The following is a 242653-nucleotide window of genomic DNA, read 5'->3' as shown; positions in this document are numbered from 1 at the left end:
AAATATTGATCTGACTTATAAAAGTCAGCACTATAAAGTACCACTTTCTTTTGGCTCACAATACTTCATTTTTAAAATAAAGGAGATGAACCTTTTTTTTCAGTCTTCACTTTATTTTCTTTGTATGGATTTAAGTCTGTGCCAGCATCAAGTCAAGTCATCATCTAGATTTTCATCCACATGTTATTAGATATTCAAATAAAATGAGCTTTCCTTTGTTTAAATATAGAATTAATACATACAAAGAATTTTAAAATATTCAAACAGTGTGGAAGAACAAAAATATAAAGTAAAATCATCCTCCACTTTATCACCAGCTCCTCTCCAGAGACAGTCACTGTCAGTATTCCCTCTTTTTAGTTTTACTAGTAATTATTATTATAACTTTATCTAACATACTTAGGGACCTACTTTTTGATGTCGTAACTCTAGACAGAGCTATTATTTCCTAGATATGATGTCTGAAGAGTTTATTCACTGACATTACTCTCTACTTTTCTTCCCTGTCCACTTTCTAATTTCTGTTAGCTTGATTATTACTTTTGGGTTTTCTATATATGTTGTCTTCATGAATAACTTAACCCTATTTTGTCACTTTAGACAGCTATACTCCACTACAAAGAAAATCACAATTTATCTCTCCTCTATAATTATTTTTATACTATCTAAAGTTATTACATTTACATTCTCTTCCATAATTAAAAAGATACCTTGTGATTATAAAATAGATGGATTATAAAAAATAAAATGAATGAACAGAATGTACAATATTATGATTACATAAATACTATTCAATATAAGACCAGAGAGTGAGGGATTTAATACAGAACCAGGGATTAAGTCACATAGAAGTAAATCTATGCCATGAATATATTTCAGGTTAAAGGAGAATCCTCCAAAGGCAGCCTCCCTTACTTGATTCTAGTCTGCTTTGCCATTCATTCTCTGCTGCCACTAATTCTGTCCTTTATCATATTTCTGTTCTATTTTGAGTTTTGTTTTGTTTTTCAATCATAGTATGAAGGCAGTGAAATTCTTGAGTTTTTGCACATCCTGACGTGCCTTAATGTCTTTCCTTTTACATTTGCTTGAAAGTATGGGTATAGAGGTCTGTGTTGAAATCCTTTTTTACCTGAAATTTGAAGAGTTTTCATCGTCTCCTAATGCCCAAGAGGTGCTTATAGGAAATCTGCTATTACTAAGTCTTATTTCTTTGTAAGTGACCACTGCCCCATTGTTCTAACATCCAGATTTTCCTTTTGTTATTGGGATTACCAACTTTGCCATGATGTCCTTATCATAGCGATATCTTTTTCCACTAGCTCTCTGCATTCAGCACCTCTGTGGGAGTCAAGTCACTGATAGTAAGAGGTAGGTATTCCAGTGAACTGAACAGGGGATTGGAGTCAATTGCCCTGCATTCAAGTCTTGATTTTGCCTCTTCTAACCATTTTTAACTGTCTACAAAATCTTGCAAAATACTGTATCTTCACTCAAGTTCAATTTTTTTCTACCAAGACAAATCGATCCTAGTTTCAGCTCTGCTCTTTCCTGCCATGTCCCATTATATTGCAGAATTATTGTTACTGTGAAATACTGGAAGTAAAATTGTTTTGCAAATTGCAGAACTGTAAATTAAGGTATACATTGTTATAATAGATGCAAACATGATGAAAAGTATATGGTGTTATAGAAATGTTGGGTTCTTGTTCTTTTCCCTGCACTTATCATGTATCATTTGGCCTGGATGTATTGATATTACTGTGGGGTCTTCATCACTCAAGGCAACTTGCAAAGCAAGCTTGTGAATTAGGAGAGTTGGTCCCCGATATCTACCATTAACCTGTGTAGGACATCCTTCTTTCTCAGCAAATGTCAACTGATAAACAACCTGTCCCTTTATCCTTCTTAGAATAACTCCTCCCTGGGAAGTAGAAATGATGTACATCCTGACATACAGTGTAGCTCCAAAGTTCTTCCAGTCTTAAAATGAAGTAAGAAGAAATCGTTTAAATTACTGTTTGGGGGCATTAACTTGAATGCTTCCAGCAACTCTATTCTCTCTGATTCAACACATTTCTAAAGTTAAAACAAAATTTCGCTTTGTGAAGTATACTTCCAGGAAGTATTAAACAATGATGTAAAATGGAAAGGGAAAGAGTAAATTAGAATATAAGATTTAAGATATCAATATCACACACCTAACATAGCTACACACACACACACACACACACACACACACTTCCAGTCATAACCAAGGTCTTCATTTACAATTAAGGAAACTGAGACCCTGGCTAAAGCAGGAACTTGTCCAAGATCACATGAGCTGAATGGAAATAGATTACAAGACTCTTAACTCCATCCCACAGTTATTTTACTCAAAGAGTAAGATCTCCTAATAGTCTTTAAGTTTCTAACAGATTTCTTTAAAAATGGAAAGCAGAAAGAGTTCTTGCAACATGGATAATCTTGAGGCTATTGAATAGATGTGGTTTGGGGGCAGCACCTCAGAAGACTTTCTGTTACAGACCTTGTGTGGGGTGTGTTATAATACTGACACTCCCCCACCCCAAGTGTCTCATTATTTTCATGGGAGGTAGGAAATTTGGCTCCATCTCAAAGATGCGAGGAACTAAAATTTAGGGAGGTAAACAAGTTCACACAACTTACAACATTTGCTTTTAATGAAGGGCAGAGACTGAACTTGAGCTTGAATCATAGGATTGCTTCTCAAAGTAGAGTTGAAAAGAGAATCTAGGAACCCTGGTTTCCTCAAGACTCCAGTCTGCCCCACAGTATCTCAACATGTACCATGATAAACAAAAGCAAAAGCCCCACTGTTAAAACAATCAGTTCTTAGAATGATTCAAAGAAGTTTTAATGAGCTTAAATTTACTGTATCCTGGATTTCTGATTTTTCAAAAAAAAGTTTTGCCTGGCATATGGATTCCTTTCTCATGGTCTTTTTGGAATATTTACAGAGCTTGAGAGATTTAAAATTCCTTGAAAAAGAGACGAGCTTTGCCTTGGTGAAAATGTTTCTGCAACTGTACATTCAGCCCTCTGGTAGCAGAGAAGAGTGTCCAGGATGGACAGGGTCCTGAGACCAAAGTATGAGAAAAACCGTGGAAGGAAATAAATATGCTCTGCTCAGAGCCTCAGCCAGGAAAAAACTCATGAGGGTACTTATTTTTTTATTTTTTATTTTTAAATTTATTTATGATAGTCACACAGGGAGAGAGAGAGAGAGAGAGAGGCAGAGACACAGGCAGAGGGAGAAGCAGGCTCCATGCACCAGGAGCCCGATGTGGGACTCGATCCCGGGTCACCAGGATCGCGCCCTGGGCCAAAGGCAGGTGCCAAACCGCTGCACCACTAGGGATCCCCTCATGAGGGTACTTGATAGCTGTGTTCAAATTCCCAAAGGACCATGAAGTAGAGGTCAGATCAGACTTGTATCATGTGCCTTCAAAGGGCTGCTCAGATGAAAATGAGAAGCCAACAGATGAAAATCAAAACAGTTTCCTAACAGCTGAGCTTTCTGAAGATGACATAGGAAATCTTTGGATGAAGTGAGCTCTGTTCTGGAAGGTCATCTGACCACTCCTTAGCAGGGGATTCTGGAGAAGTTCTGATGGGTGTTGGAGTGGAACCATCAGGAAGTCCATTCTAGCACAGCTACTATATTCCTTGGTTTAAGTCTCTTAAATCTCTACAGTTCAATATCACACACCCAACATAGCTACACACACACACACACACACACACACACACACACACTTTCTTTATCTTCCTAATACCAATAATCACTTAAATTTATTGAGCATTTACTACATGCTAAACTATATACTCAGATCTTTATAAGCATATTTTCATTTAATCCTCCTCAGTGTTCTATTGAAAAAGTACCATAAGTATGTAATCCATAGATAATGCATAAATATTATAGGGTAAGTAATATGCTCAAAATCCCATAGTTAGTTAATGGGGGAGCTAGGATTTCAATCTAGTTGTGCCTGACACTGAGATCCTAAGTATTCTGCTATTCTGCTTCCTTCTCATGAAGACTAATACATTTGAAGAGCCAAAAATAATTTGCTTTGCACCCAAAATAACTGAGTAAAAGTTAGAGGGGTGCTGAAGATAAACTAGAATAATATTATGATTTCTCTGTCATGGATAACTGACAGCTGTGCTACATTTTGCCCAAGGAAGTAAAATTCTTTTATTAATGAAAGAGAAGAAGAGATTCACAGCCGCACAGGAGAAAAGCCTCCCAGTTTTTGTGGTTCTCTGTCAGTTTTAGGTGGAGGAAACTTCTTGATGTCAACCCGATTTATGGAGGTGCCCTTGACATTCCTGTACAGGTGCTGAGGTTAGAGAAGAGAGTGGGTAAGAAAGGGCAAAGTCAGTTTTCCCCGGGAAGAACTTGCTTAACTTCAGAGTCTTTGGAAGTTTAAATAATCAGAAGTGTGTATGAGGGCATGAGCATGTCTGCTCACATGGAGGATTTTCTGGTCATCTGAGGCTCTTCAGCACCTCCTTGAGGAGGAGCCAGATGGTAGTGCTTCAAGTCTGATTAGATGATTAAAAGATGAAACCAGAAAATGGAGAAACACTCCTACAACTCCTCCAGACAGAAAAATAACACATGGAACAATTCTCTGGGTGAGGTGGGAAGTTCAAGAGGCCCTTCTATCAGCTTGATGTTTACAGCTACCTTAAGATGATTCTTCACACTTTGAATTTTTCAAACAATTGGAGTCTACATTCCAAAAGAAGTTTCTAATTGCTTCTACTTCTCTAGTGAGGCAACTTTTCTGTGTAGGATTCTTGAGGCTTCTAGTGGTTTGTGATTCCACAAAGACTTGGGAGCATTGTGGAGATAGCCTCTACTAAGAAAAGCAGACATTTCTAAAACTTTCAAAAACAAAGTCCTGAAAGGCAATTAGAGTTTCAAGTGTCATCTCAAAAAATAATCTGGACTTCGTTTGAAAATAATAGATTGGTCACAGACATGCCTTATTTTGAGGACATGGAGCATGGAGGAGAAATCCATAGAAAAGAAGAGATATTAGTTTGTTTGGGGAGGTCTGAAAGCAGCATAAGGACAATTACAACTTCTGGGCGTGTAGAATGGGTTGCTGTAGGAAGCCCGCCAAGCTGGGACCCCCTTCAAGAGTCTCAGCCCTGGGTGAGAAGCAGGAATAGATTGCTGGGGGTGAAAGCAAGATTAGTTGGAAGTCAGCTGGACCTCCAGTTCCCTTCTTTACTCCAGACCACAAGAAAATTATCTGTGCCCCATGCTAGAGACTTGAGATTTGTTCCTTGAAAGCCAAAATCATTTAATTCCTGAGTTGGAGACACCAGGCACAGTGCAGGGCTACTATGAGAAGTGTGGCCCCAAAAAGGGATAAGGGGGAAATCCGAAAATTGAACCCAAGGATTCCCATCCAGCTATATAACTCCTGATCCCAGAGCTTCATGCTGGGGCCCAGCCTCAAGGCAGAATGTCTTCTTTTAGGGGGAAAATGAAGGGATTTAGAGGAAAGACTTATAGTCTTCCTCTAATGGTACTTGGGAACTCTCCAGGAAAGACAGGGTTGATACCTCACTCATCTACACCTGGCAGAAAATTATGAATGCATAGCTCAGGACACCAGACATCTGAAAAGGCTTCAAACATGAGTAAGAGAGAGATTACAGCAAACAAATAATAATAATAAACTAATTCAGAGAGCACAGAGGCAATAAAAGAGTAGAAGATCAACAGTGGAACAGAATAGAGAATCCAGAAGTGGACCCTGAACTTTATGGGCAACTAATATTCGATAAAGGAGGAAAGACTATCCATTGGAAGAAAGACAGTCTCTTCAATAAATGGTGCTGGGAAAATTGGACATCCACATGCAGAAGAATGAAACTAGACCACTCTCTTGCACCATACACAAAGATAAACTCAAAATGGATGAAAGATCTAAATGTGAGACAAGATTCCATCAAAATCCTAGAGAAGAACACAGGCAACACCCTTTTTGAACTCGGCCATAGTAACTTCTTGCAAGATACATCCACGAAGGCAAAAGAAACAAAAGCAAAAATGAACTATTGGGACTTCATCAAGATAAGAAGCTTTTGCACAGCAAAGGATACAGTCAACAAAACTCAAAGACAACCTACAGAATGGGAGAAGATATTTGCAAATGACATATCAGATAAAGGGCTAGTTTCCAAGATCTATAAAGAACTTATTAAACTCAACACCAAAGAAACAAACAATCCAATCATGAAATGGGCAAAAGACATGAACAGAAATCTCACAGAGGAAGACATAGACATGGCCAACATGCATATGAGAAAATGCTCTGCATCACTTGCCATCAGGGAAATACAAATGAAAACTACAATGAGATACCACCTCACACCAGTGAGAATGGGGAAAATTAACAAGGCAGGAAACAACAAATGTTGGAGAGGATGCGGAGAAAAGGGAACCCTCTTACACTGTTGGTGGGAACGTGAACTGGTGCAGCCACTCTGGAAAACTGTGTGGAGGTTCCTCAAAGAGTTAAAAATAGACCTGCCCTACGACCCAGCAATTGCACTGTTGGGGATTTACCCCAAAGATACAAATGCAATGAAACGCCGGGACACCTGCACCCCGATGTTTCTAGCAGCAATGGCCACGATAGCCAAACTGTGGAAGGAGCCTCGGTGTCCAACGAAAGATGAATGGATAAAGAAGATGTGGTTTATGTATACAATGGAATATTATTCAGCTATTAGAAATGACAAATACCCACCATTTGCTTCAACGTGGATGGAACTGGAGGGTATTATGCTGAGTGAAGTAAGTCAGTCGGAGAAGGACAAACATTATATGTTCTCATTCATTTGGGGAATATAAATAATAGTGAAAGGGAATATAAGGGAAGGGAGAAGAAATGTGTGGGAAATATCCGAAAGGGAGACAGAACGTAAAGACTGCTAACTCTGGGAAACGAACTAGGGGTGGTAGAAGGGGAGGAGGGCGGGGGGTGGGAGTGAATGGGTGACGGGCACTGGGTGTTATTCTGTATGTTAGTAAATTGAACACCAATAAAAAATAAATTAAAAAAAAAAAAAAAAGAGTAGAAGATCAAAATAGAATAGCTTATAATTAACATCTCTAGAGTTCTGAAACAAGAAGAGGAAGCATAAAAAGGAATACTCTTCAGACCAGAAAGAACTTTTGGAAATGAAAAAAAAAAAAAGTCATATCTTAAATAAAACCTCAATAAAAGAATCAGAAGATGAAATCAAAAGAATTTATCAAAAATTAATAGCAACCACAAAGCCCCTAGAGATATAAAAAATAGGAAATAATAGATAAGGAAATTAGAAAAATGTATAGTCTCATATGACTATTGGGAGTTCTAGAAAATGAACAGGAAAAAAGAAGGGGAGGAAATGATGAAGGATAGAATTCACAACTGAAAGCTAGTACTTTTCAGATTGAAAGGTATCACCAAAGGCTCAGTTCAGTGAATTAAAGATCCCTGCCAATACACATCATCTGGAATTTTAAAATGCCAAGGAAAAATAAAAACTGCTAAAGAAACTGAACTACACAGGCCTGGGAGTCAGCATGGGAGTGGCCTTCCCAAATAGGACACCAGAAGTGTAAAGGCAATAAAGTTAATGCTTTAAAAATTCTGAAGCATTGGGGACACCTGGGTGACTCAGTGGTTGAGCATTTGCCTTGGGCCCAGGGTATGATCCTGGAGTGCTGGGATCAAGTCCCCCATTGGACTCCCTGCATAGAGCCTGCTTCTCCCTCTGCCTCAACCTCTCTCTCTGTCTCTCTCTCTCTCTCTCTGTCTCTCTGTCTCATGAATAAATAAATCTTTAAAAAAAATTCTGAAGGAAAATTATTTTCAACTATGACTTCTATCCTCAACCAGGAGATAAGCAAATTGCTGCTTTTGCTGCTGCAAAGCTGCTCCACCTTCCTTCCAATCCCTCCAAACAAAGTGGCTGAGATAAGAGAAGAATCTATTTCTGTGTCCAGTAACAGGGCAGGTGTAGGTGGGTGATCCAGCAAGACAGTTCAGCTCCACATGGACACTCAGTGTGTGCAGGGGGGAGCAGTTCCCTTTACCTGTTACTCTGCCTTCTCCAAAAGGCTGACTTAGTCCACACATTCAAAGGTATCATCACCACCTTGTCCAAGCTCTGCCCAAGAAGAAGAGAAAGGGAGCTTCCATTCTAGAGAAAGGATAGGATGTAGATGTTGCGTACACTAACCCTGTTTACAGGCCCTGGACATGATCCAGTCCATGGTCACACCAAGCTGTAAGGCAGGCTAGGAAATACAGACTCTAGTTAGGTAGATGCATATCCAGCTAAAACTATGGAGAATCTATTTCTAATGGGAGGAATGGATAAAGGGAAAATTTAGCAGTCTCTATCATACCACTTGATCCACCCAATCAAAAGTGAGGTAGATAAAGATACTTCCAGACATGTTTAAGATTTTGAAAAAGATATATAGTTAGATGTGTAGAGATTGCTAGAGCATTTCGTGAAAATTAATGGGACATACATTGAAAATAGGCAAAAGGAAAATAGGGCAATTATTAATTTTGGAAAAATTGAAATGACGATGCATGATTGTAGCATGTGATTGGCTCACTATCTCAAACATGCTCAGTAACAAGCAATATTTGCATTGTTACAGTAATGTAAACATTGGCTATTAATTTAACTAAGATTTTTGCTATGACTATTTTAGGGGATTGGAAAGAGAGGAAAAATAAGCCTTGTGTGAGAACAGTAACTCTTCATCTTTTACACTGGAAATCAACAGAAAATGTCTAAAATTGACAAATCAAGAAACACATGCATACTATTAAAAATAGGGTTGTAGGGATCCCTGGGTAGCTCAGCGGTTTGGTGCCTGTCTTTGGCCCAGGGCGCGATCCTGGGACCCCAGGATCGAGTCCCATGTCGGGTTCCTGGCATGGAGCCCGTCTCTCCCTCTGCCTGTGTATTTGCCTCTCTCTCTCTCTATGTCTATCACAAATAAATAAAATATTAAAAAAAATAGGGTTGTAAATGCTAAGTAACCACATATAAGAGGTAAGGATGTGGACATGGCACGTTGGAATAAGTGGAGTAAGACACTTCTATCTTCATGGCTCTTTGGTAATATTTGACTTAATCAGAAGCATGTGTTAATTTTAAAATTAAAAAAAATGAAAAAGTAATTCCAGTTAAAGAGAATTAAAGGATTTTTGAGTAAAATGAAACTTAGAAGTCATATTGTCCAACATTTGATCAAACTGAGGAATTTTTTCCTCAATACCTCTCTTTAAATTCTCTGATATTGAGCCAGAATTTCCTCTCTTCAGTGTCTGCTTTGGCTTCCCTCTGCCACAGGTCCTCTGAGAGGTTCTTCAGGTCTGCATGAGCACCCTATGGACAGGGAGCTCATTTCCTCCCAAGAGCAGCTATTCTTCCTCTGGAGTGAAGTCAGTCTCTATATGGCTTCCATCCACACGCCCTTGATCTCTCTATTCACTGGCCACCAGACGGAGTGCAATGCCTTTTTCTCAGAACATCCCAAAAATATCCTTGATGAGAGCCATGAGTTGTGCTGGTTGAATCTCCTCACCACTCTGTGAGGCAGGTCAATGTGTCTCTCAAAGTGCTGTGACATACCTTAAAAATATCTCTGCACTTCATTGGAGGAAGATGGAAGGTTGTACCCCACACGTTCTTGACGGTCCATGCAGTCAATGGGGCCACATTGGTCTTGGCTGGAGCCACCTCTTGCTGCTATTGTGGGGGATAGAGGAAATTAACTTATGAGAATGACGTGGTCTTTGTGCCTGCTGCTGCACAGAATTTGCATATTAGGGGAGTCTCACAATAAAGAAGAACCAAGGCTGCTCTATTATCTCCAAAGAGAGGTCATTCAGATGGAAATTGAGAATGAGCTTTGGCTAGCAGGGGGTAGCAGAAAAACAACCCTCACACACTGGCAGGAGGGCCTGAATGATACTGGCTGACTCTTCTCCTTCAGGCAGAATTAATATCATTCATATGGCCAAAGATCTATTTTTCTTTCTCAGAGAACACCAAGGGATGAGCTTTTCTCACTCTCAATCCTAGCTCAAGACACTACCCCAAAGACCTCTCAGTGTGCTCTTGGAGATTTGTTTTTTCTAGGATAGTAAGGCCCAAGGCACTGAATCATCAGTAATTAATCCATTTTGCTCAGTGTTGTATCAGAACAGGAAACAATGCTCTACCTAACAGTAGCTATCATGATCCTACCTCCTTCTAGAAAAAAAGGTGTTTAGACCCAGTGAGGTAAAGTAAGTAGCTCAAGGGAAGTGATGGAGAAATCAAGCGAGAAGCTAGACTTTCTGATTGCCAGGTGAGCACCCTTTTGAGAGAACAGGTGAAAGAAGAAGCCATGTGCATTGGCTGGAGAGTGAGAAACAAGAAGGAAACCACAGATAATATTTTCTTCTTTTGTAACTTAGCTATGAGCTCACACTAACCATGTTCTTTCTATACATTTTTTTTTTCTCCTGGAAATGGAAGTCTTTTTATTGTCTTTGTGCAGGGGTGTGCCCAGTTGGAAACCATTTGTTATTATGTGACTCTGAACCTTCACCTTCTCATCCGAAGCATGTATCCTCATGTTCTGTAATCCTTTCTTCTTTTCTAACCTCCTAAATTTAGTGTAAAAATACCCACTTTAACTCTCCCAAGAGCCAAACAGAAGGATTTTAATGGGCCAAACCTGCTCTTATGATATTTTTGATTTACCCAAAACCTAGAGAATATTACTTACAAGGCCAACTGTAGTAATATGTAGACCCTACAATGGGCAATGGCTCAAAAGCAATAGAAATTTATTTCTTACCCAGGAAGCATAGGTAAAAACTTGAGCATGATGGCTTTCTTTACATGGCCATTTTCAGACTCAAGAAGGTCTGCTGTCTTTCACACAATGCTTCCTGTCCTAAGCATCACCTCCATTTCTGCCAGTCAGATATGGACAAGAGTGTGGAGGGGGAACTGCATGGTAGGGCTTTATGGGCCAGGCCTGGAACAGACACACATCACTTCACAGGCTAGAACTAATCAAAATAATCATATTGAATTATAAGCTTGAGAGGGGTGAGTGGGAAGGGATTGGAAAACTAGTTCCTGGTTTGGTAATTTCCAGAATTAATTCTACACTAAGGAAGGGGAGCATATCATAAAGTTGGGTGGACAGCCAACTTTCATTGTCAAATGGGTATTTTGTCAATATCTTTGGACATGAATCAAAGTAAAATAAAATGTTCTCAACTGTTGCATCATTTTACTTAAATAATTTTAATTCATTTTATTCTTATAAACAAATAGTTACCATACTATATATTCAGCCAACTTTTATGTGGCCTCTGCCTTGAAAACAATTGCATCCACCATTTTTTTCACAGTCATTAACTTATTTTAAAAAACAACTTACTTATGACTCACATGTTAAACATTAAACCAGATGTTGAAGATATATCCATGGGTAAGACAGATAAATTTCCTGCTTACATGAACCTAAGATTCTAATGCAAGACAGGAGGAAATCAATAATAAATAGACTAAAAATATATTGGGTAACCACTAATATTAAAAGTATAATAAGTAGCAAGAAAAAGAATGCCTGTTAGCAAGTTGGACAAGGGGTTTGACCTGTATTCTTAGAGGAGGGAGGTGGTATTTAAACCCAGACCTAAAGACAGGAGGGAGGGCGGCATTTTGAGATCTTAGTTAAGAACTTTCAGACTCCATAATGACCAGTGCAAATGCCTTGAAGTGGCAATGGGCATGACTGTGAGACAGAAACAAGGCAAGTATGGTTGGGAAATTGTGGGTAAGTGGAGGACATGATAGAGTTGAGGTCAGGCAGACTTGTTGGCACAGAACGAGATCATACAGCATCTTGGAGGCTGTGCAAAGGAGTTTTAATTTTATTCCAAGTGCAGTGGGAAACAATTAGAACGGTTGATGAATCCTTTTGTTTTTTAAAGTACCCTCTGGCTTTTATGAGCAAAATGGATGGAAGAAAGCAGGAGAGGCTAGGGTGGTGCTTAGGAGGTCTTTGTCATGGTCCAAGATAGGATGATAGTAAGCTTGGAATATGGAGGAAGAAGTAAAAATGAATGAAGCCTGGAACTGGTGAGTATTTTGGAAGTTGTATGGTCTAGACTTGCTAAAGGATTTGTTCCAGAGGGAATGAGAAAGTGAGGAGTTACAACTGCTTCTTACATGTGATACATTCACTTACTTTCATCCTCTTACTCAATCCTAGGTATCCCTAGAAGAAAGCTTCTTAGGGTCTACGACACAAGGGGCCAGGAGTACTGGCTCCTGTTTTCTTGTTTGCTGTTTCATTTGCACAGACAAACTCCTTCTTGCTCTTTAATTTTTATGAGGAAATGAAAATAGCCTCTATCTCTTACCTAAGAAACCTGGTGAAGAGTGATAAATTGATAATATTCTCTGCAACAAAATTCTAACAGAAACACAAGATGCTCTTCTGGCTGAGTGATATGTCCTGAGCATTTGAATGTAATCAGACTGTAGCATATTTCTTTGCCCTTTTAAAATGATGATGACTAACTGGCTCCCATGTGAGTGAGTTACATCTTAGACAAAGGAGAAAACATAAAATAATTCTTGGCTTAGGACAGTTAATATCATTTAATGGAGTCATAGCTGCATAGTCCACAATCGAATGCGTAGAGAACTCTAAGGAGAATTTTTTACCTCTAAAGGATGCTTCTGTCCCTTTGTTTTCTTGCTCCTTTGTTTAAAAAGGGTCTTCTGTTGTGTTCCCATGTGACTCACGCTGCAGACAAGAAGCTTAAAAGTGCATGGGAGGCTGTCATCTGCTTTTTCCATGAGTGAGAAGGTACTTTTAGGCCCCAGAGATAATGGAATTAAAACTTCAGGTACACTAGAAAGCAAAATAGAATTACAAGCAGTACGCCCTTTTGTTTCTAAGAGTTTTGAGTCTGCAAAATCATTTACTTGAGATTGCAGATAAATTTTAGTAACTTTTGTGCAAACTCTATTAAATAACTCAGTTGCAATATTTTTTTTTATTTTTTATTTTTTTAGAAAGTCTATTCCTGTTTGGGGGGAGAGGGAAGCAGAGAAAACAAAAGTTTTGTATATTGTTGAAAAACTTTATCTTCTATGAGCATTTTTTCCCCAAATTTATGTATGATAGTGGTGCTCTCATCCTTTTTATTAAGTTGCTCTCTATTTTGCTGCCAAGTATTTTGCTAACAGTATTTCTAAAGCTGGTATTTGAAACCTTATGTGATAATGACCACTCATATTAGAGTAAGATGCATGGCTGTTTATACCTCCGAGCAAGAAAATTCTTCTGATTATCTCTGTTAAAAGAAGATTATTTCTGTCTCTTTGGTCTCACAGCTCTTTCTATAAACAGACAAAATGTATAGTGCAACCACTATTTCTAATTATTTCTCCATGCTTTTAATTCCTTCTTTGATATCGCTAATTATTTAAAATAACTTTTATAACTATAGTAGATAATCCTATTAACTTAAGTTTGGGGGATCGATTTTAATCTGCTGTTTCTTACCTATTCTCTGTCTCTATTTCTCTATCTCTCCCTCTATCTCAGTGCTAATTTCCTTTGTTTTTGTAACTTTATATATTGAGATCAACATCTGGAAGGCTTTATCTATGGAAATATTTGGACTTACATTTCTTCTGGGAGGTACCATGAGCCTGAATAACTTTCGTTTTAAGTAGATTTTTAATTTTAGTATAGTTTTAGATTTACAGAAAAGTTGCTATGATTGTACAGAGGGTTCCCATATACAGGGTTCCCAGTTTCTCTTATTATGTAAGAAATGAACCAATACATTGTTATTGACTAAAATCTATACATTACTCAGATTGCCTTAGGTTTTAACTAATTTCTTCTTTCTGTTTCAGGATCCTATCTAGAATAACACATTTCATTCAGTCATCAGTTCTTCTTTGCTTTTCTAGACTGTGAGTTTCCCAGACTTCTAATTTTTAATGATCTTGACCCTGTACCTCCCATGAACCTAAAAGTATGTTCTCAATATATATTGATTTTTCTATACATAGAAAAATCTGATTACAAAAAGAACCTGGCAAAGCCACAATTATGGTGGAAGATTTTCATCTTCCTCTTTCAGATTTAAAGATCAAATAGGCAAAAGCTTGATAAGGTATAAGACATCTGAATATCAGATGTCTTGATCTAGTGCAAATACATAACTAGAGCCCTGCATCTCCAAATGAGAGAAAACCCACTTTTTCAAGCATACATAAAATATTTACAAGGATTGACCACACACTCCTCCACGAACCAGATTTCAACAAATATAAAAACCAGATCCTGTTCCCTGGCCACAGTTCATAAATTAGAAATTAAATTATGAGATAATTAAAAACCCACATACATTTAAAAATGAAAGAACACACATAAATAATTCATGTATCAAATAAAGCAGTAAAGTTGTACTTAGAAAATATTTAGAATGGACTGAACAAAAACGTGTCAAAACCTTTGAGATGCAGGTAAAACAGAACTTAGAAGGGAAATTTTTGCCTTAAAACTTAAAAGGCAAGTGGGTTTTTTTATAAATTTTTAAATAACTTACAAATAATTTTTTTAATCAAAAAGAAGAAAGTCTTAAATTCAATGCACTAAGCTTATTTTTTAAGAAATTAGAAAGGCAAAAAAGAAAACCAAAGAAGTGGGAGAGGACAACAGGTCAGCATGGTGCATGAAAGGAAGGACAAGGCCACAGGCACCTGAGCTCCCTGAGGCACAGACATGGGAATGCAGTACGTGCAGCATTAGATATAATGCAGAAGACAAGGTTAGGGCATTCCTTCCATGCCAAAAAAGTCAAAAGAATAATGTAATGTCACTTACATACCCTTCACTGAGATAAAACAATTTTAATGTTATGTATTATCTCTTTTTCTTTTCTCTTTCTGTATATATGTCTTTTTAAAAAGATTTTATTTATTTATTTGGGAGACAGAGTGAGTATGGGAGTTAGGGGAGGGGCAGAGGGAGAGAGAATCTAGAGCCGACTCCACACTAGTGAGGAGCCCGATCCGGGGCTAGATCTCATAACTCTGAGATCATGACCCAAGCAGAAACCAAGAGTCTGATGCCTAATCGACTGAACCACCCAGATGCCCCTGTATATATGTTTTTTTCTGTACCATTTCTGGATAGGTTTTGCCATGAAGCCACTTTATCTTAAATACCTCAGCATTCATCTCCTAAGAATAAAAATCATCTTTCCCTTAACCACAATGCCATTATCACTTCCCCCCAAATTAATAATAATCATTCCACAATATCATTCAATATGGAGTTGATATTCAAATGTTCCTAACTGCCTCAAGGATGTCTTTTATAGCTATTTTGATCTGAGGTTAGGCTCATATGTCAGATTTAGCTGTCGTATTAGTTAGGGTCCTCTAGAGAAACAAAACCAATAGGATATATACATAAATTTGTTATAAGGAATGGGCTTATATGATTATAAAGACTGACAATTCCCAAGATCTGCAGTTGACAAGCTAGAAACTTCCCAGGAGAGCCCATGTTCAGTATAGTTTCAACTCAAGCCTGGCAGTCTTCTGATCCAGGAAGAGCTAATGTTTCAGTTCAGATCTGAAGACAAGAAAAAAACAAATGTCTCAGCTTGAAAGTAGTCCAGTAGAAGGAAGTTCCTCTTACTTAGCCTTTTTTTTTTTTTTTTTTTTTTTTTAAATCTAGTCCTTCAACTGACTGGATGAGGCCCACCTACATTACGGAGAGCAATATGCTGCACTCAGTCTGCTAATTCAAATGTGAAACTCCTCCAGAAACACCCAGAATCATGTTTGTCCAAATATCTGGACACCCCAGGGCCTAGTCAAGTGCACATACAATTAACCATCACAGTTGTTATGTCCTTCAGTTTAGACTTTGAAGCAGTTCTCCTGTATTGTTTTTTAAACAGGACTGAGTCTTTGAAGAGTTTGAATGGTTGGCTTATGCAACACCCTACATTCGGGATTTTTCTGATTACTTTGTCATGTTATCATTTAACTGTTCTCCTGTCCCTCATATTCTCTACAAACTGGAATTTAGGTCTGGAGGGACTTAACCGCATTCAAATAAAACCCTTTGGGTCAAAAATACATCATAAGTGTTGTTTGAATTCTGCACTGTGATACATAGAGAGGTTCCTAATGATAAGTTATCCCACTATCAGTGAGGCTGAGATGCTCACCTGGTACACATGTTGACCATCAGAGCTTTTTAATGCAATGATATATTTTCTCATTTTAATCAGTAATTTGCATGGTGATATTTTGGCACTGTGTGAATATCCTGTTCCTCTATAACTTTTCACCTGTTTTAGCTTCCTTTGATAATCCTTGCCTAAATCAATTATTATATGGGAGCTTTAAAAAGGGTGATTTTCTATTTCCACCATCTCTTATACATTTATTAGTTTGGGGATGTTGGATATGATTCAAGGAGTTTGAGGTTTTTTTTGTTTGTTTGTTTGTTTTTTGTATACAAAGTAGAGGCAATGAGATTTTACATGCAAAAAAATCTAGAGAAGAGGGAAAGGCTATAGGCTTTTGATGTAATTTCTACCAAGATTCCAGAGTTCCAATATTATTTGCTCACCTCTGAAGCTCCCTGTGGAGACAGCTACTTGAATCTGCATACTCATCCAATCAGATGAGATTCTGTGAAAGAAATGAGGTTCCTAGCACCCTGGCTAGAAGTCTTTCCCAAGAATATGGACTTGGGAACACTTGGGTGGCTCAGTCAATTAAGTGTCGTACTCTTGATCTCAGCTGGGGTCTTGATCTCAGGGTCATGAGTTCAAGTTCCTCATTTTAACTTTACAAGCAATCATCAAGGTTTTGCTTCTGCCTTAACATGTCTTAAACATCCCTAAAAATACTTTTTCTGACCCATGAATTCCACTCCTAGGCATTTCTCCTGAGAAAAATGTACAAGAACAAATCTACAACATCTCATTGTGGTTTATTTAAATAAATAGTATAAACAGTCTTCATGCCAAGCAAAAATATTGGCTAAATAAATTTTTGTGCAGCTATATAATAGATACTATGAAGCTATTAAAAATTACACAGCAGAAGTATATTTAATGACAATAAAAATTTTTCAGTATGCAAATTAAGCACGAGGACAAAGACCAATTCCCTTCCAGAAACCTCCAGGCTCTAATGCAGACGTACAGTTTTAAAGCTTGGGGTTGCCAGGCTCCAATTACTATCAAGATTAGAGCTTTGGTTCAGCTGGGATATAAACGAAATTATTGTAAAGGGAACTGTGTCATCCTCTACCCAACAGAATCCGTGTCCCGTTCCTTTCAGTCCAAATGTCTGATATGCTTGGTGCTTGCTCCTGGCCCCCTGTTCTTTTTTTTTTTTTTTTTTTAAGCTCCTTCCAAATTAACTTCACTCATCTGGCATAATAAGCAATGCGGAATACTGTCAAATTCACAGAGGGAGGCAGGGAGAAGGCTGACATTTTGCAGTGCATAGACATACACCTTTAAACTCCCTATGGGCATTGCCTCTTCTTCCATACCTGTTTCCATCCATTCTTTGGCTTTGCACTGCCTCCACCCAGCAGTCACTCCCAGGGCCTCTTCTTTGGCAGAGCAATTCTCTGCTTGTGTATCCTTTCCCACTTTGTAATATCATAATATCATCTTTAAATATATATATGGCTAGTATGCTGAGGATGAAGGTTTTTTTCCTACCCTGAGCAAGCAAAAAATCCTCTAGCTACCTGGATCCACAGTTCTTTTTTATTTTTTTTTTAAGATTTTATTTATTTGAGAGGGAGAGAGAGAGAGAGAGAGGGAGAGAACAAAGGGAGAATAATAGGGAGAAGCAGACTCCATACTGAGCAGGGAGCCCAAAGTGGGACTCCATCCCAGGATGCTGGGATCATAACCTGAGCCAAAGCCAGACGCTTAATCAACTGAATCACCCGGATGCCCTTGGATCCACACGTATGTAAAAAAAGGTTACAAATAACAAATATTTCTCTCCAGTCAGCCATATATTAAATCAATGTTCTACTATTAATATGTTTTTCTTATGTAATAAATGGAAAATGAAAAGAGAATGACCTTTTTGATGCTTAGTCCACAGCAGGCATTGGTGAATGCCCAGTCTCCCGACTTGGCAAGTACCAGGTGGAAGCAGCCAGAACAAGGTAGATCTCAGCAGCAGAAGGACCAGGACACTCACTGGGTGATGATGCCAGAGACATTGGGGGGGAGATCAAGGCAGGGAACTCTGTTACTGGGATTGGATTAGGAAGTGGGAGTTTCAAGTTGTGGTTAGGATTCTTTTGGTTGTAAGCAACAGGAACAAAATTCTAATTTAAGCAAAAAATAGAATGTACTGGCTCATCTAATAGATGCAGCAAAGTGACTTGATCCAAGGCTCACTAATGTTATGACAATTGGCTGCTGCTTTTCCATTTCTGTTTTCCTTTCTTGTTTCAACTCCATTGCAAACCCATTCTCCCTGTAAAGTATCAATAAGGTCATCGAGTACTCATTAAGTGGAAGTTATCTCCCCTACCCCAACCCACCATTACTAGCAAAATTTCCAAGATTCACTCCCTTTATGGTGGCTTGGGGTGCATGCCTATGTGCAGGGGATGCACCTATGATTGGCACATGCCTGGGACTGGAGGTATTCAAGGGCTGGGTTCCTAAGAAAGAGTAGCCTGTTGCCAGGAGACTTGGATGTGGCCTGAGAGTCATAACAAATATTCCCTACTGGAGTCTGAGGAGCCACAGTGGCCCGAGTCATTGTAGGTATCTGGGAAACAACAGGATTGCTAACTGGACATCCTGTCTGCACAGAGCTCCTGCCTGGGGGCAGGGCTGGTGCTGTTTCTGGGTTTCTTTCTCTCACCTGAATTTTCTAGTGAGTCTCAAGTGGCCCTGATCTCTGGGGAAAGGAACACATACAGACTGTTTCTAAAAATTATGAAAAAGAAACTGGCCTCAAAACGAGAAGTAGTATGACTTGCCCTCTCCCTGCATGAGAAGGGCAAGGGAGAGCATTAACAAATTAATAATAAATTTTATTACCAGAACTCTTTTATATAAAGGTTTTGATTCCTAAACTGCCCCCTAAGAATTATGCTTAGAGGTATAAATCTTTCAAGCTCCAGTAATATTCAGAGCCCTCATAAACAGTGGCTTTGGAAAAACCATTACTCTTGCTACCAACCCCACCCCTGTCTTAAATCTTTTATTTGGATAAAAATTTTGGTAGAGTCCAGTGAGCAAGTGAGGACAGATATTTTACAGATGCATTTTAATTCAAGCTTAGTTTTATAAGGTGTTTGCTTAGCTTAGAATTTTTCTAGAAACTTTTGTGCTATTTCCATTTTGTTAGCAAACCTTGTTCAAGGGATATGATCATTTTATAAGGAAATGAGGCATGATGAGGGAATCCGTGCCTCACAGTCAGATAGCCTGAGTCCAAACTTCAGCTCTGCCTTGTACTAATTTTGTGTCTTCGAGAAGGGTGACATCTCTGAGGTTCAGCCTCCTCTTCTGCGAAATGGAGACAAAATACCATGTAGGGGAGCTATGAGGACTAAGTGAGAAAACTTAAGGAAAATGATCACAACAGTCTCTGGCACATAGAAGATGCCCAGTAAATATTTTGTCTCATTTTCCTTTCCTAACTTCTACCAAAACAGAAATCATTTTCCCTCGTCATAAACAAACCTCTCAGCCCTATATTCCAGTGCAAGGAGGGCATCCAATGAAAATATTGAAAATATTTTTCTTAAATCTGATTTTGTTTCTGCTTTTAAAGACTACCTAGAGAATTCAAACCCAGCACTGGAGTTAGTTTATAAGTGATTTGAATCTGTGTTCCAAGTAGGAAAACAACTATTGGCTAAAAGACATTGAGGAGAACTAGGGGAGGTTAAAGTGCCACCTCCTCTGAGAAGCTTCCCTTGGTTTTCCAAACCTGGTGGACATGGCTGTGCCTTCCTACATGCTCCCCACCATGGTACTTCTAGAATAGAGGCTGGCAAACCACAGCCCGTGAGCTAAATCCAGGCCACCACCTGTTGTGTACAGCCTGCAAGCTAAGAATGATTCTTTGACATTTTTAAATGATTAGAACAAATCAAATGAAAAATAAGATTTTCTGACATGTGAAAATCATATGTAAGTCAATTTCTGTATCCATAAATCATGTATTTTGGGGTTTTTGTTTTTTTTAGTTTGTTTTTAGAGAGAAAGAGCACATGGAGAGTGGGGGAGTGGGCAGAGAGAGAGGAGAGAGAGAGAATCTGAAGAAGGCTCCACAATGAGCACAGAGCTCGACACCGGGCTCCATCTCACGACCCTGAGACCGTGACCCAAACAGAAATTACAAGTCAGACGCTTAACTGACTGAGCCACCCAGGCGCCCCCATAAATCATGTTTTATTTGAACACAGCCATGCTTATTCATTTGTGAACTGTCACTGCTTCTGCATAACGATGGCAGAACTGAGAAACTGTGACAAAGACCGCATGGCTGGTAAAGTTGAAAATACTTGTTATCTGGCCCTTTCCAGAAAAAGTTTGCAGATTCCTTCCCTAGAACATTCATGATCATGTCACATTGCATTTACTTCCTCCCACCAGGCAACATAATCTTTGAGGAGTGAGATGCACTCTCTTTGTATTTGTGCCTTTAATAAGCACCTAACATGTTACTTGGCAAATATTAGGTATCTATAACTCAGTGTTTTCCCCATTTCCAGGTACTTCAAGAAAAGTGTATCCCTATTGTAATCCATATTAGGTCTATCCAAGGGTCTCTAGCCTTTGGCCACTCACTCTCTGCAGCCCTGGGCACTTAAGGTCTGATAACTATAGTTATGGTCAAAGACTGATGAATATTTCAGGTGTCTGAAAATTAAAGAGAAGGGACCCCTGGAAAGTCACCTGTTGCTCGAGGTTATGTGGTGTAAGGGAAGGAGCACTGGATTTTAAGAATTGACCTAATTGATTTGAGTCCTGGACTAATGACTCCTAAGCTGTGTGACCTTGGAAATAAACCACCTTTCTTCCTTCATGCACAGTACAGAGATCATTCTCGTCCCAGAAACCTCATTGGGTCATTATCACCTTGGAAAATACCTATACTGATGAGGACTGGGGCCATGCATGTCCATCTTGTTCCCATTGCAGGTCCCAGCTTTAGCACAAAGCTTGGCAGACAAGGAAGCATAGGTTCTTGGCCGTGGTTGGAAACTGGTATCATGCGGGGGGTTTTCACTATCCACTTGCAGAGAGCATGGTCCGGACAAGTGAAAGGAGAGTTTCCAGAAATCAGGACCTGGACAGCCGGGGTTTTTTCAGTGTTCTGTAGGCTCCCTTGGTGATTCTGATTTTGAGCTAGGATTGAGAGCCACTGTTGCAGAGAGCTCAGTAAATATTTGCTGACTGACTAGGTGACGTGAAGCTGATCCCACAGGCATTTTTCTCCTCTGTGCTTTTAGGTACTGACTGAAGGAATCAGGATTTTCTGCGTAAAGGGCAAAATATGTTGTTCGTCACCCTGGATCAAATTGTTCTCTCCAGTTCATGGAGGTCTGATTGCTTGCCTTCTTCACCCTTCACTGCCTTGCAGGCTCTTGTTTATCTGACCCTTTGGGGCCCCTGCATTCTTTATGCTCTGCTTTTTTCTCCTGTTGGTTCCACATCAGTTTTCCCCTCTTCCTCTGCAATCTTCTGGCCTTTCTTCTTATTGTTTCGAAGTTCATCTTGCTAAGTTCACTGGTAGCACTTGCTTACCACCAGCAGCATACACCAAAGTGTATGCACTTTCAACTATTCCCTTTTTTTTTTTTTTTTTTTTTATTTACTGCTAAATTGGTTTTGCCTTGTACTTCACATTGGAAAATCAATCCCTGGATGCTCCTCTGCCATCTAAATTACTAAATTACTGTCTCTGGAAATAAGTATTCTCAGAAGCTTTGAGCTGGCTGACAAATTAGGAAATGCACCTTCCCTGCACCATGATTTACAGACAAGGAAACTGAGGCCCAGCAACAGGGAACAGCTACTCAGGGTCACAGAGCAAGTTCACAGCGGGCTGGGACTGGATCACAGATTTCCTTCTGTCCTCCATATTTCCTTCAGGGCAACGCATGCCCCTGATAGCTAGGCCTGGAGCTTTTCCTGGGCAACTCACTGTTTCTCTTTCACAGAGAGTTGGCATCTTTCCAAAGCTGGGCCTTGCCAGACTCTATTAATTTTATCAGTCAGAGGAGAAGGGAGCCTTGCTGACGGCAGACACATGTAGGTGTGAGGAGGGCCTGGCTTAGTGACACTTACAGGACACAGGCCTGCATGTCTCAGCCACCTGGTGTATACTTCAGGGGAACCAAGTGATGACAGATGTCCTGGAGGGGCAGCAGAGCAGTGGGAGAGCTCTTTTCTGTAACCACTTCCAGCTACTTCCCAAAAATGAAATGGTCATAAAGAGCCATCCAGTTTGCCTATAGATCTGTATTGTCCAATGCAGTAGCCACTAGTGACAATTGAACTTAAAACAAGATTAAATTAAAATTTTATTTCCTTAGTTGCAGTAGCCACTTCCCAAGTGCTCAATAGCTACTTATAGCTAGTGGCTGCTGTACTGGACCGTACCTATATAGAACATTTCTAGGGGCACCTATGTGGCTCAGTTGATTGAGCACCTGACTCTTGGTTTCAGCTCAGGTCATGATCTCAGGGTCCTGGGATCCAACCCTACATCGGGCTGCACGTTCAGTACTGAGTCTGCTTTTTTTTTTGTTTCAAATAAAATTTTTTTAATAATAAATTTATTTTTTATTTGTGTTCAATTTGCCAACATACAGAATAACACCCAGTGCTCATCCCATCAAGTGCCCCCCTCAGTGCCCGTCACCCACTCACCCCCACCCCCCGCCCTCCTCCCCTTCCACCACCCCTAGTTCATTTCCCAGAGTTAGGAGTCTTCATGTTCTGTCTCCCTTTCTGATATTTCCTACCCATTTCTTCTCCCTTCCCTTCTATTCCCTTTCACTATTATTTATATTCCCCAAATGAATGAGACCATATAATGTTTGTCCTTCTCCGATTGAGTTATTTCACTCAGCATAACACCCTCCAGCTCCATCCACATCGAAGCAAATGGTGGGTATTTGTCATTTCTAATGGCTGAGGAATATTCCACTGTATACATAGACCACATCTTCTTTATCCATTCATCTCTCAATGGACGCCGAGGCTCCTTCCACAGTTTGGTTACTGTGGAGTACTGAGTCTGTTTGTCCGTCTCCCTCCTCCTCTGCTCCTCTCCTTGCTCACTCTCTCTCTCTCTCTTTTTCAAATAAATAAATAAAATCTTCAAAGAAGAAGAAGAAGAAGAAGAAAAAGAAGAAGAAAAAGAAGAATTCTAACATTGCTGAAGATTCTTTTGAACGGTGCAACTCCAGATACTTGGGTAAGATACCTTTGTCTACAGAAGAAACACTCCCCTGAGGCAGATCAAAAAGAGGTCAGCTCATGCCAATGCCCCTCAGGTTCTGGATGAGACTGGCTGGTGCAGGCATTTAGGACTCTCCTGCTTCCAGCCATCCCCAGGTGTGTCTTATCTTCTCTGCTGGACTGTGGGCTCCTTGGAAACAGTGTCTGTATCTGACTAATGTTATGTTCCCACAGAATCAACCTGACACATGATAGGCCTCAGTGGATGGAGAACTAAAAAAAATTATGTTCTTTATCCATTTAGTATTATTTTTAAAAAATAGCTATTTTCAATACTGTGATAACGATTTGGTTTGTTGTTTTTTGATAAAGAGGAACAAAAGTGAAAACTGGCTGCTGGTTAAGTGAGAATCCATATTAAGTTCCCCTCCTCCTCAGGGAAGAGGCTCTGGGGTGGGTCATGGACAACAGGGTAGGGTGAGTAGGGGGCTGAGCCCAATGCCGCAGCACTCAGGTTCACGGATATGGGCACTGACTTGACTTGGGGATTATATCTTCCTTTGGCACAAAGCTCTGGGATGGAGTTTGGACTGCTAATTCCAGGCCAGAAGGCAACGTGGTATGATGGACCAGGAGGCATAAAGCCCTGGTCCTGGTTCCAATACTCATTAGCTGCTTTGTGACTCAGTGTATCCGTGACAGTCTAGGCTCGTAATAATAGCCCGTTTCCTCCCCAGTGCACAGACAAGACTAAAGCGAAGTTCAAAGGCAAAAAGCCCTACCAGAATCTTTGTAGCCTAAACAATGCATGTCAGTGTGGGGACGGCAGTCCAGATGGTTACCATGAGCATCTTTTGTCAGATCACCAGGACCTACCTGCTAGAAACCCTTTCTGGAAGTGCTACTGTTTGCACTTGCCAACTGATGTTCCTGCTTGCCAACCAGGGCCTTGGTCCAACCCCACATCTACTGAAATTATGCAACGGCCACAAAATTCTCAGCAAGTCAACAACAACAAAAGTGTTTCAGGAAGAGGGTTTTATTTGTTTTACTTAAACAAAGTGTTCCTCCTTTAAGATGTCTCCAAGAGCTAATCATTTCTATTTTCCTCCATTATCATTGCAAAAACCAGGTGGATCATGAGGAGCGAGAAAGAGGAAAAGCAACTGAACTCACATTGAGAGCACTTACGTGACAGGGAATGTGTGTGCATGATCTTGCTTCATCCCAGCAACTTTTGAGTTAGCTATTTTTATACCCATTTTACAAGGGAAGAAACCAAGGCTCAAAGAGCTTAAATTTCTGCCCAGGGTGACATAGTTAGTGAGTAACACACACAACACATATCCAATGTCTGATCTAAAAAGCCCCATGGGTCCCACTGCCAAGTCTTGCCTCCCGCCTAAGCAGAGAGCAAGACAGGGTGAGGATCCGTGCTTTCCACCTGCAACCACAGCCTTCTCTACTGTGCTGTGGGTGGCCGAGCGCTGCTTTATGCTCTGTAACTCATCTGAAAGGCCTACTTCAAGTCATGACTCAAACCAGTTCTCTACCAGCCAGGCCATAGTTTGCATGTTTATGATGAGGCTGAAGTTTCTCTGTTCCTTTAGAAAAGTCTAGGTAATTTTGGAAGGCTTTCTGGTCTGAGATAATCTCATTCAAGTATCGTAATCCTATTTTGGATTACAAAAACTTTGCTGATAATTCTGTGTAGTTATGGCAACAAAGGAATGTTAATGTGCCCAAAGAGCACAGCTAACCTTTCCATTATCTAGTTAACCTTGGACGACCTCTACTTGGTACCATTTCCTCGGTATTTGGAGACTGACAACACACAGACCTGGCAATATTTTTCTTCCCTTTTCAGGTTTAAAATCCCTTCTAATGGTGCTTCACAGTCTGAGAATTTCATTAATTCAATTATTTCCCTTCAGCCAGCAGTTTCTCAGGAAGCACGTGGTCTATTGCTCTCTCTCACTGTGCCTACATCTTGGACAACAGTGGGGTTCCATGTGCCCTCATGCAGCTTGAAGACTCCGCTTGTAACCCTCAGTGGTGGGGCAGTGCGAGGTCAGGCATACGTTTGTTACTCAGTCGTCTTGGGCAGCTCACCTTACCCTGATGATTCTAACACTCTTCCATGAAATGAGAAGAATAACCTCAGCTTTACCCATTTCTCAAGTTGGTAAAACGATGGATTGAAGGGACACTAATGATTGAATTGTGTCACTCGCCAAATTCATTTGCTGAAGTCCTAGCTCTCCCGTACCTCAGCATGAGACCTTTCTTGGAAACAGGGTTGTTGCAGATATAATTAATTAAGATGGGATCATACTGGAGTAGGGTGAGCCCCTAATCCAACGTAACTGGTATTTTTGTGAAAAGGGGAAATTTGGACATAGAGATGTCCAAAGGGAGAACGTCATGGAAACAGGAAGACAAGATCAGAGCCATGTGCCAAAGAACGCCCAAGATGACCAGCAAGCACGAGAAGTTCAAGGAGAGGCCTGGGGTGGACTCTTCCTCCCGACCTCCAGAAGGAAGTAACCCTGCCAACACTTGACCTTAGGCTCCTAGTCTGCAGGGCCGTGAGATCATACGTTTCTGTTGTTGAAGCTGTCCAGTGTGTGGCGCTTTGTTGTGGCAGTGCTGGGAAAGGAGCTACTAGGCTGATGATGTTTGGTTTGGGGGCCTGAGCAGCAAGAACAGGGTGAAATACAGGAGATCTAATGCCCTCAGCAAATACTGGCCTCAGGACCTGAGGCAAGTCATTTAACTTCTCTGGGCCTCAGTTTCTTTTGTGAAATGGGAATTTCATAGTGTTTATATTGCGTTTTTTTTTTTTTTTTTTTTCCCCAGGGACTGCGTAGGATAATTTATTTGAAAGTACTTTGCAAATCATAAAATGTTATACAACTATTATTTTGCAGGGGGAAGTGTTCGTGTGTGATTTGGTGATGGTGAGAGGGAAGGAATGCCTGGACATGGGATTAAGATATGTATTCTGCATTTTTAGAAAACCAAATAAATACTTGAGTGATTCTATGAAGTAAACAAGATGTCTTCATCAGCCAGAGAAGTGAGCCTTGATTCATTCCCCCTCATGTGATTTGGTGCCTGGAGCCCAAGGGTAGAAGCCAGGGGAGGCCTGCAGGATTAGTCAGCCCGCTGGGGTGGGGGTGGGGGTAGGGAGGTAAGGGGTGAGGGGAGCAGTCTGCTTCTGCCTCAGGCTCCTTCCCACCCACTTGCCACCCCTACATCCTCTCTCACGCCAAAGGAAAAAATCAAGACACTCTTATTTGGCTCCTGACTCAGCGCCCCCCTCCAGCAGAGACATGGGGCTCAGACTCTTTTAGAGTAAGCTGACACTGAGTTTACTTAGCTTGTCTCCATCTCTGAAAAAACTTGCTGCCATTTTCTGAACTGTCTTCTCAATCTCATGCTTCTTTGTTACGGATGACAGTCCTGCTTCTTCCAGAGGTTGTCGGTCATTTCGGGGAAGCCTTTTCAACTTTGTGAACACCTGTACAGACACGTGCACGCATGCGTGTGCATGTGTGTGTCCTTCATGTCAGTGTGTCCATGTGCCCAGCAGAGGGTTAGCCTCGTGATGTCAGGACCCCATGTCTGTCCTGTTCAAGCCAACGCCTGGCTCATGGTGGGGACTGAATTCGTGTTTATGGAAGAATGAGTGAGTGTTGTGTGAGAAAAGCAATATGAGCTCATAATAAAAACCGAAGACTCTGGGGGATCCCTGGATGGCTCAGCACTTTAGTCCCTGCCTTTGGCCCAGGGCATGATCCTGGAGACCAGAGATTGAGTCCCCACATCGGGCTCCCTGCATGGAGCCTGCTTCTCCCTCTGCCTGTGTCTCTGCCTCTCTCTGTGTGTGTCTCTCATGAATAAATAAAATCTTTTAAAAAAAATTGAAGACCTGGGGGCCCAGTGGTTGAGCATCTGCCTTTGGCTCAGGTCATGATCCTGGGGTCCTGGGATCGAATCCTGCATCCAGTACCTGGTGAGGAACCCGCTTCTTCTACCTATGTCTCTGCCTCTCTCTCTCTGTGTCTCATGAATAAATAAATAAAATCTTAAAAAAAAAAAAAAACTTGAAGACTGATGGGGTGCCTGGGTGGCTCAGTCACTTAAGCATTTGACTCTTGATTTCAGCTCAGGTCATGATCTTAGGGTCATGAGGTCAAGCTCTGCACTGGGTGTGGAGCCTACTGTTCTCTCTCTCCCTTCCTCTGCCCCCTTCCTGCTTCTCTCTCTCTCTCTCTCTCTGTCACACACACACACACGTACACACACACACACACACACACAAAAGAATACTGATTACCAGAAAGCTGCATTTTAATTTTAATATCCAGCAATGACATTTCCTGGCTGTGTGAAAGGCACAGAGTACAACTTAGAGAAGCCTCAGTTGCTGAATCCATAGAAGTGACACTAACTTCCCTGCTTAGCTGGGAGAAGTACTGAATGGTCCAAATAGGTAAAGGTGTTGTGGTTAGTTTTGTGTGCCAACCGGGGAAGTCTGTCACACTCAGTTATTCATCAAATACTGACCTCGATGTTGCTGTGAAGATAATTTGTACAAGGGGCTAACATCTACAATAGGTTGGTATTCAGTTGAGATTACTCTTAATAATGTGGGTGGACCTCATCAAATCAATTGAAAGTCTTTAGAACCAAAAACAAAAGTTTCCTGCATAAAAAGAAATTCTGTCTCAAGATTGCAGCTTGAATTTCCAGCCTGCTGATCTACCCTATAAACTTTAGACTTGCTGGCCACTCATGACCACATTAGCCAATTCCTTGAAATAAATCATATATATGATCATAAATACATATATATCAATTAGTATTTTCTAAAGAATATATATATATATATATACACGGACATATATATATATTCTTTAGAAAATACTAATTGATATATATATATATATATATATATATATATATATATATATTTTTTTTTTTCCCCCTCTTTGGACAACACTAAATAATATAGATGGGATAGTGATCAGTTTGGAAGGTTATAAGATGAAGGACAGAGAAGGAAGGGAAGAAGGCTGAGGGGCCAGGAGTGGGAAGGCCCAGTACCCCATCTCTCCTTCTGCCTCAGTGATGAGAGTAGCTGCAGTACTTTCTGCAAGGAGAGAGGTGTCCCAGGAGGTTTAATGGTGCCACCTCCCCAGGTCCTGGCCCTGGGCGGGGTTGGCACACACATTCTCAGGGGGGCCGACTGTGTAGGCAGCAGATTTGAACAAACAGGGCCCCAGGTGTGGAGGAGAGGGCATGGAGAGGGACAGGAACAACTTGCAGCTCCCGGCACCCCGCCTTGGAGAGAAGACTGGGAGCTGTCTGTGTGGGTGTTCTCTTGACTGACACCATCCTAATTAGTACAGTCCCCTCTGGCACTGGGGCTTCTTTTATTAATGCCTTCATTAAAAGGTCTCCCCTAATCAGTCAGCTGTGGGATGTGCTTTCAGAAAGAAAGTTCTTTGGACCCTCAGACAGGCTCATGTGTGAGAAAAAGGGAAGCCTCGGGCAACGTGTGCAGGGTCAGTGGGTCTTCTTGAAATCTTCTTGCAGATCCTACTTATCCTTTACTGGTCCCTCCCACTCTCCCTGCACCCCTCTGCCAACCCCAGAGGCATCTTATGTGACAAAAATGAAACCTTACATGGCATTTTGGACTCACATTGTATTCTCAAACAGAAACAAATTTTGCAAAAGTTTTCAGCCAACTCAGTAATGAGCTCATTTGGGACATGGTTATGCTGGTGCTCCTTCACCACAATATAAGAGCAACATTAATTACCTATCGTGTTTGTACTCCAGCTTATGATTTAAAGTGGGAATTCACATCCATTACTTGCCCGACACCTACTATGTGCTAGTGACTGAGTTTGGCACCAGGAATCTAACCATGGCTAAAATAAGATTCAAATTTCTTTTTTAAAAATATTTTATTTATTTATTCATGAGAGACACACACACACAGAGGCAGAAGCAGAGGCAGAGGGAGAAGCAGGCTCCCTACAGGGAGCCTGATGTGGGACTCGATCCCAAGATCCCAGGATCATGCCCTGAGATGTTTAACCATTGAGCCACCCAGGCGCCCCTGATTTAATTTTCAAATAAATTTCAAAAATAAATTGGTCCACCCCTCATTTCATGCCTAGGAATGACTAGGCACCCCAGCCCCCACTGGACCTCACTTATGGCAATAGTCCCTTTTTCCTGCTTTCCTGGGATTTCTACAGTGAGAAGGGTATGATGGGTGCCCAGAGACAGGAAGCCCAGCCTTCTGACTTGGACTGCACTGATAGTACTGAAGGAGTAGGAATTTGCTGCTAGGATTTTTCTTTGGAGTGGCATGTTTTCTCTGGGGGGCTTGTAGCTGTCCCTCCTATGTACATAAATAAAGTATTTTCAACAGTAAAAAAAAAAAAAAAAAAAAAGAACAGAAGAACAGTGGATACTTAAAACATTATGCAGGAAGGAGCAAGCTCTAGAAGGGACTACCCAACAGCCTGACTATTTAAGTAAGGTTCTTCAGAGGAAGTGTGAACAGGCTAGGTGCTGTGGGAGAGAAAATCATATCTTTTTTGTGATGGAGCCCAGACACATGGAAAGCTGTCGTAGAGGCAGCCCGGGACTAGAGACGGGAGGCCTGGCTTGTAGATGTTGCTCAAATGAAATCTCAGCACTTGACTTTGGCAAGTCATTTCCCCTCTGAACCTCAGGTTCCTTATTTGTAAAGTTAGTTCAGTTTTCTTTTGTTGACATTGAAACCTTCTTTTCTGATGTAGGCGGACACCTATCAACTATGTGAAATTGGTAGAAGCAGAGCTATTCTTATCGAAGCAGGGACATGGGCCAAGGTTACAGCGGCTCTCCCCCCAACTTTTCCCCATAAAGGTACCCCAGAAGCATCTCTTTCTCTCTTTCACTCTAGTGCTCCAACTACTACAGCCTGAAACTGTAGTACCGAGTGGTCTTGGAATTCTCCACTCTGAGAATCAGTGTTTCTGTGAAGTTTTCTAAGCAATCTGATTTTTTTTTTAAATGGTAACTGCTAATCACTATTTATTGAATGCCGTTTAACAGGCTTTGTGCCAGGGGCTTTGTACAACAACCCCATGAGGTAGGTACTGTTGTCATTACTTTCTGACAGATGAAGAAAGTGAAATATAAAATGGTGGTAACTCACCCACGGTCATGCAATGATGAAGTGGCACAGGCAAAGATTCAAGCCCAGACAGCACGGCTCCACAGCCCACAATAATAACCATTATGCCATCCTGCTTTTTAGCAGCCCCACAAATGTGTTCCTTGACATTTGCTTGAATAGCTCAGGCTGCAGCTTAAGCTCATTTAGTCTTAAGCACATAACCAAAACATCCAATTGAGGAATTAAATGTCATCCTGTAACCTAATTATTGTCTTATAGAATAAAGTTATCATAGTTTTCCTGGATCTACCTGGGCAATATTTTTCTGCTTTACTGCATTCCATTTCTTCATGGTCCCTGCATATAACAAAGGCCATAGGAAGAACCACTGACCCTCATCTTTATAATACTCTCCATTTGGCCACCATTGACACATTTTTCAGCTTCTCCAGGTCTAAGAAAAAGCAGCAGTAAAGTTTGCAGAGTCTTGGGATACCACAGGGCTGGGCAAGGATGCTGCTCTTGGAGAGTAAGAGACATCTGCGAAAGGGACATGGGTAAGCCCACTGCGAAGTCCCATCGTCCAGCCTCAGCTGAGACCTCACCATGCATCACTGTCTTGTACTCCTGTTCCTTCGTGCCCCGTTGCTTCCCTACAACAGCTATGCACATTCTCCCTCAACCCTCAAGTCCCAGAGTCTGCTCTGTTTCCTTCAACCTCCCCAGGACGATGCTTATCTCTCAACCTGAGGAGTGGACCCTATCTGCTCCGAGACTCCTCACCTTCTTGTGCCTTCCCAGGAGCATCTCCCAGAGCTCCTCCCCATTCTCTTTTCTTGTTCTTTTCCTATCCTTTATCCTTGTGATGGAGAAGTGTCCATCTCTCTTCTCATGCAGCCCTGACCCACCCTGGCCTACTTGGCTTCACCTACTCTTGCTTGCCTCCTCAAAATGCCAAATCTCTTCTCACTCTGCCCCCTCAACCAACAAACATGGCAAGTCTCACTCATTTCAGACAGACCTTCCTTTTGGCCCAGACACACTCAACTGAAGCACTGTGGCGCCATATTTTCCTCTACCAAAATCAGTTCTCTCTCACCATTCTTCCTTGAAGACCCCAACCATCAACAGGGCCTCAACTGTTCTTCTCCTTGAAAGCCACTCCCAAGGCCTGGGACATCATCTATAGCCACCAGCATGAGACAACAATCTTCTGCCTGCCCACAGCTTCTGCTCTGGTCTGCTACCAACCCACACTGCCAGCCTGCTCTTTCTGGAGCCCAGTCTCTTCATTTTTTAAAAATTTTTTAAAGATTTTATTCATTTATTCATGAGAGACAGAGAGAGAGAGAGGCAGAGACACAGTCAGAGGGAGATGCAGGCTCCATGTAGGGAGCCTGATGTGGGACTTGATCCCGGGACTTCAGGACCATGTCCTGGGCACTAAACCACTGAGCCACCCAGGGATCCCCAGCCCATTCTCTTCAAATACGTTTTCAAAGTTAAAACTTTGTTTCAAACACATGTGTTTTCAGAATCCTAATATGTGCAACAAATACAAGACAGGGTGGTCAGACTTGTGAATTTATGTGTGAGCTTGTCTATGAGCATTTGTGTGTGTGTGTGTGTGTGTGTGTGTGTGTGTGTGTGATCAAGGGCTAGTGAGTACCTCCACCTGATTAAAATGGGAAGTTCAGCACCTTTTCCCTGGAAACTTCTTCCTCACTTCAGGATTGGATTTTCAGCAGGTATATTTTGTGAAGTGACTCTGAACCTATGGACACAGTTGATTGGTACAGAGATAGGCACTTAACCTCAGAAGAGCTCATTAGAACCCTCCCCTGAGCCTTAGATTCCAGTTGGGATAGGCAGCTACCAAGATGGGCCTTTATGATACTGCCTCTATTATTCATGCCTTTCTGAACCCTCTAACCTTCAGTGTGAGCTGGACTTAGGGAGGCACTTTTAATAGTAGAATGTGGCTGAAGTTATGGGATGTAGTTTTCTAGGTTAAGTTGCAAAAAGAATGTAGTTTCCACTATAAGAGCTCACTCTGGATCCCATTCTCTCTCCTTCTGTCTCTGATCACTCATACAGAAGGAACAAGTTACCACGTTGTGAGCAGCCCCATAAAGAAGTCTGCATGGATTAGCAAGGAACTGAGGCTGCCAGTCCAACAGCTCGTGAGGAACTAAAGCCCGCCGACACTCACGTGAGTGAGTCTGGAACTGGATTTTCCAAAGCCTTCCAACAGCCATGTGAGTGAACTTGAAACGGATTCTGCACTCCTTCCCCAACTAGTTGTGTCTTCAGATGAAGCCCGTACTTAGCCAACAACTTAGGTGTAGTCTCATTAGGGACCTTGAGCCAGAGATGCCCAGCTAAACTATGGCAGGATTCCGGGTACATAGAAGCTATAAACTAGTCATCATCACCATCATCATTTTCATCACTTACTGTTTAAAGTCACAGTGTTGAGGTAATCTGCTATGTCACAGTAAATAACTAACACAACCTTTGATCAGAAACATGTAAGCCAAGGAGCTCTAGGTGACTGTTTTGCTGCAGGGTCTGGGAGGTAGACACAGCCAGCCTGCAGTGAGAGAGAAGGTGGAGTCAATGTTAGAAGCTTCCTTGTGGTCTTCAGTGCCTTGGTTCTGGCTTATTTGTGTGACCTAGTTTATTCTTGCCTTTGAAAATTCTGTTGCTCATTATAAAAGTCACCCTTTGCCTGCTGTTTGCATTTGTGATCAAATAGGAGGGCTCTGATGGACAAATCTTATCTCCTCTGCCTCCAATGTTCATTTCCGTTTGCCACCCCAGGTGCTCTCCATCCTATGGAGCCTTCTTGACCAGACTTCCCTCTTCTCTCCAGATAGTCAGGCACACTTCTCTGTATGCTTCCTTAGCCCTCTGAGCATGTTTGAAATGTTTATCACAATTCTGAGACTATGTGTGTACCTGTCTGGCTCCAATCTTATAATTGGAGCAAGACAGAGTGAGACTGTCTCATTCATCTCTGTGTTCTCTAACACCTTATAAATGAGTTTCTAAGCCAATAAAATAGAGCAGTATTCATGCCAAGACAGCTTTACTTCTATAAAGCGGATTTTCTGGTGATGAGTTCCCAAGGCTAGTCAGAGATTTACAGAGGAATTCAAGCAGATACAGAAAAGCTAGTACATGTTATAACTTGATATATTTTGAAAATCTGGTATTGAAGAAATGCATATGTTCATGTGAAATACAATAGAGAGAAGAAATAAATTCTGGGAAGATTTTATGAAAATATCATTTAAGCTAGGCCTTGGCTCATAAAAAAGATTTTGACAGATAAAATCTTATTTAGGGGACCGGTAAGGTCCTCCAGCAGACGGAAGAGCTTAAGCAAAAGCATTGAGACATAAAAGTGCCTGGCGTAGTAGAGGAATAGCAGATAGTACACAGACTGAAGGGTTTGGGATACATATAATACAACATAAGGCTAGAAAGCTAGACTGAGACTAGGTAATGGAAAGTCTTAAACACCTTCCTCTGTGTTTACTCTATGTTCTGGTGTTAAGTGGAGCTTTTTGGAGTGCAGGGACTAAGGGATGGCATCAGGAGAGTTGGGTTTTAGAAAAAGAACTCTGTAGGATAGATTAGACAGAGGGCTGAAACAGATGAAGGTAGAGAGGCCAATTCAATAACAGCTCTGGTTGTCAGGTTAGTAGGAATGTAGGTAAGAGGAAGACTGAAGTGATTTGGGAAGCAAATATCCTGTGGGATTGGAAAATGATTAGGAAGCTATGTTCTGGTCTTCCCCCAAGTTTGGAATGCTTAGAGTCTAGGGTGATGATTCTTCCCAAGAGGACTGCTGTAAGAGAATAATTCCTGAGCTGGTATGGAAGATAGGCTAAAGAGGATATTATCCTTGTTCCCAGAAGTCCATTCATGGTAAGCAGTTAAATAAGTAATGAAGCCTGCATCCAATAGACTGTTCTATAGGCAGTACAGTGTGTGAAAGTGCAGGCTAGAGAAGAATGAAGTGAGAGATTTATGAGAGAGAAATCAGAAGTCAATGATAAATCTGAAAGATTGAAGCAGGTAAGAAGTTGGAGAAACAAGGGAGAAGGTGACGTGGATTAAAGATGAACCTACATGGGTAGATGTGTCACGAATCTGCTGGAGACAGCACTTGTAACCATTGGGCAGCGCATGAGGGCAGGTGCTCTGGCTATCTTCTAGTGCAAGGCACACATGCTAAAGGCTGAGGAAGGATTCCAATGGGAAAAATGTTCAAGGTGTGTGTCTCATTTGATAAAAGGGTGATCAGGGAGATAAAGGATTCAGAGATGAGTGTTTCCCATTCAGCCCTGTCCAGAGATCTGCCCACCTTGAACTTCACACTCCAGTCATAACAAACTATTTATATTTTTCCAGGAACACCAGATATCATGCTTCTATGCCTTTGCATATGTGGATGCTGCTCTTTGGACTGATTTTCCCTGTGTTAATCTGGAAAACTCCAATTTATGCTTCAAAACCCAATTGTAGGAAGGAAAGAAGGAAGGAGGGAGGGATGGAGAGAGGGAGAGAAAGTACCAGAGAAAACCATCTCCTGCAATTCTAGTATAAAATCTGGTAGCTCTCCTGGAAAGATCATCTTTATTTTCCCATTAAAAAAATCCTTGTAATGCACAGAAAAGGCAAACACAAAACTAAAAAGTGAGGATCCTTTGAGCTGTATACTCAGTTACCTGGCTTACATCCTCATGAGGGAGATTCTTCCTAAAAAAATGGTGGGAAGAAGGTGTTATATGTAAGTGATAAATCACTAAATTCTTCTCCTGAAACCAATATTGCACAATATGTTCACTAACTAAAATTTAAATAAATAATTGAAACAAAAAAGAAAGGAATAAAAAGTGGGAAGACATAATGTGCCATCACCATTGGATTTTGATAAGACAACCTTGTTCGTATCATTTAATGTATTTCTGAACTGGACAGAGCCTTCTTGAAAGAACAATGGAGCTGGGAGTGATTTTTAAGCACATAGAGTAGGCAAGTGGGAAATGGGAACAAGACAGCAGAGGTGGATTTGGGGGATTGGTAGTGGTTGATGAAATCTTTGGAAGTGTATATCTTACAGAGATAGAGTGGTAAGTAGAAAGGAAAAATTAAGCTAGTCAAAAAAGTGTACACTAGGGAATTGTTGGGTTGGTTGTTTTGGCTTTTATTCACACTATTGATTCAGAATATGAGCTCATAAGTCAGTAAGAAAATCAATCAATAAAAGGCAAATTTCATGAAACAATCCATAAGAAGATAAGTTTGAATTGCTGAAAAACACTTGAAAAATATTTAATACTATACATAATTTTTAAATTCCAAATGAAACCATAGCATGCCAATTTTAGTTTTTATATTGATAAAGATTTTGAAAACTGATAATACAGTCTCATACAGTGCTGGTGATAATTTAATAAAATCCTTTTTGGAGGGTAATTTGACAACACCTAAAAAGAGCTTAAATGTTAACTGTAGCCTTTGATCCAATGGCTATATTACCAGGGATTTGTAATGCAAATAGAAATAGAGGGATATATAATAATTTATGTACAATGATATCTATTATAGCACTATTTATGGACAAAATATGGAAACAACCCAAGTGCTCATCAATGGGAAAATGATTAAATACATAAAGTATTAAAAACACATGTTTTTATTAGAAATTATAGTATTTAAATAGTATTGAATGATTGGAAAATTGTTCATACAATGATGTGAAAAAAGTGGGTTCATAGCAAATTTCTCCAGGATCTAAAAAATGTTATTTCACTGCATTCTTGCCCTCTATTGTTTCTGATGAGAAATTTGTTGTCATTTAGATTATTAGTCCTCTATTTGTAGTGTGTTGTCTTTTCTTCTGGCTGCTTTTGCAAATTTATTATGATGTATCTGGACATGTAATTTCTTTGACTTTATCTAGTTGGACTTTAGTAGGTTTCTTGGTTTTCATTGAATATTTTTTGTCAATATTGTAAAATTTTCTATCACTATTTAAAAATTTAGTCTGCATCACTCTTCTCTCATTTTGGGACCCTGATGATATGATTATTAAATCTTTTGGTATTGCCCCAGGGGTCCCAGAAGCTCTGTTTATTATTTTTCCATCTTTTTTCCTCTGTTATTCAGATTGGACAGTTTCTATTGATCTGCCTTAAAGTTCAATGACCTTTTTCCTCTGTGACTTCTATTCTGCTGTTGACTACATCCAGTATATTTTTATATTTTGGTTGTTGTATTTTTTAGTTCTAAAATTTCTATTAGATTCATTTTAATATCTTTTATTTCTCTGCTTAATTTTTTTTCTTTCCATTTATTTCAAGAGTGATGGCCCTCACTACTTGGGGTATGGTTAAAATAACTTCTTTAAAGTCTGATAATTCTGGGGCACCTGGATGGCTCAGTGGTTGAGTGTCTGCCTTTAGCTCAGGTCACAATCTGTGGGGTCCTGGGGTCGAGTTCCTCTTCGGGCTCCCTATAGGGAGCCTGCTTCTCCCTCTGCCTATGTTTCTGCCTCTCTCTGTGTCTCTCATGAATAAATAAATAAAACATTAAAAAAATAAAATCTGATCATTCCAACACTCAATTAGCATCTGTTGAATGTCTTTTTCCTTAAAAGTCATTTAAATTTTCTTGGTCCTTCATACGTTAAGTAATTTTGGATTGTGTCCTGGGTATATTGAGTATCATGTCGTGAGACTCTTGGTCTTAAATCCTATGGAAACTATTAAATGCTCTTTTTTTTTTTTTTTAAACAAGCGATTGATTGAGTTGGGTTCATGCCAAAAGTTACAGCTGGTATTCTGGGATATATGGTTCAAATATCATTTCAATTGTTAAAGCCATTGCAGTGCAATTTATGTTGTCCTGTGTGCTAACCGGTTCCCAGAAAGGGGTCTGAGCAGTGCTTTAGTCTGTATGGATGTGAAAAGTAAGGGTAAACCTATTTATACTGATCTTTATAGGATTATGTTCCCCCAACTTCCCCTAGCTAGCTCTGAGAATCGCCATTCCTTGTCTTCTGGCTAGCAAGCTGTGAATTACCTATTGTGCTGTGTACTTTTTGCTGTGTACTCCCAGTTCAAGTGGTGAGAGGATTGAGAGGGGAAAGAAAAGCAATGAGAATTCCTCCCACGCTCTTGGCTCAGAGTTTTAGGCATCTGCTCTATTGGCACTGCCATCATTCCTGTTATTGGCACACTATTACTGCCACTGTGGCCACCATGAGTTTGCTTTAGGGCTGGGGAAAGAGAAAAAGAAAAGCAACAAAACAAACAACACCACCATCACCACTAAAGGGAATCTACACACTCCCTCCGTCCTTTAAGGGCCCAATTTCCTGCTCCTTGGGCCAGAAAGAGAAGGCTTCACTAAGAGCTCTTTCTCTTTGCACCCGACCCGCACTTCTGGGTTTCAAGCCATAGAGGCACTGTCAGATCAGTAGTAATTCCAGTTTTCCAAACTACCTGATAGTATTAACTTTTCAGAGTCCACAGGTAAATGCTGCATGCATACTGTCTAGTATTATTAGTTATGTTCAGTGGGAAAGAAAGGGAGATGTGTGCTTCGTCTTATGCAAAACTGGAACTAATTTCTTCAAGATTACCTTTATTTATATATCAGCTGTTATTTACATATACATAGAAGGTGCTAAACTATAAATTTATGTGGCTGAGTATTTACCTGTTTATCTCGACACCCTAGCACCAAGTTTGGAACATAATATGTGCTTTTAAAAGTTCAGATTGAATTTCTTTCTAACTTTCCCGTCCTTGTCCTTAATGGACATATGTTTGCAGTTATTCTTAATACCAAATGTTTAGGAAATTGTTCTATCACACTGTTCTGGCTAAAGCAAACTGTGACCCAAATGCCCAAATGTACCCTCTCAGGCACCCCACTTTCTGCCCAGTAAAAATTTAAGCAGAGGATACAACATGTCCTCTCAGTGTCCTCTAGACTTGTAGGATGCCAAAAGTACTATAAATTTACCATATTACTGGTCTTCTCAATGCAGAGCTTTCTCTTATGAGTAATAAAATATGGCCTTCAATGCAAAGTAGCCTAAATGCTTACATAGATGGAATTTTTTAAAAAGCATTCCTGCATCCCCGAACATCAAAATAAATAACTATAAATGTGAGTCATCTGTTAACTCATCCATTAGTAGAAGTTAGAATGAAGCCAAACTAATAAAATCAAAATAATACAGTCATTAAAAGAAGCAGTGAAAAGTAGCATCTTAAGCAAGAGTTTTGCAAGGAAGAGGCTGGTGGAGAGACACTTACTCCCAGAGATTTTTCCTCTCCTTGTACAGAACATTAAGGAGAACCCAGTGGAAGAAAAATTGCAAAGTTAGTCTCTCCGTTTTTCTTTTCCCTGGTACCCCCTCCTCCAAGCAAAGAAAGTAAACAGATAAATGATACCCAACTAATGACCAACCTGTAGGCTGTTTGCATTGAGTTTGGGGATATGTTGTAAAATAAACATTAAGACCTTCGTAGTTGTTTACAAGTCTGGTGGCCAATCTTCAGGAAACTAATTATTTAAATGCTTGTGTAGCAGGATGTGGAGTTTTAGGGATTTTTCCCCCCTTTTGTGCTTCTGGCTATGATTTGTGATGTGGAAACAAGAAGGCTTTTTATTTTATTAAGAGTTTTTTTCTTTCTTTTTTTTTCCACTCTGCCTTCCCAGCAAGACACTGAATGAACCTAATGCAAGAACCTAAGGATGCCTCATTACCAGGAGTATTAAAGAGCCCTGCAGAATTGTTACAATAGCTAATGGAGATCACATTGGAAGACGGGTAATTATTTCTCCCTGAAAACAAAACAAAACATAAAGCCATAGGATTTTTCCTTGGCATTTTTGAGTCAGAAGGGTCCATAGAGATATATCTAGGCTAGTTTTCTACATGTTTTTGGACCCTTAGAAGACTGTAAAGGCAAAAATAGGATTCTCCGGATTTTGTCTTCTTTGATTATTATTGGCTTTAATAATTCTTTCAATTACAAAAACAATATAAAATAATGACATTAATGAGACAATGCAAAATATATGAAGAAAAAGCTTAAAATGTTTTTCCACCCATTCTCATCATAAACTTAAACTATTTTCTATATTTTTAAAATAACCTCAGAGAAACTGTGCATTTGCCTATAATGAGGAGGCAAAAGATGTCAGAAATACCAAATTACTTTGCTTTTGACTGGAATTATATCAAATTAATATAGTTGTATCATCTAGGCATATGGGGATTCCAAGTTCTGCATGGTATTGATGAACATAAATGGGAAAACCTAATTTTTATTTAATCAAGTTTGGTAACAAAATACTAGCCCCTGTGAGAACAATAAAAGATATCTTTGAAGGTAAAAAGATCCAGAATTTACCATCATTCACTGTCTGGCTCAGTTACTCTAGGAATATCTAAATCATTTACTTCCAGCCTACTTACATAGGTTCTGACTCACACTCAGGAGGCAACGTATCTGCTTCTCCTTCAGAAGGTGGCCCAGTCTGAGGATACAGCTGACAGAGGTAATAGGTTATTGATTTTCATACTGCCATTGAGGAATGATCATGTTCGCCTGCATCCTCATTCGTGTGGCAACTATGAAAAAGTAAATTTCAGATTTAATGGGTTCAAATAGTTATTATCACGATGACATTTATGCTTCTGGGGACTGTCAGTTCTCAAATTATGAAATTAAGAATCATTGACCATTAAGCTGGGAGTAGTCTTCACAGTATCTATTTGGATTCTCCCATCACTGGGCTCCCAGCTCAAGGCTAACTGAGTCAAGAAATGGGAAGATCCTGCATCATCCTCTTAGTAACTGCATGTAGTTCTCCGTAGGTAAAAAGAATATTAACCTCTTTCTTGAAGGAGGTTGGATCATTATCAAATGAAAAAATGGCATATGAATTTGGTAAATACCTTTTTTCCCCTGGAGATAAGAATCCCTCACTATGCCTGCAGCTTTCCCGTACATCTTCGGCCTGATAGGATTTGAAATTAGCAAAGAAGAAAATACTGCAGTTGCCTCTCTTCAGAAGGAAACACCTTTACCCAAGTGAAAGCAGATTAGAATTTTTCCATGATATATTCACAGGTGTATCACACAATAAAAAGTTTTGTGAGCAAAACTTTTGGGAAATGCTGAGATAAGCCAAGTGCCATGATTCTCTTTATTTTAGGAATTCTAAGAGTCTTTTTACAAATGGCTTTGTATCAGCAGTACAGCTAATATTGAGTGAAGTACTTTCCATCAAACTTCTTTGACTCCAGAAATATTTTTATATACAGAATACCTTGTTGGACTGGAAACATAAAGAAAAGCCTTTGGAAAGGATGATCACATGAAATTCATTTAGCTTGACCTTTGCTTACTCACGTTGAAGGCCTTGGCTTCATCTGCACTGATAATATTACATAGAACATTACATGAATCCTATGTGCTGCATGAATCTGTGTAGAACTTTCCCACAGGTGACCCTCTGGCCTCTGCTTGAATACCTCCAGTAATGAGGCTCGCTGCCTTTCAAGGTAGCATTTTCCATTTTGCATATCTCTGAGGGTTAGAAAGGCCTTCTTTATCTTCAAGGGTCATCTCTCTGCTTGTGACTTTTGTCTATTCACCATAGTTCTGCTTTATGAGGCCATTTAGGACATAACTAAGATACAGTGTATTGTAAGCTTCTAAAGCTTCATACTCCCCTCCCCTTTTCTTTTCTGCTGCCTCAGAATCCTTGCAAATAGGCTATGAGCACCCTACCTAGGTGACCAGGTATATCAGTGTGATAAGATTGGCCCCTTTCACAAATTCCCCTTTGGGCCCTCCCCAGCTGTGACCTAGTAACATTCAAATGCACCATTGAAATCCCTTTGCACCTTTTCTTGAGTACTCCACCTTGACACCAATAAAGGCACTTGTCCATGGGACCTCACTCTCTCTTGGCTTATTACCTGCTTGGTTGAGCTGGCTCCCTTAGCAATTCTCTTGTGTGGCCCCTTATGGTTTATGATGACCTTGTCTCTTTAGGAACTGTGAGAATATCAGACTTTGTTTTTCTGTGTCTCTCTTGTGTCTTCTGTGGCTGCATCTGACTGACCATCATAGAACACAAAACTGTTAAGTTTTTAGTTTTTTATTACAGAATATAGCTAAGCTTACTGTCCCCTGCAAGGACTGACACTTTTCTTTCTACTTCTACTCCATTTACTCTGGGTCCCAAGCTGTAAATGTTTAAGATGCTTGAGCCATCTCTCTAAGGAGTAGATTCAATTGCTTGCTTTCTTATTTAAAGAATTGCTTGTGTGAGGCATATTTCCTAGTGCTAAAAAGAAAGAAAGCCATCAGACATGGTCTTGCCCTCACAAAAGCTGACAGTCTAGGGAGTAGACAGGTCTGCAAAGAGATAATAATAATGCAATAAGATATGGCACAAAAATACTTGAGGTGCTACGGGAGCACAGAGGAGGGAGCCACTATATCCACTTGGGAATATCAGAGAAGACTTTGTAAAGGGGAATATATTTTTTTCTGCTGCTTGAAAGATAATAAAGAGTTTCCCAGGTTGGGAAGGTGGGTAATGGGCATTTTAGAAAAATATGAAATCATATAAAAGTATATGAACTGTATTTGGGGAGCCAAGCATGTTTGTTTGTCTAGAATGTAGGCTGCAGGGGGGTACCACGATAAAAGAGGTAGGACAAAAGGTACATAAGACAGTCTTTGACCTCCAGACCTCCTGAAAGAAATGAAAGAACAATAATTATTGGAAGGAGGGATCAAGGACATGAGCAGAGGATTAATTTTGGACATAAGGGATGATGTTTTGAAGAGAGTAGAAAAAGTGTAGATAAAAAGCTTTGAAGAGCAAAGAAGCCAATCTGAAAAGACTACATACTGTATTATTCCAACTATATGATATTTTAGAAAAGACAAAACTATGGAGACAGTAAAGAGATGAGTGGTTACCAGGGGTTGGGGGAGATGAATGAACCAGCAGAGCACAGATGATTTTTAGGGTAGCAAAAATACATTATATGATATTGTAATGAAGGATACATGTTCATCATGCATTTGTGCAAACCCATAGTATGTACAGCACCAAGAGTAAACCGTAAAAACTATGGATTTGGAATGGTTCTGATGTGTCAATGTAGGTTCATCAGTTGTAGCAAATGTACCACTCTGGTAGGGAATGTGGGTAATAGGGGAGGCTGTGCACATGTGGTGGCAGGAGGGATAACAAAAAATCTCTGTTCTCCTCTCAATTTTGTCATGAACTGCTCAAAAATAAGCAAGTCTTAATAAACTTTTTTAAAGCTATGAAGATTTAAACAAAAAGTATGAGATGAGGGTAGCCCGGGTGGCTCAGCGATTTAGTGCCGCCTTCAGCCCAGAGCATGACCCTGGAGACCCGGGTTCGAGTCCCGAGTCAGGCTCCCTGCATGGAGCCTGCTTCTCCCTCTGCCTGTGTCTCTGTCTCTGTCTCTCTCTCTCTCTATCATGAATAAATAAATAAAATCTCAAAAAATAAGTATGAGATGATGAAAAGATTTTCTCAGTAGGAGTGAGGAAAAGGCATTAATTTGTACAGAGGCCAATGACTAGATTTCTATGACTTTCCCTAGTGGTATCAGCTTAGGTTCTGGAGAAGAGAGAGTAGGCAGGAAGTGTTTTGAGCTAAGACCAAATCCACAGAAGGCCAAAATCCAGGTTAAGACAAGAGTGCAAAAATAGGTCATCTGCAAGGAATTTCATGCTCCTAAGGAGCACAGAGAACTGCTACTGCTACTACTACTACAGCTATAACTTATAAAGTAAAATACCAGAAGAAGATTCTAGAGTAAGACAATTATATCATTAAATGGTTGACCAAGGGATCCAGGCTCAATGGGAGGAAAGTGAGGCCAGAACCAGACTGGGTAGCCTGGGAGGAGTGGACAAGTGGAAATTACAATGAGAAAGAAGGCATCACAGAGTGGAACAAGACCTGGTATTAGTCAGGTGTGGAAGGCTGTAATAACACCCCAAACCCCAGAGTCTTAACACAATTAAAGTTTTATTTCTCTCTCAGAGAAATCTGGTGCTGATGTTCAGTGTGGTAGATTTCTTCCAGGTGACAACTCAGAGACCCAGGATTCTTCTATTCAACAGCTTTTTGGAGTCCTCAACTTCCATCTGGTAATTGGCAAAAGGAAAAAAAAATAGAGATTATGGATTATATGTGAGGGATCAGTTGGAAGTGGTATATGTCACTTTTGCCTGCATTGCATTGGCCATAGTTTGCTTCAAGACCACATCTAGACGTATTGCAATTGGGAAATATGGTCCTTCTGTGTGCCCAGAGGTAAATAAAATGGTTTCCTGCAAACATAACATTGCCTTTGTAACACACAGTCCCTGCCCTCACAATCCAACCTAAAGGAAGAACCAGCCATCATTCTTTCAATGATACAGTCATATAGTATGAACTGGGTTCTCTGCAGTCACATAGGAAGGTGTGATTAATTGTGGCTGGGTGAAAATAACAAAGTTTACTGAAAGACTGACTTTTAACCTGAGCCCTGAAGAATGCTTGGGAGGCCACCTTACAGAGAAGACAGGAAAGAAAATTCCAAGTGAAAAGAGAACTCATTAATCAATACCCAGAACTCTGGAAGAACATAGCATATCTAGATACATGGAGGTGGCTGTGGGGAGGATTGGAGGATGAAACTTCTGGAAGATAAAAGGCCGGCTCAAAAAATATGTGATGAATGTGAGAATACAGCAGGTGATTGACATGATCAGACTAAATTTTAAAAGATTACCTCAAGAAGGAACATGGAAGTTTGGAGGAAATAGCATGTAAAAAGTTTATGGTGGGCCCGCTGCAACAATGAAAGGCCAACGGCAGGAGCCATAGGCAGGAGGTGATCAATCACTGGCTCTTTTGTTGGATGAATGGACATAATGGACTTTCCACTTCCATCCCCCAACCACGAGCCTGAGGCTGCTGACCTTCACTGAGAGAACTCCATCTTTCTTTGACTGACTTCTAAAATTCATAAGCCATTCTTATACCACCTCTAGCCTGGTGTCTTCTAAGGAACAATGCACTTCATTTCATTTTTTAAAAATGCCAAGTTGTTGGTTAGTTAAAGATTATATTTTCTGGTAAGAAAGACTATAAAGATTGGCCATAATTGAAGGATTTCAAGCACCAGAAAAGCTGAAAAGTATATTAATATTTAATTATTTATTTGAGAGAGAGTGCACATGTGTGAGTGCACACACACACACACACACACACACACAGGGGTGGTGTGGGGTAGAGGGACGTGGAGCCTGATGTGGGGCTCAATCTCCTGACCTCAAGATCATGACCTGAGCCAAAACCGAGAGTTGGCTGCTTAACCAATTGAGCCACTAGGCGCCCTGAATAGTACATTAATTTTGAACAGAATACTCATGTTTCCATGAATAAGGCCACTGATATGAGATGTCTCCTTGATTTCTAGTACTATCAACAAACTGGATGGAGCAGTGAATTCAATTAAGCAGATGGGTTTGCTTAGAACAATCAAAGGTATAGCAATTCCCTCTTTTGACCACCACCATTTCTGTGTCCAGTCTTGCCTCATAAGCAGTGATGGCTTCTTTTATGGACTACATCATTGCTGGTTATCAACTAAGAACTGTTGTCTTTTTTGAACCATGTCAATTTGGATCACAGTGTTGTATCTTTCTCTCCCTGAACGTGTCTCATAAAAGTTTGAGCCATTTATATTGTTAATAATGAAGCTGGGAAATTACTGGCAACACCGGAGAAAAAGGGAGCAAATAACAAGATTGATAAGACTTAGCTGAGCCACCAATATAGTGCTTTTCATCAGTTGTCAATTAAACTGCCAGACTTAATTGTTGCTGTGTTTAAAAATACATATTTCTGAGAAGTAATGGCACAAATACATACACTAATAAGTGCAAAGCTAGGAGTTTCCTCTTGTGGCTTCATTTTTGCTCTCTAGTTCTCAGCCCCTTAACCTCTCTGTCCCTTGCAGATAAATATTGCCAACTATTGTCTAAGGAGAATGTCATACAGCCTCCAAACAGAATTGCTAGTCAGACTTTCCTGTGGGAAGGGATTTCAGACCCCAGATCATAGTCTTGGGGTCCTTGTGTGGACGGCTTGACTTGACTCATGTCCTTAAGGCATGATCGCAGTACATGAGAACCTGGAGGGTTTTCACTTTCTTTCTTCTACATAGCACACCAAGGAGAGAGAGAAGATAAAGTTCTGTAGAGCCTATTCAGCAAACATTTGTTGAATGTCTGTTATGTGCATCCGAGATAAGGTAGGATGAGAAGTGAAGATAAACAGAACCTGTCTCTACACGAGGAGTTTACAGTCCAGCAGGGAGATAAACACAAAAACTCCTGACAAAGATTTAGGGTAGAGTGGAAGGATGGGGCAGAGGGGCAGAGTTAGGAGACATTTGAAAAGATAGACTGAACTGGATTATGATCTATGGTTTTAGGCTAAAAAGGTATTAAACATCGGCCATGGGTAGGCGGGATACTAAGTCGTTTGCATGCAAAATCTCATTTTATCTTCAGAACAAGTCTATGATATGGGTATTATTATCCTCACTTACATATGGTAAAACTAAAGTTTAGAAAGGATAGGCAGCTTTGCCAAGCTGGAAAAAAGCAAAGAATTCATGTTGAAATCCAGTTATGGCTAATTCTACAGCCTGTCTTCTTCAACGTTAATGTGCTGCCTCCTGGGATATTGGGATGAGAAGAAGGAGGATAAAGATGAGGCTGACATTTCACATAAAAGCAATAGAAAAACGATGCTGGTATATTTCTCGAGACATGAAGCACAGGTGGAGCAGGCCCCACACTCAATTTTTGTTGCATTGTGTTAATTTGGGGCCAAGCTCGGTGTTCTAAGCTCAGTAAATGAAAAATGGATCAGTTGCCTGAAAAACTAGTGATTCTATTAGTTGTAATCTAGTTGATTTGGATAACTAGAAAGATTTTAGGAAAGTCTTTAAGTGTGGAGAGAAGTTTCTTACTTATTCATTCATTCATAACAAAACTATATGCCAGGCCCTATTCCAATGCTTTTTAAAAATATATATCTATTTTTTTATTGAAGTTCAATTTGCCAACATATAGTATAATTCCAATCCTTTTTTTTAAATTTTTTTTTGATTTTTATTTATTTATGATAGTCAGAGAGAGAGAGAGAGAGAGAGGCAGAGACATAGGCAGAGGGAGAAGCAGGCCCCATGCACCGGGAGCCCGACGTGGGATTCGATCCCGGGTCTCCAGGATCGCGCCCTGGGCCAAAGGCAGGCGCTAAACCGCTGCGCCACCCAGGGATCCCTCCAATCCTTTTATAAATAAGGATTCGTTTAATCCACACAACATGACATTGATACTGTTTTCCCCCACTTTACATATGAGAAAACTGGGGCAAAGAGAGAGTAAATTACTTTTCCAAGGTCTCCCACCTCCTAAGGAGATTACCTGGTATGGTAGTCTGTGATCATAACCATTAAGAACACTGACTCTCCTTGGAATGACTCACAACTACTGAACCCTTATTTGGAAGCTAATCCCTTCTTCATTTTCTAGAACCAGCCTTGTTCCTTTTTGAGTTATATAAGGAAGAATGAGGTGAGCAACCCAAGCTTGTCCTGTTCTGTGCATGGGTGGCTTTTTTGGCCCACATGACACTTGCTCCTATAACTGAGCTCTTTTATTGATTTCCTCTTGGGGAACTTTTTCTTCTCATGTTCTCTTCCCCTGTGCCAGTAAGAGGCTCAACCTAGATTATTTCTCCAGGAACTAGGTCTGCAACACTCAGAGTTCTGCTTGTTTTTTGTCAATCCCACCATGTAAGACAAACCTTAGACAAATGGCTGAGGCTCTGCTATGCCTCCTTACAAGTACTCCCTGAGTCTACTTCCCTTCCAGATCTCTAATTATTGCCTGCTCCCAGGTTGGTCTCCTGTCATCATGCCCCAGCCAACTTTTGGGGTAACCCACCATCTCATGTTATATGTCTTTGATGGTAATTTTTGCTCAGATGCCCGCTTGTCATTTGTCACTGGGTTTTTTGTGCCACACCTTTTGAATGGAACTCCATTATCTAGAGCTGATTCTCTCCTCCCTACTTTCCTGGTGTCTGTCCCACCCAGTGCATAGATCTAGGTTCAGGTTTCAGACCAAGGCAGGCAACTCTTTGATGTACCACATTTTTAAAATGAGTTACATGGGAGGGAGAAGGTGTAGAAGGAGGAAAGGAAAAGAGGAGACAGTGAGGAAAGAAGAGAGAAATAAAGAAGGGAATGAATGAGAGGAGAGAAGTAGGAAGGGAAGGAATTTGGAGTGATGGAATAAGAATGAGAGAAAGTGAAGGAGAAGAGGTGGGAAACCGGGAGAGAAGAGAGAGAGAAAGAGAGAATGCAGCCATGTCTTTTTTTAAAGTAAAATTAAAGATGTAAAATCAGAGGTGCCTGGGTGGCTCAGTCAGTTAAGTGTGGGACTTTTGCTTTCAGTTCAGGTCACGATCTCAGGGGCATGAGATTGAGCCCCGAGTCAGGTTCATGCTCAGTAGGGATTCTGCTTGTCCCTCTCCCTCTCTCTGTGCCCCTCTCTCTGCACACACACACTCTCTCTGTCTCTCCCAAATAAATAAATAAATCTTTTAAAAAATGTATAAAACCATGCCAATCATTCCTAGTTAGCAGATAGAGTCCCACCAGATACCCAACAGAAGCAAAACTGTCAGCCAGGATCTCAAAAGCCCCATAATTAGACTTGAAAAATTATAGAATTGTTTGCCATTCAGTTTTCAAGAACAGCTTCACTTTGGGGCACCCGAATAGCTCAGTAGCTTTAGCGGCCTGCTCTTGGTTTTGGTTCAGGTCATGACGTTGGGGACCTGAGATCAGCCCCATATCCTGCTCTGTAATCAGCAGGGAGTCTGCTTGAGGATTCTTTCTCTCTCTCCCCCTGCCCTTCCCCTACTTGTGCTCTCTCTCTAAGAATAAATACGTCTTAAAAAAAAAAAAAAAGAAGAAGAACGGCTTCATTTTGCATGTTGTTGTCATATATTTGACTTCCTAGATACTCTCCTGAAAGAACTTTTTTGCTTTTGCTTGGATTTTAATGGCCTATTGGGGAAAACTATCTTATTTCCACCCTATTCACAAACTTGACTATAGCAAATATTTTGGGAAATAAAGGAAATAAAAGCAACCTGGGGGATGCCTATCCAATATCAAAATCAACACCCATTTTGATGAAAACTTTTAGTTAGTCAAATCTATCTATTGATTTTTCAGTTCATTTATTTGCAGAGCACCTGCTAGGTGCAAGACAACATACAGAAATAGTGACACATTTCACCTGGACTCAGATATGACACATGCTTTCAGAGAAGTTTTGAGGCATTTCAGGATAGGAAATACAAAAATAATTATGACACAGAACAAGAAGTGATAAAATGAGAAAGTAATAAGAGTTTTAGAAAATGGAAATTGTTTGGGGCTACATCAGATGGCACTTGATGAGCCTTTAGGTTCATGGAATTTGGACAGAAGGCCATAACCGGACCAGACAAAGTAGCACATGTTATAAAAATAAAGTAGTGGGTAAGAAAATAATGTGTGTGGGGCCTAGTGGATAGATCAAACTTGGAAGACTCGCATGTTATACCACTTTATTGATGGGAAATGACAATTTCACTTTCCAGATAAGTTTATTGGAAAAGAACTCAGAAGAGTCTTATTCTTTTTCAAAAAATATTAAAATTTGTATTTGTTTATTTATTTTTATTTAAATTCAATTTGTCAACATATAGTATAACACCCAGTGCTCATTCCATCAAATGCCCTCCTCATTGCCCGTCACCCAGTTACCCCATCCCCATGCCCACCTCCCCTTCTGTAGCCCTTTGTTTCCCAGAGTTAGGGGTCTCTCATGGTTTGTCTCTCTCCTTAATTTTTCCCACTCAGTTCCCCTCCTTTCCCTTATAATCTCTTTCACTATTTCTTATTCTTAAAGATTGTTCTCAGCTTAAGTGAAAACTCAGGAATTTTTCTGTGTGGTTGGTTATAGTTCTACATTGTTCTATCTGTTCATATCTACTCTCCAGTTTCCTATTCGCGGATGTATGATAAATTTCCTGGGGTCCACTTATCTGAGATAAAAGAATCCTATTGTTTGGGATTGCCTATCCAATATCAAAATCAACAGGAACCTGCTCAGGGCCTTTCAGAGGAGGTCCTTTGGGATAGGAGGGAGAGACACAGGCAGAGGGAGAAGGCAGGCTTTGGAACTTTGGGATATGAGATTGGCACCCACTCCTTTGCTGGGAACCAAGGTAATCCTGTAGTGACAGTCTTTCAGGGACCTAAAAGGATCAAATGAATTTCTAATCTTGAGAAATCTGACTTATTCACACAAATGAGGAAGAAACTCAGAGAAAGAGTTGATTCTATAAATGTTTATATAACCGTAAGGTTCTGACCTAGGGATACAGAGATGAGTAATCCCTGTGAAGGGCTTATGGTTGGGGTGAGGAGTCAAGTATTATAAACAAACCCACACAACCCAAGAAAACATACTATTGTCAAGATGCAGTAAGTGGAATGTTTACTTTCACCTGGGGGCTGTAGTGTAGTCAGGAAGTCTTCACAGAAGAAGTGACAATTGGCTCTTGAAGAAGGTGCTAGGGCATGGCCTGGAGTGCATGGCCCAGAGTGCATGATGCCCAGGTGGTTCAAGAGAGGGTTCTATGTGCTGCCTCGCCTGAGGGACCTCCTCTGAAAGGCCCTGAGCAGAGATGTCACTGAGATATTACATCTCTGCATTAGCATCTTTTGGTGTTGTCAACACAGATTGCTTTAACCAAACTCTTTATTCAGTTGGCTTATCTTTTAAAACTTTTCGTTGTGGAGGGATCCCTGGTTGGCTCAGCGGTTTGGTGCCTGCCTTTGGCCCAGGGTGTGATCCTGGAGACCCGGGATCGAGTCCCATGTCAGGCCTCCCTGCATGGAGCCTGCTTCTCCCTCTGCCTGTGTCTCTGCCTCCCTCTCTCTGTGTCTCTCATGAATAAATAAATAAAATCTTTAGAAAAAGAAAAAAAAAAACCTTTTGTTGTGGAGAATGTTAAGCATATACGAAAGAAGCATATACAGAAGAATATAATGAACCTTCATGTACCTGTCATCCAGCTTTGATAACTATCACCTTATGGCCAATTTTGTTTGTTACCACTGTTCCACTTTCTCCTGTTTCATGTGATTTTAAATGAATTCTAGACATCAGAATATTTTACCCATTAATATTTCAGCATATATCTTTAAGAGATAAGGATTCTTTTCTTAAATCAGTATTTTTTTGTAGTTTAATTTGTATGAAAGGAATTAAAAGTGTTTTTATTTCTAGTTTGAATTTATAAGAAACACATTCTCACTGTAGATAAACCAGAATAATTAAATAAACAAAAAGATTAAGAATCTAACAATCACCCATATCCCTACCACCAAGAGACAATTATTGTTTTCATTTTGTTCTATAAATTTTCAGGTGTTTTTTTCTTGTATATAAATTAAAATGAATTTATATTTTTCACTGTTGATTATATGCTGTTTTTTTCTTTTAACAATATAATTATATACACACACATATAAATACATAGAACGCATTCTCTACCATTGGGCATTTTGTTTCCTAAATTTCTCAAACTTAACTTTTCTCTGTCATGCATCTTGACATTCCATGTTCCTTCCAGGCTCTGAAATTAAATTATTTCACTGCTGTACTCATTCAGTGCTTATTTATTTGGAAAGCGTTCCTCATTCATACTATAGACAGTTATTTCCATTATTTTTAGTTCTTAATACTTTACAAGAAGTATTTACTACTTAAGTGAAGTAGTTCATGTTATATTTTAACTTTTTTCAAAGTTCCTGTTAATAATTAGATTATATTCATACAGAGAAAAAGAGTTGCAAAATAATTTTTCATAAATTAAATTTGTGGTGAACTGACCACAATGATGTATGCTGGAGGGCTTCATTATTTAGCATTTTCAGTACACTACTAGTCTGGAAAGAACTGGACTAAAATGGGAATGTTTTTTAATGGAAATTATATAAATTTATATGGAGTCAACAAAATTTGTTCTTTCCTCATAATTATGTTCAGAAGAGAACTGTTTTATTGCTCTCAATTTATGTGTACTTTGAAAAATAACTTTACTTAAGTATAATTAATATACAAGAAAGTAAATCCATTTAAAGTATAAGCACTATGAGTCTTGACAGCTATACACTCTACTGAAACCATCACTACACTCAAGATACAGGACATTTCCATTACCCCAAACTTTACTCTTTCCCCTCTGTTCTGTGTACTTTTTAAAAGATTTTCTTTTTTAGAGCAATTTTAGGTTCACAGAAACACTGAAAGAAAGTACAAAGATTTTTCATATACTCCCTACCCTGACTTGAGCATTGTCTCTCATCATCAACAGTCCCCACAAGAAAGATGTATTTGTTACAACTGATGAACCTACAGTGACACATTGTTTTTCACCCAAAGTCTATAGTTTACTTCAGGGTTCACCCTTGCTATTGTACCTTCTATGGGTTTGTACCCGTATGCAATGGCATATATCCATTATTATGATATCTCACAGAGTATTTTCACTGCATTAAAAATCTTTTGTGTTTGGCCTATTCATTTCCCCATTTTCACCCCAAACCCTAAAAACACCGACCCTTTAATTGTCTCTGTAGTTTTGCCTTTTCTAGAATGTCATATAGATGGAATCATACAGTATGCATAGCATTTTCAGATTAGTTTCCTTCACTTAATGATATACATCTAAGTTTTCTGTGTCTTTTCATAATTTGACAGTTCATTTCTTTTTAGTGCTGAATAATATTCCATCTTCTGGGATATTATTTGTCCATTTATTTCTATAGGACATCTTGGTTGCTTCTAAGTTTTGGGAATTATGAAAAAAGCTGCTGTAAACATCCCTGTGCAGTTCTTTTTGTGGACTAAATTTTCAGCTTCTTTGAGTAAATATAAAGGGCCAATCCCACCAACAATGAATGAGAGTTCCTGTTGTTCCACATCCTTACCAGCATTTGGTATTATTAAAGTTCCAGATGTTGGCCATTCTAATAGGTATATTCTAGAATTTCTCTATAATTTGCATCTGATAACTTATGATGTGGAGTATCTTTACAAATATGCTTATTTTCCATCTGTATATCATCCTTAGTGAGGTATCTGTTAATGTTTTTGTATATTCTGGATAAGAGTCCTTTATCAAATATGTCTTTTGCAAATATTTGCCCCAGTCTGTGACTTGTCTTCTTATTCTCTTGACAGTGATTTTCACAAAACAGAAGTTTTAATTTTAATAAAGTCTCCAGTTTATTATTTCTTTTATGGAACATGACTTTGGTGTTGTATCTAAAAAGTCATCATGCCTGAGATCATTTTAGGTTTTCTGCTGTATTATCTTCCAGGAGTTTCTTAGTTTTGTATTTTATATTTAATTAAGTCTATGATCCATTTTGAGTTAATTTGTGAGGGGTGTAAGTTCTGGGTCTAAATTCAGTTTTTTGCATCTGAATGACAAGATGTTCCAACACCATCTCCAGTAGACTTTTATTGCTCCATTGTATTGCCTTTGCTCCTTTGTTGAAGATAATTGACTATCTTTATATATATTTCTGGGCTTTCTATTTTGTTTTATTGATCCATTTGTCTATTCTTTTACCAATACCACACTATCTTGATCACTGTATCATAATAAGTCTTGAAGCTGGGTAGTGTCAGTCTTCCAGCTTTGTTCTCTTTTGAAGTTGTGTTGGCTATCTTGGGCTTTTCACCTCTCCACATAAACTTTAGAATCAGTCTGTTTATATTCATAGAAAAACTTGCTGGGATTTTGATTTGGATTGTATTGAATATATAGATTAAGTTGGAAAAATGCTATTTTTAGTTTAAAAATAGCTAAATTCAAAGAAATTTGGGGCCTACATATAAGTTGTAAGAATTTTTATAATGAAATTTCATATCAACTTCAACCAGATTTAACCATTCACCTATTGCTAGAATTTTGTCACATTTGCTCACCCTCTCTCCTTCCATCCATCTACGACCAGATATATCAGCATATTTTTTTTCAAAGAAAAAAATTCTAATCATCAATATGTATCTAATATGCAGTCATATTAAATTTCATTGACTCTCTCAACATTGTACTTTATAGCAAAGTTTTTCCCCTAAACCAGGATTCAATGTAGACTTTGGTCAATTTGTAATGATGGTATCTGCCAGATTTCCCCACTGTAAAGACTTACCTGCTTCCTTTGTAATTACCAAGTAGTGTCTAAGTAAATACTTTGAAATGACATACATATTCTTATCCTGAATAAAATTTTACCTATTGGTGAAATGGGTAAAAGGATGATTTCTGCCTGAGCCAACTATTAGTATCTTGAATACAAAACTGATTTTACAATTCTTCTGTTCCTTCTATATTTATTGACATTCTATTTTGAAAAAGTTTTCCTTCTCCCCCCTTTTATTTGTTACTTTCTTTGCTTATTGATTTGTGTATTTCTATGGACTTCTTTTCACTGAAAATGTTGTAATTTGTTCTTGTCACTATTCATTTTGATGATATATTGTACTAGGTTTGGGCAGCAGAAATTGCATCAAACTGGGTTCCTGTGTCATACTGATGTATGTGTCTTTCTCATTCCTGGGGACTTCATTATTCTCTGGAATAAGATGTTCCAGGATCATCTTGTACTTTTCTTGCTCTAATCCTAATTTCAAATAATTCTCCAACAATCCCTGGTTCCTTGTAGTATTGGTAAATAGTATTTAGAAATCAAGACTTGAGTACTAAGTGAATTTTTTGTCTTAATACCATCACAGTATTATTATCATATCTAACATATTAACAATAATTCCTAATGTCATCATATACCCAGAGTTCAATTATCCAATTGTCTCATAAAGTTCATAAATGTTTTCTCAGCCTACACAGTATGCAGATTTATAGATCTTTTAGGTCTTTTTTACTTTGTAGATTTATTCTTTATTTTTCTTTTTGTGTCTTTGCCATTTATTTGTTGAAAAAATCAAGTTGCTTCTACTGTAAAGTTTGCATTGTCTGGATTTTGCTGATCATATTCCTTTGGTATAGTTAACCATGTTCCTCTGGTCTCTATATTTTCCTGTAAATTAGTGGCTGACTCTAGATCCTTTACTAGATTTCAAGTCTCCGCCTTCTTCCTTTTCTTTCTTCTCACCTTTTCTCCTTCTCTTTCTTCTTCTTCTTCTCTTCCTCCTTCCCTTCACTTCATAGGTGGAATTGTGCTCTACCTGGAGACATATAATGATGATTTCCCTTCCATGATGTTAGCAATGCTGATAATCAGTTAACTTGTTATCAGTTACAAAATGATATTACTCTATCATTCCTTCTTTATTTATTGTCTGTAATGCTGCTATAAAAAGAAACTACTCTTTGGTTACTTTGTGGAAAAGTTCATTTAGGAAAGCAAGACAAATGCTTGCATTTTTCCCATTACTAGTTTTCAAAATAATGAATTTGTTCCCTAGCATCCTCCAATGGTAAAAAAAAAAACAACAACAACAACAACAAAAAAAAACAAACAAAAACTAAACAAAACTAATTTTCCTTTCTGGTAGTGTTATGAATGTATGAATTTAAGCATATTTGTTATGTTTAAACCCATTTCAATTATTATTCTCATTGATGCCCAAATTGTTCCATTTTTGATCAAAAGAAGCGTGATTATGTACATTGGTATATAAGTCCTTTGAAATAAACTTTGTAGGTTGATATCTTTTCTGCTATTTGGTATGGCATGCTGATCCAGACTCATCTTTATATTTCTTGTCTCAGACATGGAAATAGCACCCTGGGACTCAAAGATGTTTGTTGTTACTGGTTTGGTCATTGTTTGTAGGCCTTTTAAGTGGACAGAGATGTGTTTTTTCAAAAAAGCTAGAATACCTCATAAATTCAGGATAATAGTACTAATTCAACTTCCACACTACAGGATATTTTCTTAATTTCTTCAAGTTTATATCTTTATCTTCTTTACTCCACAGAGAAAATTTTACCACTCAAGGATACTAAAGATAATAGTATTAAAATATCAAATAAGGACTCATTTTGCTCTATCCCACATTACACACAAAGCACTATTAGAATCACAATACCAGTAGTGCTACCAATAATGTGATTATTGAAAGAAGTTTGAAGCATTTTATAGTTACTTTTATCCTTAGATTATATCCTCATTGGGGATGTACAGGCAAATATATGTTTTGCAGTAACTTGAAATAATTTCTGTCTCTACAGTTATGTCATCAATAGATACAGAATAGGTTCATTTATTGTTTTCAATTTATTACCATGCTTTTGACTTCAAATCCAAGTTTTAAAATTTTATTTGAAATCTTCAAAACACCATATTAAACTCTTTTAAAAAGGTTTAAAAAAAAGAAAAAGAAAGAAAGAAAGAAAAAGTTTGTTTAAATATTCTTTTTAGCATCTTTTTCAAATAGAGATGGAGTGACACAGGTGAAGGAGCCCATAACAATCTCTTAATGTCTTGTCATCAGATTTTTATTGCGTAAGAACATAAATGGCAGGATTTAGGCTAAGAAGATAAAGAAATGTCTTCCCAATAAAAAATTTTCTACTTTAGGGTTAATAACTTCTCCTGGGGTTGAAATAGAACTTTATTTTATGGCTTATGATGGAAATGAAAGTACTAAAATCTTTAAAATTCAACACTCTATTTGCATTTTTATTCTACTGAGCTGGAGAAATGAAAGGTCTGTGGAGCAGTCGTAGCTGGCTTTGATCTTACGGTTAACAGTATCTGTAATATCAATTTTGAGTTAGACACCTGTTATTCACAGAAAAGTTTTTCTGATCTTTCATGCTTCTTATCTTTTTAGTACAGGAGTGAGAGTCCTAGTATAGTGTTTGTTGTAAAGATCAAATGATATATAAAATATAAAGGCAATATGTAAAATAAATTGCTATATAAGAATAAGTACTTTTATTATTTAGATCAGTGTTCTTAAGGGCCAGATATATAGCTTCTGAGAAGCAAAAGGTCCTTATGGTTTGGTGGAAAAGTGGCTATTTGATTAAAAGATTATCTTTCTGGGATCCCTGAGTGGTTCAGCAGTTTAGCTCCTGTCTTTGGCCCAGGGTGTGATCCTGGAGTCCCAGGATTGAATCCCATATCAGGGTCCCTGCATGGAGCCTGCTTCTCCCTCTGCCTGTGTCTCTGCCTCTCTCTCTCTCTCATGAATAAATAAATAAAATCTTTATAAACAAAATAAAAGATGATCTTTTTTTCCCTTTATTCCCACTAGGGGAAGTTGATTTCATTTAGAGCAATAATACCTACCTGAAATCCTTTAAAATCTTTCTATTTCCTATGGATTAAGTATAAACTTCTCATTTTGCCAAATCAAGACTTTTATAATACTGCCCCAAACTCTTTTTCAGGACTTACTTTTCCCTATTTTCATTATTATTTTTATTAATATGTAAGGAAAACTCATTTCAAGTTTGAGAAAGAGCTTCCATAAAGTATAAAGGCTCACATATAGCTGGGATTTTTTGGCTTTCCCACCAACCATTGGAGATACTTTGAAATATATTGAGTTTTGCTAGGACCTTCACAAAAAGTCATGCCTTTGTGGCAGGGCTAAATTAGCCCCACAGTAAAGGCTGTTCTGGATTCACTATAACAAAGCTTAAAAGTAAGGCTCAAAATAATCAGATCAATCTGCAAATAACTTAACTGTATCCCATAACACTTTTTAAAGGAATACAACTAAATATAACAACCAATCAATACATGAGATCTGGTATCCAATGAAAATTTTCCAGGTGTGCAAATAAATATGAAAATAAGATCCTTAATAGGGAAAAAATAAATTACTAGAAACACACTCAGAAATGACAGCTATGATGGAGATAGCTGATAAGGAACTTGAAATGACTATTGTAAGTATTCACAAAGATATAGAGTAAAACAAATATGGTAAGGAAAAATGGAAGATATTAACAAATATCTAAATGGAACTTGGAGAGATGAAAAATATATCAAAAATGAAAAATATACTAAATGAAATTGACAATAGATTAGACAGTGCAGAAGAAAAAAATAGTGAACTTGAAAACACAGCAAAAGTTGCTATCCAAAATGAATAGCACATAGAAAAAAAAGACAGAAACAAGTGAACAGAGCTTCAGTGAATGTGGGACAATATCAAGTAATCTAACATACATAAATTGGAGTTTCAGAGAGAGGATAGAAAGATGAAGGCAGATAAAAATATTTGAAGAAAGAAAAGCAAAAGAATTTTTCCAAATTTGATGAAAACTGTAAACCCACAGATCCAAGAGTTTTGATAAACTCCAAGCAGAATAAATATTGAACACACACACACACACACACACACACACAATGGCAAACCATTATCAAGTTGGTAAACACTAGAGAAAAAGAAAAAAATCCCAGCCATCAGAGAATAAAGACACTTTATAGTGAAAGGAATGAAGATAAGGATGTAGATTCTCTTTGGAAATGATGCACGCCAGGAGACAATGGCGTGCAGAGACGTGGTCAACCTAGACTTCTACACCCAGAAATGAAAACAAACTAAAAACATTTCAGACTAATGGAAGCTGAGAGAATGTGTCACCAGCCGACTCACACCACAAGAAATGTTAAAGGAAATCCTTAAGGTAAAAATGACTCCTTCAATCTGGATCCCTTCTCTTTGTATGATTTTATAGTTTCCTCAACTGGATCCACTGATCTATGTCTTATTTTAATGGTTCCATATTATTTCTGCCATGAGATATAGGGTATATTGCAGACCTAGCCACTTAACCTGAGGTCAGGTTATAAGTATAGGTTACAAGTATAATATTATTAAATAAAATAAAGCTTAATGACCTGCATCTGGGTGGTTTTGCCTTCAGAGTCCTGCAGATACATATGTACCTCCAGAGGCCATCCTGAGTGTCAACTTGTTTAGCTCTTTCTCATAGACAGGTTGCTGATCTGTCCTCATATGCTTTCCTTTTCTATATCCATTCAATCCGTTTTTCACACTGAAGCTAGTGACAATCGAAGGCTCAAATCTGATAATGCCACTCCCCGGTTAATGTCTTTTCATTCTTTTGAATTCTAAGTAAGCCTCCTAAGCTTCTTATGATCTTTAATAATCCAGATTTGCCTATTGCTGTAGCATCATCTTTCATCATTTGCTGCTTCAACTTTTATTTCACCCATTACACAACTGACAGTCCTTGAATGTTCCATGTTCTCTTTTGCTTTCAGGACTCTGTTGAAATTATTCTGTTTTCCTCAAATGCTGTCCCTCTTCTTCCATGTCATCTGTTACCTACTCCTTAATGAAGCCCTTCCAACATCTCAGGCCTGGATTAGGTACCCCTCCCTTGTTCCTAAGCCTTTGGTAGTACTAGTCACACTAAGTTATAATTCCTTCCTTACTTCTGCCTCTTCAAATGAGACTGTGAGCAACTTGAGGGCAGGGACTGTCCGTTGCCTACCATAGTACCTGATATGTTGTTGGGTGCTCCAAGAGATTTGTTGGCTGAATGGTAGCTATTAGTTAGTGACCGAACGTCATTATTAATTCTTCTAACCTCACTACACCTATCATAGTGCCTGACACATATTAGTCACTCAGCACATTTCACTACATTAAACATTTATACTTACTATGTATCTGACATATTGCAATGCCTTTTAGGAAATGTGATTTAATTTAATCCTATCAACCGTCCCACCAGGAAGTATGTTTCATTATCCTCAACAAAAAGATTTGAAAAGTAAGACTCAGTAAATTTAAATAGCTTTCGCAGGGCCAAATTAATGTCCATAATGGTTTCCCAGTTCAGCTTCCATTTCCACTGAAGAAAATATGTCTAAGAACAGGGGAAGAATAACAAGCAACTTCCTTACTCTCTGTCCACTCCTCCCTTTATCAGATTTATTTAAAGAAAAATAACTTAATGTCATTGCTACACATTTTCCCGGTTAAAAGTAAGAGAAAAGGAGCAAAGGAGCCTGACATTATGGAAACAAAATAACATTTATTCCCAGTGAATATCTGTGAAGTTTATCAAATTGAAATGAATTCTGCAAAGAGGCAAATTATGGTCCTTGTATGATCAAATGTTTATCTGCAGGCATTTGATGGGCTTGAGAGTTGACAAGGACAATGGATATAATATCACAGGATCTATAATCAGTGCACAAACTGGAAAAAAGGATGAAATTGATGATGATCGTGACTTTGTCTTCTGATTGAGATATAGAATGCTTATGTTTTTACAGTCAAGTTAGATTAGTTTGGATGGATGGATAGATGGATTAAGTGGCTGTCGATCTCATATTGTTGGAAAGGGGCAGTGAAGGCATCTCTGACTAAATACTTCTCATAAATACCTAAAACATCGTTTGAAATTCACTATGAGGAAATCCAGTCAAACATTCTTTTGGGCAGAGAGTTTACATGGGAAATCCTGGTGTAACAGCCCCAGAAGGCTATGTGGAAAAGCATTCTGGCTTTTGAGGACTGCTTTCTCCCTCTGCTGATAACTTATTCCGTAACTCTTGCAACACAACCAGCAGGGCTGCATTTTCCTCTGTACAACGAAGAGTGGGAACACTTGACCTGCGTGTTTCATCAGCATTACCATTGCTGTGGATCTAGGGGGCTACAGTCATCCTACCATTGCATGAGGCTAATCTGCCTCTGGTTCCTTCCCTCCTAAATTCCCAACTTTCTCCCACTATCACCACTGCAGTGTAGACCACTGAAATGATCAAGAGGTGATAGATTTGTGGAAATCATATAAATCAGGAAAATCCTAATTATTCTATTTCTCTCCACTCCTTTGGTATGGTCATGGATATCAAGGATATGCTGCTAACTGGAAAACATTCTTCGTCTTCAGTGAGCCACAGTTTCACCGTCTTTAAAATGAGATTCATAATGGGTACTTCTCAGTCTTCACTGCAGTCTTCTTTTGTCTCATCCTAAATTATAGGTGAGGTTTGAATGGGCAGTGATTCGCGATAGTGTTGAACAGGATGCCTGGTGTGAGATAAGGAGTGTAGGAAGTTACTCTCCAACTTTACTTTTGCTTTTCCAGAAGAGTAGTAGATCAAATAAAACCAACATACCCATCTTATACCAAATTTGTCCTATACAAATGTGTAGCACCTGACTTTTGATGGTTCCTTATGCCTAGAGAGATAAACAAATTATATGTTCCTGAGTCAACCTCCTCTCAGTAAGCATGGTTTCTTCTGCAGAGCCTGATTTCTCTTACATGTGTGGAAGTGAAGCAGCATCTAATTAGAGATGGGTTGCCTTAGTGAGAAGTTGCTTCTCATTAAAACTCTCATCCTTGAATTGCCTGCCTTGATTTTAAGAAACCTACTCTGCCAGAGCTCCCATTGGTGCCTCCTGCCACCAAGAAATTTTAAATGGCTAGGGTTAGAGGGTCTGACAATGGTGTCAGTTTCTGTGTCCGATTTCATGTGACAATTAATTATAATATTTGTTCAGAAAAAAAAGAAGCCTGTTGTCATAGTGATAGCTGACTTCCCAAGTAAGATGCATACCCCCAGTTGAAGTATCTGCCTGCACAGATCCAAATATCAATTTGTTGTGTACACTGTAGAAATAATTGAGAGTATACTTCAGGGAGAAAAAAATTTGATATGGACAGAGTTTCCTATACTTATGCTATTTGCATCTTCTCTGTACAACCATGATTTTTCCTCTGATTTCCATTTCTTTTTCCAAGAATGATACTTTTCAGGGACTTGGCTATATTCCAGAGACTAGTGGTGATGTCGCCTCCTTATATCCAGGAGGCCTTTAAAGCACTGAGGCCACTAAAGGGAATGTTTTATATTTGCTGGCTCTGTGACCTGAGGCAAGCCATGTTCCCTGTCTAAGCTACAATTTCTCCCTCTTATAAATGAAGAAGGTAGGACTAGGTCAGTGACTCTCATGGAGAAGTGGATAAAATATATCATATATAAGAATTATAAAAGAGAATTTGAGGAAGATGATACAGTTTTATATTCTTGTTAATCCCTCTTATAATAGAGATCAAGCCTGGAGGCCAATAGGGCATTATCACTTGTACAGTTAAGATCTTTCTAGATCTTAACTAGAAAGAGGCTAGAGCTCCTGACCCAAATGTTTGAATTGAAAACTGGGGAAAAGGGGATACTGAGTTTCCTCACCCTTCTGATTGTCCTGATATCTCGTTTGCTAACCTCAAAATTCCAGTAGATATGCCATGAGGTAAGCTCAAACTTTTTGTCCCATCTTTATTACGGAGTATAGCAGCTTTGCAGACACTGTCTTGAGTTCACACTGGAGGAGCTGGGGAAATCAAAAGGAAGAGGAAATATTGGTCATCAGACAATATGTACAAGTCAAGTACTAACTGAGGCACTTTCATATCCATCTTTCTCACCAAAAACAAGAAGGAATCAGTCATTTTTCCAACAGTTATGTGGCCAGTAAGGGGAAAAGACCAGAATATTCCCCCAAACTTTTAAAACCATCCTTTTTCCATAATCCTTAAATGCAGAATCCTTAAATCCTTAAATGAGTTAGTCATCTCTCTGTCTGCCTCTCCCTTATCTCCACTAGCAACCTTAGACTTACAAACAAATATATTCCACAAATGAGATGCAGTGCCAAGCCAGAGAGAGAATCGAAAGGGCACAGTTATCAGAACAGACAACTAATTATTGGGCCATATTCAGAGATAGGCGGTCTGAGGATTTTGCCCAGAAAAACTTCTAATTGTAGGGCATAAGAGAAAAATATTGGACCGAAAGGCTGTTAATATGAGTTTTGGCTTTGGCTTTTTATATTTGCTGGCTCTGTGACCTGAGGCAAGCCATGTTCCCTGTCTAAGCTACAATTTCTCCCTCTTATAAATGAAGAAGGTAGGACTAGGTCAGTGACTCTCATGGAGAAGTGGATAAAATATATCATATATAAGTATCATAAAAGATAATTTGAGGAAGATGATACAGTTTTATATTCTTGCTAAACCTCCTTATAATAGAGATCAAGCAAATGACTAATATAACAAAACCGAGGACCCTCAGATAGCTAATAACCACTCACTGAAAACTTCACTGGTTGTTTGAGAACAGAGGTTGAAACTGAAAGATGTTTTGTGGGCACAGATTTATGAATGAAAACAGGGAGCTCTCAGGAAGCTTAAATATACCAGAGTAGTGTGGGACCTATAAGCTATCAAAACTACCCAGCCAGATACTCCTTCTAGGATAAAGCCCAGAATGGAGGTGAAATTGCTGAGGGTAGAATCCACATCCAGCAGGACAGGGACATTGGGGACAATGAAATGAGAAAGCTTAGATAGAATGGAAGAGGGGGAAAGTCAGCAGATCTTAAAAAATATGAAGAAATTTTCTACTCAAATTTCCCGTTTCCTAAAAACAAAAGAAAACGGTGTTATGGAGCTAGGAAGCCCCTCCTGACCTCTTTCTAAGAGTATGGTACTATGATTTCCAATTCAGTGGCCATTAGCCACATCAGGCTATTTTGATTTTAATTAACTAAAATTAAATAAAAGTAAAATTTAACTCTCTGTCATACTGGCCATATTCCAAGTTCTTACTAGTCACTTGTGGTGACAACATTATACAACACAAGACATTTCCATCACTCCAAAAAGTTATATTGCACAGTGCTGGAGGCCATCTAAGATGTAGCATAAGTCAACAGAATGAATGTAGTCAAATTCCATCCAAAGTTATTATAAGAATGAAGGGAATAAGCAAAATAATGTACCTATAGGAAAAAAAAAGGATTGGCATACTTATTGCCTAAAGATAGTCACCTAAAATACATAATAAATATCTTATATACATCATAAAAATTTTGGTTTTATGTGCCATTTAATCTGTGATACAAGTATTCAGTTCTGCCAGTAGAGAGCAAAATCAGCCACAGACATTAAGCCAACAGAGGGGTGTGGTTATGTTTTAATAAAACTGTTTACAAAAGCAGGTGGGAGCTGGATTTGGCCCACTGGCCATTCTTTACCAACCCTGGCTTTCGGCAATGAAATTATGTCAAGAGGACACATCCACAAAACAAAGAGAAACAGTAACCTAATAACCAAAATCAGCTACAAGAAAAGAAAAAAATGTGTCGAGTCTGTAGTCTGTAAATATAATAAATATAGGACATGGAGGAAAATCAGGAACATTGACTCTATCTTAGGTTACAAATAAATCCTCAGTAAATTTCAAAGGAAAGAAAAAATACATAAAATTTTCTAATCACAATACATTAAAAATTAAAAAATAAGACTCTTTAGATGCAGAGAAAGCATTTGACAAAATACAGCATCCATTCCTGATCAAAACTCTTCAGAGTGTAGGGATAGAGGGAACATTCCTCAACATCTTAAAAGCCATCTACGAAAAGCCCACAGCAAATATCATTCTCAATGGGGAAGCACTGGGAGCCTTTCCTCTAAGATCAGGAACAAGACAGGGATGTCCACTCTCACCACTGCTGTTCAACATGGTACTGGAAGTCCTAGCCTCAGCAATCAGACAACAAAAAGACATTAAAGGCATTCAAATTGGCAAAGAAGAAGTCAAACTCTTCCTCTTCGCCGATGACATGATACTCTACATGGAAAACCCAAAAGCCTCCACCCCAAGATTGCTAGAACTCATACAGCAATTTGGTAGCATGGCAGGATACAGAATCAATGCCCAGAAATCAATGACATTTCTATACACTAACAATGAGACTGAAGAAAGAGAAATTAAGGAGTCAATCCCATTTACAATTGCACCGAAAAGCATAAGATACCTAGGAATAAACCTAACCAAAGAGGTAAAGGATTTATACCCTAAAAACTATACAACACTTCTGAAAGAAATTGAGGAAGACACAAAGAGATGGAAAAATATTCCATGCTCATGGATTGGCAGAATTAATATTGTGAAAATGTCAATGCTACCCAGGGCAATATACACGTTTAATGCAATCCCTACCAAAATACCATGGACTTTCTTCAGAGAGTTAGAACAAATTATTTTAAGATTTGTGTGGAACCAGAAAAGACCCTGAATAGCCAGGGGAATTTTAAAAAAGAAAACCATATCTGGGGACATCACAATGCCAGATTTCAGGTTGTACTACAAAGCTGTGGTCATCAAGACAGTGTGGTACTGGCACAGAAACAGAAACATAGATCAATGGAACAGAATAGAGAACCCAGAAATGGACCCTGAACTTTATGGTCAACTATTTTCGATAAAGGAGGAAAGACTATCCATTGGAAGAAAGACAGTCTCTTCAACAAATGGTGCTGGGGAAATTGGACATCCACATGCAGAAGAATGAAACTAGACCACTCTCTTTCACCATTCACAAAGATAAACTCAAAATGGATGAAAGATCTAAATGTGAGACAAGATTCCATCAAAATCCTAGAGGAGAACACAGGCAACACCCTTTCTGAACTCGGCCACAGTAACTTCTTGCAAGATACATCCACGAAGGCAAAAGAAACAAAAGCAAAAATGAACTATTGGGACTTCATTAAGATAAGAAGCTTTTGCACAGCAAAGGATACAGTCAACAAAACTAAAAGACAACCTACAGAATGGGAGAAGATAGTTGCAAATAACGTATCAGATAAAGGGCTAGTTTCCAAGATCTATAAAGAACTTCTTAAACTCAACACCAAAGAAACAAACAATCCAATCATGAAATGGGCAAAAGACATGAACAGAAATCTCACAGAGGAAGACATAGACATGGCCAACATGCACATGAGAAAATGCTCTGCATCACTTGCCATCAGGGAAATACAAATCAAAACCACAATGAGATACCACCTCACACCAGTGACAATGGGGAAAATTAACAAGGCAGGAAACCACAAAAGTTGGAGAGGATGTGGAGAAAGGGGAACCCTCTTGCACTGTTGGTGGGAATGTGAACTGGTGCAGCCACTCTGGAAAACTGTGTGGAGGTTCCTCAAAGAGTTAAAAATAGACCTGCCCTATGACCCAGCAATTGCACTGTTGGGGATTTACCCCAAAGATTCAGATGCAATGAAACGCTGGGACAACTGAACCCCGATGTTTCTAGCAGCAATGGCCACAATAGCCAAACTGTGGAAGGAGCCTCGGTGTCCATCGAAAGATGAATGGATAAAGAAGATGTGGTTTATGTATACAATGGAATATTACTCAGCCATTAGAAATGACAAATACCCACCATTTGCTTCAACGTGGATGGAACTGGAGGGTATTCTGCTGAGTGAAGTAAGTCAATCGGAGAAGGACAGTGTATGGTCTCATTCATTTGGGGAATATAAACAATAGTGAAAGGGAATATAAGGGAAGGGAGAAGAAATGTGTGGAAATACAGAAAGGGAGACAGAACATAAAGACTCCTAACTCTGGGAAACGAACTAGGGGTGGTGGAAGGGGAGGAGGGCGAGGGGTGGGGGAGAATGGGTGATGGGCACTGAGGGGGGCACTTGACGGGATGAGCACTGGGTGTTATTCTGTATGTTGGTAAATTGAACACCAATAAAAAATTAATTTATTTAAAAAAAATAAGACTCTTCTACCTAGATTTTTTTTTAAAAAATGCTATCAAATAAATCTTGGTTCAAAGAAATGATGCAAAACAAAATCGCAGAATTCCTTGAAAAAGAACTGAAGTGACCATATCACAAATCAGAATCCATGAAAAACAGCTGAAGCACCTACCAAAGGAAATTGTATAGTGTTAAATGACCATTTAAATAAAAACTAATGAAACACATGAATTAAATAATCAAGAGTTTAGAAAAAGAATAAGTAACCCAAAAGAAAAAGTAATATGGGTCAAAGCAGAAATCAATGACAGAAAATGGAAAACCAGTAAAAATAATAAATAAAGGTAAAAACTGGCTCTGTGGGAAAAAAATAAACAAAGTGTTTAAACCATTGGCTAAGCCAATGTTACATAAAAGAGTAAATTATAAATATATAATGTTAGAAATGATTAAAAATAATTTTAAAAAGCAGGATATTTTTAAACTATGAGATTAATTTGTAAATCTATGCAAAAACATTTCAAAACTGTGATGAAATAATTTTCTAGAAATTATGACTTATCAAATTTTACTCCAGTAGAGATAGAACCATCTTGAAAAGCCAATTACCATTAAAAAAACAAAAAAGAGCTAATATATTTAAAGAATAGAAAAGCACCAAGACCAGGTTGTTTCTATTTCTGTAAACAGACTAGGTTCTCCTTAAAGATATCTTCCTTCCTTTGTCCGTCCCTTAAAATTCTAGTAAGCTTTCTTAAACATAATTAGCATTAGCATTTTGAAATTTATGTACTTATACACTTATTAAAGGCATTCTGTGAAATTGATGTTGTGTAGGGAATGCAGCAATTGTGGTGGGGCTGGGGAGGTCATGTGGTAGCAGGAGGCTGTGTCAGCCAAGACAGCAGAAGCCTGCAACCAGCAGAAGCAGCATAATCCAGCAGCTGTACACTGGACAGACCTGTGCTTGAATTCTGATTCCTTCAAATTATGGCTTTATGACTTTGGGCAAGTTATTTAATTTCTCCAAACATTATTTTCCTCACCTTTAAAACGCAAATAATAAAACTTACCTTACTTATGTGGTTGGTATGAGGATTAAATGGGATAACATATATAAAGTGCTTGGCTTGTCAGTAGCATGGAGTAACTATTCAGCGAATGGTAGCTATTGTCATTGAGCAGGGCACCATTGATAATAATGTGATGTCCCTGATATTTCTGCAAGGTTTACAAACTGGGAAAGCAAATTGAAATATGGATTTGATCTCAAAATTCAATCTCTGTGTATGAGGAAATATTGTGATCTGAATCTTTCTGTTCTTGCCCTCGATCTTCCTAATTCAAGATTTTGTCCTGAAAGGACATTGGATAAAAACGATGGGTTGGAAACCTTTATGTTGTTTTGCTCTACTCTCAAAACCCATTTAAACAACAGTAAAGTGATATATTTTAAAAGGCAAACATCCACAAGAGTGGAAAAAATGAAAAAAGACAAAGCTGCAAGCAAAAAAATTTTAGAAAGTGAAATGAAAATGAATGTGTGCTGACCAATTTAGTAGCCCAGAAAAAGCTAAACCTTAAACCAACACTGGTAAAAGATGAAAAATAACCTGTTTATATGCAGAAACTCTCAACAATGTATGAATTCACATCAAGTTCCCCAGGACTTGAGGATGAACAAGCTTACTTAAAAGTCTGTTTATGACTTAGTTAGATCTCTAGATCCCCTCCCTACCCCTTATAGCCAGACAAATACCCATCTCCACTTTGGTAGAAATCTGGAGATGTATTTTCTGCATAGGATACAATAGGTGCACCCTGGACTAGAGAATACTAGACACAGTTGAGAGTAGGGTATCATTCTGAAAACAGGAATAGTAAGAAAATGTATGTATCCTAAATGGTGTCATCTGCAGCCAGCTCTGCCAACAGAGCTCTAAGAATGCCAGCTCCAGGGAAACACAGTGTCCTTCAGTGTAATGCTGGAGGATTCTTCCCCTGAAATATGATCAACCTAAGGGGAAAAATGTATAGATACTGTTATAAAATGGCTTAAACTTACCATTAAAGCCTGCAAGCAAAAAGTCACACCCATGAGCCCGGAGTTTCCAATGAACTTTTCTTGTAACCTAGACTTGCTTGTTTGTATGGTGCCCAAAGGATGACCATCCATCTCTAACCTGAAATACCGATAATAAAACACACACAATAGGTACCTTAGAGAAGACAGATAGCATTTAGGGACAAGACACCCTGAAGGGGAAAAAATACAGACACACACACACACACACACACAGATGTATATAATACATTTACACATACATACTTCAGAGCATCGAGACACTATATTGCATTCATGAGAAAAGAAGAGGGTACTTTTAAAAAGCATATTACGTAGGGCACTTAGGTGGCTCAGTCAATTAAGCATCTACCTTCTGCTCAGGTCATGATTTCAGGGTCCTGGGATGGAGCCCCATGTCTGGCTCCCTGCTCAGTAGAGGAGTCTACTTCTCCCTTGCATTCTGCCCCTCCCCTGCTCATGCTCTTTCTTTGTCTCTCAAAAATAAGTAAATAAAATCCTTAAAAAGAAAAGTATACTAAGAGATGAAGGAAAACCTAGAAATTGAAAGTATAACAGCAGATAAATAAAAATTCAATAGAGGAAATAGAAATTAAGGATGAAGATGTATACTCTAAGATAGAACAAAAAGACATACAGAAAAATAGGAAAGAAAGATGAGAAAATAAAAGGATCGGTCCTTGAGGTCCAAAGGTCCAATGTTTAAATAGTAGGGTTTCTTTTTTTTTTTTTTTATAGTAGGGTTTCCAAAAGGAAGAGAAGCAAGGAAATGGGAGGGAAAAAAATACCAACCAAATAGGTCAGGAAAAATTCCCAGAAGTGAATGACATCAGCTTCCAGATTGTGAGGACCTGCCAAATACCCAGGGCAATGAAGAAAAATATTTTAATGGAGGGAGAAGGAAAGAAGGAAGGAGGTAGGGAGGCAGAGAGGAAGAAGAGGAAGAAAAAAATAGAGGAGAAGGGGAGCGGAGGAGAGGGAAGAAAAATTACAATAACACACAAAGAGCCACAAATTGGAAAATTTTCAGGGTCTTGTCAATAGTCACATTAGAAGCTAGAAGACCATGTAAGGAAGCCCTCAAAATTCTCAATGGAGTGATTCCTAAGTTAGAATATCATACTTAACCAAACTATCAGTCAGGTAGGAGAATAAAATAAACACATCTTCAGAGATGTAAGTTCTCAAAATTCTACCTCCCGGATACTCTTTTTCAGAGAGCTCTGCTCTGCCAAAGAATGCACTTCCTTTTAATAAGGTAGAAAACAAAAAACAAAAAGAAGATAGGACTACAGAAATAGAAGATCCAACATACAAAAGGCAGGAGAGAAGTCTTAGTGATGACTGAAAAGGCAGATCCTACAGTGCTATTAAAATCAGCAGGTTCTGCACTCCGATGTTTTTAGCAGCAATGTCCACAATAGCCAAACTGTGGAAGGAGCCTCGGTGTCATCGACAGATGAATGGGTAAAGAAGATGTGGTCTATGTATACAGTGGAATATTAGCCATTAGAAACGATGAATACCCACCATTTGCTTCAACGTGGGTGGAACTGGAGGGTATTATGCTGAGTGAAATAAGTCAATCAGAGAAGGACAAACATTATATGGTCTCATTCATTTGGGGAATATAAAAAGTAGTGAAAGGGAATAAAGGGGAAAGGAGAAAAATGAGTGGGAAATATCAGAAAGGGAGACAGAACATGAGAGACTCCTAACTCTGGGAAATGAATAAGGGGTAGTGGAAGGGGAGGTGGGCAGGGGGTGAGGGTGACTGGGTGATGGGCACTGAGGGCGGCACTTGATGGGATGAGCACTGGGTGTTATTCTATATGTTGGCAAATTGAACACCAATAAAAAATAAAAATAAATAAAATAAAATCAGCAGGTTGGAGCACAACTAGGAAGGAATTCTTCAAAAATATATAATTGATGGAATAACTGATGTTTTTGAACATTTTAGGATGAGAGTATAATACTTGGCAGAAGTTTGGATAAATTGGTGTTATCTACATAGAGGAATAAGCAAATTAAAAAAAAATACAAGACCATTATTAGCCCTAAAGAAAATAAAAAGTTAGGGTGCCGGGGTTGCTCAGTCGGTTGAGTGTCCGACTCTTGGTTTTGGTTCAGGTCATGATCTCAGGGTCATGAGATTGAGCCTCATGTTGGGCTCCCTGCTCAGTGTGAAGTCTACTTGAGAATCTTTCTCCCTCTGCCCCTTCTCTCTCTCTCTCTCTCTCTCTCTTACTGAAATCAATAAATAAATCTTAAAAAGGAAAAGAGAAAAAGAGAAAGCAAAAAGTTCTTTAGAAAGGAAAAGTGATCGGTGAATACTACAGGATTTAGCTGGGAAGAATGTTTATATAGTTTTAATAATAAGCTCAGAACACTGGCCTGGCCCAAATCAGATGTATCTGTCATGAGAAGACTTGGGTGGGCTGGACTGATACATATATGTAATCATGGAAGAGGAGGTACTGAAAAATCAAGAAGTAGCAATATCTGGAACAAAACAAACAAAACAAAACAAAAACAAATGTAGCTGAAATAGTTGATAGTGGTTGCGTCTGGGGAGGGGCCTCTAGAGGGCAGGCAACAGGGGACCACTCCTTTCTGAAACAAATTTGTGAAGTCATCAACTCTAAATGTAAATGTGTAATTTTGATGAAAACAAGGACACAAGCATACTAAAAAGCAGAAGCAAAATTTCTCAAATAAGCCATGAGCTCTCTGCCTGTGGATTTCTCCACAATTTTAAAAGCTTTCTGGGCATGCTAAGACACAGTGTATTTTCCTCGCCCACCACAATGTGGGACAATGTGAGAGACAACGTGTTTGGGAATGAAATTGCCCCACCAACCCTGTTGTAGTGACCAATGTTCACAAATAATCACAGTTTTTACAAATACAAACCCCACACAATTTTTTTGAGTATTTTTTCTTTACAGTTTATGCTGGGATTCCTAGATAGCTGCATCTTTGGTGAATGAGTGGGAACAAAAGATTACCAATAGACAGAGAGCAGTCAGGAGAAGCAACCAGACTTGCGACCAGATGGCAGTTAGCGAGGCTGGGACAGCCAGTAGTCAGCAGAATGCAAATAACAGTAATGCTAATCATTCACATGAATGTAAAACTCCTAGCTTATGAAAAACCCACAGCCTTAGAAAAATATGTCTGCTATAATTGAGAAGAACATCATTGTTTTTATTTAACAAGATAGCTACAGTGTAGGCTTTTGGGGTCAACAGCCCCCTCCAGGCTCCTAGCCAATAGCCAAGATCAACTGCGAGCCATGTGAGTGAACCACCTGGGATGCCGCCCATTCAAGCCAGGTAATGCCAAACCCAACTTCTATCTGTAACCCCGTGAGAGTCCCATAAGTGAGAATCACCCAGCGGAGCCTCGTCAATCCAAAGAATAACGAAATGTTATAATAAATTTGTGGTTTAAGCCACTAAGATTTGGGGAGATTGGTTATGTAGCAATGAATAAGCAGAACAAGGAAACTCTACTCCAGCCCTCTCATGTCCCAGTAGGAAAATAAAATCCTAGGACAGGGGGTAATTTGGCCAAAGTCTCACAACAGAGAAGACTCAGCCCTTCAAGCCTTTGGGCCATGATTCCTCATCAAGGCCATCGAATCTATACTAAATGCTGCCAGTGTCTTCCTCGCCTTCCTCCTTCCCTTTCTCCTCCTCCTTTTTCTCTTCTTGTAACCTTTTATCTTGATATTTTCAACTTACAGGAAAGTTTCAAGAATAGCACAAGAAACTCCCTATACTGTTCACTCTGATTAACTAACTGTTTGCATTTTACCTCATTTGCCAATGTTTTTCTCAAGAGAACATTCTCCTGCAGGGAGGCTGCCCACATACCTGATTCCTGCTGAGTGGTTAGCCACCGGTCAGCACATCCCAGCAGGCAGAAGAGGAATGGGCACCTGAGGATGAGAAGGGTAGAAAGGAAATGCGTGGGAGAAAAGAAAAGTGTTAATCAAGAAGGGATGTCAAAAGGGAGAGTGGAATCACTCAATATCAATTTGTCCTCATCAAGATATTCCCCAGAAGCAGTTCCCTAAGCTGTGCGTATTGAACTTGAACTCTGAAGGCACAAGTTAGAATCTTACCACTGGCTGTATGACCCGTGGTGAGTTCCCTTCTGTTGTTGAGCTTCGGTTTCTACCTTTGGGTATAAACCACGTTCAGTAAGCCAACACATTGGAAGGGCTTTGCAAATGATGCAGATGAAAGGAATTTTAACCACCTGTGTCTGTGGAATCACTTGGAGAGCTTATTAAAAATCCTAATGCTACTGCCCCATCTGCAGAAATCCCTATTTCAATGGTCTGGGGTCCAGGCACTGTAGTTTTTAAGAGATCTTGTATAATTGTTAAGGGCTGTCAAGGTTGAGAATCACTGTGATAGATAACATTGCCATCGCTCAGGGGTTGTTTGAACTCCTGGAACCCTCTGGGCCAGATGTCCTCTGTCTTGGCCCCTTTCCCACTTCTGCTACATCTCTCTCGGCACCAAAGTAAACCTCAGAGTTTGGAGGATCCTCCATTCTAAGCCTGGGATGCTTCACCTTTATTTAATTTCTGCATTATCCCTTTCTTTATCCCTGATGATCGACACCAGAAAGTTGCTTCCAGAAAGAGCTTCCTAGGTTCCCAACCCCTCCACTACTAACCAGAGGTTTTCTGTTTCCACTGCTGTTCAGCAGCTGCCATTCTTCCCTTCTAGCTCTATAAGCACCTAATTGCTGGCATGCAGATCTATGTAGTTTGGGATTGTTAGGAATTATGACTCATATGTAAATACCTTTGAAAAGAAGTGTAGGAGGGATTTTATATTCCTTGGTGGTCTTAGCAGGACAAAAGAAGAATTTCCCAGATAGAGCATAACTTTTATTTTATTACAAAAAATATCTTTTGTGGTGCATTTAGCTTCTTCTTTTTTTTTTTTTTTGGTACAAATATTCAGAAATGAACTACTCACTTTATTTTGAAGTTTAAATTCTTCTATCCCTCCTTGCATCTCTTCTACTTCTGCTCCTTCCTTCCCCTCTTTTGTCCTTCTTCTCTCCTTCCTCCTTCCTTCCTCTGTTAAAGAAAAAATTATCAGGACACTTGTTAAAGACAGTAAGGCAAACTATATTCAAGGGAGGAGATTATCACAATATTAGTACGGATCACTGCAATGGGGCTCAACTCTAAATACAAGGAAAAGTGGGAATTTATAGCTAAGAAGCAGAGTGGAGGTTGGTAATGGAAAACTATTAAGAGAAAGCATCAGAGAATAAGGGGGTCTCTGGTGGCAGGTCAGGGGATCACCCAGGGGGATGGGGAAGGAGGAAGTAGCTAATTAAATAGGAAAGGCCGTCAGACGTGGGGAGTGGGGGATTCTTGCTAAAATTGGACCAGGTAAAGATGGGCACAGAAGCCTAGTTGAGAGGAGAATTCAGAGGAGTCTAATCAGAGTTTGGTCAAGGAAAGAATGTTTGTCACCTCCTAACCCTCCCCCTTCCCTAATTCCCCAGTAATAGGGAGACAACAAAACACAATTTGAAATATGTTATAATAGAATTATATAAACTTTTGTGGAAGCATTCACCTTTGTTTGGGATAGGTACAGGAGAGAGGATATTTTATTTGAATTTGGAAAGATGGGCTTGAGATTTCTTCAGGCAGAGATGGGAAGAAAGATACTCTGGGTAAAAGAACAGCAGGTGTGAGAGCCCAGGGCAGGAACTAACAGGATGTGTCAGGAGAATTGCCTTGGAAGCTGAGAGAACAAGAGTGTTCTCGCAGGGGAAGAAAAGATGATGAATGAGGGATTGTTGTCCAGGACTGGCTGGTGCAAGAAATTCTTAGGGGAAACATCTTTGGTCAGAGGTCTGGTTGGTTCCCCGTTTCTCAGATTCGCACACTCTATTTTCTTAGCATCTGTAGAGGCCATCAGATTGGAACTTGTCCTACCCCCTTTTACTGCTTACTCCTGTATTCACTGTTTCCACCCAGCAAAACTTTCTCTACAACTATTATGTATATCGATCTGGTTTGTTTGCTTGTTCATACCTTTGTTGTCCATCTTCCTCTTCTAGGATATAAACTCCATGAGGGCATGGCCTTTCTTAGTTTCCCACTGAATTCCCAGAGCTCAGCCAGTATAGGGCACTTGGTAAGTGTTCCACAAATTTGCTGAATAAAGCACATGTTTTTGACCGGAGCCATCCCTTCCCAGGGACCAGAATACTAATGTCCTCCACCTCATTCTCAGTGTCAAGGTCTCTCAGAAGATCAGAATTCTTATTGATGAGCATGGAAAGAAAATAAAAAGAAACGGGAGTCCTAAGGAAAACCCTAGCTGGGTGAGGCCTGATGAGATGCCCCTGCTCCACAACAGAGAGCACTTATCTGCTCCCAGATCCTGGGCTTCTCTCCCTGGCCCCTCACCCCTGCCCAGCCGCCAACGACTGCTACCCAGGAAGCTCATCAGCCTTTCTGCCCATAGTTTTCAGAATGCCACATCCCATCTCCCTGGGGACTTTCTCCTTGGTGCTGTCAATTCTACAGTCACAGCTGGGACTGGGACTGGGGGGAGGGGAGAGCGCTCTGTCTTCAAACTCTCAGGAGGGGAGCAAAGGAAGAACCAGCACTTTTGTGCCTTGTGGGTAGGAGAGTGACATAGGGTTAGAGAAGTCAAAGGCTCATCATTAGTTGTTTTTTTCTGACAAACCTGGAGGGCTTTAGGAGTGTCTTTTTGTTGTTTTTGTTTACTTCAAAGTCAAGCAAATTCTACTAATGAAAGCTTCTTCCAAACCCCTTTTCTTTGGTTAAAAAGATCAACTCAAAAAAGCATATTTAAAAAAGAAAAAAAAAAAGCAAATAATCTGAGGAGTGTTTTTATTTTATCTCTCTTCTAAGGAAGGAAAAAAGACTTTGCATCAGCTAAAGACAGAGTCATCTGTTTCTGGGCCTTGAGTGCTCATGAGTGAATCCTGTAGCTAAAGGCAAATTTCCATTTCAGCCGCCTAGACTGCCCTAATTACCTGGCGGAAATCACGGAAGGTGATGCCAAGTGGCATTTGAGCCTGTCATTTTCTTTTACTGTTTGGGGGATTCAGATATTTTCCACTCTAATGTGGCAAAATATTCAATCAGCTTAAATTATGCATGCACTCCAGATCAAGCCAGCTAGATGTCAGGAGCAATTCAATATTTTTTTTTGAATTTGGGAGACTGAAAGTCAGCAAGATAAAAGTTTAGAAGAGCTATATACAAATTAACTTTGTAGTATGTGGTAAACAAGTATAGAAGTGAGAAAACTTTTTGTCCCTGGCTGTGCCAATTTCTGGGATCATTAGACAATTTGCATTAGCAATATTCTGGCAATACTGAACAGACAGTTTTAATTTCCACTGCCCCATCTTGAGTTTCTAAGTATTCTTCATTTCTAAAAATAGATGCCAAATAACATGTTCTATTTGTCACACTCTTTGTGAGTGTGACCGTATTGGCCCTCTTCTGTGTCATTGCATTCATTTTTTGAGGGGAGGAAACCATCAGGGTCAAGTTGACTTTATAGAGGTGAGTTTGGCATTTCTGGTTACCTTACGTGATATCATTGATTAATTTCAGGAATTCAGGAAACATTTATAAAACATCAACTATGTGACAGAAACTGAGCCAGGGTCAGCGTGATTGAAACCTTGGTGCTGTACACAAGCCTGACTCCTACACTCCTGCCATATAGCTCAGTAACTGATGCAAGGTAGAATGAGATAAGTGTCCTGGAGGCCAAGTAAACTCAGGACTCATGGTGGAAACATGGGGAAAGGTGATTCCTTACGAGTCAAGGATCCAAGGAGAAGTAGAAATTGTTAAGGATGTGTTAGACTTCCACATATATGTGTATTTGCAGAATGTGCTCTAGACAGAAGAAACTACTTGAGCAAAGATACGGATCTGTACAAAATCAAGTGTGCTGTGGCAATAGTGAGTATTGTGGCTGGAGACCAGGATGTCAATGGTGCCCAGGGGGAGGTGTTGAATGAGTGGAACACAATAAACCTCAAAAAGACTATGGAGAACTTTGGTTGACAGATTGAGGGATCTGATCAAAATTTAGTGGGCAAGAGAGAGCCACCTAAGGCTTCTGAGCAAAGGCAGAACAGAGACAGAGCAGTTTGGGAAGATACTTTGAGGCACAGTGTCACAGGGCCTGGGGCTGGCCGTGGCCACCAGAGTGGCATGGAGGAATGACATACTTTACTGCCGATCCATCTTCATTTGGCAAGCTCCACAATAAGGGACGCTGGGAACACGCTGATGCATGACCAAGTTGCCTCACTGCAAGAAGTTCACAGTAGACTAATGCCATATCCAGCCAACCTTGCCTCCGGGGACTCCTGCTCATGTAACTGAGGACTTTCTGATCATGTCTCTATCTCTAATGGCTAATTCTCAGAAAAAAAAAGTGAAAAGTTCTGACAATCATCCAGACATGAAATTTGCCAAAGCCAGAGACCTGGATATTTTGAAAAGTGCGAAAAGGAGATTATGTTTCTTATTCAAATATTCGCTAAAAACGAACAAACACCAAAACCCAATCTTTAGAACATGGCATCGCCTTTATTTCCAATAATTTGGATCCAGGAAATCTGGATTCCAATCTTGAGATTTACCTGCATCTCGATTTTGTTTTCCTTATCTGCAAAGCAGTCATAATTCTCAGTCTTTCTGCTTCAGATGAGATTGTGAATATTAAACTATTGTGTCAACTGTGAATATTAAAGAATTATCATCAGTGATCAAATTCTGGGTAAAATAAAAATTTCATTGTAAGATACCTATAGCAGGTGATGAATTGAGTTCCCCCACTCCCTTACCACACTGTTCAAAACCTCAGAATTTGATTCTCATGACCACCCTATATATTTCCAACAAATTGTATGTCCCTAGACGGTAAGTTTCACCTGGTTAAGGAATCATGCTGGTCATTCATCAACGTATCTCGTAACACCTAGAGCTTTTCCTGGTACAGAGTAGGCACTCCATAGATACTGGCTGAAAGAAATAAAATAATGACTATAAGCGCTTTTCCCTTCATATTGGATATGATCCTTTTTTTTTTTTTTTTAAAGATTTTATTTGTTCATGAGAGACATGAACTCCCTGTAGGGAGTCCGATATGATATTTGATCCCGGAACCCTGGGATCACGCCCTGAGCTGAAGGCAAACGCTCAACCGCTAAGCCACCCAGGTGCCCCTAGATATGGTTCTTTTATTTCTGGCCTTTAGCTACTTACCACCCTACATTTACATTATCTTTTTTTTCCCACCCCCCCAAAAATTGTGAATATCTACTATGTACTGGATCTGATATTAAGCGCTGAAGATAAAATGGTGAGGAAAAAATGACTCAGCTCTTGCTTTTATGGAATTTATAATTGAATACATTTTTATTATAATCAGCTTCACAGATCCTATCTTTGTCAAACTAATTCTATATATTGTTATTTGTATTAACATCCTTTAAAATTAGAAATTGGGGATCCCTGGGTGGCTCAACAGTTTGGTTCCTGCTTTTGGCTCAGGGAGTGATCCTGAAGTCCAAGGATCGAATTCCCACATGGGGCTCCCTGCGTGGAGCCTGCTCCTTCCTCTGCCCGTGTCTCTGCCTCTCTCTCTCTCTCTCTCTGTGTCTCTCATGAATAAATAAATAAAATCTTAAAAAAATTAAATTAAATTAAATTAAATTAACTATAGTTAACTGAACCATTTGAAACCTCTTGGAGTATCTCAAGCCCGAATGAAAAAGAACTTTCATAAAGATTGACAACTGAATTTTTAAAAATGTATTTAATATTTATACCACTGATGGTTAAAACATAATTATACCAAAGAAGTTTTTTTTTTTTAACTTATTTATTTCACAGAGAGAGAAAGAGAACACAAGCAGGGGGAGCGGCAGAGGGAGAGGGAGAAGTAGGCACCCTGCTGAGCAGGGAGCCCAGATGTTGATGCAGGGGCTCTATCCAAGGACTCTGGGATCATGACCCCGGCCAAAGGCAGACACTTAACCAACTGAGACACCCAGGTGCCCCTGAAGAGGTTTTTGTTTTGTTTTGTTTTGTTTTTTTAATAAATTTCGATTACTGATAGAGCATTGAATGACTGGCCTAACACGGAAAACTGGATTTTTTTGAAATTCAACACGTTTTTAAAATTAAATTAGGTCAACCAACCAAAGAGTGAGCATGTACATTTAAGTATACATGTGTATGCTACATGGCCAGAGAACCAATTTACAAACTGGTCACACTTCAACCAAATATTTTATATATTAAAGAAAAAATAAAATAGTGGGTTCCAGAAAATACAAGGATTTACCAAAATTGTCAATCAGCAAAGCCTAAGAGAAAGATTTGAGATAAAATTGTCATTGAAAGTATTCCTGCTTCCAGTAACCTATTTTCATCTTTTTTAAAAAATTGATTTCTAACTTATTGATGCCATGACCAGAGAATGTAGTATCAAGTTCCTTAAATTTTACTGGGACTTCTCTGGTCTAACACGAAGCTATATTTCTGCAAAAATTCCATGTGGGCTCAAAAATGATGCACACTCTCCTATTGCTGGATATTGTATATATGTTTTTAGGTGATTGCAAGTTTAGAATTAGCTTCATAGATAATTAAAGTTTTTATTAATATTTAATAAACCTCTTTATTGCTAATAATATTTTTAACATAAAGTTAAAATGTTTGACTTTTCCCTAGAATTTCTTTCTCCATCTGTTTTTTTTTTTTTTTTAAGGTTTTATGTATTTACTTGTGAGAGACACAGAGAAAGAAGGAGAGACATAAGCAGAGGGAGAAGCATGCTCTCTGCAAGGAGCCCAATGTGAGAATCAGTCCCAGGACCCCAGGATCACGACCTGAGCCAAAGGCAGACACCCAAACTCTGAGTCACCCAGTCGTCCTTTCTATCTGTTTATTTAAACATCTCTACATCTTTATGGTTTTGTTGTTTCTTTTGTATGTACCACATAACTGAGTTTGTTTTAAATCCCACCTAAAACCCGTCTTCCAACTAGAGTTCAGTTCTCACACATTGGCTGAGATAAATAGCATGTTTGAATTCTTTCTTTCATCTTATTTCATACTTTCCATTTTTCTGCCTTTTAAGTGTTTCTTTTAAATTCCATTTTCATTCCATTCTTTGGATTGACTCTGCCCTCTACTCCCACCCCATTCAACTTCTTTTCCTCCACCAGTCTAGAAGTTTTACATTCCACTTTTCTGGCTACCCTTAAAATATTAACATGACCATTTAACTCAAAGTTCAAAATTAATCTAAAGTCCAAAGTATTTCTCTTCCTCCTGAATAACAGAAGGAAATTCGAATGACTTGAGGTAATCAGTTTCCTCATCCCACTTGCCAATATTGCCCAGCATATGAATTTTATCTTGATTTTGCAACACCACAAGTTGAACTATATTTTAATTTCTTTTACAGTCACTATCAATTTGGTTTTATCCGCAAGTCAACATTGTTCTTTGTTTGGTATTCCTTTCATTTCTTGTTTTTTTTTTTTTTTTCTGGAATCTTTTCCTTTTCTGAAGAACATCACCCTGACATCTTGTTTTTAGGGAGTGTTTTTGGAAGTAAACTCAGTTTTGGTTGGTCTGAAAATGTCCCCATTTCTCTATTGCTCTTGATAGATGATCTCACTGCATATACAATGCTACTTTGACAATTATTTTCTTTTAGCACTTTAAGAATGTCTTCTAGCTTCGAGTGTTGCAGTTGAGAAGTAAATTATCAGTTGCATAGGTAATCTTTTCTCTCAACTATTCCTAGGCTTTCTTTTGATGTTCACTGCTATAGTGTCTCTACAATGTTTCTCAGTGTGTTTCTTTCCATTTATTCTTCTTGGAGTTCACCAACCATTCCGAATCTGAGAGCTTCTATTTTCTACAAATTCTAGAAAATCTCAACCATTACCTCCTCAAGTATTTTCTCTTTCCTTCCTTCCTTCTGAAATTCTGATGAGTACATTAGAGTTATGTTCTATTGTCTCTGTATCTAAACTTTTAATGTATTCATTTTTTGTTTCTCTATTCTATTCTCTATATAATTTCTTCAAATTTATCTTAGAGGCCAATCACTCTTCTGCTGTGCCTAACATACTATTTAAGTCACCCAACAATCTTTTAATGCCAACTTATGTATTTTTAATATATAAAAATTCTATAGTGGGTTTTTTTTTAAGATTTTATCTATTCATGAGAGAGAGAGAGAGAGAGAGAGAGAGAGAGAGAGGCAGAGACACAGGCAGAGGGAGAAGCAGGTTCCCTGCAAGGAGCTCGATCTGGGACTATCCCGGACCCCAGGACACACCCTAAGCTGAAGGCAGAGGCCCAACCGCTGAGCTACCTAGGCATCCCTATAGTGGGGTTTTCTTTGAACTCTAAACCTGGTCAAATTTTAAAATCTTCATTTGTCTTATTTCAATGTCCACTTTTATTACTTCAGGTATTTTAATTATATTTATTTTATATTTCTAGCAATCTGTATCAGCTATACTCATGGGTGAGATTCAGTAGTTAATTGTTTTTGCTGACTCTCATACACAGGTTAATTCTGGTGAGTGGAGGTTTTGGTATGTGAGTTCCTATTCCTTGAATGTTCTGTGCAGAAATCCTTTGAGGCCTGAGTTTTAAAGTTTGTTTCCCCAGAGAAGACTTGTATTTGCTCCTTCCAGTTATCAAGACACACTGCACCCCAGGATCTCTCAGAACTTAATTTTTAGCTTGGATTTTTGAATGACATAGACGTACGATAAATTTTGGATTCAGATTCATAAACACTATATGGGCTAGGAATTCTCAGAGGAAACTCCTCTTCCTCTTTCTTTCTTTCTTTCTTTCTTTCTTTCTTTCTTTCTTTCTTTCTTCTTTCTTTCTTCTCTCTCTCTTTATTTTTTCTTTCTTTCTTTCTTTCTTTCTTTCTTTCTTTCTTTCTTTCTTTCTTTCTTTTCTTTCTTCTTTCTTTCTTTCTTCTTTTTCTTTTATTTCTTTCCCTTCCTTCTTTCTTCCCCTCAATCTCTCTTCTACTTTCATTCCTCCTTTACTTTACTTTCCTCTTTCTCCTCCAGCTAGAGTCAAAGTAAAATCAGGTATTTGTCCATTTTCTTCCTCTGTGAGTTGTGGGACTTTCTCCTTAAGGAATCCAGCTCTGTGTGGCAGTCTGTAATCCACTCCTACTCCACCCAAGCTCAGGCTTTGTCTTCAGTTAGAAGCCAGACCCTAGGCAACCCGGATCAGAGCTCATGCTAGGACAAGCTATTTTTTCTTTTACGCCTGGCTTCTTCACTTTCCCCACAGCTCATCCATGCCTTGACAAAATATGTGTTTTTTATATTTTAGATGGGTTATATAATGAGAAGTTTCCCTGAGCATCTCTTCTATCTTCTTTCTGCTCAACCTTTTCCTTCTTCTCCTTTTGTTCCTCTACCTGCAAACAAAGCCATTGTACAGGAAAAACAAAATATTAAATAAATTGTGCTAATTTTAACTCTATTAATTTGTTTGCCATCAGTTGGACAGTAATTATCTACTTTAGAGATGTTTTTAAGTTGATGATGCATCCTAGGCTAACACTATTTTTTGAGTGTCCACTGACATGTGTTTACCCTGCAAACTATTTTCTTTGCTTAACCTCAGTAAGTGAGTTCATAGGGTAATGCCACGTACTTAAAAGGATTTGCTATTATCAGGAAGGGGAAATTTTCCACTTATCCCTCTTGGTTCTTTTGGCTAGTCCAGTAGTTAAATTAACACAAGACAGATTAACAAGAGAAAAACACCACAAACTTAATTTCATATGTATAGAGGTGTCATAGATAAGGGACTAAGAATGGGCCAAAGCAGGCTGTTTATGTACCTTTTAGACAAAGAAACAATAAATTTATGAAGAACTGACTTAGACTTAGGTACTAATCAGTGAAGTAACTAATCAGAGTTTGTTTATATAGCCTTCTTGGCCCTAAATTCTCTATCTCTGGAAGTAAGAATGTCTCTCTACATCCTGGTATAGGGAGAATACCTTTCGCATGGGACATTTATTTCCTGCTTTCAAGGAGATAGGAGTGAGTATCAGAGTGTCCTCCTTGCATCTGCTGTTTCTTAAGTAACTTTAATTCAGAATAATTTATATGCCACTTTGGCCTGTTTGAGGGTGGCCCTTTCCTGAGTCCCATCACTGTTAAAGACAAACAATAGCATTTTATGGTAATTGTGAAGCCTAGAGATATACACAGCCATTCTTAAAACTCAGTTCTAAATTCTATGTCCTTAAAACTTCAAGATGCCTTTGCTACTATCATTTTTCTATTTGCAAGAAAGATTCTAAGTGTTGATTAGATGCTGGAGAATGAGATGGGGGCCTATAGAGAGTACCAACAAGCATTTATGGAAAGTCTACTGTTAGCAAGGAATCATGCTTTGTGTTTCAAGGACCAGGAATGAGTAATAAATGGTCTCTATTCTTAATTTATAAGACAAGATCTAGAAAACATAGTTGCTAAATCCTGTTAGATCCATTTTGCTCATTTCTCAGTTCCTATAGGAGGGAAAATATTAGGGATGGATATTGAGTAGGAGGTCAATAATGTTTACTACCAGGATTGCAACTAACCTAACTGGTAAGTCAGAGGAGCCTCTGGCAAAAGCCAGATTGCAATGAGGACAATAGGATCATGGGTACAGAGAAATCACTGCTAAATAGAGGCTAGTATGGATGTTCACTTTCAGTAGCAAGACTGAAAGGGAAGGAATTAGAGATCTCAAAACAAACAAACAAACAAACAAAAAACAGAAAACAAAAACCAAATTCTGGATGCTGCTACTTTATGCCCTTGATGATCAAAATATAGCCGCACCCCAGACCCACTGTACAAGGGTCTTCATGCTCACAAAATCCCCAGGGAATTTGCATGTTCATTAGAGTCTTAGATGTTGTCTTAGGGTAACCAACTGTCCTCATTTAATCTGGACTGAGTTGGGGGAATTTCAGTGTTAAAATCAGACTATCTTGGGAATTAGGGACTCCGGTTGTCCTCAAGGCACTACGTTAAACTGTCCCAACTAGTTCTTTCAGAGCACCTATGCACTAGGTAAGAGAAGATTACATGTGAAAATATAAAGAATTCTATCACTGGGGATCCAAGTGGGACACAGGAAGGAGAAAGTGTACCCCTATTTGTAGAAGAGAGTTTTGGATATAGAAGGTAAGCAGGGAAAGTAAGAAGGTAAGCAGGTGGTGGTGGTGAAGGGAGCAGCTTCCTCAAACATCATTTGTCACTAAGGGGTGACCTGTGACAATATTGTGGGAAGCCTGAGCAGCATTAGGATGTGATGAATGTAGAACCACAACATGTGACCAACAGGGTTTCAGCTCTCCAGCCCCAGGTCTTCAAGAGTCCAGCAAGAACACTCTGTGAAACAGAGAGGTCAGAGTTGCAGAGGTTGTCAGCAAGGAGGCTGGCTTCCTAGACAGATAATGGCTGAGATCATGTAGAGGGTAGCATTCAGAGCAGAAATATCCAGAAGGACAGAAGATATGAACTAGTAGTTGACTAATATGTGAGAGTTGATATCTTCCTTTTAGTTACTAGGAGGTCATAAGATCAAAAAGGTCTGAGACCTGCCATTGGAAAAGTAGGAATTCGGGGATTCTCTTGGTCTCCAAAGCCAACCATAAAGGGAGTACAATTATCCAGATTTTCTATCACCAGAAAATTCACCAATCATACCTTCCATCAGTTCTCTCAAATATAACTTTTCTGCTTAAAAAGCTATGGGCTGTTGTAAGGGCAAATACAAATTTAAAATAAGAGGCTTAGTTTTCCTGTTGAAAATAAAGGAAAGGCTTTCCTTCTTTTCCTTCTGCTTAGAGCATTTACCTTCAGAAACTTATAATTTGGTCACTATTCTTAAGTAATTTAAGAATAGAGGCTCAGTGGTTGAGCATCTGCCTTTGGCTCAGGGCATGATACTGGGGTCCTGGGATCGAGTTCTGCATCAAGCTCCCCACAGGAAGCCTGCTTCTCCCTCTGCCTATGTCTCTGTCTCTCTCTGTGTCTCTCTCATGAATAAATAAGTAAAATCTTTAAAAAAAATAAAACTTGTAGTTTTAAGCACTTTATTTCTTTGACAGGCACCCCTTTGAAGACTAGATAGATCTATTGTCAGTTTTTTACTACTCTTGGGTCATATGACCCAAGAGTGTCTTCCTCAGGAATCTGGGAATTATCTTTTTGAAGTGCAAACATCAAGGGAGATAGCTCTTTATTTCCCAGTTCCCATAGGAGGTCAGAGGCTAATTTCAGTGAGTACCTTGCTCCTATTTGCGAAGCTACTTCTTATCATAAAGATATGAAAAGTTTATTTCTCTTCCAGATAAAGCCAATTGGCTAAGTGTCTTTTTCTCTCCCTCCTTTGTAGAGAGGTTTTCTGGGTTGGGTAGAGATTTTGTTTTCAATTATATTTTCCCAACACTTTTAAGCAGAATGATACCCAACTAAACTTCTTAAACATCTTTGGACCTGTTGGTTTCCTCCACTGAGCTCCATGACCTGGCACAAGCCTCCTTAACAGTAATGCCTGGGGCTAGTTAGCAACACCCTCCAGGAGCATGGAGATGCCTGAGATAGATGCCTGCTACGGGCTAAGGCACAGATGGAGTTTAAGCTGATGCCCAGATTGTATCCCATCACTCACACACACACACAGGTTTTATTCAATGAAAACTTATTTCTCCATGTACCTGACAGCATGCTAAAATTCAAACATGGTCCAGGCTACAGGTGTTACTTCTTAACCCTAACATATTTCTTTCTTTTTGCTATTTAACAAAGACCATATCTCTATTTATGTTAGGTCTATATAAGCAAATACAAGTTAAACAGATTAACCATCAACCATATTATTTCTTTACATTTACACAGTGATTTTTTTCCTATTATCAAATGTATTTGTCAATTAAAATTCCTGGAATGCAAAGATTTGGTCAGAGGCAAGGAAAAGTTTTATTGCCATACAGTTTGCAAATCACAGAGACATAGCTTCCCAACAAATCAAAAGTATGCTCTTAAGGGGAAGGATTAAGCTCAGGGCTAAATAGGCAAAAACAAAACAAAACAAAACAAAACAAAACCCCACAAGTTCTGTGTCCTTTACAGAAACTTGCCAGACACAAGTCCCAAACTGCAAGTTTCAGGAGCAGAGTGGCAAGCAGGATACAGCTCACTATTTCTGGTAGCAGTTTCAGGATGTAACAACCGCTGGAGAACATAACAGGATGTATTGCAGGGGTCTTTTTGCGAATTTTGCTGAATTTTGTGCAAGCTTGTTATCTCAGGCTTTGCTGACTGATTTTGTTCCTCTTGGTCTTTGGCCTGCTTAAAAATCTCAGTTTCTCTCTCTTGACATCGAGAGCCCAACTCGTCTGTCAGGGGTTACTGTCTAATTATTGGAGTCTTTTGCTCTCATATTCATATACATTACGTCATTTGAGTGTTACCGACATCCAGTAGGCAGATGGGTACTATTTCCCTGTACTTCAGGTAAATACACAGTTTCAAAGAGAATAGTTTTCTCAAGGATAAACAGGGAATTATAAGTCCACCATGCTTGCCCAGAGCTCATTCCACATATCCAGGCTTTCAAGTTTTGAAGCATGTCTCAGGAGCAACTCTTTAAAAGTTAGGCTCAGCTCACTGACAAATGTCTGTGTGTCTTGATAATGACAGATGTGAAGAATGGAAAATCCCAGGGCAGCCAAGCAGTTGACAAGATGAAGCCCAATCGCTGCTGGCAAGCATGATAGGTTTCTCAGGTGGTTCAGTAGTGGTAAGATAGGATCCAAGGTGACACTTTTATGTTTCTTTTATCTTGGTTGAGACCTTGGGAAGAGGTTAAAAAGCTGGAGAAAGATTTGTTATTCGAAGAGGAGACTTTACTTGAGAATCTGGCATCCAACTTGTTTTGCTAGGCTTTCAGGAAATTAATAGTCAGACTGCATTCCAGCCTCAGGACCCGGGCTGGTAGCAGCTGTTGGATATTTGGTTGGTCGATTAAAAATGCTACTGTTAGAAACCTTTTGCAAATTAAGACAAACACCAGGTTTGTTCCTGCTCTGTTGGGGAAAATATTCTTGCATTTTCAGCCAGAGCTAATTATCCACACCTGAGAAAATTGCCATACAAGAGTATGATCTGCCTGAGGTCTTATGAACTGCCTTCTAGAACTTTTTGTTCTTAGCTGTCTTTATTTCCTGGAAAAAAAAAAAAAAAAAAAAAAAAGAACAAAGAATATCTATACTGCATGGAAGACTAAGCTGTGAGAGAACAACTTTCCTCTCTTTGTGTCTTACACCAGGATTACTGTACTATCGTGTGCTGATGACCTGTCCCAGAGCTTTTATAAAAGTAGATAGATAGAGTTGGCTGAGTCGATCACCCAAATCAAGAAGGTTATTTTTGGTCTTTTAAAACTATTCTAGAACTGAAACTTAAAATGAGAATTGACAGAGTAAGAGTGTTCAAGGAGGTCGTAAAAATCTGAACAAGAAAAAAAATATGTGTTTCAGAAGATTTAAGGCTGTTTTGGCTCACTGAGTGTTTCTGGCCTGCAGGATCTGGGTCCTATTTATCTCTATATGCCTGGGCCTGTTCCTGGCACACAATAGGCCTCAACATATGTTGTTGAATGTTTACTAAGTGGTAAACATGTCCATGGAAGCTGGTTTTGGATACACGTAGCAGAGAAAGAGAACCCTTTGGCAAGGCTAGAAGCACTGTAAGGCTCTCAGAAAAATGCATTGGAACTCCATCCATGTTTTTGGCATGACTTTACAGAGTGAGTGGTGGATGGCCAGAAGTCAGACCTGGTGGTAACTGGAGAATAGAATGAGAGAACAAAGAATGAAGTGGGTTTTAGGGATTGGATGGGAATTACTATTATTGATGTTCTCCCCAACCTGCAACAACTCCTGAAACCTTTGGTCAGACACTGGGGGAAAGGATCTGTTTTAAAAATGATGGGCATTCATATCCTCATGTGAAGTTTGGAGATCTGCTTTTTTACTCTCTTAGCCAGTTTGACCAGAGAACTGCATTAACGATGCAGGACTCACATGCTTGCACAATACACCTTGATTTCCTGGCAAAGATGCCTAGCCCTCTCTAGCAACCCTGCTAGTCTGTGATGTTGGGTCTCAAAGAGACATTTTATGGAAATGTACAAGGGAAGCCATCACCACTTTGAAAACAATGACCTATTTAGGACCAAGGGACTGAGAGGCCCCGTAGGGGGCAGGTGCTAGAGGAGAATGAGGATCAGAGAGATGAGCAAGGAACTTTTAACCTAGTAGGGGGTCCAAGATATGCACCGAATAAACACAAGACAAGATAGAAAGCAATGGATATTATGAGAAATATACAAAAAAAAATTACTGTGGAATGGTAGCAGAGGGAGAGGATACCTCTGAGGATTCTTAGGGGATGTCATGTTTCAGATAGGCTTTAAATGATGGCTGGAATTTGGACAAGCAGCTTTGGGAGTGAGAGGCAAGGAGGTTCCAGACAGAGGAGAGAGAATGAGTGAGGTTAGTGAAGCAAGAAAGCACCGACTGTGCTTGGGGATAAGCGAGTGGCTCCATTTGGCTGGAACATACGTAGGAGGAGAAAGGTACTGAAAGACAAGATTAAAGAATCATAAACACCAGAAGAAGGCAGCCAGGCCTTATTTGTAGCCAAAATGAAAAGCACGTATGGGAATAATGGCAGGTCAGCATTTTCATCCATAGATAGAAGATTATCAGAGCTTCCAAGAAGTTCACAGCACTTTACCAACAAGATTTTCACCAGCCTCCCTGCTTCTTTGCAAAGGAAAGCAGAGACTATGATATGATTACATTGTTCTTGTTTTAGATGGAAAAGGTAACATTGGAATGTGGAACATTAGATGCCAGTGAATTATCAGACTTCATAGCCCCATTCCAAATCATATCTTTTTCTCAGGGATGTGTAGACTTCCTTTTCAGATATTCAGACTGTGTACTCTATTCCCAGAGTAACGCTGCCATTGGAATTCAGATCCAATGGTGGACCATTTCAGGGTAGTTCCTGGGCAATAGCAGCCTGACTGAAGGCAGGGGCAGTAAAGTTGGGGAACTTGGGGATTTAGTTGATGGGAATGAGTGACAGGGTGCATGTTATTTCAGGCCCTCCAGGAAGCAGATGTCAAAATAGAGTCATAAGTGTGAGATATATATTGAGGTAATGTCTGTGAAAAATAAAGAGAAGAGGGAGAAAAAGTGGGTAGGGAAAGTCTCTGACTACACTGCAGATCTGAAATCTGTGAAAGGAGAGGAGGAGGGAAGGATGGATGATTACATAGGAAGAACCTCAGATTTTGGGGAAGCTTTGAGAACATTTTCACCAACCCATCAGACAGCTCTAATCCCAGGATTGTCCTATGGGGAATCCAACTTGGGCAGACATGGTGATGCTCATTCATTGACTATGGATTGCCAGAAAAGGGGCTCAGCTCAAATGCTATGATAGATCTTTAAAAACTGCAGATGGATGCTGTCAGGAACTGTACTCTTTATAGTAGGCTGTCTCCCAGGGGAGATTCAGAAGGATTTCTTCCATGGCTACTCCAAGAGATGAAGGGAGAGGGGAGTCAATGAATCCAAGCCTCCTTGATGGATGGTGGCTAGACATTCCCTAATATTAGGAACACAGTGCAGAGAAATGGATGGGGCATAGCTTTCTTCTCCACCTGTCTCTGACATAAACTCTGCTTGGAGGTAGAGTGTGTGATAAAGTGACACTTTTAAGCCTATGATTTCATATCCTTTCTTATACTCTGCTCAAGTATCATGCATTATATTGCAGCCTACACTCTAAAACCACTGCTTCAGCTTCTTCTCAGATTATCTCTTCCATCAAACCAACATGAATCAAACTAAGACAGGAAACATGGTTGATAGAATGCTGTGGATTCAAAGCTCTTTGCCAAATATATCGTGACTTTTTCTTGAATTATCTTCAAGATAATTTCTCAATGTTTTTCCCCCTTACATGCTTTTCTCATTGAGGATTCTGTCAAGGTCATGGTTACAAAATTTTAAGTCTTCCTTCCTTGCCTCACTTCTTTAAAAAGTTGTTTGCCACTTTATTGAGATATAGTAGATGTACAAAAAACTGCACACATTTAATGTGTAAAATTGGACAGGTTTGACATCTGGATACATCCTATAACCACACAACAATTAAGATTACAAAGATTTCCGTCATTCCAAAAATTTTCCTCACGCCATATTCTTCTCTTTATTCTTGTTTGCAAGAAGCTACTGATATTTTTTCTGTAGATTAGTTTGCATTTTTTAAAAGTTTTGTACAAATGGTAGCACCCGGGTGGCTCAATCAGTTAAGTGGTCAATTCTTGATTTCGGCTCAGGTCATGATCAAGCCCCGTGTTGGGCTCTGTGCTAGGTGTGGAGCATGCTTAAGATTCTCTCTCTCTCTTACCCTCTACCCCTCCCTGCTCTCCCTCCCTTAAAAAATTTTTTTATACAAATAGATCATGCACTATGCACTCTTTTTTGACATGGCTTCTTATACTCAGTATAATTATTTTGAAATTTATCCATGTTGTGGCATGTATCAATAGTCTGTTCTTTTTATTGCTGAAAACTACTGTCCCATCAGATTGATTTGCCACAAATTGTTTACATTACCTTGATGATTGACATTCAGGTGGAGTCTGTGTATGACCATATATGTACATGTGGGTCTAATTCTATATTCAGTTCTGTTGCATTAATAGATTTCTCTAACTTTATGTCAAATCTGTACTGTCTTGATTATTATAGATTTTTAATTGTGAAATCAGGTAGTATAAAAACTGCAACTTTGTTCTTGTTTTTCAAAATTGTTTTAGCCATATTAGGTCGAATTTTTGGCTGATACAAATAGCACATCCCACATAGAGTTTCCTGCATAGAGCCTGCTTCTGTCTCTGCCTATGTCTCTGCCTCTATGTGTGTGTGTGTGTGTGTGTGTGTGTGTGTGTGTGTCGTGAATAAATAAAAATAAAATCTTTAAAAAAAATTAGGTTGCTGAATTGTAACAGTGCCTTCTATTTCCTGGATAAAAGCCCTTTGTCAGCTATATATCATGCAAATGTTATTTCCTAATCTGTGATTTCACTTTAAATTTCCTAACAGTACCCTTTGAGGAGAAATTTTTTAAAAGATTTATGTATTTATTCATGAGAGACACATAGAGAGAAAGACAGAGACATAGGCAGAGGGAGAAGCAGGCTCTATGCAGGGAGCCCGATGTGGGACTTGATCCTGAGACCCCGGGATCACGCCCTGAGGGTGAGGCAGATGCTTAACCACTGAGCCACCCAGGCATCCTTTGAAGAGCAGTTTGATGGAATTCAACATACCTATGTTTTTCTTTCATATTTTATGCTTTCAATGTCTTACTTAAGAAGTCTTTGCCTGACACAAGGTCATTAAGACTTTTCCCTTCCAAATGTTTTATAGTTTTATCTCATAATTAAATCTGTTTCATGTGAGTTACTTTTTTCTAATATTGTGGTAGGAGTTGAGGTTGATTCATTTTGCAAATGACTATCAAATTTTACCAGTGTGTTGAAAATGTATCCTTTCCCTTATTTAATTCCCTTTGTGTTTTTGTTGAAAATCAATTGACCATATATGTACATGTGGGTCTAATTCTATATTCAATTCTGTTGTATTAATAGATTTCTCTAACTTTATGTCAAATTTGTGCTGCCTTGATTATTATAGATTTTTAATTGTGAAATCAGGTATAAAAACTGCAACTTTGTTCTTGTTTTTCAAAGTTGTTTTAGCCATAGTAAGTCCTTTGAATTGTCATATAGATCTTGAAGTCATCTTGAAAATTAAATTTGTATTTAAAAAATGCCTGCTGGCAACACCCTTTTTGAACTCAGCCACAGTAACTTCTTGCAAGATACACCCAGGAAGGCAAAAGAAACAAAAGCAAAAATGAACTATTGGAACTTCATCAAGATAAGAAGCTTTTGCACAGCAAAGGATACAGTCAACAAAACTAAAAGACAACCTACAGAATGGGAGAAGATAGTTGCAAAGGGCTAGTTTCCAAGATCTGTAAAGAACTTATTAAACTCAACACCAAAGAAACAAACAATCCAATCATGAAATGGGCAAAAGACATGAAGAGAAATCTCACAGAGGAAGACATAGACATGGCCATCACGCACATGAGAAAATGCTCTGCATCACTTGCCATCAGGAAAATACAAATCAAAACCACAATGAGATACCACCTCACACCAGTGACAATGGGGAAAATTAACAAGGCAGGAAACCACAAATGTTGGAGAGGATGCGGAGAAAAGGGAACCCTCTTACACTGTTGGTGGGAATGTGAACTGGTGCAGCCACTCTGGAAAACTGTGTGGAGGTTCCTCAAAGAGTTAAAAATAGACCTGCCCTACGACCCAGCAATTGCACTGTTGGGGATTTACCCCAAAGATACAGATGCAATGAAACGCTGGGACACCTGCACCCCGATGTTTCTAGCAACAATGTCCACAATAACCAAACTGTGGAAGGAGCCTCGGTGTCCATCGAAAGAGGAATGGATAAAGAAGATGTGGTTTATGTATACAATGGAATATTACTCAGCCATTAGAAATGACAAATACCCACCATTTGCTTCGACGTGGATGGAACTGGAGGGTATTATGCTGAGTGAAATAAGTCAATCGGAGAAGAACAAACATTATATGGTCTCATTCATTTGGGGAATATAAATAATAGTGAAAGGGAATATAAGAGAAGGGAGAAGAAATGTGTGGGAAATATCAGAAAGGGAGACAGAACATAAAGACTCCTAACTCTGGGAAACGAACTAGGGGTGGTGGAAGGGGAGGAGGGCGGGGGGTGGGGGTGAATGGGTGATGGGCACTCAGGGGGGCACTTGACGGGATGAGCACTGGGTGTTATTCTGTATGTTGGCAAATTGAACACCAATAAAAAATAAATTTATTATTTAAAAAAACAGTGTTATTGCCATTTGCTATTATTACTACCTAGAAAATAAATAGATCTTAATGATAAAAAAATGCCTGCTGGATTTTTAATTGGAATTTCATCAAATCTACAGATCAGTTTAGAGAGAATTAACTTCTTAAAAACATTGAGCCTACCAATCTGTGTGTGTGATATATCCTATTTCTTTAGGTGTTCTTTCACATGTCTCATTAATGTTTTGTAGTTTTCAGTGTATAAACTCTGCACATTTTTTGTCAAATTTATCACTAATTACTTCATATTTTTAAAGATTTTATTTATTTATTTGAGAGAGAGTACAAGTGGAGAAGCAGACTCCCCACTGAACAGGGAGCCCAGACATGGGGCTCCATCCTGGGACTCTGGGATCATGACCCAAGCTGAAGGCAGACACTTAACTGACTGAGCTACCCAGATGCCCTTAATCACTTCATATTTTGATGATATTGTAAGTTATTGATTTTTAATTCTATTTTATGATTGCTTATAAATTATATATGCAATTAATAAATGCTTATTATATACAATTAATTTTTATTGCTTCTAAACAATCTTCATGTATTATGCAAACTTGATAAACTTACCAATTCTTATAGCTGTTTTGGAGATTCCTTAAGATCTACAAATACATTATACCATCTTCTAATAATGATAATTTTATTCTTCCTTTCCAATTTGTGTGGAAATTTTTCTTGCTTTATTGCAATGGCTGGGACTTCCAGAATAATACAGAAGAAAAGCACTGAGAACAGGTGTTCCTACCTTTTTCTTTTTTTTTTTTAAGATTTTATTTTTTTATTTATTTAATTTATTTATTTATTATTTATTTATTTATTCAATCAGGAAGGACAGAGAGAGAGAGAGAGAGAGAGAGAGAGGCCGAGACACAGGCAGAGGGAGAAGCAGGCTCCCTGTGGGGACCCCAATGTGGGACTCAATCTTGGGTCTCCAGGATGATATCCTGGGCCAAAGGAAGGTGCTAAACCGCTGAGCCACCCCAGGATCCCCCTGCCTTTTTCTCCCAATATTAAGATTCAATATCCACTGTTAAATATGATATTAGTCAAAAGCTTTTTATAAATGCTCTTTATCAGTTTGAACAAGTTTCTTCTATTTCTAGGTTGATAGGAGTTTTTAGTCATGAAAAGACATTGAATTCTGTCAAATACTTTTTGTATCTATTGGGATTATCATGTGGGTTTTCTTTTTCAGTCTCTTAATATGGTAAATTACACAGACTGATTTTCAAATCTTAAGGAAAACATATTTCTGTGACAAACCTCAATCATGATGTGTGAACTCTTTCTATATTGCTAAATTAAAGTTGTTAAAATTGTATTTATTTATTTTTTTAAAAAGATTATTTATTTGTTTATTCTGAGAGACACACACACACACACACACACAGAGAGAGAGAGAGAGAGAGAGAGGCAGAGACACAGGCAGAGGAAGAAGCAGGCTCCATGCAGGGAGCCCAACTTGGGACTTGATCCCAGGACCCCAAGATCACACCCTGGGCCAAAGGCAGGTGCTAAACCACTGAGCCACCCAGGGATCCCCAAATTTGCTAAAATTTTATTAAGAATTTCTGTGTCAGGAAGGATGTTGGGTTGTCAGTTTTTGTGTTTTGTTTTTTTTTAATATAATATCTTTGTCTACTTTTGTATCAAGAACAATGCTGACTTCATGGAATGAGTCAGGAAGTGTTCTCTCTTCTTTTCTGGAAGATATTATGGAGAATTATTATCATTTTTTCTTTTAGTGCTTGGTTGAATCTACCAGTGAAACCATCTGGGCATGGTCATTTTTTTTTGATGGTTATTAATTATTTATTCAAAGTCTTTAAAAACATGGGTGTATTTGTGTTATTTATTTATTTTTTTTAGTAAACTTTGGTAGTTTGTGTTTTTCAAGGCTTTTGTCCACTTCAAATAATGTGTAGAATTTACTGGCATAAAGTTGTTTATAATATTTACTTTTTAGTCTTTTAATATCAATAAAATCTATACCAATGATCTTTTTTCCTTCCTTCCTTCCTTCCTTCCTTCCTTCCTTCCTTCCTTCCTTCCTTCCTTCCTTCCTTCTTTTTGCTGATCAATATGGCTAGAGGTTTACCAATTTTAGCACTTTCTCAGATAATTGATTATCTCTATTATTATTATGTTGTCTATTTCATAGACTTTAACTTTGATCTTTATTATTGCTTTCCCTTGGCTCATTTTACCCTCTAAAAAATGTTGTTTAAGATGAGAGGATGGGGGATCCCTGGGTGGCTCAGTAGTTTGGTGCTGCCTTCAGCCCAGGGTATGGTCCCGGGGTCCCGGAGTCAGGTCCTGCATCAGGCTCCCTGCATGGAGCCTGCTTCTCCCTCTGCCTGTGTCTCTGCCTCTCTCTCTCTCTCTCTCTGTCTCTCTCTCTGTCTCTCATGAATGGATAGATAAAATCTTTCGAAAAGAAAAAAATGAGAGGATGATTCCGTACTGACTTTATCATGGCTCCAAACAAAGATTCTTTGTTCATATTTTCAATGAACTTATCATCTCTGCTCCCATCCTTTTTACAAACACTAGGAATTTAATCAGCATTATTCTATTCAATATTCTAAGTTGAAAGTATAAGATATGTTGGGTGTGGGCAGAGGCATCCTGCTGAGGTAATAAGGGAATTGAAAGTAGGTCCAAACAAAGAACCAGAGAAGTGATTAGAAATCAAAATTTACAAAAATAGAAGATATTCAGAATAAGGGTCATAAACATAATTCTCCCTCATCTAAAGAACTGTTTTTATAGAATAAATGTTAGACTTCTTGGTGGATCAACAGGGTATAAATTACAGAGATATAGTTTTTGTCACAGTCAGAATGTCCCAAGTATGGGTTATTTCTGTGGAGATGGGTGTGAGTTCTCAGTCTCTGAAGAACTGAACTGAACTAATATTTGAATATTCATTGAACTTGTAATTTCTATCCCTGAGGTCAGACAGGCTCCATGAAAGAAGCCTGATGTGGGACTCGATCCCAGGACTCCAGGATCACACCCTGGGCCGAAGGCAGGCGCCAAACCACTGAACCACCCAGGGATCCCTCAGACAGGTAGATGTTTAAATGCTACTGTCACTACACATCAATTGTGTGACTCTAAGCCAGTTACTTAACCTGAGTCCCAGCTTTCTCATATGTAAATGGCAAAATAAACATGCCTATTTTATAAGGTTATAAAGATTAAATGAGATACTGTGTGAAAAAAATATTTAGCACAGTGTCTGGTATAAAGTATATACTCTGTATATTTTTATTTGCTTGTTTATTTATTATTAGCCTGTGCTGAAGTCCAGCATGGGCTGGAATGGGAGGAGCTTACAGGTCATTCAGGTCAATCCCATTACACAATGGATGGGGAAGGTGAAGCAAGGAGCAGTGGCTTGTCCTAAATCATATAGTTTGTCGTTTGATAAAATCTGAAGCCCAGGTATTTAGACTCTCTGGTCCACTGACCTTCCCCCACTTTACCCCCCCCCCATTCCACATCACACACATACAATAGGAACTGGGGACAGGAAGCTCAGTTATAGATTCTGGTTTCCACTGTGTGCTATATGATTTCAGGCCAGTCCTTTATGCTCTACAGATCTCAGTTTCTTCATCCATAAAATAGAAACATGGCCATATTTCTAAAGGCTTTCTAGGGTTCAGAGTTTTGTGTTTTAAAACAGGTAATTTAAGCTGATGTGTAATTGTTTTCCTCAAACAGGCACTTCCATTGCTTTACCCATGGTGACAAAAAAAAAAAAATTGCTTTTGTTTCATGTTCTATTTTAAAAAGAAATCTATCATTCATTTCTAATCTTGTTTGTTTGCAACTGTGTTGAGTTAAATAGCACAGTAGGCTTAAGTCAAGCCGGCCGGCTTTCTGGGAAAGCAGTATGGGGGTGGCTACTTTGTTTTCCTTATCTTCCTTGGGGTACAGATAACACAGCCTGCTGCCTGCCCTGTCCCTGTCATCGGCTTAGGGATTTGCAGAGACCACACTGTTCCTCCAGCACCAGGGACCCCTGCCACCACCTTAGAGATAATTCATCATTCAGGCTGTTCCCAAGTTGGTGGGGAGTTGACTACATGCCTACCTCACAAATGCCTACATTCATCCACAAAAGAGAAGCAATAAACTGAAAAGATATGTCAATTAATGCTCCTGCCTTCCAACTTCCTTTTGCTGCAATGAAAGAGGAAAGATTTGCCTTTTCTCTTGTGTTGATTTTGCAAGGTTTTCTTTCTTGTCACCTTAAATGGATATATAGCCTGTTGGAAATATGCATCTTCCTTCCATAAGGTACTTACTAAGCACCCATTCTGTGTGCAGTGCCCAGTTGAGACTCTATGCCTGCCTCAAGGAATGCATAAGCTGGGGATGGTGGGAAAATGAGCAACTCTTGAGTTTAAGTTTGTATTTTAATTCATACACATCTAGTGCTAAGAGAATATGGTGTAGGGAGATATGAACTCTGCTTGGGACTCAGGAAAAACTTCCTGGAAGTGGTAGGATTTATGACTGAAAGATAGGTAGACTACAGGTGAGCAGAAGGGACAGTTTGGGCAATTAATTTCTTTAACAAATTTCATAACCAATATTAATTGAAGGTGGCATGTTCTATGCTAATTAGATGTTGGAGGATTGACTTGAGAGAGAGAAAAGATTAATCTAGTGGTCCAAGACAACATCCTCCCTGGATGATGACTGTTGTTTAATTCAGGTAGAGCAATGGGGGCAGTCTTATGTAAGGTTTCCCGTGGCTCAGAGGAAGAGTGGAGAATGTAGGAGGCATATCCTGCCTTTGCAATTACTACTAAGGGTTCTCAACTCAGCTCTACTGACATTTTTGGCCACCTAATTCTTTGTTGTGGGAAACTGTCCTGTGAATTATAGAATGTTTAGCAGCATCCCTGACTTGTACTCACTAGATGCCAGTAGCAATCTCTCTACAGTTAGGACAACTGAAAATCTCTCTAGACATCATCAAATATATCTTGATAGGCAAAACCACCCTGGCTGAGAACCATGTTGAGATGCAGTTTAATATGTTGGAAAGATCATAAAAATCAAGATCAGAAGAATAAGTCTCTTCTTTGAGGTTTTGGACAAGTTGCTTTCAATTTGGGATTTCAGTTTCCTCATTTTAAAAAGAGGAATTGTACTACATTCATCCACTTGTTTATTTGTTCCTTCATTCAATCAGTAAATCTTTTGTAAGCTCCTGCTACAGGCCAGGCATTCTTCTAGGTATGATGGATACAGCAGTGACCGAGAAAAACAAGGTCCCTGCCCTCATGTTGCTTACATTCAAGTCAAGGGAGGCAGGCAATAAACAAATGGGCATAAAAAATATAATAAAATCCTAACCAATGACTAGTTCTTTTTTTTTTAATTTATTTATTTATGATAGTCACAGAGAGCGAGAGAGAGAGGCAGAGACACAGGCAGAGGGAGAAGCAGGCTCCATGCACTGGGAGCCCGACGTGAGACTCGATCCCGGGTCTCCAGGATCGCGCCCTGGGTCAAAGGCAGGCACCAAACCGCTGCACCACCCAGGGATCCCCTGACTAGTTCTTTGATGAAAATAAAACAGAGCAATCTTATAGGCTGTTCTTCAAGGAATTATTCTCACATGGCATTTCAGCTGAAACTGATGGAGTCATCCATGTGAAGCTCAGAGGAGAGAATGCTTTGCCTGGAGAATGCTCCAGGCAAAGAGGACAAGAAGTGCAAAAGCTGTGAGTTAGGCCTGTCTAGAGGGTGGTGAAGAGTGGAGAGAATGCTAGGAGAGGCCTGAGGGGTAGATAAGGGTCAGTTCCTACAGGGCAATGTAGACCAGGTAAAGAAGTCTTAATTTTATTCTACTTGCTATAGAATGCTATTGGGGGATTTGAAACAGGAGAGTGATACAATCTGATTTATTTTCATAAAAATCATTCTGGCTACTTTGGGGATAATGGATTTTAAGGGGGTAAGAATGGAAGCAAGAAACCAAGCAATGAAGTGGTTTTACTAGATCAGGACAGAGTGGGTGATGGCTTGGTCTAGAGATATGATAATGCAGATACAGAGAACAGAATAGAATTTTGGGATATCTTTTGGAGGTAGCCAACTGGATTTGCCGGTGGTTGAATGTGAGGGCTAAAAGAGAAAGGGTAACCAAGGATAATGGCCGGGCTTTTGGCCAGAAGAACTGAGGGGATCATTTTCCCATTTACTTATGAGAGAAAAACAGATTTTGGGGTGAAACACAATAGTTCAAGATGAGTTTAAAATAATTCTCAACTAGAAAATTCAATTCTACAGTGGGATTTAGTGCTGCCTTTCTTTTATTTTCTCCAGAGACCTCAATCCACCTCTCCCACCTCCATACCACACATCTATCACAGATACACACATACAAAACTCTAACAAAAACAAATGTGTGTGACAACGGCATAGCAGAAAATCAGGGTGGTTTCCAAACTACCTCATGCATGCACAGATAATCTCTTGCCTGACAAGCAACAAGGGTCTTTGGAAAATCATGTTAGAGATCTTGTCAATGGGAGGCTTTGCTATCAAGAAATCTAATGAGGCTTTAAGAGAACTGATAATTCATTAGCATTCTTGAACATGCCTCCACTGTGTTGCGTGGTAATTATTGAGTAGCTACAGACCAGCTCAGAAATACAGTGACAAGATAGAATGCTCCATCCATCAAATCTCAAAGCTATAATCATCTAATGAATGCTACAAGAATCAAACAGTGGAAATAATAATAATATATTTGCTTCCCCCTGAGCCTTTCAGCAAGGTTTCCAGAGCCTATGGTGAATAGATTTACTGGAAAGTTTGGCTTCCTCTAGGATGTAGGCCACAGTTGTCTTACAGCTACTGGACAAATGGTTCTTCTGACACACAAGGCAGAAAGGCAGGTAGATACAGCCTTTTAGCATAAAAGAGAGCAATCCTTCATCTTGGACCCTCACAGGAGAGTATGCTGTTGAGAGCAAGCATGGATCTTACATGAGGCTTGCAGTTTTCAGGAGTCTAAACTAAGATTGGGCTTCTCTTTAGCGTTGGCATAAGGAAGACATCCCCAGAAGCCTTAAATCCACTCCATCCAACACTGAATGAAGAGACCACAGGGAATGCTGACAAGTGAAAACTGCAAAACTCTCAGCACACATGACTTTATCCACATCCCCCCTTCCATCCCACCTCCAAGTTAAGAGACTTGAACAAACTCTAGCCTGGCTTCTATTAGCTCAAGTCCATATCCCTGGATGACAACTCCAACCCCTTTAAATGACCACCTGAGAAAGCTCAATGTTGCCAAAAGAATTTACTGTTTGTTCCAGCCAAAACCAGACTATATGCCCCTGACCTCACTTTTTTTAGAACATTTACTTTAGAAAACCTGCAATTGTAAGTCCCTTTTCTGTCCCTTTTGAGATGTATCTTCTGCAACCCAGAAATGTCTGTCCCAAGGACCTGGGTGCCATCCCTTTGAATATGATCAATAAGAGATAGAGCCAGAGTCTCTGTGGGAGGGTGGGAACCTAACTTTAATAAATGCCAGAGAGGCCTAAGCACATTGGCCACTCAGTCCTGGTGTCCTTCAGTACTTCCCTTTCAGCACATTCCAGCATTTTAAAAGCCCACTACTTCTTATTCAGTGGAGTTGAACTCAATTTACCCACTGAAGTCTCTCCCTTACTATAGTTAGCTCCAATAAAATATGCCTTGCCTTTTTTAACAAGTGTCTGGTGTGAAGTTTTTCTTTTCCACGAGCCTGGGTTCTGGGACTTGGAAGACACAGGAGCAAGTCTGGACTCAAACTCTTCTATTGTCATAACTGTAGGCAAAAGACTCTGTTGCCTATAGCTTTAACTTCATAAGTGCAAAATGAGGATTCCAAAATATACTCCATATATCCAAGCAATTGCGATCATAAAACTGCATAATGCTTTATAATAAGAATGCTTATACTCGAGTGTTAAAAAATCCGAGGGGGTTTTATAACGGATATCTTTTAGAACAGGGCAATCTTTACGAAGGATGTACTGCTGACTCACAACTAGCCCATGACACAGAACATCCTTGTGCCCGTCCCCTCAATTTATTTTTCTCTCTTCTTCTTTATAATTCAAGCATCAAAGCCCAAGATTTAACCATCTTTGAAAATATACTGATCTTGGGTTTAGGGACTACATTTTTGTGACTATTTTTAAATATCTTTATTAAGTACAAATACTCTAGTTAGTAGGGGCAACACATGGGCTTGATTGCAGCCATTTCTGCCCTGGCAGAGGTGAGTTTGTGAGTACCTGACAGATCACCCAATAGAAGGTGATTTAAAAAAAAAAAGGCCCAGAATGATATCAAGTCATGAGAATGGCATTTGTGTTCTTTCTCCTCCAGAGATTAATTGTTTGCTCTTCTATGTTGCTATCGCTGTCAGATAAGTGAGCAGTGACCTTCAAAGCATGAGTTCCAGTCCCTGCCTTTTTGCCCCTGTACGTGGTGGACATTGAGGCCCCTATGTCTCTTCCTTGAGTCAAACTTGGAGACCAGGAGTACACTAAACGTATCTACCAGGAAAAGCCAAGGATAGTTTCTGTTCTGTGGACTTGAGGCACTGTACCCAGGTAGGCGCTGGCCTAGCATGCTACCTCACCTAAGTTGCAGTTCTCGCCTGCTTCCTGCTATCCTTGTTCAGTCAATATGAATAGACTTTTGTGCCCCAATTTCCATCTGAACCTGCAGGTTTATAGCCATTTTGACTAGGCCTAGACACTCTGTCTGTGTCTTGCCTTTCCCCACTTCTTGGGACACTGGATCTTATCTCTCTTCCCTGCACTCATTAGTCCTGGTGTCCTGCTCAAACAAGCAGCTCATCCGGACCATAGTGCCACGCTGATAAACTTACCTGAGATCACCTCACCATTGCCTGCATGCTCCTGCTTCACACCCTACCTGTCAGACTGGATTTCTGTTCTGGATCCACCAGCTCACCTGAGCTGTTTCAACATTCCTGCAGACAATGCAGTTTGAGCTGTCAGCCACCCTGGTCGGAGTCCGTTTACAAGTCAGATAAATTCCCATAGTTCTGGTCCTGTAGTGTATCCTCCACCACTAGCTTCTCACAGGGGCCCTGAGGTAAGATCTCAAAAGATCTTACACAAAATCTGGCTTTGGAATAATTCTAATTCTTTGTGAAACTTTTTCTGGAGTTTACTCTGACTTAGTTTGATGCACAAATACTTCATCCTCGTTGCTTTATTTTTTTTATTTTTTATTTATTCATGATAGACAGAGAGAGAGAGAGAGAGGGCGGGGGGTCAGAGATACAGGCAGAGGGAGAAGCAGGCTCCATGCCGGGAGCCCGACGCGGGACTCGATCCCGGGACTCCAGGATCGTGCCCTGGGCCAAAGGTAGGTGCCAAACCGCTGAGCCACCCAGGGATCCCCCATCCTCATTGCTTTAAATATCCACCTCTTCTATGAATGAGATGAAGTGCCTTGGTATTGTCAACTCACAACTCTGTTTTGCACTTCACTTCTAAGCATGGGAGAATTTGAATTGGCAAAAAAAACAATGAAGGGCAATTCAATACATTATCAATTCTGATAAATTATTATTGACAACCCTGTTGTCAGGGTTCAACAAGATTTCATTATATTTAGAGCAGTTAATGTAATGCTACCTTGATCTTAGCCAATCCTTCTATTGGATGTAGCTGACCAACTTCAGTGAGTTTGACACTTAAATATATCCTTCAAAGTACTGATAACAAAGGCCTATGCTGTGATTGCAAAGAACCACAGAGCCATCTGAACCAATGCCTTTGGGTTGAAGGATTTTCCTGCAGAGGTTCAACTGGAAGATGTATCCCGTGGGTGTTTAATCTTCATAGAGAGAAGGTGGTGTTAGAATTCAGATTTTAGTCCTTCCTCCTTTTGTGTGAAATGCAGTCCTTCAGGTAAACCCATCAATGATTCAGCTTAGTGCCATTAAGTTTTTCTAACTATAACAAGGGAAGATAATAACAGCTCAGGGTTTCATGAGTCATCATGCAACTCTTTACCCTCTCCTAGCCTCAGCTGGCTCATATGTAAAATGGAGGTATTGAGTATTGAGTAATATCTCTTAAGTCATTCCCATTCTTAAGATTTTTTTTTTCCATTCTTAAGATTTTTGGGGTAGTCTATTGGCTTCCTTAATGAGCATCTTCTAAGCTTCAATTTAACTCCAATTTCTCTCTGAGTTGGACAAAGACATGTCTTCAGATTACTCTTAGCTATAAATTTTCAAACTCCAAACTCTTCATTCGGCCATAAAAATTATTAGACTCCTAATATGTATAAGACTAAATTTATTGAGGTTGTTACAAAGTTACTGTGGAATTACCTTCTGATATCTGTTGCTTTGGGCCCCCTGAGATTGAGCTAGATCCCTGCTTCACAGAACAAGCCTTCAGACCTGGAGACAATGCTGTTGCTCCTTCAGGGAGATTCACAAGAAGCAGAAGATAAGTGAGACAAGTTCCATCTTAAACTTTAATCTGCACTGACAGGTTTATATTCTTTTTGATATGAAAGAGACTTTTGAAGTCCTATGATCCATTCCACCCACCGGCTTATTTCACAGTAAAGAAACCAAGACTCAGAAAGGAGAAGTGAAGTAGTTAGAACATTGATGATTAGAACTGAGGCACACACACCTGGGTTTGAGAACTGGCTCTGCCACTGGTTAGTTGTGCAACTCCATATTGAATTTTTACGCCTCGATTTCCTCATTTATAAAGTGGTTATAATTAATATCAACTTCATAGAGCTTTGTAAGGATGGCTGATTAAACGGAAATAAGCATGTAGTGGAGTGCCTAGCCTATCTTAAATACTCAATGAATATCAAACATATTGATCACAGTGCTTTGGGACCAAACCCCCATCTCCTGCTCTCTTTGATTATACAATTGGAGCTTTTGTTTTATGGATCTAGAGAAAAGCTAAATGAAAAATGCCTGCGTCTTAAGTGTCAAGAATGGTTGTTTTCTTGAGACAAAACATATAAAAACAAAAAATAAGGTGAGACCAGTGGCTAGACTTTGATATAAATACAGTCTGAGCGTGTAGATTGCTGACAAATTATTCATAATTGCAGAGGCTGCTGGAGGAGACATCAGGATAATCTTATAGAAATAGTTACAGAGGACAGAAGAGGACTGTGATAAATGAAGCATAGGATATGCAGGGTATGGAGACCGATGGTAGTCATGGAATGTGATTGGGGAAGGGGAGTGGTGAGGGAGGTATCTGGCACAGGCAGGCAATGGTGATGACATTGGCCAGCAGTCTCTGGACCTTGGATGCAGAAGTGGAAAAGTTACTAGAGCAGGAAGGCAGAGTTTCAGTCCTAAAGGTGTTCAAGACTTCAAGACTTGTTTTAGAATTTCCGGTGTGTGTGTGGGGCGGGGGGGAGAATCCCAGGGTGGCTCAGTGGTTTGGTGCCTGCCTTTGGCCCAGGGTGCGATCCTGGATTCCCATTGGGCTCCCAGCATGGAGCCTGCTACTCCCTCCTCCTGTGTCTCTGCCTCTCTCTCTATGTCTATCAATCAATCAATCAATCAATCAATCTGAAAAAAAAGAAAAAAGAAGAAGTTCCAGGGGGGAAATGCTGGATGACTCTTGACTGAGAAGTAGCCCTCTTCCATGGAGAAGGTCATCCTTCATGTGCAAAAATTGGAGAAATATCCTTGAAGTGGTGAGAAGGAAAGGGACCACCTACTTGAGTAGCTAGAAGAGCCCATTGAATCTTGGTCTTAGATAAAGGCTTAAATGTTATAGCCAGATTCCAATCTTGTTCATCTGAAACAGAGAGATATCAGTGCGCTTTCCTGAGAGGCCAAGTGGGGCCAAGACAGGGGCAGAATTTACAGACTGATGATATTGCATGGGGCTTGGTCAGAGTACGGCAGAAAGACACCATTTAGGGAGCATACACATAAGCAGGCAGTCTTGATGCCAAGTGCTCTGTACTCCTGGCATAGGAAGTCTTAAATCACCATGCCTCTACAATGATAGATTGGCTTTTAGGGTCAAATATGAGACTAGGTCAGTAGAGGGCTAATAAGAATAGGGTGTAAGAATAGGGTGTAAAGAGCAGTTGCTATCCTTGAAGTGGGGAACAGTGCAACTTGTTGAAACTCTTTCTTCCATGCACCTTGCACATATCTCTGTTACAACCACCACTATAATCTACCAGGACTATATGTCTTCTCTAGGTGACAAAATATTGAAGGCAGAAATTTTGAAAGACAGCAGTTAAGAACATTTACTCTGGAGCACTACAGCATGGATTCCATTCCAGCCCTACAATCACTAACTGTGTGACATCAGGCAAGTTTCTTACCCTTTCTATGTCTGTGTCCTCATCTATCCCTGTCACTGGTGCAGTGACAATTATATTAGTTAATAAAGCGATTACATAGTGCCTCGCATATAGAGAATGTAATGTAAGTATGTGTTAAAAAAATAAAGTTTACCTCTGTCCCCAGCTCCTGGTATGGTGCTCATTTTCAGTGTTTGGAAAATGATGGTTGAAGTGAAAAATTAAGTCTAGGCATTTTGCCAAGTGATGGTTGGAACCCTAAATTCCTGGCCTATGATCTGTGACCTCACCATGACCCAAGACACCAGCACCATGTAGTACTTATTGGTTGAGATGATCCCAGCATCCGGGCATGGATGCAGCAGAGCAGTCACCATGAATTAAGAAGACACATGCAAGTTTAATCCTGTGAATTAATAATAATAATAACCCTGTAAATTATTCCATCCCATCAGGCTGCCACAGGAGACAATGGCTGCTGCTCTCCCAGCTCCTACCCCACCTACCTTATTTCCTTATCAGCCTCCAGGTGCAGGTACAGATAGAATGACAGGGGCCCTAGGAGGAGAATATCTGCAGGCACAGCCTCTTGAACACGGAAAGGATTCACAATGAAAGAGTATAAATCTGGAAAGTGAGGAGGTTAGACGCCAGTAAAAGCTGAGGCAGTAAGCAAAAGAAAACTAATCCTGGGGCTACTGAAAGCAAGCCTTCACCTTGCTTCCAGGACTTTGTCCTCTAAGGCACCCTTGAGTTTTCCCTCCACCAACTCCCCATCCCTTACTCTTCCACTTCCTGCTTCCCTCCCAACATACACCACCTACCAACACCAACAGCATGGCTTCTTGTCAAATATGACTTAGTTCCAGGAGACAGAGCCTCAGCCTCCCCTCTATTTCAAATGGAGATTGTAACTCCCATTTCATGGGGCTCTAGTGAGGATAAAAAGACAGTGTGTGGGAGAAGGTATTTTGGAAGAGTGTTTAATGTACGAGTCCAGAACAAATTATTTTAAAACGCACCATTTATAAACAGCCAATCATTGTTTTTATCTTATTTTATTTTATTTTTGTAATTAACACCCCTGCCTGAGGGCTTGTATAAGACTGACAAAGTTCAGTTGCTTTTTGAATTAGCGCATACATATAGATAGTAACTGAGTCAACACAAAGCACTTCTGAAGGTTTCTTACACTGGTAAGCATTATGTAAATAAAGGATGATATGTATGTGGAAATGACAGCGTAGGGGAGAAATCTGGACCACACTGAACATTCTGTAGAATGTTCTGTGGCTCCTACACAGGACTCTAAATCCGGCTCTATATTTCTGTTTCCTCATTATTTAAATGCTGATATACTTATTCTGCGTACTTCATACATGGGGTAGTGTTGAGAATCACAGCAGAGATGTTGGTTGGTGAATGTGCTCTATAAGCTGTAGTATACTTGACACATTTTAGAGATTATTCATGGTGTGTGTGTCAATGTTGATACGCTGCTACACCTGTTCACTTCTTTTCAAATACTTCTATCCCTTTCTCTCTATCTCTCTCCCTCCCCTCTCTCTCTCTTCCTTTTGCAGTTGGAACACAAAATATTGATCAGAGTGATTAATCAATGTCTAGACAACCTTATAATATTTGCTTTAAAGTGCAACTTATAATTACCAGGGCTTGAAAATAGTAAAATGCACACACATACACATTCTCACATACACACATTTTGAAGCTCTGATACTTACCATCCAAAAGGAATTAAACATTTAGCCTGGGTGCTGAAATATTTGACCTGGAGTGTTTATTCTGATCTGCGATGTAATTGGACTTGATCAGCTGTGTTGGGAATAGGAGTTAGCCCTTAATAGGATTAGAAAGATTATCTAAGACTTTGCTTCACAGCCTACACGTTGAAATCTATATTGGTTTGTCAACACTGAACCTACTGTGACCTTCTGCCCCTAGCAGAATGGCTTGCTCAAGGTTTTCTATTCAGAGTGGAGTTGGACTGTACTTAAACCAGCAATTTGCTCCTATCCAGGTTGCTTTTTCTAGGAGAAATAAATGTGATTCAAGGTTGAATGAGAAAAGTCTGACTGCCATCACAGGCTCTTGACACTAGTCAAGCTTCAATGCACAGCATGACATGAAACTGGACAATGGAATACTGGTCCTGACCCCAGTGCTACCACTGCATAGCTGTGTGAATTTGGAGATGTCACATGGATTCTCCGGACCTCAGTTTCTTCATTCATGAAATGGAAAGAATAGCATCAGCCCCGCCTATTTCAGGTTTGCTCTGCATCTCATATATGATCCTGTCCTTTGTTAATCAGGCCTTGTAGACAAACCCAAAGGTCTACAAAAACACTTTGACCTCTTGATAAAGAAAGTGATGGCTTTATCACTTGGTGGGGGGGGTGGAATATTCATAATGTAAAATTCATTTTTCAGAGAAATTGAGGGCAATTATTGATCAGTTTTGTCTTTGATGTCAGGTAGAATTATTGCCCAGAGAAGCATGTTTTCAACTTTTCTCAAACTTTGCCTGAGGATCAAAAACATAGTTCCCTTTGAGATTTTTCATGCATTTCATGCATTGAGGGTAGCTACAAGGTCACAGATTTCTGGGGACACAGTTATGAGCAACAAAGAAAGTTTCCTGTTGAAAGTAGCTTAAAGATATAGGTACCCCTTGTTCCCAGACTTTTGACAGAGCTGTGGTGGTCCTGCAAAAGCACTTTCCTGACTCTGCCCAGGGTAGCAAAGGGATCATGCTATGGATGAGGCAGATTGGAGTTGGCAAAACTATCAAGTATACTGGAATTCTGGGTGGTTTTTGCCCCTTGTTTGAGTCGGATGCCCAGGTCATTCTCTCTGGAAGACCCAGTAAGAAAGTGGCTTTCCTATAGGATCCATAAAGCTCCCTTTCCTGGCTTCCAGCAGAATAGCACTGCTCTCAAGACACTTCCTAGGGCCAACTTTCTAGGGAAGCCTGGGTGGCTCAATCAGTTAAGCATCTGATTTTTCATTTCAGCTCAGGTCATGAGCTCAGGGTCATGGGATCAAGTTCTGCAAAGAGCTTCACACTCAGAGACGAGTCTGCTTGAGATTCTTTCTCCCTCTATCTCCCTCCCCCTCTGCTCCTCCCCTACCACTCCCCTTCGCTAGCTCATATTCTCTCTCTAAAATAAATAAATAAAATCTTGAGAAAAAGGAGAGCTTTCCTCTCTAGCGCTGCATTTGCTTCTCGCTCCTCTGGGTTCTGGGTGCCACACTGAGTATACTTGCTAGGCATGCACCTGCCAGGGGCTCATGTCTCCTGGGAAGAACACATTCATAGCCAAGTATGACCTGCTGGCTGCAGTGACAAATATCTCTACAGGCACAACTGGGATTACAAGAAGGACTGATAGTGAGTGAGTTTATGTTGAATCATAAACCACAGTCATTCTTCTTCCCCTTCAGCTTGTGTTGGATTTCTTTCTCAATCACCTCTCTCTACCTCTCCTGCCTAAGCCCCAAGATAATTCCCAAGAAGAAAATCTAACAAACCAGATGGTACTAATTTTTGGAATCAAAAGGACTGCGTTTGAATCCTGGATCTATACCTCACTAGCTCTGTAAGCACAAGAGCTCCCAAGACCTCCCAAGTTCTCCAGGTCTCAGATTCTGTACCCACAAAATGTCAATTGTAAAGATTAAATATGAAAACAGTAAAAACTCCTGGCCCATGATAGGAACTCAATAAAGCCTAAAACAGCAATAATAAAGTGATCCTCCAGAATCCCATCATTAGAGTCTAACAACCCCTTTCACATGCAGAAATAATAGGAGCGGCTCACCCATCGTCCATAAGAGATGAATTGATGCTTGCGTCAGCCCTTTGCAAACAGACTGATCGATGGAGCCAGTGATCAGGAAAATTGAATTCCACTGAATACACATCGCTGTCTGCCTGGCATCATCATATTTCAATGAAGCAAAACTGTAAATAGTGGGAGGCATTTCTGATGAGCTATGTGTTTGGGAATAGGGGATTTTGAAATGTCATTTTGAGCTTAAATTAATCAAATTTTGAGCAACCGAATTTGGAGAAACAAGTTCAATAGCATCTAAGTGGTGAACGAAAATGAATTCAGTCTGAGGAACAAAACAGCCACAGACAGGACGAATTCCTTGGTGCTCCCTTTGACTTTAAGAAAAGCCTACGTTAATGTGCTTTCTGTATTGTTCATTCTCTAGACACTTATTTAAAGTATTACATATGCCAAGTATTGTGCCAGGAATTAGGGAAACTCAGCTGCAGACCTAGAGACAGGCCCTGCCATCAGAAGACTCCAGTTCAGTGGGCAGAGAGGATGCTCAGATGGAATACAGATCACAGGTGAGGCTACTATGCCCCTTGTAGGTCTGGTGAAACCTGGCCTTGACCCATAGTCTATGACCTGTGATAATCTAAAACCTTTCCTAAAATGTCCATTAGAATCTTCTACCTATTTCTTGTCTTTATGTCCATGCAATGTGGCCTGTCTTTCCCTCAATACCCTGGATGTAGGCCTTTTAGCAGTGCCCTGAAAATTTGCTTCTATGACGTATCTCATAATGATTTATAGATTTTACTCAAAATTTTATGGAAATCATGGTGTGGGTCACATCACAGAGTGGATGACCTCCTTTTTTCTCTCTGGGGTATTCAACAATTGCTCTTACATTTGAGCAAGGTAGTTCAGACCTGTTTTATATCCCTCTCAGTATAAACTTCTACCCCATGCAGTCATAATTTTTCCAAATAAGTGGCTTCCTTCCCAGAAGTTCTGATGACTCTTGTCACCATAACATCTTCCCCCCTCCTTATATAGGTAGAATGTTATAATATGTGATATCAACGGTATTAGAGAAGTCAGGAATAGGGAGTCTTTCTTCTTTGACCTGGGAGAGTCAGAGGTGGCCTTCCAGAGAAGGAGGTCTTTGCATGAGCTCTGGCATAATAAACAGGTAGGGGTTGGGAAAACATCTAGAGAAAATGGAAAAGAGGTTTGAAAGACAGTGGTATGATCCTATCTGTCCTCCCTGCCCCAGCCTCAAGACAAAGTAGTACTATCTGAGGGCTTCAGTGTTGTGTCCTGCAAGTTTGGACAGAATGGTGGGTTGGACATCAACACCAAATAGAGCCAGGTAAGAGGCATCAGTGGATCAAGAAGAATGACAAGAAAACCAGGAAATCTGCTGAGTGGATCCAGCCAAAATTGTTGAAAGAAGGGAACTATCCAGATAGAAGGCATGGGATGGAAACTAAGTGAAGAAAATTTGATGGGAAATTGGGACAGAGGATCTAGAGCAGTGGTTCTCAACTTAGCTATACACTGAAATCCCCTAGCAAGCTTCCAAAAACCCCATGCTGAATATCGCTCAGACATCTGATTTAGTTTGTCTGGGGTGTGGCCTGGACACCAGGTTGGTTGAAGGCTTCCCACATAATTGGAATAAGCTGCCAAAGTTGAGACCCTCTGCTGTAAGGAATATTCCCCAAAGGTGGTGGTAACAACAATAGCAGCTTATTGCTTCCTCCACTGTGCTTGGAGGTGAGGGTGAGGAAGAAGACGAGGAAATCTTCAGAATGCAAGCCTAACCAGGACTTTTCTGAGAGCCATGAACCAGGAGAAGTCATATTTTAAACTTAAAATACAATCCAATACAATATTTTCCAAAGTGTGACATTGAACCACATCACCAGAGTCGCCGGGAGTACTTGATAAAATTCCTATTTCAGAGCCCCATGTCAGAATCTCTTAAAGGGGGTGGGACTGAGAATCCACATTTTTAAAATAAACTATATAGGTGATTCTTACCCACATGAGGGTTTAGAAATCATTGTAGCAGGTAACTAGTATATCTTATATTGCTTCAGTTAATGAATGACACCAAGAGTAAAGGTACTTTTCACTGAGCACATACTGCGGCAAATGCTATTCATATAGATTATTCCATCTTGTCCTTAGATAGATACTTTATTTTTTTAAAGATTTTATATATTTATTCATAAGAGACACAGAGAGAGAGGCAGAGACATAGGCAGAGAGAGAAGCAGGCTCCATGCAGGGAGCCTGATGCAGGACTCAATCCCAGGATCATGACCCAAACCAAAGGCAGATGCTCAACTACTGAGCCACCCAGGTGCCCCAAAGAGGGACACTTTAAAGGAGGTATTGCTATCTTATAAGGAAATTGAAGATCAGGGAAGTTAAATGACTTGCCCAGAATCATGGGACTAGTGAGGAGACAAACCCAGTCTTCAAGCCATCATTTTACTCCAAAACTTTGCTGTGCTTTTTCATTTTTCCTTTGCCCTGCCCTCTCCCCAAGGACAGGGATATCATCTTTCACGGTCAGGCCATTTTCATGGTCAGGCCGTTCCCAGGTCAGCAGTCCTACTGCTATCAATTACTTTGATGGGTGCCTATTACCTTGCAGTGGTGGTGAAATGAGAGGAAACCCAGACCTGGAATCAGAAGACTATTTGTGCCTTGGTGCTACCCAACATGGTCTTGGGTAAGCCACTTTGCTTTTTTTTTTTTTTTTTTTTTTTTTTTGCCACTTTGCTCCTAAGAGCATTTATTCAGATATAAAAATGTAACTCACTATGTTCTCCAGATACAGCTCTTTGCCCCACTTCTCTAAACTTGCTCATATAGCCTGAAATGGGGTTGAGCACACTTCTCCTCCTGAAACTGTCCACTTCATTAGCAATGTCTCTTATCCAAGGTCCTGTTGGAGGAGGCAATATTCTTTTTCCTCCTCTAACTTTATTGAGGCCACATCAGATCAGTAACTCCTGCACTGATGGAGTGCTACTTCCTCTTAGGAGTGAGAAAAACTCCCTCTCTAGTCTTCCAAAGATAGGAGACTTGACGGATTGTCCAGAGCTAGAACATTTAATGAGTCCAGTTTAACTGTGGCTTGGCTTACTGTACCTTAAACAAGCAGCACCTTGTGCTGCGTTCTTTCTTGTTTTCTGTTTTTTGTTTTTTTGTTTTTTTGCCTGAAATGCAGGTAAAGCCTTGGCCCCAGGCCAGATTGACCAGTTTTGTTGGTCTTTGGCTTCCACTTATGGCTGATTGAGTAAACAGATTTAAGGTCCCTCTTGGGCCTGATTCTCTTTCTTTCTCTTAACAAAGATATTCTTGAACGTATGAGACCCAGGATAGATATTTGGTGCTTAGAAAGGCAGTTAATAAGCCTAACACATGTTCTCCAAATCAGCATTTAACAGAAAACTCCTAATCAGGGATTATCAGGCCATGGCCTTAGTGGTAAGCAAGGTGGCAGTTTTGTGACCATGCTGCTACAGTTTACTGTGTGCTCAACAACATCCAAGAACCCTGTACTGAAGAGTCAGACACTCCTGGGTTTGGGGCCAAAATACCAGCATAATAGAGCCAAGGTTTCCTTCTTTACTTCTAACCATGCCTCCATGCTCTCGTTCACCAAGTCCCCAAGTATCATTTTGACTACAGACTAGATGTTATTCTTTTTTTTTTATTTCCCCCTTCTCCACATACTCAGAAAGTGCTGTATACAACAAGTGTTCAATGCTACACTTAAATGATGTCCAAACCCACTGACAATTTTGGTGAACAAAACACACACACACACAACACACACCACCAAAGGACAAAAAAAAAAAAAAAATGATGCTAAGGGAATTTGGTCCTCATGCTGTCATTTCTTAAATGGCTGATTTGGGATGATTAAAATCATGAGGAGTCCAAAAGTGGAAGAATTCGTCATGTTTGACGTTGGCACATTTTAACCAATTTTAAAAATTGCTTCCGCATCAGTAATGTGGCCAATTTACATGTACTTAGGTAATGAGGAAGAAAATATGCAGACACTGAACGTGAGAAGGAGAATAACCATGAGGGAGGGCAGGGAAGGAGCCAGCCCAAAAGAAGGAGGAGAAAGACATGAGGAAAAGAGAGAAAGCAAATAATTTAAGATGAAAGAATGAATAATGAAAGTAAAAACAATAGAGTACATAAATATCCTCCTTATTCAAATTTAGGCTGTCAGAGTAGCAAGCGAAGTTTAGATTCCGACGTATGCAAGAAGAAACTCAAGCTCAAGGGGAAACAAACCACCCAAGGCCACATTCAGTGTGAGGGCTGGAGCGCAGGTCTCCCTCAATCAGGCTGGTTCTGTGGAATGTCGTCACTTCCGATTCACTGTGATCAATCCCACACATATAGTAGGCACGTAAGCATTGCTTGTGGAATGGAAACATGTTGTGCAACATTCTGACCTGGTCAGAAATCATTTGTTTTGTTGTTGGGTCATTGGTTTTTATTTTTCAAGGTGAAGAATTTTAAAATGTGTATGTTTTTCTGTCCCTCAACCAAGCCTTCCTGTGTTTTGTCTTACCAGGTACCCTCACCCTACTCCATATCACAAGTCTTCCTAACCTCTCAAAGATCTTATTTGTTTCTGCTTTTATAACTTCTGGTGGTCATACTTACCTTGCAGTGCTCTCTCCTCTTTGTCTCATCTCTAAGCACTTTGAGATCAGGGATCTCATCTTAGCTGTGATAGAGTGTCAATGGCATTGAATTAGCAGGTGGGTTTGGGACCCAACTTTGTTGGACTTTATTAAACCTGAGGGTTAGTTCCCCCATCTGTAAAATACTGGTAGGTAGTTCCTGGACACTTCACCTCAGAGGATGCCTGTGAAATCCTCCTGCAATACTGTGAACTGTTAACAACAGTGCAGCTCTAGAAATGGGAGGATTGTGGCTGCTGTCTCCCTCACAGCACTTAGCATCTAGCTTCACATAGGTACCACCCTACAGACACATGTTTGTTGAATGAATAACGTAGCAACCACGTTAGCATCTTCTATTTTAAACCAGCCCTTTCTCCTTCTAAAATTAACAGAATCTTCTGTTTTCTAGAACTTTGAAGATGATAAAACTTCATTTTGAGTTTTCTTTTTGAGTCCTCAAAAGTTCTTAAGAATCTCTTTGAGTCATTCAATTCTCTTTACATAGTTCTTGGACAATAATCCTGGGTCTATACCAAAGGATAAAGCATATATATACCCAGACATTTCATGTGCCCTATCTAATTGGGAGCCTCACTATGATAATGTAAGAGAAGCACTATTATTAGTTTCATTTGCAGATGAGAAATTGAAGTATAGAACTTAAAATTTTGCCCAAGATGCCTTTTCTATCCAAATGGCAAATTATAAGACACATGGAATACAAAATACCAACGTCTGTCTATTGAACTACTCCTGACAACTATGTTATATCATTTGGAGGCATAGATTTGGCTAGTAAAAAGGGCTCAAAATCAAGAACCATGTCTTTTTAATCCCCCTCTGAAGGCTGATTTGTAGTCATAGGAGTTGTGGAATCTTGTCATGCCATGTCTTTCCAGCCTTTTCTTCACCATCTGCCTTCATGGAAAATCCAGTCAAGTTTTCTTGGAAAAATCTTTGAAGTACTGCTCTCAGTCAAAGAGGAATAGAAAAACTCTGCTAACCAGCTATGTTTCCCATTATTGCTCTAATATATTACCACAACTTAGTGGCTTTAAAATAACACACATTTATTCTCTTGCACTTCTGGAGTCAGTTTCAATTCAAGGTGTTGGCAAGACTGCTTGGGAGGCTCTAAGGAATGATCTATCTCCCTGCCTTTTCCAGCTTCTAGTTCTGCATCTCTTGCTTTCCTCTGTCTGTGGCCTCTTCCTTTATTTTCAAAGCACTTTACTCCAATGTCGACTTCCATTGCTATATCGGCTTCTCCTCTCTGTAGTCAAATCTCCCTCTGCCTCCTCTTGTAATGACACTTGTGATCTCAATGACACTCAAGATCCAGTTGAATAATTCAGGATAATATCCCCATTTCAAGATCCTTGATTTAAACATATCCAGAGTCGTCTTTTATTTATTTATTTATTTATTTATTTATTTATTTATTTATTTATTTTTTGCCATAAGGTAACATTCATAATTTGTAGGGATTAGGGCCTGGATATCTTTGGCAGTCATTATTCAGCCTACTGCACCAGCCTAGGAAGATTTAGAGTAAATGAATATATCACCTATATGTTACAGGATTCCTTAAGCCTCAAGATTTACATTAAAGTATTTCTGGGGGGAAGCCTGGGTGGCTCAGCAGTTGAGAGTCTGCCTTTGGCTCAGGGCGTGATCCCAGAGTCCCGGGATTGAGTCCTACATCGAGCTTCCTACATGGAGCCTGCTTCTCTCTCTGCCTATGTCTCTGCCTCTCTCTCTGTGTGTGTCTCTCATGAATAAATAAATAAAATCTTTTTTAAAAATAAAATAAAATAAAGCAAAATAAAATATTTCTGGGATCATGATACCTCTGGGGCACTCAGCAAAAGCAAATGCAAAGCTTTCTCCAGAGTGATATTTCCACAACCCACGTTGCATTGAATTCCTAGTCACTCCCATATTGTCATTGAAAATGTGCTCGCACTCAAAAATCATAAAATTCACGAAGAAAAAAAAAGTAGAGTACACATACACAACACATTAAGACTCCATGTAAAAAAAAGAAGAGGCAGATTTGAGAAAGAAACAACTGTTACTCCTAGAAACAAAAATTGTTGAATTTGAAAGCTTGATGATTCTGAGAACAGAGTAGATGCAGTAGCAGATACAACTAATGCCTGGAAGACAGATTTAGGGCTTTAACTAGAATGCAGTCTACCATCTTTTAGGGGGTTCAAAGAGAAGGGAGAGGGTCAATATTCAGTGAGAAAATGGCTGACAATTTTCCATAGTTGAAAAAAAACATAAACCCTCAGATTGGAGATTTACAGGGCACCTGGAACAAGAAGAAAAAGAATGACCCACACCTATGGGCTTTGAAATAAAAGTGCAGAACTAAAGGATTAATGCATTGGGATAGATACTCTCTTAGTCACAACTTCACATTTCCGTAACTCTCCAGTTATCTCTACAGTTTGATTCACTCCCTGAACCACAGAGCTGAAGGGAAGCCGGGATCATCTCACCTAAAACTTTTATTTTATTGAGGGAAAACTGAGGCCCAGATAGGGGGCATGGCTTTCTCAGGATCACTCAAGAATCTCAAGTCAAAGGAAACCTGGTATCCCAAACCCTAACTAAGGCTGTTTCCAGAAGCTCTGAGGCTTTATCTGCTTCTCCACAGTGGTCTAAGGACAAAGGAAAGTATACCCACAGTGGGGAAGTCACCAAAATAGACAAGGACAATTTATTAGCATTAAACATTGGCTAAATGAGACCCAATATTATCCTTTATTAAGTTAAGCTGAGAAGTTGAATGCAGGGGGTGTTTTATATGTCAGCACCATAGCCATTGTGAATAGACTGATTAATAAGTAAACAAACAAATACTAGGAAATCAGGCCTGTTTTAATGCTTCAAATTCACAATAACACCCTGTTAACATGAACTTCAAGTATTAACACTAATAATCACACTAATCACAGGGATGAAAACTCCAAATTAATTCAAATGCTGCTCAATAGACCATCACTGTGTCCTCACTGTCTGTTCCTTTCATATCTGTTCAGATCTCTATGCAGTAATTAAATCCATTAAAATGTAAAACTAGCTTTTGTTCTCAAGGGGAAAAACGAAAAGGGGAGCTGAATAACATCCCTGGAGATGGAGCTGTGACTTCTCAGAACTTTCATTATATCCAAATTCTTGGCCTTTTTTCTGAAACAGCAGCTTTCCCGTGCGAGGATCCAGTTGCCAGGCTGGGTCCACAGTATTTCTTATCAAGAAAGAAGATGTGGCCTAATGAAGAGGATGAGAATAGAATCAAGAGAAGACTTACACTGACATCCTGGCTCTGCCTCAAACAGCTGTATGATCTTGGTTTTTAAAAACATGTTTTTTCTCTGGACTTCATTCTTCCTATTTGTGAAATAGGAATGATATCTGCTCTCCCAGGCAGACTGTAGCAATCAAAGGAGATGATAAAAGTGAAGATGCTTTGTAAACCCTAAAGTATTTTTGCAAGGTGAGTTATTACTCCCCAGAATGCTCTGAAGCTCACAGGAACTTCGATTTATTCTTTAAATAAGGTGTGGGAACACGATGCAGTGTGAGAAAACAAGGTGTATGCATGGTTTGCACTTATTAAAGGATACATTTTAAAAGATGATGTAATCATAACTCTCATACAGATAGAAAATTGGATATGTCAGAGATTTTATTTAACTCATTAATTAATGAGGAAACCAGTAGATGTTGCAGTGACTCCAAAAACAAACTCAAAGGGTCACATATTTTTAGTCAAGTATGGAAAGCTGAAATGAATTTATAAAAATATGAAAAAGTGCTCATAAAAATCAATTGCATCCCATTAGGCTCAATTTGCATTTCTGTGGGCAGGAATTATTTGAATTACTGTCCATTTTCTACAACTTAATTTCTATCTGCACAGAGTTGTAAAATAGCCCAAAGACGAGGAGAGTCAGAGATAACCTAGGTGGATGAGCTAACTATCAAATATTAAAGGCTTTCACAAATTTTCCTTATAGACCCTTGATTGAAAGAATCCAAACCTACTTAAAGTAACTGCTCAAATTTTGGCTTCATTCCATGTCAACTCTACAAACCTTAGGTAAGTAGTGGGAAAACCCTGGACCGGGCTCCAGTATGCCTACTCAGCTGTCTGGATCACCAGCAGATGTACATATGAGATAACCTTGGCCAAACTTCCTCTTGTATCCAAACTTCAGTTTCCCTCTCTGAAAAGTGAGGGCATTAGACCAGTTGACTACTGGCCCACACCAATAAGAATGTGGACTGAAAAATGTTTTCTGCAGCAAAGACAGTTTTACCCTCCACCCCCCTCTCAAGAGGGTGTATTACTTTTATTCAACCACTCTGAAGAGAGAAATAACATCACATGGCTCTCCGACTGCTTTACCTCCTAAAATACATTTGTTTAAAAAGAGAAACAAAATAGGAGTTGTCTGAGAAAGACAATAGAAAGAGTAAAGTATGCACACATGCATGCTATCTGTGATAGTTAATTTTATGTCAACTTGACAGGTGTTTTGGGATGAGTTTAACATTTAATCAGTGAACTTTGAGTGAGCAGATTGTTCTTCGTTATGGGTGGGTCTCACCCAATCAGTTGAAAATCTATATAGCACAAAAAGATCAGTATCCTGTAGCAAGAGGGAAATATCTATCAAACTACCTTCAGAGTTCATCTGTACCATCAGCTCTCCCAGGTCTTGAACCTGCTGGTCCACACTCTAGAATTTGGACTAACTGGCCTTCATAACTGTGCGAGCCAATTCCTTATAATAAATAGGTTTTACTCACTCTATATGTACATATATACAGTCTTATTCTGTGGTGGGTTTTTTGTTTTGTTTTGTTTGTTTGTTTTGTTTTGTTTTGTTTTGTTTTGTTTTGTTTGAGAATTCTAACACACTACCATTACCCAAATGGAAGTCTCCACAGAGGTAGTGAATAGTTTTGACTCCACTCATAGCCACTCCATAAAGCCATGAGTTGGAACTTCCCAATGAGAACCTGGGAATCCTGGTTTGTGGGAGGCAGCAAGATCTGGTCAGTGGCCCCTGTGGCCAAGGAGGGCATCCTATGGAACCTGGCATTCCCAATGAGAGATTTCAGCTCTGGTTCAGAACCACTACCCCTCTCAAGGGCAGGAGTCATATCAATAGACATTCCTGGCTTTCCTGACAAGTGAGCTATGAGAAAATTTGGGGGAGCTTGAGAACTGGAGAGCAAGGATAGAGGGAGGGTTATACCCATGTTAGAAAGCTGCTGGGAGAAGAAACAGACTCCTAAGAAAAGGCTTGTGCCTGCATTTGCTGCAACTCCAAATGAAGACATCACTACTGTGCTAGCACTTACTGAGTCTGGCCATTATACTGGGCACCATGCTGAGTGCACTTTATAGAAATTATCACGTGTGGTCATATCAATGATGCTGAAAGTAAAGGCATTATCCCCATTCAACAGATGAGTTCAGTGAGGGCAAGTAATTCACCCTAAATCACCCAGATCCTGGGAAGTATAAAATAGATCCCTAAGGAAAGAGTATGGCCCGAACCTAAGGACCAGTGAGGGAGATACTAGAGACAGCCAGTGAGCACCCACCATAGGAGTTCTGGAGAAGAGAGAAGACAGCAGGAGATTTGGGGAGAGGGTTGGGCAGGCAGTCAGCTGCCTGAGAATGGCTTGGATGGGGGCCAGGATCTCCAACTGTTCCCCCAAAGCTGATGCTCATTTGTACATTTGGCTGGCAATTGGGAATCACCAGCAACATGTCACCTCCCCCTAATTAAAGCTTACCAGAGTCAGCCAAGGAAGAAGTTACTGTTGGCAGGATACAGCTCACCCAGTTCCAGCACCATCCAAGAACAGAGGCCATTTACTGGTTATCCATGAGTTTCATTTGCTAACAATTACACCTCATTTCAGGGAATCTGGGGAGTCCCTGATGCAGGCTTACATTTCCACACACCCAGATTTCCTGAGGGAGCTCCTCAGAGATGTCAAGTGAGATGAGACATATGATAGAGAATGGATTGCAAGCAAAGGAGTTACCTCCATGATGTCTGGCTTGAAGAGCAGTGTACATGTAGGTGTGGTCAGGATAGTGGGTTGGACACTACCAGCTCTGCCATTTTGAAGATATACAGGCTTGGACACATGTCTTTACTTTTCTGAGCTTCTGAAAATGGAAATGTTACCATAGGCCTACTATGAGAACCAAATGAATGTACAAATGTAAAGGGTTTTTTACACTTTAAAGCAAGGGTCAGCAACCTTTTTCTGTAAAGGGGCAGATAATAAATAATTCAAACTTTGTGGGTCATGCAATTTCTTGCAGCTACTCAAGCCCACCATTGTACTGTGAAGGCAATTGTAGACAATACATAAAAAAATAGGTATGGCTATGTTCTGATAGAACTTTGTTTATAGATGATGGAATTTATTTTTTATTTTTTTATTTTTTTTTAAATTTATGATAGTCACACAGAGAGAGAGAGAGAGAGAGAGAGAGAGAGGCAGAGACATAGGCAGAGGGAGAAGCAGGCTCCAGGCACTGGGAGCCCGACGTGGGATTCGATCCCGGGTCTCCAGGATTGCGCCCTGGGCCAAAGGCAGGTGCCAAACTGCTGAGCCACCCAGGGATCCCTGATGATGGAATTTAAACTTCATATAATTTTCATGTGTCATGAAATATTATTCTTATTTTGATTTTTTCAACCATTTAATATGCAAAAAAATTTCTTAGCTCTAGGCCAGACAAAAAGAGAAAACAGGGGCCATTGATTGTCAACCTCTGCCCTACAGTGCTGCATAAATGTAGAAGGCATAGCAGCAAAAAAGTTTTGCAAAAAGATAAAGAAGATTGCATTTTTTCCTATGTTAATATGAGGCTTTTAAAAAGCAATTATTTACTAGGCTTTGTGGTGCAACCATGAAGAGATTAGCAATCTGGGAGAAAAGGCTGGTGTAGGCTGGAGCAACCAGCAGAGGGATTCATAGAAGGTGGCCATTTGGTTTGAGCCTGGAGGAGGAGAGGAATTGCAATAGGTAGAGTCAAGGTAAGAGGCAGGTATTTAAGGAAGAGAGAGAAAAGTAAGGGCACAGTCCTTTTTTGGACAATTGAAAGACAACCAGAGAGGGCAACCTGGGTGGCTCAGCGGTTTAGCGCTGCTTTCAGCCTGGGGTGTGATCCTGGAGACCTAGGATCCAGTCCCACGTCAGGCTCTCTGCATGGAGCCTGTTTCTCCCTGCGTCTGTGCCTCTCTTTCTCTCTCTCTCTCTCTCTCTGTGTGTGTGTGTCTCTCATGAATTAATGAATAAATAAAATCTTAAACAAAAAAAGACAACCAGAGAGAGGAATGTGGTATAATTGGCAACGTCAGGACTCCAGTCTGATGCTCCCCGCTCTTTCTATATTCTAGACTCCTGGTAAATTGTGTGGACAAATAGAAAATCAGGAAGTGTCCAGCTCTAGGAACACATTGTCAGATTGAGAGATAGCAAGACATTCCAGAGGAAGTTATTAAAAATAACAATTGACAAGACAGAAACAGTAATGAAATAATATCCTTTAATTGAGCACATACTCTAGTGAACATTAGGTATTCTCCAAATGCTAACTCATTGCGGAATCATAATTACACTTTGGAGATCTTGTTATCCCCATTGTCCCCATTTAAAGATGGGGAGGCTGAGAAAAGGTTAAGAAAATGTTCCATTGGGCTCACTGATCATCCTTAATAACAACAAACAAAGACCTGCATGTTGTTTTCCAAAGACTCTTGGCAGGGACTGAGGGAAATAAGAGGAGTAATAACCTAAGAACTGTGTCAGTGGCCTGAGGGAGGACAGAAGCAGCTCACAGGTGGGACAGCCAGGGCTTCAGGGGGAGGAGCACAGAGGCAGTGCCGGTAGATGAGTCAATACCAGCCTGACTGGAGTGGCTGCAGACTTCTTACATCCATTGGTAAGCCTGGAGCGGTTCATAAGAATGTTTACATGTCTTACTGGGGAAGGCATGCTCTGGAAGGAGTCATAGTAGCAGCAGCATGGGGGTTGGAATAATTAAATAATATTTTCAGATCTCCCAAGAGCCATTAGATGAAAACAAAGAAGCAGGTGAGAAGAGGAAGTTGAGAGTTATTTGCGCTGTGTTAATGGGCCGTTAATCAACAGACCCCCACCCACCACCAGCAGCAGCCGTTCCCTGCAATCTGGGGAGACTGTGTGCTCACAAAGCGCCCATTCAAATGCCATGAAAGCTGGCACAATGAAGCAATCAGACAAGCCCTAGCTTCTCCATGGTGCTATACCTGCACCTGTTTTCACAGCAGGAACTCCTTTATCAGCTTTAGAAACTTACAGAATGGAAGAGGTTGTCTATAATCACTTCTCTTCCATCCAGCCTTTGGAGGTAGAGATATTAAAGCCAATATCCAAAAGCTAATTGCCCTCTCTCCCTGGAGAACCAGTGAGCCCATGTGGGTCTGGGCAGCTACAGGTCTATCATGTGGCATCGACATGACTGAGCCCCTTGATCTGTGAACCAACTCCAGCTGTGAGGGTAGGAGTAGGGGTGGTAGTGATGGCTATAGCTGGAGCCAGGGGGATGGGAGCTACATTAGCATCCTCCCCACCACTGTTGGGGAAAATGCATGAGCTGGCTCGTCAGGTGCGGAAGGAGGATGAATGCTTTTTTGATTGCTATAATTGCGGTAAATTGGACGCTTGAGAGTGCCTCTTTAACGAGAAGAATCTCGTGGATGAGACTTAGGGAAGAGGCCCCTCTTCGGATCCCTCTCCTTTGTCCCATGTGTATGAGATAATTCCCCAGCCATTATGGATTATGAATGGGCTGCTAATTTTAGTTGTGCAAGCCAAACAAAGACCCTGGTTGGTAGATCCGGAAGGTGATTCATCTAAAATGATGTTTGTATAGTGAAAGCTGAAGGTCTTGAGAGGCACCCCTGATTATTTAAAACTTTCCTTCCAAAGAGCTGGAGAATTTAAGTGACCATCTCAGCACTGACAACCAAACATGAACTCCGGTACCTTCTTTTCTGCTCAAGGTCTTTCTATCTTGGCGGTGCTGGGTGCTTTGGGTGTGAGTGTCCTCTCATAGTTCTTAATTGGGAAGAATCAGGAAGGCAACAGTGAAAGACCCAGAGTAAAAGCCACAGAGACCCAACATAAACCAAGTCCAACGGTCTTTGGTACCTGTGGGGAGAACAAACAAGAGGTAAGAGAATTTGGGAAGCCAAGTGGAAGAGAAGTTCAGGAACATTTGAGGAAGGTTAAAGGTCGACTGGAGAGCCCTGGTGCCTTCTTTGATTCGTTTGTTTATTGTTTGTGAGTGGTTCTTGGGCTTCTTAGGCTGAGAGCTGCAGGGTTGGTGCCTTTTTTTTTTTTTAAGTCCACCATAATAGCCAAGAGAATATTATACTATACTTAGCTGGCTTTGCTTACTTGCTTGCTGTTTCCCTTCAGCAAGTCACTCTATTTGGTTAGGCCTTGAGGTGACCAACTTACCTCAGTTTTCCAGATACTTTACAGTTTTAGCCCTGGAAGTCCTGCATCTGGGAAAGCCCCTCAGTTCCAGAAAAACCATATATCCTGCTTCAATGGGGCAGAGTACCTAGGGATAAGAGTGGAGAGGTAAGGGTTAGATGTGATGAATTCTGGCTACTAGGCAAAATGCCCCAAAGTTATCTTGATAACCCATTTTTCATCGGCTCTATCTGTTGTTTCTGGAAACCTGTTCTCTCTAGCCTTTATTGTACTTACTGACACACTTGTCTTTTCTGTGAGCAATTTGAGGGTAAGGGCTCTTCTCCAAGGGACAAAGTACCTGATACCTATCAGGCCCTTTGTTAATGTATTATTGAATTAGATCCATCACCCCTTGGGCCTTCTGTCTATAGGTCCAGAAACCATTCAAATGAACAGCCTCTTAAGATCATTGTGATAACTAAGAGGCTTAAATGCATAAATAGAAAAGAATAGATCCAAGCCCTTGTAAATCTTCTCCTACAAATTTGCTGTGTGACTTTGAATAAATTACTTTCCATCTCTGTAGCAGTTTTCTGATGAGTAGTAAGAAAAACTAATAATGTGGTGGTCTTGTAATATATCAGCTTAGCTAAACTGGAACTATGGATCCTAGAATTCTCTTTTCTGTATGGTTTCAAGTTAGAGTTGGCCACAAGCCAGTGTTCCAAGTTAGGGTCATGTGAGCTTTGGAAGAGGGACATGAAGGAGAGCCATTTAATAATTTTGCACTCTGAAAGTCAGTGAGGGCTGGCACTGTTGTCACCAGTCTAAAAGCTTACTTGATTGCTATGGGGTACAGTTGGTCCTTCAGCTCATCCAGCTCCTACAAGATCCCCTCCTTCAACTTCTCTGAGTCATGGGCCATGTGCAGGTGCTACACTGGGGTCTGGGGGAGCCAGTTCATCCTGATGCCTTTATTGTAAGTCAGCAGCATCATTGAGATTGAAAGGGGTGAGGGACGGATACTGTTCCAGCTAATTATTGTAGGTTCTAGTCTGTTCTTCGTATCTCTACTTTGTGTCTATTTCCCTCTATATTTCTAGTCCTGCTGACTTTAGGCCCAACACTAAATACAGAAATTATAGACTCAAGTGGCCAACATTATTAGCCTCCACAATTGTGTACAGTCCAATCCTTGTAATATATTTCTCATTCTATACCACATGAAGCAATTCTGCTTCTTGGAATCCTGAATGATGCAAGTGATATTTATCAAATGCTTACTATGTGCTAGTAGGCACTTTCTTGATGGTTTCCCTATATTAATTTATTTAAAACACCCAGAGCTTTTTGTGTTGTAGATATCATCCTATTTTGTATTATCTCCATTTCATAGATGGAAAAACTGTAGCATAGAGAGTTTAAGTAACTTGCCCGAAATCAGACAGCTTGTAAAAGGCAGAGCCAGGATTTGAACTCTAACAGTTTGCTAGAATCTGTGCCTTTACGGACAATATGACGCTCTTTCATTTGTAGATTGAAAAGTTGTTCTTGAAGTCTCTTCTGGTCTGAACACTCTATGAAATAGTTTCTGTATTGAATTTCTAACCCCCAGAATAGGGTATCTTGAAGTGTGATGCAAGAATCATCTACATAAAATCACCTGGGAAATTGGTTAAAACACAGATCCCCTGAACCCCTTGAGTCTATGAGATGTGGTGGTAGTGATGGTGGAGGGAGTGGTTTCTGCACATTTACAGGTTTTTCAGGTAATTTTGATAACATTGAGGTTTGGGAATTACTTAGTGTCCTAGAAGAATAATAGGTAGAAAAATAAATAAATAAATGTGTATGTGGTTTGGGGTTTTTTGTTTTGTTCTTTTGAGAAAGGAAAAGCTGTAATGAATCAATTTAGAAGTGGCTTCTGCCTCAGGGCTCCAGTCAAGAAGGTGCACTCAATCGAGTTGGTGGTATCAGAAAGCTCTGGCAGATTTGCCTCTGCTCCTCCCAGAAGCGCCCCTAAAAACAGCTTCAGAATGGTCTTTGATGAGATAGATCGTCATCATCTTTCCCCAAGACAGTGCCCGGAAGCGATTAGAGTGGTAGGAGCTAAAGGGGCAGCAATGCCATTTGCATCCTTCCTTTCTGACCAGCCCTCTGTCATCAGCTCTGAGTTGTTAATGAAACATGTCTCCCTCCCCTCTCCATAGGCTTAACAATCATTTGTCTTCTCTTGGGAAGTCAGAGTCCCCCTGGCTAGAGATGAGCAGAGGTTCACTGGAGTGATCTTGTCTATTACCAGCCTCTGGGACTCAGGGTCCTGGAAACAGAGCTGCCACAGGTTACACAAATTGGTGTTAGAAGAAGGCACAACAATGGAAAACCCCTTCACCACCATTTCACTTGTGGTCATCAGCAGCAGGCATGTAGGGTTGGTAATGAAGGCCTCTTCCATGCAGTGATGCTGGCCTCAGGACACCAGCACCCTTGCTGCAAAGCCAGTGAGCAGACCCTCTCAGGCCTAAGGTGGTCCCTCCTATGTGGCAGGGAGGAGGGTGGGGTGCTACTTATGAGTTTGCAAAAGCTTTCCTATGCGCTGTCTCGTTTGAGCTTCTTCCCACCAATTTTGGAATAAATACGTTATAGAACTTAGAATCTGATTGGAGAAAATGTTAATAACAAATAATTTCCTCTCCTTGTCAAGCTTCTCTCACACAAAATGTGTAATTTTTAAAAAAGTATTTCAATTCTCCTAAATGTGATGGTATGAGACAAGTATTGGGTTCTAGTGAGGTGTTAGGTACTGTGTTTGGCAAATCACTTAAGTGGTATCATATAGTCCTTATGGTGCCCCCCAAACAGTATCATCAGTATCATGAAACAGATGGGGAAACTGAGGCTTAGAGAGTTTACATAAATAATCTCATGAGATTTCGAGGAGGGATTGGTGCACCTGCAAGCTGTCAGTACAAGCATAAGCCAAGAAGTAAAGCTGAATTTCTTGAATGGATCTTTGTAACAACCTGCCAATGATGAGCTTCTTAAGACTAAGAACTGATCTAAATTTTCTCCCTGCCGGAGTCAGTTCAAGTGCCAAGACTGGGGTGAAAGGAAACCAATCTCATGCTTTCTTGACTTTGAAATCAGGCTAAACCTGGAGAATGATTCTCCCTTTTGTGTGGAAGAATTCTGATAGTTCTTTACATTCCTCAGCTCTCCTGGAAGGACTTGGCCTATTGTTGTTCCATCCTACATTGGTTTTCCTCCAGAGAAAGGAAGAAAAATACCTCCCTGCTTCCATTTTTTACTCCTATTGAGTCTAATCCCAGCAAGAGGCCGAATCCCAAGCTCAGATGCTCATACTTATAAACAGATTTTTATATTCCCATGTTTGGAAGGTACTTTTCTAATTGTAACAATTTGATCCACTCACTTTACCTTCCCAATTCTAATGTCCTTGTCTAGAAAATGAGGATAATTTCTACCTCACAAAGTTGTATAGTTTTTACCCAAAAGAACTTTACCAAGGGTTTTCTAGATGTCTGATATATAGTGACTGATACAGAATCGGTTACTACTAAATATTACTGAGGATTAATAAATATTTACTAAATGGTTTGGTAGGGACTTGTCTAGTTAGGGAAAATCATTATTAAACATAGGACCTGTTTCCATAATCTTTACTCCTTGTCCCTTTTGACTTATGTACTAGACACAAAAGAAAAGAAATAGAAGCAGAGTAATGACTTAACATTTTATGTTAATGATCCCATATGTTATCCATATTCTATGTCCAACCATTTGGAATTCTGTTGGGTGCACAACTGAAATATCTAGAATAAAAATAATAGGTGTGAGTGTGAATGTTTTTCCTATCTTTTTTGCCAAGTGACATTTGTCAGGTAACTTTTTTTTTTTTTTTTAAGATTTATGTATCTATTTCAGAGAGAGTGCACAAGCAAAAGGGGCAGAGGGAGAAGGAGAGAGAATCTCAAGCAGACTCTGGGCTGAGCACAAAGCCTGACTGGGGGCTTCATCTCACAACGTAGAGATCATGACCTGAGCAGAAACCAACAGTCAAAAGCTTAACCAACTGACATACTCAGGCGCCCCCAAGCAACATTTTATTAAGCCAGCCTGAATGTTTATCTAAGAGAATAGGTTCGTGAAAGACATGGTAATTATCTTGAAATACATGAAATCCTTTCATAAAAGATGAATTAGATTTTTTCTGTGTGTCCTCAGGGAAGAATCACCACTGACAAGTGGATATCCCTTCAGAAGATATGGGTGTGTTCGCTTGGTTGGGGGTGAGAGTGGAAACCACTGAATTGACATGATTCTGGCAGAGATCAATACTGAGCAGAAGAGAAATAAAATACTTCTCATTTTATAATGGGGTTCCACTGACTCCATTTTTAAATGAGTAGTTGATTCTATTTTTAATTGAGTAAAGCCCATTTTATCTGAACCGTCCCCAGGACCCTCACAAACACACTCACACATACCTGCATAGACACACACATGCACACACACACACAATTTATGTTTGCCTTGGGAGCTTTTCCCATCTTACTAGGTGCCTGTTAAGAGGAACTTTCAGCCTCAGCATTTACAAGAGAATAGAGAAAGGGAACCCTCAAAAAGCAACTCCATGTTCAGCTTCCTTTGGGGATCCAGCACCTATCCTGTGCCCACCTGTCTATGAAATTTGATTCATGACCAACATTATGAGGGCTGAGAGTACATAATTAAAACTTAAGTCATTTTTTTTTCTTTTAAAACTTAAGTCATTTTATATCAGGAAAGAGCAAAGGCTCTAGGAAGAAAAAATTCTTCCTTCATGAAAAGATAACTTTTCATAGAAGGAAGTGGGGTTGAGGTAGAAATTTGGATAGAGACCCTTGAACAATGAGACACCTGATATGAGAGAGGAGGAAATGGCCAAATCTGAAGATGGAGGATCTAGGCTGAAAGCTCAAAAGTGGCCACAGAGGATCTTGACATAATGAGTCCCTTCATTTTTTTTTTTTTAGATTTAAGGCAATATTCACATTTGCTTCGATTATACTTTCTTCCTTTGTATAATTCTCTTCCAAAATCATCAGAAGTCTTTAGAAAAGGAGGTTATATGTTACCATACACCTAGAGATACTGGTCTTGAGAAAATGAAACAATGCCAAGAAAGGGGGGATGCCCTCGTGCCCATCTGTACCTTCTATTGTCTCTATGGACCTTCTCTACAATCAAGTAGACAGGCTGTTGCTAGACAGAAGAACCAGCCACACCCCATCAAGAGATAGAGTCTATTTCCCTAACCTGAGTCTGATGGGCTTTGTGATTTGCTGTGTCCAATAGGAATGTGGCAGAAACAATGCACTGTTTTCAAAATTAGACCTTAAGAGACCCTGCAGCTTCCTTTCCACCCCCTTGGAAAACTGCCTGGTGGCCACCATGAGGAATGCCAGTTTAGTCCAATAAAGAAAGGATGGGCATGTGAAGGAAAGCAACGGAATCCCAGGCAACCATCAGCACTTACTGCTGGACATGAGAGTGGGGTCATCTTGCCCCTTTCCATGCATCCCAGCTTCCCACCTAAATGCACACTGGGGACCAAGAGAAATCAGGAGAGCAATTTCCTGACCAATGCTCAGAGTCATAACAAATAATGATTTGTTTTTGTTTTAAGCCACTAGGTTTTGAGGAAACTTACTAAGCATCAGCCCATTTAATGAAGCAAGAGCCCCAGGTGATGCCAACCATAGAAAAGCCAGAGGCAATAAGAAAGGCCCCCAGTGCTAGGGAGCACTCCAGAGAGGGCAGAGCCATGAACAAAGAAAGGAAGAATCTGTATGGATTAGAGAATACTGCTCTATAAAAGGAGAAAGAAAGTGACTAAGCAGACACCTAAGGCACTAATGAAAGAAGGAACTTTCTGGCAGAGTTGTTTAAGAATGGAATGGACTGCTTTATGAGGTGCTGAATTCTTTAACATCAGGAGTGTTTAGGAACAGGCGAGAAGGATGCTTGAAGGGCAAATTGGAGCACTATATCGTTGGCTCTGTGAGGTCACTTCCAACATCAGGCACCTGTTAGGTTCTCTGAATCCTGTTTGAGAAGATAGCAGTATTCACAGAATTATGTCAATACATCTCTCATGTTCTCTTGCAAAGAAGCTCTGGTTTATCAAGAGTGGTGATGAAGTGCATGTGAACGAGACAATTCCTCTGTGTTTATGATGACTCCTCTGTGTGCATAGCTTATGGACATTCGTGTGGCCAGGCTGGTCAGAGCACACAGACACGTAGCCACAACAGGCACCAGAGGACTGGGAGATTGAGTTATTGGAAAAACATCCAGCTCCAAAATGAGGCCTCTGGGCAGGGATTACATCTTTTTTGGGGCTCTTCTTGGGGCCCGGCTCTGTTGTTACCATTAAATGAATCTGAAAGATGATCATAATAATGACAACAATAATAATGATACTGTAATGGGCAATACTCCAAGTCCCCACTGGCCTCTTACTGCCTGCAACAGATCTGCTGCTGAGATGAGCCATATCTCTCTTCCCTTTAGAAAAGGTTCACAGAATGCCAAGAGGTGTGTTTGGCCCTATAGCAAAATGCCACTTCCTTTAAGAAGCAGGTGGACCCTCTTGAAATTTCCTTGTGAGAAAGGCTGCAGGCTTGATGTATACTCATTACACTACCTTTCACTGACATTCTAAGGGGGAATTAAACCTTGTGACATGCTCATCAAAAGTTGTGCTGATTCTCCTTTTTAAAGGAATGCAGTGAGGCTCCCAAGACTGGGTTTTCTCATTTCCACATCTCCACCCTCACTAGATGAGAGCTCAGAAGTAGAAAACACTTGGAAAAGAACATTTAGAAATTCCATCAACTAACTCTTTCAGGTTTAACTGCATATAGGAGAACCATACTTCAAAGCAAAGATAAAGGAGCCCAGCAAAAATATTTCCAAGGGAAAACCAAGGGTTGCTCGTAAGCAGCATGCACTTAAACGTCCTCAAAAGAATGAAACTTCAGGAATACACAGATGTAGGGTCTTCCCTTGAGAAATAGAGCCTTTTCAAGCAGAGAGCAGGTCATTCTCTCCTCTTTCAATCTAAACCTTACCTGAGAGACAGTCTCCCAACAGAATCATTGCTTCTTTACTCTGAAACTTAATGGGGAAAGAAGAGACACTATAGGAGCAACGGAAAGAATTTTTGCCCTAGATTGCTAGATGATCTTCAGCAAGCCATTTGCCCTCCCAGAACCTGCGATCACTTCCATATCTTTCTGGATTTATAAATTGGTGAAATCTGGGCATCACAGCCTCTCAACTTCACTCCGTTTTGCAAAGCATTCAAAGGAACACACCCTGAATTAATTCCTTTTGAGATTAGAGATGGGCCATTGAGAGGATGGGGCCGACAAAGGAGGCTGCCCCTTTCCTACAGAAAATGTGTGGAATTGAACTGTGATCTGTTGTTTGTACCTTGGCTGTCACACTTAAAGGAATTCTTCTATTCTGTGCTGGGTAGAGGAGCTATGGAGAAGCCAATGAAAGGATGGCCAAGCCTTAAGGGCCAGGGGAAGAGCATTATGTTACGATGGCCCAGTGAGAGGGCACCAAGTTTAGGAGCAAATATAACTTATTGTGGCCCAGAATCAGATGAACCACCCGAGAAGGCAGCTGGACTATGATTAAGAAATCTCCTCTCTTCCTCTGTGTGTGTCTCTCATGAATAAATAAAATCTCAAAAAAAAAAAAAAAAAGATTTGTGAAGAAAAGGGAAGGTGAATTGGTGAATTTCTTTTTTCTATTTTTTTTTTTTTTAGATTTTATTTATTCATGAGAGACACACAAAGAGAGAGAGAGAGAGGCAGAGACACAGGCAGAGGGAGAAGCAGGCTCTACGCAGGGAACCCTACACGCGGGACTCGATGCCAGACCTCCAGGACTACTCCCCGGGCCCAAGGTGGTGCTAAACCGCCGAGCCACGCAGGCTGCCCAGGAAGGTGAATTTCTTCCTAGCATCACTTCTCTAATGACATTTCTTTTTTTTTTATGATTGATTGATTGATTGATTGATTTGACACAGAGGCAGAGATATAGGCAGAGGAAGAAGTAAGCTCCCTGTGGGGAACCCGATGCGAGACTCAATCCCAGGACCCTGGGATCAGGACCTGAGTCAAAGGCAGAGATGCTCGATCACTGAGCCACTCAGGTGCCCTCCTCTAATGACATGTCAAACATCCATAACACCGTCTGCAAAAGAAATTTCAAATATTCCAAGTCCCTCCCTCCTTAATATACATACACCACAGTGACCCCCATTGTACAAAAGTAGAATGTTCACTATAAAGATAAAAGACTCTTGGGATCCCTGGGTGGCACAGCGGTTTAGCGCCTGCCTTTGGTCCAGGGCGCGATCCTGGAGACCTGGGATCGAGTCCCACGTCAGGCTCCTGGTGCATGGAGCCTGCTTCTCCCTCTGCCTGTGTCTCTGCCTCTCTCTCTCTCTCTCTCTCTGTGACTATCATAAATAAATAAAAATTAAAAAAAAAGATAAAAGACTCTTGATGGAATCACTTTACCAACAATAAGCTAAAACCCTGTACAATTAACTCATGGTGCCTTTGGGCTGATGGTGTTGAAGGCGCAGGCGGTGACTTACTGCCCTCAGCAAGGCACAGACTAGGTGAAGCGCTGACAAGCCTGACAGAGACACATTTGCTCTGGCTTTCAATCCTCTAATCTTTTCGTAAAGAAGGTGAGAAAGGAACTGGTTTGCTGAGAAACTCCAAGCTAAAGGGCAGATCTGGGCCATAGCTTTCTAGATCTTCAGCAGACTCATCCTGAGACACAAAAGAAAAACTTCTTTTCTTTAATAAAAGTTCCTCAAACTGCTGAAATCACCACCAGCCTCTGAGTGGGTGCCCTGTTCATTCTCCCGGGGTGAGAAGCTTTCGTAGGGAGAAAGGAGCAGAATTATTTTTCAGCTTAATCAAAGTGTAATTGACAAGTACAATTGTGAGATATTTAAAGTGTACAAGGTAATGACTCAATATACATATATACTGGGAAAGACTTTCCTTACCATCAAGTTCATTAGTCCCTGGCTGGCTTATTTCACTTAGCATAATGCCCTCCTCCACTTCATCCACATTATCCCAAATGGCAGGATTTCCTCCTTTTTTTAAGGCTGAATAACATTCCCTTGTGTGAATATCCCATGTTCTTTACCCATTTCCCTGTTGACAGACACTGAGTAGTTCATACCTTCACTATTACAAATAATCCTGCAATGAACACAGGGTGCAAATATCTCTTCAAGATAACAGTTTTGTTCCCTTTGGAAATATACTCAGAAGTGGGATTGATATGATAGCTCTACTTCTAATTTCTTGGGGAAGCTCCACACTGGTTTCATAATGGCTGTATCAGTTTATGTTCCCAGCAAAAGTGCAAAAGGAACTCCCTTTTCTCCACATCTTCACCAGCATTTGTTACTGTCTTATCTTTTTGAAAGGAGCAGAATTCAAGGAAGGCTTGTGGAGAAGACAGATAGGGCCTTGGTCTTGCCAGCCAGCCAAGAACCCACTTGAAAAATACCAGCTCTGGGGATCCTTGGGTGGCTCAGCGGTTTAACACCTGCCTTCAGCCCAGGGCATGATTCTGGAGTCCCGGGATCGAGTCCCACATCGGGCTCCCTGCATGGAGCCTGCTTCTCCCTCTGCCTGTGTCTCTGCCTCTCTCTCTCTCTCTCTCTCTCATGAATGAATAAATAAAATCTTTAAAAAAAAATACCAATTCTCTTTAAAGGTGAGTTGACTGAGTGCTGAAATCTAAAGGGCAGCCTGAGAAGCAAGACTTTTTTTGTAATGAGGTATAATTTACGTACACAGATCACAGGCATACAGACACATTTTATCTAGTATCATTTTCCGCTGGCCTGGAGAACTTTCCTTAACAGTTCTCCTAGTGCAAGAGAGCTAGTGGCAAATCCTCTCAACTCTCATTGGTTTTTATTTTGCCTTCCTTTAAAAAATATTTTCTTTGGATATGGGTTTCTAGATTGATATTCTTTTCCCAGTGTATTAAGGATGTTTCAATTTTCTCTGCTTTGAATTGAGAAACCAGTGGTCATTTTTATAGTTATTCTTTTGTCTTTCTGTAATATATCTTGCTCCCACATCCCACCCACACTGCAGCTGCTTTTAAGATTCTTTTTAATCATTTGTTTAACACATCTTGGTGTACAATAATGCCATCAGAATACAGTGTGAGGTGGGATGTGTGTGTATGTGATTATCCTGCTTGAAGTATTCTGAGCTTCTTACATCTGTGAGCTTATCTTTTTCGTGTCATTAAAATTTTTTCAATCATTACTTCTGTAAATATTGTCTCTCTGTTGTCTCTTCATGGTACTCAAATTATGCCTACCCAGGATTCCTTGGTATTATACCACAAGACAATTTTTCTTTGAAATTCTGTCCATTTTCTTCCAGCATATTCTCTCTCTGTGCTTCCATTTATATAATCTCTGTTGTTCTGCCTTTGAGTTCATCGACCTTTCTTACGCATTATTTAATCTGATGCTAAATCCCATGATTTCTTCACTTCAAATATTGTATTTTTTAGTTCTAGAATTTTCATTTCTTTCTATCTTAAGTTTTCCTTTCTTTCTTAAAGCTCCCTATTCCTTATGTTAACATTTTCCTTTAAATTATTTATTAGAATTATATCTGTTTTTAAGTTCTTGTTTGCAAATTTCATAATCTTTCTCATTTCTTGTTTCCGTGTTTCTGATTTTTTTCTTTTGATTACAGATCATGTATTTATGCTAATTTACATATCTAGCAAATTTGATTGTATGGTTGGCATTATGTGTACTACAGTTTTAAGGATTTTGTCTTCTTTCAAAAGAGAGTTTAGTGTTTTATTCCAGCAGACATTTAAATTACTCATGGGTCAAGAGAGATCTTTCAAGGTCTGCTTACAAACTTATATTTTTTATAGATTTTATTTACTTATTTGAGAGAGAGAGAGAGCAAGTATGAGTGGGGTTCAGAGGGAGAGAGAGAAAGAAGCAGGTTCCCTGCTCAAGGCTTGATGGACCTGAGCTGAAGGCAAATGCTTAACCAGCTGAACCACTGAGGTGCCCCATGTTTGGAAGCTTTTAAAGAGCCAATCTAGAATGTCTGTTACCATAAGGTTAGACTAATTCTATTCCTCAGGTGCTGACTTTCTGTGGGTTTTATTTAGTTTCTGGAATGTTCATGCAAAAGCTCTCTATTCTGCGGGTTAAAATGTCATCCCCTAGCCCTGTACAAACTTTGGTATTTGTTTAGTTCCCAGCTCCCCATAGTTGTCTTCCTCTGGTAGATGTTTTCAGCCAGCTTCATTCCATTTTTCTCTGAACATATACAGGTTAGTATTCAGCTAAAATCTCAAGGGGGTCCATAAGCAGACTTTTTGAGCTTCTTTTGGACTCAGCTATCTTCTTTCACTTACCCTGTCCCAGAAATTCTAGCTGACTTAGTCACCCTGAATTCTGATCTCTGGCTTTTCAGCTCTGTGAGGCAGCTGTGGTATGGGTGGCTCCTCTTTTCTGCACTGCTGTCTGAAACATGCCTCCAAAAGAGAGCAATGCTAATCATGGGGCTGACTCGTTTGTTTCTCATCTCCCAGAGATCACAATCCCATATGGCTTTTGACTCACATCAGAAAACAGTGATTTTTTATATAATTTGTCTAGGTTTATAGTTACTTACTACAAAGAAACTATTGTGGTATCTGTTAATCCATCATGGCAGGAAACGGACATTCCACCAAACAGAATATATGATGACTTGGTACCAAGTGCTGTGCTAGTCTTTGAGGCTTTACAAATGACTAGCATGTCCCTGGCCTCATTATCTGGTGGAACCACAATCACGCAAATAAGCTCAATGGTGTTAGAGGAGCTTTTGTAGAGGAATGTACTGAGTGTCATAGAAATCAAGAGGAGAGACTATTTAACTATCTGAGGAAGTCAGGAAAGGCTTCCTAGAGGAGATGACATTTAGGCAGAGAATTTCTATTTTGCTAGTTGGAGAGCAGAAAGACATGTTAAGCAAACGAACAAAGAATAAAGCATATGTGTGTATAGTAAGAAACATTAAATGACTGCTATATGGGTTCTATGAGGGTGAAGGAAAACTGCTACAATGTGAAACTAGAAAAACAGGGTCTAGCTAATGAGCATCACGTTAAATAGATTGGTTTATCCTGTACAGGAACCCATAGCATCATAATGATTAAAAGCAAGGTTTCCGGGATCCCTGGGTGGCGCAGCGGTTTGGCGCCTGCCTTTGACCCAGGGCGCGATCCTGGAGACCCGGGATCGAATCCCACATCGGGCTCCCGGTGCATGGAGCCTGCTTCTCCCTCTGCCTGTGTCTCTGCCTCTCTCTCTCTCACTGTGTGCCTATCATAAATAAATTAAAAAAATAAATAAATAAATAAAAGCAAGGTTTCCATGAGACCCTGTCCATAACTTATTCACTAGCCAGGATTTTGGATAAACTTATTATAATCCTCAGGGGAGTGTTGTTCTTTAGTTTTTAAAATAGGACAATGTCATAAACTGCCCTTATTATCCCAGTGATGGTTAATGAAGTTAATGCCTGTAAACCACTCAGCTTGGTGTTTGACATTTATTGCTCAAACATGATAACTGCTTATGTTATTGTTATTTCTACAGGCATATGGAGTTCGTTTGTGAGATGGTTTGTTTTATGAACAGGCATGTATTTTAAGAAGAAAAAAATGTGCTGTTGGCTAAATGTGGGATAAAGTACATGTAGAAGAAAGGCTGGAGAAGACCAGACTACAGAGAGGTCTGGAAGGTTCACTCAATTGACGGCAAGGAGGTCCATCTTCTGTGGGGAGAAGCATGGCACCATCAGGGCCTCAAGCCATAACCAATTGCTGCTTTGCCCCTATTGGAACGGGTTTTACCTGCATTTGTTCTAGAGCAGAGATGCTCATTGATCTTTAGTAATCCCTAAACAAGGAAGTATCATTACCAGGGGTGATGGGCTTATCCATACATTCATTTAAAAGCATTACCTAATGTGAGCATTTTTGCTATTTGTGGAAGATCAGATTTTTCAAAGTGGCCACAACAATAACTCTGATCCCACACATTCTTCTTACTATGCAACATTGATGCTGTACCCATTAATTCAGAGTGCACTTGTCACTGAGCAGAAATGGAACTATATAACTTCTTAGCCACAGTCATAAAAGGCAATACAGGTGATATCTGGTCCTCTTGGAACTCAATTGGCATGCCGTGAGAAAACAAAGAGCCCATGTAGAGATGCCATGTATAGGTTTTGTGGGTGATAGCTGCAGCTGAGGTTCGACAGTGGGTACCAACCTCTCCACATGTGCATGCCTGAGATCATTAATGATTCTGGCCCCAGTCTTCAATCCACCTCTGCTCCATCGTGTGAAGCAGGGATGAGCTGCTCTTGCCAACCCCTGCCCAAATGCTGATTTATGAGCTGGAAAACCAAGGGTGTTGTTTTAAAACATCAGATTTGAAGATTTAAATTGGCTGATTGCTTGGTAGGCAGCAATAGGTAACTAGAAACTATTTTATATTTCCTCTTGTTCATGGTTACTAAATGTACAGCTATTAGCATTTTAAGGTCCTCGATCTTTCAAAAATATTACAAGGGGCCTCATATTCACAAAAAAAAAATATGAAGATCTACTGAACTAGGAATTTTAATGGGTAAAGTATAGCAGAGGCCATTGTACCAATGATATTGGTTAGTTTTTTCTAATAAAAGACTATTCTCTACCTGTAAGAAATGCAAAAGAGTTTCCTGAAGCTGGATGCTATCTCCCATAGCAATTATCTTGACAACATATTTTTCTTTTACTCATGATAACGGACTTATTTTCTACTCAGGCATAATTTGTTTTTTAAAAACAAGAAAATTATGCCTCTCTTGATGCTGACAAAATCAGGTGAGCTTAAATTGGGAACATAGGAATCTTTTGAAATCATTTCTGCCAATTTGTCCCCTTTCATTCCCACTCCCTATACTTCCTCCACACAGCTCCTTGCATACATTCTCAAATGTGGTCACAACAGTTGGCAATAACAACCAAAGATTAGGCTTCACAGAGAAAGACTAATAAAACTAAAACTAGAGCTGGAAACATCCCCAGTTTTATTCCCTTCTTCTTGAAGTTGACTTGTGAAGAGAGCTCTGCTGCATGTGGTTTGAGAGAACAGGCCTCCCAACATCCTGGAGAATTGTTGAAGTCTTATAAAACAGAAAGGATTGTGTAAACTGTTGAGATATCACAGGCAAATACAGTGAACATCTTCTCCAAATAAACACCAGGACACATTGATCCAATTAATGGTCTGACAGTGGGGTAAAGCATTTGGATACAAGACCCGTGGTCTGTCTGTTGTTCTGAGAGAGAAAGGTAAAGGAAAAATATTCAATGATAGCCCAGTTGTTCTAATCCATTTAGGAAATATCCTATCCCATTCTAACATACAGCGTGCATCAAACTGGCCAGCATTAAAGATAAACAAAACAAAACAAAACACCTTTATTTTTGCCCAAATAAAATAAAGTTCCCTGTGAAACCCAGAATTTTTTTTAATCCATTAGTTTTTTTCTTATGTCAACTGAATTCTTACATTTGCTGTTCACACATTTTGCATTCATGTCTCAGAAATTCTCAGTGAATTCCCCCAATTGACCACTGCACAAAGAGTTAGAGTGTTCTCCCCAAAGGGAGATAAGATGTTTACTAAGTGTTTGCTGATTGATCATTAAAACCAGAAAATAATAACTTGCTGTTATGTTTTAAAACAACTGATAAGAACAAATGGCTTGAGACAAGACTAATCTTTTAAGGAGTCTAACAACCCAATTAAATCAAGAAAATCTACCCCACAAAAAGGCACAGAAGCACAGGGAATCCAATTTGTATGACAATTTCAGAGACTGCATGGACTTCATTTTTTTAAAGGTTTTATTTATTTATTCATGAGAGACAGAGAGAGAGAGAGAGAGAGAGAGAGGCAGAGACACAGTCAGAGGGAGAAGCAGGCTCCATGCAGGGTGCCCGATGTGGGACTCGATCCTGGGACTCCAGGATCCAAAGGCAGGTGCTAAACTGCTGAGCCACCCAGGGATCCCTGACTGCATGGACATCGGGTTAAGAACCCCTGCCTAATGACGATGTATTCTACACAGAGTATGAGCTAACTTCTTTGGATTTAAAGTCAGTCACTATTTATTGTAAGCCTACTAGAAGTCAGGCACTGAGAGGCCCTCCACTTCTACTTCATCACAGTCCTGAGAAGTAGTTAAAGATGGCCACAGTTTACAGCCCAGGAACCTTCTTTCTTCTCTCATCCTTTCCCCATAACAACTATTAACATTCTCAAAATTCAAATTTCTTCCAGTACATTCTGGGTAATGTTAATATGGTCAAAATATTTTATTCTAAGGGTGAGAAAATTGAAGCTGAGAAAGAAAGAGAAGTAATATCCCTAAAGTCAGATGGTGAGTTGGTACAGGTTGGGCTTAGAACCCACGTCTGTCTCCCAGGCCTGTGCTCTTTGACTATACCCATACTCAAGAGAAGGGTATTTATATACCAACTCCAGTGAGTTATTTGTTGAGGGCTGTTTGTCAGATGGGGAGATTCATTAACTCCAGGCTTTCCATCCTCCATCAGTGGCCAAAGCAGGTTGTCAGTGAAATGCAAATCCTGACAGGAGCAAGTCCCTCAGCATGTGTAGAAAGTGAGGGGATATTTTCAAGCTACTGATAATGTCTGTCACACTTGTGTATTCCTGTGCATGTAAGATCTGTGGACTAGTGTGTGGCATATTTGTTTGTGAGTTGGGAGTCTTGGCTCCTCATTTAATATAGTTAAGCTCCATGTGAGAATCTATAACTGAGCACCATTTGGAAACTCAAAGAAATGCTTCTGGAGACAACAACCAAGATAATGAAAGGTTTATGAAGCAAGCCGAGGAGGATGATGGTTCTGGGTTTACGAAGCCTACAGAAGGGAAAGTTGAAACAGAGATTAATTTTAGCCCACTGAATCCAATCACCTTCCAAATTCTGTTGATTCTACATCCACAGTGACTTCCTTTCATACTCCTTGGTCCTTTGCCAAGATTTTTGATATTTATCACCTAAACCAGTCACTTTCAACACCGTTACATCTAAAATTTATTTTTCTAAAAAATAAATAAAAATAAAAGATTTTTGATGCCCTGTCTAGTATTTGGAAATGAAAATCAAAGATAATATAATCTAACAACACATCATTCCACAAACAACAATATAACGCTTTGCATTTAATACGTGGAGAAGTAAAGGAAGGTAATTTATAACAAAACAATAATATTTTTCAGTAAACTAGTGTATATAATCAAGTAGTAAAATGTTTCCATACTTTGAGTGCTATAAGTACAAATGCATGCCAGTATAGGTGTGTTGAACTAGGATTCAAATATCATTAGTGTGTATATGCATAAAACAGAGTTAAATGCTGGCTCTGACCATTATAAAAAGGGATATTTGATTTTTATGTGGAATTCAGAACAATTCTTGGTTGTTTGTAGCTGTCCTGCACAATGCAAGATGTCTATCATTCTTAGCTTCTATTCATTGAACACCAGTAGCAAAGTGTAAGATCCCTCAAAATTTCAAAACATGCCTTAAAAGCAGTATTACTTCCCCTGAGAACCACTGGCTTATTACAATAAAATCCTAGCTGTTCCTCCAACCTATAATCTCTCTCACCTACCCTCCATGGCCAGCAGAGTCAACTTCCTAGAATGCAGGGAAGACCTTTCTCCTAAGCTTTCATGGTCCCTTCAGTCCAAATTCCTTTTACCTGGTAGGACACCTGGGGGTTGGTCTGGCTAGTAAAGGTCTCAGAAAGTTGGAGCCAGAACCAATACACATAGGTACCAAGATTTTGCACTGCTAGATTCCAGGGGGTATTACTTACATCTTTTCATAGACATAACATGTGATGTTTAAAACAAAGGGGCACCTCAGTGGCTTAGTTGGTTAAGTGCCTTGCCTTTGGCTCAGGTCATGATCCCAGAGTCCTGGGACCCAGCCCCGTGTCAGGCTCCCTGCTCAGTGGGAAGCCTGCTTCTCCCTCTGCCCCTCATCCCACTCATATTCTCTCTCACATTCACACATACTCTCTCTCAAATAAATAAATTCTTTTTAAAAATTAGTATATATAGCTTAGAATCTATATATAGACTCTATATAAAGAAGTCCAGTGTTCCTCTAACTGCTCTGAGAAGCCCTTGTTAAGGTCTGGGTTACATAGAAGCATGGGCATGCTGTCAAGGTTCCTCTTATATCCATTCTTTCCCAGTAACTCAGGCAGTGAGTGTGGGTGTTACTGGAGTCAGAAGAAACTGGAAGTTCCTGTCTCTGTGCTTGTGCTCCCTCTCTGGTTTCTGGGTCCAGATTTTTGGGTCTTCGGTGGACTCTGGGCTGTTCATAGCCCAGGAGCAGTGGAAGATGGATAGGATGGTATGAAGGATGACAAATGAAAGTGTGAAACCACAGGGCTGACAACGTCTTTCCTTGGGAAGAGCCCAGCAACAGTCTTCCAGGTTCCTTAGGGACAGGTGGTGCTCAGAAAAGCCAAAGAGCATCTGGTACTGGAAGTCTTGTCCTGGTTCTTGGCACCTGCCAGCATATGCCTCCAGCAGGCTTGTCAAACTTATTCATCCAAGTCTCCCTAATGGCCAAGGAGAATGAATATGGATACCCCACACATGGGGTATGGATATATGGGTAGAGTGGGAGAGAGGAGTTGAAAGAGGCCTAGAAATTTAGAGTAAAGTAACATGCTGCAAACATAATTTCTTTGAAATCTCATGTTTTATCTTTATGCTTTATCTATTCTTGTATTTCATAGTACATCATAGTGTTTATTTTTTATACCTATTTATGTGTGTGTGTGTGTGTGTGTGTGTAATCTCCCCCACTAAAGCAACTTTGAATAAAACTAGCACTCCAAGAATAAGTGTCATGTTTCTTCTATAGTTTCAAGTCACCACAAGTGGGTACAAACGTCTCATTTAGGATGACTTTTGTCCTTTCTTATTACTTGTGGCTCTTCAAGGTATTGGTGCTTTGGAAACAGGGTCTTAACAGGAGAAGAATCCATGCTTTGGAGAGATGTTCCAAGGGGAACAATATGGTTTGGCAGGGCAAATCTGCAGTGGCACTTGCATGAGAATAGACCTTCAATTTTAGGATCCAAGTGATTCTCCCTGTATGGAAGTCATTATGGATGGTAAAGAGAGGGCTGGTTTATCAATTCACCCAATAAGTATTTACTGAATCCCTACTTAGAAATGCTAGGTACTCATAAGAACTATGTGGAAAACTTAGAACTACCTCTTTAAAAAAGTACTACATGGGCCATGGTTAGAGAGCTGATGGGTCACACAGGAGAAGGCAAGTTTCCTTCAGGAAAGGGTGGTGGTGCAGATAGTTGGGAATTGGAGCAGAGAACCCAGGTCCATTGCAAAGCTCTTCCATGCATGGAAGCAGAGATCTTCAGGATTCTAGGGACATGCTTGACCTGGGTATGTTAGCTTGAGTTTCAGGACATCTTCTGTTTGGTTACAGTAGTTAATATTGGTCATAGCGGTCCATCTGGGTGATAACACACCAAAGTGGCAGTTTGTAGCTCTGGGCTTCTGTAGCCAGTACAGACAGCCCTTGACATGGGATGGTTCCACTTTACAATGGTGCAAAAGCCTTACACATTCAATGGAAACTCTACTTCAAATTTTGAATATTGATCTTTTTCCAATCTAGTGATATGTACTATTCTCTCTCCTCATGCTGAACTGGGGTGGCAAACTGCATGTCCCAGTCAGCCACAGGATCATGATGGTAACCAGCCGATATGCTGACAGTCATTCTGTACCCATACAGACATTTTGTCTTTCAGGACAGCATTCAATAAATTACATGAGATATTCACCATTTTATTATAAAATCGGCTTTATGTTAAATGATTCTGCCCAACCGTGTTCTGAGCACATACAAGGTAGATGAGGCTAAGCTATGATGTTTGCTAAGTTAGGTATATTAAATACATTTTCAACTTATGATATTTTCAATTAAATGATGTTTGTCAGGATGTAATCCCATTGTAAGTTGAGAAAGACCTGTATATGTTTCATTAAGCAGACCTCCTTTAGGAGCTATTCCACCTCTGGGTTTCCAGAAGAAAGCACCTGTTTGCAGTTCATTCTACTTCCAAATGCCGCTGAAATTGTTTTCTTAAAGGCCACCATCAACTCCATACCATATAATGTTAGTCTTTGTTTTATGTAATCTATGTAAATTTGACACTGCTTTGCTCTGTCCTTTAGCTCCTTTGACACCATGCCACCTTGTTCATCCTCCCGAGTCTCAGCTCGTTCTCATTTTCTTCTACTTGCTCATTCTCAACTGTACCTTAGGCATGTGGTTTTACACGGTTCTAGGCATCCTTCCCTCATTATTCCTTCCCTAATTGCATCTATATACCTGTACTTTATTACCATCTATTCACCAATAACTACATTCCCCCTCCCCACCCGCCCTCAGCAAACCCTCCATTTATACAACTTCTTGCTCCACATATTTGTTGTGACGATTCATAGGCAGTGGTATGCTGGAGCAAGCTCTACCTGGATCACCAGAACTTATAGCTAAGTTTCCAGAATTTTTCAAGCTGCTTGTTAAACCACTGGGAGCTTGAAATCAGAGGTGATGGAAGCATATACAGCATGAAATCAGGAAATCCTACAAATCCCTGTCCATTTCCTCTCCTCCTTGAGAAATGTTTGCCATGCACCACTGCCACAGATACCTTCAATTTAGCATTTCAGTACTGCTCTATCAGTATTCTTCCCTCATCTCAAACCGGGTTCTGTTCCAGCATTTCCTCCCAGAATAGTGAGGGAAACTACCATCCACTGAGTTGCTTCAACTGGAACTTTAGGGATAACTTGGATATCATTCTCCTTAATTTCTTTATTTCTATCCACTTTTTAAATTTATTTTTCTTAATCTGATTGTATTAAGATATAATTTACATGAACTAAAATGTGGCCATTTTAACTATATAGTTCAATGAGTTTTTGACAATTGTATATACTTATGAAACATCATCTCTACCAAGATATAGACTATTTCCACAAGCCAATCAGTTCCTTCATCTCTCTTCGTAGCCAATTACCCCTACAACTGACCATAGGTAAGCACTGATCTGCTCATAGATTAGTTTTATCTATTCTAAATTTTTATAGAAATAGAACATACATCTATATTCTTTTGTCTGGCTCCTTTTACTCAGTGTCATGTTTTTTACATTTATCCGTGTTGTTGCACTTCTCTGCAATTTTTCCTTTTCATTTGAGTAGTATTCCACCATATGTATTTACCACAATCTGTTTATTCCTTCTTTGACTGGTGTATATCTAGATCATTACCAGTTTGTATCTAGTATAAATAAAGATTCTATAAAGATTTGCATATGAGCATTTTTATGGGCACATGTTTTCATTTCTCTTGGATTTGCAGATGTTATAGGACTCTCTTAAGAAGGCAAGATTTAAATGGTGCTCCTAGTATTTATTTTAATTTTTATCTAGTTGCAGAATAACATATTAACGCTTTCCTTATCTTCTGAAAGATATTGTGTAGGATTGTTATTTCTTCTTTAGATATTTGGAGGAATTCACCAGAAAAGCTATCTGGGCTAGGATTTTTCTTTGTGAATGTTGTTAATAAGAATTCTATTTTTTTTAAAGTACATATAGGACTGTTTAGAATTTCTATTTCCTCAAGTCAATGTTGGCCTTTTTTTTCAAAGGCTTCTTTTGTTTCATATCAGACATTGAATTTTTTTGAATAAAGTTGTTCATAATAACTCTTAATATCCTTTTAGTAGAATCTGGAATAACTTCCCCTCTTTCCTTCTTGACATGAATAATTTGATCTTCTCTCTTGTTTTTCTTGATAAATTTAGTTAGAAGTTATTAGTTTTATTGAAATGTTGGTCACAGCAGCCAATCAAGATGGTGACACATTGCTTGGCAGGTCAGAGCTATGGGCCTCTACAGCCAGTATACATTCCAGTGGGCAGACCTCCTTTATGAGCTTCTCTCATCTCAGGGCTTCCAGACTAAGATGTCTGCTTGTAACTCAGGGCCTGATACTTACAGAGTCAACTTTCAGTTTTTATTGATTTTCCCCATTATTTGCACATTCTGTATTTGACTAATTTTTGCCATTATTCCTATTATTTTACTATTTTACTTACTTTAGATTTAACTGTCTCCTCTTTTTGTATCTTTTTATTATGGAAGCTGAAATCATTCTTTGAGTTTTTATTATTTTCTACCATAATCACTTAAAGTTCCAGAACTTCTTTTAGGCACTGTATTACCTCCATCCCACAGGTCTTGATATGTTACCATTTTATTTTCATTCAGTTCAAGATATTTCCTAATTCCTCTCAGGATTTCTTTCCTTCTTTCTTTTTTTAACCCAAGAGTTACTTAAGACTATATTGTTTATTTCTTAAACATTTTTCTGTTTTTAATTCTAATTTAATTCTGTACAGAGAACATACTCTATGATTTTGATCTTTTAAGACTTACTGATTTTAATCAACTGAAGGATTCACCTTGTTTATTTTCCTGCTCCATGATGATGATTCTGTGATGCTTATTGTCCAGTGTCTGAAAGTGCTTATTGTTGTATATATTTTTCCCAATTTTCTACTCATTTCTAGTTGCAGTACATGTCCTACACCTGTTACTTCGCAATGACCCAAAAGCTCCCTGACTTACTGAATCTGGTTCACAATGATTAACTTCCTTAATTGCTTTCTATTCCTCAGGTCTCAACATTCCCCCTGCGAAGTCTCCCCTGACTGCCTTCCTCCCCTAGACACTTGGTTAGAACCCTCTTTTGTATGTGGCTGTTCTTCAGCATGCACAAATTTACTACTATTTGTATGCATCCCACTCTATTGTGTTTTCCTGTTATGTTTTTACTTAATTCCCGTAAAGAATATGTATTTTATATATAAGATTGAACCATATGAAGTTTCTGCTCTTCGACCATTTTTTTGATCTGCAAAACTAATAGTTTTCCCTGGTTCAAACTAATATGTATATTAAAAACAATATTTATTCATATAGAGAGAGGTTGTGGGGATCTCAAAACAGCCCTCTCTTATGAAATGTTTTTACTTTATAATAGTCCTTTCTCAGAATTTTGGAAAGTGGACCTACCACATTCCCTGATTCTTGTTATAAAGCTGCTGTGAGGATCAAGTGAGATAATGTATGTAGAGCAATTAGAAAAGTATCTGGTACATGATAAGTGTTCAGTAAAGCTTAGTAGTGTTGCTGTTCCATTGGTGTTCTTTAGTTGCTGCTGTGTCAGTTGGGCTTTGTTTCTGCTAGATGCCAGGCAGATCCCTCAGACAGCTGCTCACTCTGTAATGTCCTTGCCTCACAGCAGCCCTTTAGAACACTGTCTCAGCTTTTCCTCAGCTCTCTGCTTTTAGTTAATGCCTAGGAAAGAGTCCCTTCCTTTGTGACAGGGATTAGGTTCTATGGGCTTCAAATTGGTTGGAATAATCCTTATACTTGATCTCTTCATCTCTCCAGGAAGCTTCTCAGGTCCCTAAAACCAGCTTCATGACCAGCCTTTCTCATTCCTGAGGTGGAGAGGGACTGGATCTCAAGCACATTCAATAATCCTTTTAGTGTTTTATTTGTTTGTTTGTAGTATTCTTATTTCTTATCTCTTCAGCAATGTTTGGCTTGCTTGGCTAGAGTTTCTTTACTGAGTTCTGGGCTAGGGTGTCCTAGAAGTAAGATGTTACTGATGGCAGGAGCTGCTATCCCAGGGACCTGCTGTTTCTATAGCTGCCCCTGTCAGAAGCTCACAGGAAACTGAAAGTAGAAATGGCACCAGCCCTCCCTATCAACCATAGTTTAACAAAAATGAAGAAGGCCCTTGTCTAGAAGACTTAAAATCTGACTCTTGTCTACCATGTGCTGAATGATTTGGCCAAGTGCTATTCCTCTTGAGACCCCAGTTCTTTCACCTGTGTAAGGCCTTGTTAATTCTCAAATTCTATGACCTGCTTGAGTTTTTTTTTCTTTTTATTATTATTATTTTTTAATTCATCTTGAGGATTTCTATATAGAAGAAATTGGAGGAATTCTTTTTCTGAACTGCATTTTCCTTGGACAACGCAAGTTGGTAGTGTATTAGCGCTTTAGACCTTTCTTAAGTAGAGGCTTAATTTATTATCTAGGAACAGCCTTGTACCTTCGTACTAAGGACACAGAATGAACTTCAGTCCCAAAGGGACTCACCTTTATGTCCTCCTCAATCATGCAAGTGAACACATCAGATCCTACTTTGAAGGTACCATTTCTCAAATAATAACATGGGGGATAATGATTCCTGGCCACCTACCTACATCAGAATATTGTCACTACACATTACTTAAAAGGCACTCTAGAATAGTGCTTCTCCTGGGATAACTAAAGTGGAAAATGTCAGTAATCACAGGTGCATATACCTCTGTGGGCTGCATTAGCCATGGTCCCTTGGAAGCAGTGGGGGCTGCTTAGCTGATAGGGAAATTGTAGGCATGTGGGCTCAGATTCTGTGAGGAGCAATTACAGCCCAGAATACAGAGCAATTGTGGGAGGAAGTTGACAGCTGTAATTGAAGAACATAATATGATAAGTCAATGGAGTGAAGAGACAAAAAGAGTGAAATCCACAACAGCAGGATAGCAATGAAATCCCTGTGTTTGATCATTTTCATGTCCTGTTTTTCTGTCTAAAGAGAAGGACTCCATAGAAAGTAGGCCAGTATTGAATCCTGATCTTGCCATTTACTAATGGTAGCATCTTGAGCAAATCATCCTCTCAGGCTTAGTTCCTTCCTCTGTGAAAACTAGGGTGGTAATGTTTTGCAAAATTGTTGCAAAGAGTAAATGATTTATATATGTAAAAGCAGCTGGTGATAACACTTCAAGACCACAAATATACATTCTGAGTTCTCATTATGTGCCAGGCACTGTACCAGCCAAAAAGGAGATGCAGGTAGAAGTGAGACAGTGCCTGCCCTTCAGGAAAGGGAGGCTGCTGGAAGAGAGACACAGATACACAACTACCTAGGATTAGAAGGTAAACTATTGGTTTACATAAAAGAATCCAACTCATTTCAAAATACTACTTTCAGGTATTTTATAGATCTTTCAGCTCTTCTTTTACTATTGACAAAGATCATGTCCCTAGTTAAGTAAAAGTCTATATATCTGCATATTTCATCTCTAAAAAAATCATCATAAATGAGTTAATTCTTTAATAATAGTTATCACATCCACAAACCACTGTATTTTTAATGCCTTCTGAGATTCTGAGGATCTGGAGATATTCCTATTTAAAAATTCAGTAATTTTTGTGTATGATGAAAGAGAGTGGTCTAGTTTCATTCTTCTGCATGTGGATGTCCAATTTTCCCAGCACCATTTACTGAAGAGACTGTCTTTCTTCCAATGGATAGTCTTTCCTCCTTTATCGAATATTAGTTGACCATAAAGTTCAGGGTCCACTTCTGGGTTCTCTATTCTGTTCCACTGATCTATGTGTCTGTTTTTGCGCAAGTACCACACTGTCTTGATGACCACAGCTTTGTAGTACAACCTGAAATCTGACATTGTGATGCCCCCAGATATGGTTTTCTTTTTTAAAATTCCCCTGGCTATTCGGGGTCTTTTCTGATTCCACACAAATCTTAAAATAATTTGTTCTAACTCTCTGAAGAAAGTCCATGGTATTTTGATAGGGATTACATTAAACGTGTAAATTGCCCTGGGTAACATTGACATTTTCACAATATTAATTCTGCCAATCCATGAGCAAGATAAACTCAAAATGGATGAAAGATCTAAATGTGAGACAAGATTCCATCAAAATCCTAGAGGAGAACACAGGCAACACCCTTTTTGAACTTGGCCACAGTAACTCCTTGCAAGATACATCCACGAAGGCAAAAGAAACAAAAGCAAAAATGAACTCTTGGAACTTCATCAAGATAAGAAGCTTTTGCACAGCAAAGGATACAGTCAACAAACTAAAAGACAACCTACAGAATGGGAGAAGATATTTGCAAATGACGTATCAGATAAAGGGCTAGTTTCCAAAATCTATAAAGAACTTATTAAACTCAACACCAAAGAAACAAACAATCCAATCATGAAATGGGCAAAAGACATACATGAAGAGAAATCTCACAGAGGAAGACATAGACATGGCCAACATGCACATGAGAAAATGCTCTGCATCACTTGCCATCAGGGAAATACAAATCAAAACCACAATGAGATACCACTTCACACCAGTGAGAATGGGGAAAATTAACAAGGCAGGAAACAACAAATGTTGGAGAGGATGCGGAGAAAAGGGAACCCTCTTACACTGTTGGTGGGAATGTGAACTGGTGCAGCCACTCTGGAAAACTGTGTGGAGGTTCCTCAAAGAGTTAAAAATAGACCTGCCCTACGACCCAGCAATTGCACTGTTGGGGATTTACCCCAAAGATTCAGATGCAATAAAATGCCGGGACACCTGCACCCCGATGTTTCTAGCAGCAATGTCCACAATAGCCAAACTGTGGAAGGAGCCTCGGTGTCCATCGAAAGATGAATGGATAAAGAAGATGTGGTTTATGTACACGATGGAATATTACTAAGCCATTAGAAATGAGAAATACCCACCATTTGCTTCGACATGGATGGAACTGGAGGGTATTATGCTGAGTGAAGTATGTCAATCGGAGAAGGACAAACAGTGTATGTTCTTATTCATTTGGGGAATATGAAAAATAGTGAAAGGGAATATAAGGGAAGGGAGAAGAAATGTGTGGGAAATATCAGAAAGGGAGACAGAACATAAAGACTCCTAACTCTGGGAAACGAACTAGGGGTGGTGGAAGGGGAGGAGGGCAGGGGGTGGGGGTGAATGGGTGACAGGCACTGGGGGGGGCACTTGACGGGATGAGCACTGGGTGTTATTCTGTATGTTGGTAAATTGAACACCAATAAAAAATTAATTCATTAAAAAAATAAAAAAATAAAAATTCAGTAATTAAAATGAATTGTCAAGTAAAGCCTATGATCTAAAGTGCATCACGCTTAAGCACTTTCATCTAAAAGGAGAGTTGGGAGTTGTCTGGGTGGCTCAGTTGGTTAAGTGTCTGACCTCAGCTCAGGTCATGATCTTGGGATCCTGGGATTGGGCCCTACATCAGGCTCCCTCTCTCAGCTTGTACTCTCTCTTTCTCTCACATAAATAAATAAAATCTTTAAAAAAATAAAAATAAAAGGAAAGTTGTTCCCAAAAAAACTAGATCTGATTTGAGCATCTAAGGAACATGTCATTGAAGGGTCTACCTAGCTGAGCCCCGGCCACTTAATAAACCTGAGACTCAGGGCAGAAGAGAAGTGACCTTCAATGGGTGTGACCCTCAAATTCCTAGCCAGAGATAAATTCTTTCTAAGACCCTGATGGAGCCCAAAGTAGTCTTGGCCACTCTTTGACCTCCTGGTTCCTCCAACAATTTTTCATGGAAACCAGATGCTCCATGTTCTACTTCCTTCATCCCAACCTTTGCCATGAGCTGCACTTTCCTGCCCTAAGCCACACTCAGTTGCCACAAGGCATTCCCAGATCAGATCCTACTAGTTGACTAGGCTCCTTCTTTGTGAAAACAGTAAATATACAAAGGCTACAATAGAGGTAACAAAGAAAGACTACCCCAGATGTAAAGAAAAAAGATATTACCCATAGTGCCTCAGGAAAGAAAGCTGCTTGGAGGAGGTGGAATTGGAGCTGGGCTTTGAAGGAATGTTTTGATTTTAGAAGATATAAATTACAAGGAGTGAAGGTTCTCCAGTAATTTCTCTGGACCCAGAGCTTTAAGTGCAGTGAGACCCTCCCCTCCTCCTTAGTCCTTTCCAGATGGAAGTTCTACTCCTGTTTTGCTCTCCAAGGAATTCTGTGCTCCCCATCATCTAGGGAGAGGGCTTTGGCTCTTTTTTGCTTCTGAAGGAGAGTAAGATACAGAATAGGTGTCCACCATACAATGCAGCAGGCCAGTATCTGATGGAATACTTCAAAGTTCATATCTTTCCCTACTCACCCCAAATCTATTCCATGTCTGAAAGTTCTCTGCTAGAAAGATATTTCTTTGAATTTCAAAAGCCTTTCTGTATTCTACAGAATACACAGCTGGTGTTCAAAATATTTAAGAAATAGATATACAGATGAATACTTCATAAAAGAATACATCTTAAACTGTTTCCAGCTAATACTTTTTTGAGATTAATTCACAAATAGCTGAAATAAGGTCATGTGGACACAATAGTAAGGATAATTTATTTTGGAGAGTAGTTTGCAGTTTCTAAAAAAACTTCCACACTCACTGTTTTATTTGATTGACCTGACAACTCTATATTATATTAGCCTTTGCTACCTATGAAACCACTCCAAGTCTTAGTGGCTTAAAAAACACAATCATTTATTCTCACAGAGTGGGACTAATTTGGGTTCTGCTCATCTTATCTGGGTTTGGTCATGGGTATAGGGGTTAACTGGGGGTCAGGTGATGTAGGATGGCTCAACTGGGACAAGTTGGCTCTGCATCACCTTCTGGGAACAGTGAGCTAGCCTAGGCATGGTCTACTCATGATAATGGAGGTAGCCCACCAGAGAGCAAGTAGAAACAGAAAGAGCTCTTGAGAGCTAAGCTCAGAAATATTGTACTGTCATTTTTGTTTTACTTTACTGACCAAAGCACATTATATGGCTGACTCAGTCATGGTCTAGAGAAATATCCTCTTCCCTTTTGCAGGAGGTCACATGGCAAAAGGCATGGTTATGGGAGCAGATAAAAAATTAGGGAACTTAGTGCAATCTATTATAAACACTATGTGATAAGAGGGCAAGCATTACTATCATTAAATTCATCCTATGTGCAAATAACTGGAATCTCAGATAAGTGATTTTTTTCCATGGAGTAGAGCTGGGTCTTTTGGCACCAAACACTCTTCACTTCTATTGCACCATGGAAGATTTGCTTGGGAATCTGCGTACTGGAGTTAGATGGAAGGGATTCTAGGAGAAGAATGGCTTTTGAAAGACTGAATATTGTCAGTGGTCAGTGGCCTGACCATATATAAAAATAGAACTCTGACCCATGACCTCTGCAACAACCAGTCCAAGAAGCCAACCTACAGCTTTTGCAAGATTAGACCCCAAACAGTCAGGACCTAGTCAATCACTGCCAACTTCCTTAATCTCCCTACTTCTGCCTTAGGACTAATCAGAGAAAGCCAAATACACTCCCCTAACTAATCAAATAGGATGTCCCCATTCTAGTTAGTTGTCCTTCAGTTCCCCATGCCAAAAGTCTCCAATTGGGACATATTTGAAATTTCCCCTTTTCTTACTACAAAACTTTCAGACTCTCCTGCCTGCTTTTGAGTCTCTGCCAAAAGTGTGATGGTAGCTGACTCCCTTGTTAGTACAAGCTCTAAATAACAGTCTTTGCTTTTCTTCATTTGGGTGGTCTTTGTTTATTTCCACACCCTGCCACCTAGAGACCAAATAGGAGACTTTTTAGGTCCTGCCTGTAAAGTCAAGGAAATGGATATTGGGCCCAAAATACTCACTTTAGAATTCCCCCATTTTTCTCCAACATTGAGCAACCTTCTTGACTCTCAGGAAAGTGGTAGGAAATGTTTAAAATCTTTATTTTAATAATGTTTTATTCTTCTATCCTTTTCCTGAAATAAGCTATAGATTTTAAGCATTGTCATTTTGGGTTCTGTGAGTCTTCTTAAACAATCAAACACTGACTAAACACAAAATTGGCACCAACCCATATGTCTGTCAACTACTGAATATGTAAGAAAATGTGGTATATCCATACAATGGAATACTTTTCAGCAATTACACACTAAACAAAAAAAGTGAGACATAACAAACTACCTATCACATGCTTCCATTTATATGACACTTTTAGAAAAGTCAAACTTACAGAGACAAAAATCACATCAATGGTTGCTAGGACCAGCTGTGGGAGTGGGGATTGACCACAATCTGGCATGAAGGACCTTTTTAGGAAATATTCCTTCATTTAGAACATTTGAAAATGTTCTAAAATGGATTGTAGTGATGTTTGCACAACTGCGTACATTTACTAGAAACCACTTAACTATGAATTTATAATGGATGAATTTTATGGTATTTATCTTATACCTCAATAAATCTGTTTAAAAAGAAAGCATTTTGAAAAACAACATGCCTTGGAGGGGAATAAACACATAGTATGGATGAAAAGGGAATATCGGGATCCCTGGGTAGCTCAGTGGTTTAGTTCCTGTCTTCGGCCCAGGGCATGATCCTGGGGTCCCAGAGTCGAGTCCCACATCGGGCTCCCTGCATGGAGCCTGCTTCTGCCTCTCTCTCTCTCTGTGTCTCTCAGGAATAAATAAATAAAATCTTTAAAAAAAAAAAAAAAAAAAAAGGAAAGGAAAGGAAAGGAAATGTCAGGAGAATTGCCAAAGACCCAATGTTTGTTCTATCATTACTTGCTCCACTCTGTGGAAGCTGGATATTCAAAACTCGCTCCTTGAACATAACTCCCCTATGACCAGAGTATGACCTTCTCAGGAGCCTCCTGCTTGACCCATTGTTCCTTACCTTTGCTAGCTTTTAGCACACAGAATGTCAGACTGGTAGGCATGGCAGGTACCTGGGCTTTGGAGTCAGGCAGACTCAGGTTTGAACTCTGGGTTTGTCATGTATCAGCTGTGTGACCTTGGGCATATAATTTGGCTTCTCCAACCTTTGATTCTCTCGCATATAAATTGGGACTGATAATTCATACCTCATAAGGTAGTTGTGAAAATAATTTGAATTAATGTGTAACAAACTACCCCAAACTTAATGGATAAAAACAATTGTTTTATTTGATAAAAACAATTGTTTTATTACGTCTAGTGATTCTATGGGTCAGAAATTCCAGAGGGTTTGTTAGGGTGTCTGTGTCTGATCCACATGCTGTTACTGAGGGCACCAGGGCTGGGGGATCTACTTCCAAGATATTTTTTTCACTCATGTGCCTGTTGCCTCCACTATCCTTATTCTCTCTTTTCATGTGTCATCTAATCTGTAGGGCCTTTCCATGAAATTTGAGCTTCTCACAAGATGGTGTCTCAGGTAGATGTGCTTACATGGTGGCTGACTTCTCCAATAGTGAAGAAGCAGAAGCTGCCAGGCAAGTTGGGGCACTACCTAGAATGGCAGAGTATTGCTTTCACTAATATTATTGATCAAAGCAGCCCCAGGACCCACCCACCCAGACATGGATAAGTGGGGTTGGGTTAGAAAGTTACATGTTCACCTGAGTGTATGGTTTGGGAGATAGTATATGAACATATTGGAAGTACAATCTACCACAGGGTTAATGACCACATGGTACAGAGGTTGGCCAACTTTCACTATAAGGACCAGATAGTAAATATGTTAGACTTTATAAGCCATGTGGTCTCTGTCATGATTACTCAATTCTGCTGTTGTAGCACAAAGGTGGTCATAGACAATACCTAAATGAAGATTTATAGCTTTTTTCTAATAAAACTTTATTTATAAAACAAAGGAGGCCAAATTGATCCATGGGCCATAATTTGTGACCTTTGATATAATTCATGACATATAATAAGTGGTCAGTAATAGTAGAAATTGTCATGGTCATTGTTATCAAAAGCCTCTGGAAAGCCCCTAATCCACTCTTTACCACTCTTCCTATTTATAAGGTTACTTGACTTAGCCAAGTTTGGTGTCTCTGGCCACCTAGATGCTCCATCTTTTCAGTTTCTTCCATAACTGGCACTTACACTTCAGGTTCCAATAATCATCACCAACCCCCACCCCCCACCTCATCTTAACATCTGCTCTCCCTCTCACTGCTTGAGACATGCAGGTTTGGTAGGGCCTTGGCTTATACAATATGATCAGGCTCTCTTTAAGACGAGAATACAAAATTGAAGTAAAAGTGAATCTTTATCCAGAATGAAAAAAAATCACAGCAAATACATTTTAAAATGCTGAAAAATCCATAAATGCTAAAAAATCCACAAAATCCAGAAAAATGGCAAATACTGACATCTCTGTCATACTTTTTCCTAAAATCTGTTCAAATTTTTGTTTGATTTTGTAATATTTACTATAGAGAGACTAGAAAGATAACACAGTTTTCTTCTACCATGTTAATCAGTTTTTTTGAAAACACTATTGATAGTTTAGTAAAGTTCCTTTAAGCTTTACAACTCTATTAATAATGTCATCCAAAGTTTTAGGATCGTTATCAAACAAGGGAATTTTATCCAGTTTTTTTCTTGTGTGAGCAGGAAGTTTTCAGGGCATTTCAGGTTTCTTTGTACAGTGACTCATCTTAAGTACTCTGAATCAAGCCACTCATTAATGAGCTTGTTGTTGATGTCCTTGGTATAGAGAATATTATCAGTTTTTTATTATCCTTCATTGATATTATCATTCCAGGTCAGGTCTACAAAATATTTTAAAATTTTCCAATGTGTTTACATGACTCACTTCACTTTGTTGATTGGATTATCAAACAATCTAAGAGTCTATTCACTTATTTTATTGAAAAGTTATCTCTTTCTCTTAATGAATTACTGTCTTTGGTGATTTTTGGTTTCTTACAATTTGCCTCTCAAGATCAGAAAGTTTCTATCCATTATGTTGCTTGTGTTGACCCCCATTTTCCTGTGCTCCATTATTTTTTGTAAAAGTCCCTGAATTTTTATTATGAAAGTTTTAAAATATGCAAATAGTTTTTAAATGATACAATAAACAGTAATTTTCTTTCAATTCTTCAATAAATAAATTTTTAAAGGCTAAAACAAGATATACTTCATGTATGTTCAAACAGGAAGCAAAAAACTCTCACTTGACTTACTGAAATATTCTGATGTCTTTTCAAACAGCAGCTAACATGGTTTGTTTGAACATTACCAATTTTCTGCATAAAATAGTGCATCTTATTCAGATATGTGAAATACATAAATGTGTCCCACTCAATTAAGATCGAATGTATTTTCAACTTCCTCATAACCAGACCCCCCCAAAAAAATCTATAATCTATCCTATGCTACCTGAAACTAGCAAATTTGAGATGAAGACAGATTCAGAGTGGGAAAAGATTGTGATTTTAACTCAGTCATTAAAATACATTAACTTAGAAAACAGCATGGAAGTTCTTACAACTCAGCAATTGTGCTTCTAGATATTTGTCCAAAGGATACAAACATAGTGATTCTAAGGGACACATGTACCCCAATGTTTATAGCAGCAATGTCCACAATAGCCAAGATATGGAAAGAGCCCATCTATCCATCGACAGATGAATGAGTAAAGAAGATGCAGCATATATATATATGGGGGGAGGTGAGGAATACACACACATATATATACATATATATACATATATATATAATGGAATATTACTCAGCCATCAGAAAGAATGAAATCTTGACATTTGCAATGACGTGGATGGAATTAGAGGGTATCATGCTGAGCAAAATAGGTCAATCAGCGAAAGATAAATACCATATGATTTCACTCATTCATAAGTGGAATCTAAGAAACAGAACAGATGAACATAGGGGAAGGGAGGAAAAATAAAATAAGATGAAAATAGAGAGGGGGTCAAACCATAAGAGATGCCAAACTCTGCGAAACAAAATGAGGGTTGCTGGAGGAGAGGTGGATGGGAGGGATGGGGTAACTGGGTAATGGATATTAAGGAGGGCACCTGAAGTAATGAGAACTGAGTGTTATACGCAACTGATGAATCACTAAATTCTACCCCTGAAACTAATAATACAGTATATGTTAACTAAATTGAATTTAAGTAAATATTTTTTTTTAAATACTTTAACTTGGGAAACTTATCAAAACAAAGGAATACATTGCTAGCTTCTATCCCCATGCCCAGTTTTGGTTTGAGGTTTTTTGTTTTTTGTTTTCTTTTTTTTTTTTTTCTTTTTAAGAGAGAGCAGGAAAGGTGGGTAATATGTAGCACAGTAAATATGTGAACAAGGGATCAGTGATCTCTTTTGCTAACCACACTGTGAGACTCATGGCAAATCTTTTCCTCTCCAAGCCTGTCTCTGTGTCCCTAACTCAGTATAAATCCATCTTAGCCCGGCTTTGAGTGTCAAGACTCAGGGACTAAATAGAAGTCTGGATACCCACGTCAGAGTCATGAGAAACATTTGATTAAAATGATTCCTTTGGGTTTTCATTCTTTGGGATTATTTTTCTCTAAGTTTCATCTTTCTTCAAAACAAAGGTCCAAAAGATTTTTACCAAGTCTCCATTTGCTGCATCGTAAGTATAATCGAAACATACCCTTTAGCTAGAAACACATTGTCCCAGATGCAGAAACAGCAAGCAAGAAAGATCCACATAATTTCCTACACAATGACTCCAGAGAACATTTTGTAGAAGACAATTGATTTCTACCAGCACACTCATTAATTTTCATGCCACCTTCTCTAAGTTTGGGGAACAAATGAAGTTATTAATATTTGAAGACACTGGGCAGTATTTTCTGGGACACTTCATTAAAAAGGCTCCATTGTCAACTAAAGACAAGGAGGGGGGTCTAGACCCAAAATCTAGTCTTAGAGCTGGTTTATGAAAAGCCAGGAGTCCTGCCATTGTGATGAAAAAGTGGGTTGGGAACACTGGAGGCATCCAACTGGTTCTCAGAACTGGCACTTCACAGTCCATGTGAATAGAAAGGAATGTGTGCAGGAGCAGGCAAAGGGGATGGAAGGACTTTGCCAGAAGCCCTCTGCAAACTTCTCTTTGCATCTCAGTGACCACCTTTGTGTCAGATATCAGTCTATGAACCCATCACTTTTCTTGGAGCTGGAAGTGAAGCATGTGAGCTTTGTGAGAGAAAGAGGGATGTCTTGGGGGGGAAAAAACCACAACAACAACCTACATTCTAAGGAAAGAGTGGAAATGGCACTGGGCAGGCAACCCATAGTGTTCACGAACTTGGATATTTACAGCTGTCTTGCTTCTGCACTCAACTGCTTGGTTCTGCACTCAATAGGCAAGACAGCCCTTGCCTGTTTCAGATTTTCAGAGTCCAGTGACGGTGGCCCCCACCTGACTAGAAGTAGAATTTACTCACCAAGGAGGGAAGCAAGATGAGAGAAGGCAAAGTTTTGAGGAGGTGGTGTCAAATGTGCAAGACTGCAAAGCACAGAACTTAAGAGCAGAGTTGAAGAGAAAGATCTCCAGCTCTGTCGTCACCAGCTGTTAGATCTTGGATATCAGTCCCCAGTGAGCCTCGGTTTCCCATCCATTAAAAGAGAACGACAGTACTGGCCTCAGTGTTCTTGTGAAGATTAATTGAGATAGTAGAAGTGGAATGCTTTGAGCTTAAAATTTAAAAAGGATATTTGAGAAAAAAATCGCTATTTCTTTACAATTTCTGAGAACTGAGGACAGTCTATGGGGAAAATGTTGGGGATTGAGGGTGAGATCAGTGGAGACAGAAGCTGGTCCTAGAGGCCCTGTGGGCAAAATCTGAAGGATGATTTGATCTGAGGAGAGGAAAATGGCCTGAAACCACTCCTTCCTGCCTCTGCTGTGTTTTATGATGCAGCCTCAGAGAAATATCCCTCATCAGTGGGACAGTTCAGTAGACAAGGTACTAGCTCCAGCATCTTAGAGCTTTGTTCCTCCTGCTTCATCCCTTATAAATCTCAAAAACAGGCACCCAACATAGGGGTGTGAAACTGCACAAGTTATATTCTTTCTCTGGGTCTTCATTTCTCAATCCATAAAATTCTAATCTCTCAAAAATCTCTCATATGCCCTTTTCCCTAATATACTGTGAGTAAAAGAACAAGATTAGAATTTGGGCACAGCACTTTTGAAATGTTCCCATTTCATCCCAAACTGTGATCTAAACATTATGATGGCTCTGAACTTCACTTAGCCATGAGAAACTTATCCTTCTTAGAATTTTTCTTTTCTCTTTATTTAGGGGATAAAAACATTACAAAAACAAGCCTCAGAATCAGGGCATGGGGGTAGATGATTCATTCCCATCATGTTATCTTTTGAGTGTAGCTAATAGTTCCCCCTACACTACCCCCATTCCTTATCTACCTGAATTCCACTGCAGACAAACAAAATGATAATGGCAAAGGCAATCTTAGACACTAGCGAGTCTGATGGACTCTGGTAAGGAAGTTATTACAAACTCTGCCGCCCACAAAGATCTGGCAAGAACAAAAGGATGGGTGTTTGTGCAGATGCCTTGTCATAGCTCAGTGTCACTTGCCTCGGGCTACCAAATCTCTCAGCAAATAAGTAACTCATTTATCCTCAGAGACCACCCCCCCCCCCCAAGGAAGGACATCAGTATTCATTCTGATGAAGAGCCAGGAAATTAGAGTTTCTCTAAAGCCAAAAAAATCAATGCTAGCTTTGCAAACCCACCAGAGGCTTTCTAGGTTTTTTATGCAGGTTCTCGCTCCCAATTGGGAAGACAGACTTGAATTGAAGAGTGATTGAATTTATGAACTAGACAGGTCTTTAACAGATACCTGTGCCAACCGAATACATTTAGTATCTAAGTCCCTTTTTTTACACATCTCCACGAGGTGTCCTCTACCTTCACTTGAAAACATCTAATGAAGTTTCCAACAGAGAATATACAGAAAAGGAGCCCAGAGAGACTGAAATATGAGGATTGAATGTGGAAGGGTGGATGATGGGATGATTAAGGAATCTTGCTGGAGAGAAGACAGGGAGTATTGAGACCACACATTGGGTTTGGGGAATGTGGGATCAAGGACCCAGTTTGGGCTTCCTCAAAGGTCAGTGTTGGCATGAGCAGCACCTTCCAGGGGTAGGTGGGCTGGGTAGACAGGAAGTAGGGAACGCAGCACTTCCTTAAGCAGTCCTTTCTCCAGTTGACGATTTGGCTCTTGTACATCATGGTCTTTCTGGACTGTGTGTTGCAAGGCCGGAAAGACTGGTTTGGGCAGAATGAGACTTCAGCTGTAGGATAATCACTACTACTCATTGCTACTAATCATTGCTACTAGCAATGACCAGTGTCATTTTGACAAGTTAAAAAAAAAAGATTTCCTGAAACTTGGAAATAGGTGAAAGAGATTATCAGGTACTGTTTCAGTGCCAGAGACTACTCTCTGTTTACTGGATTATTTTTCTTCACTATAAGGCAAAAGCTCCTTTTGAAAATTTTGTTCTGTGGAAATGCAAATAACTTCTTGCCAGTGGAACTAAGAGCCCCAAAGTTAACAGTTTATGATCTTGTTCAACACACACCAGTTTTTGCACAGCCTGTAACCCTGCAAGCTGTTAGATTGCCTATACATAGCTAGTGTCTCAAATGCTCTTGGGCCAGTTTTAAGTCTTCTTGCTCTCCACATTAATTGAGGAGCTCAATAAAATCTGTGAAACATATTCATTTAACATCTATATGAAAGAACATGATTTTATCTTTTCAAAAACTATATTTTAATAGGCAACTCACTTTTGCCTCCAAGAATTTGATCTCCTTCTCTGTTAAAAGATACTTTAGGACTAGAAGCTGTCTAAGGGCCCAGTCCAAGGCCACCTACAACCTCTTTCCTAGCTTCCCAGGGTCTCCAGGGAAACTGCTAGGCTCACTCTTTGGAGCGGAGAATTAGTGCCTGCCCGTGCCGCCCCTGCCACCCAGCTCCCAGAGAGTGGTCGGAGCACACTAGAACACTGTTCTGCATACTGCAATGGTTCTAAGGTTGTTTAGAAGTTCCCAGGAACAAGACTACATAGCTTTGCCCAATCTACTTCCACTGCCCTGCCTTTCCCTGCCCCAACCAGTCCCCACATCCAACGATAAGCCTCAGAAATTCCTTGTTCCACATCCCCAGGCTTTTAGTTTAATTAGGATGGTAAGGAGCTTCCCCTGAGCGATCACCTACTTGACATCCTAGAGTGGAAATCAGCACCTTTTGGCTGCCACTGAAGCAACAGAGGTCAAGCCACTACATCCCTCATCCCTGCTGCTGCAAAGGGGCACATGGGAGTGCTCTCTAAACCTGTTTCTGGCTCTGACATCTGCTGAATCTGAACTTTCAAATCTCCAGAGGCTCCTCTCCCTCTACCTGAGGATGTTGAGCCATCGTACTCACCGCTGAAAGTGTCCTGACTTCAGGGGGGTGAAGATGTGAAGGGTACACGGGGCAGAGAACATGAAAGGTGGGTAAAGAGAGACCACTGGATGCATCTAATATTCCCCAAAAGCCACAACTTTTGGCCCTGGACTATAGTTAATGACCAACACAGAAATACTTTCCATTTCAGGGCACGCCTGATTTTGTTAACAGGAGGGGTGTTGCTGGCCAGGGGCCAGGGGCCAGGGGTTGCTTTTTGTGTTTTTGGTTTGCCTTTTTTTTTTTTTTTGGCTGAACTTCCTCAGGTCAAATCTCTGTTTGCCTCAGAATCAGCTCAGTGCTCCTAATGTTCACAAAATAAATATTTTTGTTTCTGATCCCAGCTTGGCTGCCTGGCCTGACAATACTTGCAACATGGCTCGGCCAAGTGTTTTGTTGAATTTCTCTGCACATGTTTCTGCCCTCCAGTGACATCATGATGCATTATTCCTGTTAATTCCTCAACATGGGGATAGAGTCATGCTTCTTTCCAGGCCAGCCACATCCTGAGCCTTCACCACTCCAGGACAAAACAGTTTAAGGCTGGGATAGCTGCAAGTTTGGGTGGAAGGAAAGACCTACAAGTCACATAATATTTATTGGATATTGTGCGGTTATACAAGGTGCCCTAGAAACAAAATCATCAAGTGCTTGGGTATGGTTATCCTGGAAATCTAATTTGAAAACAATCAGCAGGTGAACCTATTTAACACCCTGAATGGGTCTTTGTTTAAAAACACCTTCCTCCTTGGGCATCTGGGAGGTTCAGTTGGTTAAGTCCTGACTCTTGATTTCAGCTTAGGCCTTGATCCCAACATTGTGAGTTCAAGCCCCCTGTTGGGCTCCGTCCTGAGTGAGGAACCTACTTAAGAAACAAAAACTCAGTCATCAGAAAGGACACCGATGTAGATTGAACTGAAAAGTATTATGCTGAGTGAAATAAGTCAATCAGAGAAAGACAATTATCATATGATTTCACTCATATGTGGAATTTAAGAAATAATGAAAGGAACCATAAGGGAAGGGGGGAAACTGAGTGGCGAAAAATTAGAGAAGAAGACAGAGAGTCCTAACTCTGGGAAACAAAGAGTTGTAGAAGGGGTGGTGTGTGTGTGTGTGGGGGTGGTGGCTAAGTAGCTGGGTGATATTAAGGAGGGTACATGATGAGATGAGCACCAGATGTTATACTATATACTGGCAACTTGAATTAAAATAGTAAAATAAAATAAAATAAAATAAAATAAAATAAAATAATAAAATAAAATAAAATAAAATAATAAAATAAAATAAAATAAAATAAAATAAAATAAAATAAAATAAAATAAAATGCAGTTGTTCTTTAAAAACAAAAACAGGGATCCCTGGGTGGCTCAGCGGTTTGGGGCCTGCCTTTGGCCCAGGGCATGATCCTGGAGTCCTAGGATCAAGTCCCACATCAGGCTGCTTCTCCCTCTGCCTATGTCTCTGCCTCTCTCTGTGTGTCTTTCATGAATAAATAAATAAAATCTTAAATAAATAATAAAAACAAAAACAAAAAACACCTTCCTCCTTAATAGTGATGTAGGAATGACGTTAGGTTTCGAAGCCAATGACCAAGAAAGAATTCTTGAGACATCTTTGGTGCAAAATGGTGTTTTTTTTTAAAGCACAGGGACAGGACCCATGGGCAGGAAGAGCTGCTGCCCCAGTCCTGTATGGGGTGGCTGATTATATACCTGGGAGTTGGGAGGGGTTTGAGGACAGCATACTCTCTAAGGAATTTTGGAAGCAAGGTTTCCAGGACCTCGAGGGACCTGCTATTGTTGGGAAAAGGTCACTTATTACCATCTAATAAAACTTGAGTCATGAGACCCTTCAGATGTATATCAGTGGGTCATATGCTTGGGGGATGATTGCCAACACCTATCTTGGGAGTTTAGAGAAAAAGGAAATTTCTAAAGGAATTTTTATATGAAGTAGACTTACAGGATCCTGGGGGTCAGGCTAAGATTGCCTTTTGCCCTTAGCAAAGTATGAACATCATCGAGGCACTTGAGTCTGTAGAGGAATGTCACTCTCCCTGTTTCAAGGACTTGTCAGTGTGCTCTGTCCTCAGCTAGTCCTGTGATTCCCCCATCAGGGTCATGAGGGGTGGCCCATTATAGACTTTCAAGTCCGGAGGGGGTTACGGATAGCATAGTTCTAAAGAATTTGGAAGCAAGATTTCCAGGACCTCGAGAGGCCTGCTATTGTTGGGAAAAGGTCATTTATTATCATCTAATAATACCTGAATCATGAGACCCTTCAGATGTATATGGGGGGGGGGGGGCGTCATATGCTTGGGGGATGATTGCCAACACGTATCTTGGGAGGTAGAGATAAAGGGAGTTTCCAAGGTAATTTTTACAGGTTAAAGGAGACTTACAGGGTCCTGGGAGTTGGGCTCAGACTGCGCCTTGCCCTTAGCAAAGTATTAACACCAGACATTTGAGTCCTAGAGTAATGTCACTCTGCCTCTTTCAAGGACTTGTCAATGGGCTGTAGATAGTAAGGGCATTGGATAGTTTTTCTTCTGACTTTGTTTCCCGCATGAATAGGCCAAATGACTTGTGGATCCTCCGCTCCAGTTTAGGAAGAAGTTTCTCCAAGAAGTTTGGGTGAAGGAACATTTGTCTCGCTGAGAAGAAAAGCCCATTCCAAATCCCTTTACAAAAACTCTGAATCTCAGAGACACAGTGGTCTCTAGGAACATATTCTTAGAAGGGGAAGAAAATAAAAGGCAAAGGCAGGAAGGGCGGGGGTGGACATCTCCCCAACCCCAGGCTGGGCGAGAGGAACTGCAGAAGGAGCAGGACTGAAGGGGTGCTCACGCCCTCCCCCCTTGCTCTTTCTCCAGGCGAGTCCTGCACCTGCTGGCCCAGACCCCTCCCTCAGCCCTGTCTGCTGGGGCGCCCATGTCCCCCAAAGCCAGCCCGAGCACCCCTAGCTGACCACTGGGTCCCTGGCTGCTTTGGACGTCGGGGGCCGCCGCGCGGCACGAGTGGGGGACACGGAGGGCGGCGGGGGCGCAGCGGCGTGGAGGTCTAGGTGGAGCGGAGGTGTGTGCAGCCGGGGGGGGGCCTGGAGCCCCCTGTGCCCCCTGTGCCCCCTGTGCCCCCCGCCCGGCTCCCGGGCTGGGCAGCTCCCGCCCGCCCACCGCGGGCCCCTGGCTGCAGCGTTGCTCGCCGGCCCAGTAAGCCTCTAACCCCAACCGCACTTCGTGGTTCAAGACTATTACTTTGGGGGGGGTGCTTTGCCACCCGCGTTCAGGACTGGCGGAGCTCCTGATGTTAAAAAACAAACAAACAAACAAACAAACAAACAAACAATAGGGCAGCCCCAGTGGCGCAGCGGTTTAACGCCACCTGCAGCCCAGGGCGTGACCCTGGGGCCCCGGGATCGAGTCCCACGTCGGGCTCCCTGCATGGAGCCTGCTTCTCCCTCTGCCTGTGTCTCTGCCTCTGTGTGGTGTGTGTGTGTGTGTCTCATGAATAAATAAATAATTTTTTTTTTTATGATAGTCACAGAGAGAGAGAGAAAGAGGCAGAGACATAGGCAGAGGGAGAAGCAGGCTCCATGCACCGGGAGCCCGACGTGGGATTCGGTCCCGGGTCTCCAGGATCGAGCCCTGGGCCAAAGGCAGGCGCCAAACCGCTGCGCCACCCAGGGATCCCCCTCCTGCATACTTTTCCATGTTCGTGTCTAAATCATCTCCAGACTGTGGGAAGTGGGAAGTCTCCTCCATACATTCAGTTCCCTTTGATTGCCCCTTGCAAACATTCCCTGCTGGACCCTTCTGTCAGCCAGCTTCAGTGTGATCTGTTTCTCTTTCTAGGCCAGCTGGTAGCCAGGGTTCTGGGAGCTGGCTTCTCCAGCATTCTGAGAACTCCCTCAGTCCCTCTGCTTGTGGAAGCCACTACTTCCTGGGCTCCAGGTATTCAATATACTTGGTTTACTTCCTCATTTTGGGAGGGTGTGAGGATGGGGAGAGGGGAGATGGGGTAATATCCTCTAGTAGCTTCCTGAAAATGGATACCAGACGAGAAAGGAGATAAAAATTTGACTTCATGGGTAACTGAAAATAAAATTATTCCATACCTACACTTGACTAAATTTTGGCTGGGTATCAGATTCTATGTTGGAAATAATTTTCCTTCAGAATTTTGAAGGCTTCATTGTCTTTTAGTTTACTGTATCCCCATCTGCTTTTTAGTGTCTTGTATTTGAACTTAGACACAGAGCCCAGGACTACCAGATTTTTGAGGAAATCCTCTAATATGAAAGGCAGAGACCAAAACAAGCATAAGATAAAGAACTTAGGAGAGCTAGCCAGTGCAAGATTCAGAAAATGATACATGCCAACAAACAAAAGCATGAATGCCTCAGAGAGATATTGAGATGTTGGAAGGCTGATATCATTATAAGTCTAGGTCCTTTATATGTTTTGTTTTTGTCCTGTTTTTCCTTCCAAAACTTTTGGAGTCTTTTTTAAATTTGGTGTTAGAAGTTTCTTTTTTTTTCTTTTCCTTATTTTTAAAGATCTTATTTATTTATTCATGAGAGACACACAAAGAGAGGCAGAGACACAGGCAGAGGGAGAAGCAGGCTCCCTGCAGGGAGCCCGATGTGGGACTCCATCCCAAGATCCCAGGATCACCACCTGAGCCAAAGGCAGATGTTCAACCACTGAGCCACCCAGGTGCCCCAGAAGTTTCCTTTTTTTTTTTTTTTTTTTTTTTTAGAAGTTTCTTAATAATATGTCCAGAGGGGATCCCTGGGTGGCTGAGCAGTTTGGCGCCTGCCTTAGGCCCAGGGCGCGATCCTGGAGTCCCGGGATCGGGTCCCACATCGGACTCGTGGCATGGAGCCTGCTTCTCCCTCTGCCTGTGTCTCTGCCTCTCTCTCTCTCTCTCTCTCTCTATCATGAATAAATAAATAAAATCTTTTTAAAAAATATGTCCAGATATGAACCTTGCCCATTCATTGTGTAGGGGGCCCTGAGGTGGACCTTCTCAATCAGGAAATCATGTCCTTTGGTCCTAAGAAAGGCTTTTAAAATCATCCTTTCATTATTTCTTTCTTTTCATTTTCTGTTTTCTTTTTCTGGAGCTCCTATTGTTTGGATATTGGGCCTCCTGGACCAATTCTCTAGTTTTATCTGTTTTTTATTCTCTATGTAGAGAACAAATAGGTGGGCAGCCAGTAAGAGTATTTCTCAATTTACACAATCAAAAGAAACCATAAATAGATGATCAGGAGACTGAGACCACCTGAACTAATTAAAAAAAAAATCAGAACTCTTTATTCAGGAATATCTGAGCCACTTTTCAGATCCATAATTCATTGGCTGAAAGAGACGATGGTTCCCAAGGAGGAAGAATGCTGAAAAAAATCCCCAATCCTTCCTTAAAGAGGTGAATGGCCATTTATTTGGGTAACTGTATGCTGGAGGAAAGGGAATATGCAGACATTTCAAGGACTTTAGGATTCAGGGTCTGAATTGATATTGATCCCCAGAAATCTGAAATAAGTTACAGACTTCTGTTTGAGTAGATGTGGGGGCCAAGTAATAAGCTGAGTCCTGGCTCAGGTCAGGCTCATGATGGATCCACTGAATCCATAGCTTACCCAGTGGTCATTTTGCCAGTCCCTGAATGGATAATTGGAATGGACACATGCGGTAGATGCCAGAACCCTTCATTAGTTCTTCAGTCTATGGGGAAAGCTGAGGACTTCTCTTTCAAAAAACCTCGATAAGGTATCATAAAAACATCTCAGGGGGGAATGGCAGAGATTAGAGCCACCCTTGAGACCTAAAAGACACAGAGCTGGGATCTCCAGCCTGTTTTCATTTGATCTGCCAGTCTGGCTCCTAGAGAAACCAATCAAATCCTGGGAGGATGACATTGCACTAGGTATAATGTGTGTGACACACTATGTGTGTCAGATACAACCAAGTAGAGGTCTCAATTACAACTACTGTGCCAGAAGTGATATTTTTGCTAGAGCAAATTAACATAGCTTCAGAGACATGGTATATGGACATCGATCGGATGAATTTATTCTTTCTCAGAAGAACTTTTCATATAGAAAGGGTAGCAGCTTACATATACACTTTTGTCCCAGGACCATGTTAATTCTCTCAACCTCTGTCATAATCTGCAGAGTCTGAACCATCTGGACTTTCTGCAGAACATCACATTGATTTACTCCATCAATGATATCATTTTAATCAGACCAGAGGAGTAAGAATTGGCAAGTGCATTGGAGACCTCACACCCTAGAGATGGGAGTCCTACAGAACCCTACAAAGATTCCCTGACAAGTCAGTAAAGGTTTTAGGGGTACAGCAATTTGAAGCATGCCAGGACAACCCTTCCAAAGTGAAGGGCAAATTACTGCATCTTGACCCTCACACCACTAAAAGGAAGCACAATACCTGGTAGTCCACACTTCTATGATTCATTTACCAATAGATAGAGAAACCTGCCAACTTTGAGTGGGACCCAGAATAGGAAAGGGCTCTGAAGCAAGTCCAGTGCAATGCCCTGCCACATGGGCCATATGATCCAGCAGACCCTTTGGTACCAGAGTCAGCTGTACTGGGAAATGGTGCCAGATGATGTTTACATCAATCCCCAGTAGGAGAAATACAATTTCTAGCACTTGTGTTCTGAAACAAGGCCATGCCATCTGCATCAGACTTTATACGCCATTCAAAAACCAACTTCTACAAGCCCTAGAGGTAAAACTCCTGATGGTGAGATACCAAAATATGATGGAGCCCATCATATTTTCATGGGCAGAGATGCCCATCATGACCTAGATTCTAAAAGGCACATTTAGTCATAAGCAGGCCCAGCATAACCCATCAGAATATGGAAATAATGCACCCGGGCTTGAGCACAAGTCAGGGATAGAGAATACAAAGCAGCTGGATGAACCAGTGGCCCAGGCTCCAGGGCGACCTCCACTTGTACACTGATACCTCCTCTCCCTCAGCTCACAGCTAGTCATGTGTTCAAGGAGAAGCTATTACTTATGACCAGTCAACAGAGGAAACATAAGGCCAATCTTGGTTCACCAGTGGCTTAGTTCAATTATGTGGTGAAAGCTCAAAATGGTAATCAGTTAAGATAAAGTCATACTGGAGCCCTTGTAAAATAAGGGAGAAATTTGTATATAGAAATGCACATGTGAAGAACACCACGTGAAAGTGAAGGGAGACATCAAAGTGATGCTTCTATAAGCCAAGGAACACCAAGATGGCCAGCAAATCACCAGATCCTAGGTGAGAGGCATGGAACGGATCCTTTCTCATAGCCCTAACAAACTAACACATCACATGATATCACATTAGATAAATGACCAAATATGTAGCAAAAGAGTTATAGCCGAGGTGATAAGGTCATGGAATTTCCTGGTTCCATCAAATACAGCACCACCCAAAAGCTGCCACCCTGACAGATCAATGACACAGCCTCTTAAAGAGGCAGCTGGGATGCCCCTTGGTGATGCTGCCTTGCAAAGATGAGTCACCATCCACCAGGGTATAGTATATATCCTGAATCAATGACCACTATGTGTGTGGTCCCAGTAGGTAGTGTGTATGGGTCTGAAAATCAAGAGGCGGCAGTTTACCATCACTCACATTAAATTTGGTGCCATTTTCAAACGTCCCATCAACCATAACCCAAGGTTCCGCAGGTCTGGCCAGCCTAGGTAGGGACTTGCTCTCACTGAGTAACACAGTAATAACATTTTTTTTTTTTTTTGCCAAGAGAACAGCAGGCAAGAAAGTGACATTCTCTTGATCCTCAGAGGGAAATAGGACTCCTGTTACATTGTGGAGGCAGTAAGAATATATTTGGCACCCAAGTGATCCACCAGAGCCCCTCTTGGTACTTTCCTGTCTACTTTTGACAATGAGTGGACCAGTGCAGATGACACAGACTGAGAATGGCCTTGTGACCGAAGGCCTACACCCCTCAGGGATGAAAGTCTGGATAACCCCATCAGGTAAGCCACCTGACCAGCAGAGGTGCCTGGGTGAGGGGGATGGAGAATGGGCAGTAAAGGGAGATAGTGAATATCTAGTTGCCATCCCAAGACAGATTCAGTGATGGGGCTCCATTTGCCTGCTGAACATTTTATACCAAGCAAGTTGGTTAAAGTGGTACAAAATATTGACTGTAGTGGAGGCTGTGGTCCCCTGCCCAGATCCTTGCCTTTGGGATCAGGGCACTCATTGCCCCAGCTCTGGGGAGCATTGCCTGCTAAAGACTAAAGCTAAGCGGAGATCTCCCCTAGGACTCCCCTCCAACCAAAGATAGCTGCCTCACCTGAGGTTGCTGCAGAGAATTTGTCTAATTACTGTTTTGTGAATATTATACCTCCTCTTATCTCTCTGAGGCATAAATCATAGTTTGACTTTTGAAATATGTTTTTGGTTTATTTTCTTATCCTTGAAATATCTCTGTTTTCTTTGACTCACCACTTTTTTTTAATTTTTTTTTATTTATTTATGATAGTCACAGAGAGAGAGAGAGAGAGAGAGAGAGAGAGGCAGAGACACAGGCAGAGGGAGAAGCAGGCTCCATGCACCGGGAGCCCAATGTGGGATTTGATCCCGGGTCTCCAGGATCACGCCCTGGGCCAAAGGCAGGCGCCAAACCGCTGCGCCACCCAGGGATCCCCTGACTCACCATTTTTTTAGCCATTTTTTTTCTTTTTCTTTGCCTTCGCATTTGGAGATAAATCACATATTTAATACCCCTTGACAGTCTATCCAAATTAGGTGTCTGACACCGTAGAGCTCACTGGAAGCTCTGTAGGATTTTTGTATATGTCGATTCACTCTGGAGCTACTTTAGCTAGTCATTCCACTGGATTCCATTGGAAACTGTCCCCCTCCACCACCACCACCCTTTTTAGTAGATATATATTGTTTTTTCTCTTGAGCTCATAAGTTTTCCCAAAGAGGGCCCATCCACTCTCCTATGTATTTGAGGAGTGGGTAGGTAAGGCATAAGGCTGGTATGGCTCCTGGGTTTCATGTTGAGGTAAGGGAGTCCCAGAGTCAGTGTGTAGACTTTGACTGTCTTTCTGTTGCTGGGTGGCACTCCCTTGCTTCGCATCACCCAAGTCTCTGAATCCAGAGTCCCAATAAGTCAATGTCTTCAGAGAATAAACCTCCATTCTTCTCCCTGGAGCCAGTTGAGAGTGGTTACCAGGCTGCAGAGGAGTAGAGCAAAGAAACTTGCCATAAGGCTTTCAGCCAATCCTCCTGCTTCAGCACCCCAGCACCTACCTTCAGAACTACTCTTGCCTATAATTTTTGAACTTTCTGAGATTGTGCCACATGAATTGCTTTGCATCTCAGTTTTCCCTTTCCTAATTTCTATTCCAGATCTCCTCATCCAGTGCTGAAGGAAGTGAAAGAATAGGATAGCTCCAGGGGAGCATTTGGGTAGATTTAAGTAAGGGAGAAGGAAGAACAAGAGGGCATCAGGATATCAGTATTTCTAATCCATAAAATACTCTCTTTTTTGGTTAAAACTGCAGCATACCTAAAACATAATTGCCTGATCCTTGGGGTAACATTGATAGCTGTATTACTTTCCCATTTTAGCTGTAACAAGTTACCACAAATTTAGTGCCTTAAAACAACACACATTTATTATCTTACAGTTCTGGAAGTCCAAAGTTTTAAAAGCAGTCTCACTGGGCTGAGGTCGTGTGTCAGCAGAGCTAGTTTCTTCCAAAGGCTCTGGAGGAAAATCTATTTCTTTGTCTTTATGAGCTTCTAAGAGGTGTCTGCGTTCCTTGACTCATGGCCACTTCCTCCATCTTCCAAGCCCATCACTCCAAACTCTGCTGTCGTCATTAAATTTCCTTTTGCCCACTTTGACACTCTTGCCTCCCTCCTATAAGGACTATTGTGATTACATTGAGTCTATCCAGATAAAGCAGGATAGGTTCCTCATCTCAAGATCCTTACATTAATCACATCTACAAAGTCCTTTTTGCCATGTAAAATAACATATGCACAGGTTCTGGGAATTAGGACATGGATATCTTGGGGTGGCCATTATTTTACCTACCACAATAACTTCCTGATATCATTCATGACCCTCAGTTCTTGTGAACATATGTCAAGATATCTTAGATAGATAGATAGATAGATAGATAGATAGATAGATAGATAGATAATAGAAATGAATGAGTACATGAATGAATGAAGTGCTTTTAGTTATTCAACAAATATTTATTATTAAGTCAATTATTTGCTAGGTTATGCTTTAGACTATCCACTAAGGAGATCTAGGAAACTAGGAAACTAGTGTTTATTCTAGTTACAGAACATTTTATACCAAGCAAACCTGACCCTGCTTGGTCTCAAAGCACATTCTGTCATATCAAAATGGCAACCAATTTATTGCTTACCATGTAATTAAGACAAAAGAAAAGAAGACAAGCTTATTTTGATCTTTCTGCTTCCAAGTATTTGCTTGCAAAGGTAAAGAAAAAAATAATACAGATAACACAGAAGTAGAAAAACACATCCGGATCAAAGAAAACCTCTTGTCGCACTGAACGAGAATGTATGGGACAGGTGTTTGGAACAGAAAATCCAGATGAACTTTCCCAGACAGCTTGAGCTCCCCTGATGGTCACAAACCCGGCTCTCCTCTGTGTGAGCTTTAGGTTTGGCCCTAGGGTGGAGGGGGCTGTTCTGCCTATAGTCTGAGTGTGTGACCTTGATGTAAACCTTAGGATTGCCCCTGACGTGATCTTTGGGTCTGTCCTCCATGTGGCTTGTGAGCATGACTGCTGTGCAGACTGTTGGCGAGCCATCTTTAGAACCTCAGAGTATGTCCTCCAGGGGACCTGTGTGGCTTGTGAATTTCCCTGTGTGGTCTGTCTATCTGCCATTGGGGTGGTCTGCCACTGTTCTGTCCCTTGTGTGAATTGTGAATTTCCCTGTGTGGTTTGTGAATCACCCTGTGTGGTCTGCCTGTCTGCCATTGGGGTGGGTGGTCTACTAGTCTCCCCTTTGGGCTGAGTGCCTGCCCCAGGTGCTTGGGTCTCAGTAGTGGTATGGCTGGGCCCTGACCCCTTAGAGCCATAGTAATTCCCACACTCCTGGTTTTGGCTGGACACGTCACCAATGTGAGAAGAGGAACTCCTATTATCTGTACAGGAGAATGGCGATATTGATGGCTCTGTTGTGTTGTTTCGTGACCTCAGTAAACAGTAGCCGAGAGTACATGCTTCACAATTGATTGTGTCATGGGACCCATCCAAAGGCACCTCCCTGATGATGGGTAGCTCTGGAAACTTCCTAAAGCCATTCCCGTAGAATTTCTCCAGAATACGCCGCACCACATTTTTCAGAATCCTCATGGTACTCTCTGGGGAGAACTCAGGATCCTCAAATCGAGACCAGGAACACTTCTTGCACCTCTGAGCAAAGAGCCGCATAATCACCTGGCCCTGGGACTTCTGGTGCTCCAGGTACATGTGACATAAGATAAGCACTTGAGCAGAAGCCCAACTTCGCTGGCATGAGGAACACTGAAACCTGCAGACAGAAGGAAGGAGGCTGTTGTGCCTTCAGGTGATCATGGACCTGAAGGAGGTGGGTCTGGCCTCAATCTCTAAGATCTCTTCTAATTAAAAAAAGTGTAGATGATGTTAACAAATTGCCAAATAAGACTGAGAGGGATTGGGAGGCTTGAGGGTTTTGTTTTGTTTTTCATTTTAAAAATTTTATTTATTTATTTGAGAAAGAGAGAGGACAAGCAGTGGGGGAGGGATAGAGGGAGAAGCAGACTCCCCGTCAAGCAGGGGGTCCCCGTCAAGCAGGGGGTCCGCTGTGGGGTTTGATCCCAGGATTCTGGGATCACGACCTGAGCTGAAGGCAGACGCTTAACCAACTGAGCCGCCCTGGCACCCGGGGATTGTGTTTCTGATAAAGCTTTTTCCTGTGATCTGCTGAGCTTCCACCCTACATGGTCTGAAGTTTACCTCTTTGCTAGTAAGATATCTCTGATGTCTCAGAGGGAAAAGTGGTTTTGCCATCTGCCAGCCAAATTTGGACCTCCTAATAATCACAAAAAAAAAAACATATAAAATAACTACTTTGAGGCAGGCCTTGTAATAAGGGCTGCAGTGTTATCCCCCTTCATCTTTAAAGGTCCCCTCCGAGGTAGGCATTATTGAGCCCAATATCCAGATAAGGAAACTGAGTCATAAAGGGATAAGCAGACTGTTTTTAAATACGTATATTTATTCCCATTATCTATGGGAATGTAGAAGAAGGAACACTGCCTCGGAAGACCAGGGAACGCTTTAAGGAGGAGGCGGCCCTTGAGCTGGTCCTTGAAGGATGAGCACAAGGGAGGGAGGAAAGGGCCTGCCAAACAGGCAGAGTGTCATGATAAGGAAATAGAAGTCTGAAAACGCACCAGCACGGTTCATAATCCAAAAGATGGAGCAGAGGACAGATGGAGTCAGGGTGCGGCAGAGAGGAAAACAGGACAAGTAAGGTGGAAAGTAGAGCGAAGGTCCCTGTGTGCCCCCTAAAAGGAGACCCGGTTGCCTAGGTCAGCATTTCTCACCACCGCCCCACCCTTACCCCCAGCACAGGCTCTGCAGGAACAGACTCTGGAGGCTAAAGAGGAAGATCGTCCATGAGGGGAGGGTGTGACTTAGGGACTCCAGGATCTAGGTTTTAGATGTCTTGCTTGTTGCATCATTCCCTCTCTTATCCCCAGGCTTTGAGCAAAGTCAGGGTCAAAGTGATTGTGTAGCCTCCCTCCAAGTCTTGGCTCTTTCGAGGAAGGCCCTGGTCCCAGGCTGGGGCTGGACCAGGAGGGCTGCTGCCCATCTGGACTGGGGGCAGAAATAGCAGAAGTGTCTGGATGGAGGCACTCTGGAACAGGAGGTGGTGGGGAATGGGGAGGGCAGGTTTATGGAATATGGAAGCAAGCCTTGGGGACTTCCAGAAACGTTTAGGGAGGAAAACTAGCAAAAGAGGAAAGTCCCTCCAGCTAAGCAAGTTGGAGGTATTGCCAACCACAAGATCACTGTGACCATGAAAGGATGGAGGTCCTGGTGACATTTGTTCCTAGAAGGAGCTCTCCAAAAAAGCAGTCAATGGCTGCTGAGCTTGACCTCCCTGTGCCCAAGAAGGCCTGCCAAGAGGCAAACCCTGGCTCACCTGCCAAATCCTTTTTGCTGGTACTGCTTCCACCCTTCTGCAAGGCAGTCTGGCTCGAGTTTCCCATCCAGCTTCAGAGTCCACCTGGCCCGAGGTTTCTCCTGCTGCATCAGTTCTTGAAATGTCTGCTCCCATGTCCGGACGTCTGACACCGTTTGCTTCCCTTGAGGCTGGGAAGCCATGCCTAGTGAGGAGCTCCGTTGTACTGGGCAAGCGGCAAGAGGGGAAGGGAGAAAGAAAAAAAGCAAAAACTACCTCAGTTTCGGTTTCTCAGCCTGGAATGCATCGGCTGTCTTCTTAAGTTTCGTTTTCCACTGTTGGAGCCCACAGAACAGGTTTTCGTTTCGAAGACAGAGGGCAGCAGAGTTTTGCCAGTTTGTGAACAGGCCTTGCCGAGAGGGATCTGAGAGCAGAGCTCTGTTCTAGATTCTGGAGGCACCTGGAAGTGCCCTGGGGATTTTATTTTTCTCTTATGTTTACACCAGGCAAAGCACTATGCTCAGCGCTGGGATAGATGCCACCGAGCAGTGGTTTCTACCCACATGGATGCTCACACTCTTGCGCAGACACGAGAAGGCAGCTGGGGGAGCCTGTGTCCGATGCTGTCTCCGGCACCGGTGACTCCTCACCACATCCCATGGGGGGATTATTCCTCGTCTTCTGCAAGTGAAAGCACAGAGGAGTGGGTCGCCTTGCCCAAAGCCACACAGCCATTGCGCAGTGTAGGCTCGTGAGACTTGAACCCAGGCCTGTGGGGCTCTAAAACCTGTGATGTCCCTGAGAAGAAGCTGAGGATGGTATTTCAGGTTCTAGGCTGTCACTCTGGAGCCAGGGTGGGAGGACCATCTTGAACCCTGACCCAGTGGTTAGGTCTAGTGAGATCTCCTGGGTCCTGGGGCAGGACACCAAGCTATTTAACTCTGCCATTTGCCATGTAAATTATCTTGCAGGGCAGGATGCAAGCAGGTGTGGGAGCCGTCTTTCAGGGACAGGATAGAGAGAATTCCCACTCAGAGGGTGGGGGACCAGAACCAGATGACCTTCAAGTCACTTCTAACTTAGACTCCAAGATTCTAAAAAGTGAGCTCTGTCCCTCTGGATTTTAAACTCAAATAGGGGAGAAAACGACAAGCAGGACCTTATGTCCTTGGAAGCCCCATTAGGGTTAGCATGGCTCAGACAGGATCAGCCTAAACCTTCTCTGGCCTTCTAGACTTTCACGTGCTCCTCTTCTTCCCTCCCTCCCCGGATGTTCTGTTTTATACAAACTCTCTGCTTTTCTAACTTTACACATTGAGGGCACCTATGTCTACACAGATGATGTAGAAAACTCTTGTGTACCCAGATAATTTTAGGAGCTTGGAATTGGACCCACAGGATTTGAGAGAAGCCTGGAAAGCCCTTAGGAATTAATTTTTTCTCTTTATGGCAGTCATCCACTTGATAATTTATTTCTGTAGTTGCTCTAGCTCAGGGGTGGAAGGAGCTGGAGGGATTTGGTTTGGTTAAAGGAGAGAAACAAGAAACAGGAAGTGTAGTCCCAGGGCCCCTGGGTGGCTCAGCTCAGTTAAGCATCCGAGGCTTGATCTCAGCTCAGGTCTTGATCTCCAGGTTTTGAGTTCAAGCCTCACATTAAAAAGAGACAGAGAGGGAGAAAGAAATGTAGTCCCTAGAATAGCAATAATTTTACTTATATTTTTAAACATCCCTTCAACTAGCAGAAACTCTATAGGCACATGCAGAACAGATACAAAAATTTTTGGACGTGGTTGATCTGGGAAATGATGAGACTGGATGACCCCTAAGCTAAGTCCATTTACCCTGCCTTGGGGGTTCAGAATAAGGAGAAATTAATACTACAATTTGAGTGCCTGCTGTGCTCGGGATACCAGACACATCTTCACCTCCTGGACTCCAGGATGACCTAATAAGTGGCAGAGCCAGGCCTTAAACTTCTCTGAGGCTACACTAAATCTCCTGAAAGTGTGAGCTTGTCTAAAGAATGAATGGGTTACTAATGGTAGAAGAACAAGCAGAAGACAGAAGGAGCAATTTTGAGGAACCTGAGTGGGGGGTCTTCATGCTGCTCTTCTAAGGGTTGCACCCTCTGGGCTGGCGCTCCTGGGTATATCCTAAGAAGGACTACTACTCCACTTAGAACTACTCAGCAAAGGGTCACCTGGAGGGGAAGAAGGAAGGCGTTAAGACCACGTTGTCCCAGAATGTAATAGAAGGAGCAGGTTCTCCTCACCCAGCCCCTATACTGCACATTATGACTACTCACAACTACTTACAACAGGGAAAGCAGAATTAGACAGTTGTCTTTAAAATAGCAGATGACACATCATTAAATACCTAGAATCTGCTCATCCTTATTCTCAGGATAGCAAGAAAGACAGATCAGTGAAGGAGCATCTACCTTCAACTTCCCTGTCTCACTTTTCTTGGCTTATCCTTTTAATGCAGAGCATAGCACAGAGCCAGCCTGCCCCGGGGTGCATCCCAGTTCCTCCACCCCCTACCGTGGCGGCCTGGGGAAGCCCCTCCACTGCTCCATACCTCAGTTTCTCCATCTAAAATGTGGCTATAATAATACCACCTATCTCTCAGGGTTGTTCTGAGTATTGAATGAGTTTTAAAATAGCTATCAGCACTTGGCAAGCAAATAGAAGGGTTTGCTACTTGTTGTTGTCACGGCATTGCATGTTTCTCTGTTAAGTTACCATAAAACCTTTCTTAAACATGTTGGGAATACAACAAAATGAAAGTATATAGAGACGGTAGTACATGGCAAAAACAAAAAACAAAAAAACAAAAAACCCAACCTACAAATAAGTGTGCATATAAGGGCTTGGAGAGCACAGTCGTCACTTTATTTTTTTTTTTAATTTTTTTTTTTAATTTATTTATGATAGTCATACAGAGAGAGAGGGAGAGAGAGGCAGAGACATAGGCAGAGGGAGAAGCAGGCTCCATGCACCGGGAGCCTGACGTGGGATTCGATCCTGGGTCTCCAGGATCGCACCCTGGGCCAAAGGCAGGCGCCAAACCGCTGTGCCACCCAGGGATCCCAGTCGTCACTTTAGAATTCAGACTGGGCAGAGATGTACATTCCTATCACTACACATTCCTAGATACGCAGATATATTCCAAGCTATTCCAGATACACATTCATTCCTATCATCCTCCTGTTACGTAACCCCTGTCCCCACACTGTGAACCTCCCTGGGCAAGGCCACTGCTCCCCCAGGACTCACATCTAGCAACCATCTTGATAGCCAGCTACGTGTGAAAAGTGAGCTAAGAAGTAGGACAGCAGCCCAGAGCCAGCTGCTGCTCAGGCTCAGGGCTAGGCCCACTGAGGACTCCATTCCAGAGAGCAAAGATGGCACCAAAAGGGCAAAAACAAACAAACAAATAAATAGATAAATAAATAGGCTTTTTAAAGAGAATCAGAAGAGCTGTGTAAAATCAAAAGAACTTGAACAAAAACTCGTAAGTTTTCAAAGGTGCGGCTTGTTTCACATTCTCCCTGAAAATCTGTTTGGCTTCAGGCCCTATACGGTCCCCATGGAATGCTGGGGTTTGCCTCCATAGACAACCATTTGGATAGTTGCAGTAGAAAGACCTTCCATGAGCGTGAAGGAGGCTGAGCCCCAGAAAGGAGAGTGACCAACTCAGACCATCCCGAAGCCCCTACAGATAGAGCCCCGACTCCCATTCTCGACAGTACTTCCTCTTTTTCAATACAGGCAGCCTTAAAACCAGAGTCAGAACTATTCAGGCTCTGTTCCAAGACTGTGGTGAAGATGTGTTAAAGCAAGGTCCCTAAAGCACCTTACCCTGCCACCCCCACTGCAGACCAGTGCCAGGAAACCAGAAGGCTAGAGCCACACCATTCACTGGCTTTTCTCATCTTTCTGACTCACCTTACCCAACTGTTCCAGCCCCAGAGATCACATTAACCACCCGCACCAAGGTCTTGTCTCAGTCTGTGCTTTCTGAACCTCAACCATGGCAAAGAGCAGTTTCATTAATTTTTTTCCACTTCCTTCCTCTGTGCACAAAGGCATATTTTTAAAAATTTTTATTTATTCATGAGAGACACACACAGAGAGAGAGAGAGGCAGAGACATAGGCAGAGGGAGAAGTAGGCTCTCTGTGGGGAACCTAACGTGGGACTCCATCCCAGGACCCTGGGGTCACTACCTAAGCCAAAGGCAGATGCTCAACCACTGAGCTACTCACGTGCCCCACAAAGGCATTTTCTGATCTGACACAAAAGTTGCTGAACTGCCATTCTCACAAGAAAAAAAACTGAACAAACTGAAAACTAACAACTCTTCTTAGATCCATTAGAGAAATGGGGTCACAGGGCAAGCTGCTGCCCTGAAAACTGGAGAGACAGAGGGGTAGAGACAGAATCACAGTTTCTCAGAGCCAAATGCCCAGGAGCTGAAGCCACCGTTACTGGAACCAGTACAGGCAGGAACACTTGAAATTGTCGTTGCCAATGGCTGGAGGCTCAGTGAATAGCCGAAGAACTGAAAATCCTGGAGGCCCTATCCTAGGGGAGATCCCCATGCTTTCGTGAGTTCTACCTCCAGGAACCCTACCAGGTTCTTGTTATGAAGACGGAGAAAATTCTTGTGCTTCCAGCAATGGGAGCAGGAAAGTACCTTTTTTTTTTTTTTTTTTTTAAGGTACCCAGAACTCTCTGTTCTTAACAAGGTCTTCCTTCAAGGAAAACTATTTCACCAGAGCGTAACACACCTGGGTTTATAAATACCCGATGCCAACTGCTGCTGGCCTCCACCGTGCACATGGGAATGACCCCACTCCTCTCCGTGTGTGACCTCCTTTCCGCTGGTATAAGGACAAGACCTACCAAGCTTGCAGTGATGAGAGAGGAGAGCCAGGCATAAGCTTAACGGGGCAGAGCTGGGAGCAGAGCCAGGTCCTACACGGGGCGGACTCATTCTCTTCTCAGCCCACAGTATCAGGGGGAGAAATAAAGAATTCAGTCAGCTGTCAAAGATTTCCAAACATCCACTGGAATCATTCACCCCACCATGCCATGGAAGAGATTTTAAAGGTCCTCTAAGACCCATTCTTTACTGGCTCACTTTGTAATGGTTGACATTTGATTTATTTTTTTTTAAGATTTTATTTATTTATTTATTTATTTATTTATTTATTTATTTATTTATGACAGACACACAGAGAGAGAGGCAGAGACACAGGCAGAGGGAGAAGCAGGCTCCATGCAGGGAGCCCGATGCGGGACTCGATCCCAGGACCCCAGGATCACACCCTGAGCCAAAGGCAGATGCTCAACCGCTGAGCCACCCAGGTGCCCCAACATTTGATTTATAAGTGAAAGTTTAGATACAATTCTTGGAGTGATTCAGGGGGAAAAGCTTGTGCTTCAGATTAGACCAGGGTGTATGTTCCCCTTCCAACCCTTACTGAGTTACTTAACCTCTTTGAACCTCAATGTCCTCATCTGTGAAATGGGAGTAATACTCAGCACACTATATTTAATAAGATATGCACTAATATGACATAAATATGAACTATAACCACTGTATACATGACATAATATAAACTATATCTGATAGTATTATTTCAAAAAAGATGACTCTATAGAGGCTTGAAATAGTTGCACTTGGATGGATTAGAGCATTTGAACATAATAACTCAAGAGTAAAGAAGACACAAGGACTCCCTTATGGAAAAAAGAGAGATGTTTAGGCCAAGAACTTAGAAAGTGTCTGTTGTCTGTGTGTCGGGCAGAAGAAAAGCAGAAGATTAAAATGAATAAATTTTAACTATTTTTTAAATTTAATTTAAAATTTAATTTTTTAAATTTTAGAGCATTTCATGTGCTAGAATGTACCTTTATCCCCAGATCCATGCTGCCCATCTGGAAACCTGATGGCTTGGGACTCTTAATAGGAAATGTTTCAGAATGGAAGAGAGATACGAGCAACGGAGGCAGGTCAGCGAGGGCCACCACGATGTGAAGCTGCAGGGACACTGCATAGCCTGCTGGTGGTCACTCCAGTCAGCAAGAGCTTGGCTTTTTACCCCTGCAGGCTGAGGCTGGCCTGGCCATGAGAGTGCAGCTCAGCCCTCAGGGAGATCCATGAAGCCCTCCTGGTATCACTGAGAATTTTAAACTTGCACAGAGAGCAGCCAAGACCCCAGGCCAGCAGCAGAAGACCAGCAGGCCCAAAGCCGCAGCCCCCCAGGGGTGGTTTGTGAGTATATTAAAAGGTGAGGGCATCTTGACCTCTAGGCCGATGTTTTTGCAATATTGTCCCCTCAAGGACAGCTCAGGAGGTTGGTGCTGGAGCCGTCTCAGAATCTGACCTAGAATCTTCCACGAAGTTATTGATTTTCCCAGTTCGTTCCCCAGATCATTTTCACAGCCTGTTTCGTGTACCTCTCTGTGGGAGCACTCCTCATTCTCGGCCAGGAGATGGAGGATTAGGTTTTCCATTGTCGTTGGAGGAAAAGAGGTCAATTCTATCTCTCTCCCTGCCAGCTCTGCAGGGATTTTTTTTCCATTCCATCTTTGAAAATCCAGATTCATTATAACCTTGTTTCAGTGAGGAGGGGCTTAGCTGGCCCTGCGAGCACCTTTAATTATTGAATATCAGTAGCGTATGTCAGGCCTGCAGAGAGCTCAGGGAGACCTACTGCTTCTGAACACACGGTGCTGTCGCCAGAGCCCCTGGGAGGTGCAGGTGATGAATGTGGCTGGAGGCATCAGTGCCGCCTCACTGCTTCTCTCCCTGCTCGCCCCTTCCAGCCCCGTGATTTATGACGCTCTGTCCTGTCCAATTTTGGCCGCAGCCTGATGAATGTCATAAGGCTGTAAACACTCCAAGGCTTTACTTTTTGTGTGTTTTCACCCACTTTGTATTTGTTATGATCCATGACACCCAATAACAGATTAATTTTTGCATCCACTTTGTGTTCTTGTGAAGCTCCTGCAGTTTGGGAAATGAATATTCGCAGCACTAATACGTGGAACTGAGCTGAAAGATTATTCTGGCATGGAAATTTAGGGAGAAGAAAACGAGATACTGTCCCCAGGGAATTTGATAAACAAAGAGGATGGGATTCGGGAGAGAGGACCTAGATTTGAATCCCCTGCCGATTGCCATGATCTGGACAAGTGTAATATTGCTCCACCTCAACTTCTTTTCTGCATAGCAAAGCATTGGCTTAGATTGTGTCGGGTTCAGTCCCACTTCTGGCATTCTGCAGGTGGTTTGGGGCTCTGGATATACATTAGAGGTTGCAAAAGGATCCTCCTATATCCCGCATTGATATGGTTGACAGTGTGAGATTGTCCCAGGTGGGTAGTAGAGGGAACCTGAGCGCAGTCCTCCAGAGGCCGAAAGCCTACCTCCTGGTAGAGCTTACACTTCCCTCTTCCCACTTTCAGAGAAAACTGAAGGGGGGTGGGTTGGCAAAGCTGAGAAGGCTATCTAGACGTACCTGCTAGAAGAGAAGGGGGACAGCGTGTAGGTGTCAGTGCCTAAGAAGAGGGAAGAGTGCTGAAGTAAAGGGGACTATGTAGCTTGAGGAAGGGAAAATGCACTAGAAGAGGTCTCGCTGGAATTTCCAAAGATGTTTCTGCATGCAAAAGGATGCAAGCTCATCCCTGAAAACCGAAAGGGCCAAACTGCAGGCAGGGGATGAAAGGAGAGCTTTCATTCAATGTAAGGGACAGCGGAACACGACTGTCATTCCAAGTTGGACAGAGGTGGGGTGGGTTTCCCCACCCCCAGCCCCTCTCTCTAGTGGCATCCCAGGAATTTTGAGTAACACACAGAGGGCTAGATTAGGAATTAAAGACTGGGATTGAAAGCTATACTTTTCCAGGAATGGACAGGGCAACCACACAGAGAGGATACCAAACAGTTCCACACCAAAGGTCAGCTGGAGGAGATGACTTTCAGGCCTCTTCCTACATTTGTTTAAAATCCCCCAGGGAGTATCTCCTCCTTCCCTGGAACTGAAAATAAAATACAGGAGAAATTGATATGGCCCTGTTTGGTGCAAGTCAAAGTATCGGTGTAAATGGGCCAAGTAGGTGTTTGTTTACAAAAGGACTATTATAAAGTCCAGGCTGCCACATTTTCCGTAGCTCTAACCCTCAAGTCAATGAGCACACAATGGTGCATACCCATTTGTAGCCTTCAGAAATGTTTCCATTCTTTTCCACATGATTTCCTCAAGTGTGACTGCTAGGTAGATTTGAGTGTAGCAAGTACTAGCGGGTCTAGATTTATGGATAGAATGCAACTGAGAAGTGGAAACAAAACACTACTTATGATCTGAGCTCATTTTGAGAGGTGTGCTAGACCTCCAGTCTGCCAAGACAAATCAGCTTTGGTGAAGAAAATCCATCTTTGGGCAGTCCCGGTGGTGCAGCGGGTTAGCGCCGCCTGCAGCCCAGGGCCTGATCCTGGAGACCCGGGATCGAGTCCCACGTCAGGCTCCTTGCATGGGGCCTGCTTCTCCCTCTGCCTGTGTCTCTGCCCGTCCCCCCTACCCCACCCCATCTCTGTGTGTCTCTATAAAGAAAAGAAGGAAAGAAAGAAAGAAAGAAAGAAAGAAAGAAAGAAAGAAAGAAAGAAAGAAAGAAAAGGAAGGAAGGAAGGAAGGAAGGAAGGAAGGAAGGAAGGAAGGAAGGAAGGAAGGAAGGAAGGAAGGAAAAGAAAGAAAGAAAGAAAGAAAGAAAGAAAGAAAGAAAGAAAGAAAGAAAGAAAGAAAGAAAGAAAGAAAGAAAGAAAGAAAGAAAGAAAGAAAGAAAGAAAGAAAGAAAATCCATCTTTACTCCTGAATCTATTCCTATACAATGCCTTTCACCTCCACACTGTTTGTTATCCTGGCCCACAGAATCACCCTTGATCGTGTCATGTTCTAGATCATCCATCTGTCTAACCGCAACCAGCTCTCTCCTCCGGCTACTCCCACCAAGGCTGTTCTAGACCTTGCCAGCCCCTGACCTCTCTGCTCTCTCTGTCCCTCAGCACCCTGCCGCCTTTATCTCCAGCTCTCCAGCCCTCTCCAGTCTAGATAATGTGGTCTTACACTGAGGCTTGTCCCATCTGACTGCTAAAAATCTCAACCAGAGGTGAATCTACTTCCTACTTTAGTCAAATATGTAAGTAGCCTGCTGGCTGCTGCTGGGAAAACACACACGTTGGTGTCATTGTATATTTACGTCCCCAGTCTCCATAGAGCCTCTACCTTGTCCATACTCTCTCTGCTCCCTCGTCTTCCACTGTTACAGCTATTTCGAGCGATGTGCATTCTCCCCCACGTCCCAACCCTGCCATTTTACCAGCTCGCTCGAGGGAGATGGCCTTACCTCGTTCACTGGGAAAGCTGAAAGCTTCAGATTGGGGATCTCCTCAATGTTCTGCCACCAAACCCACAAACTCCTTTGCCTGTACCCATCCCTTTGTGCTTCACTCCTGCTTTTTTTGCAGAAGTGTCCTTCAACCTAGGTCGAGTGATAACTTCTGTCCTTCCTGAAAATCTTGACATTTTCATTTCCCTCTTTTATACTTCTGATAAGCTTTGCCTACTGATGCTTCCACTCAGCATTTAAATGTGTTGACCCCACATCGCCTTTCAGCTGTCACTGATCTCCTCCTTCCCTGTCACAGCCACATGTCTCAAATGAGTCTCTTAACCTCACAGCCTCCCACGCCACAGCCTCAAAACTTTCTTACCTCCCATTTCCTCTGACTTCCATCCCCACTACACCTGACTTCTGTCCCCAACACACCACTGAACCTGGTCTTACCATCATTTCCCTTAACCTCCTTGTTGCTAAATTCATTGGATAACTCCTGGTCTTCATATTACTCAAACTCTCTGCAGAGCTTTGGACTCTGTGAAACAATCTACTTTGACTTCGGTAATACCACACAGTCTTGTTCTGTTTTGGTTTTCTCCTCAACTTTCTAGCCACTGTCTTAGCCTCCTTCATAAGTTCCATTTCCTGGGCTTGTTAGTGTTTCTTGAGCTCTGCCTTCTTGTCTGATGCTCTACTCCTCTTAGGCTAGGCCTTCCCATGTACACTGCCTTATGCACCCTGCTGCCTGCCTACAATTCCATTCTCTTCTGAGTGTCATAATCATATCTTCAGTTGCCTCTTGAACATCACCACTTTGATTTCTATAGGACTTTCAATGTGCTACACTGAAAGCTATCTATCTAAAATTCAGATCTCATCATGCCAATCCCACACTGAATCCCACGTTTCCATGCTATTCTTAAGTGGAAGGACAAATTCCTTGGCTTGACCCCTTAACCCTTTGGGCCTCTGCTTACCTCTTAAGACCAGCCTCTCACCTCAGCCATTGATATTCTGGTCTAAATAACTTGTTGTTGTGGGAGGCTATCCGTGCATTGCAAGATATTTAGCAGCATTCCTGACCTCTTTCATTTTTATTGTTGAATAGTATTCTAACCCATTATATTTTTGACATTTGTTCATATTTTATGAACAATGTGCAATTTTCTTTTATTCATATATTCTCCTTACCTTTGTTATATGATTCTGTCCTTGCATGTTGCAACCTGCAGTCTCTAACCTAGGTTCTAGAAAGAATCATGTTTTACAGTGGCTTCAACAGGCCACTCTAGAAGCCAGCTAACCCTGATCTTATGTTAATAATTGGATTTCTCCTTTGTGAAGAATATTTAATCCTGCCCTTTTTCTTTGCCTCTCCCCTCATCCTTGCAACTGGGCTTGGTGTGATCAGAATTTTGAGCTTGCTACAATACTGCCCTGTGCATATTTTTACCAAAGCACTGTACTATATGTTACCTATCCTACTTACTATTCTGAATAGTTTAGACAACTAGAAACAAAGACAGCATATTATTGTTAATACTTCTAGCACCTAACATGTTGCCTGGAACATGTTAAACACTTAATAAATTTTTTGTTGAATGAACAAGTCACTGCTTTGTAATTTGCCTTGTATTGTGGTTTCTTTGGATCTGGGCCTGACTTGGTCCTGGTCAGGCTTCCCAGAGATGGAGTCTTGCCTTTGCACAGGGTAAAGAAGCTTTGACAAAGATCTGTTGTCGGAGACAACAGATGGTCAGAGACACACTGGCATGGTTCACTGCCTGCCTCCATCCTAGATGTCACATAACCATCTCTCTAGGATACTCGTTGATGCCCTTTGCATTGACTCATTGACTGAACTGTGTTTTACACTCACTCCTCATCTGGTTTTGTACTTTAGCCTGTGTCCTGAGTGAGCTGGCTTAGTCCAGGGAAGGAACCAGCAGGAAGTCTTATGTTTAAGCAGCTGGACCCATTGTTCTGGAGGTTAGAGAATAAGCATGGCTATCTTGAGTGAGAGACACCAGAAAGTAAATTCTTACTCACTCTTGGCTGATGCAGTGTGGAAGGATGTTTTATTTTTTATGTAAGATGTATTTCATTTCTTATTTAACAAACAAAGCATTGTTCTAACTTGCTCAATCTTCATAACAACATTATGAGGTAGCTCCCACACTTATCCCTGTTTCACAGATGGGAGCACAAAGAAATTAGTTCATTCACCATCACACAGCTGCCAAGTGGCCAAGCCAGGATTTGAATCCAGGTGCTCTGGCTTTCGAATCTTGTTCTGCTGCCTCTCACTTCTGGGTCTTTCCACATGGTGTTCCCCCTTGCTATAAGATTCCTTCATCATCCTTCACCTGGCCAACTACTGCCCAACCCTGAAGTCTTATCTCAGATATCTTTTTTCTCTAACACATAAGCATTTACTACTTCCCTAAGCCCAGATTTTGTGCCTACCCCATGTGCTCCCAGAGTAGCTGATATTTTTTCTTTTATAACACTTTCACGCTTAGAGATCTATTAACTTTGTTCTAATCTCTTCTATGACTTAAACTTTTCAAGAGCAAGAGCATTTTCTACCTGGTTCAACATCGTATCCTCACATTGAAGAACGAAATACCTGGAAAGTAGCAGGTGCTCAAAAAAATTGTTACATAAGTGAATGAATCCAAACCTCCATATTTTAATATCAAAATTTAGCATTATTCCATGAAATTCTTCTAGTCTAGTCTCTTTGCTCCCCTCTTATCGATTTTTGGATTGATGGAATATCAAAGTGGGATAAAACCAAAATAATGGGAATAATAATCGCTCCCACTCACAATTTTCTTAAACTGAGTGATTAATATAATAAATTCACATAGCTGGGGCACACCTGGGTGGCTCAGTGGTTGAGCATCTGCCTTTGGCTCAGGTCGTGATCCCGGGGTCCTGGGATCAAGTCCCGCATTGATATCCCCGCAGGGAGCCTGCTCCTCCCTCTGCTTCTCCCTCTGCCTGTGTCTCTGCCTCTGTGTATCTCTCATGAATAAATAAATAAAATCTTTTTTAAAAATAGACTCACATAGCTAAGTAAATGTATCTCTGCAGTATTCAGACCACTTCCAGAACTTGTCTCCAACTCTGAGAACACAGTAAAAGGACATTAAAATTCTGAATATGTTATGGGTGACTCCCCATCACCCATTTAATGCTGTGGTGTGATGGGGCAGGGAATAGTAGTGAATGGACTCCATCCCAGCTCTAGGGGCAGGAGGAGGGCCACGACTGATCTAAACCTAACAGTGAAAGTGCATTTCCCTTCAATAATTACATGAAGTCCAGTTGCCCATTCTGAGTCAGTGAGTTCCTTCTCCTACAGCATCATGTGGGGTGCAGAGAGGACCTTTGGGTCTTATGGCAGCCCCTCTGTCTCTGTGAGGAAGTTCTGCCTCAGAGTGAAGTTGACACTTCAGAGGTAGAGAAGGGAGATCAAAAGAAACTGGGTTCTTGACAACATCACCAGGTTGTGGCATAACATTTCAAGAGTTCACCTTCTTTCGGTTAACCACCCATGTTCCCCTTTATTGTCTGAACCTGTTTGAATTAAGTTTCCCAGTCCTTGCTGCATAAAGGCTACATTGGTACATTGGAGCTTGTCCAAGGACATATGACCCTGGTGCCAGGTGGGCAAATGAGGCCACTACCCCAGCTAGCTTCCAGATCACACAAACACGGGAAAAAGAGCTGTGGCAAAGAATGCAGAGCTCCAGATCATCATCATTGCCTCTGGCTCTGTGTCTCTTTACCAGGTTTTCGGAATGCAGAACTAGCAAAGAAAAACTACCCTAAGCCTAAACTTCTTCAGTCTCTCCTTGTCTACACCTAAATGTCTAAAAGGTCAACAAATAATTCTTGAGAGATTCAGGCTCAACATCTGACACTGGAAAAGCACAGACTTGGAGATCAGAGCAACATCTTTCTAGTAAATAAGGTTGCTAGGGTAAAGAGGGATGTTTAATTTGTATTCTGAGAATGTTCGAATAGATATTTCTTCTAGCAACTTCATGCAATTTTGTAAAGGAAAGACTGTCTGACAACAAAGAAAACTGACAGCAAAGTACAAACAGAAGGCACTAGATATCAAGGGGAACCAAAGCAGGAGAGGGCATGCTCAAGAGTGCCCCTGCGATCAGACAAAAGGCAGAAGGAGGTGAACAATTAAAGAAAAATAAAGATGTAGGGGACAAATCCAGAAGGTCCCATGTAGGTATAAAATATAAAGCCTGGAAAGAGAAAATTGCAAATTGAGGAGAAACAAGAAAAGGAAGAAGAAACATTGCTTGAGTCAAAAAAAAAAAAAAAGACATATTTCAATTTGAGAGGATGTCATAAAGAGCATCATTAATCAGGATTCCTACACATACACATACTCCAGTAAGTTTTTTTTCATATCAGAGAAATTAAAAAAAAAAAAAAGCAAGACTGAGCAAGACTGGGAAGAAATGGCTTACCTACAAAGAAACAGAAATAAGATTGGCTTCACATCATTTCTTATTAATATTAAATGTCAGAAGGAAAAGAAGCCACATTTTGAGAGTTTAAAGGGAAAATATTCAAGGCCAGAAAAATATATCAAGTTATTTTCATTTGCAAGGGGGTAAAAAGATATTCTTAATAAGCAAGAACTCAAAACATGTATCTACATTTCTCAGAAGCCTTGTTAAAATTGTGCTCAAAAGACAAATAAAATAAGAACTCTGGGATTTGAAGATCTTTAGTCTTTTAATATTTAACATCTGAAAGATAATTTTTACCATATTTAGGATAGTTCACATTCTTACTATTTTACATAGAATTTTAATCATTAATATGTAACTTCCATGAGGCAGAGGGTTTTTGCCCATTTTGTTCATCCTATATCCAGTGACTAGAAAAATGCTTAGCAAATAGTTGGTGCTCAAGAAATATTTATTGGAGGAATGAGTCAACAGGAAATAGATGGTAAATCAGATCCAATGCCTTTCCCCTAGGTATTTTTTTTCTTTTTAGGTAAATACTGTTCTGATTTGCATTCACAGACTTCCTAATACAGAACCATCCTTGCACACCTAGAATACTCTTCATACTAGCAATATGCTATTCCTTGAATATATAGCTGCATTTGACTTGATAAGATTTTTATGACTAACCTTACATTAGATGCTACTGTTTTGGTTTTTCTATTTGTCTGTTGTCTGTGTGTGTCGGACCTTTTTTTGTTTAGTCTACCTAGAATCCATTCTCCTTTCTCTTCATAAAAGGCCCTATTTTCATGCGGACTATTACCACTTTCTCATTCTAAGCCCATAAGGTTCAGGTTGGACTAATTCTACCGCTGTTCTGGGAATGGACACATCATCCACTCCGAGCCTGCTGGAGCACCAGATCTGCCACAGGGAGTGCTTCAATAATGGGAATGGAAGCCAGGTGGGACCAATGAGATACCTTCTCAGAACTTGTACTGGAATTGTCAGTAGAGAGATGCTATTATTCTGCTGTAACTCTCCGCTGATGGAATGTCGGCTTGCACCTGCCGGGGTACGCCTTGCCACAGGCAGGTGAGAAAGTGCACTGAGAATGAAAGCAGTAGAAAGGAAATTTTACATGCTTATTTTCAGCATGCCAAAGCCATACTCTCATATCTGTTAGTAACATGAACAAATAAGCTGCATTTTTTCCCGTAAGTCCATTTGACATAATGAATATAACATTCATAAATTAGCATTGTCCATATTTGTGTGTGTGTGTGTGTGTGTGTGTGTGTGTTTGCTTTATTAAGTTTTGGTGTCGGGTCTATGCCAGCCTCATAAAAATATTTGGGAAAATACTTGTTCTGTTGTTCTGGAATATGTTGGAAATCCAATTACCCACACCTCCTTCCACTCATATTCAGAACACATTGGAAAAATAGACACTGGACCTAGGGGAGAATGAAAATATAGTAGACCCTGGGTGCTTGGGTGGCTCAGTGGTGGAGCATCTACCTTTGGCTCAGGTCGTGATTCTGGGGTCCTAGGATAGAGTTCTGCATCAGGCTTCCTGCAGGGAGCTTGCTTATCCCTTTGCCTGTGTCTCTGCCTCTCTCTGTGTGTCTCTCATGAATAAAAAATAAAATCTTTCAAAAAAAAAAAGGAAAAAGAAAATATAGTAGACCTTATAGTACTGGTAAAGCTGGCCTGAAGAACATGATGAGCTCTGCAGTCAAAATGGGGTCCTCCTGAACTGAACTTCCCAGTCACTGGAAGGTACTGGAACAAAGGTTTCTCCCACTAATGCCCCTATGCCCATACATACAATGTGGGGAGGGCAAGAGAGCCCTGCCTTGAGTTAGTTTTGGTTTTTCAACTTTCCTGAAGAATTATGTATTTCACTTAGATTTTTCATTTAGTTCTGCTTTTTCTCATTCCTAATGCTTTATGTTTTTATTTTCTCCATTTATTCAAAGCCAAGTTCCCAGGGATTGCTTATTTTAACCTATTCCACTACAAATCTTTAAAAGTTAGATCCTGATTGTGCTCATATTCCCTCAAGAAGAGACTATTAGTGTGCTTTCTCTTACTCTATCCTCCATCTGCCTGTTAACATGATTGTGATTTTTACTCTGAGTTATTAAAATATTTGTTTCTTCTCTTTTAAGAAACTTAATTTACACTTAAAAATGAGATTTACGGGGGCACCTGGGTGGCTTCGTCAGTTAAGCATCTGCCTTCAGCTCAGGTCATGATCCTGGGATCAAGCCCCTCCTTGGGCTCTCTGCTCAGCAGAGAGTCTACTTGTTCCTCTCCCTCTGCCCTTCCCCTTGCTTATTCTCTCTCTCTCTCTCTCTCTCTCATAAGTAAATAAAATCTTTGGGAAAAAAAGAGATTTGCTGGATTCAGTGAAACTCAGTATTTTTTCTTATATGTATTATTTCCCCCAATCTGATCTCTTATTCCTGATTAAATTTTAATCTAGAGGGCATATTTCTTCAAGTCCTTCATAAGATGTTCACAGTGCATACTCTTTTGAGCCCTGCAGCCCTTTGGTTGGAGAACAAAAGGCATCACCATTTTTGCTTTGCCACTGCTATTCTTTAAATATTTCTCAAGTCTACCAGTTTCCCAAGTTGCAGATACAAACGTGAATGTCAAAATCATTCTTTTCCCCCTTGTAAGTAACCTGTTCTCTCTTTTCAAAAACTTTTAAAATGTACCTTCTATTTCTAGAAATTAAAACTTTACCACAAAATGTTTCCTTGTATTATTTTTATTAGTTATGTATATAATCCTATGACTTTTAATCCAAAAGTACTCTTTATTCAGCTCCAAGAAATTACATTTTAAAAAAATTATTATTTCTCCATTCTTTCCTTTTTCTCTTCTGGAGCCATTTGTCTTTGTCAACTATACTTCCTGAGTCCATCCTCCATTTCTCTTTAATTTGCATTAATATTTTTCATTGATTTGTTTTTGTTGGTCCATATTCTGTAATATGTTTTTAGGTATATTTCTTAGATTAATAATCCAGTTTTCAGCCTTCCATACATTTTCATTCCTTCTGTAGAATTTCAACGTTAGAAGTTGTTTTTTAAATTATTTTTCCTAATTTTTGAGGGTTCTTTTTTATTATTATTATTGTTATTTCTTATTATTTCTCTTTTGTAACATCTTGAATCTCATTGAAAAATTGTATCAATGAGTTCTCTTTCTTGTTCTCTCTTCCCTCCATTCTGCATAAATGGGCCCTGTTTTATTTTTATGTGATGTTCTAGCTATTCCATTAGGCTTCTCATCCTCTCAAATTCTCAGCATTAAGATGATGATGATGATGATGATGATGATGATGACGTATTTTCAGTCTTATGAACGCAGCCTAGACCTGTCAGCACCATCAGCCAGTGTAAGTTCCGTTAACACTATTCAGGCTGAGCTGTTCGGGCCTTGGAGGTGTTAGACCCTCTCCAGGTAGGTCTACAGCAATAGGTAGACAGGCCTGGGTTCCTGAATTAAGGATGGGGAAGGCCACTGGGTTCATGAACCTATCCTGGTTCATGAGAGGGAAAAGAGAGCACTGGAAAAGAGCTGCGGCCCTATGCAGGCCTGGTCCACCCAGGACAACTCGTGTCAGTAGGACTGAGCCTGTCCTGGGCCTGTAAACACCACACTGACTGCAAGGCTGGTTGCTTCTCGGCTTTGCTCTGGGCTGTCTGAGATGCAAGCCATCACCTGCTGCCGGCAGATCCCAAGTGGTTGCCTGAATCGTCTCCATGGTAACTGAGGTGCCAGTCAGGCAAATGGGACTTCTTCCAGGCTTTCTTTCTTCCCTGAACTCTGGCCACTTGGTTAAGCCATCTCAAAGAAGTACTAAGACAGATATCTGAGCTCAAAACATAAAGTTAGAGTATTTCCTTTCTCCTTTACACTTGGAGAAGATATATTCCACTATTTATAGTTTGGAAGGTAAAAATAACTGTTATTTTCTAAAAGGGAATTCATGGAATGGTGGCAATCACCTCATGCGTGAAGTCAGAGGCCCACACAAGGTTCACAGCTCACAGTGAGCCAGGCCTGTGTTTCTCATTGGTGAAGATTACTGATAAAAGGGGCCCAAATCTCTTCCCAACAATCTTGTGAAAATCCAACATTAAGAATGTGAAGATACGTGCTCGCTTCAGCAGCACATATACTAAAAAAGAATGTGAAGATACTTTCTTAAAAGTAAATCATTATGAAAATACAATCTGATGTTACTATTAATATCTATAAGAACTGGAGTTATAATAAAAAAGAAATGGACTGTCTCACATAGCAATAAAACTCCCTGTCACTGGGTACATTCGTGAGCAAATAGCACAGCCCTCTCTTAGAGATATTTGGGGAGATGGATGCATTGGACATTAGAATCATTAATCTCCAAGTCCCTTTTCAATTTTCTGAAAGTCTGTGATTCATCCAGCACTTGGAAGTGTCACAGGCTTGGGAACCAAAATTTCCCTGAAGTTAAACTCAGCTCCATAAATTGGAAGTCAAATAGGAGCAAATATATATTCTAAATTGGGGTAAAGTATGGCCTCAATATGTGGCTAATGCACACAGACTTCTCTTTCACTAATGACAGGGAAAAATATTACAAAGGGAATTCTCTAGTAAAATAGCTAGCTGTAGCCCATTGTCATCATCCTGACAGGCTGAGGGAAAAAGAGACCCCAGACTTAATTAGCAAAATCTGACAAATTTTCTCTTGAGCCTTAGGCTTCAAGCCCACCTGCTCCTGCTGTCTCCTAGGCCCATATTCCAAGTCTCCAGTCTATACCTAGATGTGGTATAAATGGATGAGTTCATATCTGCAAGCTATCAAGAGAAACCATCCACCCGTATTCAAACAAACCTAAGCAAGAATCATATCTCTGTCAGTTGTCATATCCAATATATTCTGAAAACTAATGAGCCTTGTTAAATTTCTACCAGAAACTGACAAGAGACCCCATCCTCATGAAACCAAGTACACAATGCAAAATGAAAGGGAAAATCAAATCTGGCTAATGAGGCCTTTTGTGATTTACTTAATTCATTAATTCAACCAACACTAACAAAGAATCCTTTGTGTGCTGAGGCACATGGCTCAGTACCATGGAGAATCCATAAAAGAACCGGTGAGGTCACGTTTATGGTAACAAGTACCAACAAACTATGACAAAGTCAAGAATAACCATGAGATGTAGAAGTAGGAGGCTCAGTTGAGGGGGTTAGTGGGACATGGGAAGGTTATTTCTCACCAGGAAGATTAGGAAACATTTCCTGGCCAATCAGTATATGAGCACAGTCTTGAGGAATGGGAAGAATATAGATGTGTGAGGATGAAGACAAGGAAGGCCTAGAGACAGGTAAGTATGGAGAATATTCACAGGTCCAGAAGCTAATACATGATATTTATCAAGTGCTTACTGTGTGCCAGGTGCTGTGCAAAGCTCTTTAAACAAATTCTTTCATTAGATTGAGAGAACTAAGGCACAGCGAGATTGAGTAAGTCCTTCAAAGTCATACAGCTTAGAAGCTATAAAATTGATACAATAGCAGTGATGGTTATAGGAGGATGTAAAAGCTATTCATGATAGATTAAGAGGATATTACATGTGAAGTTGAGGAGACAAATGTGTCTAGCTTTTGAGATAGTCTCTCTAGATCTTGTTACTGAAAAGATCCAATAACTCTGTTATTTACTAAATTTTCCATTCATCATAGTGGTTTGGGAAGTCTTGAAAACCTAGACATATTTGACAGAGTGAAAATGGCCAACTCCCATTTCTTTCTTTACCACATGTTTCTTGGTTCTGACTTCAAGAGAACTCTGAGGTGATTTAAGGGAAGTATACTATAAGCTGAAACCTCTTGTCTCTGGGAGAGTTGAAGGAAGGAGCCTTGAGAAAGTCCCTTCGTGAGTCAGCTTAGTGGAATAGGACAGAATCCCACCACTCACTTCAGACTGAAGAACATCAGTCCTATTGTGTGGAAAACAGAATAGATTAGAACAAGAGTAAACAAACCAGGGGTCAACAAACCAAATTTAGCTTGCCACGTGTTTTTGTGAATAATATCTTATTGAAACAAAACTGAGCTCATTAATTCGTTGCCACTTTCACAAGATAATGAGGATGCTGAGTAGTGCTACACAGACCATGTGGTGTGCAGACCCCAAAATATCAGGCCCTTTGCAGACGAAGTTCACTGTCCTCTGAAATAGAAAAATCAGAGCATTCTAGTATATTTACATTGGAAGGAAGAATGGAAATCATTTATTTCCTTCTCCCTTCCCCACCCCCAACACATAGATAAAGAGATAGAGCCCTCGAGAGGAAGAGGTTTACCTAAAATCACAAAGCTGGTAAAGGACTAACTGGAGTCACTAACCCCCAGACTAGCATTCTTTCTACTACACCAATCCTGAAAGACTAAAATAGCTTGTTTTCTTTTTTTAATATTTATTTATTTATTTATTTATTTATTTATTTATTTATTTAGAAGTGGGTTGGGAGAGGATGAGGGGGAGGAATAAGCAGACTCTGTGCTGAGCCCAGAGTCCGAGGTAGGGCTCCATCCCACAACCCTGAGATCTTAACCTGAGCAGAAACCAAGAGTCAGCTGGTTAACAGACTCAGCCCCCAAGTACCCCAAAAGTAGCTTGTTTTCTAAACAATTACGCAGTAGCTAATTCATGAGATGCGGGTGACCAGCACCATGCTTCCTCAGGGTTCAGTGGAGGATGAGAGTACAAGTCCTGGTGCCTTCCCATTGCTTGGTCCTCAATAGAGGTTGACATCTGAGGAAAAATCGAACCGAACCATACCCAAATTTCCCTCCAAACTCTTTCAGAAAGGCCCACAACGGAACCCAACTTAATGTTTCTCATGGAGTCCAACACCATCAGTTGGCCTTTTCAAGGCTAGAACTGACGTCTACTTTCTGGGGATGCCTCAGATGAAGTAATTTGTGTTGGCAGCCATATCACTGAGGATGCCCTAAGCCCCTAAACAGCGCTTAGGGAATGAGATGAGGTAAGGCAATGAAGACTCTCACCTCTCACCACTCTCAGCCTAGCATGGAGCCCCTGTGTATCAACTGGAAGTCCAGGTGGCTTCCCCACATTACTCAAATGATTTTTCCTGCTCTTCTTCCCCCTCAAGCTTGCATAGCTGCACAAGTGTAGGATGTGCCTCCACCACATATTAAAAGCAATTTGAGGCACTGTGGGTAAGTTCCTTTTGCACTGTAGAGATTGTCCACTTGGGGATATATGCAGAGCTTATGTGTGTGTGCATGTAGGAAGTCAGACACAAATGTGCAGAGAGGTGAAAGATTTTCCCAAACAGGAAAGTCTTCGTGGAAGCAGCAAAACTTGATGTAGATTTTGTATCAGAGGTTAACAAAATCTTGGAATTAGAATGCCATCTAATGAGGCCATTTGAGAGCCAAAGACTCCCAGACCATGCCCAGAGCAGGAACTGCACTGTATGTGCAGCATCTCAGACAGACAACCTCTACCTGTGTCATCCAGATGGCATGCTCACTATTTCCCAGGGAGCCCATACTGTGTTCAAACAATATCAACTGTTGGATAATTATTCTGCACATTAAAATGAACTTTCTTTCAGATCTAAATGTGAGACAAGAATCCATCAAAATCCTAGAGGAGAACACAGGCAACACCCTTTTTGAACTCGGCCACAGCAACTTCTTGCAAGATACATCTGGGAAGGCAAGGGAAACAAAAGCAAAAATGAATTATTGGGATTTAATCAAGATTAAAAAGCTTTGGCACAGCAAAAGAAAGAGTCAACAAAACTAAAAGACAACCTACAGAATGGGAGAAGATATTTGCAAATGACCTATCAGATAAAGTGCTAGTAGCCAAGATCTATAAAGAGCTTATTAAACTCAACAGCAAAGAAATAAACAATCCAATCATGAAATGGACAAAAGACATGAACAGAAATCTCACAGAGGAAGACATAGATATGGCCAACAAGCACATGAGAAAATGCTCTGCATCACTTGCCATCAGGGAAATACAAATCAAAACCACAATGAGATACCACCTCACACCACTGAGAATGGGGAAAATTAACAAGACAGGAAACAGCAAATGTTGGAGAGGGTGTGGAGAAAGGGGAACCCTCTTGCACTGTTGGTGAGAATGTGAACTGGTACAGCCACTCTGGAAAACTGTGTGGAGGTTCCTCAAAGAGTTAAAAATAGACCTGCCCTACGACCCAGCAATTGCACTGCTGGGGATTTACCCCAAAGACACAGATACAGTGAAATGCTGGGACACCTGCACCCCGATGTTTCTAGCAGCAATGTCCACAATAGCCAAACTGTGGAAGGAGCCTCGGTGTCCACCGACAGATGAATGGATAAAGAAGATGTGGTCTATGTATACAGTGGAATATTACTCAGCCATTAGAAACGATGAATACAGAGAGAACAAATTATTTTAAGATTTGTGTGGAATCAGAAAAGACCCCGAATAGCCAGGGGAATTTTAAAAAAGAAAACCATATCTGGGGGCATCACAATGCCAGATTTCAGGTTGTACTACAAAGCTGTGGTCATCAAGACAGTGTGGTACTGGCACAAAAACAGACACATAGATCAATGGAACAGAATAGAGAATACAGAAGTGGACCCTGAACTTTATGGTCAACTAATATTCGATAAAGGAGGAAAGACTATCCATTGGAAGAAAGACAGTCTCTTCAATAAATGGTGCTGGGAAAATTGGACATCCACATGCAGAAGAATGAAACTAGACCACTCTCTTTCACCATACACAAAGATAAACTCAAAATGGATGAAAGATCTAAATGTGAGACAAGATTCCATCAAAATCCTAGAGGAGAACACAGGCAACACCCTTTTTGAACTCGGCCACAGTAACTTCTTGCAAGATACATCCAGGAAGGCAAAAGAAACAAAAGCAAAAATGAACTATTGAGACTTCATTAAGATAAGAAGCTTTTGCACAGCAAAGGATACAGTCAACAAAACTAAAAGACAACCTACAGAATGGGAGAAGATATTTGCAAAGGGCTAGTTTCCAAGATCTGTAAAGAACTTATTAAACTCAACACCAAAGAAACAAACAATCCAATCATGAAATGGGCAAAAGACATGAAGAGAAATCTCACAGAGGAAGACATAGACATGGCCAACATGCACATGAGAAAATGCTCCGCATCACTTGCCATCAGGGAAATACAAATCAAAACCACAATGAGATACCACCTCACACCAGTGAGAATGGGGAAAATTAACAAGGCAGGAAACCACAAATGTTGGAGAGGATGTGGAGAAAAGGGAACCCTCTTGCACTGTTGGTGGGAATGTGAACTGGTGCAGCCACTCTGGAAAACTGTGTGGAGGTTCCTCAAAGAGTTAAAAATAGAGCTACCCTCTTTGGGATTTACCCCAAAGATACAGATGCAGTGAAGCGCCGGGACACCTGCACCCCAATGTTTCTAGCAGCAATGTCCACAATAGCCAAACTGTGAAAGGAGCCTCGGTGTCCATCGAAGGATGAATGGATAAAGAAGCTGTGGTCTATGTATACAATGGAATATTCCTCAGCCATTAGAAATGACAAATACCCACCATTTGCTTCAACGTGGATGGAACTGGAGGGTATTATGCTGAGTGAAGTAAGTCAATCGGAGAAGGACAAACATTATATGGTCTCATTCATTTGGGGAATATAAATAATAGTGAAAGGGAATAGAAGTCAAGGGAGAAGAAATGTGTGGGAAATATCAGAAAGGGAGACAGAACATAAAGACTCCTAACTCTGGGAAACGAACTAGGGGTGGTGGAAGGGGAGGAGGGCGGGGGGTGGGGGTGAATGGGTGACGGGCACTGGGGTTTATTCTGTATGTTGGTAAATTGAACACCAGTAAAAAATAAATTAAAAAAAAAGAAACGATGAATACCAACCATTTGCTTCGACGTGGTTGGAACTGGAGGGTATTATGAGTGAAATAAGTCAATCGGAGAAGGACAAAGATTTTATATATATATATGTATATATATGTACATCTGTATATATACATTATATGGTCTCATTCATTTGGGGAATATAAAAAATAGTGAAAGGGAATAAAGGGGAAAGGAGAGAAAATGAGTGAAAATATCAGTGAGGGTGACTGAACATGAGAGACTCCTAACCCAGGGAAATGAACAAGGGTTAGTGGAAAGGGAGGCGGGGAGGGGGTTGAGGTGACTGGGTGACAGGCACTTGACAGGATGAGCATTGGGTGATATGCTATATGTTGGCAAATCGAACTCCAATAAAAAAATAATAAAATAAAATGAACTTTCAGCTTCTAATCCCATCTCCCAAAGCCACATAGAATGAGTCTCTTTTCCTTTTCTTGTGATGGTTCTTAGGATGCACCCACGTCCATCAGACCCCCTCCCTACCCCATCTTATGTCCTCCTGGTAATGAAGCAACATGGGTGGATGGCCCCCGCATGTGTGTGCATGTGCACATATGTATGAATGTGGTGAGATGTGCAGGGAATGGAGGAGAGAAAGAATTACAGCAGTTCTAAATTAGTGAGGCATAAAAGCCATGTGAGTGAGGGAATTGAAAAATAGGCAGACCATATTGCACAGGGCATTATATGCCAAACTAAAATATTATGCTTTAGCTAGGAGAGTAACGCAGCCTGATGGATGATTTAGAAAGATTATTCTGCCTACATGATACGAGAAATATTTGCAGGACCAGACAGGAAGCCTATTAAGAGCATGCTGCAGGAGTGCAAATGAGAGATTATGGGGCCAGAGCAAATCAGAGTACATGAAGATGGGGAGACAAAGACATGGACTAGAAATGTTCAGGAGGGACCCAGAAGAGCTGGTGAGTGGTAGAGACTGTGAGGAAGAGAAAGAGACCAGGGAAGATGCCAGGGGTGATGGCAGAGTCAGCAGACAGAGCATCTCCAAAAAGCTGCCACTACCGGAAATGTTCATGTCATGGCCTTGGAGCCCACCCAAAGGAGAATCTGCAGAGAGAGAAATGATACATTAACTGCGGAAGTTGGCAAGGAGTGAGGAATAAGAAATACTAATTACAGGCCAAGATAATTAACCAGCAGGTCTGGGATCAGCTGCATGTAACCTCAGCTCATCTGCGCCTGAAAATGGCCAAGGGAGGATGCGAGGGACAGACTTGTGGGCAGGACATTTTGCAAATGCTAAGGGAGCAGCTGAGCTCAGACCTTGGTGACACTTGAGTTTGATGTACTTGGCACTTTAGTTCCGGTTGCTGGAACCCTTGGGGTGCCAAATGCACTGTAGCCAGCTGTCCAGTTGTCCAAATGTCACTTATGCCTCTAGGCCACTAATTACCAGGCTCCCCTTTAACCTTATTGCGTCACTCCATTAGGGGCTTGTTGGCAACGTGTACAGGAAATGGATTGGAGCCCATTAGACTGTCCAGGTTGAGAAGGGTCAGGTCTTGCCTCATGGGAGAAAAGTCGACTTTCATAATCTGAAGCAGGAGAAAGATCTTAGGACTCAGAAAGAATATGTTCTTGTCCCAGCCCTTCCCTATGGCCATGAGCAAGCAAATTTTCATGTCACACAGCCTCTGTTTGCTTATCTGTAATCTGGGGCATAAATAATCCCTGACAGTGAACATCAGATGAGATCAGAGGTTTAGGAGTACGCATGAAAGGAGCTGTTGTGACTGCTGGTGATGTTAAATGCTCACCTGAATTAAGATTCATGGGACTGGGGATAAAGAAAGCATGGTTTAAGATACATGGTCCTATTTCTGCTAGTATGTTGTATGACCTTGGGCAAGTCACTTCTTCTATCTAGGCCTTAGTTTCTTCATCTGAAAAACTGAAGGGATTGATCTAAAGCAGTGATTCTTAACCAGAAATGAACACCAGAGTTGCCTATGGAACTTTTTAAAAATGCAGGTTTCCACACTCTACCCCAGACATAGTGGAGTAAATTCTCAGGGGATATGAGAATCTCATAACCACTGAGGACCATTGGAATGGACAGTCAAGCCCCCCTGCTTCCCACCTCTGCAAGCCTGTTCCCTCCACACCTGTAACTACTTGTTTCCCATCCTCAGGTAAGCCTCCCATAGGCTCCAACACCAATCCTGTCCTCAGGCCAAACCTCTGGACCCCAGCATCAAGCGCTGTGGTCCTACACTGGCTTTGATCTCCTGTTTTACTCTCCCCTCTGAGCCCTGACTGACTGTCCAGATGTGATGTTACCTTGTTCCCTAAGAAAGCTGCGTTCCTGGGCTTGTCCAGCCCTGACTGGCAGGGCACTGCCTTGCTTTTCTCAGAGTCTGGGACCCCATTCCTGAACTCCAGGCTAAGGGGAGGGGACCTATTACTGGCATCATCCAAATACCCCCGGCTGTCAGACCTCTCATTTCATCATGCCACACATCCCTGTCTGCCTCACGGAGAATGCTACTCCACCCAAGATTGGTATAAACACTGTGATGTGGCTTCCTTCCCAGGACTACACACCACCTGCCACACAACCTGGCAGGGGTCGTTTTCTGCCTGCAGCCCACCTTAGGCCTATGGCTTCATTCCTATCCCACTCCAACCTGATTCCTACTCTCTGTCCAACTGCTGCCAAGTTCATCTTGACCAGTTCTACCCAACCATGTGATTTCAGTGGTTTCCAATACCCCTCTTAATGAAAAGGTTAGGACCAGAGTGGTTGATTTGACCACAGGAAAAGCGTTGGGCCTTGGTAGGCTTATCCGTAAAACAGGAATGCCAACATCTGCCTTGTAGGAGCATCGTCTCTGACTTAAGTGCTTCTCCCCACCTATTAAGTGAACTAAGTCCTACTTGTTCATGTCCTCAGGCCTCAGATCTTGGACATTCCTTCATAAAGCAGGTTTCCTTTAATCAACATTCCTCAGCATCACTGTTATGTGCTCTGATAACTTGTACTTTTCCTCGATTGCTTAAACACATCTAATTAATCATTAATTATCAGCTTAAAGTCTCTCTCCCCTACTAAATCATAAGGTCCATAAGGGAAGAAACTGCCTTGCTTACCAACAGTAAATCCCCCATGCCAAGCACATAGTAGACATGAGACGTGTCTGATGACAGAATGGTGAGCTGTTAGATGTGCCTGGTGAATATTATTCCCTCCTCTCTGCTCTTAGGGAGCACCGCTAAGCCAATCCCAAGATATGAGCCCCTCAGTGCAAGCGAGCACCAGGGCACTGCTGAGCTTTGTTCTGGACTCTGTGCGGGAGCCACAAGCAACTAGAAGTCTGGTGAGAATGGTTCCACAGCAGCAGTTATCAACATCAAAAGAATTCCATCTGAGAATTTTCTAAAAGAATACCGGCACCAGCTGGGCCAGCCCATGGAGACTTTGTTTTAATTCATCTGGAGTACAGTCTAGGCGTTGGCATTGTGCAGTAATTCTCCCAGGTGATCCCAATATGTAGCCATAGATGAGAACAATTGATCTGGTCCAACCAATTTCAGATATGAAGGGGAAGCACAAGGGGAGAAGGAATTAGCCCAAGAACCCACAGTAGCAAAGCTGGAGCTAGAACTTTGAGGAGCTAACTTTCCACCCACAGCTCCTCCCACTGCACCAAGTTACAAATTGAAATCCCCTTTATCAATCACAGAGGCGGCTTTCTTGGCACCAGGCAAGGCTGGGGGCAGACAGCTTGTTTTTTCCACCCTGGAAAATCTGTTATTAAAAGCCTGTTTATGCAAGAAGGATATAATTAAAAGTGAATGAGTGTAATTCCTTTATCGCAATGAATATTAATTAAAGGTAAACACAGCATCAATATTCATTTAGAGGAGGATGGAGGCTGAAAAGCAGACTGCTCACACCCGGGCTGTCAATCACATTAGAAAGTAAAAGGATGGCAGGACCCTGATAGCAAAATGTTGCTCTATTTTCCTCAGATCCTCTTGGATTAGAAGTCAGCCAAAATGCAAATCTGTTGTCAGGGTAGGATTCATGACCGTGCTCATCTGCATGGACACAGGTCTGCCTTGTTCAGGGCATAGCCCATAGGAAGTTTTAATTTGTAAAGACTTCTTTATTTGGGGTGAACAAGGTGGAGAAGCAGCTGGCCTCTTGGGCCCTCCTGGAAAGTGAGAGGCCAAACAGACCCACAACCAGCCCTATTGCTCTGGACTGTGTGCACTGGGAAAATGGCAAAAGCACATCATTTGCCAAGGAAAATCCCCAAGACTACGGCAAATCCCCAGATCTGACGACTCAGACTCATTCATGGAGGCATTTGAAAATACAGATTGCCAAATCTTATCTTGGTTCAAACCAAAAGCTTTAAGGACTGAAGCCTGGGAATGAGCATTTCAACAAATGCTCATGTGAATCCTGCTTTGACCAAGTTCCAGATCCTTGTTTTGCCAGGTCTGTTAGGGTCTTGAATCATTTTCATTCACTGGATTCATTCATTCATCTGATAAATATTTATTACACTTTAGGCACTGTGGTTGTCATGGGTGAAGGTAGAGAACAGTAGTGTTTTCTAGTTCCTTGTGGTCTACCAAGAGAAACTGGCACATGAGAAAAGTAATTAAAATACGCAGTGATGACTTCCATCATAAAGAGAGGAAAACAGTGGTATGGGGGCACAGAGGCAGGTGTACTCAGTTCTGACTGCAGCATCCAAGAGTGTTTCACAGAGAAGGTTAGTGGACACCCTGCATTTACAGCATGCTCTCCTAGCACTGAAGGCATGGAGCTTTTGAGACATGACTGGAAAGTGAATTTAACCAGAAGATAGAAAAAAGTGGTGTTTTGTTTTGTTTTGTTTTAAGAATAATTTCTTCTTTTTTTTATTGGAGTTAAACTTGCCAACATATAGCATAACACCCAGTGCTCATCCCGCCAAGTGCCCCCCTCAATGTCCATCACCCACTTCCCTCTGCCCACTTCCCCTTCTGCTCTCCCTTCATTTCCCAGAGTTAGGTGTCTCTCATGTGCTGTCACTCTCACTGATATTTTCACTCATTTTCTCTCCTTTCCTTCTATTCCCTTTCACTAATTTTTATATTCCCCAAATGAATGAGACCATATAACGTTTGTCCTTTTCCGATTGACTTATTTCACTAAGCACAATACCCTCCAGGTCCCTCCACGTCAAAGCGAATAGTGGGTTTTAAAGATTTTATTTATTTATTCATGAGAGACAAATATAGAGAGAGGTAGGGACATAGGCAGAGGAAGAAGCAGGCTCCCCACAGGGAGCCCAATGCAGAATGGACCTTGAGATCATGCCCTGAGATGAAGGCAGACACTCAACCACTGAGCCACCCAGGTGTCCCGAGAGAGTGGTGTTTCATGAGGTTGATGAGTGCTAGATTGATGAGTGTATGGATGTTAAGCAAAGGCATTTGGCTTTCCCCATGTCCAAGAGGAAAAAAATGTCCAGAAGACTACCATACGCTCTGATGGGTTATGATGGGAATGCACTCAAAGACTGCAGGCTTGGGGTGCCTGCCTGGCTCAGTCAATAGAACATGCAGCTTTAAATCATGCGTTAAAGCCCCATATTGGGCACAGAGATTATTTCTTTAAAAAAAAAAAACAAAACAAACAAAAATCAAAGACTGCAGGCTTAAATGTCTCTTCATAATATTGGACTTACAATCAAGCATTTGGAGGATGTTAAAAAGAAATGGCAAATAGAAAGTGGACGTCTACCTAGGAGCCAAGACAGTGAGTTGAGAGAAAGAAGCAATATCTTCTTAGCTAGGCTGGGTATGCCCTGAATAGTACATACTGAGGAGGAGAGGAGAGGATATTTTAGGCTTGGCAAGGCCTGGCATTGGGACCAGTAGCAGTGCTCAGCAAGGGTGCTAACCATTATTACAGGTCAAGAAGACCTTCATAGGCTTTTTGCCCTGTGGCTATAGGCCGCCACCTAACAAACTCCTAATGAGAAAGGGTGAGATTTGGCTAACAATAAGGCAGAGAGAGCAACAACGTAGGTGCCAGCTCTGACGACCAGAAAGGGGTGAGGTCTATATTCATATGGGTCCCCTGTGACACGTTTTAAAAGGAAGTAAATGCGTACTTTTCTTTCTGGCCTTTAGAATCAGGGTTTCTTAGCTCTGAAAGAACCCATAAAGCTCATCCATATCAACTCCTACAACACGGAGATGGACAAGATGAATTATCAGAGGGTGCGAGGACCTCTCCACCATCACTCTGCCGCCTAATCCCACATGAAATGGGACCGGTTCCTTTCAGGAAACTCACGCTGAAATCAGCTGGGAAGTTTAATATTTTAAAAAATATTTTATTTATTTAAGAGAGAGTATGTAGAGTGAGAGAGAGCACACATGAGCCAGGGGAAGGGAGCAGCAGAGAGAGGAGAAGCAGACGCCCCACTTGCACAGGGAGCCCAACGTGGAGCTCCATCACAGGACCCTGGGATCCTGACCTGAACTAAAGGCAGATGCTTACCAACTGAGCCACCCAGGCACTCGATCACCTGGGGGGTTTTAAAAACTATTGGTGCCTAAGTCCCGCCCCAGAGATTCTGACCTTATTAATATGGAGTGGAACCTGCTATTGAGTCATAAACACTACCCAGCTGATCCTAATATGCACCAAAGTTTGAGAGTCACAGCTCCATTCTTACTCTTAGTTAAACAGGGGGTTTTTTGTTTGTTTGTTTTTTGTTTTTTGTTTTGTTTTTTGTTGTTTTTTGTTTTTAGTTAAACAGACAACCAGTAGGTGTTAGAGAGAAATTATACTCAGTGATTGAGGTGTTAGCTAAGACTATTTCCATTTCGATGGCAGAGTATTTTTTTTCTTTTATGTATAACTCGTTGGCTTTCCTTTAAAACTCTGAAAGCAACTCACACTTAATGCTGCAGTCCAAATAATACAATAAATCTATTTTTCTAGGGACACCTAGGTGGTTCAGTGGTTTAGCACCTGCCTTCGGCCCAGGGTGTGATCCTGGAGTCCTGGGATCGAGTCCCACGTCGGGCTCCCTGCATGGAGCCTGCTTCTCCCTCTGCCTGTGTCTCTGCCTCTCTCTGTGTGTCTCTCATGAATAAATAAATAAAATATTTTTAAAAATCAATTTTTCTATAATTTAAAATTGAACTGTATCTGTATTTCCCCCTGTTTATAACAAAAATGTTAACCTCCTCTTCCCCCACATTATACATAGGGACCATTTTGGATTTGAGTTCTAGTATAATGTTAATTTTCTTAATAGTCAACAATTACTAAGATTTATTTTTAAATTGTCTCTGTTTCTTTACTCGAGAATGTTCCTCCCTGCAATAGTTCTCTTGTGTTCTTTTTTCCTTTTGCTGGACTAGAGCTTTCAGAAATTCTTAAAGTGAGAGTTGCTGTACAGATTTGTATGTCTATAATGCTTTAATTTTGACCTTACATTTTAATGATCATCCAGGTCAATATAGAATCCCAGGCTCAAAATCATTTTCTTTCCTAAGATATTATTCCATTATCTCTTGCAGTCATTATTGACAACCGGAAGCTTGTTGTTGATCTGATTCTTTTTTCTTTGTAGATCATCTGTTTTCTTTCTGAAAGCTATTAGATTGTTTGGCTCTTTTTCCCTTTCACTTTCCAAAATTTCACTAAGATGTGTCTAGGGTTGATTTTTTTTTTTTTTTCACTCTCTTCAGAAGCCTGGCATGTCCTTTCAATCTAAATGTGTATCTTTCTCCGGCACTGGGATATTTTCTATGAAATTTCTGATTTTCTCTTGGTCATTTGGTCTACCCCTTCCATCTTGAACTTTTATCACAGAGATATTTTGGACCTCAGATTCTTTCCTCCAAGTAATCTGAACTTTCTCTGGATGTTTTATCCCTTGATCCTTCTGTGGGATTGCTCAGGGACTGCTCACCACAAACTCATGTGCTCTTCACTGATGCTAAGAGAAACATGCTCTGCTACTTCATTTATTGACTTTTTCTTCAAAAAGCTTTTTTTTTTCACTTCTAAGTTCTCTAACGGAACTTCTCCAGAAGATTCCATTCTTGTTTCTTAAGTGTAAGTATTAATTACATTTCCCCATTTTTATTTGTTCTGTTTTCTCTTTCCCAGGGTGCTAATTTTTCTGTTTGTTGAGTTTTGTTCCTTTCTTATACAGTGTTTGTTTTCCTTAAATCTTCAGCAATTCTTGGTAACATGCTCAGTTTCTATTAGAGATTGTTTTTAAGGCCACCTGAGTGCTTCTTCCTTAACAAAATCTAATCTAGCCCTGTGATGGGTGATGGGAGGGTGGGATGTGCTCTAGGCAATGAGCCATGCATGTGGCCAGACTTCTGGGTGTTGGGGCTGCCAGCCACTCCTGGATGTCACAGGGGCCCTGCCTTGCAGCCCTAGCATGCAGAGGCACTGCCTACGCTAAGGGTACTCCCCCATGCAGCTTGCCGCTTGACTCAGTGAAAGGAGAAGGTGAAGACAGACAACACTAGCAGTGGGTCTTGAGACCATCTAGACCTGGAGAATTATATTGCTGATGCTCATATGAAGAGTAAATATGCCTCTCTGAATTTTATTAACACTCAGCTCAGAGACAGATGAGACAGAACTTATATTAACAGAACTTAATTCACAGTCAAAAGGACCTTAAGCACTTCACTATTTTGCTTTTCCTTATTCTGGGGATATACCCAGTATCTATCTATAGATCTGTATCTGTACTGTCTATATAGAGACATTCACGTAGACATTTACATAGATATATGCTGTATCTCTATATACACAAATATCTAGGACATAGTAAAGATGTATTTAAAGTGTTTTACACAAGACTTGGCACTCAAATGAGCGCTACTATGAAAAAGTATTGTTAACAGAATATTACTGTCAGCAAAAACCATAACTTTCTGCTTATTTTCTCTGTCTCTAGTCTTTCTTGAAAATCATATTTTGAATTTGAATGAGTCTCAGAAGCCATTTACTTCAATTCCTTCATTTTCACTTTTTTTAAGGTTAATGAATATATTAACATTTTAAAGTTGGTTAAGACATTCTCATTGTAGAAAATAAGGAAAATACAGAAAATGTAAAATGATATAAAGAAAAGAATTGACTCATAAACCAATTACAATTAGCAATACCAGCTCTGTAATTTATGAAGCATGGTCCAGAGAGAAGTGGTAGGTCAGCAGGTCACGGGCCCGGTCTCTTCCACACCAGTCTTCTGCACTTCCCTTTGAAACAGGAAGACTTTGGTTTTTGTCTCTTTGGTTAGAGGAACACAAGATTGGCCACAAGCCTAGGTGGAGTTACTGTGTTTTTCAGGAAGCTCAGCTGAGCCCTCAGTGCTGCCTGCTTATGTCCACATTTCTGCCCATAATCATGTTGGTCACAGCAATGTCTATCTCTTGAATTCCATGGCTGTTCAGAGCTGAAGAAATCATTCTGCTCTTTGCTGGTCTGAAAGTATTAGTGTGGCAGGTGTCCTGTCATTACAGGTGTGGACTCCATGCTAGGACCAGTCTCACGGAGGGCAATGGAGGGAGCTGTGGGAGTTGTGCAATCATTCCCCTGCATGGTCTAGAGAACTCCTCTAGAAGCTGCAGTCACCTCCAACTTGAAGCCCTCCTTCCCTTCCTCAGACAGTGAAGCCCAGCTCATGCTCCTTAGCAGTTAGTACCTTTCACCCCACTGCACTGATAGAGTATTTGTTTGTTTACAAGTCTGTATTACCTGCTGGATTACAAACCTCCTAAGGCAAGGATCCAAAACCTAGCATAATTCCAGGTGCATAGCAAGGGCTCTATAAACATTTGATGAACAGATGACTGAATATTTGAATGAATAAACTTTACTGAGGATCTTTACCAAATATTTCATAAACATTTTTTGTTGATACAGAAAGAATGCCCCAAGAACAAATAAGACAGCTTCACCTACCATACTACAAATGATGTAAACAATAGTTGTACTTCATAATTAAACCATTTAAACAGCCTGTCTTCTTTAAAAAAAAAAAAAGATTTTATTTATTAATGAGAGACACAGAGAGAGAGAGGCAGAGGGAGAAGCAGGCTTCATGCAGGGAGCCTGACTTGGGACTCGATCCCAGGACTCCAGGATCACGCCCTGAGCTGCAGGCGGCGCTAAACCGCTGAACCACCCAGGCTGCCCAAACAGCCTGTCTTCTTACAGTAACATAGATATTTATTCTCTGATTTACCCCAGAGTCAAGGATGGAAGGCGAGCCAGTGGTCATTTAGTCTAACCATGATTATTGCTTGAATGTACTCTACAGAATCCCAGAAGAGTGCTAATCTTGGCTCCTGAACTTCTCCATTGTCAGCAACACACCTGTTCTCTAATTCACCCTACTTCAAAATCAGCAAAAAGCAATTTCTAGAGAAAGTATCTTAGGAGATAGAAAGAGAATTGAATATAAAATTAAAGATTCATAGGAGAACCTGGGTGCCTCAGTCTGTTAAGTATCTGACTCTTGATCTCAGCTCAAGAGTCTGGCTCTCCAGGCTCTGAATTCAAGCCCTGTATTGGGCCCCACACTGTGCATGGGGCCTGCTTTAATAAAGTAAATAAATAAATACTTTTTAAAATTAAAGGTTTAGATTTGAAGCCCACATTGCTCTTAAATGACTATTGGGTTTATCTCTTTACTATTCTAAGCCTCATTTCCTTATCTTGAAAATAGGAATAACAATAACTGCCATAGTAGGATGGCCATGGACAAACTGTGAAAATGAATATAAAATATCTGGGGAACAATTAAAACACTATATTTTTTTTAATAAATTTATTTTTTATTGGTGTTCAATTTGCCAACATACAGAATAACACCCAGTGCTCATCCCATCAAGTGCCGCCCTCAGTGCCCGTCACCCAGTCACCCTCACCCCCTGCCCACCTCCCCTTCCACTACCCCTTATTCATTTCCCAGAGTTAGGAGTCTCTCATGTTCTGTCTCCCTTTCTGATATTTCCCACTCATTTTTCTCCTTTCCCCTTTTTTCCCTGTCACTATTTTTTATATTCCCCAAATGAATGAGACCATATAATGTTTGTCCTTCTCCAATTGACTTACAATGGAATATTACTCAGCCATTAGAAACGACAAATACCCACCATTTGCTTCGACGTGGATGGAACTGGAGGGTATTATGCTGAGTGAAATAAGTCACTATATATATTTAAGGTAAGAAAGGAAGTAAGGATGGGAGGTTAGTAGGGAAGCAGTTATCTATTTTCAATAAAAGAGAGTATCTGTCAAGATAAAGGAGAAAAGATCCTTCTCCAAAAGAAGGAAATCACAGGAATCATAGATGTCGAGTTACAAGAATCAGGAATGCCTTGCTTATTATGGTTATGAATGGTTATGAGCTGAGTCAGTGGAAAGAACAGTCCCCAAACTAATCTGATGCCTCCTCTGTCCTGCCTCCTTCCTCCCACCTTTCTGGTCTTGCCTCTAGGAACATGGGCTCTGAGTCGCTTAGCTGGATTTGGATCCTGATTCTGCCACTAATTGAACCCCAAAAAAGCACTTCACTTCTCTAGCCATCATCCCCTCATCTATAAAATTGGATTAATCAGAGTCTTTCCACATAGGGTTCTCTCTTCCCTCTTACCCACTTTTACTTCCATAGTCTATCAGTACAACTTCCTTGAGTTTACTCTCAAGTCCCTTCTCCCCTTCCTCCTCCCAGTGGAAAACCCCAGCCCTAGTAAATCACAGCCCTCCCCCACAAACCCTGCTGCCCCCATGCAGCTGAGTGGAGAAAATTCAACACCATACCGACTTCCCTGCTTCAGATACAGAACTGAGGACCACAGGTGTGCCGGTAAATCTGCCCAACTGTCAGGCTGTATTTCCTTAGACCACTCACTCTCATCCTGCTGGAAACAATGTCACAACACCCCCTCTCCTCAATCTGCCTTTGCCAGCACTCTCAGCTAATGACTGTGCTTTCCCCATCTCTGAAAAAATTGAAGCAGTCAGAAAAGCGTGTTCACAGACTTTCACAGATGTATCTATAAACCTGCCAGCATTTTCAAACAAGTACTCTACTTTCTCTCCTCTTACTAAAGATACATTGTCCATCCCCTGTCTAAAGGGATTATGTGTTGAATTACACCCTCTAAAAATGTATATGTTGAAGTCTTAAGGAAATGAGGCTTAGAATAGTAAAGAGATAAACCCAACAGCCAGTTAAGAGCAACCTGGGCTTCAAATCTAAAGATTTGCACCTCAGGATGTGCCCTGATTTAGAAATAGGGCCGTTGTGAATGTAATTAGTTGAGATGAGGTCATACTGAAGTAGAGTGAGCCCCCAATTCAATACAACTAGTGTCCTTATACAAAGGAAAAATTTGTTCACGGCCATGCACACAGGAAGAGCACCATATGAACAAGAAGGCAAGCACAAGGTGATGTGCCTGGAAGCCAAGAAATGACAAAGATTTCCAGCAAACCACTAGGTTGGGAACAGATTCTCCTTCACAGACCTCAGAGACAACCAACCCTGCCAACACCTTGACCTTGGATTTCTAGCCTCCGAGACTGTGAGGCAGTAAATTTCCATTGTTTAAGTCATCCAGTTTGTGGTGCTTTGTTATGGCAGCCCTAGAAAATTAAGACAAAAGCCAGCCCTCCAGTGACCTAAAGTGACTGGATTCTTACCCCATTTAGGCTACCCAAAGACATTGTTCCAACAGTACTCCTCTTTTCTCCAATAGCCTTCATTCCGCTACCCCTCCCACCTCGCTTATTCCCATGTTGATGTGCTTATTATGTCCAACTCCTCTCCTACTTTCTCTTAAACACCCTGGAACTAGGCTTGCATCCCCTTTCCTTCACCTAAAGAGGTTGTTGTCAAGGCCATAAATGACCTTGACAAAATAAATCCACATGCCAATTCTCGACCTTGTTCCTATCCGAGCCACCAGTGACATTTGACACGGCGGATCCTTGCTGCCTCCTTGACACAGTCCCTTCCCTTGGCTTCTGAGACGACACGCTCCTGGCTTTGTCCTTCCTGTCTGACTGTTCCTTCTCATTCTTCTTGGGGAGGTCCTCATCTTCTCTCAGACCCGGGATGTGAGAGACCGCAGGGCCCTGTCCTCAGTCCACCCTCTGTCTATGCACATTCCCTGGGTAAGCTTATCCAAGCTCAAGGTTTTAATTACCACCTATGTGCCAACAATCCCTACATTTATACCTCCAGCTGGCCTTCTCCCCTGAAGTCCAGGCTCACATATCCAACTGCCTAATCCAGTAAATACCACATGTCCCAAACTGAACTCCAGTTCTTCCTCCAAAAGCTTGCTCACCAGCATTCTCCATCTCAGCTAAGGGAACCTCCATTCTTCCAGGTGCTCAGGCCCAAACCTTGGTATTCATTTTTAATTCCACGGGTCCAAGAAACCCTATTGACTCTACATTTAAAATATATCTGGAATTTAAGCCTTTCTCACCCCTTCTCCTGATCTATCATCATCTCTCACCAAGATTATTGCAGTAGACACCTGACCAGTCTCCCTGTGTCTTCCTTGCACCTACACTCGATTCTCAACACAGCAGTCCGAGAAATTCTGTAGAACATCAGTCATGGTTGGTCAAATCCTCAAGTGCCTCCCAGCTGGTTAGAGAGAAAGCCAGGCCCTTACAGCCCCCTAAGACTTCCATGGCATATGCCAACCCTTACATCTCTGACCTTATCAACTCCTTCCTCTGTGGCCTCCAATTCCAGCCACAGGGCTCCTTCTTGGTCCTAGAGGATCCAGGTTATTCTCACTGCAGACTCTTTGCACTGGCTGTCCCCTCTACCTGAAACATTGGTGCCCTGGATAACCACATAGTTACCTTCCTTACCACATCCTTCCCCAGTCAGACATCACTTCCTCAGTAAGACCTTACCTGGACCAACTATATACAAGTCATCCCCACTTTCAAATACTCCCTTTCCTCTCCTTAGTCTATCACCTTCTACTATACAATGCAATTCACCTGTTCCTTATAGTCATGATATATGCTTTCTCTCCTTGTTCCAGAATGTAAGCTCTGGAGGGCAGGGATTTATTCTTCTCTTTTGTTTGTTTATTTATATATGTATTAAATGCCCAATAAGTATTTGTTGAATGAATGAGTAAATGAATGGATGAGTAGAAAGGGTTTAGAAGAATAGTGTATGGCACAAAGTAAGTGCTTCAGAATTATTAACCATCATCAATATTACCTCCCATTATTCCACTCAGATTTCACAGCATGCAGCTCCAGGAACGTGGCTGGCAGAGTGCCCCCTAAAGGGAAGACATTGGGTGGGGGGAAAAGCTTGCTGGGTAATGAAGCTTATCCAAGCCTCATTTACTTCCAGTTGACTTGCATGGGCTTTTTTGGTTTTCTTCCAATCGCTCTCTTGTGCCAACCTTAGATGGATCTCTTGGACTTAACCCTGGCAGGGCTCTGCTGAAATCACTGCTCTGTACTTCTCAGGAGAACCTCAGGCCCAATTTAGCTAGTGGGAGATAAAAATTAATAACCTCAAAGAATTCTTAGCCTATTTCTGCTGTTCCCTCATTTTCAGGATTTTTTTGGTCTTTTAGAGGAAATCGGAGAATTAGGCCCAAACCCAAGAGCTGATATAGTATTTAATGCTGTGAACAAAGCACGGATAGATTCTGCAAAGCCTGTCAAGACATTTCAGCCATCAGTAGAGAATACAAATGGGTTTTAATTTGTTTTTGTTTTGATGAAAGGGCTTGCAAGGGAATTGATTTAATGTGGCTTATGTTTTTGCAGGACCACCCTGGCTGTAATTTTGAAAAGAGAGTGTAAGGAGCCAGGGTAGAGAAGTACCACAGTGTGGGGCTGAGTGCCTGGAAGGATGGGGCCTCACAGCAGCTCACAGGACACACGGGACACTCTTGGTGCACTGAGAATATGTGTGTGCATGGGGACGGGGGCAAAGGCAAGGCTGCGTTAAGTCAACTGCTTTGTACACACATACAGCACATACATCTTCCTCAAAGCAGGACAGGCAAAAGTTCCTCAACTTCCTCAGAAACAAGAGAGAAGGGTTCATCCTCAGAACCCCTAATCATTTTTTTGCTGTATTTCCTGCTTTTTTTGCTCTGCCCAGGAGAATGAGCTTCCTGAATAATTTCCACAAAATAGAATAGCCCCAGTCTCTTATTCTTCAATAAAAATGTGATTTTCCTGATGGACACCTCCCTGCACCCCCTTCCCCAGTGAACTCACACTCTACATAAAGGTCCCTTCCCCAAGCACCCCCCACTCCCCATCCCCCGCCAAGTAAGAGGGGTGGGTATTCAAATGATTGAAAGGGTCCTGGAGAAGGGGAAGGGATTATATTTTACATTTCTAAACACTTGAGGTGAGGTGCCAGGCTTTCTGGTCCTGAGTCCCCTGAGCTGTTGGCTTTCTGCTGCCACTCAGTGTTAGCCTGTCCACTGACAGCACCTCGCCCAAGATGAGCCTGGCCCAGAGGAAAGCCTTGCTGGAAGTGAAAAGGGAATAAGAGTGGGAAGTGGGGATCCAGGGTCTCCCAGCTCCCCACCACTAATATACTAATATAATATACATATATATTTTATATATGTTACCTGTAGTTTAGAACCACATGAAGCAGTAAGATCAAGTGGAAGCCTTGGACTGATTGTTTTTGGAATCATTTTGCCTGGGAGGCTTGGGCACTGCAGGGAAGGACACACATGATGTAAAAGCATGGCCATGGCTCCTGCAGTGCCCAGGATGCCCAAAAGTGGGTTCAGTTACCAGCAGGTGAGAGCCTGCAAACAGCCCCAGGGTCAAGGGCCCTGCCATCGCCTGGCTCAGAGGTGCTGTGTTACAGTTTTCCAGTGATTCCCTGCTCTCTAAACCCAAGTGTCATCAAAGTTGTTCCTTGAATAATGTCATCCTTATCCCATCCCATTTGCTTTCTTAAAGGAGCAAATGAAATAGAATTAAAGTTTCGAGCTGGCCATGTTTGTAAACTTGGGCAGAACCATGCATATCTGGCAAAGAGACCTCACAGATCATGTGTATGGAATCATTAAAAAGGTTAGGGACAACTGTCCCAGAACAGAGGTCCCACCTCCCAGTCTGAGCAGGGCCAGGGCCTACCTCTGAGCAGAGGATAGGTGGGATGTGATGAGGGAACTGATGGTCCTCTGGAGGTGTCACTGGAACTGGGCCATCACACATCTGTCACCATTGACATTGGAGGAGAGACATTTGGGCTTCTCCCTTAGTGAAAAGAGAAAGACCTCTGCTACCAGGAATGGACACATTAGAGTAGGAGATGGCAATGGGCTACTCTGAGCAAGTAGCAGATTTCCAAGGCAGGGACACAGCCTCAAACAGGAGCCCAGAGATTCAGATTCAGATTCAGAGATTCAGTTTTGGGGCTGACTGGGGCTTTGACATGATAAAGTCATTTTCCATCTCTAGGCCTCCGTTTTCTCATCTGTGAAATGGATAAAATGATCCTCACGGCCTCTTCAGGTAGCAATTCAGTTCAGTCCTATATACCACAAGTGAATCACTCTGACATCAGAGTGGAGGCTGGATTGCAAGAAAATTGCCTGGAGGCCAGGATATGAGCTACCATTAAATTGCTAATACCTTTCTCATGCTCTGTTAGGAAAGGTATAATAATGGTCTGAGAAACAGTTGTATCAGCTAGGAACTCCTGAGTAACAAGTCACCCTAAAACTTCCGGTCTATTATTTTTCAAAATCTACAGGAAATTTATAGGTCTCACTGACCTGGCCTAACTGGCCAGTCTCAACTGGGCTAATGCACATGTCTGTGGTTGCTCAGCTGGCAGGTTGGCTGGGGATTCTCTGGTCAGCTCTGTATCACATGTCTGTCACATCTGTCCAGCAGTTCAGCCCAAGCGTGCTCTCATGGCCATGTCAGAGGTCCAAGTGAGAAATCAGGCATGTTTTTGAAGCCTCTGTGTGCATCGAGTTTGCTACTGTTCCATTTTCCAAAGTAAGTGTCCTGAACCAAAATTCCATGTGAGGGACCCAAGGAAACATGAAAATCAATGCTCTGCAGATGTGGGCTAAGGAGAGAGGATGGGTACAAGAAAAACTGGGGAGAAAAGCAGAAGATGGCTTCAACTCAGTTGTGACCTCAACACTTAAAAAACTTGGACTAGTGAGGGAGTTGGGAGTGAAAGAAAGGCTTAGTTTCATGTTATTTGGAGTCCGTCATTGAAGAGGCCTGAATGACCAGGAAACAAGATGGGTCTGAGTCTATAAGGACATTGACGTGGAAGATGCTAGGCCAGCTGGGGGTCCATAGGTGAGGGTGGATGCTGGGGAGCAGATATTCCCGAAGAAGGAATTCGAAGCTCTCTGCTACAGATTCTTCTGCTCGAAACCCTGTTCTCTATAAATATGTCTCATTTGGTACAGCTCAGCATTTTCTTTTTTATTTCCTTTTAGTTTTTAACAGTATTCCTTCCCCACACCGTACTAAATCAATTTGTGGTAGGAAGAAAGAAGAAAGAAAGAAAGAAAGAAAGAAAGAAAGAAAGAAAGAAAGAAAGAAAGAAAGAAAGAAAGAAAGAAAGAAAGATGAGGACACAGAGTGGGGGAGGGTATGAAGCGGGGCACCCAGCATCAACTACAGTGGGTAGTGGGATCAGAGAGAGAAACCCTCAAGAGACTTGTAACTCAGGATGCCCTAGGGTGCTGGGGTAGTGGCAATGTCCTGCATATATTCTCCACAAGATTTCCTTTGCCTGCCCTGGCCTCAGTGGAGGACTTTGTGGCCTGTTTAAATAATGAGGTCTCAGTCCCACCAATGTATCTTCCAGGAGAGAGAGTATGAGGGAGGAAGGAGGACCGGAGAGGCCAGCCCCTTTTACAATTTCCCACTGACCCGGGTTGAGAGCCATCAACTTTGCTTGGAAGTAACTTCCCCATGCTTGTGACTCTGAGTCTGTGTGTGTCTCCTGCCACAATGGGCCACAAAACCACTCAAATAAAAGGAGTAGGAAGAGTATCTGGCAGCAAAGCACTACAGAGTCAAACGGTATTCAGATATGTTTTCAGATTTGATTCTCAAACTGTCCTGCCCTGTCAGCTTCATTGAGACAGAGAAATCCTGTCTGTCTCACCCATTGTATCCGCAGTGCTTGGAGCAGTGAGAGGCACATAGCTCTAGACATTCAATGCGTATTTGTGGAATAAATGAACCCTATGAAGCAAGAAAAATAAGCCATTATCCTCATTTTATAGTTGAGGTCTAGAGTCTCACAGTTAATGAATGGCAGAGCCAGGACCAGACGGAGACTCTCGTCCCAAGGTCATTGCTAGTTACTTTGTCCTACGATGCTTCTAGGTCATTAGCTTCAGGAAGCAAAGAATCCCAAAGACATTAATGTGTGAGCGGCTGAACTCTGCGCAGAAAAGCATATGGAACCTGTAGAGCTTTCTAGCACAGAGAAAGCTTTACAAAGAAAGCTCAAGACGGAGATGTGGACGAGCAACTGGCAAGAAGCCCTGAGTCCTCCTTCTGCAGCAGAGGTCGGTTCCCAGCAGGCAGGGCTCAGCTGGGAATATTGGCAGCCCTCTGGGCAGCTGAAGTGCTCCCACGAAAACCCAGATCCAGACACATCAGAGTTCTAACTGACCTGCGCCCGGTCCGCGGGTTAGATATTCACCTCCCTAAGACTCAGGCCCTGTCGTTGCCACTGCTTGTTCTCTGGAGGAAATAACCATCTCAGGAGGAGAGAATCTTCCTGGAAATTAGGAAGCTAATGTGCACAGCTGATGGTCGAGAACGACCACGCAACATTGGGTCCTTAAGGTCATGGGGAACCCTGAATGGGCCATGGCCTGAGTCCCTAAGCCAAGGGCTGGAAGCAATTGAAATAACATGCACTTCGTGAATGTTCTCCAGGAGAGGGTCCGTGGTTTTCATCAGATCCTGACAGGGATCTCTGATCCAAATCCAGCCACATCAGCATCTAGAATAGACGTGTCAGCTTCCCAGCTGCTAAGCTTTGCTCGAAGCCCCAGGGATAGGACATTGTCCTTTGCAAATGCTGTTTCCTGTGGTCAGTGCCTGCCCCCCACAGAGCGAGGGGTGGGCAGGTCGTCCCACTGGGAGCCGAGCCACACCTCTCCCTCCGTGTGTCCAGCATGTGTCCAGCCCGTGGGCTCAGAACCAGAGCTGCGGCCTGCGGATGCTGGAACCGGCTCCAAAGGACGTCCGCGGGCATCGAAGGAGCTGCATTTAAACTTTATTTACAGACAACTAATGCCTAGTTCCCCCAAAGTGAGGTGTTTTAAGTGAGAATTTCCGCTCATATGTCTCAAAAGAGCTTTACATAGAGGCCAGACCTCGAGCCTGTGGCATCTATTACCTCAAATCCTGCAGGACCCAGCCCACCCCCTTGACGGTTCAGTTACCAGGCAAAAGCCAGTTTGTGCTAAAAGTGATCCTCTGGTGCCATCTGGTGGTCACCACTCATGAACCCACCTTTTACAACACATAATGGCATTGTTTGTATTTCTTTTCTTTTTTACCTAATTCAAAACTGAATTCAGTTTAAACTCCTCCCTTCACCTGCATGGAGGTTGAGGCTCAGGGATGTGATTGGTGGCGGATCAGTGGCAGAGCCGACCTTGAAGCTTAGGCCTCCACACTCTCCTTCCAGAGCACTTTCCCACCCTGAGCAACGTTAACTTTTCCCACCACTTCACTCTTTATCTGGGACAGGAATTTTCCATCTGGAGCCAATGTCTGTGCTAACTGTCCTCCTCTGTGCTCCTACAGTTCCTGAAGTTTCCCTCTGCAACAGCCTTTGCTACCCAGGCTGTCCTGCTGACTTTTCTCACTCAACAAGAGATCTTTGAGAGCAGAAACTGTTTGGACTCTTGTGACCCAAGACCCAGCCTGGAGCCTGGGATGCATGAACAGGTGCGTGAAGTCCCCCATCACACAGGTGAGCAGTGCAGCATGCATGTGGGCAAGGAGCACCGTCACTGCACCTGTCGTCAGGACCACTGTCTTCCTGTTCTGTGCTGTGCACCTCCTATACTTCAGGGTCCTGGAGAGAAAAGACATGGTCCCTATCACGTGGTGGGACTGAAGAATCAGAGAGGAGGTCCAGCAAGGTCAATCACGGATCACAATACTGTGCAGAGAGTCCTACACACAGGTGCCCTAAGGGCAAAGAGACATTGGGGTGATGCTGTGATGTTCAAGGTGAACTCGGGTGACTCTTGGTGGAAGACATCTGGCAGTAGAAACAACCAGGCCCAGAGGTGTGAACAAGTAAGTGTGTTAAGAGCACATCTGGAGTACAGAATGCACCCTATAGTTGTGGGTCGCAAAGGCAAACCCAGGAGCCCCAGAGAGGCCAGGTCACAAGGACTTCTAACGCCAGCATGTGGGAGCTTTGCCTCGGTTTCCAGAGGTGAGGTGCCTGCAAAGGATTTTAAGGACAACAGTGAAATGGAGGTCTTACAATGCAGAGTCCCAGGGCCCCTCCACAGATTCTGATTCAGTAAGTCTGGGCTTGCAGTCCCAGGATTTGGCACTTTCAGCAAGAATTAAGCATTTTGGGTGTTTCTGGTACAAATGGTCAAGGGCCACCCTTGAAGGAGCTCTGGAAAAGAATGAGAGGAAACAAGGGCTAAGGACAGAAGGCCACACCGTAAGGGATGGGCTGTGAAAAAGATGCCTTGTGGTGGCAGCCGAGGAGGAACAATGGAGGGGTGGCAAAGGACAAGAGAATAAGCAGCGCCTGTAAGACCACAGGAAAGCTGTTTTAAGGAGAATGGTCCCCCAAAGCAAACTCCCCAAGAAAGTTAAATTAGGTATGAACAGAAAAATGGGTTGATTGGCTTTGGGCGATGAGGAAATCCTTAATGACTATCCAGCAGGAGGTTTTGCTGGAATAGTGGGGACAGCGCCAGACAACAGAGGCTCAGAAGTAACTGGAGGAGTACTGACAGTCAGGGGCTCTTCCTCCCTCCAGTAGCTGGGCCTGGAAAGGAAATGAGGAAAGACATGGCGCTGGATGAGGAAGGAAATAGGTGCCAGAGAAGGATTTGGGTGTTCAGGAGGAGACACTTGACTATCTCTCTCCTGTGGAGGCAGAGTGGGTGGAGATCCCAGCAGAGGATCTGGGAGGGAGGGATGACCCAAGAAGGGATTGTCCTGGGGAGGAGCTGGAGCAGGGGAGAGGTCGAGCCTCTCCTCCCCTGAGGCCAGTGGGGAGGGGGAGGGGAAAGGTGTGCTCCAAAACTGGTTCACAGGTTGATTCAAATTAGGTGCAAAGAAGAGAAATACCATAAACACATCAACTCACTTGGCCAAAATCTGAGTTGATATAAATCTGGGAGAAATAGCTAAGTTCATTAAGTAACTGAATGAAGATTCAAAAAGATGTTAAGAGTCTAGAGTAAAGAACCAAAACCCAGTTTTAATCAGGCAAACATAAACTCTGCACCTGGTTAAAAATTAGCTTCTGCAAGCACTTGACCCCATAGCAGTCAACAGTTTAAAAAATTAATTGAAGATAGTCTCTATTTTACTGAAAAGGATTATGAGGCTTTAAAAGCTAAGGATCTGAGGTTACCAATGTGAGATCCCAGGACTTGCAAAATTCTAGCCCACCAACTGTTACTCCACCTTTTTCTAAAGATGTGAGGGTGAGAAAGAGTGGGTGGTGTGAATGTTGAGACACCCCAGCCTATACTCTGGTTTATAAATGTCTTTTAATAACTTATTAGGGGCACCTGTATGGCTCAGTCGGTTAAGCATCTGCCTTTAGCTTAGGTCATGATCCCAGGGTCCTGGGTTCAAGCCTGCTTCTCCCTCTCTCTCTGCCTCTCCCCCTCCCCCTGCTCTCTCTGTCTCAAATAAATAAATAAAATCTTTAAAAATAAAAATAAAAAATAAAGTAACTCATTTGCAAACCTTGATATTTTAACCATAATAGGAAGCCAGTTTTTTGTGATCGATCTCAAAACTGATTGTGCTGATTCCATCAAACAAACCTCACAAATCTCCCTGACCACCCAGGGAGTTTTGCAAGATCCCCAAGACCTTCTGGCCTCCAGGAGATTCTGATTGTGTAGCTCTTGAGGGTAGGGAACTGTCAATGAACCACAGTGAGAGGTTTGGAAGCCACTGAAGTGGCAAGGAAATCTTTGGATGTATCTGGTTCCCATCCTAAGCCACTAAGGAGTCACAGAACATTCTCCCTTGTGCTTCACAACTATTCAGAACCAACAGACTGTGCCTTTAGTGAGTTTGACACTTACATGCTTGAAACTATGGCTTATTGTGGTATACCAATGCCAGGGGTTGGTATCGCCTATACAAGTTTTGGAAGACTTGCTTAGATTTATAAATTCCTTTTCTTTTCCCCTTCTTTTTTTTTTTTTTTTTGAGATTTATTTACTTATTTGAGAGGAGGGGTGGGGCGGAAGAAGAGAATCTTCAAACAGAAACCCTGCTAAGCACAGAGCGCAACATGGGGCTCGATCCCACAACCCATGAGATCATGACCTAAACCTAAATCAAGTCAGATGTTTAACAGACCAAGCCACCCAGACACCCCTAAACTCCTTTTCTTATATGGGTTTAGTTTTCAATATAAATCACCATATATATATTATAATCTTTTCAAATGGTTAATCATTTATAAGTAACATATCCATGTGTAATGCTGCCATGGGTGTAAGAGAGATAGAGACTGATCAAGAGGTAGTTTGGAATGACCTCATCACGCCCAAAGCACACAAGCGAACAAATCCCTTATCATTTTTATCATTTAAGTTTATTTCTATTAGCTGACTTGTGTCATTGAGTTATAATTTATATACCATAAAATTCATCCCCAGTAAGTGTCCAATTTCCAGTAAATTTAAACAGCTGTGCAACCATCACCATGGTTTTGAATACCGCCACCTCCAGAAGGTTCCCTCACACCTGTTAGCAGCCCGACCGACAGCCTATGTATTCCTCGGATCTCCTTTCTGTCTCTGATTTTTTGCCTTTTCTAGAAACTTCATATAAAGGGAAACGCATAATGTTTAGTGTTTCAGGTTTGGCTTCTCTCACTTAGCATAACATTTGTGAGGATCATTCTTGTTCCGTGAACACACAGTTTGCACCATACTTTCAGCTTTTACATTTCAGTTTACAATCCATTTTTAAAATTTATTTATTTATTTATTTATTCATGAGAGACACAGAGAGAGAGAGAGAGAGAGACACAGGCAGGCTCCATGCAGGGAGCCCGAGGTGGGACCGGATCCTGGGGCTCCCGGGATCATGCCCTAGGGCCAAAGGCAGACGTTCAACTGCTGAGCCACCCAGGCGTCCCTACAATCCATTTTTAATTCATACTTTGTATCATGAGAAGTAAGGGCCTAAGTGTATGTATGTATACATGCATGTATTTTTGCACATGGATATCCAATTGTGCCACCACTATTTATTTATTTATTTATTTATTTATTTATTTATGATTCTGTTTATTTATTCATGAAAGAGAGAAAGAGAGAGAGAGAGAGGCAGAGACACAGGCAGAGAAGCAGGCTCCATGCAGGGAACCCAAAGCTGGACTCAATCCCGGATCCCAGGATTGCATCCTGGGTGGAAGGCAGATGCCCAACCACTGAGCCACCAGGTGTCCCAATGCCACCACCATTTAAAGTGGCGATCTTTCCCCATTGAATTGCCTTGGCATCTTTATTGGAAATCCATTGATCATAAATATGTAGGTTGATTTCTGGACTCTTCTGTTCCATTGATCTACATGTCCATGCTTGTAGGAAGGATAAGCATTGATTTGTGAAAACGTTTTGATTATATACACCACGTTCATGTGTAAAATGTATTTCTTACTGAGGACTGTGGTAAAAATATCTTCTTGAAAATCATTTATCCAAGTGGTGCCAGATAATGCTCACAGTTGGACAAAAAAAGGGGGGAGGGTTCTAGAATACACTATTGGTACCTACAATGATTGTGGGATGGACTATGGCTGCACGCTTTGCAGAAGGGGAAACTGAGGCCCAAGGGGAAGAAGTAACTTAGCCACAGTTATGCCAGAGCGCGAAGCCAAGTGCCTTTCCTGGAAGCCCCCATCTCCCTGCTGGCCCTCCCGCTCTTCTGTAAGTCCTCGAGGAGCTCCCACCTCCATTCCCTGGGCTGAGACCCTGCTGGCAGCAGCTGGCACAGCCCGCATGGGTGCGTGCTGGGCAGGGGTCCTGGGGCAGCAACCTGCCAATGCCCATCCCCCCTTCTCTCTTCAGCCTCCGCCTGAGGCTCACTGAAAGCAGCCTCCTCGACACTGCATGGCCCAGTGGGTCCAGCCCCAGATGAGGGCTCCCTGGCCTCCTGCCCCGCCCTCCCCAGGGACTGCGGAGTTGACTTTCCTTCCAGAATGGAAAAGACAGCAGCACCATCGACGTCAAAGGGCTCTTACACAATGACAGCATCTTGCTGAGAATCGTGTAAATAGCCCCGGGAACATATGGATTGAATTTCCCTCAACTTACCCAGGAATGTAAGAAGTCAGGGCCGTGGAGGGAGGCAGCCACTCGGCCGGGCGCTCGGAAAACTTGCAAGATGCTCTCCCCACCCGGAGACGCCTTGCCCGGAGCCCGGGGCTCGCCATCCCTCGCAAGGCCCAGGGGTCCTTCCCGGGACAAGACACAGGCGCCTGGTCCGGCGTCCCCGGCAGCTCCTCACCACCGTCCTGCCTCCAGTCTCGCAAACTGGGCAGGATGTCTGTCGCTGCTTCATTCATCCAGCCACTCGTGCACCTGGCATTTCCTGGGCACTGGGCCTGGGGGATAAGAATATGGCAAGGAAGGAGAAAACGCGGTCCTGCTGTCACGTCGAGTGAAGGAACTTCCTAGTAGCCCCAGTTAGCAAAGCTTTGGAATAAGGGCGAGTTCCCAGCACTGGCAAGTGTTGGAGCAGAGGTGGATAGAGACGCAAGTGGCAGATGCAGGATCCGGTGGCTGACCTCCGAGGTCCCTCTCGAGGGCGAGCGAGCTTCCTGAGGTTTGAGTTCTTGGAGCACTGCCCTGCTGCCTTCCTGCCTCCTGCCTCCTGCCTCCTGCCTCCTGCCCGCGGGGCTCTCTTCCGAAGGCACCTGCAGGACCGTAGCCCCAGAGGGTTGCACTAGAAGGTACCAAAGGCACCTGCAGGGCTGTAGCCCCAGAGGGTTGCACTGGAAGGCATCAAAGGCACCTGCAGGACCGTGGCCCCAGAGGGTTGCACTGGAAGGTACCAAAGGCACCTGCAGGACCGTAGCCCCAGGGGGTTGTGCTGGAAGGCACCAGAGGTCCCTGGAGGAACAACAGTGGGTCCAGAAAAAGCAGACCGCTCGTCTTTCCTGCTGAGAAAACCGCTACCATTCTTATTTATTTTTTCTGTCTTCTCTGGCCCCTCAAAAGAAATCTGAACACTTTCTCCCGAGTGAGGATGAACTTGAAAAATAAAACAAAAACATATCAACAAACATTAAAGTTCTGTGTAAATCATTCCCCATTGGGGAAAACTGCATGAAGGTTACACAGGAACTCTGTATTATTTCTTTGAACTGAATGTAATGACCTCACAATAAAAGGTTTAAGTAAAACTGAGAGTTCTTGATAACTACACTTAATGAATATGTAAGATGTTACCTTTAGAAGCAGAGTGAGGGATGTAATGGAAATCTATACTGTTTCTCCAACTTTTCTGACAATCTGAAATTACTTCAAAATAAAAAGTTTAGAAACAGTTTATAAAAATGCAAGAAACTGCTTATTGATAGGGAGGAGAACAGAGCACCAGATGAGGAATTAGACATTGCCAGGGCACCTGGGTGGCTCAGCGGTTGAGCGTCTGCCTTTGGCTCAGGTCGTGATCCCAAGGTCCTGGGAACAAATCTCGCATCAGGTTCCCCACAGGGAGCCTGCTTCTGCCTCTGCCTATGTCTTTGCCTCTCTATGTGTCTCTCATGAATAAATAAATAAAATCTTTTTAGAAAAAAAGTAGACATTGTCTTTCTATGTGACCTTGGGTAGGTCCTCTCTTCTCTCTGGTCCTCAGTTTCTACACCAGTAATATGAAGGTATCCCATACTGTGCTACTATGCTCTTCTTATATAACGCCCTCCCCATCTGTGGTCCAGTTTGTGGCCTCAGGTCTATGTCAGTCTTGCCCCTCTCTTCATCCTTTTCCTGCCCCGGCTGCTCAGATTTCCCACCTTCGATGTAGGAATAAATAGCACTTATTCTTTTTAATTGTTAAATTAAAGATAAAAGGAAGCAGTACATGCCAAGTGCCTGACTCATAGTAAATACTCAGAAAATATTTAATTCCTGCCCCTTTGCCCCTTCCCTTCCCATAGAGCAGAACTCACCCTCTGCCCTCATCCCCATGCCCCGCCCCTGTGATAGTCTCACTGTGCAAAGCAAGAAGCAAGGTTGAACACACAGGTTCTTAGCTTCCTTAGAACAGTTGTTTTCACACTTTGAGTGCATCCAAATTACCTGGGGGAGGTTGTTAAAATGCAAATGGCTGGCCTCTCTCTCTCTCTCTCTCTCTCTCTCTCTCGGGAGTTCTCTTTCAGTAGGTCTGGTGCAGGACTTCAGAGAATGTGAGACTCCAGAAAGTTCTCAGGTGATGCTGCTGCTGACATGAGTTTCTTTGCAAACACAGAGGATGGCTCCACACCCCATGGTGCAGAGGAAATCAGAGGGATCTTGGCCCTAAGGGATGGAACAAGGAAGTTAAGCCAAGGAGAAAGAAATGTAGGTTTAGGGAAGGTGACAGCTGGGATGGGCTCTGGGACATCAGAGCAGGGGCTTTTCCTGAGGAAGGCTAGGGAGAAAAATTGCTCCAGTTTTTCCTTCCCCCCTCTTTCCACCCAAAATAAAGCACTGTCCCCAACACCCCACACTCCAGAGCCAAGTAAGGTCAGGACTCAGGCTGAAGGGCTGACTGCGAAAGCAGAGAGAGGAAGAGACTGAGGGGACGAAAATCTCCAAAGCCGGGGACACACAGGCTGAAAGGAAAGTGGAAATGTAGTCAATTCCAGGCTGGTTTATAGGGGAACATTCCTGGGTGGTTTCGGGGGAACTGCGTAAGTAGAAGGTTGCCTGTGGCTGTGTTTGTCAACACTCATGTGCTCTAGCGGCAAGTGAGGTAGAAGATGAAGGAGAAGGAGAAGAGGAGGAAGCAGAAAAAGAAAATGGAAAAAAAAAGAAGCATGTAACTGTTTTTAAGTACTTAAGTAAGTGCCCAGCCCTGGGCTGAGCACTGTACACATTTTGGACTCCATGAAGTAGCCATTACTCCCCTTCACACAGGGTAACTATTCCCAGGTTACGCAGGTACCCACACCAGCTGATGCCTGACTTTAGACTGCTCTCTCCACTGGTTTACTGCCTCATGACATCCTGGGCTTTATCAGCCCCTACAACCTGTGTGAATTTGGCCAAATCAATATTTCTGAGAACCAGTTTCTTTGCTAGATAAAAAAAAAAAAATGACATCAAGTACTGTCTAAAAGGCTTTGAAGGACAGAGAAAACAGTCAAGTAAAACTGCAAAGTGAAATGCAGGTTGTTGTGTGTCTCCACCACCCAACTAAAGGCCAATAGTAATGACCATGACCTCTGATATGCAGGACGGTAACCACTTAGAGGTCTTATGTTTGGTTCTGGACACCACTGGGTTAACGTTTTCATCCTGTTGTAAGCAAAACTATTACTAACCAGTGTAACTAATGTTTCATTATTACTAATTCCAAAACCATTACGCCATGGAGCCAGAGTTTAAAAAGAATTTAATTGAAGACCAAAACATGCCCGGTAGCAGTGCCTGTTTTATAAATAATTTCTGCTCCAAATTCTAACTTCGTATAAAAGTTTTTTGTGTATATTTCGATTTTTTTTAGTGTGTGGTATACAATGTTTTCATCATATTTCTGTGCAAAATCTTAAGTACTCAGAAAATAACAACAGCCAGAATAGTTTTTCTCATTTTTAATAGTGCTTAATGGGAGGCTGAATGATGACTCCTATCCCACAAGGACATAGGTTCAGGCAAGATCCATGGGATGCTCAAGTTCTTAGAGCTGTGTCTACCTCTCCAGGTGCTGTGGGTACAGACACAGAATCCTCGTTTCACACCATGCTACTTTCATAAAATACTTGAGAAAAGAACATGCCACGCCACCCTATACCAATAACCCATCCTTCCACACAACAAGCTCTCTTTTCATACATGTGGATTAGCCATCAGAACCAAGACAATGTCAGAGTTGGAAGGGGCTTGAAGATTGTTGTAAGGATTAACATAAAGTATAAATTTCTGAGAAGTCAGAACAGTTAAGTTCACACTGCCAGAAGGGGTTAGAAGCCTCCTCCACCATCCTCAGGCCACAGAGATCTGAAGAGGTGTTTACCCCACCAATCCCAGAACCCTGCTAGGAAGGGGTGCTGAGTCAGGACACACTCATTCCTGCCCATCAAACCATGAATTCTCGGTTTGCGGCTGTCAAGCACTGAAGGGGGCTTCTAGAACATCAGAATGTAAAACCTATACAGTTATTCTGGAGAGCTCTAAATTTTCAAACATGTCATTGAATTAATAGTCCATTTATAGAATTATCAATTGGTGCAGCTGAATGAGATCCCAAATAATCTATTTTTCAAATGGGAGTACTAAAGTTCAAAGACCAAATGTGACTTGTTCAAAGCCACGTATATTTCACTGTGACAAAGATAGGAATTAGTAACTACTACTCAAATTTAAAACTATGCACCAGGCACGGGGCTAAGAGATGTCCATGCAGCATACCGTATAATGCTTACAAGAAATGAAGAATGAAGGGAGAGGATGGTTCTTCCCCATGGTCAAACACCTAGGAAGTGGCTTAGTCTGGATTCACAGCCAGGTCTGTCAGGCTACAAGCTCGTGTCTCCAACTCCATGCACTACTGCCTCTCATGATATTCTGATTTATAATAAGAAATACATATTCTTGCATATTCATACACATTTCTGGCACAGAGCTCCCAAGATCTTTGTAATCTTCCAGGTGATAAATTATACAGATGTCTTTTGTTATGCTACTGAGATGACTTTTGAACCCCACATAAGGATGGGGGCTGGTTTTCAGGGAAACAAACTGGGTGATTAGAGGGTTGAAACTTTTTTTAATATTTATTTATTTAGGAACACTTGGGTGACTCAGTTGGTTAAGCATCTGTCTTTAGCCTTGGTCATGATTCCAGGGACCTGGAATCAAGCTCCGGATCAGAGTTCTTGCTCTGTGGGGAATCTGCTTTTCCCTCTGACTCCCCCATCCTGTGGTCATGCTCTCTCTCTCTCTCTCTCTCTCTAATAGATAAATAAATCTTTTTAAAAAGATTTTATCTATTTACTTATTTATTTACTAAAATTTGTTGGAGAGAGAGAGAATGAGGGGGAAGGGGCAGAGGGAGAGGATCCTCAAGCAGACTCTCTGCTGAGCATGGAGTCCCATATGAGGCTTAATCCCCTGACCCATGAGATCACAACCTGAGCCAAAGCCAAGAGTCATTCATTCAACCAACTGAGCCACCCAGTTGCCCCAGAGGGTTGGAACTTAGTCCCATCTCCTGACCTCAGGGAGGAGATAGGGGCTTAATGTTGAATCAATTGTCAATGGCCAATAATTCAATCAACCAGGTCTATGTAATGAGGCCTTCATAAAGATCCCAAAAGGATAGGGTTTAGAAAACTTCCAGGTTGATGAGATTTGGAGAAAACAGTGTGCTCAGAGACGGCATGAGAATTTCATGCCCTTTCCCCCTATCTTGTTCTATGTATCTCTTCTATCCAGTTGTTTCTGAGTTACAACCTTTTATAATAAGCTGATACCCTAGTAAATAAACTGTTTCTCTGACTTCTGAGCTCCTATAGCAAATTAATCAAACCAGAGGAGGGAGTCATGGGGACTTTTGATTTATAGCCAATTGGTCAGAAGTATAAGTAAAAACCTAGACTAGTAATTGGCACCCTTGGTTGAAGGAGATTGTTAGAACCTCCAATCTATAGCTGGTTGAACAGAAGCACAGGCGACAACCTGGATTTGTGATTGGCATCTGAAGTGTGAGGATAGAGGTGCAGTCTTATAGGTATATTCTGTCAAATTGAGTTGAATTGGGTGCCAGGGTGGTTCAGTCCATTAAGTGGACTTTGGCTCAGGTCATGATCCCAGGGTCCTGAGATTGAGCCTCATTTTGGGCTCCCTGCTCAGCAAGGAGTCTGCTTCACCCCTGCCCCCCTCCTGCTCATGCTCTCTCTCTCCTCTTCTTTCTCTCTCAAATAAATGAATAAAATTCTTTAAAAAAAAAACAATTGAGTTGAATTGAGTTGCTTGGTGGCATAAGGGGAAGCCCCTTCTCCTCCACACTTCAGAATTGGGTATAGGAACCCAAATTACTTCTCAATCTGTGTTCAATAAGAATCACTGGTGGGCATTGTGGAGTATAAATTGGAAATTGCAAGTCTGGAAAAATGAAATCCAGTTCAAAGATGCTCACAAATTTCCCAGTGACATAGTGAGGGCTTGAACCAGACAGCAGAAAAGGAATGATGAATTGGGGCATCTGCCCTATTCTCTGGTGAGACCTGGCATGAATGTTAACATGAAGATAAATGCTACTATCCACAGAGAAATCCCTATAGCCCACAGTCTTTGTTCTTGGAAAGAGATATGAGCTGTGACCAGGTTGGTTAAGGGTATTCATGACCTTTCTCTAAACATCATAGCATGGACCTGGAGTACATTTCAGATACAGCTTTGAGCCAGGGCTTAGTGAAACGCACTAATATAGATGAATCGATTTTTTAAATTCCTCAAACCAAGGAGGATGAAAATAGTATAAACCCATCAGGGACATTCTTGTGGACATCTTCACCTGGATCCAATGGGGTCTTTCTGAAATGTCCATTCCAGTACTATTTCTAATATTCATTCTGACAGTCTTTTATTGATTAAACACATGTTTACCATGTGTTTAGATTTACATAGATTATTTAAATCTATTTAGGAGTGTGAAGCACTCCTAAATATGTGAATCGCTGTACAAGTCACCAGGGGATACAGCAATAATACAGTTATAAGTATTTTACTCAAGAAGCTATATGTATAGTAAAAAGTATAAATTCAGGGGTGACCGGGTGGTGCAGTTCGTTAAGCATCTGACTCTTGATTTCAGCTCACGTCATGATCCCAGGGTCCTGAGATAAAGCCAAGTCCAGTTACATCCTTAGCTCAGAGTCTTCTTGGGACTCTCTCTCCATTTCCTTGCCCCTCCCACTTGTGCTCTCTCTCTCTCTCTCTCTCTCTCAATATCTCTCTCTCTAAAATGAATAAATAAATCTAAAAAAAAGAAAGTATAAAATATACTTTTTAGATATAAATGATTGAAACACAAGATAGAGCTACATGACTTCAGAGGGTATGCAGAATGGCTCTGAAAGTTGAAAGAAAGACACTTCTAGCTGAAGAGGTATGAGTAAAGGGGCAGTCAGAAAGGCTTCTTGGACAGATGACTAATAAGAGAATGATTTAGAGGATTCTCAAGTATGTTCAGATACTCCCAGATTCTCCAGGAAAACCCAAAAGACTAGACTAAAATTATTATTATTATTATTATTACCATCTTACTACTATTGTCATATTATAGAGAGGGGACTGAGTTGCAGTAAGCTTATTTCTCAAGTTCACACCACCAGAAAAAGTAATAAAGACAGGACTAAAACCTTGATCTGCTCCCCATCCCAATAACTGGTTTGGCCATGTCCCTGAGGATATGTGGGAAAGGCTCCTTTATACATTGTAAGTCCCCATCCCAAATCCCTGAATAGCTGGTTTTATAGACCATTTCCCAGGCTCTAGGAATTACTTTGGGCTGGACTTAACCAACCAGCTGTGTTGTGGAGCTTTGTTGATCATACTCTCTATAAGTTTGTCTCTGGGGAGTTGTTCGGATTCACAGGGCTCCGGGAGTTTCCTGTTGAGACTATTGTCCTGGAAAGAATCTGGAATGACTCTTAAATGACTTGATCTTTTCTCAGAAATATAAGCATGAGGCATTTCCAGGAGTGTATACCCACATGTCTTCTATTTTTCTTGATAGATAGTAGAATATTAAGGTTAATATTAGAAATTCTAAAGTCACATGAATAACGTCACTCTTCCACTTGACAGGCATATGATATTGGATAACTTACCTAATGTCTCTGAGCTTCAGTCTCCAAATGTGTACAATGCAAATAATAATAATACTTAATTCAGAGGATGACATATAGTAAGTGCCTAATATATGTGACTTGTCATTTTAATTGTGCCTCTCTTCACCTTCAAAATAATACTTTCTACTTCCAGTGAAAGTCTATTTTAAAAACAAGGGCAAAATAGAGGTGGCAGGGTGGTTCAGTTGGTCAGGTGTCCAACTCTTGATTTTGGCTCAGGTCATGATCCTGAGGTCATGGGATCAAGCCTGAGGTTTGGCTCTGCACTGACTGGGGAGTCTACTTGGGATTCTCTCTCTCCTTCTGGCCCTCCCCTGCTGCTCTAAATAAATAAATAAATGAAAATAAAGACAAAATAAAGACTTAATAGATAACAAAATTTGAAAGACTTGATTACCAGCAGATCCACACTAAATGAAATGTTACAGGAACTCCATCATACAGAATGAAAGTTATACCAAATGGAAATAGGGATCTACACAAAGGAATGAAGAGTATTGGAAACGGTTAAAAAAGAGGGAGTGAGTTCTTTTATTATTTAAATCTATTTAAAATGTAATCATCTTTTAAAAATAAAATAATAAGGTAATACCAATGTATATTTATAACATATGTATAAGGAACATTATTGACAATAGCAGGCTAGTGACAAAAAGAGGAAAATGAAAGTGTATTACCATAAGGTTCTAATACTTGAATTTGTATGATATCACTGGAAGGTAAACTGTGATAAGTGAAACCTTAAACCAACCAGTAAATAGCAAACAAAAAATTATATCTTATAAGCTAATAACAAAAGAGATAAAATTAAGTTATAGCACATACACTAATTCTAATATAAATTAATCTAAAAGCAAGAAAAACAAAGAACAGGTGGGATAAACAGAATACAGAGTGATATGATACACTCAAACTCACCCATGTTGATAATCACATTAAACATAAATGATCTAGGGCACCTGGGTGGCTCAGTGGGTTAAGCATCTGCATTTGGCTCAAGTTATGATCCCAGAGTCCTGGGATGGAGCCCTGTGTCAGGCTCCCTCTTCACCAGAGGAATCTGCTTCTCCCTCTCCTTCCCCCGACTCATGTTCTCTCTCACTCTCTCTCTCAAATAAATAAATGCTATCTTTTTAAAAAAGATTTTAGAAAATGTAAATTATCTAAATATAAAAGATATATATATATATAAAAAAGATATATATATATACATGTGTGTATATATATATCTTTTCCTGTGGTATATCTTTTTACTTTTTATTTTTAACCTACTTCTATCTTTGTATTTAAAATGTGTTTCTTATAAGCAGTATAACTTTGGTTCTTGTTTTTTATTTAACTGACATTTCAGTCTTTCAATTTTGGGCTGGCTCTGTGGGTGGAATGTGTGACTCTTGATCTCAGGGTCATGAGTTCAAGTTTCATGTTGGGTGTAGAGCTTAAAAAAATAAAAATCAATCAATAAATAAAAGAAAGCTGGAATGGCTATATTAATATGAGACAAAGTAGATTTCAGAGCCAAGAATATAACCAGGAATAAAGAAAGTCGTAATGGTAAATGAAAGTATTAATTGATAAAGAGGCTGTGGCAATCCTAGTGTTATATACCTAATAAAGGAGCTTTAAAATACATGAAGCAAAAATTAATGGAACTACAAGGAGAAATACAAAAAATGGCAACTATAGTTAGTGATATCAATACTCCTCCCTAAATAGTTGATGAGAACAGGCACACAGGAAATCAGTAAGGATATGGAACACTCAAATAAGATAATTAGGCAATTTGACATTTAAAGACAACTTCACTCAAGCACAGCAGAATATACATTCCTTTCAAGTATACATGGAACATTTTCCAAGATAAACTATTTTTCAGGCCTATAATAATCTCAATATATTTAAAAATGGTTCAAGTCATACAAACTAGATTATTTGATCAAAATGGAATTAAATTTAAAATTAATAACAGAATGATTTCTAGAAAGTCATCAAATATTTTGAATCTAAATAATACATTTCTCTATAACCAGGATTCAAAAAATAAAATACTGAATGAAATGAAAACATAACACATAGAAATTTGTGGTATGGTACTAAAGCAGTACTTAGGGGGAAATTTATAGCACTAAAGATCAAACCAAAATCAAACTCAAAGTTAGACAGAACAAAGGAAATAGTAAAGATCAGAGAAGAAATCAGTGAAATCTAAAACAGAAATATAATGGAAAAATATCAATGAAACCAAAAGTAGTTTCTTTGAGGAGGTAATAAAATTGACAAATTTTAATATAGACTGATCAGGACAAAAAGAGCAAAATTATAAAATACCAAATTCAGGAATGAAAGAGATGATATTACTTAAGATTTTAAAAATATTAAGAGCATAATAGCAGAATATTGTGAACAATGCTATGTCAATGAGTTTGTCAATATAGACAAAATAGACCCTTGAAAAACACAAACTACCAAAGTTTACTCAAGATGAAATAGGCAATCTAAATAACCCTATATCTATTTTTAAAAATTGAATTTGTGGTTAAAAATCTTCTCACAAAGGAGAAGGGGGGGGTGGCAGGCTTTGATCAACTCACTGGTCAATTCTACTAAAGACTTAAGGAAGAAATAATATCAATTCTACATAAACTCTTCCAGAAAATTGAAGAAGAGGGAATACTTTTCAAGTCACTGTGAGGCCATGTTTTGCTGATGTTACAAGAAAACCAGACAAAAATGTTATAAGAAATCTTCAGAGCAATATCCTTCATAACCATGGACACAAAAATTTTCAATAGACTTTTAGAAAAAATATGAAAAAATATGGAAAAAAATAATATATCATGACGTAGAATTTCTCTCAGGAATGCAAAACTAATTTTCTGGAAAAATCAAGAAAATAAACCAATGGAATTTACCAAGTTAAGAAATTACAAATGAAACATCATATGATCATCTCAATAAATGGAAAATAAAAACAATTGATGAAGTCCAACTGCCATTTTCTGATAGAAACTCTTAGCACAGTAGGAATAGAAGAAAACTTCCTCAGCCCGATAAGGGGACGATTATAAAAAACTTACAGTAAATATCTTATTCTATGGTGAAAGGTCGGGTGTCTTCTCCCTAAGATCAAGAGTGAGACATTTATGTTCACACTTCTATTATATGTATATGTTATTATACTTCTGGTTCCAGCCAGTGTAACAAAGCAAGGAAAAGAAATAGAAGGCATCCGGATTAGAAAAGAAGCAAAACTCTCTTTATTCTCTTGATGATATGATCATCTATGTAGAAAACCTGAGGAATCTTAAATTTTAAAAAGCTACTAGAATTAACATGTGAATTCAGCAAGGTTGCAGGATATAAGATCAATATATACAAAATGAATCATATTTTTAGAATATTAACAATAAGCAATCAGAAATTATAATAAAAATCACTTACAATAAAATCAAAATTTATGAAATACTTAGAGATAAATATGACAATACATGGAAAGGAACTATTTATTGAAAACAATAAAACATCATTGTGAGAAATTAAAGAACTATATAAATGAAAAGATATATTTGTGGGTCAGAACACTCAATATACTTAAGATGTCAATTCTCCTCAAATTCATTTACAGATACAACACAATCCCAGTCAAAATCCCAGCAAGTTTGTTGGTAGAAATTGACAAGCTTTTTCTAAAACAATTTTGAAAAAGAACAAGGTTTGAGAACTAATACTACATGATGTCCAGTCTTTTTCTACAGCTACAGAAATCAAGATACTGTGGTATTGGCATGAAGACCAACAAATAGAGAAATGAAACAGAATTGAGAGGGCAGAAATAGATCCACACATACAGGACAACTGACAAAGATGCAAAGACAAATCAGCAGAGAAAGAATTCCTTTTAACAAAACATGCTAGAACATTGGATATCTAGGGACACCTGGGTGGCTCAGTGGTTATAAGAAATCTTCAGAGCAATATTCAGAGCCTTCAGCTCAAGGCATGATCTCTGGGTCCTGGGATCAAGTCCCACATAGGGTTCCCTGTGAGGATCCTGCTTTTCCTGTCTATGTCTCTGCCTCCCTCTCTGTGTCTCTCGTGAATAAATAGATAAAATCCTAAAAAAAAAAAAAAAATTGGATATCTGAATATTTTTAAAAATTAACTTCAACCTATCTCTCATGCCATATATAACAACAATCCATTCAATATGAGTCATAGACCTAACTATAAACCTAAACCTGTAAAAACTCTAGAAGAAAACAGGGAAAAAACCATTGTGACTGATGGACTGAATGATTGTGTCCCATTCCCAAATCCATGTTAAAGTACTACCTCTAGTGTGATGGTGCTTGGAGAAAGGGCCTTTGGTAGATAATTAGGATCAGATGAAATCATGAGGGTAGGACCCTCATGATGGGATCAGTGCTCTTCTAAGAAAAAACACCATAAAACTTGCATCCCTTCTCTTTCCCCCATGAGGGCATAGCAAAAAAAAACAAAAAAACAAAAAACAAAAACAAAAAAACAAAAACAAAAACAAAAACAAAACCTAGTCTGCAAGCCAGGAAGAGGGCCCTCACCATGAACCAAATCTGCTGCCACCTTGATTTTGGACTTTACAGCTTCTAGAATTATGAAAAATAAATGTGTATTATTTACAACCCAGCATATGGTACTTCAGTATGCCAACACTTGGGTTAAGCAAAGACTTCCTTGACATGACACCAAGAGCATGATTCAGAGGGAAAACGATTTATAAATTGTACTTATCAAAATTAAGAGCTTTTTTCTGTAAGACACTAAGATATTGAAAAGACAAGTCATAAACTAGGGAAAATTTTTGCAGATCCTGCATCTGATAATGGATTTGTCTATATAATGGGCTTGGTACATATAAAGAACTCAGTAATCAAAAAACAAAGTATATGATTGAAAAAACAGATAAAACTTTTGAACAGACACTTTACCAAAGTAGATAGATATATATATAACAAACAAATAAAGATCCTCAAAATCACTATTAGGGAAATGCAAATTAAAATCCAGTGAGATGTCTCTAAAAATACATGAGAATAGGTAAAGTTAAAAAGACTGACCTTACCAAGTTTTAGCAAGCACGTGGCACAACTAGAATGTTCACTTTGGAAAACCATCAGGGTCTTAAAACGGTAGACTTATACCTTCCATAAGACCCAGCCATTCCACTCTTAGAAATGTACCCAGAGAAATGAAAGCATGTTTCCAAACAAATACAAGAATGTGAATGCTCATAGCAGCTTTATTTTTAATAGCTAAAACCTGGAAACAATACATATATCCATAATGAGTGAATGGATAAACAAACTATGGCTTATGAATTAATGATACATGCAACCTGGGTGAATGACAAAATAATTACACTGAGTGAAAGAAGCCAGACAACTATGAGTACATAATGTACAATTTAATTTGCATAAAATTGTAGAAAATGCAAGCTCAGATGTACTGACAGAGAGTAGCTCAGTTTTTCCCTAGGGAGGCAGGGACAAGCTAGAGGGGAAGGAGTGATTGCAAAGGGACACAAGGAACTTTTGAGGATGATGAAAATGTTCATTATCTTGATTATAGTGATGATTTCAGAGTTACATATGTCAAAGCTTATCAGATTGCACACATTCAATTTGTATAGTTTACTGGATGTCAATCATACCTCAATAAAACTGTCTTAAAAATAAAATAACATGGGGTGCCTGGGTGGCTCAGTCAGTTAAGTGTCTGACTTAAGATTTCAGCTCAGGTCACGATCTCAGGGTTTTGAGACTGAGGCCCACATTGGGCTTCACACTTAGCATGGAGTCTGCTTGGGATTCTATCCCTCTCCCTCTACCCCTTCCCCACCTCTCTCTCTCTCTCTCTCTCTCTCTCCCTCTCTCTCTCTTAAAAAATAAAATAAAGCTACTGAGAAAGTAGGAGCATGAACATGTCAGACAATTTTTTATTGAACGATGAATAATTTTTCCTTTAAAAAAATCAGACTCTAAGGTTGGAAGAGTACTTTGAGTTCATTCTAGATGAATCCTCTGCTTTTGCAGATAAGAACAAATATGAAACTCAGAAGAGAGCAACATGTCCAAAGCTGCACAGATAACAGGTATTTGGTGATAGTGCTCTTCCCATTAAGCCATCTTGTGGTAGAGAAATTGCAAGGAGCAGACTTCAAAAATGTTTTATTAGGAAAATTTCCATGCATACCCAAAATTAAAGAGAACTACATGAAGAATTGAAATAGAGACTAAAAGGTGAGCCCCTATCTCTACTATTGCCTCACTATTTACACCCTAATTTTCTGTTTCCTCATGTCTAAAATGGAGCTAGCATTAACAAACTTGTGAAGATTGATTATGAGAATGCATATGATGCTTGGCACATAGCGCATGCTCAACAAATGGTCAGTATCCTTACTGGTTGTGCACAATCCCTCCATCACTGGTTTTCCCACTTCACAGTTTGCCGTTTCTATAGCCCTTGCTCTTTCCTTCAGCCTGTTGATATCCTGCTCATGATCCTTCTACTCTTACTTCCCGTGGATACTAATAATTGTTACTATAGGTTGAGTCCTGTAAAGGGACAGCGTTTTGCAGGTGGTTTAAAGATATTACCAAGTTTTTAATCACTGTTCTTATAAATACCCAGGTATAGGAAAATTTTTATTTGAATACACAATTTTCTCTGGGATAAACAGCATTTATTAGATTCTCAAAGGTATTTGTTATTGAAAGGACTTTAAGAATAATGATGTCCTTGAGAAGTATCTGGGTGGCTCAGTGGGTTAAGTGTCAACTCTTGATTTCGGCTCAGGTCATGATCTCAGGGTCATGAAATGAGCCCTGCATTGGGTTCTGAGCTCAGTGGAGAGTCTGTTGGAGATTCTCTCTCTCCCTCTCCCTTTGCCCTGTGCCATTCTCTGTCTCGTTCCTCTCTTTCTTTCTTTCTCTCTCTCTCTCAAAAAATAAATAAATACATCTTAAAGAAAGAAGAACTACGTCCTTGAAAGAATATGTAAGAAAATGTTATCATTCCACCCATTTATGGAGAGAAAACTCAAAACAGCTCAGGCCCAAAGAGTCATCCTGACTTACCCACCACATAGCCCCACCATCCTAATAATCCAGCGGTGAGCATCATGTGTAGACACTTAACTATCAGGGTCTACTGCCTTGTCTTCTGAAGAGTCATTCTTTTTCTTGGTCAGATATGGTGAAAACAGAAGGTCCACAGGGCTTTGTGCCCCTTCCATGTGGGCCAGGGTTGAAAATATTTAGAGGCCCCACCTTTTAAAACAATTGCCTGAGAGATAGCCAGCTTTCCTGAGATGGTTTTTTTGTTCTGGTTTGTTTTGGTTTTTTTTTTTTTTTTTTTTGTGAAGAAGTATTTTTGTTTTTTAAGTCCTGCTTTAAAAAAAGCTGTTGTCATTCAGGTTTGCTGTGTTGTGACAACTGAAGTGATTAAATTTGCCCTGTGGTTTGGCCGGTGAATGCAGCCAGCCACAAGGGCCATGTGCTCCCCATGAGCCTGAGCTCCAGCCAAGCTGCGCTCTGGGCTGGGTCTAGCTGGGAGGTCTTTCCAGCTCTTTTCCAAACTGCTTTAGTTTCATTACATTTTCCTGAGCCTGGGAGTGGCAGGAGAATCTGGGTGCCTGGCTACTTAGGTATTGTTAGCTCCTGGTTTATCCTCCAATCTCTCATCAATGCATTTCAATGTCCCGTGGGCTCATCAAACACGCATTTTCTAAAACCGTATGATCATGTCAGTCTTCGCTAAGAAATCTTTTCTGTCTTCCTGTTGTGTAAAGATTCAGTGGCAGTCCTCAGCCCTTTCAAGATCCTGGATCAGTGGTGACTTGTCCACAGCTGGCCTGGCATGCAGGGCTTGTGATCCTATGGGCCCTGGGACCTTCCTCCTCTCGTCCCCGTCCCAGTAAATGGCCCCAGCACCCCCTAAAATCAGCATTCTGGGACCTATCTTTGCTTTCTCCCTTCCCAGATTTCTCACTCAATTTAGGGCCAGGTTCAGGCTCTTCTTATTACAAAACACATTTTGCCTTTCTCCACACTGATCCATGCAACCATTGTCTCTCCTAATCAGGGCTGCTTTATGACTTTCATGGGTTCTAGGCACTTTTGCCTTTATGAGCTCCTTCATCCATCTAGAATATAAATAAAAAATTATATTTTAACACTACATTGGTATAAAGGCAAACATAATCCAGGCTGAGTTTATTGTTATATATTTGTTTGGGGTTTTTTTTTTTTTTAATTAAAACATTTTCATGGGCCCCAGGCTCTGAACCCACTATGCCAAATGGATGAATGAGTCCTAGTCCTAACTACTAGGGCAGCTTTCTACCTGGCCTCCTTGCCTCCCCTCTTCCAAATCCATTATCCTGACAATACCCAGAGGGACTTTTTATCACTGTAAATTGGATCGTGCCACTCCCCTGCCTAAGCACCCCTACCAGGCACTAAAGGCTTTGCATTTTTTTTAAAATATTTCTATTTATTTATTTGAGAGAGAGAGAGCACAAGCAGTGGAGGAGGGACAAAGAGAGAAGCAGATTCCGTGCTGAGCAGTGAGCCCAATGCCAGGCTCCATCTCAGGACCCTGGGATCATGATCTGAGCCAAAGGCAGATGCTTAACCAGTTGAGCCATCCAGGTGTCTCTAAAGGCTTTGCATTATTATAAATAGGAATGAAGCCTTTTGACTACATCCTCCACATGAGTAACTGGTTATGTTTGATATACCTCCTTCCACACTTACTTTTATAACAGGGAAAATACATACAAAATGTCTATGATATGTACAAAATACATATGTGTTGTTTGGTGAGCCTATTGTTTTTTCACTCAATAAGTGGTATCCTAACATACATATCATTCTTCGACCTTCCCTTTTCACTCAGTGATAAGTCTTAGAAATAAGTTCCTATTGCTGTACATAGATCTTTCCCATTTTTCTCTTACTGGTGCTCCATATTCCATAGTATGACTATACTACATTTACTGAGGCCCACTTTTCACCTTGACAAACAATGCTAAAAGGAACATGCTCACCCATGTAAGCATTTCTCTAAGGCAGATCTTGAAGTAAGATTCCTGATTTATGAGGAGGCTAGGAAAGATGACGGAAGAGTAGGGTCCCCAAGTCACCTGTCCCCCCCAACTTACCTAGATAACTTTCAAAACATCCTGAAAACCTACAAATTCGGTCTGAGATTTAAAGAGAAAACAGCTGGAATGCTACAGTGAGAAGAGTCTGTGCTTCTATCAAGGTAGGAAGACAGGGGAAAAAAAGGGGGAAAAAAAGATTCCTGATTTATAAGATATGCATGTTTTTATTTTACTAATAGCTCTGGCTCACCCTCCCAGTGACCATGCCAATATACATTCCTACAAGCATTGTATCAGTTTACTCTTTCCCACTTTCACCAACACTAGCCATCTCCAACATCATCCAATCATTCTTTCTGAAAGGGCCTGCACATCCTAAGCTTTTAGAACCTGATTATGTCTTTATTTCAACTATGCTGACATAATCCTCTGGTTAGTGTAGAATGATAGGCTTAAAGGTATTTTGCACATTAAGACATTTTTTATTTCCCTCTTGTTTCCAGGTAGATGGCAGGAAATCTAGATATTAATATAGTTTTCATTCCTTCTCCTTGGTAATTTTTTAAAATTTTGACTTTATCCTTGATACGCCGAAATTTCACTACAAGGAATCTATGTATAATTTTACACGTGTATCTTATGTGAGGCGAGGAAGATCCTTTCAGTCTGAGAATTCATGGGTTTTCTCAATTCTGGGAAAACTGAGGCCAATATTTCTTCAAAGATTTCTCTTTATTCCTTTTTTAATGAAAATTCTATTAGACCCATGTAGGATCTTCTGAATCTATACTCTATTTACTCTTTCATACTTTTGATCTCTTTATCTGGGGAAATTCCTTAGCTTGATTTTTCAGATCATTAATTAATTCTTTACTTGTGAGGGGCACCTGGATGATTTGGTCGGTTAAGCATCTGCCTTTGGCTCAGGTCATGATCCCAGGGTCCTGAGATTGAGTCCTGCATCCAACTCCCTTCTTCTCCCTCTGCCCCACCCCTGTTGGTGCTCAATCTCTCTCTCAAATAAAGAAATAAAATCTTAAAAAAAAATAATTCTTCACTTGTGACCATTCACCTATCATACTTATGATTGCATTTGATTTTTAATTTCAATAATTATACTTAACATAATTATATTTAATAAATTCAAAATTATTGTTTTAATTTCACTAATCATACAATTGCTTCTTTTTGTATTTTAATCTGTTCTTATTTCAAATTTTTCTCTTCTTCTTGTTTCATAGATGATACACCCTCCTTTAGTTCTCTGGAGATAGCTTATTTTAAAATCGTGTTCCTATGTTTCTGTTAACTTTATTTCCTTACATGAGATTCTCCTATTGAATTTATTATCCCTTTTCCAGATACAATCTTTAAAAAGAATCTGTTGGGACACCTGGGTGGCTCAGCAGCTGAGTCCCTGCCTTCAGCCTAGGGTGTGATCCTAGAGTCCAGGGATCGAGTCCCACATCAGGCTCTCTGCATGGAGCCTGCTTCTCTTTGTGCCTATGTCTCTGCCTCTCTCTTGCTGTGTCTCTCATAAATAAACAGATGAAATCTTAAAAAATAAAATTAAAATTAAAAAAAAGAATTTATTGATTCTTGTCAATGTTTCAGTAGTGGTGGTTTCTATTTCTTCCCAAGTAACCTCATGCTACAGCCTTGTCAGCTTCCAGCTTCCCTATGGGACCTTGACAGTTTCCCATATGGTCAGGATGGGTTCCCACAGGATGAGTTTCCCAATCAGAATGGGTTCCCTCAGCTCACTGCTACAATTTCTCATCTACAGACCTCCTTGTACAGACCTTTCTATTTTCTCATCCACAGATAATTCCTTATCTTGATTCTGAGTGCAGCTATTCATTTATTTATCTCATTTATCTTTCTTTTTATTTCTATGGATTAGATACAGAAATAGGGAATTTATGTGTGTCTTGAAGTCCAGGTAATATAATCCATCATTTGAACCCACCAAACCTTCACTAGCTAACTTACGCCCATTCTATTTAGCCACCGTGTCACTGTGACTTTGCTGACCACTTACTATAAATTAGGTCCTTCTATTGGTCTCTCCCATAGAATTCTGTCCTCTTCCTACATAGTGATCATCACAATTTGTAATTATACATTAATTTGTGTGCTTACCTATCTTGATGCCTTTTTAAAGATTATTTGAACATCTATCTATTCAAAAAGCACTACTGATCCCAAGGTACCAAGAATATTGTTCAGGCTCTTGAATTACTATAATGAAAGAAGGGTATGAGTAGACAAATACTGGTTTTGTAATTTGACACATGCAATAATTTAAAGCATGTGTAAGGAACAAGGTAGTATGTAATTCCCTTTTGGATGATCAGAGAAGATTTTCCAGGAAAACTGACATTTAAGCAAGATTTCAAAGAAAACTGACATTTAAGCAAGATTTCAAAGGACAAATTAGAAGAAATTCCATAAGCAAATGAGGAAGGGAATAACACTAAAGACCAAGAGAACCAAGTATGTAGTGCATGTAAGTGTGAAAGAGCATGATGGAATCTGGATTAAGCAACTAGTTTGGAACCAGTTCTAGACATTAAAGTGTGTGTGCCGGGATCCCTGGGTGGCGCAGCGGTTTGGCGCCTGCCTTTGGCCCAGGGCGCGATCCTGGAGACCCGGGATCGAATCCCACATCAGGCTCCCGGTGCATGGAGCCTGCTTCTCCCTCTGCCTATGTCTCTGCCTCTCTCTCTCTCTCTCTGTGACTATCATAAATAAATAAAAATTTAAAAAAAAAAAAAAAAAAAAATAAAGTGTGTGTGCCTAAATGTGGTGAAAAATAAAGAAGTGAAAGAACAATCTCTCGTAAAAGTACTATGTGAGTCAGGATAGGCCAGATCATCCACAGAAACAAACAATAACAAAAGCTCAGTGGCTTCATACAGCAGGGTTTTTTCTCACTCATGAAAAGTGTGCTGTGGGCCCAGTTGACTTTCCAAGGCAGCTGCCCTCCACATGTTGGCTCAATACTGCAGGCTACTTCGATCTCATGGCACCTCACGTCAACATGAGGCTTCAGAGTTCAAATATTATTTTAAGACATTTTTATTTTACTCTTTAAGCAAAGAGGGCCTTTAGAAGAAGGTTTGACAAAAGGACAGAATTAATGAGACTTTTTTTTTAATTTTTATTTATTTATGATAGTCATAGAGAGAGAGAGAG

The 242653-nt window shown here is 40.8% G+C and overlaps 1 protein-coding gene across 13 annotated transcripts; it reads right to left on the bottom strand.

Moving 5' to 3' along the window:
- Positions 1-60067: 60067 nt before the first annotated feature.
- RTP4 (receptor transporter protein 4) lies at positions 60068-174398 on the bottom strand. 13 transcript variants are annotated; one of them, XR_012021871.1, is made up of 8 exons: positions 174071-174210; positions 123397-123502; positions 122920-123084; positions 73723-73826; positions 72601-72665; positions 68702-68819; positions 62261-62402; positions 60068-61094 (listed from the first exon to the last, which is right to left on the bottom strand). XR_012021871.1 is itself a non-coding variant. In XM_072807788.1 (2 exons), exons 1-2 carry the CDS (start codon positions 174250-174252, stop codon positions 171325-171327), a joined length of 1287 nt encoding a protein of 428 aa, XP_072663889.1. In that variant the 5' UTR covers positions 174253-174398; the 3' UTR covers positions 171092-171324. The 13 variants fall into 13 exon arrangements, 1 of the variants encoding a protein (XP_072663889.1); XR_012021872.1 differs by having other exon boundaries at positions 62294-62402; XR_012021873.1 differs by lacking the exon at positions 68702-68819.
- Between the last annotated feature and the right edge of the window lie 68255 nt (positions 174399-242653).

The sequence above is a fragment of the Canis lupus genome, chromosome 31 (assembly GCF_048164855.1).
Source record: "Canis lupus baileyi chromosome 31, mCanLup2.hap1, whole genome shotgun sequence".
Classification (NCBI taxonomy): domain Eukaryota; kingdom Metazoa; phylum Chordata; class Mammalia; order Carnivora; family Canidae; genus Canis; species Canis lupus.
This window is presented reverse-complemented; position numbering and strand designations above follow the sequence as displayed.

Coding starts and splice junctions, on each gene's coding strand:
- RTP4 (XM_072807788.1), bottom strand. CDS start 174,252: ATGGCTTCCCAGCCTCAAGGGAAGCAAACGGTGTCAGACGTCCGGACA. Junction 172,430..174,070: donor CAGCAAAAAGGATTTGGCAG/GTGAGCCAGGGT, acceptor TTCTGTCTGCAG/GTTTCAGTGTTCCTCATGCC.